The sequence below is a fragment of the Neopsephotus bourkii genome, unplaced genomic scaffold, assembly GCF_033783945.1.
Source record: "Neopsephotus bourkii isolate Nb327-2 ecotype Australia unplaced genomic scaffold, CSIRO-AGI_Nbou_v1 NB_1423, whole genome shotgun sequence".
Lineage (NCBI taxonomy): Eukaryota > Metazoa > Chordata > Aves > Psittaciformes > Psittacidae > Neopsephotus > Neopsephotus bourkii.
The window spans coordinates 1,038,109-1,326,466 of NW_026901900.1; the positions used below are offsets into that span (position 1 = coordinate 1,038,109).

Consider the following 288,358-nt stretch of genomic DNA (forward strand, 5'->3'; position numbering starts at 1 on the left):
CCCCAAGCACTTGATTATGAAAGACAAGCATCCAGGCTATGCCACTGAAAACAGTAGAAAACATGACATTTGAGTACCAACAAAAACGATCATACACATTTGAGGTTTATGTTTCTCTCTGTTGCACTACAGTCTTCAGGTGTCTGTACCATGCACTTCTGACATGGTGTATCATTAAATAGCTATTTTTTTTATATTAACTCTTCAATTCCTCAATGTGATCTACAGAAACTTCTAGATCCAACTGAACTTTAAATATCAAATTAACATAAACTTTGCCACTTCACATGTACAAGCTGTCAAAGCAGTGTTTGGAAAATACTATTAATTAAAAAACATTTTTAATTCAGTCATTAGACTCATGTTAAAAAAAAAAAACAAAACAAAACTTACCTACTATACATAAACAGATCTCATTTCCCAACATTTTTCTTAATTCTTTAACCCAATTTTTTACCTGCAAAAAGAATAAAAGTTCATTCTCACTTGATATACTTACTACTAGCTTAGATATTGTGGAACTGACCGATTTCCTTCATTAATCACTTACTCTAAACTGGAAACAAATGTGTTTAGAGCAACACAGATGGACAAAATATTCTTTATATAGCTACGCATGGCTCTTGTTCAGCAGTTGAAATTAAAAGCAAATGACTTAAATAAAACAGTTCAATTACTCCAGAAATGTAACTCACCACACCTGTGTTAGACCCACTCCAAAGAATACCTTCACTGCATTGGCCACCTTAGGTCAGGCATGAGATCTTTTATTAACAGGCACTTACTGACAGATCACAAATGGTACTTTAAAGGCAGATGTACCTGAACTGAGTAGCTCAGGCTGCATTATAACAGATGTTTGTTTCCCAAGAGAACAGATGGGACAAGAGTGTCAACTTAGGTGATGCTAAGTTATCTGTCATTAATTCTGTTGTCATGCTTTGAGGTTGTATGATCAGTGCACTGACTTAGGGACTGTTATTTTAAGGGAATTTAATCATGACAAGAGGTGATCAAGAACCTAAAAATAGTTAGGACTACACAATACAGAGGTATGCATAACTTCTGCTAATTAACCTTCCCTCTTTTTTTTCCCCAAGAACCATAGAATTTTATTAAGTAGGGCTCCGCATGAGAAGGTACATGTTGAAGTAGTACTCAAGTCATTGCAATTCCGCAGATGGAAGGCAACAGTTTAACTTTTAGCACAAACACTTTACTTGCCCTGCAACACACTATTTGAGTTACTTAAGCTGTTGCAGAACTATAGCCTTACACTACTTCTATCACTGCTAACCCAAGCTTTGCCCATACAACCAGTTTCTTACTCCTCTATACGGAAGCCCTACTAGTTTTGCCATAAGTTAAATCGGAGACAAACTCACTTAGGAAACAGTGTCACCAGTTTTCAGCTGGAACATCTTATAGTGACAGCACAGATTTGACACGAGGTTGGTAAAAACCTCACCTGCTCAGAATGATCAACTAATACTGCTATCAAATTTAAGGGTTTGATGAGGATTTGAAGTCCAAATACCTATTATCACTGAAAAAGTAATGTTCCCACAATCATGTATTACAGTTTCAGAGTTCAAATCTGAAAAAGGTCATGTCACTTAATATCTTTCAGTAATTTTGTTTATACGGTAGAGATCAGTACTGTGTTTTACCACAACAGTTCTGGTGCATGTTTGTAGCCTGTCACATCAGATGGGAAGCAACTTACACCTAATTCTCTGGTGGCCTTTGAATAACCTTGCTAGAACTTCAGTAGACTGATAAAGTCAGCCTTCAAAAGAAGGCTGGTAGGACATACACTTCTACTAAACTCACAAATATGGTATGTATTGCTCTTGCTGAAAACACAAGATTCCCATTTACACACATACCACAGATTATCTTGACATTTACAACTCCCACGGAGGTAACAACTGTCCAGTACCTTTTGAAAAGAGTCTTCATCTGTTATATCATATACTAGAATGGCACCATTAGAATCCCTGTAGTAGATCGGCCCCAATGCATGAAATCTTTCTTGACCAGCTGTATCCTGCATTCAATACACACTTGTTAGGATTTAAGACAAAGCAAACAATGCTTCAAGAAACAACAAAGACTTCAAAATTTTACTTTTATTAAGAAGTGCCTAACATTTGAGTTCTAATATGCCCAAGTAATTTTTCAGCAAAACAGAATATTTAGCTAGGGGAGGGGAAAATAGGAAAGTAAACATACCCATATTGCAAGGTTTACTCTTTTTCCACCAATATTTAGCTTCTTTGTAAGAAAAGATGCCTGGAAAGCAAAACAAATGAGTTAAGTTTTACACACAAATGCCTCATTTGACTTCAGATTAATTTACTAATAAAAACATCTGAATCAATAAGAGACAGATTTCTAGATCAAAATACTCTTTAAGCCAGAAGACTGAGTCAATATTAAGCCAGTTAGTCATTTTACTACAGTTTGCCAGGAGTCTGTTCTAAATAAATTTGGCTTAAGCCAATCATTTACTACATCTTTTTGCTGTTGTTTTGAATGATTTGGGGAGGATAAGAGTTGTGTGTAAAGACTCTGAATTCACAACACTGGTAAGTCCAAGCTGACCTCAAAGCATTTCACAAGAGTGCACAAACTTTGGGTAGGAACCAGCCTAACTGGATTTTTTATTTGGAGGAATGAGACCAAGTAATTCACTATCACTGAGCTACTAAACCAAAGTAAAACAGTTTTTCACTAAAAGTCTCAGAATACTGGTATTCTGCACATTTCCTTGCCTGTATCTGTTCCTTTTGCTGAAGTGAGCCCACAGCTCTCCCCATCTGTTTTCGGAGGCTTTTGGGGGAGCAATGGTATGGTATGGATCATGTTTACCCCCCCCACCCCAATTGTTCACCAAGGCTCAGCAATGCTTTTCAGCTGACACAAAAGCAAGCTACAGGATAAGAAAAGCCCCAGAATAAGCATTCAAACTTTTCTGAAAGTTCTACTACACTACCTTCTGAAAATGTTTTACAGGACCAGAGCATATCACAAGGTTTGTCCAATTTCCGCAGCCCAAGAGTATATCTGCTCTCCAAGCCTGCACAATCTACATTTTTAAACACCACCTCTGTTACAAAACGTATAATTCAGTGGGTAAAAAGGGACATAATTTAATACAAGTTTAATAGGCTAGAACAGGGTCTGAAGGAGTCAATGCATTTGGAACCTGCTCACACTGCTCTGCAAACTAGCAGTGTCAGGTTATCATCATACAAATCAGTTCCCAAGGGTTTCTGACTTTTGCCTTAAATTATACTCAGTTTTCCTTTCAGCTTCACCTCAACTTGCATTTGGCTACAAACAAAAACTCAGGGTATTTTAACAGTACATTCATCCCAGATGATTTTAGGCTGGACTGCAACAGCTTAACATGAGCTCTGTATCAGCACTGACCAGACACTGATCTAATTCATGTGCAGGTAGCAAACGCCATAGACCACATCAGCTGCTCGATCCAGCTTACTGTTTATCTACACATGAAACCAGTACACTCATGTACTGGTAGTTCATTTTACATGGCAGTTCAATTTACACCAGCCTAAACTGCCATCAAGGTGCCTCTCTGGAGTGCAGCCTGTATTACAGTTAAAGTCATCCAACAGTCAGCTGCTAGAGTGGGTCCTGGTCTTCAGCTACTTCCCCAGCATCAAGTCTGGTATCTGTATGACCTAAGGTGAGATGATTCACAAAACTTCTCTTTTCAAAGTAAATCGTATGTTCCTCTAAAGCTTTCCATGAAGTCTGGTAAAAAGAACAGGTAAAGAGGAGGAAGACTAGAGGAACAAAAAACACTTAAAACTTTCCAAAAGCAGACAGCAAAGAACTAATCATTATAGCCACTGTATTAGACACAACTAAAGCATTAATGCTACCCCTGCAGTGTACAGTGAGGAGGCATTAAGTCAGCTTCAGAAAAAGCTCTAGACAGCATGTTAAAAGTATTTAACACTCCAGCCAACTCGTAACAAATATCTTAACAGCAAAGTTAACAAACAGATCTTACACATCAGGAAAACTTTAGTTCTTTAATCAGTAACTCTGAGAAGTTTATGCCTTTCAGCTAGCTGCCCCTTAAAAATTTTCTTATCAGTGCCTAGTCTTCATATCTTGATTTGTTCTACTACACCACAGTTTAAAAGCCAAAAGCTTTGAGGTGACTTCAGAAGTTCTGATCCATCAACTCTTGGGCCATATTAAGAGAAGATATGGTTAGACACAATGAATCCAGCTTGCCTAACACTGCTGTATTGCACTACTTCATATTCTACTGTGAATCTCAAACAAAAAGCTCTTGAGCACTGTTTGCTTTTGTCACAATACTGATAATCAAACCTGTTCAGTTGATACGAATTTCACCTAAGTGACCAAGAATCGCATTTCTGGACCAAAAGGCAGAAAAGTCCTTCACAGAAACAGAGTTTATATTAACAAAAGAAAACCCCAAACCAAAACCAAATCACACAGAACTCTGTATCCATAAAGTTTATGGTTTCATGGCTATAGACATTAGCCCAATTAATATCACAAATATCTATGGGGATAAGCCTACTTGAATATTTGCTCTGTCAGATAAAGGTAAGTATCACCAGTCCTTCAGGTCATCACAGCTTTTGATAGCAATACTGTCTTTTTTGCACAAAGTATTTCCTTTGCTATATACCCAAGTATTAGAAGACCCATACATTCAAGTAAGGCTTTTTTAGTATCTTCTGAACAAAACAAAAAAAACAAAAAAACAAAACCAAAGACTAGGGCAAGAGTATTTAGTACTGGGCTACTGTACTTGCTCTCTGTGTTAAAACTTGATGAATTTGTACCGATCAAGTATTAGCCTAAAGTCTTAGGCCCTTAACCAAAATAAGGAGTGACAATCCTGTATCAGTTAACCAGATTACAAGCAAATTTGCCTAAAAACTTTGTCAGACAACAGGACTGGAACCCAGTTTGAAGTAGTCATGGTTAGTAATGAACAGAAGGCTTTGTGAACATGTTGCAAGAAACAGTCATTACTACATTACAGATTAAATGTTTCATTCTTCTTTACTGTGTTCATATACTTGAACACTGTCAGCAGATTCTGTTACTGAATTAATAGGTATGGGCAAGTTTGCTGTATTTACTATCAGTAAAGTTGGGTTTACAGCCCCAGTGACAAACCACCTAATATTTACCTAATAACACCACCCCACCCCCCCAACTTCCTTTTGTCTCATAGAAGAGCAAGGCTACTACTACTTGACCTTAGAAAGGAAAAAATAATCAGGTGGATTTACAACTCTGGATGAATAGTCAGTTCACCTGACTATTCAATCCAAATAATTGAATCAGGCAAACTGACTGAAACCACTGGGTGGGGGGGAACCCAAAATGGAAGGAAAAGCCTAACTCCTGCTTAGGGATAACTCAGGAGCTGGTTTGCAGGGAAAAAAAAAAAAAAGCTCCCAAGAGGTCAAAGCCTTTGAAATCCAGACAGTCTAGACAGCATTAGGTAATTACATATAGAAGAGGATTCAACATTTTTTCTAATCTCCCAAGAATTTACTAAATTGAGAGCCTACAGACTGAAGTCCAAGTTGTGTCTTGACTTAACAATCAGTAAGTCATAAATAAAACTTCATATTACTTTTATTACAATGATAATTCATTTTTGCTAGACCTTTCAAAACCCCATAAATATGTAAGACCACAGTTAATTCAAAGGTAAGTAAACTCAAAGAGCTCTTTGAAGCAAGGTACTAATTTTGGTATTTGGCTCTAGTGTCTTACGACTGGTTTGAAGACTACTTTCGCACTTAAAAGGATAACGCAATTAGAAGAGCTAAAATTCCATTGTCTTCATGTGCCTGTAGAAAGATTTTTTTAATTTTATTTTTTTAATTCTAAGAGCTCAGTTTCAAATGTCTATCAGGCCCTATTAGGAGTTGATAAAGGGGCATGAGTAGAACATAAGACAGACCCAGCTGGTAAAAATTCTCTTGAAAATCACTTTAGTGTATGTCACCTGCCGCTTGACTGCTTCATCTTCAGCAGAGGCAACCAAGGCATACAAACACTGCATCCAGCACTGAACCCCCTTTAATTGTCATCCCCTTGCTCCCAGCCCCAGCCATCTTAAGACAGCCAAAACAGCTTTTCCAGGTTATGCAAGTCCATCGCAGCAATCAGGATCCATATACCATCAGTGGATCTCTTGGGTTGGATATTTAACAGCGCACCACACATTTGAAAGATCAGCACACAGAAGCTCTATTGATCTTGAATAATTAACAAAGTGTCTACCCAAATTAAAAAAATTGCCAGGAGGTTTATTGGAGCAATTCCACCATAGTTCACTTGATACTAATTTATAGCTCAGAATTATTTTATGAAGACAAGACCACTGATCTCAATATTTCTGTCAATGGGAACCAAATTTAACTGTCCCATCAGATCTGAAAACACATTATGGATTGCATTAATTGCCTGCATGAACCCCTACCTTTTCTGCATCAGTTTGTTCACATTATTCTAGATAAATGTCAGCTTCTGTGAGTCAGTAGCTACCTTAATTTTAATTCCAATATGCAGGTTATCAATATCTTGATATGACATGATGCTAACACACACATGACTTAACACTAACATACCTACAGCAACACATCCCAACAGCCTCCTAATCTCAAAGGAACTTCCAGCTTACCATTTCCCTCTAGCTAGCATTTAGGGAAGAGGGGCACAGAGAAAAAGAGAAACAGCTCCCTTTCACTAAAAGCCATCTGTAACCAGCACGGAAAGAAACTCTCCTATTTAGTGAGTTTCACAGGGACACAGGTTAACTTCACAATGGAATAATACTTAAGTGTTAGAATTCAGATATGAAAGTACAGATATACATTAAAGATTCACACTGACCAATTTAAAGACTTCTTGAGCTCACCCCCATCACTGGGCTCATGTTGCAAGAAGCACCAGCCAACATCACTAAATAAGTTTCCAGAAGGCTACACTCTCACCACCCTTTTCCTTGTTGTCATATTGGAACTAAGCACTAAGCAACAGTTTCTCTTATTCTAAAAGAGAGAACACTGTATATGGAGAGCCTCTTGTCTCAATATTTAGTGATCTTTTCATGTGATTCATCACCATGTCTCCTTTGCTAAATCAGGAGCTAAGTATTTATCTAATTTTGGCTGTATTGGAACAAAATAATTTGGTACAGAACTCTGAACTGATGCCGTGAAACAAAGCCACCTTATCAGAGTAAGACTTTTATCTTAAGAAAAAGGATGTTTAGCAAAAATATCACTTCATTGGTTAAAAAATAAGATAAGGAGAAACTAGGATATCTGAAAAAAAGACTCTTTTAATTTGCTAGTGAAAAAACTTAGTCCAACGTTTTTCTGGAACTGTAAAATGCAGAAAAACAAGAATAATTAAGATATTTCACAACTCTATGTTATGTAAGGCAAGATTCTACAGCAACTCACACAGTATTTTACAATCAATAAGAAGTATATGTGGCTAAGGAGGCCAAGAACAAAAAAAAGCAAATGAGCCGAGAAACACAGTGGAGCCAGTTAAAAGATACAGGTAGCAACGAGAAACCTAATCACAGTGGAGAACCAAAATTCCTATATCAGGTGTGGGCATGTGCTTCCACTCTATAGGCACAAGCACACACACCCCTCTCCAGAGAGTCAAAACCCAAAGCTTTACAGCCACAGTATCTAGCAATGTTTTCCTGCCAGCACTTTGAACATACTTAAAGGTCTGTTTTCCAACATTTGTGATCCAAGTCTGTATTCCAATTTTAGATTTTCCACTACAGATTTAAAGAACATGGTTAACAAAAACAAACAACTCACCCCCTTAAAAAGGCACACAAAACCACCTACAAACTACAGACTTGCATTAACATGACAAACTACTCAGTTCTTCTCTTTTTATACAGAATACGAGAAACCAGGTATACCCAATCATTTTTATGGCCTTTAAGCAACTGTTTGCTCCATGCTACACTTCAGCTGTAGTTGTAATTTTTATGGGCTACCAGTCCTTTCTATAGCACAACAAATATCAGTTACCTCTATGACAATCAGAGCTACAATCAGCTTTCCATAATGCCACACCATGCCTAATAAACCTATGAACAGATTCATCCAACAGCAAAGTATGAACATAGGTAACAAAGCTTCAGAACATGTTAATTTTTTAACTCGCTATAGCAAAGATGTGTTTATGTGTTTATGAAATATTCGCTGTATTGTTTCCAGCACACCTCTAATGTTCCTTTGCTTTTTAAGGGAAAGTTTCATTATTAAATACCCACGAGTTTCCCCGAGAAATAGCACACAACTACCCTAAGTCTCTCTTTTGGCATTACCTACTATTTGTTTTCTACTTTACAGATCCCCAAAAGTGTTCAAAAGCTACTAGTGGCCCACACGGTGGCAAGGCTTGTTTCTTTATTTACAAAACAAATAAAATACCAAGAGCAATAAACATTATAGTGCTAAAACCACACTTTCATATACATACAACTGCTAAGAAAGATGCTGTGCAACTAGTGTAACTACAAATAAAGGAGTATAATAGCAGAGACATCCTGAAAGACTTAAACTTCACACTGTGGGTTGTATGGTAAAACATGTTTTCCGAGACCATGTACAATATAAGCATTTTATTCTCTACCATGGCATACACACCACTCAGCTAGCAGGTAACGAAAAAACATTACTTTCAAGCAGACACCCTGCCACATTTTTAGTTCTTTATAAATTAGCAGAGCAAGAATCAGGCCAAATTCGTGCAGCTAATGCGACAAGCAAGCCTTAAGAATCTTTCCTGTTATTAGATCATAAGCTCTAATCTCATAACCCATTTGGTAAAAGCTGTTCTCTTTAAACAGTAGCATTTAGGTAGCCCAAGTATTCAGATCCGAGAACATGAAAAAGACTGCAATTAACAGAAATGCAGCACATATGAAGCACTTAGTCATCAGTCCTATACCAATGACTACAATAACACTACTTTCAAATCATACTTCCGAAAATTCAAATGAAAACATTCACGTACATAATTGGAAAAAAAACCCCGAGCAATTAGTACTCAGAACAGAAACAGTATCGAAAGCTTAAGTCTGAGGAGTAAACAGCACCAAGGAAATTAGCTTCCAGCAAACTCAGCAGGGGACAGCCACCATTTAAAGCGCAGCAGTGATCACTCCGTCCACCGTTAAGCGGTAAACACCAAAACCCTAGTGCGGGTTTACGGACCAACCCTTCCCAGGCACTAAGGCAGAAAGGGCAGGCCGGTGAGCGCCGAACATAGCGACGTCGGGTCGGCTGGCACCGCCGAGCAGCCCTAGAAGGTGCGCAGAGCAAGAGCAGAAAAGCAATGAGCTCCTCCCCCCCACCTTGCCTCAGCCCGGTGGCTGTGGGCCGGGGCCCCCAGCCCGCCCCCAGCTCGGCCCGCACCTGCAGGGTGGTGATGTGCTTGTCGTTGAACTTGTTCTCGCAGTAGCGCAGCACCAGAGAGGTTTTCCCCACGCAGCCCTCCCCGAGCAGCACCACCTTGAAAGAGAAGCTGCGGCCCCCGGCCGCCGCGCCAGCCCCCGCCGCCATCCGCGCCCCGCCGCCGAGTCCAGCCGGGCCGCCGCCGCCTCACATCAACGGTCTGCACCGCCGCCCACCGGGACGGGGAACCCGCGACGGAACAGGAGAAAGGCCCGAGGGACTGGAACGAGACAGGGGGCGATGGAAAGAAACCGCCGAACCCCAGGGAAAGCGGTGAGGAGGGAGGGGAAAGAACACCCAGAACCACAACGATGCCCCCAACCGACAGCCCCGCTCCCCCTAATGGCGTCTTCTTCCTCCTACGTCACGCGCCGCCCGGTCACGCGCACCACCCCGCCCGCCAATGGAAGGGGTGGACGCGACGGCGGAGAAAGGCCCCGCCCAAGGGCAGCTGACGGGAGGGGAGAGGAGCGGGGAGGGGCGGGGCCTCCATCAGAGCGAGGCGGAGCCGGGCGGCAGCTCCTCCTCCTCCTCCTCCTCCTCCTCGGGCGGCCCCGGTGGCCGGGGTGCGCTCGGTTCGTTTGTACACTGCTGCGTGGGTGCTTGCACGGCGGCGGGAGCAGTGGTGCGAGTAAGTGTACGTGCCTGACAGCAGCTCTGCGGGAGGCGGCCTCCTCGCTGGAGGGGCAGGCCGTCCGGCGCGGACGCGGCGGGTGAATCATCTTCCGACAGCGGCTGGATTTTTCCATTGCGCGTAAAGGGCAGCCGGAGCGGCGGCTGGGGCGAAAGCAGCTGCTAGCGGAGGCCGGGCTGGGTGGGAGGAGCTGCTCTTCAGGCCTGTCCCAGGAAACACCCTCAGGGGAGCGATGAGCGGAGCGCCAAGAGGGCAACGCCGCAAGCCTGAGCGTGACACACAGCTGTGCCATGCCATAGACTAACAGGACAGTTTGGGTTAGAAAGGACCTTAAAGCTCATCCAGTTCCAGCCTCCTGCCATGGCAGGGACACCTTCCACTAGACGAGGTTGCTCCAAGACCCTTCCAACCTGGCCTTGAACACTGCCAGGGATGGGGCAGCCACAGCTTCTCTGTGCAATCTGTGCCAGTGCCTCACCACCCTTACAGGGAAGAACTTCTTCCTAACGTCCAATATAAATCCTGCTGGTAGAGATAAAAACCCATGCAATATTTACAAGTGCATATGAATTTGCTTTTACATGTCATATTGAGGCTTTCTAATGCAGCAAATACATCTACCAAGCAACTCATAGAATAGAATCGTAGAAAGTTAGGGTTGGAAAGGACCTTAAGATCATCTATTTCCAACGCCCCTGCCATGGGCAGGGACACCTCACACTAACCCATGCTACCCAAGGCCTCGTCCAGCCTGGTCTTGAACACTGCCAGGGATGGAGCATTCACAACCTCCTTGGGCAACCCATTCCAGTGCCTCACCACCCTAACAGGAAAGAATTTCCTCCTTATATCCAGTCTAAACTTCCCCTGTTTAAGTTTTAACCCATTACCCTTTGTCCTGTCACTACAGGCCCTAACAAAGAGTCCTTGCCCAGCATCCCTATAGGCCCCCTTCAGATACTGGAAGGCTGCTATGAGGTCTCCACGCAGCCTTCTCTTCTCCAGGCTGAACAGTCCCAACTTTCTCAGCCTATCTTCATATGGGAGGTGCTCCAGTCCCCTGATCATCCTCATGGTCCTTTTCTGGACATGTTCCAACAGCTCCATGTCCTTTTTATGTTGAGGACACCAGAACTGCACACAATACCCCAAATGAGGGCTCAGGAGAGCAGAGCAGAGGGGCAGGATCACCTCCTTCGACCTGCTGGTCACACTCCTTTTGATGCAGCCCAGGATACGGCTGGCTTTCAGGGCTGCAAGTGCACACTGCTGGCTCATGTTCATTTTCTCATTGACCAGCACCCCCAAGTCCTTCTCTGCAGGGCTGCTCTGAATCTCCCTGTGAGCAGAGGCCAAATCCTCTAAAAACAGATTATAAACATAGCAAGCACGGGTTTTGTTCCAACTTCAGCGTCCCTGTTCATGTGAACTAAGTTATATGAGTCTCTAAATGTCTGCAAAAAACCTAGCCCATGATTAAGTGCTGTATGAGATGTAGGAGCAGGTGATGAATAAAGCACAAGAAAAATGCTCTGTTGAGTTCCATGACTATAAGGATCTGGTAGTGTTTCATTCATTCAAGAGCTAGGTAATTGCCTTGTAAAACTGGATATCATTCCTTAGTTAAAAGCAATCCTCACAAACCAATCTGAAGTGCTGCAGCTTAACTTCTCTCTACGGATCATTTAGTGGTAAGAAAAATAATGCTTATGGAAAGGCACCATAGTGCAATTTCCTTTTTATCTTGTCAAAGAGTATTAATGCTCTGTTGTGTGAGAAAGAGTAGAGGAAAGTACATAGAACAAAGATCAAATTTCCTGAAGCAAGAAGCTTCATTACTGGATAGTGTTATGTTCACATACAAAGTGGATTGGTTTTATTTTCTCAAGACATAAATACATATTTCTGTTTTATCCAGGTGTAAATAAAGGGAATAGGACAAGGGGAAAAAAAAAACCCAACACAATGCTAACACAGTTGTCAGGAGTATCTTCCTTTAAATAAATTCCCAGTTTTATTAGCACATAGGGGGTTTCAGTAAGTTACTATAAAACTGTCTTGCTGGAAAGCCATGCTTGTTTCTCCCAGTCATGCCTTCTGTGTACAGGCAGTAAAACTGACTGGCATGTTAGTTATTCTTCTCTCAGGCTGAATGGAAGGAGAAGGTAAGATCAGGCTCGGATTGATTAAGGTTGCTTGCCAGAAACAGTGGAAATCATTGCTCATGAGGAGGAGGTGCTTGCAGATCCCAGCAGGCTGAGGCTTTCCTGGATAGCTGGTGACAAGTGCATCTGCTGAAACACAGGACTGTATGGAAGGAAGTCTTGAAAACTGCTAGAGAAACAACTTCCTGTTCTTGTAGCTTTTTACTGTTTTCAACAAAAGCAGGTTCCGTACATATCTTCCAGAGAGAAAAAAGCTGAAGCTTAGAAAAGGGAAGAGGAGAGACATCCTCTGTGAAGTCTGTATGCTAAATGCACCTGTAAACACTGTTTTCCTAACAGAGAGCACAGCAAAGTGTAAGGCAGCAACTGAAGCTCAGTCCTGCAGACTGTTTCTCCAGGGACCCTCTGCTGTGGTGCAGTCAGAGGATGCATCTTCCCACTGACAGTTGGCTGCTGTGAATAACTGCTGTATTCTATCATTTCTGTTTTCCTCTCTCTCACCAGGAGCCTGTAATTACTGTTTTGTTGCATGAGAAGTCCTGTGTCTTCCAAAATAAGGCTGCCAATAGTAAATGAAATTAAAAGGCCCATCTGTCTGAGAACAGAAAATTCTGTCAGAGCTACCAGAAGCATCGCATTTCTCTATAATCTGATACCTATTACTTATTAAAATCTGCACGTTTAACCATCTGTGGAAGATATCAAGTTACTTTATTTTAATAGTGTTTACTTAATTTGTGAAGTGTGCATTTTATTTCAGCGTATTTGAGAAGATGATGCCTCTTTCATTTGTGTGCTTCCTCTTTTTACATAGCTTCCTAAAAATACTTCTACAGACCTCCTGTTTTAAATATGTTGCTGATGATATCTGCATGAAAAATGCCTTTTGAGGCATATTTTCTATTTCACAAATAAACTACAATACCCTATATGTTATTATACCAAACCAAATTGTGCCATAGTATCCATTGCCATTACTTTTTATTATTATAGTTACAAAAGTCTACTCCAGCTTTTTACTTCACAGGCAGCATCATCTCTGAAAGTGAAAATCAGATGCTTCTTTCAGCTTGCATTACTAAGTGTCCTTATAAAAGTATGAGATGTTTTAATTCCACTGTAAACTTAAATGCTTGTAGTAGCTGTATGGAGGAGATACCCTAGTTGGTCAAACCTACAACTTGAACACCTCCTGTGCCATTGGCAACACACAACTGATTTCTGGGATAATTGCAAGTTTCCTGTAAATTATAAAGGTGGCAGTTGTTTTGCAGATAATGTCAGTCTTATATTTGCATTTTTTCCCTTGGAATGTAGTTCTGAGCATAATACTGTTTCAGTAGAATGCTCTGATTTTGTCAGATTTACTTGGAAAATAAAAATAGAATGAAATTTCAACCAAATAAATATAGTTGTATAAGATCAAATGATTCCTTGAAACTGTATATATGTCCATAAAAGCAAGAAATCAGGAAAATAAAAAAACAAACAAAACCCAATCAAGTAAATAAAAAACAAACAAACAAAAAACCAACAACAACAAAAAAGGGCACAAAAAATAACAACAAGAACAAAACCCCAAAACACTTAAAGTTAGCAATACTGACTCAGTTCTTTCAGGAAAGAGAGATGCTCAGAATGAAATGTGTGCATTTGCCCTTCTGATGTGACTGATAAAAACACCTGTCTAGACAGAGAGACAATGAACACTGTTTTGCCAAATGGTAATCACAAGTAACATCAACCCATCAATCAAAAATAACGGTATCTAGGTTGAGATCAGTACTTTGGGTTGTGTAAATCTATGATAATTCAGTAAGCACATGTGAAGAAAATTCAATTAAGTGCAAAGATGCAGTTTCATCCAAAAATAAAAATGACTTTTCATGTTCTGAAAATGAAGAATAAAGATGAAGAGCAAAGCATGTGAACCTGGAAAGAACAATTAATTCAAGAAGAATCTTGACCCAGAGGGACTTTTCTGAGCATGCTTTACCCACTCACCACTGAGAGCCTCCATGTACCTGTGGGGATGTTCTTGACAGGTTCAGTAATGTCCTTAGAGGCTTTAATGTGGCATAAAATTTGTTTCTAATTTGTAGAAACAAGTAAAACATAGAATCTGATTTCTAGCTAAGAATCGGTGCCAGCAAAGGACAACCAATGTATTTTCTTGTCTAGAAAAAGGTGGTTATTTTTAAAAAGTTCAGTTCTCTGTGTTGAAAAGGAATTGTAAATGTCATCGCCCTTGGCATAAGTAGTTTTAAACCCTTTGCCACTTCAGATTATCTTTTTCGTGTATTCACAGCAGCACAGACAGCAATGCCAAATAGCATCCCCATGCGATCCTGATAGATCCACTCACTGACAAGCAGCATCCTGGACACGTGCTGGGAACAGCAAGCAGCATGCTGCTTCACCATTCATTTCTCCCCTGCTCTTGGCATTTTCCTTTGCAGGAACAAAGGCTCTGCTCCAGCTCTAAATATTCTGTTCATTGTTTCTTCTCCTGCTCTCCCTGAAAAGAACATCCCTTGAACTCTTTAGCAAAGGAAGAGTGGGGTGAAAGCAAGAGCAAATCTTGATGGCAAGGTGGAGCAATCAGCATGCTTAGAGTAAGCTCAGAAAAAGATGCTGGAGATCTGAAGGGGAGGAGGGGGGACGAGGAGTGAGAGGAGAGGGGAAGTAAAAAGGAGGGACTCAAGTAGTCAGGTAAATGGTTTATTAATTTATTGCAATTCTGCTATTCCCTAGGAAAAGAAGGAAAGGAGAGGGAATAATGATCTGGGCTAAGAATGAGGAGGAAGTAAAACCCTCTCGTTTTCTCCCCCCTCTCTCTTTTACATTCTTGCTCTCCTAGTCATACCTACAGTTTTTCTCCGGGTGCCTCAGTTTTGGCAAATTTGGCCGTTATCTTGGATATGCTTCACTGATTATGTTTTTGAAGCCACCCGTCTAAGTCCTGGAGTTCTTGCTGTATTAATAATTAAGCTGTAATGATAATAATCTATGTGTTCTCTGACAACATTACTCAAAATTACGTGTGGATGTGTTTTATTTATTATAGGAAATACATATTGTGAAATATATATGATCTTCCTGGGGAGATCATTCCAGTGGCTGCTTGTTCTCTTTGTAAAAACTTTTCCTCTGGTGTCCGGCCAGAATCTCCCCAGGAGTAACTTGGGCCCATTGCCCCTTGTTTTTTCTGTGTGACTCTTTGTGAAACGGGAGTCTCTGTCTTCTTTGAAGCCACCCTTTAAATACTGGTATCGCATGGAAACTGCACAGAATCTCAAAGCAATGAAGAGGAGACTAATGGTGGTAGAACTCCTTCCAGCATTAATTCACGATCCCACTCTTCAGCCCTGTGTGGGGGCCCTGAGAGCAGCCCTGCTCTGGGAGGTTTGGCTGCTGGGGCACAGAGCCAGTGTAGTAGCCACTGTGGTGGCAGCACTTTTATTCTGGGGAGAGGCCCCAGAAGAAGACATGCAATACGAATTGTTAGGTCCTTGGCTGCTATGAATGCGAGGTTGGGGCTTTGTGGAGCATTTGTTGTCACTCCAACACTTTGGCTGGTCTGAAGGTTTCATATATAAAGATTAGTCCTTCTGGTTGGCAACCAAGGTGAAATCAGAAGAGGATTCTGATAGAATAAATACATTACAACGACACCTACATTGTTTTGTATTAACAGCAAGAAATGCACAAGAAGAATAAAAACTACTTGTGAGAAGAAATGTGCTATGAATGGTGCTTCTGAAGCTTGCATGATCAGTTTGAATGGGTGGAATATAAAAATAACAGCAACCTATGATCTATTCAACAAGCATAAAATAGTGAAAAATCACACACAGGACCCTGTCGCTTGTTTTGGACACATTGTAACTTGTATCAAAATTAGTAACAACTCCAACACAGAGAACCTTGAATGCAGCATTTCAGCTAGTAAAACTCAATTAATGGACGTTGCTGGGGATAACAGAATCATAGAATAGTTAGGGTTGGAAAGGACCTTAAGATCACAGAATCACAGAATCCCAAGGGTTGGAAGAGACCTCAAAACATCATCTAGTCCAACCCCCCTGCAAGAGAAGGGTAACCTAGAGTACATCACACAGGAACTTCTCCAGGCGGGCCTTGAATACCTCCAACGTAGGGGACTCCACAACCCCCCTGGGCAACCTGTTCCAGTGCTCTGTCACTCTCACAGTAAAGAAGTTTTTCCTCATGTTCACATGGAACCTCCTATGCTGCAGTTTACACCCATCGCCCCTTGTTCTATCACTGGATATCACTGAAAAAAAACCTAGCTCCATCTCCCCTGCCATGGGCAGGGACACCTCACACTAAGCCATGTCACCCAAGGCTCTGCCCAACCTGGCCTTGAACACCGCCTGGGCAACCTATTCCAGTGCCTCACCACCACTACAATAAAAACGTCTTCCTTATATCCAATCTAAACTTCCCCTGTTTAAGTTTTAACCCATTACCCTTTCTCCTGTCACTACAGTCCCTAATGAAGAGTCCCTCCCCAGCATCCCTATAGCCCTCCTTCAGATACTGGAAGGCTGCTATGAGGTCTCCATGCAGCCTTCTCTTCTCCAGGCTGAACAGCCCCAACTTTCTCAGCCTATCTTCATATGGGAGGTGCTCCAGTCCCCTGATCATCCTCGTGGTCCTTTTCTGGACATGTTCCAACAGCTCCATGTCCTTTTTATGTTGAGGACACCAGAACTGCACACAATGCTCCAAGTGAGGTCTCACGAGAGCAGAGTAGAGGGGCAGGATCACCTCCTTCGACCTGATCAATCAAAGACTACCAAACAAAACACAAAACTAGTTTTAATTTCTTCATAGAAACTTGTCTATGTCTTGTATTCTACCCGTACAGTCGAGACTGAGAGGAAATGGTGTGGCAGTCCACTTAGAAAATCTGTATGGAAGGACCTGGAGACCAGCTATGAACTCTCAGCTGAATTTCACGAATATCTCATCTTTCATTTCTTAAAACAAACAGTAGAGCACACAGCATGAGGCAATCCTGAAGTGCTGGACTTCAGGCTTAAAAATAATCATGGCACTGGAGATGGTTTTCTAGGCATCAGGGACATTAACTGGAGCAGGAAAAGAACACTAACAGAATCATAGTTTGGGTTTAGAATCATAGAATCATAGAATGTTTTGGGTTGGAAAGGACCTCAGGATCATCCAGTTCCAACCCGCCTGCCATAAATTGAGTTGGAAGTGACATTTAAAAGTCCTCTAGTCCAGCCCTCTTGCAATGAGCAGGGACACCTTCAGCTAGATCAGGTTGTTCAGAATAGAGAGGGAAAAAAGAGAGGGAAGACAGGGGAAGTAGAAATAAATTAGTAGTAGTTTAAGATAATGAGCAGGGCGGCCAAAGAGTAGGCAGTAAACGCAAGTGCCTACGTAGTTAATAGGATTTAAGGTGTCATAGTTACAAAAGCCAATACCTCCCTTCCCCCAAAGTCTGTTTGATAGATACAGATATATGCTATCACGGCGTTAAGAATGCAAGTGTGTAAAGAAAGCAGAAGTGCTCATTTTTAACACAAACTGGCAGACCAAGGAAATTCCAGAGGAAGTCAGAACTGGTAAGATTATGTCAAAATTAAACAAGTAAAAGTGGGACGAATACAATCACAAACTACCTAGGCTACATCAGCCCCTGGTAAGCCTTGTTTAAACAATCATGCCAGTACTTCCTGGGGTGCATGAAGGAGGAAACTTTCTACCCAATTAACTTGGTGCTGCGTGGTGCAACAGAAGATGGGGAAGTCAGGGACACTTTCTGTCCCTCTGACAGAAAGTGATGTGCAAGCTGATCCCAAGTGATATCTTGCAGCGTGCTGACTGTGGGTCAGTCATGGTTGCAATAATAGAAGAAAGGCTTTGTATTTACTGGTTTGTCAGCCAGCAAATCTTCCAAGAGGTTGTATAATGGAAATAAGAACATGGCAAGGAAGTGTGGGTGCTAACACAGTTCCTCAAGGATATCCTAAAATGCACCTAGTTTGGTGCTGTTGAGATACAGTTAAGCGGTGATAACTGCATGAGTAAAGAAAGAAAAGAGCTTCTCTGAGCAAAACCAATCTGCTTTGGATGATGGAAAACTTACTTAATCCATTATGTATCTTCCTCCAAATCACCATCTATGTTAACTGCAACCAGCCTGTTTGCAGTCCAGCTCTTTGGTAATGATAATTGCCTGTTGCACATAGGTCTGTACAGCATACTGTACACACAGGCTTTGATACACCCAACCTCATCATGCCATTCATACCTTCAGCTGTGGGGAGGAGCAGATGATGACATGAAGAAAAGTAATTACACAAAAGAATGGCTAGCAATTAAATGAAACATTTGGATATTATGTGTGCCAGTCAACGAAGTCTAATGGAAAAATAGGTCTCACAGAGAAACCTGAGATGAGAGTGCAGGCTTTATTGTTATAAGGTAATGTCATAGCTGTACTAATTTGTTAAGGTGGTTGAGTTAGCACTGCAGGTTAATGATCAGGAAAAAAGTGCTTTATAATGAAGTAAAGCACAGAGTCAGTGCATCGGGAACTGGATGAGTGCCTCAAAGTAGCTGTTGGTGACAATCCTCTTTGAAAACTGATGTTTCCTTTGGAGCTGCTTGAGTTTCCTGAATGGCCTGGAAAGTAAATATAAAATCAGTGCTAATCAAACTTTACGTGATGTGTCACTGTCTGTGGTAAATGATGGTAAGATTAAGACAGCTAGCAACAACTGTATGAAAAGTTATCTCCTGAAAAGTAGGAACATTGTAAAGTATATATGAGAGAACTCTTAGGCAATACAAAGAATATGAGAGTCAAAACCTAACAGGTATCTCAGTACATGGGTGCAGCAGAAGGGTGGAGGTAATTCCTGGATATGAAATAATGGAGGACCAAAGAGATGATTTTATCTCAGTGTATAGCACTGATAAAACTGATATTGAAATTTGGCACAGAGTTTTAAAACAAGGCAGAGAGTAGGGAAGAGCTCCCTTTGGTCAGTTCATCAATACAGTAGCAGGGACAGACACAAGGGAAGAACTAATAGCAGGAATCCAAATCCAAACTCATTGATGGGGAGCCTGATGGCATGACTTTGGCCAGATACAGATTGTATTTCAGGCAGTCAGCAGGCCCAGTTTGCAGGATATTGACCATCTCTGCCAGCTCTAACACTAAATAATAATTTTAAAGTAATTTGTTTTATTTTTAGTATTGTATGAATCATATTTATTGCTGAAAAAGGCCAGTTAGAATTATGAATGGTCCAGATGGGACTCACATCTCACTAAAATGTAGTGCATTCATCTCAGACTTTTAAAATCTGGAGAAAAACTTGCCTTCTAAACATATACTTCATGGGAATGAGTGAAGCAATCCTAGGCCCACATTGTATCTTTTAAATTGAAAAAAATTATCTTAAAGTAACCTTCAGAACAAGGGGGGGGATTAGAAGCCATTTTTAATAATAACATTTCGTTCCTACCATTGATGTAAAACTGATTGCTTAAAATACACTAACATTATAGATGTTTTCATTTGCAAAGTGTTCCTTAAAGTGCTTTGCAGTATGGTCACTGGCAATGAGCAAGTAAACAAATAAGTGTCAACTCAGTTATCACTCCTCTTCAGTCCTGCATTTTGAACTGTTGTTGAGACTATGTAATATCTATATAATACATATTTTATTCATATATTGTTGAGAAATTCCAAATATATATAATATGTATTTTTATATATGTTGTTGAGAATATATACATATATATAATAAACAGCAAGTGACTGGAAACCAGGATTATCATATAAACTTCTAAAGCAAGTGCTTTTGTTTTTCCTGACCGAACAAATAAAATAGCATCAGCTATTCTTTTCCCTCAACATTTCTTCCCTTAGAAATTTCTAATTTGTAGCCATTTCTCCTGTTAATTACACTAAGTAATGCAGTTTCAAGATTCACACGGCCACAATGGGAAAAAGAGTATAGTTTATCAAGGGCAATTGCATATTGCTGTCAGAAGAATACATCCCATCAGAACGATCGTCATCTTCCTGCTTTGACAAGTGATTTTCTTTTAATATGCAAACTCTCCTGTTGTTAGAAGTGGAGAGCTGTGCTGACAGAAATATTGGTCTTCATTTCTGTCTAGAAAAATGCTTAAGTATGCCTCCTGCCTGCCCCCAAACCTGAAGCAGCCAATGCTCCAGAGCAGTATGAAGGGTTGGGGGGTTACCTCTGCCATTTCAGTTCTGCAGGGAACAACAAACATCCTGTCCTATGTGAGGAGATGCTTAAAATGAGTGGTCCTGTGTTCCAGGCTGCCAGTTAGATTAGGAGTACATTTCTGAGCAGCACGTTGTAACAAGCAGCAGCAGTAATGTATTTTTGGCCAAAATCCTCCCCCTGCCCGTGAACGAGAGCACTACACCAAGTTGCTTTCGCACTGTACCCAAGAGGAGGCCGTCTGCCAGCGTGGGGTTAGACAGCCTCTGGAGAGTAAGCACAGCAGAGTATATGCATTGTGTGCATAGTTGTGTGGGGATATACATATGTATAGTAATTTCCTGTTGTAAGTATGTATGTTGCGTATATAAAAAGTGAGATTAAGGGTAAGATGAAGATCATTATAATAAATTAAATAACAACAAACATCTCTTCAAGTGGGATCACCTTAGGAAAGTCATTATTTCTATCAGACAGTTTCTTAGTTAATAGTAGAAAACATCCCCCATGGCAGGTTTGCACCTCCAGCCACTGTACAGCAAGATGTCCTTCAGGTGCTGCTTCCTGCACCTTCCCTGCTGCAGCACCCTGGGGGTTGGTGCCTTCAGCCTGGCAGGACATGGGAGAGACACGTCCCTGGAGAGGGGCACCGGGGCTGCAGTGGGCACCTGCCTGCTGTGCTGTGGCTGTCACCCCTGCGGGGTGGTCCTCTGCTGGGTGCGTGCCTGAGGCTGCAGTCCTTAGTGCTGGAGATACTAAATATGTAATTACCTGCAGTGAAGATGGAGTCACAGATGAATGGTATGGGACTGTCATGGTTTGGGTTTTATATTTTGTTTTAACCCTATAGTAATAGCCTTCACACCATTAGGACAAAACATCTCTCAATGCAGGTCTTGGGACTCAACTCAGTTTGTTTAACACAGCTTTCTGAGGACAAATCATGTCTTTCTTTTTCTGGTAAACTGCTCAGTTTGAAACATATTCTGAAGCAAAACCTTTAAGACTTTGTAGCTCATGGGAATTCACAGGAGAAGTCTTAGGTGATGAACCTCCAAACACCCTGTGAATGAGCACTTCTGGAAGACCTGTGCTCCATAGTCTGTAGACAGTCCTGCTGGCGTTGTACTATTAGGACATGTAGTTTGGTGGTGAGTTTATACAGAAGCTTGAGGTGGTAGTCAGCTGTCATTAAACATTTAACCATTAGCGTCATTACCAGTGGAAAGCTTCCCTGTATATCGCTTCATCATGTACTTTCCTTTCCCCACACAGTTTATTTTTCTGACCCATATACTTCTGTGTAAGCATAATTCTTCAAGTTTGTGATGGACACAAGTTTAAAAAGACAGACATAAAGCAAACTCACAATAGCATTTGCCGGACTTAGGGAGGATACATGCAAATATCCCATGAGGAGTTGTGGCACTACAAATCTTGGGTTGAAAAGGGAGGAACCATCTTAATTTGAGGCTATCAGGTGACCTATGAGGTGCAGGAAACATGATGACTCAAGGACTGTGGTAGGGCTGTGGACAGGACTGGCACAGAGAGTAGGAGAGGTGCTCCAGCCCTCTGATGTCATCTTCATGGCTGTCCATGTGGACTTGCTCCAACAAGTCCATGTCCTTCTTGTGTTGGGGGCCCCAGAGCTGAACGCAGTGCTGCAGATGGGGTCTTACAAGGGTGGAATAGAGGGACAGGATCACCTCCTTTGACCTGCTGGTCACTCTTCTTTTGATGCAGCCCAGAATACGGTTGGCTTTCTGGGCTGAAAGTGTATATTGCTGGGTTGTGTTGAGCTTCTGATCAACCAACACCCCCAAGTCCTTCTCTACAAGACTCTCAATCCAGTCTCCACCCAGCCTGTATTTGCATTTGGGATTGCCCTGACCCAAGTGCAGGAGCTGAGCCTTGTTGAACTTCATGAGGTTTGCACAGCCCCACCTCTCGAGCCTGTCCAGGTCCCTCCGGATGGCACCCCTTCCCTTCAGCTTGTCTACTGCACCACTGCAGCACCACTACAGCTTGGTGTCATTGGTAAACTTGCTGAGGGCGCTCTCAATCCCACTGTCCATGTCACCGACAAAGATGTTGAACAAGACCGGTCCCAACACCGATCCCTGAGGGACACCACTCGTTACTGGCCTCCAGCTGAACATTGAGCCATTGACCACGACTGCAACTATCCAGCCAATTCCTTACCCACCAAGTGGTCTATCCATCAGTCCGTGTGAGTCCAGTTTAGAGACAAGGATGTCAGGTGGGACAGCGTCAAATGTTTTGCACAAGTCCAGGTAGATGATGTCAGTTGCTCTTCCCTTATTCATCACACTGTGACCACATCATAGAAGGGGTTATTTATGTTGAACTATATGCTGCTTCTTCAGAACAAAGGTTCCTATCAGGATTGCATTCAGTGACTGAATTTTCTCACAGAGTAGCCTTTGCTGACTAAACACAAAGAGCTGCTTAATACCTTCACCTGGCAAGGCACACAAACCATGGCTCCATGATTAATACTAATAAAACTTTGTTTTATTCTTGGTGTTTTGTCATGAAGCTGGTCTCAACTTGTTCACTCATTTAAAAAACACACGCCAGTTCAAATAAAAGCTGAAGAGAGCCTTTAACAACTAATGATGCCTGAGCTTGGTTTGTGTGAGCTGTTCTGCACCTTCTTGTCTCATGAACAGCAAAGGTTAGTTTAAACGGTGCCACTTTCTCATCTGCCTTGTCCTTACCCCATGGGGACAACTGCAAAGGGGGTGCTGTGAATCTCCAAGGGTGACAGGCCTAAGGCTGTGTTCCCTTTCAGGTGGTAAAACACTGTATAGCAGGCACCTCTGAACTCCGAGCTCTGTCAAGTTTCACTTCCTGACTTCTGAGCTCCCCAGATGTGCGGCAGTGTTGATGCAAATTCCAGTGACTCAGGAAATTCAGGCTCTAACTAGGGTGAGTTACAAAACATCCACTACACGCATGTCAGCTCCTAATTATTCAAGACAGTTCTCTTACTTCAGGTGGATTCTTCCTTCAAGGTACCTACCACTGGCCAGATTCCAGGAGGGATGCTGAAATTTCTCCTCCAATTTGATTGTACAGGTAATGGTTTCTGGAAAAGCTGGTGTCTTTACATGCATTTGGCAAGGGAACAATACAAGATCCAAGAACACAGAAAAGGGAAACAGTACTTTCACATGGCTGGGTATGGGAATTACCCGTAACAAGCCTTGAAGCCTCAGGATTTGTTATGGTGGCTCCCCACTTTACTTTCATTCAGGACAGCTGTTCCTGTTATCGAAGGAAGGAGTTCTCCAACTCCCTGTCTCAGTGGAGGCATTCTAGAAAGAGGTCTGAAGTTGCAGGTGATAACAAGTTTTTCACTTCACTTCCCATTGAGCTGTAACTGTAACTTCTCCGAGGACTTTCAGTTTTCCCCGCAGTCTGTTAACATCATAAAGGAAGATGTAGAGGAAATAATCTATCAATACAAACAACTTGTTTGAAAGGTGAAGGCTGAAATTACCTGTGTATCTCAATTGACTCATTCCAATAGGGAAACATAAACTAATTGCTTATGTACTTCAACACAGTGACATGGTCTCTCTGATGCTAAAGTATGCTATAATATCACTCACTCCCCACATTTTCCATGCACTGTTCCGTGCGCAACAGTATTTTCTGACCACAGGTGGAATAGAACTTCTTGTCTTCAAAGCAGCCAAATCTATACCTACAGTGTGAGAGCTTTGGGGAGCAGCACTGCAGAGGAGGTGCTGCTGGTGGAAGTCATGGTCTGAGCAGACCAGGAACAAGAGCTGTAGAATAGGGTTCACAAAACTGGGAAGTTTGTGATTTGGGCATAGCAAAAAAGGACAAAAATAATTTCATGTAGTTTTTCAGGAAATGGCATTTATCATGTAAAAATTAAGTTAACAAGTCTGTAGAGGGTAATACTGAAAAGATTACCCTTTAGGATTACCAAATGATTCTCCGGTAATGTGTTTCATTAAACATTCCCTGGCTGTTTGTCATCTTTGACATGCAATTCTGTACAAAATACAGGAACTTCATCAGCTAAAACGAGCAGACATCACCGCAGCATGGTGAAAGGAGGCTACAGTACAACCTCCAGGGCAGAAAACTGAGGAGAAAGAAACTGTAAACTTTTAACTCACCAGAACACCTCTGAATGAGACAGACTGTAGCAACCCAGCATGCAAGTCACCTACAAGACAGTGCTGACCTCTCCTTTCCTCACTAAACTCTGAAGGATCTTTCACCATTAACAACCCATATATGTCATCAGTATCAGGCACGTCCCTATAAGTAACAGAATAAATTCAGCATTGAGGAATGAGACTGTCAAGGAACCTTCCAGAATCTCTGGATTTTGGGATAGAGATAAAATGAAACTGAAATGAAGAAAGCTAGTATAATAGCAGAATAGCAGATAATAGCAGAAATCTCTTGACTTTGATTCATGTTTACCTGCGTCCTCAAATCAGTACAACAAGATTGTCCCAGGTTACACCAGTCTGCCAGGGTAAACCTTCTGCCTAATCCCTCTATAAAATACACAAGGGGGTTCTTGGTTATGGGAGGATATTCTATGTAAGAGATTTCAGTGCTTGGCTGTGAAAATATGGGTGTATTCAGGTAGTCAGCTTTGGGCTTCTGCTTTCAAGTGCTGCAGGACCTGGGACACAAACTATTTGCAACAACTCCAACAGTTCAGATAACTCACAGAAGCAAACTGAAATTCTTGAGGATCAGGAAGGTAGGAGCACTCAGCTCCTTCTCTTCCCATTGAGTACTTAGCACACATTGAGTACATTAGGACTAGAAGACTAAGATGGACAGAGCAAGCTCTCCCCCTGGTGCTGCCAGTTCAGCCTGGTAGGAGAAGTCAACCCAGACCTGCTGTCCCAATCCTTCCTTGGGAGTCACTGTAATACATTCAAACAGAGCTCTCAGCAAGCAGAATTGAATGTCAGGTCCCTCAGGACACAGAGCACAGACCTGTGGCAATAATGGAAATACGGATTAAATTCTCTCAGTGGTGTTACTGCAACATTAATACCATGGTATTATTTTTTATAATAACATAGTATTTGCTGAGGCAAGCCACTTTGGAAATCCTACTGTATTTAGTAATGCTGTGTTTTCATCAGGAAATCCCTTCTGCTCACCACCAAAGGCCTGCAAGTTGTTTTGTGTCAAAACACTTCAGGCTGCTTAGGTATTTTTGCATCCAAATAAATTTTTACATGTATTCATGTTATCAGATGAAAAAACCATGTGTATCTAACGGCAAAGTCAAGGCAAACAAATGCTTCCTTGTATTCTGTCAACAGGTGCCAGCTGACAACTCTGTAAAAGACGAAGAGTTTGCTTTTTTTCCTTGAATACAGAGGACCGATGAGCTAAGGCAGCAGGACAGAGCACATGTACACCTACATAAATGTACATAAATTAAGCGTGTTTCACCTACTAATGATTACAATTGCAAAGAAGTAGGGACAGCAGCCCCAAAATGGCACGTGTTTTGTGGTGTTATTTTTGGGCTTGCAAATTCCATGAAGACAAGGGCATGGATTGGTACATATACATTACCATCACAATCCTTTTCCTCTTACCTTCTAGCTTGAATACCAAAGGAGAGCTGCTGTATACAAGTGCATACAGACATCATTTAAGGGAATTTAAGTGGTATCACAGATTTAACAGTAATTTTCAATACCTTTAACTCCATTTAAGTTTTTTAAAGTTCTTTGTGCTTGCATTTGCAATGTTTGCTCTTGGACAAAAAGTGTGAGTAACCTTTGAACAAAATGCCATCCTGGCAATGGTGAGAAGGAGATTACTAATCTAAAATGTATTATTTCTTTTGTACTATCCCTTTCATATAAAACAGACTACTAAAATAAAAGCCTTTAAAGAAGTTGGATTTTAACTTCAGCAATTGCTAATCCTAAAGGGAACATTCTTGGCAGTTTCACTCTTTGAAAATTAGAGGTGTGAAGAAGCAGTCCTTACAGCAGTGCCTATTAAATCCAGTCAGATTTTGCTGTTAGAGTATGTACAAATGTCAGCAACAGTTGTCAGCATGTTTCATTCTTCAGGACAATCCTTAAATGCTGAATGTCGACATGAATACATACCTGTTGGAATTCAGCTGCCATTAAATGCTATGTTCATTTGCATTCCTTAATATGAAATAAGCTGTTGCACTAATTCATTTCTTCTTTTCAGTTTGGCCACTTATAAACCCTTCAATACTCGCTTTTCTTCTATGGCAGATAATGGAGTGGTAGCACCAGTAACTTAGTTTTTAGCATATATATAAAGTGAGCACATGGAGGGTTTACTTTTTACGGTAAAAGGAGTATTCTGAAAAATCTCAAAGCAAATAGAAGGTAACAATACTGCCAGGTCACAGTGAAAATGACCAAGAATTCAGGGATAAAGTGAGATGCGTCATCTCAACATCCCCTTCATTATAAATATGCCAAATATCAGGAGGGAAAATACTGGCTATGAAAATACTAACATTCACTAATATGGAAGAAATCTGTGTCAAAAGTCACTACATGGGGTTGGAGAACATTTTGGGTCAGAGAATACTTAAATGAAGCCCTTGTGTATTTTGCGATTTTGGGCTTTATTCTCCTTGTAAAATGGATTCCAAGTTTGCTCAAGCCATGCACTTGCAAGGCCAGTGTTCCCGTGATTGCACAGAGGGCTGGAGGCAGGAGAGCAGTGTGCCTGAGTATAAGAGTACGTGTCAATAAAGTGGAGCACACTGGAACCAAACTGGGGCTTGCACTCTACTGCAAAAACATCTGCAAGGAAGAATTGGGCAAAGCATTTTCAAAACTACACACAGGTTTGTCCTTGCCTCTGTCCTCGTCTTCTTTATACCTTAAGAACGAAGAGAGTTTCTCACACAGAACAGTAAGTGAAGACAGATGACTCAGAGTTTTACATTGTGGAACCCTCCCTCCCCTGAAAAAAATGTAGGCTAGTAAAAAACTGGCTTCATTAGAGATAATAAAGAAAAAGGAAAGTCATCTATGTTTAATATCCAGATTACATTCTTATTCAAGCGAGTTCTGAACCGAAGTATATGTTAGTCCACGCCACACCAAACCTGTCTGAATCTTAAGTGGTGCATCACTCATAAATCTATAGGCAACCCAGTGTGAGAATAATTTTGTTCATTTAACTTTGAATTCTGAAGTACAATAAATTAAATTATGCTTGTTTTGTCTTGTGACAATGGCTTCAGGCGCTTCAGGGTTTGGTTGGTGGATTCTTTGTTTGCTTGTTTCCAGCGTAGCTTTGCACAGTTAAATCAACTATAGAGCCTCTCAGGCAGCCACTGAGTGCAGACACCGCTTTCTTACGGCATCTACCAAAAGACATAGGATTTCCAGAATTCCAGAGGTGAATTAGAGTCATACTTCTTATCCCAATGCATCATGAATCAGTTCCTTTCACTTTTTGTTATAGTAGGAGACACTTAATGCAACTAGATGATCTGTATATATTGGGAGCACCACAACCAGAGGCATTTGGCAGTTAAAGGTAGACTGAAGCTACAGTTGCTTTGGAGGAGCTTTTGATTGCAGCAGCTTTCAACAGTGGTATGGTTTCAGGACTTGGGATGTCAACAAAAAAAGATGCCAGGAAATAGAGATGCCAAGAAGTTATACAGGGCTTTGCATGTGGCTCTCATGTGGAACTGGCAGGTCCCCCCAGTTGGCAGCTGTTTCCATAGTGGTGGTATTCACCTTAAAACGTCTTCCCTCAGTGGAGGTCAGACTGGTTCTTCTACATTTCTGCTAACCCCAGTCTTCTCCAGGCAACCACTCAGATTAGGAAGCAGCACTTGCCCCTCCTCTAAAATGGAAAACCCCAGAGCAGCATACAGCCAACAGTCCTGCTAGAGGATCTGTTAAGGGAAGACATGTTCATTCTAAAGCCATTTTCAAGGTGATAATGTGTATGACATTACTGCTTCATATTATCCGTCACATGGAAGGTTTTCGGGTCAGAACTCACAGAATGGTGGTGTTCTGCTTCCCTGCGCATCTGCCTTACTCAAGGAATGCTTTCTCAATGACATTGAGGGATGTGGCAGGGTCCCCATCACTGGAGGTTTTCAAGCTGTGATTGGACAGGGTGCTAGATGACCTGATCTAGGCTCCCTTTCCCACAAGATGTTGGGAGCAGATGATCTGTTATGGTTCCTTCCAACCTGGGCTGTTCTATGATTTAGTGGTTGTAGTGGCAATGTATTAAAACTGACTCATTTTCCCCTGGGGGGGCAAAAGCCGTAGAAAAGCTCCAGAACAAATGCCTTCCTGGTGGAATTTCTTGGATGAAAGTTTTACAGACTTGGGAGTATCCAAGTACAAGCTGCCTTTCCCTGGCAGCTTCTTTCCACATTCCCGTATTTCATCTTCATTTGGGACCTGCATTAACATTTACTGAAGGCAGCTGCAGACTTGGGTGCACTGCAGGGATGCGTGTAGTCTGAGTGAATCCATGTACTTGCTCCGATTTATGTAGTACAATAGGCCCCCCAACAGAAGCAGTGTTTAAATTGGAAGTTATTATCCAGTTACAGCAAAAGCCAGAAGCAGAGACTGTAAAGTGCCTACAGCACCTGAGGTGAATAAACCATCTGTCAAACAGGCTGACTCCTGCTTGAGGAACAGTGACTTACTGCCATTTGAAATGCTGGTTAATAAAACTTAAAAAGGGTCTGAGTGGGGCCCAAAGCATTGCTGGGGGGAACACGGGTACAACAAATCCTGCTTACAAACCTGAGGTGCCCAATCCTAACAGCTTTTAGTAGATCAATCTATTGCCACATTTATCCAGTGCCCAAACCAGGATCTGTAAAACACCAACAATAATTCAAGATGTTTCAGCCCCTTACTGTTAGAAACTAAGTCTTCAGAACTGTTTACGCATCAGTGACAGTTATTTGCTAAGGGTACTGACTGCTGGGAAGCAAAAGGAATATTTTAAGTGTTTAAAGAATGGAATTATATTTACTTATTGCAGTGACCTGTTTACCTTCAAATCTGTCAATGTCCTTGGTTTTCTCCTACCTCCTTTTCATCACCTTCCCTTTTACTTCCTGCATTTTCTGCCTTGCCAAATAGCACATGGACAGGTAGTATCCCTCTCTGTCCCTTTCTGAGGTCAGGAACTGCTCTTAGTGACACGCACCAAATTACAGTTAGTCACATCCTAGAACCTATTTCCTGTATCCTGCCCCCCCCCCCCAACAGTTTTACAGCTGCTAAAGAGTTAAATGTACCAATATTCACATATGCTATACTCCAGTCAGTATAATGTACCTGGAGCTTAGACTGTCCTTTTCACAATTCAAGAACACTCAGATCTTTCTAAATACCGGAGCCTGATGAATGGGAGTTCCAAAAGCAACTCAAGCATCATTCTCAAGTCATGACAAGTAAAAAACAATGGCTTTGAAGGTCGTACCTGCAGGAATTCATTCGTTCAGATCATATTCGCTCATATGTTAACAGATCAAAGCATTTCATGCTGCTGTGAGTTTAAAATCCTAGATGTCTTCTCACTACAGCGAACTGTTTTTCAGATGAGACTCAAATAGTGAAAAGTTTCAGTGTTAGAAAGCAGACTTTATTCCAGGAAATGAAAGAATATAAAACCAACATATTTAATGGAAAGAAAAAGTATCTTACAAAAATGTCTTAATTCTAGAAACTACAACAGTAGTAATAAAACCTTAAAAGACAACTAAGTGTTTATTCAGAAGCAGCATAAATCCAGACAACACATGAAAATCTCAAGTGTTTATTGTTACCCTTGAAGTGCATATATTCCTTTACAATTTTGTGCCTTTCCAAAGGAACAGACATACAGCAGCCATAAAATTTTTTCTTTTCAGAAAGCTTTTACTAGCTTGAAATCTCATCTTTATAATGGGATGATACAGTGAACTAGTTCCAGTGATAAGTTCCAGATTTATATAGACCAGATTTGTGAAAGAGTAAACTCAACATGGCAGTTTTTAATACTGCCACAAAAGGTGACAAAACACACAATTCAAGTGAGTTCAGACAGGCAACAGACACAAGACATTCATAAAAATCAATTGTTTAATACAAAATACTCAGCTAAAGATAATTAAAGATAAAAAGAAAACGCTTTTCATAAGTAAACAGCATGGGCCCTATCTTCCGATGTCAACAATGACATGTTATTATGTGGGTACCTCTAAGGTTTAAATACAATGAGTGCAGGCTAAATTACTTCCACCTCTTTTATAAAGTAAAGATGGAAGATGGAATCACCCAACACAGAAGTCTGAGTACCAGAAGTTAAATTCCCATTTTTAAATGGCTTTCAAGTGAGACTTTCCCCATTCACTACAAGGATACCTCTGTAGCTTCTTTGGCTGAGGCCACCGACTCTGAATAGCAATCCCAAACAAAATGGGAAACACTTCCACTGCTGGGAAAGAACCAAAGAGGATAGTTTGGTCAGAATGCTAAACATTATGGAACAATTCTAAGCTTATGAACAAAATGTTCTATTTCTAAAGAGATGAATGTGAATTCACAATTGTAGTCTTTAATTTAGTAAGTATCACAGTATTGACAATGTTCATAAATATCATTAGTTTTGAAATAAAGACTTCAAAAAAAAAGCACAAATATATTATTCTGGAACAATTAATGAGTTTTTATTTCAGATTCTAAATTAAAATTTTATTTTAAATTTAGTCATTTGCTGCAAACATTATGTAGTGGCATCACTTTTACCAACCCTATTCCCAGGGAGGTGGAGATAGTACCAGAATGCAGAATAGGCAACAAGGCTTATTCTCTCCCTCAGTATTTCCATAAAACCTTACATACTGTAGTTTATGGCAAATGCCAGATTCCAGCCATTTCACCTGTGTTACCATTGCATACATAAAGTTGCAGTGTACCTGGTGGATAATAGCCACAACGCCCCATCACACTGACTGATGTTGACTAGACTTCTATTTGCACCTCAAATAGCATTCAATTTTGGGCCCCTCATTACAAGAAAGACATTGAGGTGCTGAAGTAAGCACCAAAGGGCAACAAAGCTGGAGAACAGTATGAAGAGCAGCTGAGGAAACTAGAGGTATTTAGTATGGAGAAGAGAGGCTGAGGGGGGGACCTTATCACTCTCTACAGCTACCTGAAAGGAGGTTGTAGTGAGCTGGCGGTCAGTCTCTTCTCCCCAGCAACAAGTGACAGGATAAGACGTAACACCCTCAAGCTGCGCCAGGGGAGGCTTACATTGGACACTGGGAAAAATTTATTTACCAAAGGCAGGATCAGGTGTTGGAACAGGCTGCCCAGGGCAGCGGTGGAATCACCATCTCTGGAAGTGTTCACAAACCATGTAGATGAGGCCCTCAGTGACATGGCTTAGTGATGGACTTGGCAGTCCTGGGGTAATGGTTGGATTTGATGATCTTAAAGGTCTTTTCCAACCTAGTTGATTCTAGGACTCCAGCTTCTTGTCCTTCCAGATGGTGTGGACTGGAGAGAACAGACTCCGACATTTCAGTTCCATGGGGACAATGAAATGCTTCACCTCACTTGGCAATGATCTGCATCCATCTCAAGAGCATCAAGAGCGTATTGGCAAAAGCCTTTCCTTCCCCTGAGAAACACCAATTGCAATATGAAGCTTACAGCCTTAGTAAGTTGAAATGGAAAGTCCTTTGGATCTCTGAAAGTTTCAGATCCCTCTCTTCAAGAAGGATTCAAAGAGGGCTTGGGAGTCTTTGTGTAAAACTGAACATAAACAAATCACATGCAGAAAACCTTAAACCATTTCAACGCCTGGGCCAGAAACACCACGCCGTACCTGGGAGAACCAAAGCAATGATTATAGAAGAAAAAAGATTTACTGCGTTATTGTCCAATATGGGTTTTCCAGATATGTGCTTGGAGTCTTTTGTTTGGTGGTTGACAACCATGCCAATATTCTGGTCAAAACCTGGGGAAAGATAAAAGACTTCATTTTACAAAGCCAACCAAGCTGAAAAGAAACCTAGTAACCAAACGTATGCAACTTCATAAATTTAGTTTACCATTATGTGTTAAACCTCTGTAAGAAAAGACAGCAACAGACTAAATTAAATCACAGTTAGTTTAATCTGGTAGCTTCAAAGAATGGAATACGAATACAGTATTTTGTGTTAGAAGTTATTTCTTTTGCAAAGTTACACTTTTGCTAGGTCTACTTCTCTCTTTATGTATTTTTATAACTAAGAAAGGAATGGAGCAACCTGAATCAGGAGAGGAGTAAGTTGTTCTAAGGCACTGGATGCTCATTTCAACCAAACAGAAACAACTGATTAGCCACATGTATTTCCTGTCATGAAGATGTATTTGTTTTCAAAGGAAAATTATGGAAATAATATTACTATTATTTGATCTGTCCGAAAACGAGCTTCTTATGAAACTTGACTTTATCATTTCTACTTACATAGCAGTTTTATACTACCAGCAGCTGTTTGTTTTTTTTTCCTGGTACTTAAGCCATTTCTTGCTCTACCTCTGTATTATCAGTACTCTAGTACCGTATTTCAATAGCTGTTACTGTACACAGTTAGCCTAACTTCTGTCCAGCTGCATTACTTTCTAAGCTGATCAAAGTCTAAAATTCTAGCACGATTGATTTTAATGCCAACTCAAGCTGTAGTGAAGCATGTAACTGGGTATGTATGTCCATGTGCACACCTTTAAGGATGACAACAAAGAAACATTCCAAAATAAATCAGTATATTTTATATTAACACTATTTTCTCTTATCTATAAATCCTACAACATGGAAATTTAATTTTGAACTGCTGCTTTATGACAAAAAGATTTTCAGCACCTCAGACAAAACTTAAAAAACCCCACAGCACGAACCTGCCTGGCAGGAATATAGCTGCTATTACTTTTACCTTTGAATCATGTTTTTAAACCTAGCTTTGGATAATGCAAAAAAGCTACAGAAAAATCCAGCTTCAAAGCCTGATAGTTTCTCTTAACACTTGCTCTGTTTCAGGAAGTTGTAAGTTTTCTTGAGAGAAAAACTGGGAATAAATTTTTATAGATATATACTTCAAATGCACATAAAGTGTAGACTGAGAGAATTAACAAGTAGTAGGAAAGGTAACAGTAATTCCTTCTATTCCTTTTGTTATTTACAGAGTATGTCTGGCCTCAGACTGATAACACAGGAAAATTTTAATGTAATTCTGTGCAGCTATTCAAAGTTTTATTTAATAAATGTGTGGACAGGGAAAAACTTTCACCTAGAAGCTGGCTATCACAGTATATTACACAAACCAAACCTAGGAGGATTACCAACAAGAAAAACATTGACAAAAGGGATTAGCAGTGGCAGCATAGTATGTTCAAAAGAATACACAATTCTTTATTACCACTGCCATATTTATTGTTTTTCAAGATGCTGCAGAGAGACTGGAGTATATCTTATGAGACCACACTGAACGGGAATTGGAAAAGCAGGTTGAAGTAGGGAGGAACACAAAACCTAACAGCGTGCACCACATGAGCAGCACTATTTCATTTATATTACAGCATATATATATATATACACACACACCATAGTGTATATCCATATGTAATACAGATACTGCAGCAGTACTTATGAATTTGTAAAAGAAACTCTGACACCTGCATACTGTTCCTGCTGTGGCTAGCAAAATAAGTTGCTGAGCATGGAAAAATATCAGAAGTGAAGGATAAATAAATGCTGATAAATGCTGGCATGCATTAGCTAGGTTTACCACATACTCTTAATGCATCTGCATCATTAGAAGCATGAAACATTGTCCAAGTGCTTAAGTGCTTCTTCTTTAGTACAGAAGTTGCTAGAAATTCCTCAAATGGTTAAACACTCAATTCCATTTTAGGCTTTCTTGGAAACAGAAGGCCTAACAAGACTACAAGAAATAGAGCATAAAAACTGCTGGAAAGCCAAATCCACAGCATCAACAACAGTCTGCAGTTCTCATTGTGATGACAGACTTAAATGACTTTGATCTTTCAGGCAGGTCATCTGTACCTTCAAACCTCGGCTTCCAACAAGTAAGTAGATAAGAATTCTCTCTGTAACCAGCTATTAAACAGAATAGCATCATGTGTAGTCTTTAAACAAATTTTCAGCAGTTTACAGTTTAGCCTAAAGATTGTCTGTAGTGTTTATTCACAAAGATCCTTACAGGCAATGAGTAAAATACTGAAATCATTTAGAATAAGCCAGCCAAGGGGGTTTTTAAAAATGAACATGATTTTTTTAGTTAAAGTGACAGTTGGTTTGTCATAAACTTAATTTACAGGAAACAATACTCCAGAAGCAGTGAAAACTTAAATTGTGGGCACATGTTCCTGGAGCTTTTCTTATGTAATTCTTAAAGCTGACAATATTGCTGTCTTCAGAGTTAGAACTCAAGCTTCGGCAGTGACAACTGATTTGGGTAAATGGATAAAATTAAGCTGACGTTTTCTCATATGTTACCATAATTAGATCTATAGAGAACTAGAGGGCAGCAATTGCTTTCTGCAAGTTAACATGCTGCAGATCTCTGTTCTCTTTCAGTAATCAACAAGACAGTAACATAATACACACAAAATAAAAATATGGAAAAAAACCAGCTGCCCTTGCTCTTGTTTTCATTATCATGTCCATCACTTTAGTTCCCTTTGTCCTTTGTGTTGCTAATGCTGTATTGTCTCAGTTTAAAAATCATGTCCTCAGCCCTTCTGGAAATTCCAAGTCCATTTTGAGGTTACACTGAAGGAGGGTTGAAAAAAAGGAGAATCTTACCGCTGTATTGCATTGTAGCTCCCAAATAGGAATCCACAATAGATCCAAGTAAGCCAGCTGCTGCACCAAACACAATAATGGGCCATTGTGGAGCAGATACTTCCAGATCAGTCACGAAAATGAGTTGTGTCATGAAGTAGGCTATACCTACTACCATGCCCCCAAGCAAACTTGACAGCAGGCCCACAAAAGTAACTGCTCCGTTAGTACCTGAATCAAAGAAAACCAAGCTGATTCACAAACTTTTCCTTGAAGCCTTGCATTTGTTCAAATGTTTTATATGAAATCAAAACTGTGTTCATAGTGATCTTCCCCTCCTTATATCCACAAGCAAAAAAACCCAAGTAAAATTACCATGCATTCAAATCTTATCCTTACAAGGCATACAACTCAGATCAACATGCCAACAAAACCCAAAGACACACTGCTTTAAGGCAATGTCATCCACTGTTTAGACAAGGCCTGACAGACAGAAGGGTCACTTTAACTATCCTTGGCAAGATACCAAAGGAAATGGGTGATGTAGTTAAGTGAATTTTCTGTAGCATCTGTATTGAATATATATATTCTACTGATTAAAATTTTCATGTCTAAAAAACTGAGTTGTAAACTTGTATTCTTTATATTTTTGTCAATATAAAGACTTTCATTAGTGCCAGAGATGAGAACTGACAGCACTCACCAAGAATGATTTTAGCTCCCATCAGTGAGAAGCAGCAGAAACACAACTGAGTATATTCCATTTCAGCAAATGCATTCCTGCTAACATTTTCTAATCCCAGATTTCTGATGTTTGGGGTTTTTTGAGGTTTGGTGTTTTTTTTAATTTTCAAGTCAGGTGCATAGTTCTAAACAGATTAGCATAAGAACATGAAGAACAGGTAACACCTTACCCACTGGAACCTTTTCCCAGGTTGTTATCAACCTTGGCTTGCTTTTACTCATAACACTACCAATCTCTGAAGCCCATGTATCACCAGCAGAGCATGCCAAAGCTCCCAAAAGGGATAAGCACATCCATGATGCTGTGTATTGCTTTGAAAAGTCTATAGGAATTTCACCCGGTCCATTTTCTATCATATATAAGATAGCCAGCTCAGTAGGAACACCACCATTACACAATACTTGCAACCAATTCCTCTGTCCACCTAAAGTGACAAAAATGAAGGTTAGTATTTTCAGGCAAAATACCCTGGACAGGCAACAGCACAAGACAAAAGCAAAACACACATATAAAGTTAAAATTAAAAGGATACATTTTAGAACCAGAAACTAGATAGCAATTTATTAAACAGAACAGAAGCAAAAGCAAAGTTCACTTGCTAGCGTTCATACTGATGGGGTTGGAGAGGAGGCACAACAACAGTGTGCCTTATTTTGGACATTACATCTCATCTGCCCCTTTGAAAGAAAGAGGAATATATAGTGTTTATTCTTCACAAGGAATCTGGAAGAATTTAAAAGTTATGGCTTACCTTCTTTGTATTCTGAATCTATTTGCTTCTTTATATCTTTTTTCCATTTAGTAAGTTTTGAAGAAGTAACAAAAAATACAAACAAAGAGGTGAAGAAACTGTAATTTGCAACTGTAAGGATAAATCCAACCACCAATCCTATGGGAAAAAAAAAGTATATAAAGTTCTTTCATGTAACACTTCTCAAAGCACTTAAGTGTTTTGAATTTCTTAAATACAAAAAGTATGATAAACCTCAATCATGCAAGAAGAGAATTACTGAAACATCTAATACCTGTGTAATAATTTCAAAGACATCTTGATCAGAAAATAAAAAACCAGGTTATTTTTGCAATTTTCCCTTAAGTTTTATTCCCAAATTGCTAGTTCTATTGCTAAAGTATGTGATCTTTAAGACCTTCTCTTGACACAAATTAGCAATACTGCACAAAATAAAAAAACAAAAACAAAACAAAAAAAAAAAAAACAAACAAACAAAAAAAAAACCAATAAATAAATAAATAAATAAAAGGCCTAAGTTTATATAATTTAAACTGAAGTACTCTGCCTGTAGAATAGAATTATTGTGTAAAAACCATATATAGCGCTGTGGCTGTGTCTCTATCAGCAAATTTATCTTCTGGTCTCTAAGATAACCTGAACAACCCTCTTCCGTATCTTAACGGATGCTATTTGTCCTTTCTGGTCCTCATTTTCTTTTTCCATTTTTGATTTTAAGCCATCCTTTTCCTTCTGTAAGTATTTAAGCTCCTGGGTGTACTTCTGTTTTATCTCCTCTTTCACAGGGGAGGCCTAATTCCTACTGCCTACCATGAGATTAAAATTCTTCACAAATCAAAGAAAACTGGCTGCACATAAAGCAAATGCCAGCATAAACTGCCTAGCAGAGCTGTTAACATTAACAGGCAGAAACAGCAGAAGAGAAAAGATGGCTTTTCTTAATTTAGAAAATGCTCCCCTCAACTCACAGACAGATCAAGACTTGCAAAACAGTCACATGGGAGGAAAGGGTTTTGAGTTCTTGTTTCCTTCCATTGACCATCAATCCAGACAACATCAGAAGACAAGGGTGAATCACATCACCCAGAAATATTGCACCAGATTTCAACAAACAGTACTGTACACCATATTGGGTTTTTTTAATAACATAATTAACAAAAATTTTTGCTTGAAGTACAGATTTCATTTTCTTAGAAGGCCAAAAAATGTCTAGAACTGCTCATATTACGGAAAGGAGAACCACGGTATCTTTACTGGTTTCCTACCAGGCACGTAGGCTACTGACATAGCTCAGTTTCATGGTATTTCTTTACCATTAACTCTTGCCATTTCTTTATTTCTACATGAATCTATCTGTATCTTAAACCAAAACATGCAATTTAACTGCATGCTGCACTGAAGTTTACAAGAATCTTCTAGGTTCATGCAAATCTAAAGAGAATACTAATCAAATGAATTACAAACAGCAGCAAAAACTATTTAAACAGGCATGAGGAAAAAAATCAGTGTGAATTTAAAGTACGTATGCTTACATTTACACTTTTATTATAATAGAACTAGGTAGTAAAGTCTTAAAAGAATATTATGTACAATACAAAGGGCCTTAGTTTAGTTTACTAAATGTTTAGCTTAGCAGTCTCACAGAAAACATACCTCCCAATGCACCACTGTGATCAAGACTCTTCTTCTTAAAACCCTGTGTAGCAATTGTTAGTGGAACCAAGATTGAAAAAAGCCAGCGCCATGGAGAAATAGGTCGTAAAGTACCTGATTAATCAAATAAAATGGTTACATATGATTCTTATAAGCCTTTTTAAAGCCTTTATATATGAAAAGTCACTATCTTCTAGTATATGTTTAAAAACTGATCTTAGAGATTAAAACCCATGGTAACCAAGCTCTTGGGTCCCTCTCCCCGCCACAGGAGTGCATCTCCTCAACAGGCAGAATTTACATCCCTCAGGACATGAGAACACATTTGTTATCTTTTACAACAGTTGTTCCTATGACTTTATTAACTCTTAAATTTTCACCAAAAGGGCTAGTCCTAGAAACATTTAAAGGCAACTAGGAATACTGAAAAAAATAAAGCTTATTTCAGCAAGCCATCATTCTCCAAACCATAATTTTTAATAAAGAACAATAACATACTATGTATTTTGTATTTAAGGAAAGGTAGCCACATGACATACAAATCAACTGTTATATAGTCTGGTTTCCACCTCACTATTTACGCTCAAGTGAGCCTGAAGAAATTTAATGCAGTTCTCCTCGTCCTGTCTGTTTCTGCAGAAAATTTGGCTTAGCTGAGAATTCACAGATGATTTAGACTTCTTAGTTTTTGCTTTGTGTAGGCCCTCTCTACCATACATGCATGCAACCCTTTCCCAACCTGGCAGCCCATCCTCATAGAATCATAAAATAGTTAGGGTTGGAAAGGATCTTCAGATCACCCAGTTCCAACCCCCCTGCCATGGACAGGGACACCTCACACTAAACCATGTCACCCAAGGCTCTGTCCAACCTGGCCTTGAACACCGCCAGGGATGGAGCATTCACAGCTTCCCTGGGCAACCCATTCCAGTGCTTCACCACTCTCACAGTAAAGAACTTCCTTATGTCCAATCTAGACTTCCCCTGTTAAGTTTTAACCTGTTACCCCTTGTCCTATCACTACAGTCCCTAATGATGAGTCCCTCCCCAGCATCCTTACAGGCCCCCTTCAGATACTGGATACTGTATCCTTTCCACTGATTTTTCTTCTCTGACAGTGGCTGCAACCTGTGCCAGGACCTCACCACCCTCACAGTAAAAAATTTCTTCTTGGTATCTAATCTAAACCTACCCTCTTTCAGCTCAAAACCATTCTCCCTTGTCCTGTCACTACATGCCTTTGTAGAAAAGTCCCTCTCCAGACTTCTTGTAGGCCCTCTTTAGGTAGAGGAAGACTGCTCTAAAGTCTCCCTGGAACCTTTTCTTCTCCAGGCTTACCAACTCAGCCTGTCTCTCAGCACACACAGGAGAGGTGTGCCTGCCCTCTAGTCCTCTCTGTGGCTCTCCTCTAGACTCGCTCCAACAGCTTCACATCCTTCTCATGTTGGAGACCTCAAAATTGACCTTCTTCCTCTATAACCACTTTTAAAAAAGGGAAGATTTGTCCACAGTCTCCTTCTCAGTATCAGGAAATACCTGATACATCTGATTCACCTGCCAGAGTGAGTCCCGAGGAGGGCCACAAAGATTTACCAGGCCTCTCCACTTTCTGCTGTCAATTCTCAATCATATTACATAGCCAGGACTGGAATATCCTAGTTAGCAGAAGAACACAGAGAGCTATAGAGCTGATACACACAATGTTGCATGTTTCAGTCCAACTTGGTTAGCTCTAAATGAGACAAACTGCTTGCTTCTGCATGACTTCTATGTGTCTGGCATCTCTCTACAAGCCAATGTAGAGGTGTCCAGACAACACAGATTTAAAGCTATACCAGGACTAATACACCATTCTAAAACCTGAAACACTGAAAACCACTGAACAGAGACATCCAGCTGCGACTGCAAAAGTCAGCTTATACTAGTGGGATATTTATTCTAGCTGGATTTATTCTGGATCCAGGGTGACACTAGGTAGTTGAGGGTCTTCACACTGCATCCCTAGGTACTCTCAGCAATACTGCATTGACATTGGAGCTGAGTATTTCCAGCATGAAACTGGCAGAAGTCTTAAGAACAGGTCTTTCCTTGTCTTAGGAAAGCAGTTAAAATCTGCTAGGTTTGCATTGATGTGAAGGCAGTACTGCTGCTTTCCTATACTGCTGTAAAAATGGTCCTAGAACTGACAGTACAGAAAGTACTAATGTCCCTGCAACTACACACAACTAAGCCACAGCCTGAGCTATCAATGAATCACAGAATCATTTGGGTTAGAAGGGACCTTAGAGCTCATCTAGTTCCAGCCCCACTGCCATGGCCAGTGACACCTTCCACTAGACCACACTTCCAAGGCCCTTTGCAACCTGGCTTTGAACACGGCCAGGAATGGAGCACCCACAGCTTCCCTGGGCAACTTCTGCTAGTGCCTCACCACCCTCACAGAGAAGAACTTCGAATATTTGCTTTCTTTCAGGAAAAGAAATTATAAAGGATACCAACATTTTACATTCAACGGGATCCCTAGGCAGTGTACCTAGAAGGGCACACTGGCCATTAACAACTTATAAACCATCAGCAGCGACTGTCAGGGCTAAGGTTTTCAGCTCTGCTGAGGCCGAAAGGAGCTGTGCAACCCCTCTTCCAACGCGGTACCCCCAGTCTGCAGGGGCTCCGCTCGCCCCTCGCCGTGTCAGCCCCCACCCGGCCTTTGCACTCACCGTAGTACGTACTTGCGGTCATGGACACGATCCAGAACACCAGAGAAATAAAAATGAGCGCGTTCAGGATGATAATATTCGCCATCATCTTGAGGTACTCTTTGAAGAAATCCTCCTCGCAATAGGACATAGGAATCCAAAAAGAGAACACCTGGAGGGGAAGCACGGGGCGCACCGCATCAGCCACACCGCTGCTGCCACCTCCTACTCCTCTTCCTGCTCCTGCCCGGCCCCTGCCGCCGCCCGAAGAGGCCCGCACCACCCCCGAGGCCGCTTCTGTTCCCCCACACCTCGGGGAGCCACCTGGAGGCACCGACCCGTTCATGGGGAGGCGGACGCTAGGCGTCGAGCTGCCAGGCGCTGTACGACTGGTAGGCCCCGATCCTTCCTCCTTCCCTCCCACCGCCTAGCTCCGCCACAGACCTGCTCCCGCGGCCCTCCGGCGCCGCCACCATTCCGCCCCGCCACCCCTCTGCGCATGCTCCGCCGAACTGCACGGCGGCGAGAAAAGAGAGGGAGAAGACGCCCTCGGTGCTGCAAGCACTCAACAGGCCTCGGGAGGGAGCTGTGGTATTGGTCATCCATTCACAGCCTTTCCCAGCCCTAGTGGGCTCCCGGGTATCGATCCTCTGCGAGACCGGTGTCTGCCTCTCGCAACCCCCCGTCCTTATTAAGCGTGCCTTCTCTGTGGTAAACGGGGCATTCGTGAGCCAGCCGCTCTCTCCGAGCTCATGGGCCCACGGCTTGCCTCTGCACCAGGGCGTCTAGTGCCTTGAACGGTGGGCTCGAATAACGACCAATGGAAAGAAGCACTAGTTAGATATAAATCAAATTTGTCAAATAGCGTTTGTGTAATAAACCTAGGCATGAAAAGCATGAAGTGAGTTGGTAATCAGTGATACCCGTGAGTATCTGGATGAGGTTTGAAACTTGCTGGAGCATTGCAGAGTTCATTAACAGGACAAGAAGGAGACTTGAAACATCTCTTGAAGCTCACATGGGATGTGAACAAGCCAAACCTGCCTGGTAGGCTTTCATTGCGCATGCTAGAATTACTCTCAAAATGCTCAACTGTAAATAATATATCCTGAGTTACTAGAAGGACTCCACAACTTCCACTTCCCGTATGAGAGGCTTTGTTGCCAAAGCAAAGAGATGAGAAACTCCACTTCTCAAAACCTCTCCCTTCATTTTGAGGCAGCTGACTATAAAGTAAACTTCTTCAGGCATCACAGAAGGTAATTCTGAAGTAGCATTTATATATTAAACATTTGCTATGTGGAAGGTAGACCCAAACCCTTCAAGTTTACAAACATGGGTTCAGATGAGCCACCTCATGAACATCCGTAACCATGGGTGCCATTTGTTACAGCCTTGTAGCGGCAGCAGAATAAAATATTTAAGTATTCAATGACAGGCAGAGTAATAGGAACATGAATTAAAAGTTCTTTTGCATACAGGAGTAGCTTTTAAGCTTAACAATTCAAATGAATAATCTTAGTGTGAGAGTTGGCAATTTCCCTGCTGATTTGAAACCGATTTCTTGCGTGTTGGCACCTGTTCATCTTTCAAGCATGTTCCATTATTTTTCATTTGGGATCTGGAGTAAGTTTCTAACAGGGTGTGAACACAGCCCAGGTTGTGGATTCTTTTGCAACAGAAACTTAGATATATCTATTTTTGTGTTGCTGTGAAAGAAACAGTCAGCTCACAGTGGCTTCTTCAGATGTTGCCTAAACTAGGGACCATGTTCTACAGAGATTTACAGATACTTGGTTTTACTTGAAGACAGCAGGCTTATTTCAGAGGTTAAAGTTAACACTTGGGTGTTTACAATGTGTTGGCTCCAGTCAGTTAGAGCCAAAATTTGAACCAGGTGCCTTAGGCAAGGGTGTAGAGGCTTTATTTTATTTTCTGCTATATTTATTGATAATAAAGACTGGGAACACCCAAATTTTCTCTGAACTGTAAATCCCCAAAACATGAATACTAATGTAGCAGGACTTACTTTCGTATACCTGGTGTTCCTTCCTAGCTCCCAACTTTTCAGTCTATCTGAGATCTGGATTTGAAATCTTAAAAGTCAGGGGCTCAGCAACTGGGCTGCTTTGTAAGAACAGGACACCTTTTAAATGTTAACACTGATATGACACTGCTTAGATGCTCCTGCCAAAATATCTAAGTAAACAGATTTTTCAACCAGAACAAGATACTTCTACTTAGACTGGTGGCTGAACAAGTAGCTGCTTGTTTAGGTGTAACCAACTTCCATAAATCTATTAATTCAAATACACTCTTAACTGAAATTAATTATTTAATTTATTGCTAATTTTTTGTTTTCTAAATTGTAATAGACTGATACTGGTTTTTCTGGTGGAGAAACAAAGATTCCTGCAGGAATCATAAACCCCTGGCTGATACCTGTGGGACTGTACATGTGGGACCATGATTAATTGTAACACACGAGCTGGTACGACAAGGGGACAGGTTTGTGGCACTCTAAAGGATCCTTCACCTTCCTTCATGGATAGGTAGCACTTGCACTGATATAGAGACATGCCAGACTATTGCACTGGCTTATCCACAAACCTTACATCTTGGCTCAAAGCCACAGACACTGCTCCTGGAGCTTACATGAGAAAGAAAAGCAAAGAGTAAACTGCTCTTGGTGCCTGGGGTGAGAAAGGTGTAGCAACCACTGTGAATAATGTTGGCTTTGATTCCTCTTTTAGCTCTGAGTCTTTTGCTGTATGCACTTTAGCTCTTCTGCTTTTTCTGTATGTGGCTTCATACATCCCTCTTTCAGTTTTTTCTATTATATGGAGCCAAAAAGTTTTCCTGCAGTCACTTGGTACACATGGAATGTTACAAGAAGATCTGGAAATGAAAAAGAAAGAAACCCAAAGTTGGATTTCTTTCCACTTTTAGAAACTGAAAGAAGTTGCCACATTTTTGAAAGTAACATCTACAGCAGTTACTGTCATTGGCCCAAATACTGTGTTTAAAGTCCTTTTTTCTAGATGTTGCCCTTTGTTTTTACTAAGTCCTGCAATAATGATTAACAATAAAATCACAGTGCTTTCAATGGGCAAATGTGTTGTTTGGGAGGGTTTTTTTTAATTTAAATTAAGCACCCATCTAGATGTGTACAGTATCATGAATTCAGAATTCATGTACTTAAAATGCACTCTTGATCAGTAAGAACAGTATTGTATAATACATGCAATGCATACATTGAATAAATAGTTTTTGCTTATTAAAAAACACATTCCCAATTCATACCTAATAATATTGATAAGCTTGATAATTTAAAAAAGGCAAGTAACAGTTGCTTGAGACAATTCCCCATGCTTTCCCATACAAATACATTCTTGAAACAAGAAAAATCTGAGAAGTTTAAATAAAAGAAATAGTTAGAATTACAGGCTGCCCAGTATTGAGAAGAAGAGCTCCTTCTTACCATTTTCCCAGATCTAAAGGATGCAAAGCACTACCAGCGCAGAGTCTAGAAGTAAAAATAAATACGATTTAATAGGAGACAGTAATGCAAGATGATTAAAGGCAGTATGACCAACTGAAGATAATGGCATGTTACTGTACATAGCATGCTAACCACTCTTTTGCATGCATTCTTTTCCCAGGAATACATAAGAATTTAGTAGGTTTGCCATAATATAGAATAAAAATTCCAAATTTTCATGAAGTAGAAGTAGGCTTTCTGTTCTGTTCCACCTTTTTATATCTCTGATAGTACTCTACATTTCTTTAGTCTGCTTAAAACATTCATATTTGTGAGAGTTCTGTTTTTGTTATGCTATTCTTTTTCCTTAGTGGTATAAAATCAACAGGAAATGCTGATCTGACCATGGAATAATCTGTTTCACCTCCCTCCATAGTCTTTTACAGGATAAAAAATACTGTTCATAGTAGAGATAAAAGAAAGACAAAAGGAGCTGGCCATTGTCTTTTAAAAACAGAGGAAGCTATTAAAATTGTCTTTGGAGATGAGTATTGTTTGGTTTACAGTTAATAGGATAATGAAGGAAAAAGAACTGCTTCAATGATCTTGATTTTTACTACTTTCTTTAACTTGGCTGTTACAGGATAAAACACCATACTTGGACATGAGCTTTTATGCTGTATTTTCCTTGTAACACTCCACAAGAATTTATATCTGTACATATATTTACTTAATGGAATATTTCTGCTTCTTATCAATTGCCTCTGTAGTTTTTGTGCTTGATAGAATGCATTATGAGTAATATAGCTTGAAACTTAAATACTAATTTAAACTTTTTTTATTCTTCATTGTTAAACTTGTCTTTCTAATAACAAAAAAAAATATTGAAGACAAAATACTGTTAAATACATGAAATTAAAAATCTCTAAACGTTGTTAACATTGCACTAAGTATAGTTACTGGCAAGAGCCTTGAATAAATATTCACACTTCTAGAGAAGACAAAATAGTAAGACTGTAAAATCTTATGGCGATAGTGTCATTAGATAGTTTACATAAAACAGAAGGAAAAGCCTCATACTGCAGGTAAATATCCATTTTAAGTAGAGCACCCAAAATTAGCAGTCACCTGTGAAAATACCTATCAAATTGCAAACACTTCTGGAAACAACTGTTGGCATTTGCTAGGTATTTGTGATGGTGTGGTCCACATGTCCGATCAGACTCCTCAAACCTTTGAGTCTGTCTGGAGGAAAACTGGGAGGTTAGGCTCCTCCAGGAGGAATCTAGCTCATGTACACCAGAACTCCTTTGAGAAATGAATGCCAACATGTGGTGGATGAGAACAACCATGGGACAGACATCAAAGCTGCATCATTGTTCTGTATCACCGCACCAGGTAAACCATAGTCTGTGTTGACAGAATAATAGCTATGCAGGGGAACAGGACTGACTGGCTTTTAGATTTAGATAACTTCTAAATGATTCAGAAGCATTAAGTTACATACATTTTTAGCCTGTAAAAACACACATCCTTCCACGTCTGCCTCAACACAACTGGGTGTAACTTGCCATACACAGTGATTTAAATTAGCAGTTTGACCTGTTTAGGCAGACTGAGCAGAAGTGATGGAACTATGCACATTTTTTTTTCCTACATATATCATAGTTAGATTTATGATTTTCAGCAAAAGAACTAGGTCACATTTACCTTTAGGGTATTTAGCGATATTGGACAATTCTGGTAAATACTGCTAAAGATTTAGGATGCCTTTTTACTGTGCTTAAAATAATTTGTAAGAAATACTGGGGGACAAGGGGATGAAACAAAGCTGAATCTAGACATGGAATAAAGTCTTAATGAAAAGTATTGTCCTCCAGGTTATGAATGACTAGGCCTGGATTCTGACGGGTTTGCTAAGCTCCCATTGAGATGGAAGGTGCCCAAGTATCTGTGAAAACATGAGCTGTAGTTTTTTTAAAAGGAAAATACTTGGAAATGCAGTCCAGAGGAAGGGCTGATGGGAGCTATGAAATTGCTGAGCTGGGGCTTCATAAAAAGGATCAGTGGCTTCAGGAAGAACAAAAAGTCTACGGCAAAAATGGGGATTGCTAAGAAAAGAAGGCCAGAGGGAACGCCTGTGAAATGCCTGTGGAGATAGGCTGGAACATGGAAAGAGAACCCTCAGAAGGTAGAAAAAGCTCTGCTGAATGACAGCAAGAAGCAGCATGTAGGTAGGAAGGCAGAAGGGTTAATACCATGAATGGATATACGAGTGTGAAGTGGATGGTCCAACACACCTCAATGCCAGTTTTCAGATTTAAATGCAGAGGAAATTCCCTTTTTTTCTGTCTTCTTGTCAGCATGTTCAAATGAACTGAGCTCAAAAAGAGATTTTTGGTTGCAGATGTGACAGTTTCATAAAAAAAAATTGAGTGCACTCACCTTCAAATGAATTAATGGGCTGGAAATTACTGGGCATGTAGAAGACCAATGTCCTTACTTGTCTTCACAAAACTAAGCAGCACAAGTATTGAAACTGGGTTTACTATTCTCTGTGGCCAACAAACTGGATTTCAGGACATCTGCTTTTTAATAAAGAGCAATTTTTGTATCAAGTACTTTACTCATGCAAATACATTACTTTTGATTTTGGTAGTACAGAATTTTAGTTCTGTTTCACCCAGGAGAAACACCTGAATATCAAGCTTCAAACACTGCTAAAAAGCCAAAGACTTTTTTTGCTTTAGAAACTGGGTAATTAAGTATGAAATGTGAAGACATTCTGGAAAACTAAAACTACAGAGTATGGAAGGAAAGTTTTACCTAAAACAGATGGGTATAACAGTGTGCACTCAAAAGTTAGGCAAAAATATCCCTTACCTTTCAAGACTTCAGTGCAGATTCAAATGAACTGGTGCAGATAAAGTATTTCAAAAACAAGATCAGTTTAAGTCCTGTGACAAACTGCAGATTCCCAAGGTCTTCAGCAACAGAAGTTTCTCATCAAAAAGAATATTTTAACTGGCTGTTCTGCTTCTTTGCCGTTGTAATTTATTCCTATTCTTTCAGTCACAAACAGTAAAGTGATGCCACAGTAAATAATCCTGTTGTGAAGCAGATGAAAAATGGAGAAATCAAGATGTTAACAAACAGGGTGGAGCCCAATCCACTCCTCCTGCTAAAGAGAGTGTCAGTTAAAGACTTCTTTTCATGTTCTTGTGATTTACGAGATCCACCCAGTGTCATAAATTGGTATTGAAGTTGCAGAGCACCCTATCGCTGTGCAAAATACACTAAGGTACTACTGGTTTAATCTCAGAAAAGACTGTAATTCTGACTTGCTGGGTGGAGGAATAACGTCTCAATTTCAGCTAGGAGAGAGTTAATCTCTTCCTAGAGGCTAGTACAGCACAGTGTTTCGGATTTAGTGTGAGTACAATGCTGATAACACACTGATGTTTGAATTGTTGCTAAGTAGTGTTTATACTAAATCAAGGACTTTTCAGCTTCTTGTGCTCTGCCAGCGAGCAGGCTGGGTGTGCACAAGACGTTGGGAGGGGATAAAGCCAGGAGAGTTGACCGCAACTGACCAAAGGGAAATTCCACACCCTATGATGTTATGTCACAGTATATAAACTAGGGAGAGTTGACCAGGAGTCACTGATGGCTGCTTGGGTTGAGCTGGGCATCTATCAGTGGGTGGTAAGCAAATGTATGGTGCAATTGTATTTTTGCCAAAGATTCAAACCTAAAAGTAGTTTTGTCAAAGTCTTTAGATTTATGTCTTGAAAGCGAAGAACTCAAGACCTCTTTCAGAATCAGTACTGCAACACAGACAGCTGCTGACTTTTTTTCCCCTGAAAACTGGTCTTACAGTTTCACTAGAAAACACATCCAAAATATAACTGGTAATGAAAAGTTCCCTGCACAGTAATCAGGCCACTAGTAGCTGCTGCCTGATGTAAGCTACTGAAACATTTACAGAAATGCCTCATGGCATGATGTTGAAGTATTCATTGTCTTAGGACACTGTGGTGTATACATAAAAGTTAAGTTCAGCCCGTGGAAGCCACTGTTCTCCTATTAATTAACACAAGGAGATTTCTGCAATGTGTCCATCCTGTGAAGTCACAGTCATTATGTGAACTGAAATGACCAGTATAAAGGCATATTTCTTTCTCCATAAACTAAAAGAGAAGCTTTGATGATAAATTTATACTGCTAAATAAAGAATACCTCAGTGCAGCACAAGCACTGACCTCACAGTGATACTGTGTAATTGTAAATGTACTCTGCAGCTGTATTTGGACTTCTCCAATGAGCTGTTTCCAGGAGGTCCTTAGAGAGTGGGCTAGTCCTAAAATCCAGCTGGCTCTGGAGTCAGGGGTTGGACTCAACCCCACTTATTTAGCAGCACAGGCAAAGTGAAATATTAACTTTCTGTGCTTTAAATTGGGGTCTTTGTGAATGTCATCCCCTTCCACTTCTGTTTTGACAAGTTAAGATTCCTGAGTTTTTTTCTGAAGATAGTGTAAAAAGATGTCTGGAGCTGAACAAAACGCTTAAAATTCTTTGATTTTCCTGCATTCATAGTTCAGATTAGGCTGATGAATAACAGTAAAGTGCTACAAGAAAAGCTGAAAAAAATGTTCTGGCAGAGAAGGTCATGTCATACCCCTTTACAGATCAATTTAATTCTCTGAGTCTGCAATCCCAAAGTTGTCACACCTACCAACTGAGAAGTAACATGCATACTCCTTTTTTTTTATTTAATATAACTTTCATGAGGTGTTAATTTTTGGAAGTCTGGTTCCCTTGTTGATATTTTCGATAGTATAAATAGGCAACCTTGGTGGTCCAGGTTTCCTGGGATGGCTTTTTCAGCTGGTATGAAAAGACTTCCAATGGAAAAATAAAGATAATAAAACCCAAACAAAAGAAATCACAAAAAGTAACTACTGGTGGGTTTTTTTTCCTGATTGAAAGAAACCCTGGATACTCTGGTCCTGGATCATCCCCACCCTCATTTTAAAAGGGAAACCCTGGCATATTTCCAACTTGCAAAAACATTTTCCAACAAAAATCATTCCTGTCAGCAGCCAACATTTATCTTGCTGTTCTGTCCTTAACCCTGCAGCATTACGTCCTGCCTCTTCCTATGCAGACTGCCACAGCCATCTTTGTGTTATAGAGCAACCCCCAGCACCACTCCATGACATCAGAGATGTTCCCCTATAATAGCGAGACATAACCCTTTTTTTGTAGATGGGTCCTGTTCTAGCAGCTCCACAGGACATCCAGCTTCAGGGTGTGCTGTCTTCTTGTGGTTTAATCCCAGCAGCTGTTTGCTCACTCCCCCCACCCTGGGTGGGATGGGGAGGAGAACTGGTTGAGATAAGAACAGTTTAATAATTGAAATGAAATAAAATGTAATAATAATAGAAATAATAGCTACAATAACAATAATAGGAAACACAAAAAAAAAAGGAAAAATGAAAATTCAGAAAACAAAAGGGATGCACAATACAATTGCTCAGCACCCACTGACTGATACCCAGCCTGACCCAAGCAGCAATCTGGGCCTTCCTGGTAATTCCCTCCAGTTTATATCCTCAGTATGATGAACCCCTTTGGCTAGTGTGGGTCAGCTGTCATGGCTGTGCTCCCTCCTGGCTTCTTGTGCACCTCCTTTCTGGAGCATGAGAAGTCCTTGACTTAGAGTTAACCATTGCTTAGCAACAACTAAAATGTTATCAACATTATTTTTAGACTAAAGCCTAAACCACTGTGCCAGCTACTAGGAAGAAAATTAACTCTATCATAGCCAAATCAGGACATGTCTCTACTTCCACCAAAGTTCTACAATCCTATTCATTGGCAACTGCCTCTTCATGGTCTCATGCACTGCCAGTGAGCAGTGGCACAAGAAGGTGGAACGGAGCACAGCTAGGACAGCTGACCCGAACTGGCCGAAGGGGTATTCCATACCCCAGCATGTCATGACCAGTATATAAACTGGGGGGAGTTGGATGAGAGCTGCCAGTCGCTGCTCAGGGAGAGGCTAGGCTTCAGTCAGTGGGTGGTGAAAATTGTATTGTACACTAATGTCATGTTTTTTTGTTTTCTCTCTGTCATTATTATTATATTATAGCTTATTTTAATTATTAAATTGTTATTATCTTCACCAGCAGGTTTTACCTTTTCTCCAGTTTCCATCCCACCTGGGGCAGGGGGACAAGCAAGGGGCTGTGTACTTAGTTGCCACCTGGGGTTAAATCACAGCAATCACCAAGAAACGTTTGAGTGAATGCCTCATTTTGGAATACTCCTTGTATTACACAGCAACCAGGGGACTCATTTCACAGGACACGTTGTCCAGGGGGTCTGTAAAGCCCTAGGAATCCAGCATCATTTGCTCTGTTGAGCTGTTGAAAGGAAGAATTCTGTTTAAGAAACATACTGGCCAAAATTTGTGAAGAAACTGGCCTAAAATGACCAAATGCTTTACCTTTGTCCCCAGTATACATCAAGGACACTGTGAATAAAAACACATGCACTATCCCCATAAGAAGTTCTTGTAAGTAAACCCATAAGGTTACTGCGTACCCTCACCTAAGCCACCACATGGATCCAAGCTACAAATGACTGATGACATCAGGTTGAATTACTGCAAGGCTCTAATGAAATGTGTGAGGGTTATTCACTCACAGGTTGCTTGATTTCAGGTGAGGTAACTTTCTTCCCAATAGCCGGTGCAGTGCTGTTTTTGCTTTAGCCTGAGAACAATGCTGATGACACACCGATGTTTTAGTTCCTGCTAGGCAACACTTCCTGATCAAGGACTTTTCAGTCTGTCGTGCTCTTGCCAGTGAGGAGAGGCACGAGAAGCCAGGACAGAGCAGAGACAGGACACCTGACCCAAACTAGCCAAAGGGGTATTCCATAGCAAAGGATGTCATGCCCAGTAGGTTAAGTGGGAGGAGCTTGGTAGATGGGGCTGGGTATTGGTCAGTGGGTGGTGAGCAATTGTACTGTGCATCACTTGTCTTTCTTGTGGTTTATTCCTCTCTCTATTTTGTTTATTATCATGTAGTATTATATTTTACTTCATTTCAGTTATTAACCTGTTCCTATCTCAACTCATGAGTTCTACTTTTTTCTCATTCTCCTCCCCATCCCACTGGGAAAGGGGAGTGAGTAACCAGCTGCATGGAACTTAGTTGCCACTTGGGGACACACAGATGACTCAAGATCAAGAGAAGGGAACCCATAAAGACACTGTCCTCCAGGAGTTTAAAGTCTTTATATCTTAACATAAACTATTAAAATACTTTTCTTCAGTTGGCCTGCCATTATCTAAAGACTTTTATGTTTCAAAATGCTGGGTGTGTTCCCATATCCCTCATCACTCTAGTGAAGGTGTCACTGTACCTCCTATAGCATGTAATTTGTCACCAGAGGGCAGAAATTCCTTGTCGAAGGGCACCCCCATTGGCAACAAATGGGAACTGACCCAACTTGGTCCAATAGAGATGTGCATGAAGCTCCAACTCCTACCCACTACCTGGGATTAATTACCCTGGTAATACTTGTCACTTGAAAGCACATGCAACATGCTATATAGGACAGAGTAATTGTACCAAAGCTGTTAATTGTCATTGATTGTCTAATGATACTAGATGTTTGATAGCTCACAAAACTGTGAGCTGACATCATGTTCTATACAGTCTTGGGAGCCTATTTAAATCATGGACATTACCCCATGTCCTGTGACAACATGCCTTTGTAAAAAGTCCCTCCCCAGATTTCTTGGAGGCCCCCTTTAGGTACTGTGAGGCTGCTCTAAGGTCTCCCTGGAGCCTTCTTTTCTCCAGGCTGAACAACCCCAACTCTCTCAGCCTGTCTTCATAGGAGAGGTGCTCTAGCCTCTGATCATCCTCACTTCTGACCAGTACAAATAAACAGGCATCCTCATGTAACCCTTCATTCCCTCCATCCAAAAAGATGTTTATTATCCTTTTATTACCCTGTCAAATAGAAAAGGTAAATTTGCTTATTTTACATCATGCTAATTTGAGCCCTTAGTTTCAGGGTTTTTGTTTTAAGTAGTATTTGAATTATTTTAAAAGCATTTAGGAAAAACACCAATTGAAAGTGTTGAACTTAATTATCCATCTATGTACTTGCGTATGTATCAAAGTGTAAAAAATGACCAGACATTTGATCTGTTAAGTATCTCTAATATAAAATTGGCTGTAGCATCCACATATTATAACTTATCTTTTATCCGAAGATGATTTAAACTCACAAGATATTTCTGATTAGTAAAAGTACATGCATATGGTAAAATGGGAAATGAAAGGAAAACACTGCAAGATTGTTCTAGTTCTTTGTTTTGATCAACCATGTACACAATTTGAAGAATTAAAGAACACAAATCATCCCATCAAAGGCCAAAAAAAATTAAATCACTGCATGCTTACCACAGTCTTTGGGTTTAACCTTGGGCTAGATGTACAAGTACAATATCAGGACAAGCCTCAACTACGATACAAACTCTACAGGAATAGCCTACAGTGTTTTTGCTTTAAAGAGGGCACTAGTTCTGTGGTTCACTTTCTGACCTTGCTTGCTTACTTCTCCTCAGCATGCCATTCATTTCTTTGAGTCCTTACAGACAGGCTTGTCCAGAGTCTCAAGTACCAATGCAGGATCCTCAGCTGCAGATCTCTGGGGACAAAGGAAAGAGCGCTGAGGTTCCCTAGAGAAAAGTGCCATTCTTTTTAGCAACATCTAACAGGAGGAAGTGAACTGCTACTTGAGTGCATTCCATCTGAAGTTACCTGCAGTGATTATTTTAGGTTTCTAAATAGAAAGCCTCTTCCAAAAGCAAAAAGTTTCTTGTATGCACTTTGGGAAAGACAGAACTCTCAGAACCAGCTTTTCTATCAGACATTATTATTACCTGAGGTGAAAATCTAAAATCACATTTTAACTCCTGCCAGATCTTAAAGATGTCTTCAATAGCTATTGAATAATAAAACAATCATAAAAGGGAGATTTTTTTCTCATCGTGAGTGAATGTCTGAGAACATATCAATGTGATTTATTCATATTTTAGCACTAACTCACCATAAATACCTAAGTAAAGATTACAGACTGCTTTTTCATTTGAAAAGCTTTATAAATAATCTTCTGTGAAAGATCTCATTTTAATCTCCTATCTCTTATAAAAAAACTCATCTTTCTATGTTGTATTTTTAACTCATCCCAGGGAAGATTCCTTAAGGCATTTAACATAATTTGCTCAGTCGTATCTCCTGGTGAAGTATTACTTAATTTTGAGCTTCTCATGAGGCAAATATCTCATAGAATCATAGAATAGAATAATTAGGGTTGGAAAGGACCTTAAAATCATCAAGTTCCAACCCCCCTGGCATGGGCAGGGACACCTCACTCTAAACCATATCACCCAAGGCCTCGTCCAACCTGGCCTTGAACACTGCCAGGGATGGAGCATTCACAACCTCCTTGGGCAACCTATTCCATTGCTCCACCACCCTAACAGGAAAGAATTTCCTCATTATATCCAATCTAAACCTCCCCTTTTTAAGTTTTAACCCATTACCCCTTGTCCTATCACTACAGTTCCTAATGAAGAGTGCCTCCTCAACATCCCTATAGGCCCCCTTCAGATATCTCAACCAGTTCTTATCTCAACCTGTGGGATTACATTCTTTTCGATTCTCCTCTCTGTCCCTCCGGGAGTAGGGGGAGGGAAAAAGGGGGGGGGGGGGGGAATGAGAAAGCGACTGCGTGATTTATGGCTGACTTTGTTTAAACTGCGACAGAGGGGAGGTAAAGAACATAGAACCAACATTTCCATCTATCATTGTGCAGCTCTGCCTGCTGCTTGAATGTGATTCTTCCTTCTTTTTCTCAATGTTACTGTCTCTAATTTTTACTTCTTTTTACTTTTACATGTCTTTTGAAGGCCTTAACTGCATTCAGTAAGAACATGTTTACATTTCATGTTTCTTTTGAAGCTGGATGTTTCTTCCTGGATATAAATCTCTTTCTTCTTAGGAAGATTTCACGTATTTCTGTTATATAAGCAAATAAACAAAAAAACCCAGGAAATTAGTTAGGAAACACCAGCATTATGTGAAATTGTGCAACTTGCATAGTGTCAAGTTATGTATTAACTGAACACTGTGTGAGCCAGTACAGGCAAGATGCAGGAACAACCACAAAACCACAGATGAAATGCAAAGAGTAAATTCATTTCCATTACCTTGCTACCCGGGGGATCCCTGAAGCAGCCTCTGGGCAGAAGAGGGGACATGGGCACCACTGGTTTTGTTTGTTTATCAAGGATTCGCAGGCAGAGTTTACCACCATGCTTTGATTTTTCCTGCAACAGGGCAAGAATCTCAAGCATGTCTGATAGGGTTCCTCTGTTTATCACAGGCTTATGTTATCTAAACACAAATGTTCTACTTGTACAACACACAAAGCTAAATAGTAATCAGCATATTTGTTTTAGATACCTCAGCTGCAAGTCACTTGGGCGTATTTACAGTCCTCCTCGCCAGTCTTCCATTATTTTCCCACAACATAATTCTTAGAAATGAAAACACAGTCTATAGTGTTCAACATTTTATGTAGAATGCTTTTGTCATAAGTGAGAAAACTCATGGATTGAGATAAAAAACAGCTTAAGAGGGTGTCCTGAATTCAGCAGTAGCAGTCATTTTTTCTCCTTCTTAGTAGCTGGTGCAGCACTGTGTTTTTGACTTTTGGCCTGGGAACAGCGCTGATAACACCGAAGTTTTTAGCTACTGCTCAAATGTTTAGTCTGACCAAGGACTTTGTGAGCTTCATGCTCTGCCAGGGAGGAGGGAAGGCCAGGAGGAAGCAGAGACAGGACACCTGACCCAAACTAGCCAAAGAGGTATTCCATACCACAGGACGTCATGCCCAGGAGGTAACTGAGAGTTACCTGGAAGGGCTAGGACTGCGGGGTTGGATGAGGTGTTGGTCAGTGCTCGGTTGGGTGGGGTAGGGCGAGTTATCGGTGGTCGGCGGGTGGTGAGGTGTTGTATTCTCTTCCCTTATTTCCTTTATCATTATTATTATTGGTGGTAGCAGTAGTGATTTGTGTTATACCTTAGTTACTGGACTGTTCTTATCTCAACCTGTGGAAGCTGCATTCTTTTTGATTCTCCTCTCTGTCCCTCCGGGACTAGGGGAAGGGAAAAAGGGGGGGGGGGGGGGGGGAATGAGAAAGCGACTGCGTGATTTATGGCTGATTTTGTTTAAACCGCGACAGAGGGGAGGTAAAGAACATAGAACCAAGCATAGCAAAGAGAATCACTTGCCACCTCCCACAAGCAGAGTGATGCTGAGCCACATCATCTCAGTCATAAGTCTTTGGGCAACATCAGCTTAGAAGACAACTCCCCCACCATCAATCTTCTTCCTCTGCTGTTTTTTATTACTGATCACAGGGTTACATGGTGTGGAATGTCCCCTTGGCCGGTTTGGGTCTGCTGTCCTGGCTGTGTCCCCTCCCCACCTCCTGCCCACCACCAGCCCACACATGGGGGCATGGGCAGATTGGAAAAAAGAGGGTGCCTTGAGGCTGGGCAGGCAGGACTCAGCCACATCCAAAACACTGGTATGTCACCTACACTGTTTTAGCCACAGACCCAAAACACAGCACCATATGGGCTGTGATTTAGAAACTCCATCCCAGCCAGACCAAATGCACCAGTACAAGTTGCAATTTAATATGAAGTGAATTAAGCTTAAACCCGGCTAGATTAAGTCGTGTTGGTGTCAGACAATCATAATTGACGCTTACAAAGCAGGAACAGAACAAAAATAACCATATAGTTAGCCTCAGACAAACACTGCAGTACCAAAAGATACTGAATGTCATTTACATCCTGAAATGTGGCCCAGTCCTTAAAGCTGAGATTGTACTTCTGAAAAACAAGATTCCATCTTACTTGTAACCACTTCAATGGTAAACACATCACTAATTTTCTGCCTTAAACTTTTTTTTAATATTTTGTGGACCAGAAATAAGGTCACTTAAAGCAAAAACATAACGGAGACTACCAACTCAGTATTGGTTTTCAACTCTAGATGAAGAGCTTGAGACACATATAGTGAGAAAATTAAAATATGGTGATTTTTTTATGTCAGGGATATTTAAAACTTAACAGATATAATAATGCTGGGATTTGTAATTGATTGTCTGGACTATCCATTTGGTCAGTTGGGGTCAGCTGTCCCAGCTGTGTTCCCTCCCAGCTTCTTGTGCACCCGCAGTCTTCTTGCTGGTGGGGTGAGAAGCAGAAAACTCTGTGTGATCACTGCTTAGAAGCAGCTAAAACATCCCTGTGTTACCAACACTGTTTTCAGCACAAATCCAAACTATAGCCCCATTCCAGCTTCTATGAAGAAAATTAATTCTACCCCAGCCAAAACCAGCACATTTTGTCTAGAGGTGCAGGTAATATTCAGGGAGTGTGATAAAGAATAAATCAAATTCTGTGCTCCTGTATTAAGATGTATGCTTTCCTGTATTTTAAATTATTCCATCTGTACTTTACTGAAAACATTTTCAGTATTTAATACAAAAATTTGTTTTCGAGCAGCAACATCATCCCTTTCAAAGGCACGAAGTCGAATGCAGCTAAGATAAAATGTCTTAACGTTTTCTCTTTGAATTGCAGTTCACTTGGTTTCCAAATAGCCTTTTGTTCCAATGCGTACATACTAAAACTATCAGATCAATGCATTCTTTTTACACATGCCATGTTATTACCTTTACAAACAAGAATTTAACATTACTGATTTCCTTGTTTATTAACAGTAATGAATACAGTTGATGAATCTGCTTCTTCCTTAACATTTAGACATAAAATTACTTAGCTGATTGCACCAGACAAGAGCAAAAAGCAGATGGTCTCAGATGACTGAAATAAAAGAAGGGACATATGATACCATAGGATATGCAAAACAACTGGAAGAGTCTCAGAATCTTTTTTTTTTTGTTGTTGTTTTTCAGGTGGTTGAGTATCTCTGCTAGAAATTTATAATACAGATCATATAGCATTGTGGAATAAATTCAGCACACTTGTTGTAGGTAAACATGCACTAACAGCCAGTAGAGTGGGAATACCCACATCAGGTTCATTTCCCATAGGAAATGCTGCTATTTTGCCAATTTCAGCTCTACAAACGTTTTCCTTCCCACTCTAAAAGATGCTGATACTAATTCCCTGCTGGTGTGTAAACCACATAGAAATAAAAGTAACTGTACAAATGGAACTAGAACCAGATACCTGCAAAGCTCTGGAATGCCCAAGTAAACAAACATCTGCTGGGAAGGTAATTTCTGCAGCTTAGATGCAGTGATATTGAAACTTCTTTGTAACTACAGTGGATCAGATTTCAGACACAGACATAGGAACCTAGCACAGCTTAAGAAACCTGCGTGACTTCCGCCCAGCTGCTACTTCAGAAAGGTCCTGTGTCATACCTGCAGGTGGTTTTAGTACTGTGTGATATGTAAAATAGTATAACCCACTAACGAACCACCATTTCTAAAGATAACATCTGTTTGAAATGAAGAATTGATACAAATAAGACACCAACTACTGCAATATGACAGATACAGAACCACAGAATGATTTGGGTTGGAAGGAACCTTGAAGATCATCTAGTTCCAACCTCCATGTATCGTTAGGAAACCTTCCATCTCCACTTCCATTTCATCCCACCTTTAAATACCAAACCCAAACTTTTAACTTGCTTCATTCTTCCTTGCAAGTATCTTAATAGAATCCACACTGTTCTAAATAGAAGAAATTGGAGAAATTTACGACATTCCATTACCCTGAATTTTGTACAAAGCCAGGTCATTGGAGTGACATCTATGCTAAGTCATGTAGTTTGTCCAGTTTGGTCAAAACAAGATGATGCAAAGTGTTTTGTTCAAAGAAAGGTAAATTTATTTGGCACAACATTTTGAACTTTACAAAGCATATGCATTATCCAGTTTCTCTATTCTTGTTGGATCTAAAGAAATTTAGAGAGAAAGGCAAAGAAAAATAAATAGTAACATGATACTGAGTTTTATTTTTGGTAATTGTACATTCACAGCACATTATTCACTGAAAAAAAAACCTAAACCAAAAACTACCAACCCTTCATAATTTACCCTCAAGAAAAGAATAATAAGGCAGCAGTCCTTCTCCAAGTTTGAGAACCATGGCAAGTCCTCAAAGATGTTTAGCATATATGATCACTGAATCATAAACTGGTTTGGGTTGGATGGGACCTTCAAGATCATCCATTTCCAACCCCCTATGCAGGAACATCTTTCACTAGAGCAGGTTGCTCAAAGCCCTGTCCAACCTGGCCTTTGCAAAGAAACTCTCAGGGTCTGTGCTGTTAAGTTTTAAAAGTCAAGTTTTCTAAGTTTTCCAGGAGACACCGATGTGACTCAGAAAGACTGACAGGCTTTATTTAAAATGTTTCTCCTTCTGCCCAGAAAAGTAATCACTGCTCACGAGACAACACCCTGACAGGGTGTCAATGCCCTGAAACAACCAATGAGGCAGCACCAGAACACTCAGCGAAAGTGATATTAAGACAGATGATTTAAGGAGTTTATGTAACTGCTTTACCTTCTCTGATGCTCACTTTACAGTCACAGAAGCCATAAGGCCAATCCGAACTGCAAAGTAATTACAGGTTGAAGAATGCGGCTGATTGAAGAATAGGGTGGATTGAAGAATGGGGTTGATTGAAGAATAGGGTGGATTGAAGAATGGGGTTGACTGAAGAATAGGGTTGTAGCTAAGTAACTCCAAGGACATTAGGCTTTGTTAGCAACTACAGAGAAAAGGAAATTGCTAAGATAAGCTTTGCCAGAACCACCTGCTGGTTACTGATATGACAAGGATCCTAAAATGGAAGGATGAAGAAATAACCCACAGGGGTTCCAAGGCCCACTACCACATTTTAGTGCGCATGTGGGAGGAATTCTCTAGAAGTATGATGTAATGTACGTAATCTAATGAATATGTCTGCTTAAGGACAATATAATCACAGCGTGGTTGATGCTCAGAGACACGCTAGGAGGAGCTGTCTCCCGTGTTTCCCGGCGCCGCAATAAAGAATACCTGCCTGTCAACTTCGTTGGCGAGTTCCTGGAGATTTCTTCGAATCTAGGTCATGAAAGCTTCGCAGAAACATCCTTTAAATATTTAACAGCAGTTGAGCTACTGGGAGGCAGCTGGCAGGTTAATGATGTACACCAGGGTGCTGGGCACTGCCAGAACACCTGCTCCTTTCTCTTCGGTGCGCTATTTTGGGGGGGCTGCAGGACACGGCCCGCAACAACGGAGGAAGGGCTGTGGCTCAGGGGAACAAGCACCCACATGAGCACCTAGGAAGACCCGCGCCCCAGGCGTGCTACAGTTGGCGGTACCTCGGACGGTGCTAAAAGAAGTTGACATTAACACTCTTATGGTAGAGAACAGCGCAACCCACAGCTGCTATATAACCAGTCAACACAGCTTCACCACCCTTCTTACTAAGGCAGACTATTCCCTTCAACAAGATGGCAGCCCCCTTTACCAACATGGCGAGTCAATCCCCCATTGGCTCCCGCCACTGCCCCGCTATAGGCTGAGCCGCAGGCTTTCCCCGCCCCTACCGTCCACGGCCGTGCCCCGCAGTGGGAACTACATTACCCAGGACACCCAGAGCCCCCGAGCCCCCCCCCCGTTTATTGCCTTACGTAGCATGTCTCACTCTCCCGAGGATGGGGAACAAGGTGTGGTCTCGCGATAGTCTGTAGGGCCCGGGCGGACGCCACGCCTCGCTGTGTTCTGTTCAACTCCGCGCAGGAAACGAAACCGACCGAGTGGCTTGGGCGGACTGCGCGGCGCTCTGCTCCGTCGAGACCGCTGGCCTGGGCGCCATGGCGGCCGCGGAGGCGGCAGCCGCGCCTACGAAGGCGGCGCTGGATCGTAGCAGGCTCTCCCCGAAGGAAGAAGGGGAACTGGAAGACGGCGAAATCAGCGACGATGACAACTGCTTTAGGCCCTACGGCTACGAGCCCGGCGGCGGCGGCCTCGTCAGCAGCAGGCCCTACTCGAGGCGCAGGCCGCCTCCCGGCCTCCGCGGGGGCATGTCCCTTTCTTCTTCCTCCGGGCGCCCCTTCCCCCGCTCGCGGCACCAGCCCCCGCCGGAGATGGGGCACCCGCACGGCCACGGCGGGTATCGGCCGAAGGACTCATTCCGCTCCCATCCGCCGCCCATGCCGGCGTCGCGGATGCCCTCGGGATCGCACTCCGACACGGGCCCCCGGCTCTCCTTCTGGGAGCGCAGCCACAATGCCCTGGACCGATTCCGTTTCCGAGGCCGGCCCTACAGGGGCGGAGGTCGCTGGGGTAGGAGCCGAGGCAGCGGCGATCGGGGCGGCAACCCTCCGGGGAGGCCGCCCGTAGGGGGAGGCGGTGCCGGGTTCGGTAGCGGCCAGGGCTGGAGGGAGCCCTCACCGCGAAAATGTATCCTTGAGACGTGAGGGGGAGCGGAGGCTGGAGGCGCTGTGCTGCTGGGGTGGGTCTGGGAGTGCCGGTACAGCGCTACGTGGCCGAAAGCCGTGGGAGGGGACGCTCTGCCCTCCGGCTTTGGCACTAGGATTCCTGTAGAGGAGTCCTAACGGAGAAGGAGACTCCCCTTCCAGCCCCAGGGCTTGGCTGGGGCAGTAAGCAGGCCCTGCTTCTCAAGGAGAGCTTGTTGGGAAGCCGGATTACTGCCGTGACCTGGCTTGCAATCTGGCTGATCAGTCCCGTGTAGGGAAAAAGTATAGCCTGGAACAAAGCCTTACCTGATTGGATTCTAGGTGGCTGCTTTTTTTAGCCCGAAGTGTGAATATTGTGAAGCGGGGTCAGTGCGGCAGTTTTAATGCGTATAATTAAAGTGGCTTGGTTGTAAAGCTAAAACCCTAAGCTTGTTAATTTCCCTCATTGGGCAATAAAGGATCCACTGTTATTTCATTTGTGCTTCCAGCCCTTCAGAGGCTGGTACATATAGCTAAAGTTAACTTTTAAGTTGATCTAGGACTGTATACAGAGGATGTGATTTACATGGGAGTTTGGGTGATGTAGGAAGTGCCTGTTTCTCTATAAAGCCACCCCCAGCATTCATCGTAGGATATTCTCTGCAAATTGCGCCTAGACTTGCTGAGGTAGCTTTATAAAAATACGTCATTGCTTTCTAGGTTTGCTATAGAAGAGACAGGAAGACACTGATGCCGAGTCTTAACTTAGGGGCAGCCTGATACTGAAGCTTGATGTAACTGCATTGTTGCCTAACTGAAACCATAGACAAGTGTAAAAAACACTGAGAGAAAACTAGTGGTTAAAACCTGCTCTGCAGAATCCTACAGTGTTTTGTTGTCCTCTGTACTAATAGTCAAAGGATGTACATTGTTTCACTCTGGTGGTTGATCCCGTAAACAGGAATTTTTCCTACTTGCGCCAGTGCTTAAGGCTTTGAAAGCCACTCATGGGATCCTTATGTTAATTTAGATACAAGATTTATTTATCCGTGGTAGGATTTTTTTTAAATGTTGGTGGAATATGTAAACTAGAGATAAGAGATGCTTTTAGTCAGTCTTATTTGATAAAATTACAGCATAACTAAAGTCTTAATAAAGGCTGCTCATTGGAAGGCCTGACATTGAGAGGCAAGTGAAGATGTGATTTGCCCAAGGCTGCACAGTAAGACAGTTCTAGTGCTGAAAATGGATTGTAAAGTATCTTAATTTGAAGTGTTGTGATGGATACCAGAAAATGTTTAGTTTCTGTGTAACAAGTAATTTGCAGGGCAATCATATTGCTCATCCTAAGCAGACGTTGCAAAGCTTGTTAATATGATATGGAGTCTCCTCCATTTTAATTAAAATGTCATTCAGAAACCAGTAATTCCATTTTCAAACCAAAGGAAGGAAATTAAGAAATCTTCCCTGCTTCCCAATACTTAAAAGGCGCTCTTCTGTTTAAAAGTGGTAAAGTTTTAATGTTGGTGCTCTTTAATGGATCATATAGTTAAGGAATGGCCATGACTTTCATTCAGTGTAATTTGTTTCCTGTGTTTTTCATATTCTTGCCACCTGAAGGATTGAATATTAGAGTATCCTTAAATAGTCAGGTACCCCTTGTTGATACTGTTGATGGAGTAGGTGTAGTTCGTGGGCATGTGACTTCAGAAGAAATCTTCACATCAACAGGTACATGGAGGCATGTGGCCTGGAGTAGTATTTGGTATTCCTTCAGGAAAGTGAAATGTTTGTGTGTCTGCTAAGAGAGAGATGGTTTTTTATCTTTATCCTTGAAACTAGTACTTTGCACAGTGCCTTGCAGGAGTATATGTATAAATGGACTAAATGACCCAGTGGAACTCAGGTTACTTTTCTTTGGGTGTTAGCTTTTAACAGGCTTTTCTCTCTTAATTCCTACCAGCTTTAACACAAAGATGTTGGATAGTCATTCTGCAGAAATCCTTCCATAGACAAAAATGTGACTTTCTGTTCCTGTTGAATTCTAATTCTTCACAGTGTACATTTTTCTTCTAACCCACCAGTTTTTTTCAGTTGCTCTCTTTTTTGGCTGTAGGATGAAGAATAGGTTGTTGATTGAAAAATAGCCATTATTTTAATGTATATTTGTATATATAATGTATATATGCCTGTCTGCCTTTCATAGCACTCATTGTAGTCTTGCGTTCTGTATGTAGAACCAGGTACAAAAAAATTTCTGCACAAGTGAAACACGGTTTCTCATTAATACTGTTGTGGAAGCTCTAGCAATTGTATTAAACCAAGTACGAAAAAAAGTCTCAAAGCTTTGTCTTGTTACCCAACTCCAGATGACTCTAGAATTTATTGAAGTATTGAAGTATTTATTGAAGTATTTTCATATTAAATAGTAGACTTATTATAGATTATTAAATCACTTAATTAATGTCAGACTTTCCTGTCACTCAAAATTGCTAATGTAGCTGGTTTTTTTTTTTTTAATAGGAATGTGTTGGAAGTGAATTTGGCAAATAGGTTTATTACACAGTTTGGTGTTATACTGTATTCTGTGCTTTACCTCCTTTGTTGAACTACAGTTACTGCATACACCTCTTGATATTTTCAGCATATTTATAGATTATTTGTTTGCTTTCTGGATTTCATGTGATTTGTCTTTACTAGTTTCTGCTTTTTGTGCTGGTGCTTAAGAGAGCATTGTATAGGAAAACATTTCCTGATACTACAGAAATTGCTTTTTTGTAGGATACATGCCTAAATTCTTCATACCTGTGTTAGAAGTTAACATAAAGAAGCATCCGAGTTATTGGTGTAGGTTGTGAGCAGAAGACAGATAGAAAGTTATATTCTTGTAGATTTATTAGGTCTGCCTTTGGAGGACACCTGTTGTAGCTGTTAGCTTTACTCCCTGTATTAAAGAGATGATGTTGATTAAAAAGCATTTTGCATAACTGGATGTGAGTCACCTGTTATCACAGTGGGGTTGATACTGAAAGTCAAACGAGTTAAACCTGATAAGTTATCCTAAAAGATTTGCCCTCAAGCATGGTTATTTTACAGGATAATTTAGCTTTTCAAGTGTCAGGTGAAGTTATGAGGAAGTGAATCTCTAATAGTGAGAACTTTTATTCTGGATAGTTGCCTAAGAATATTTCAGTTTCCTGCACTGGACAATATGTTGTCAAGAGCAGCTATCCCTTGGGCATTCATAGGCCTTTTCTGAGTAGTTAGCAATTACCATTCCTCTTTTAGTGTTTTTTGAGTGTTTTGGTTGCAAACCTTTACCTACTTTTTTATTCGCTGCAGTTATTGATTATTCTGTGCCTTACTTGATTTGCTGAGCTACAGTTACTGCAGTATGTAATTGTGCTGTGGTTACACTCAGCATTTTATGAAAGGGTAAAATGAGTGAGAATTAATTTGACCTTTTCCAGAATGTCAGAATGGGAGTTAATACTTGAGTTATGAACTCTGGAAGTCTGACTTTGATAGGGAATTGTCTCAGCATTACAGCTGTTGTTTCTGGGAGGATGGTGTGAGCAAGGGACATGACTTCTCAGCAGTTAATGAAGTTTTTGTCATAAGTAAGATATTTTAAATTGTTAGAGAAAATGGTTATTTAAGCTGTCAGTATAGAATAATGGGTACATTTTGTGCATGCTGTTCATTTGTATAAAGCATATTTTCCAGGCTAACCTTAAGGTAAAATTAAGTATATGGGAATAATCTTAAATTGTATTTGTTTCATTTTAGTCTTCAGTGGTAATATTGCCACATGTTCTTGTCTTAGTTTTCTTGACCAGTAATTCAGCCAAAATTTTTGGAAGGTCCCCATCTAGAAAGAATTATTCTTCTAAAAGTGAAAACTCTGCAGAAGAAAGTTTTGAGGATCTGCTGTTGAAGTATAAGCAGATACAATTAGAACTTGAATACATTAATAAGGATGAAAAACTGGCTTTGAGCAACAAGGAAGGAAATGAACAAGATGCTGATAAAACAGTCAACACTGAGGACCAAGTACCTGCAGATAATAACAGTATTACAACAGATGCTATAAAAGAAATACCTCCTGAGGAGAAACCTCCAGTTATAGCCTTTCAGGCATTTGAACTGAAACCTCTCAGACAAAAACTACCTACTCCAGCGGAGAGAAGCAGATTAAAAAAAGGCAAAGAAGGAACCAAGCAGTCATCACAAAAACCTGAAGTCACAGAATCCGGCCAAGGTAGAGTTCTTTTGCTTGCCATGACATACATTTATTAGGTGTTGGGGAAAAGTTGCAGTGTTAAACATTTTAAGTTAAAAATTTGATTTACTTCTGCTTTATGTAATTCTGGGAAGCATGTTTTTGCTTTGTTTTTGTTTGTTTTAAATTTTTTTAACTAATGTATGTTTTGTAGTCTGATAATTGGCACAGAGCAGGAGGACAAGACTTGAAGGTTTTAGTTGCTGTTCCCAGCAGAAATCATTTGCTTTCAATGAGAGTTTTCTGTCTGCTTTGCCTTTGTTATTTTTGCGGAAGCAAAATGTGTTTTGTTTGGGTTTAAGATGAGAAGGTAACATTTAGAGTCATTTTTCTGCATTTTGTGTCTTAACGTATTTTCCTTAGTATAAGAAGCCTTTGTGAGATATTTCCACCAGAATGATTTTTGTCATTACTGATATTTGCAACTAGTGAAGAAATCATGGGCGAGAAATAGAAAGGATTTGTAGAAGACATGCACCCAAAGGGTAGAATTAGCTTCTTGTCCAGGTAATTCTGGACTGCAGGCCCAAAATCATAATGGCTCAGATACATGAGGCCAAAATCATAATTGCTCACATGCACAAACCACTGAGCAAGAAATAAGTTATGTCCAGCTGAGTTGTGGTTAAAGTCCTTGAGCTTACTTTTTAAGTCTGTGCAAAGAGTTAGCTTAAACTTCTTTTAAGACTTCTAATAAGTGTTTGCTGTGGTTGACGGTGTGCTTGTGGATATCTCTTACCATCTTGTATTAGCTAATTTGTCAGTGTATGTAAACTGTCAATTTGAGTGGGAAGAGACAAAGGAGTAAATGGATGGATTAAAATTACAGATGAGTAATTACTAGGAATATGAAGAAAGGAAGGACTAGAGCACTGAAAATTAGAATGATTTACATGTAACTTCAGAATGAGAATTGGAAGACAAAGCCTCTGAAGAAACAAGGAGAAAACTGGTAAATAGTAGTCAAACCACCTCATGTAATGTAGCTTTTTTAATGGCAGACATGAAGGAAACCACAGGTCTTGTCCATAGAATTATAACCAGTAGCCTGCAGGAAGAGAAGATAGCAAGACAGGAGGAGTAAAAGAGCTTTTAAAAACCTAAAGAATCTTAAAAAAATAAAATTAAAAAATAAAGTTTTTGCATCGAAACTTGGAAGCACTGAAGTTGAAAATGCAGTTCGTATGATAGTGAAAAACAGATGCTATAGTATGCGCTGTAAAAGCATCTTAATTTTTGCATACCACTCAAATGTATGACAAGAATGATCTGAGAGCACACCAATTTTATAAGTTACTGCTTTTGACAATGTAATGCAAACTTCTAAAGTAGGAAATCCAGTCTGATTTGAGTTATTGCTGGTCCACATGTATCAGGTGAAAGTATTCTACTTGATTATGCATATATTAATGCATTAGCAAAATTTGTTTTTCCATTATATTTGTTTTTAAATGATGTACTGGATGTTTCTCCAGACCTGTTTAAGTTGAAGAACTTGTCCTTAAAGTCAGGGAGGTTTGTGTCTCTTGCTAGAATTAATTCTCTGTGGTTCAACTGCTCTGACACACTTCACCATATCCCCTGCTTTCCTTCTTGCCCATTAGTTTGTTCTGCCTGCATTGTCCACTTCTGTCAGACAAACATTTCAGTTTGTGTAGTGTGTGTCCCTGGATGTGTCTGTCTGCATCACAGAAATTACTGTATCATCTCTGTTTCCCTAGTTCCATCCTGTGGACTGCATGGTTAAGATCTTTGGTAACTGTAATGAACTTTTGGAATTTTCTTTTAGGATACACACATGTATTAAATACTAGTTTTCTTCCTTTTATATGTGTGCTTCTAAAAAAACGCATGCATGTGCAAACAGGAAGACCTCCAGCATTAGCTATATGCTGTTTTTGTTTAGGTATAAGGTCCTCTAGAATAATAAATATATATATGGTTTAAACAATAGTTTTCTGAAAATGACCTTTCATAAAATATTAGGAAAAGTAAAAGCAGTAAAGAGTGCAAACCTTTTTTACCAATTTGATTTGTGGGAAGGAAACTCTCTTTGAGGAAAGGCTAATACAGGAAAAGTTTGCTAAACTTCTCAATACTTATTTCCTTCCCCTGATGCAAGTAAACATATGTGGTTATATACATGAGTTATGTATCTAATTTTGCTATCAATTATACCAATTGCTTCAAACTATAATAATTACGTAATAGTATACAGCATTATGTGTATTATATGTAAAATGTAATACTTCAATGTGTATATACATATATGCTATATAATAATCAGATGGATATATGGCTTTTGGGCAGACTAACAAATTAATGTGTCAACATACTAATGTTTAGCAAGAAAGCATAACCATTTCCTATGTATTTCCATAGGATAACTCTCTTCTGTTTTTGTTGGCGTGGAACAGAGCAAGTGTGTTCTTAAAAGCAGCTTTGGGTCGTTATATTTGATGCTGCAAAAGACTGACCAGTAACTCAAAATAGCTGCTGGTGGAATCTGAGATGCTCAGGACAGCAGCTGATACGAGATGGTGGCATAAAACAGATGGCAAGAAGTCTTTCTCCCCTTGCCTCCAAATCTGTTTTTTACTGGTTCTTGAGGAAATATTAAGAACGATTAGGAAATGACAAATCTTGCCTTAGGCTCATGGCATCATGATGATGTGAATTTCATCAAACATGCCAAGTTTATATTAATGTTTGTTAGTGTGTTCTTATACAAAAAACCTACTGCTATACTTTACACTTTGTACTAGTGCTCAAAAATGTGCTGTTTTTCTTTTAGAAGGTACAGAAGACAAAACATCTGAAACATCAGTGCGAAAGCTTAGGAGCTCAGATGTTACATCTGAAAAGGTAAGAGTATTCCTCCGTAGATGAGAAATAATTGCATTATGATGCTCTGATGGCTTTTTCCAAACTGCAGTCCAGAAATGTTTCAGTAGTCGAAACAGTCTATTCTTAATGAATGGCATTTAGCAGTACAGTAGGATTTTTAAGCTTCGTCTTGGTAAAAGATTTTGGGACAGAATTTGAAAGATTTAAAAAAAGAAGTTATATAATGCATCCTGACTTTTTGTCTTATTCTTTCTTTTCTCAAGAAGCTGCATGATGATGAGGATGAGATGTCTGAATTGCAACTTAGGCTTCTTGCACTTCAGTCTGCTAGTAAAAAATGGCAGCAAAAAGAGCAACAGGTGTTGAAGGAAAGCAAAGAAAAATTAACAAAGCCGAAAAGTGTAACACAGAAAGTCAAAGCCAGTACAAAAGCACATTCAACAAAAAAAACTAGTGTTACAGGTAAGTATAATGTTGCTGAAATGGCTATAAATAGCATGGCCTCTGAAATAATAAAAAAAATTAACATAATACATTATGTGAAACATTGGGCAGTGAGCCTTTAATCCTTCTAAAACCCTATCTGCACAAAGCTCTTGAAGAATCTAGGATTAGGGGGAACCATATAAGTGAAGTAATCACATATCATTTTATTTAAAGCCAAGCCAACTTTGAGGAGACAACAGACAAAGACGTCAAAGAAGCTGCAGCAGCAAAAGGAACAAGACAGGCGTCAGAAAGAGGAAGACCAGAGAAAACAAGAAGAGGAAGAGGAGAGAAGAAAGAGAGAAGAAGAAATCAGGAAAATTAGGGACCTCTCAAATCATGAAGAGCAGTACAATCGATTTATGAAACTAATTGGAGGAAAGAGGAGATCAAGAAGCAGGGTAACAAATTTGTTATATGATGTTCAGGGATTATATTTGGGATTATTGAATGATTTGTGTCTTGCCCATCCTGGTTCTGTCTCATGTGTGTCCATCATTCTCCATTCCTTCTACCCCCCCAACCCCCCCAAAAAAAAAAGCTCAAAGTGTTTCAGTGTTTACAGTGTTTTAATCCAATGCTAGACAGGCATTCCCTTTGGATTTTGTAAGATCAGCTTTGTGTGACTTGTATATTTGGAAGTCAGTGGTATTTTCCTTCTAAAATATTTTGAATGTTGCAAGCAAAGAGCAGCCTGTAATTTAACACAAACCAATCAACCAGACTTCCTTTGCTTTCTTCTCTTAGACAGCAGTTTTGTCTCTATATCTTCAAACTTAGGCCTACACAACGTCAGTGGCCTGCTTCTTTCAAAATGTTGCCTGGCATTTGGTTTCTTTGTAGTGCTTTTTTAATTTGTCAAGGTACAAAATATGTTCAGGCACAAAACATAATTAATTCAGCCTCATTACAGGATGGCACAACTGTGTCACATTTTTAAAGGAGAGGACTTACTGCATTGGTCATGCTGTGCTTGTAGGCTGTCTTCATTCTCTTGAGATTAGCAAAAAGGCACTTGAATTGCTAATGTTCTATTTCTAAAACATTGGTACCTTGCAAAGAAAATGACTTCTCTGTCAGCATTAATTCTTCCATCATGGGAGCAGTACAGCTGCTGCAGCTAGATGCTTCAAGTGCTTGGAGCTACTGATGCTGTAAGGAAAAATGAAACTACAGCTAAGGGAATTGGCACTCTCTGATTTGAGGTCATGTTATAGGGGAATCCCATTTATAATAATGAGTGGAAAACTGAGACTGAAAGTGTTCAAACAGTAGGAATTCTAAAAGCTACCAAAACGTCTACTAAATGCCTTCGAAAGATACAAATTGAGGAGTCCTGAGAAGTCATGCTTACTTGTTCTGCCTGTGTTCAGTGTTCACTGAATATTGTTTGGCATGTGTATAATGTTGGGCATTCTTTAAACAATCCGATACATTAGTTGTCATTCTCTGGACGCATTTCAGTGTGGTATGTGACTCTTCTGGGACAGTTAGAGGATTCTCCACCTGAGATACCAGTCACAGAACAATCAGAACATGTTTCACCTAAACACGTAACTGCTGTCATAGTGAAGATGATACTTGTGCAATTTTGTATTGTTTCTAACAAGGGTAGTTGTAAGTGTTCTTGGTGACCTCTATGACACCTAAACAACAATAATAAAGCATTTAATTCTCTTTCAGTGTTTCAGAAATATGTATTTAGCCATTGCAACTTAAAGATAGGTATTGACCTGATAGGTATTTAAAAATTGCTTCTGTCTGTTGTGACCACCCCTCTCTCAAGAGATCCAGGTTTAAAACTATTAATTTGGCAAGTTACTACCAGCAGTGGATTTGATTAGAAGATAATCTTCAGTTTGCTTTTTGTAAAAACTAAGTAAATTAGATTTATAAAACAATTTGACAAAATTACAAGGACCTTTTCCTGAAATTTATTTTTAATTGATTTCTGCCAAAAGAATAACATAAGACCAGCTATAAAATAAACTTTTTTTTGTGTTTAGTCATCAGATACAGACTTGAGGCGGTCAGTGGATAAGCAGTCTACAGATAGTGCAGGAGGCATATATCAGTATGATAATTATGATGAAGTTGCTATGGATACAGATAGTGAAACCAACTCTCCAGGTAAGACTTGCGTAATTTTTTTTTTTTTAATATGTTGATTGGTAACAATAGCTAAAAAGTAGGAAATGAGTCATCATTTTTAGAAGGAAAGTCTTTTGTAATGTAGCAGTTACAGAACTAACATTTTAAAGTGAGTGAATTCTGTCTTGTTTTAATGCTGGCTCTCTTTGTTCTCCATGTCTGATGTAGTGGTATTGTGAAGATCTTTGAGGTTATACCATTCTGATTGCAGTGCTGTGTAGTTTATACTTCTACATTTCCAAGCAGCTATGTAGAAAGTAAGGGCTCTGGTGTTGACTGGATAGACAGCAGGATTACAAAAACCGGTGTTCCAATGAACATTAAGTGAAATGTGAGTCAGCAGTGTGGCTTTGGGTGATAGAAGTGATCTGTGGTGCAGGTTGTAGTACTGTGATTGCAATGGGTTGCTAAGCACTGACAGGACTGTATCAGTTTTCTGGTTTCATAGCAGAAGAAGGATAGCGACATACTAGGAATCTAGCAAAGGGCTTTTTTTGGCTAAGGCCTGTTTAGATAAAGTTCACTGTGGACTCTAGCATTTGATTTATGGACAGGAATTGGGAGAATGGGGTTTGTTGAGAAGGCTAAAGAAGGCTTTTACTACTGTTTTCACCTATGTAGAGGGGCAATTAGAAAGCAGAACCAAATTCTAACCTCTGTGGAGTGAGCTACAGAAGGACAAGGGGCAATGCTTAAATTGTAACAAAATAAATACAGATACAAGGGAAAACTTTCACAGAAGATGGTCAAACACTGGAGCAGGTTAACTAGAAATGTGGCATCCATCCTCAAATATACTTGGACAGGGCAACCTGACTTTGGGGGTTGAGCATGTGAAGTGTTGAGTAAAGCATCATTATGCATTCTGCTTGGTTGGCCATCTTTATTCTCTTGCTTCTCATCTTCCATATTTTTTCTTCCTTTTTTCCCCTCATTTTTAGTCCTTTCTTGCCAGCCTTCCTTGTGCATCATTAGTTTGCTAAAATACTGCACCTGGTCTTTCAGGCACACACACTACATTAGTCTTTTCTTCTTGAAGTATCTCAAACTCTAGTTTTATGTTTCAGAATTCAATATCAGCTGTGTGTTTGGTCTGCTTCTGTCCCAGTTGGCATTGTAATTTTTGTGGCCAGTAATCAGGAGACTCATGTGTTGAGATACCTCATTTAAGAAGGTAGATTCTTGCAGATTAAATCAAAGAGGGCTAAATCATTCTGAAACATTACTGTAGTAGTACTGTTCGGCTGTACCTGCACTTCATATGTAAAATAGAAAAAGGATAGGTAACTACTATTTTTATATACATGTATGTAAGAAATAAATGCACTGTGCTGTGTCTGGTATTACCTTTCAGATTGATGCATAATAAAAGCATTTGTCTCCTGCTGCTGCATTAAACCAGTTGAATTATAAGCATGAGCTGGTGTTTAGTAATTACCTGCCAAATTCCTTATGCTCAATAATTTGTTTTTAATTACAGCTTCTTCTCCAGTGCAGCCTCCTTTCTTTGAGTGTCCAGTAGGATATTTCCCACCTCCAGTACCACCAATTTCGTTGCCACTACCACCTCCAATTCCAGTAAGTAACCTTGAAAGGAGCATGCTTTTTTAAAATCCTGGTAATTCTCATTACATCTCATTTGTAATGCTAAAGTTAGGATTAAATTTAGGTTCTGTTTTTGATAAAGTTCTCTGTTTGGTGATTCCCTTGAACTGATAGACTTGGTTTTTAAACTTATTTCAGCAAAGTTTTGGCAGATCCAGTTCCTGTTAAATGCAAATTCTCCCTTTTGAGCAAGTTTTTTCTTTTAACTGTTAGAGCTATGCTGTTTCATAACAGAAAGCAAAGATTGCCTGAGGCACATGAGGAAAAATAATGAATTGGAATTGTTAGTGCAAGGCAATTTTGCTTCCTGTCTCTAGGCCACGTATGTAGGTAGGGTTATTCTCTGAATTGTTACCTTGATACGTGGGGGAAAACCAGCCAAAAATGTAGCTGATCCATCCTTTCAGACTTCCTTTATTTTGACTATATGTCTTCTCATGTAAGAGTCCCTTGGGAATCTAATTAGTCTTGGGAATTTTTTTCCCCACTACTTCACTGAATGACTGTTAGCTGCCTTAGTAAAGCGGTAGAAAGTTGTCATTTCCTGCCATGACAGCTTCTGAATTTTTAACTGAGGGAAATGCTAATTTTGTTAGCTAAGACAAATTCATAGAACTGCTTAAGGACTGCTTTTTCAAGGTGTGTGAGCCTGTCTGGTCAGCCATGGTTTTGTGGCTTTTCTCTGATTCCAATTCTCATTTATGTGTAGTTTGTATGCTTGCACTACTTTATTATCCAAATGTAACCTTGTTGCATTATCTTTGAGTAACTAAATGTTCAGCAGTGGCCTTTGACAGTGAAGTAAATCCACTGCAGTTTGAATTAGTTTTAAACCATAAAATAATTTAGGTCTCAACCTCTACTAAATAATCATAAAGTAATAGTAATTTTCATGTTTCAAACCCTTGTTTTCGTTTTTATAGCAGCCTGTACCATCTTTGAGCCAGCTTTACGCGGAGGGTATTTCTTGTGTTTCTCTTGAGCCACCTCCACCTCTTCCCCCACTTCCCCCTGAAGAGCCTGAACAGCCACCAAAACCTCCTTTTGCTGATGAGGAAGAGGAAGAGGAGATGCTCTTAAGAGAAGAATTGCTCAAGTCTTTAGCCAACAAACGAGCTTTCAGATCTGAGGTACTCCATTGTTTTTTTAATCTAAACCTCTAGATGGCAGTCTTGACCAAAATTAAATGTAACCTGCCAAGTGAAGATTAAAAAAAATAAATTAATATTAAATATTAAATTAATTAAAAAAAAGTAAGATTAAAAAGCCAGGGCTTTTTAATGCTGCCTTTCTGATTACTTAAGAAAAGGCTCTCAATTTCCATCACCCTTTGCCGCCCCAAAAGAAACTGAACCAAAAGCCACCCCAGAACACCCTTTGAATTGTAAATTACAGCTTGGTTTTTATTTATGAAGGAATTATGAAACTTCAAGGTACTAAAAATTGAGTATGTGTAGGGAAATGGGGATTGTGTTTTCTGCAGAAAAAAGCTTATTAATCAGCTGTCAGAAAACAAGATGCTGTTTTAACAGCCTAGCAAAAGGAGTTGCCAAAGGTTAACTGTTTTTTTTGGTGTTCTGCTTGTTTTTGGAGTGAGAATAACATTTTGTGTTTAAAAATATAGGTTGTTTTGACCTCAGTAAGTCACAGATCTTTTGCAATTGACCTGTGAATAACTGACATGTTCTTGTGTGCCTTGTTTGATACTGTTGCAGAATTGCAGAATTTTGTCTAATATGTTTGGATAGTCTGCCTGAATCGCAGTTCCAAGGAATATATCACATACCCTTTTATGCTTATGTTTGTCTTTTTAAATAGCTCTGCATAGTGCATATTTTTATGGCCATATTTTTGTTTTATTTTATTAGGAAACTTCAAGTAACAGTGGTCCATCATCCCCTCCTGTTCCAGATAACTTGCAGCCTGTGCCAAGAAGCAATCTGACCGCTGTCAGTATTAATACTGTGTCTCAGCCACGGGTACAAAATACAAAGCTTGTCAGAGTACCGAGGCTTCCAAGAGCAGTGATCACTGTAAGAAAATATTGGTTTTTCTTTATTAATAAGAAAACAAGTTGAAATTGCCCTCAGTTCAAGTGAGCAGCAGACTTGAGGTTTTCTAGCAATGCAGCACAGAATGGCGGAGCATTAAAAATTTGAATTATTCATAGCTTTAGTAGTCTGTATGCTCTTCTAGAATTTCACACCAAAGTAAAAATATACAGCTTGAGAGCATCAAGCACCAGCACTCATTTGAACTGAGAAAGACTGTAAATATAGTTCAGTTAAATTCTTTTCCACATTAACACAGACTGAAGGGTGCTGTTCAATGGTAGCTAAGCCAATCTAATCACTGTATTGCCAGAAAAGTGATGGTGTTGCTCTTTCTCCCACTCTTGGCCACATGATGTCTTCCTTTTCTCTTAAGCAATAGGACTGATGCTTCAGACCTCACTTTAACCTGGTTAATGTGCTAAACTGGTTAGAAAACTAATCTAGGATGGGGAAAAAGGTATTTTTCCTTCTAGGGGGAGTTGGAATTTGTCAGTGAGCAGTGTGTGAGCATCAGAGCAGGCACAGAAGTGCTCGTGAATGGCATGTCTGTGAGTACATTTGGAAGACTGAGGAGAGAGTATTCTCCTCAGGCAGCAGCCAACTTCATTACATTAGCTTAAGCCTTATTTTGTAACTTGACCTTCATTTGAATGGTCACAGGAGGTATGGGCAGCTAGCATTTGATTTGTGATGTCTGCAGTCTTCTTGGATTGTTGGAAATGTGTTGATAAAACTGTACTGGCCAGACTGAAGCCCATGTAATTGGCTATTTATGGTAGTGAACCATATATAGAGGCTAATTTGTGATTATTTTAGTGGTGTATGTTGTAAAGCTTGGTTTGTGGCACCTCTTTGCCTCTAATGTGTAGTCCATACCTTTGCTTTTCTGTCAGTGAATGTCATCTCTAAGACTAATTGTTTTGCTAAATTTGGATGAATATATGGCATCTTTCAGACTGCTACATCACTGTCAAATCTAGCTATAGCCGGCTAACAACTTTCTTGCTCAAACATACAGACTGTATGATCACTTATGGTTACCTGATGCTGTAATGGAGGGGGGAACCCAAAACCTTAAGATGGTAGAGACCTGAATGTTCTTGGTTGGTTTTTTTTTTTTTTTGGTCATTCTAAGGCCTGTTTTTCTTTCTGTAGGAAAATTACACTCTTAAGCTTAGAATGGGTGGATTTTTTTTGTCTGTACCCATCTTCATAATCTACTTTAAATTCTAGGTATAACTGTAGTAATTCTTCAATTTGGACATGCTGATATCCTTTCTGTCATTGTTTCACATTTACTTACACTTTTTTTGTGATCTTCTGTTTAAATACTAAAGCTATTCAAAAAAACCCTTCAATTGAGGGGAGTGAAGTCATGCATTAATGAGGGAACACGAGACTTGCATAAATGAGGGAGAACATATGTTACTGGGGAGCTGTTAGTTTGTCTTAGTAACATAATGAAAGTCTCTTATCAGCTGTGCTCTTATGTAAATGTTAAAAAACTTGCAGTGGAAATTCAGTGCCTGTTGCTCAGTTGGTGGACTAATACCTTGTATTTGAATCAGCTAGGTGTGGAGTTAAGGACCTCTGCTTGGTGAAATAGGTTACAGATGCTGGTTTGCTTTTTCAGTGGCATCTGGTAACCCTTTTTCAAACTAGTCATGGACACTTGGAGTCTGTTCACAAATTGAAAATGTGTCTTAAAACATTACAGGGAGATCCTGCATTACAGCTGAGGCTATAGTTCCCTTGCAGCAGAAGCTAATCTTGCAGAAGGAGTGTGATGGTAGTTGCCTGGTGTTACTTTACTAATTATACGTTTTGCTGAACCACAGCAAAAAATAACACCAGGGAATAAACACCTGGAGAAAAGTGGATTTTTACCTTCCCTACTATCAGCTTTTCGTGTGGAAGAAAAACCAGGGAAGGCAGTTAGAGATGGTTTGCTTTACACAACTGTGCTAAAAGCAGCTTGGCAGCTTTGTTTTTTTAGTACTAAAAGCTAGTGATACTGAAGGGGTATATTTGGCATCTGAAGACGAGAAGGCCTTGTGGCATTAACTTAGGTTTCCATAGAGCTACAGACAGAATATTTGCAAAGAGAGGACTGGTGCCTTGTTCTGTCTTACACGTTGACATTTCACCTACCTGTGCTATGGCGGTGCGAAAATGGTACAGCTGTAGTACATTCAGAAGTAGCAGATGCTATCCTTATTTTAAGAACTGTCTAGAAAGAGAGTATCAACAAGAAGCAATTGTGGAAATTGGGTATTTTTCATTTCAGGGTGGTTTTTTGGGGGGTTTGTTTTTTTTTTTGTGTGGAGTGTGTGCTTTGAAGAGGTGTCGTCTTGAGCTAAAGGTTGAACATGTAACTGTCCAGACCTACACTGGGAGATGGGAAGTACAGTTTTGGAAATGGGAACTAGTTGCTTCTCTTCAAGCTCTAATTCCAGAGATTTCAGGTTAATGTAAATTAAATTGTCTGCTTGTTTCTTTGTGCTGGAATTGGCAGTCATCTGAACTTTAGTGAGCTGTTTCAGTTAGTGATGTTGTCAAAAAGTGATTAATTTTGTTTCCTTTGTTCTTTATGCACTGCTGGTGTTCTGCCAATTTTAACTGCCTGAGCAGCATACTAAGGTCAGCTAAGTATAACTGGGGGACAAAAGGCATCACAGCTGTGTGGCAGAAATCTGAGGGAGTTCTGGTAGATCTGCCACCGTATTTCTAATTCATATTTGGTTGATTGTTACCTTTCAGTTACTTAACAACTTTGCTTGCAAATGTGAGATTTTCACTACAACTGAAATAATTCAGGAAGTATAGGAGTCAAAGGTTTGAAATTTGTATCCTGTGACTAAAGAGGTCTAAATATGCTGCAGATGTTTGAAAACAGGTTGAAAATGTTGAAGTGCGTTTCATGTGTCATTTCCAAGAAATGGGTTTGTTATCTCCATCTTACAGTGGAGGTGCACAAATGCTGAGGCTTTTTCTTACAGTGCAGTAGTGTTGTGCTACAATAACAAAAGGAGATAATCTCTTTTTTTCTCTGCTAATAAATATGTGCTTAGTTAAATCTGTCTTTTAATTTCTTGCTATAAAACTTCTTTCATTCTTCCCTACAGCTTCCAAAACACAAGTCTGTTGTGGTTACATTAAATGACTCAGATGATAGTGAGTCTGATGGAGAGCCATCTAATTCAACTAGCAGTGTGTTTGGAGGATTAGAATCTATGATAAAAGAAGCAAGAAGAAATGTTGAGGTAAACTGTCAGCATTTAGGAGGTTTATTTTTAATTATTTTGCTTTGTATATGGAGTTTAACCTTAGAGTTTGGTAAGGAAATACTGGATTTCATTAGAAACGGGCAAGAGTTGACTACATTACTCCTGTCTGCACCACTACAATGTAATTTGGATTGCATAAGCTAATTAAAATAATTTTATTGGTTAAGATGGCATCCTGGAGATAGAATTTGTAATATATTTTAGTTTCATTTCTTCAGTTAAAAATTCAGTGCATCTTTAAGGAAAAAATATTGGCTTTAAAATATATTGCTAGCCTTGAACAGCCTTAAGTTTGTGCTGAAGTGCCTCTTAAAAATAGTATTTAATAGCTGTATTTAAAAATAATGTGACTAGTACTGACTTGAACCTCACTGTAACAGGCATCAAAAATCAAAGCCCCTCCAAAATCAGAAAAAGAAAATGATCCAATGAGAACTCCAGAGGCTCTACCAGAAGATAAGAAGATAGAATACAGGCTCTTGAAAGAAGAGATTGCCAGGTACAGCTAATTGTTAATGTAAATTGTATATTCTTTATATTCCTTTACTAGTGTGTTTCTGTCATTGGAAGGAAAACTCGAGTTTGAAAACCTTGCCATTACCTTCAGTTTTTAGTAAAACAACATAGGAGTCTAAAAAAGTCCTTGGATTTGAACAGACTTAGTTGTTTGCTTGCCATTGCAGTTGTGGAAAGTAATTTTCCTTTTAACTTGAAATCTTGTCCTCCTACTTCTTTGAAGATTTTTAAGACTATTTGTAGTACTCACTGAAATGTGTCTTGAAGCTACTGACCATCTTTGCTTTTAACATCTGTTTCAGTCGTGAAAAGCAGCGCTTAATTAAGTCTGATCCACTGAAAAACAGTTTGCCCCCTCCAAATTCTGATAGTGAAGTTGATGCGATTGGGAGAATAGCAGTAGTGACGAAACAGGTAACAGAAGCAGAAGCAAAGCTTAAGAAAAACAGGTGAGTATTTTGCTGTCACAAGTTTGCTTAGCAGGAGAAAAATAGTAAATAATCTTTTTGAATGTAGCATTTAAAGTATAGCAAATAATTGGTTTTCTGTTGTCTTGAATAACTATTTGTTGAGTGTTGTTTTCACTACTCTGTACCTTTTGAGGATAGCATGTTTCTATCAGATATGCCTGATACATATATACACTGTTTGAAGCTTTTCCTGTATACCTTTCCTCTTTTAGCATGCCTCTTCCATGTTTCTCACCCTTCTTCCAAATTGCTGTGGGAAATATAAATGCTTTACATCCTTCTCTGCTTCTGTTGCCACAATTATTTCTGTGTGGTCTTGTTAGCAAACTGGCATATGGTCATATATCAGCTGAAGGACACTTCCCCCCTCCCTTTATTAACACCCATCTGTCTTAAGTCTTTATCTTGTTTCTTTTAATGCATAACTTGTTGTATTTGATTACTCTGCTATTGTGCTGTGATACTATGACCTGTAGTCTACTAATGTGTGTATGTGCCCTGAGGAAGAATTGCTTTCTTACTCAACAGAAAGCAAAACCACGTGTGGTTTGGATATCTTAATGTTAACAACAGTATTAAAGATACACCACTTGCTTACCTTCCCTTGTCCTCATAACTAGAATGTTGGGGGGGGGGGGTTGTGTGTGGGGTGTTTATCTGCTTGTTGTGGCTTAAGTCCAGCTGGTAACTCAGAACCACACAGCTGCTTGCTCACTCTCTCCCTTCTTCCCTTGCCCCCACTCCCTGAGGGATGGGGAAGAGAATCAAAAGAACGTAACTCCCATGGGTTGAGATAAAAAACGGTCCAGTAACTAACATATAACACAAAGCCAGTACCACCATTAATAAGGGAAATAAGGGGAGAGAATATAAAAGGGGAAAAGGAGAATAAAACAGTAAACAGCAGTGATGCATAATACAATTACCACCCACCAACCGATACCCAGCCGGATCTGAGCAGTGATCTGGGCCTTCTGAGTAACTTCCATGGGTTACTGGGTAACTGGGCATGATGTGCTGTGGTATGGAATACCCCTTTGGCTAGTTTGGGTCGGGTGTTCTGTCTCTGCTTCCTTGCTGTTTCCTGTGCCCATCCTCACTGTCAGAGCATGAGACTGAAAATTCCTTGATCAGAGTAAGTGTTACTTAGCAACAACTGAAAACACTGGTGTTATCACCGTTGTTCTCAGGCTAAAGTTGAAAACACAGCACTGCACCAGCCACTAAGAAGGACTAAAAATGACTGCTACTGCTGAACCCAGAGCACTGCTTTATACTGACATGCTGAACATGGAATACTGATATCTGCTGGATGTGCTACCAGTATTTATTTTCTCGTGGATATTAACTGTCTGGAGAAACTTAGAATGTTGTTTAAGTGAAAAAGAGCTGGGTTCTTAAATAACTAAGGTTTCGGAGGGGCAGCAGCAACTCTCAAAAGCCTTTGGAAAAAAACCCATTACATCGTTTTTCTACTTTTAGACTTCTGTTGATGAAGGATGAATCAGTCTTGAAACATTTATTGCAACAAGAGGCCAAGAAGAGGGAGAACGTTCGAATTGCTGAAAATAAAATTAACAAACTGGCTGAACAGCTACAAGCAACAGAGAAGATCTTGAATGTGAATAAGATGTTTCTCAAGAAGCTTCAGGAACAAGTAACGTGAATTAATTTGTTTTGCTTCTTAGAGACAGAAATCTTGAAATGGGAAGGCTGAAGTTTTTGAGGCACTAGGCTTTCTTTGAATTAATCATTAATTCTCACATCTTTGCTGATAGCGATTGTGTTTTATTATGTGGTCGTATCTGAAAGTATGCATTTTCATTTTCTTTTTTCAGATTCATAAAGTTCAACAACGAGTTACAGTAAAGAAAGCTCTGGCATTAAAATACGGGGAAGAACTTGCTCGAGCAAAAGCATTAGCAAGTAAGGAAATTGGGAAGCGAAAACTGGAGCAAGATCACCTTGCAGTAAGTCTGCATACTTTAAAACCATGCTGTACTTGAAAAGCAGTAGCAGGTTTGAGTAGGGAGCCTAGTTCAAGTGGGATTTCAGGAAAGTAGGGAAACATTTCAAAAGCACTGTAGGAATTCTCAGAATTCAACAGAATAAGAATTAATCACTTCAGAAGAAAACTTAAAAGCCTACATTCCTGTGCCAGGGTGGTGTCAGTAGTAGATAATATCAAGCAACTGTATTCTTGTGAAGGAAGGAAGTACTTTACTGTCTGTAGAGCATCAGTGATCTGGTTAAAACTATATAGCAAAGATGCTGAAGAGGGCATATGATCTTTTGAAAAAAACCAAAATACAGAGTGGGGGGAAAAAAAGCTAAGATCTTTACGTAAATTTTATTTTTTTGTTTTCTCCCCCCCATCCAACACCACTGTGTATACTTGTTTTATAGCTCACCTTTTAAACGTGGCCAGAACTTCTGCTGAAGCTGCGTACATGATGTAGGGTACTTTTTATCAAAAACCTGCAAGCCTGCCAATTAAATTGTGTCAAACTCTTGTGGTTTTCCTTCTCTTTGTTGAAGTTTTCTGGCAAGGTTTGAAAAATGTGCTTTCATAACTCTGAATTAAATATCTTGCCCATGTTTCATTCACCTCCTGTCAAGAGATCAGTAAATGTGAAAATAAAATAAAGCGGAATTTTTTTCCTTTTCAGCCAAACAAAACGTTGAAATTGGAGAACTCCCCTGCATCAAGTCCAAAAAAGCATTCAGCAGAATTGATTGCACTAGAGAAAAAAAGACTACAGCAACTAGAGCAGGAGTATGCTCTAAAGATTCAGAAATTGAAGGAGGCCCGTGCGCTTCAAACCAAGGAACAGTCAAATACTGCGCCTCATGCAGAAGAGGAATCTGAATTTGCATTACCTCAGCCATCACTTCATGATCTCACACAGGATAAATTGTCTTTGGACACTGAAGAAAACTACTTCGATGATGAAGTTCTGTCTAATTCCACCAGAGAACGAAGGAGATCCTTCAAAGAATCCAATTCTTTCACTAAACCAAATCTTAAACACATGGACACTCCAAAGCAAGAAACTATAAACAAGCTTTCTAAAAAGGCATCGGAGGAGCCTGAGCTATTCCTTGGGTTGAATATTGATGAACTGAAAAAACTGTATGCTAAAGCTGACAGCTTGAAAGAGCTTCTAGAGAAAAGTACTGCCTCTATAGTAGCTAAGGAAGATCTGTTGTGTGGTCAGGTAAATATTTTAAAACCTTTTAAAACATGTCTTTATTAGGTGGCGTTGCAATTGCTTTATGTATCTGTCTGTTTCCTAGGAAATTTCAGTGGACATGGATGTTGATACATCAGAAAGTAAAGAAACTGAATCAAAACCATATCCATTTGAACCATATCATAGTCCTCTTCTAGTATTTAAATCCTACAGGTATGAAAACTGTAGCAGCCTTTTTGAATACATGTGTTTGTCTGTTTTTGTTCATATATTTTTGTTCACTGCTTGTCCTGGGTAATTGAATCTTAAAAAAATAGGAGGCATTTGAAAACAAGGTTTTTATATCCAATATGAAGCAATCTAAAATCCAGGAAAGAATTAATGGAAGTGTATTTATTATGCAGTCTTTAAACTTAGCTAGTGTATATGTTGTCTGAGTCAAGACTGAGCCAATTGCCTATTACTGGATTCCTGCTCAGTGGAAGGGGGCATGACTGTAGTGATTCATCTTGACGTAAAGTAAGCACCTGCAGGTGTAATCAGTTTGTCACATCTGTCTTCTGACTAGAGAGTTTTGTTTCTGCACACTAAATTCTAGAAAAGTTTCTGGTATTTAAATTGGAGAGTTGAATCCTACCATGAACCCATTTGGGTTTTTTTATTTTTATAATCTTGGTTAACAAAAGATGGAGGTTGCTATCTATACAGGAGTATTTATATTCTTGTAGGTCGTGGCTTCAATTCCTTAAGTATCTAGAAATCATAAAAGACATAGATATAGTCTACCTAAATATTTAAGCCAAACATTTGTATGCTCACTTCAGACTCTTCTGTTTGCTTATACATTGTAAAATCTGACTTACATTTTTTTACTGATTTTTTTTTTTTTTTTAGGTTAATCTTTTAACAGTTCCCTGTGTACTTCTACTTGACATTGATCTTAGGCTGACTAGAGGCTAAGAGCGCAGCTTTTTTAGAGCTAAACTGAAATTCAGTTTCAGTAGTTTAGTTTCCCTACTGGGTTGCTATTACACTTTCTGGTTTTATGTGAATAAAGTTCTGCACCGAAGGGAGAAGAGGATGCTAGAACAGAATCTGTTCAGATTAAAAAATACTGTTGTTTTTCCCCCCCTTCCCTCTCACACTGTTTTCACCTTCTTAACTCATAGGTCAGTGATAATTTTGGTTAGGAGTAGGGTTTTGGAAATAATGAGATTTAATACAGAAAAAGGGATTATATTAAATGTTTTGCCTAGTTAAACTGATATCATGTCCTGTATGCTTTGTCATAATGCTACTTTTTTTTTTTTTTTTTTTTTTTTTAGGTTTAGTCCGTATTTTCGAACTAAGGAAAAACTGTTCCTCAGTTCATTAACGTATAGCAATATGATTGAGCCAAAACAGTGTTTCTGCCGGTTTGATTTAACAGGCACATGTAATGATGATCACTGCCGGTGGTGAGTTGTTCTTAATTCTGCTCCCTTGAACTAAACCTCTCTTTTAGATGTCTGACTCAAAGATGAAAATAGGCATGCTTTACAGTTCTTTAAAAGGTGTGGATTTATGATCCTATGAACAAATTCTAGAGAAGAGTGTTATTTTTAATATCTTATTGCAGATACCTGTTTGGTTGGAGAAAACTTCTTTCATCTAAGCCATGAAGAAAAGAGGCTTCTTAGCAGTAAATTTAGAAAAGCAGCATGCACTGTTAGAGAATATTTTACCTTTTGGTTGTTCTGTAATTCAGACAGGACTCCTCTTGCTTTATAGCGTAATTTCAGACCATCATGGACCTCAGGTAGTGGTTGGTACTGATAAGCACACAAGAAATGTATTGTGCTGCTACCCAAATTAAGGCATGTACTAAATATTATGTGATTATATTAAATACTGTTGTAGTAATGGAATTCTAGTTTTTTGTGTAAATACTGGGTAAGTTTGTGAAGCCTAATGTAAAATTATATTAAAAATAGTTTTCTAAACAGTGTTGCACAGTGTATTTAAAGAGCAAACTCCTATGAATTGTTCAGGAATACACTCAATTTGGAAACATCTAACTACTGGAAAAATACAGTTGGAGTGGACTTCGGCTTCCCCCCCCCCCTTTTGGTGGCAGAGAGCTTTTTGGATCAGCTTTTAGCTGTTACTGTCAAACCATCATTTGAGTGGTTTTAAGTACAAAATAATACCCAGTTTTTATAATTACCTTCTTTGACCTGCAAAGTTCTAAATACTGTGTTTTTGTGTGTGAAACAAGTTTGTAGAGGCGTATTTTTCAGCGTAAAGCTATAGTGAAATAATGAAGACTACGATTAAGTTCCTTATGCAGGCTTAAGTTTAGAGAAGACCTAGACATATTTAACGGAAACTTCAAAGCAGACTGAAGTGTTTCCTGTGGGCATTGTTTTCTTTATGCCTCACCTGAGCATATACTAACACTAACTTCCTAGTTAAAAGTCTTATTAAATTTTTGTTGTGATAAATCTATTAATTGCTTATTTGTTTGTTTTAGGCAGCACATGAAAGACTGCACTCTAAACCGTAAGCAGCTGTTTCAGGATATTCTGTCTTACAATTTAGAGCTGATTGGCTGTTCAGAAAAAAGCACTGATGAGGAAATCGGCGCTGCCACAGGTTTTTAAGAGTCGTTTTTCACTTCTGTATACAAAGATTCAGTTCTGAAGGGAATGGCTTTCATTAAAAGCTGTGGGTGCAAGGACTTTGATGTAAAGCAACGTATAAGATACAGCTGTATGAAAAAATAGGTTTCTGCAGTTGTCCAGTCCTTTGCAGTAGGTAGTTACCTTGATGCCTTTACAGGAAGGAAAGAACATTGATCTGTAGAACATTTAACTCAAAAAAGTATTGCTGGGATTCAGAGTACCGGGGAGCAGTGGGTGTGTAGTCTTTACCTCTCCCCTTCACTACTTTTTGTAACTGCTGGACTGGCCTATTCCAGCAGAGCTGGACTTTTGTAACAGTGCTGTTGCTGTGTAGGACAGAGTTGCTAAACAGGATTCTTTCAGTTTTTCGTTTCACTGTTCTCGTATGTTAGAATGCCTTACCTCTTGAAGCAGTTAAAAGTTCATGAGCTAGCACAGTTTGTGCTAAACTGCTGTTAAGTTACAGTGTATCCATTTTCATTTATGTGTTTACCCAAGATACAAATATTCTTGTTTCAGAAAAATATGTTGAAAAACTTTTTGGTGTAAACAGAGACCGTATGTCAGTGGACCAGATGGCTGTTCTTCTGGCCAGCAACATTAATGAGAGTAAAAATCATGGTAAGTACTTTGGTAGATTAAATACAATCTAGACTTTTGAATCATGTAAGTACCTTAATGATTTTATGAACCAAGAATATTTTTTGTTGCTGCTTAGTTTATATATCTCAGTATTATAAATTCGGCTGTGATGGTAAATTAAAGGCAGCAGAGCTTGCTTTAAGGCAGTGTGGTTTTGGAGTCCAGTTTGGAAAAATGACATACGTACTTGAGCACAATTGATTTTAAATAAGTAGTGTTGACTTATGCACTTGTGTTGCACCCACAGTATGTTTTTATTTAAAATCTTTATCAGCAAAGAATTTTAAGCTTGAATACAGAAAAGTAAACCAGCTTCTTCTACTTTGCTTGTTTATAGTACCTCCATTTACAACATGGAAGGAAAAAAGGAAATGGAGACCCAGGTACTGGAGAAAACCTTCGGTAGACAGTAGCAGCGGTGATGAGGAACATTTCACTGGACCTACCAAATACGGTAATCTGGATGTGTGGCACCTGTTAAAAAAAGAGCACTGGAAGAAAATATCTACCAGCCTCTCCTCAACACCTGATTTTTCAAGTGGTTCTTAAGACCAGTGCTTTGTATAGCTCTCCATTTCCTATTTCCTGCATGCAAACTTTAGTTTGCATAAATCTTTGGGAAAAGTTTGATCTGAATTGGTTGTATTTAAGGAAAAAATACCTAGCGTATAATGTGTGACTGGATATTAAGTCAGAATTTCACTTACCTGTTCTTAAACAGAACATATGGAACTGTTAGAAGGTTTCAGCTTTGCCTATATACCATTAGGATTATTTTTATTATTTTTATTTTTTCTCCCAGAACTACAAGTAGTAAAAGTTCATGTGTCCGATATCTCAAGTTTGTACAGAATTAGTATTTGGTGTTTAGGTCAGGATTTTAAAAAAGCTACCGTTAAGCGGCTTTTGAGACTTAGAAGTTTGCTGGAGCATCAGTAACCAGCCAGTTTTTCACATGTGAGTCATGCAAGCAGGAGCTTTAGGATTTGTTAGCAAATCCTGTAAAAAGGTTTTTTTTAGAGACTCGGAACTGAGGCAACCTTTTCTTTGTCAGTTACGTCTATTTCCTAGTGCTCCCTAATGAACTATGTTAATTGATGTCCACTGAAGCAGCCTTTTTACCACTAAGGATTCTTGTGTTTGTGTTTGAAATAAAAACAGTTTTCTACAGACTGTGCAGTTCTAAGTTTTAAAGGATGTTGAAATAACCGTATTTTTCTCTGGTTAGTGGTTGTACTTGAAATACATAAATGCCACCCCTTGTGTAAATTGTAATCTTACAGGTCACTTCTATTTTGAAAAGAAACATTTAGAAAAATACTTTTTATTATCTGCAGCCCAGCCCACAGAAAATAAAAAACAAATTCCAGATCTTGATACTGTGGTGACTCCAGATGATGTCCGGTATTTTACAAGTGAGACTGATGAGATTTCCAACCTGGAGGCAAGTGTCCAAGAAAACCCCAGTGATGTACAGCTTTGGATTAAGCTTGCATACAAATACTTGAATCAAAATGAGGGGTAAGTCTGCTACGTTTTGGATTTGATTTTGTGCTTTCTTGCTGCTGTGATTGTTTCCTTTCAGTTCTTAAAGAGCTTTCTTCAACAATACCACAAATAATTTATTACTTAAAAGCAGATTAAAAAATAGATTAAGCTTCCTACTGTATGCAGTGTAGTATGCAAGTAATAAGTTACACTGATGCTTTATCTTTAGGTAGGTTCTGATTCAGAACGGAAGTTGAGGGAAAGTAGTGTGGGAGAAATATAAGTTCGCATTTGAATACTGCACAATCTAATGTATTCCCAAGATTACAGTGGAATGTTGTACTTCCAGTGATAAAGTAGTGAGCTAATAAACTCAAATCAGTTTCTCCTTGACGGGGTGAATTGTTGGAATAATGCTTGAAATGAATTTAATCAGAAAGCTTTCTTATATGAACAGTTCTGCTATATGGTTTTATCCATCTAGAAATGTCCCAGTTGAGCACTCAGTTTCATGTTTTATAGTTTTTTAACTTTTAGATTTCCAAGTTTCTTAAGTCTCTGTTCCTTTAAGTTATTCCCTAGGATACCACATTTTTATTGGCAAGCAGATCATTTCAGTAGGAATTCTGTCATGATGGTTTCATTCTAGAGATGAACATTGATTCTAATAGTGCTTAAGCAGCTGCAGCAGGGGGTAAGGGAATGGAGAGGATCAACTCTCTTTTTAAAAGCCCTGTGAAAGATGTAACAAAATACCTTATTAGCTGTATCAACAGCTGCCTGAACACTAGAAGGGATAGAACTGGAAAGGCCAGTACTTAGAATACCACTAGCAAGTGGCAGGGCGAGAAGAGCACACTTTCTAAGTGTACTTGGAAAAAGACCAAGAAAAGAACAGAGAAAACCTGATGGAGACCAATGCACCCTTTTCTTAAAACAGCTACCTCCTCTATTCCCCCCTCTCCTCCCCAGTACTCTGAAGAAATGGGGTTGTTCAGTAGGTGGCAGTGGTGATAGAGGGGGTTGGGAAGTCAGTTATTTTGAGTTAGTATTTTATACTTAGTTGGTATCATCTCATGATAGAACTCTCAAAGTAAAATCTCCTTTTATAATGGTTTAGAGGCACCAAAAACCTGCATGACATGCATAGAAACAGGGAATAAAGTCTTATATTTAACTGTAGAAAGTAAATTAAATACCTAACAAATACTCCAACTCACTATACCAAGTCTTTGAATTTTCTGTTAAAGTTTTAAGTCTGTATGATGTAAATGCCTTTATATGATTGTAGCTTGGGACTTCTGCTTACAGACGAATCTTGCTCATTTTCAATTAAATTAGACTTTTGTTTGAATTGGCACTCTTTTCCTAGGAAAGTTGTTATTTTTCCATGCATTATAGCTACACCTAATAATAATAATCTTCGAAGAATGAAAACTTAATGAAGCTTGGAAACTTTCGTAGTAAAGGACAGCACATGCTAAAAAACCCAAACTGACACTTCCATTCTAATAATAGACATCCATTTTCATATTTGATACTGTGTAAGTTGTCATGCTAACATAGTTGATACGGAGGTTTTAATTTTTACAGCTCATCGTCTGAGTGTTTAGATTCTGCTTTAAATGTTTTGGCTCGAGCCCTTGAGAGCAACAAAGAAAATGCTGAAATTTGGTGTCATTACCTCAAACTCTTCTCAAAAAGAGGAACCAAAGAGGAGGTACAGGAAATGTGTGAAACAGCAGTGGGATATGCTCCCTCTTATCAACTCTGGTGGACAGTAAGTGAAGGAAAAAAAAAGCATGTGAAATGTTCATTAAGTGTGCCCTTTTTTTTTTTTTTTTTTTTTACTGCTGAAAACTAGTAATATGCCAGGGAAATTGTGAAAGGAAGAACACTACAGCTTTTTGAAAACTCAAAAGTTGCTCCAAAAAAATGAAGGAATTCAAAGTTCTGTTTGCAGAATACTTGTAGAAATTACCGGTTTTCCTCAGGTAATAAATTATTTTAAATCAAGACGTGGCAGTTCTTATTTTTTGTTATTTGAGCTTGCAAATTTTTTAACTATTTGATCATTAATATTTAAACAATAGTTTTTGAGGTTTAATGTGAAAATTTGCTGTGAGGGAGCAAAATATGGTTCATAAGGTAGTGAAAGACATCATCCAAAGTTTGTGATTCACGTGATTTCAAACTTTACCAAAGAAGCTTTACTAGTATTCTGATTATTAGTATGAATTAATTCTTTCTAGTTTTTGAGCTTGGAAAATTCCTTTGATGGAAAAGACTACGTATGTGGGAGGATGCTGCGGTTCCTAACAGAAGTGACAGGGGGAGAAGAAAATAGAAATCTTGTGTCCTTTCAGCTACTGGAGACTCTCTTGTACAGGGTTCACTTAAGCCTATTTACGGGAAGACATCAGAATGCTCTTGCTCTGCTGCAGGTAACTTCCAGGTTCCCACCCCAGTATTTGTCTTCATACTTTCAACTTGATAATGCTGGTGACTGAGATTGTGTCAACCTCGGAAGGAACTATTTCTTCCTTTATTTGCTGAAGGAATTCTCCTAGAGACTTCTTTTGTGAGAGATGATACCATTCTAAAATTTGGATATATCTTTGGGGTTTTTGTTACTTATTTTGCTTTGCTTCGTAGCTAATAGTCTAGACCATTATGTTTTGAAATAATTCCCAGGGAATTGCTTTACTGTTTGATTTCTGGTAAACTGTAGAAGTGCCTGTGGCTGTGTTGCCTCAAGTACTCAAATATTTATTGCTACAGAGATTACCAAACCAGTCTTGGGAAAGAGCATAGTATGCTGCTACCTAAAAGGATTGCCCAGTTCAGTCGTGGAGTTATCTTGGGCTTTTATGGTGATTTTAGACAGAATTTAGGTCACTGTTTCTGTGCTGTAGACAAAGTGGTGGATAAAGGTGAGAAACGGAGTGCTGATGTAAGCCCCTGCTAAAAGTGGGAACTGCTGTAGTGTCAGTTTCAAGTGCATTCATTCTTACCAGCAGATGGCACGTGTGGCTTGTTACACCCTGAAAGGTTCCCAGTTCTGTGGTTTAAGGTTGTAATGCTTTTGTTTTTTTCATAGCTGTAGATTAAATAAGGAAGTGTAATTCTCCAAAAGCTATTCTGAATGCAGCAGTACTTATAAATGTATCTCTGAATGTTTGACTGAATAAACAAAAAAACAAAGAGAAAAAACTCAATTTGTGTCAAATTGACATGGAAATCCAGCATAAATGGGAGAATAACATGTTGGTTTTTCTTTTTCCCAAAGCATTATAAAAAAAGTAAATATTTTTTCTATTAATTTGAAATGTGTAGTTGAATGTCTTGGGGAAAGATTATTTAACCATAGTTAAGATAATTTGAATAAATGCTACTTCAGAGTAAATAGCAGTGTGTCTCTGAAAACTTGAAAGAAAATTCCTGAAGTAACTACTTGGCAGGCTGAATGAGTGAAATATTTTAAAACTTCAAGTTTTGCCCATTGCAGGGCAAGTGTTCTGCTGAATTTTGCCCGTATTTGCGTGTACTTTCATTCCTGTGAAAGTATATTCTTTGATCATACTACATTTATCCAGAAAAATGTTAACACGTTACTACCATGAGGTTCTGTTCTGTTTTAGGAACAATTGTGTTTAGACTTTTGTCTGATTGCATACTGTAATGATTTTTATGTGGGATCTGCCAGCTTAACTAGGCTATTCTAGTTTTGCCTGTGGCTGGTAGGAAAATTTGAAGCAGTATCCCTGTCAGTAGTGTTTCCAACAACAGTATGTCTAAAGTGTGCTTTCAGGAGATTTGAATACCTGTAGCTTAGTGGCTGAATAACTAGAACTTAAAAAAAACCAACACCCAACAACAACAAAAAAACCCAAAACCAAAACCCAAGAAAAAAAACCAGAACCCAACAAACAAAAAACACTCCACAAAATTGCAGTAGGATATAGCAAGCTCAATCCAACTTGTAGATGTATTCTCTAGAGCTAATTACTTCTATGTAAGTGGAAGCGATTGTCTAAGAATTAAGTAGAAAAATGGAGCATGTGTTGGGAGGTGCATGTTTTCAAAGTCTGCCTCTGTTCATTTTTCCAAATAACAATCTTCTACAGTTTTTCTGAACCCCTTAGTAGAAATGTGATTTGAACACAGTCACGTTCACATAAACCAAATGTTGTGATTGATGTAAAGCGTTCCTGTCTTTTCTGTGCAAAAGATTTGAGAATGTCGGAACTTATTCTTCCTGTTTCCTTTTCTTATTCTTGGATCTTAGGTTTTTTTTATGGCTGAAATATAATGTATTTCTTTTAATCTTTACAGAATGCTTTAAAATCAGCAAATGAAAAGATAGTATCAGAACATCTTACTGTAAGTGACCGTTGCTTGGCTTGGCTGGCTTACATACATGTAACTGAATTTGGCATTCTTCCAGTCAAGTTCTATGATCCAGCTAATGTCAGTCCTTCAAGAATCATGCAAAAAGAGCCATTCTTAATACCATGGAAAACAGTTCAAGATGTGAAAACTGATCCTGATACACTGTTAGCTATGTTTGAAGGTAAGATTAAAGAGGTAAACTACTTAATACATTACTTGTAAATCAAGAAATATTATCTAACTTCTGCAGTTTCAAGGCTATGCGATATTGCTCATGACTGTTAAACCATTGGGATATTAATCCATTTGATTTGTTCAAAGTAGTGAGGGAAGTCCATTTTTTTGAGTGGAAAGTGAGTTAGACTCGCATGCAAAGCACACAGACTTTTTCTCTGAGTTTTTTGCCTGCGGGTCAAAGCAGTAGCTTTTTCTCTTAACTATGATACTCTGGCAAGGTAAAGACTAGTGGCTTATGACTGTCTGACTTGGAGCATTTTCTTGGGCTTATGCAAGCATTAAGCTGAGCTTCTGTTGTTCTCATACCTTCCCTCCCCTCAGTGGGATATGTTTATTGGAAAGTTGCTTTCCTGGAAAATTAGGGTGTTCCCTTAAAAGAGACAGAGCAATGCATGTGTGTGTCTTCACTCAGTTTAAATAGTTTTTTTTTTTGAGACATAAAATAAAAATACTAGAAGAAATTGAATTCTTGACTTGTGCTGCCAAAAGCAGACTTTATAATAGCATTTATAAATGTCAGTACTGAATGTGTTAGCCAGCAGCAGTATTGAATTGCCTCAGAGAATGTATCTGTGCTATAGGTGGTAATGCAGTGTGGAAATACTCGGGGATGAATTGAGTGGCTCAGCTGTGGAAGAGAAGGAAGTCTAGCTATGAGCAGAGTTACATTTGCTTGAGGTCTAACACTTGATTTTACACTTTTTTTGAAGATGCGGTCAAAGCATGTACTGATGAAAGCATCGAGGCTGATGAAAGAATACCTGTCTGCTTTCCTCTCTACAGAAATATGCTAGCTTTGCTGAAACTTCTGGAAAGGTAAGTTGTTTCAAGACTTTTTTTAGCTGGAGAACGCAATTCTGCTTTTTTGAAAACTTACATTTACTTTTTTTTAAAGGTGGGAGTCTGCTGCACAACTTTGTAGATCTTTATTGGAGATCTGCCCTAACAACTGTCAGCTCTTGGGGAGTTTGGCCACCTTGTATTTGCAGATGGAGCAGAGTGACAATGCTTACAACGTGTGGGTTGGAGCTTTTGAGAGGAATCCTCAGAATGCAGAAATCTTTTATCAGTTGTGTAAATTCCTTGTTTCACAGGTAATGCTCAACTCCAAAACTCATTTTGTTGGTCTGTCGGCTTTATAAAGTTTGGGCTTTTGATTACTCCTCACAATACTTTTGTAATGTCTAGTATTCCTTTATAAAGATGGGAAAAATTGAGTTGATAAGATTAGTGACATGATTAAAGATAGTCAAAGGAATGACATGAAATAACAAAGTTATAGCTCAGATTGTTATAATTCATATTTAATATGCTTATTAAGAATAACTTATACTCACCGTAAACCCTGTAATATGTTTTGAGCTTTTATCTGCTACCTGCTGACTTGGCCAGTTAAGACTTGATTCTTGAGAGAATGAAGACAATGGAGCATTGCAGAGATAGACACAGCACTTGTTTGTTTATTGTGCTTAAATTGTTCTTGTAATTTTCAGGTTGATGTCTGATCTTAGGTTTTTTTTTCTTTTTAAAAAATAAAACCCCAAAACAGGAAAGGTCAAGCAGTGTTCTTCCACTGTTGCAAGATTTTCTGGAAGCTTTTGTTGAGAATACATGCCAACAGCATGGTCCCATGGATCTCTTAAGGTGCACTTACAATGTTTTTTGTATTTAAGTTTCAATAATATTGGCGTTGTCTTGAAAAACAAGATGGTCTTGAAGTTCTAAGTATCGCTATTTTTAGCTTGGCATGTTCTGCTAAAACTTCAGTTAATTATGATTTGGTAGTTTATAAGGTTTATACTTGTTGTTTGTGTATGTACACCAAACTGTAAAACCACAAGCATTTAAAGATGAAACAGCCAGCAAGTCGAAAGTCTGGATTTGGGCAATGAAAATCATTCATGTATGTCAAAATTTTTTGTTTTGTTTTGGGAGGTTTGTTCCCCTTCCCCAAGCTAGGAGCCTAAAATAGCATAACTAAAATACTAGATTTAGAGACATGCAAAAGATCTCAGTCCAGAGGTCCAGCATGTTATTAATCAGATTATTATTGCTGCAAAGATACAGGTTCATAGCTGGCCTGCTGATTTTCCACTTGTATTTTAGCACGTAGCTGCGAGACTTCCTGAAGTTTTGAGATACGCAAGTTCCCTATAGTCAAAATGAGTGCCTCTGAAGGCCTTCAAAGGGAGGCCTTCTGTGCTAAAACTTACGCAGATTAGGCTTTGAAGTGTTTTTATCTCCAAGTCAGGTGTTAGATTTTATTCCTGCTTACATATGTTTGCATTAAACTTGGTAGTGGGAATGCGGTTTAGTTGACTGTATGTAGATGATTGTACCTTAATTGATGTATTTTACGTGGAGAGAGGGAAGTGTGAGATACAAACTGACATTTAATTTTGTACATAATGAGGGACTACGTACTTTCTGTATTTCTGTGTAACGCTTTCTGTATAAGTTGTGTCTGGATATAGCTAAGTAAAATATAGGAAAAGTGCATTTTTTTTTATGTCCCATGAACCGGATTTAGGAACTGAATGTTGCATCCACATAGGACTCTTCATGTAGAGAAATATTCTCATTTAATACTACTCTTTTCTTTTGTAGATATCTCTTGAATTTTCCAATGCCAATTGAATTTACATCACCTGTCTATAAAGAAGATCTTACAGATGATGTTGTGAACCAGCAAATCCCGTATTTATGGCAGATCTACTGGTGAGACTTTCTGAAGTATTTCTGAGAAACAGCTATTGGGTCTGAGTAAATTTCATTTTCAGAAGCGGAACATTCATTATTTGCATAAGGGTATATCAATTTGGGTTCTTTCAATAAGTGATCTGCCAGTCCTTAGAGAACCTACCTGCCTGCTGCACAATAGAGACAATTTTGTGGAGCTGTAAATTGCACATTAACTTAAATTCTCCACTTGAGAACTCTTCCAGGAACACTTCCCTATGGGAACAGTAATAGGGTGTTCATCTCACATGATCATCTTGCGTCTTAATATATAGGAATGTGCATTGTTCATGACATACAATGCTTTTTAACTTTTAATATAAACAGTTTGTGCCAGTCTCTTCACGCGAGTTTTGGTGAAGCACTGGATGCCTATGAAGCAGCTCTGGGGGCAGTGATGCAGCAGGAAACTGTCCAGAACATCTGGCTGGAGTAAGTTCTTAATGAAGGAAAGTAAATCAGTTTCAAAGCTATTAAGTGAAGGCTACCAGAACCATTTTTTATTCTTACTTTTCTTTTTCTTCCAGTTACCTTGTTTTTGTCAATAGCAAAGTTGTTGGATCCAACAACCAAGTTCAAGAATTCAAGCTTTTTACTGACCTAGTGAACAGATGTCTGGTTACAGTCCCCACACGATACCCAATTCCTTTTAGTGCTGCTGATTATTGGACCAATTATGAGTTTCATAACAAGGTAAAAATGTGTCTCTGGACAGCTTTAATTAAACAGACTGATGACCTTTTATCAGGTACCTCTAATTTACTTGTTCAAATACAGCACTAGTAGTATATGAACATTGAGAGCTAGGAATTGGTAGAAAAATGAGTATCCGAGGAGAGTAGTGTTCTGAGAAGAAGGGTATCTAGCAGTGACCTTTTGAATAAAGGGTGTGTAAGTCAAAAAAACTTCATTATGGCATGTTTTAATATTGTGAATACAGCTGTTAATGGCAAGCTATTCTTTCCTAGAGAATGGGGAGAATGTGTAAGGGAGGGAAGAGATGGTTGAGCAAGAGGTGTCTGCACAGCTGTAATACTGGCAGATGGAAGCAGTATTTAAGCCGTCAGTTTTAATCATAGAAATTACAGTGGTTGAGAAACAGAAGAAAGTCAAAGTAGGTTGAGCAGTTAAACAGAATAAAGCTTGCAAAAATTTTGGGTCCCGTTTTGTTAACATCCGATGCATTTCTCTTTCTTCACAAAATGCAGGCTGGAAGGGCTGAAATAAGTGGTGTTAGCACTAGTTAGTTTTTATTACACAGAATGATTTCTGTACCCTTGAGGTTTGTAGATCATAAGGTTTGTAGATAAGGTTAGTAGGTGGTAATTCACTGTAGTTGTAATGTTCATAGGTTTTTGGTCATAGTTTTTCATTCTGCTTTTCTAAGCAAGATCAGACAGCTCTAAAGTGGATTAATGTTCATAATTCAAATTCTACAGGTAATTATTTTTTATTTGAGCTGCATTCCAAAATCTGAACATTCCAGAACCTTGGAACGGTTTTGTTCTACCATGCCTGCTAATCCTGGACTTGCACTGAGGTATGTAAAACTGTTTGTAATCAAGACATGAAGCTGGTTAACGTAACTACTGGTTTCTGTGCAAGACATGCATGACTTGCTTTCTACTACAAAAGCTAAACAATTCCTCTCTTATTACATGTTGCTTGAGGCATAGTGTATGACATCATCTTTGTTGAATTTGACAGGGTTCCGTTGTATTTACAGAAAGATTATAATTATGCAGGAATTAGCTCTGCATTGCGCGTGAGTGCAAGTGGTCAAAAATCCAAGTGTGTAGAGAAATGTCAGCTATCTATTAAAATCTTGTTGGTGTTTAATGAGAAGTATAGTTCCAGCATAGAACAAATAAAGCTGGATACACCAGTGAATAACAGTGTTGTTACCTTACTGCTTAACTTGACATTTATTTAGCAAAGGTAAACCATTCTTAACTTTCAAAAAAATCTTAAGGGAAACAAAACCGATTCATGTATTGAGTATCACACCAGTTCTGACTTGAGCAGGATTTCAAAATGTAGTCTTCCAGGATTAGCGAGTCCCTGAATTACTGTATTCTGCATGGAGCTCATGAATGCTTGATGAATGATTTTGAAAAGTCCCCAGACACTTACTGTTCATCATCAGCAGTGACCTGAAAGAATTCAAAGCAAGACTTGAAACAAGTGTGTGTGGTTGGGGGCATGGGGAGAGTATGACATGCCTGCTTTTGGCACACAGAGTTGAATGGCTGCATTTTAAACCAGGTTACGATTCTGTCTAGATGGAACTTGCAGCTTCCTTAGAAAGTGTTGCTACTACCTGAAATGGGTGAGCAGAACTGACTGAAGAGTATCTGCTAGCCACATGACTCTCAAAACCTGTTTAATCTCCTTTCAAATATACACTTACCTTGTGCATGCTAAAAATTGATCTTGCAATGTGTCAACATCACATTTTCTCTCTGATTTCACACTTCTTGGTTATTCTCTGATAGTGTATCAACTTTTTTGGTTTTTTGTTGTTCTGAGAGAGTGTTCAATCAATGCTGTATATGGTGGCTTGGGTTTATTTTCCTGTTTGCAACTCTTAGCTCGGATTAGGTGTAATGTATTTTGTGTAATGTGTTTGTGTCTTTGGATTGCTTTTGTGTTCCCAGTGATTAGAGCAGTGTTCCTTTCTCATGAATGCCTTTTACAGAATGCTTCTGCAATACTGGGAGGAGAGCAATGTTCAAATTCTGAAACTGCAAGCCAAGATGTTTACATATAATATCCCAACATGCCTGGCCATCTGGAAAATGTAATGCAACAGTCATACATCTGTTTTCATAGATATTACTTTTGTTTATAAGGTTTACATCACAAAGGTAAATCTGAAATGTTCTTCCAATTGGGCTTGTATTGGAAGTCTCTTTCATTAGCTTATTACTTAAACAGTAACTGTCACAACGGACAGAGGTACTGTCACTTCTTTAAAATGAGGAATGGAATCTCCCTCTTGGGGAAGCTTATATGAGTGGATATTATACAGATAAATATGAATGATGTATTTACAAGTTGCATTTTTAATTCAGTTATTGACTTCTGTCTCCCCCTCTCTACCCCCCTCTTTATATATCACAATAGCAGTAATCTCCATTGTCCAGTGATGCTGAACTGATCTTTTTCTTCAATGTTTGTTCATAATGTGGGAACCACTGAAATTTCTTGCTCATGTAAGGTTGTTTTTTAAAAAATGGCTATTTTTATCTTTTCACTGTAGATTAACATCATTGGAAGTTAGTTTCTTCTCAAGGAATTTTTAGTTACATTCCACAGTCAGTGTTCTGCCACTGTGGTGTTTAAAATGATTCAAGAATAAATATTTCCATATATTTCTTTTCCTCAGAGCCATTGCTGCGGAATGCTTTCTAATGGGACAAAGAGAAGTAAGTCAACACAGCTTACTAAAATGAGTAATTACAAAATTCTGTAAATCATACCTTGGCTTTATCTAAAGCAGTGGTCAGCTCTTAAACCCAAGATTTCTGGATAGTTTAAGTACTCTTATGTACAGTGAAGCATTTGCCTCAAGTGTGAGAAATATGTTTGGCAGTCAAAGTAGAATTGTAGAATTATATCAGGAGTACTTGTGCAACCTTGTTGTGCTGGACTTTTTGTGCTGGAAGATACTAATGGCTACTTTTACAAGTAGTTCGAAGCGTGGGTATGTAAAGAGTTTGAGTAGTTCCTAGTCCCACCAAAGACACCAGTTCTTTCTCTCCAAAAATAACAAGTATACTCATTTGTACTTTGGAAAGGGAAATATTTTCATCACTCTTTATACAAATACGAGAGTTTTTTTGCACAGCAAGTGAATCACTTTTCAAACAGAGTGGATCTTCCAGGTATTGTTGCTGTCACCGTCAAAATACTCTTCTGCTTGTGTTTGGTGGGGAGTCCTGGGTTTGCGACTCACCACTTGGTGGTGGTGCTTGAACTTCTCTGCTGTATCTGGCTTTGTCATCCATATAGCAGTTGATTCTCAGCATCCTTTGGTTTTGAAATAGTATTGAAGCTTTAGCTGATCCATAATGGGTAGTATGGCTATTGTTAGATTCACATATGAAGTATTTTCTTTCCTTTTTTACTGTTCTCTAAAAGGACAGTTTTAAAAAGAACATTCTCCAAACAAACAGTTACTTGGTTTGTAAGATCAAATGGTTCACAGTCAGGAAATACCAAAGGCATGGTTGCTTACCCATCCTTAATTCTGTCTGTGTTGATGGTTTGGTGTAATCTGTAATTAGTCACAGATCCCTGCTTCAGTCATTGTATTAGATGGACTTCATTTTAAGGCCCTGCCTTTTAGTCACCAGTGGGGCTGATGACTTAAAGATCTCTGCTTTGTGTGGTTAGAAAGTTAGAAAAATGTATTTCATATGAATCAGAGGGTTCTTAAAACAAATGAACTAAGTGGATGAAGGCATATGTAGAACATTGTAGCTGGATTACACCTAGAAGAAATCCTGAGCTTTTCTTCTGCAGCTACCTGACTCTATGGTGTGAAGTTAAATCATTTAAGTAGGTGCACATAGAAAAGTTGGGGTTTTGGGGGAAGGGGGGCCAAGCCTTAGTTTGGGGTGTTAGTGAGCACTGACAATCATTTATGCAAATCAGTGACTGTTTCAGTTAGCAGTTTCTAGTAAACAGGTAGGATATTGAGTTGTGATTCAGATTCTGGATTTCCTGTTCCTGGAGAACCCTTAATTTATTCTCTTCAGGGGCCATGTAAAGGTTTGCTAAAATGATTATAAAAATGGGAATTAGTATTTAAAATGTCAGCAGATACCTCCCCTAATGACTCTGATTCAGGTTGGTACTTCAGATACTGTAGTTGAAGGAGACTTGAGTAAGTTCTTGCATTAAACATTTCGGTCCTCTATTTCCACCAATAACACAGTAAAACCATTTTTTCTTTTTAGAGAGTTGCAAAGAAGCACACTGACTGTGAAAGCATAGATAGGTAGAAGGGTCAGAATTAAGGTCGGACATAAACTTGCCTTTGTTTCTAGTAACAATTTAACACTTGTAAACTTTAAAAAAAAAAAGGATTTTAAACGTTGTTTGCAGGAGATTTTTGTGCTTCAAATCACTCAGTTTGAGTCCATGAAACTGCTGACTTTCCATAATTGTTTTTATTTTACAGGTCCATCATTTATATCAGAGAGCCCTTCAGAAGTTACCTCTATGTGCAACACTGTGGAAAGATGTAATGTTTTCTCCTTATGATTCAGTTTGAGGTTTCATATAAATTTTCTGCATATCCCATATCCATAGATGTGGTGATGCTCAAGCTCTGGCTAAATCTTATATCTGCTTCCCCATCTCTTACAGCAACTCTTGTTTGAAGCGTCAGAAGGAGGTAAAACTGATAACCTGAGAAAACTAGTTTCCAAGTGCCAAGAGGTTGGAGTCAGCCTAGATGAGCTTTTAAATTTAAACACTTGCAGAACAGAAAGCAAGAATCACTGAACACTGTGTACGGTCAGCCATAAGTCCTATTAAATGCCAAAATCAGTTGAATGATTCTCCAGGCTGATCCAGGCCTAAGATCTGTGTTAAGGCAGATGAGTATTGCTGAGCATATCAAGTCTCCAGTCTGCTTTCCTTGAACCTGGAAACAATTAACGTGACCCTCCTCTGGAACAATGAACTCCCTGTCTGGCCTTGCTTCTGGGCCCTGCCAGATTCTCATAACGTCATCTACGTAAGTATAGTTACTCAAAATGACAGACATTATTTTTTATGTTTTTATTTTCTCTCTTTTTTTTTTTTGTTTGTTTTGTTTTGTTTTGTTTTGCTGTTCCTCATTCACTTGACACTCTCACTGATGCCTGAGAGATCTGTGTTTGGGATTAATTTACTTGGCTGTGTTTACAGTAAAAAGCAAGTAGTCCATCGTGGGGTTTTTGCTTTTTTTAAAACCTTTTTTGAGACTTTCATTACAGGATTTAAAACAAAAGCAGCCGCTCTTAAGGAAAGTGTAACTGCCGTGGCCACAAGTATGCTTCTTGCACTTGAAGGCTCTAAGACGGTTGCTTACTGCCCATTTCTGCATTGGACTCACGGCAGAGACTATTAGACTTGAAGATTAAAGAAACTATTGCAAATGCCAGTGCATCAGAACCTAAGAGTGGTCAATTATGTGCAATTTTTTGTAAAGAAATTTTAATTTATAATAAAGTTTAACAGTTTAAAGAAAACTAATATTGATCTGTCTTGTATTGGTACTACCGTGTAGAATTACAGAGAGGTTTTACAGAGGTTTTCAATACAGGCTGACGACGTTATAATACGTCTGTTTCTTTTGTTATTTCGAGGTTGAACTACCTGTTGTGGATGTAGAATAACTACATCTCAGTAGGTGTCTTTCTCTTGCCTCAGACACACACCTCTATGTCCCACAACAACTGTTCCTGTCAGTAATACCACTTCAGTAACGGAAAGTAGTTTACATTTTGTCCTTTTCACCTTTAATGAAATGAGATGTGGTTTACGAAGTCACTACATACATGCACACTGCAGGGATCTACTGCCACTGAACCAGCAATGGGGCTGTTTACCTCAAACATGAAGACCATGTCTGGCATCTTCATAAATCACCCCTGCAAATGGTACAATCCTGTTCTGAGATGATTTGGCACAGATGGGAAAAACAGGTAGAAAGCCAACTGGATGCAAAGTGGTTTGTGCATAGGACTTCCAGTACCTTTCAAAAACCCTTACTTTCTCTGAAGTTACACATGAAACAGCTCTCAAAGGAGAGAAAAGTGGGAAATACTGGTTTCATCTGGAAGAATGGAGGGTGATTCTGCACTTAAGGCTTTTAGACAACTCTTACTGTGTAACTCATGCTTAAGTAAAAAACTTCCATGGTCAGGATTCCATGTTGACTCTGCAGCCACTGTCAGAAACCCATTAATTCTTGATTGTAGTAGAGTGGTAGCCTAATTTCATCCAACTTGCTATATGGTACAGCTCAGAATGAAAACATGAAGACCATAAAAAGTGCAGCATTTTTTTTTTCCCTTAGAAACACCTCGAGTCTGGTCAGTGTCTTTAAACTTTACCAGTAACTAGTTCATTTAGTGACTGCTGTTAAAGACTGTAAAGCTTAACCACTGTCAAGGGTTACAGCACTTTTCAGGCTGTTTTGCATGTTCCCTAGCTTAGGCTTTTCTTACACTTGGCACTGTTACTCTGCTACCTTTTTATAACATGGTGTGGTGTCTCTTTCTAAGGAGAACTACAGCTTTATGTTTTCCTCAAGGATTAATCACAGGTAGTCTGCCTTAATGGCTTCTCACATACTTTGAGACAAGGGGAGGGGGGACCAAAGCCTCACAATGCTCTGTCTGCTCATACTGTTTTAATTAAAATGCTCTTGCTTTATATGTGGGCTTTTGACCCAATTTGTTTGGGTTGATGGTATGTGAAAGTGGCTCATCATAATGGGAATTCTTCATCTGGGAGCTGGAATGAAGAACTATGAGGAACCTGTCAAGTCTTTGAGCAGCACAAGCACTTCACTAAGCAGGAAACAAAATGTACTGGTGGGTAATGGAGAACAGCCAGGAATGATCTAGTGCTTCCCCAGGTCTGCAGTTACTGCTTACTCCTCTCCGTGCTTCAGTATGCCAGTAGTTGGAGCATTCCCTTTAAGAAACAAAGAAGGTGGTTTCTTTCTGTCATTTCCAGAACTTCATGGAACATCGCCAGGAAGAGGGAAATTTAACCAAGGCTATTAAATTAATCTTTGTATTAGTCTTTTAAACCTGCTTGAGAAGGGAAACGTACTGTAGGATTTTTAACACAAAACTATGCTGCTACATATTCTGTGCTTGGTATGGTCACTGGGTGAATAGTGATTTATTTAGCCTTAAGTCTTTCTGGAAATGAAGTCTAGGTCTTTAATAGCGAAGCACCAAACTACTACCACTATGCTATTATTCATTTCCTGGCTCTTGCAAAGACACAAAACAAAACACTCAGCTGCATTTGTTAGAAGAAAAATAAATTGAAATCATTTTTTGTCTAGTACCTTCAACGAAGATCTCCATTAAGATAATGGAGTTGGGGCTGTTCAGCCAGGAGAAGGCTGTGTGGAGACCTTGTAGCAGCCTTCCAATATCTGAAGGGGGCCTATAGGGATGGTGGGGAGGGACTCTTCATTAGGGACTGTAGTGACAGGACAAGGGGTAATGGGTTGAAACTTAAAACAGGGGAAGTTTAGATTGGATATAAGGAGGAAATTCTTTCCTGTTAGGTGTTGAGGCACTGGAATAGGTTGCCCAAGGAGGTTGTGAATGCTCCATCCCTGGCAGTGTTCAAGGCCAGGTTGGATGAGGCCTTGGGTGATATGGTTTAGTGCAAGGTGTCCCTGCCCATGGCAGGGGGGTTGGAACTTGATGATCTTAAGGTCCTTTCCAACCCTGACTATTCTATGATTCTAGTGCTCATCAAGGCAATGATCGTGTTATGGGCTGGTGCACTTTTCACAAAACTTAAGTTTTAACCTACCTTTGTTAGAAGCAAACATGCTCTCTCTCCACAACTCCAAGGTGAAGGCATGTAGGAAAGTGAGTGCAGAGGGAAGCAATAAGGGGGTAAGCAGAAAGGTTTTAGAGAACTGTTAAGACATTTAGATAGAAATGCTTATGGAGGTCTTAACCCTTCTGCAGTAACTGGGACTTGCATTTTCCTATCTTTTTTTTTTTTAAAGTTTTGGGATAAGCAGTGATTTTCCACAAGACATCTCAGTTGGCTCAAAGGATGAGCCTATTCATTCTTCTAGGCCCCGTGGTTAATTGCAGTTTATGTAGCAATATTTAATGGCAATTAGCAGCTCTTAAAAGCAGATGTAGACCCCTTTTCATGTTCTGCAGGCCCCGTTTCAGGTGAAAGATTCAAAAACTCATAGTGGTGTCTTGTGTTTGTGTATAAAACTTGTAAAAGATCCAGGAAATTTTGACGTCACAGGAATGTGACCTAAAATGAGCAAGCGTGCAGGTTTGCCTGATCTCAATAGCAGCAGAGCTACAAACCTTTCAAGAGAGGTATGAAGAGTTTGGTAGAACTAAAGAGATGTGGTGCAAGTACACAGGAAGCTGGGAACATGACACAAAATAGCGGCTTTAATGGAACAAGAGCAGCCAGCAAACTTCAGCCCTACTGTATCAACAGTCCATAATTAGCATGCTGTAGGCACTGCCTGGGCACCTCTTGTTCTGCTGCTGAGCTCTTGGAAGCCCTCCAAAAGAGCCTCTAGGTTTGCAAGAAGCTTGGTGCACTGTCCAGCTTGCGGTTATCTTTAGTTCTTGCCAGCTGCCCTGCCACCTCCCGTAAGCGTTGCTCTCCTGGCACATTGCTGTTACGTTCTTATAATTAGAGGTCACTACCTAGGGGACTCCTTGGCCATCTGCAAATGAGACAAACCAAAGCTCTCACACTGTGACTCGCAAACTGTCCTTCTGCGTGCTGCTAGAAATAACTGATTTCCACTGAATTGTATTAATCTCATTTCCGTCACGCTGCTTGTGTTTGGGGCCCTGGTGCCTCCCATTGCCCAAAGCATAAAAATGAGAAAAGCACCAAGCTGCTCTTATTGCCTGGGATTGTGAGGCAGAACCCTGTGATGTCCCTTTCCCTTCAGTGATTCATCCACACTGACTATGAATAGCCTGCTACCTGTTTTTTTCTTGAGTACTGATTTGGACAGTACAAGAGACATTAGAGCTGTCCATCAGAACCTGACCAATCTTAGGTGTGTAAGTGGATGCTGGTATTACAGATTTCATAGCCAATTTTATATCTAATAGCCCACTTAATGGCCACTGTGATGTTGTTGCTCATACCAAGTTCTGAATGTGAATCAACAATGTTCCCCTGCAGCAAAGGTGGCCAAGAGCCTCCTGTACTCCACTGGGATGAACACTGGCAGTAGGTTGAGGGAGCTGATCCTACTCAGCACTGATGAGGCCACACCTGTGTCCAGGTCTGGTTCCCCAGCATAAGAGAGGTGTGGAGCTACTGGAGAGAGACCAGAGCTGCCACAGAGAGAATGAGCCTGGAGCACCTCACATCTAAGGAAAGGCTGCAAGAGCTGGGACTCTTCAGCCTGAAAAAGGCTTGGGGGAAGATCTTATCAATGTATACAAAATGAGGGTGTATAGAGGATGGAGCCAAGCTCTTCTTAGTGGTGCCCAGTGGCAGGGCTAGAAGCAGCGGGCACAAACTGAAACAGAACATTTCGGCCAAACATCAGGAAGCACTTTTTTAGTGTGAAAGTGGTCAAGCACTGACACAGCTTGGCCAGGGAGGTTGTGGAGTCTTCATCCGTGGAAGCATTTGAAAGAATGACATTCTGTCATCCTTGGAGACATTCAAAGCCATCTGAGCACAGTCCTGGGCAACCAGCTCTGGGTGGCCCTGCTGGAGCAGGGGAGCGCGACAAGGTGACCTCCAAGATCCCTTCCAGCCTCAACCATTCTGTGGCTGTCATGTGCCTGGTGTACATTAAATCTGTGTGATTTCACCACCTTTGTCTAATCCACTGCACTTGGCCCTTAATTGCCTTAATGCTCCTTTAGTCAAGGGCAAAAATCATGGCACCAGGCCAGCAATCCAGGTTCTTTCCTGCCATCCCTGGCTGCAGGAGCTGTGAGCATGTGGTCTCCTGCACTCAACTAACTTTGTTTCTAAGTACTTCTTATGCATACAGGAGATTAAGGGCTAGCTATGAACTTGCAGTTCCTTAGTGCTTGTATTGAGATGTTCTCCCACTGTCATGGCCTGCAATGAAAGATGTGCTTTTAGTTTTTGTTTAGGTGACTGGCAGAAACAAAATTGAGTGGTTTAAATTGAGAAGAATAAGGACACTTGTTGATCTTGTGCAGCAGGTAGCCGAGACCCTCGAATCTGTGAGGGTCAGGTGTAGGTTCTCTGTAATTGGCACCTATGGCCCAGGATCAAAATCCTTTGAAGGATTAATCATTGTTTCCCAGTTCTAAAGGGCTGAACAACAACTATGTGGTGAGCAATAAATCCAATGAGGAACAGCAGAGATCATCCTTGCTGCTGTTTTTTCCTCCTTCTGCTGTTCTTATCTGCTGCTGATAACCTTTTACTCTAACATTTGATAAATACAATGGCCAAATCTCTGCAAGCAGATGTCAAAATAGTCTGTGACTTCTCCCTCTTCTTCAGCCCTTACTGCTGGAGAGGTTATCCATGCCAGGCACAATTAGCTGGGAGTCCCATGCCACATGTTGCTGATGGCATAATCTTTATTTATCAGAGAAAACTGATGAACTACTCAGCATCCTTACTAACTGTGATTAATTGAACACACTCCCTTCACCCCAAACTCAAGTGTCAAAGAAAGCCTTCCTGAGACAAGCAGAGGTGGTGGGACTCAGAGCACTCTTGAGCTGGACTGTTTGAAAACTGCAAACCATGATGACTGTTAGAGAGATGTGATTATCCCAGTAGAGTTAATGATCATGAGTGTTTCTCCCAGGGATGTTTGGATAGCAATGTACAGATGAGCTGAGATTTCCTTGATCAAGGAAAACCGACTTTAACATGTTTGAGGAAGCAATTGGTTGTCCTGATGTGGCCTTAAGATATATAAATCATCAGCTGCTGTCATGGTTGTACTCTTCAAAATCTGGAAGCTGCAGATTTCTGGAGAAACTGTCCCCTCTGAGATACTCATGGGATGATTAAAATGGGGGAGTCCTTCATGCAGAGAGAACTGAGACTCTGGCCTTCAGTGAGGAGGAGCAATAGGAAACACGCACCATAAACAAGCACAAATAACAGAAAGCTGTCCCTTGGAAGCAGGTTAATCATGAGTGAAAGAAGAAAACTATCACAAAACAAAAACATCTTCCTTGCAGAAGCTTGTTTCTCTGTGTTCTGAGAACCACTTGGCCTAGCCCTCTGTTAGCTCTGCTCTCTTACAGCAGTTTGGGATGTTGCTTGGTTTTGTTTTTCCTTTGGACCATAAAGACCACCTCAAGATTTTTGAAACCATAAAACCAGATTATATTTATTGATTTAATCATTTAATGGGATCAACTTGAATCAACTTTCTGATAGAAGAAAAAGAATAATTCTTGCCTTGCCCAGCACTAGATCTGTGTATGGGTTCTCCTCCCTCCTCACAGGTCATTCGAGTTTGTGTCCCATAAACTTTTATTCAGAATCACAGGGAACAACGTTTCCAGCTTATGTGAATAAATGAGAAGTCTGATCACCCAAATCTATGTCGGGGACCAATTCAGCTGAGAAATGAGTGCATCAGTTATCAGCTTTTTAGGTTATGAGCAGATGTCTTCCATGTGGACATGGCAGCGCAATCTGATTAATGGAGTCATTTCTCCCTACTAGTGATATTTCTTCAGATTTTGAATACAGGGTTCCCAAGAGATGGGCAGATAGTCACAGGAATTGCAAACCCATTTCTCTTTGCAGTTTTATGTTGCCTGACTCTGGTCACATCTCTGCTAGATATCTTCCTGTGCTTTGGTTTTGTCTTCCTTTTTATTCTGTGATAGCCATTAGGTTCTTGAACTATTGTGGAACAAATTAAGCTCCATCCTCGTGGTCTGAAGGACATCATTTGTATATCCACAGAAAATCACAGGCTGTTTTACCAACACTGATTCTGACGGAGCAGAAAGAGTGCATGGTTTAGGAATGCAGAATTTTTACCAAACTGCATGTAATCAAGCCCATTTTATGTTTCTGGAGCTTATTTGCCAGTTTTCAGCATCTGGCTACTAAAGTAATTAATTTCCTCAGTGCTGGGAATCAGAGAATCACTGGTTAGGGTTGGAAAGGACCTTAAGATCATTCAGTTCCAACCCCCCTGCCATGGGCAGGGACACCTTCCACTCGACCATGTTTCCAAGGCTCTGTCCAACCTGGCCTTGAACACTGCCAGGGATGGAGCATTCACAGCTTCCTTGGGCAACCCATTCCAGTGCCTCACTGCCCTCACAGTAAAGAACTTCCTCCTTGTATCTAACCTGAACTTCCCAATCTCAGATGGAAATAACCTGAATAATTTTGCTACATGCCATGTCATATCTTTGCAGCTGAAAGATTGCAAAGATAGTTTCTAAGTGAGTTAAATGTAAGCATCTATATCTCAGTGGTATCCAGTGGAAAGACTGTTAGCTGATTACCTATTTATCTAACATATAAGATCTACTAGCTACATCTCTGTCCTATAATGGGAGTGTAATTGTAGATGTGGTGAGCTTGGAGGGAGTACAGAGAGGCAGCAGCATTGACTTCTACATTTTTCAGCATCTTTCAGAACCTGTAGAAATTTGAAGGCGGTTACTGAGGTAGTTCGAGTGCACAGAAATGCACTGTATCTTACCTGTCCTCAGGGGAGGATGTCCTTACGTGTCCTGCCGTTTTGCCTGAGCCCGGGGGTCATCCTACCATTGGTTTTAGGGAGCGGCCAGCAATGAGATGAAAGTAGAAAAGTCTGTTTTGCACAGTCGGCCAGTATTTCATGCAGAGGATATCTTGAGAGCAGGGGTGTTAGCTTATCCTTATCTGCAAGGTGACTTAATGTTTGCAAACAACTGAAGATCAAAATTTGCCTTAAGAGAGGATACAGACGTTAACTGCTGCTTTTCTTTCTTATTGCAAACCCTATTTGTTGTTGTCCTACCTGAGTAACAGATAATAAATCAGAGCATGGCCTGTAACCGAAACTTAACCCTGTGAAATTATCTATGCATTGGCAATGCATTATCTGTGTGTCTGTTTGCTCTCTGTTAGCGGGAGCATAAAATCCAGTCATAAAGCTTGTGGTGCTGCACCTGGGGTACTGGCAGGAGTGACCATATCATGGCTTAGTGAAACGTTGACACAGTAAATGGGGAGAAGCCTTTTGCTGCAGGCAGGAGGGCCTTACTGAGCAGAAGGTAGCATAGAAAATAGTGATGCTGTTGTATCAGTGACTTGCTTCAAAGCGCCTGAGCTGGGGAAAACTCTGCGTATTTGGAAAAGGGAATAATTTTAAACTGACTTCTCACTGCTCCCACAGCATGGGATGGCCACAGGTGATCTGTGGGGAACGTTTGCTCTTTGAGATGACAATCCTCATTGATTACTGTATTTGCTGTCTATTTTTGTGACAACTGTTGATCTGGTTCTCATCTGTGACCCTTGTAGTTAGGTCAGTCCCTTTTCTCATCTGTTTGAGAAAACTGTGTGGCTGGGGAAAAGTGGCTGTGGAATATCTAACTGCAAGTCTTAAGGGCAATGATATTTTCTCTTGTATTGATGAGTTAATACAACATGAGTAGGAAGGCATAAGAACGGGTCCTACAAGCCTGCGTGAGGAAGTTTTAGTTATGATGGTGTGATGCGGGAATAGCCAATATTTTTCATCCCCTACCCCTCATAATCACATCCGCCTTTCTCATTTGCCTTCCCCTTTCCCCTGAGGCTTCCTTCTCCCTCTGAAACCTTCTGTGAACTTCCTTTCTCTTCTAGAAGAGATGTTAAGGCACCTTTTTCTGCCGGGAGGGGTTGAATAGATTTTGATAGGAAGGTCACGAAAAGCCCAACTTTGTCTAACATCTCTTGTTGGGACAGCAGGAAGGACTGGCAGTGCATTCCTTACATGCCCATAGACAGACCAACAGGTCTGAAGTGTGCTTTCAAAAGAGCCATGGATCTGAACTATGTGATTGCAGGTATGAGACCCTCATTCCTGTGAAGTTATTGAGGGAGGATCCCCTGAAAATTGCCTACACATATGACAAGGTCAGTGGTTTAAAAAATGGTATTTACAAAAGCCTTCAGATAGCTGAGGTTTTGCTTAAAGACACCAGTGCAGGGCATGCTGAAGGTTTGATGATGGATGCAGGAGATGGCATATAGCAAGACCAGATTCTGTGGCAGAGGCATACCCCAGCACCATGTGGACAGCACAGAGACCTCTTCAACTCCTAAGCCAAAGTGTCCCATAGAAGGTAGTGGATAGAGAACTCTGATGTACCTGGGTACTCTGAGGCACTCATTAAAGAATTCCCTATGTCTGTTACTACAGAAGGAGCTTGGGGAGGTTAGCATCCGTGCCTTTGCTGTCATCAGTCAATAGCACAGTCTGTGCTGTCTTTGGCAGAAGCACCCAGTATGGACTCAGAAACCCACAATAAACTTCCTAGTACACAGACTAGGGCTTTGACATACATGGGTTGGTGTCAGTTAATCTGCCCAAGAAGGAGTTTAGGCTTTTGGGTTTTTTTTCCCCCATTCTTTTTCTTACCTTCCCTGGATACAGAAAAGGAGTCAGGACTCTCTTGCCTGTAAAATGATTTTCGGCCAGCAACCAGAGCATGTTTTCTGCTAAATTGTCAGAAGCCAAATGTGGAGGCTTGGATAAAGCCAAAGACTGAACTACAGGCAGCAATCTTGTTTAGATGGCAAAGAATTCCTGCTCCTTGTTTTTACAGTATGTCTGTTTGCTCCAGCAGAGCAATGGGACTGGCATGTGGTGCTTCTGCACCAGCTCTGAATCAAGTCATTTAACTTGATAATTAGGATAATTAGTAATTAGGAAATCCTGCTTCCATGTGTATTCTGGTTGCAAAGCTCCAGTATAATCCAATGGATTGTCTGGAGAACAATGTGGAGAGAGAACATAATCGCACCAAAAATAATGTAAGTGGATTTATAATTCTACAGTGGGAGATGGGAAATGACCAGCAGAATTCATCTGGGAGGTGAAAAGTCAAAGTTTGTGTCTGAAGTCAGCAGGTTGAGTGGGTCAGTGTCTGTGAAGTGCCAATGAACACAAACACTCGGCTTTTATCAGTTGTTCAGCATAATCCTTTCAGAGTGCTGTGTTGAGTTGTTTTTGAAGGCCCCGTGCCAGGGCCTTATCAGATCAACCTAGATCAAAGGTTAGGCTTGATATTATATTTGTGTATATTTCTGCCTTTTTTTCTGCCCCGTTCTACTTGGCAGTCCAGAGGCTTTAAGTTACGCCAAGTGTTTGTCGAAATGGAGCAATGAAAGCTGTTTCATCCTGGCCTTCTCTCACCCAACATGCAGATGGGTGGAGAACACAGAGATACACCACCGGGCCCTGAGCTCACTCCCTGTATGGTCCACACTGATTTCTGATGTGGTGAAGGTCCTAAATCATAACTGGGACAAACATTTATGGAGAGAATTGTCCATAGAAACTTGGGGTCAAGAAGCCTTGATCCAGCCACAAAGCACTCACTGATGCTGGCTATGGGGGGCTATGTGGGCTTATCCAAAACTGGTTTTTGTGTTTGCTAGATCACAGGCAATTGGACAATGGAGCAGATTGGGAAGTCTTTAAGCAAAGTTGGAAGTCCACCAAGTTGCCTGGGATATAATGCTTCCAGGTCTGCTGGACACACTGACAGGATGCTAAGCCTAAACTCTGGACTCTGTCCCTCTGAACCATCTGATTTGTACTCCAGAAACATTGCTTGTATTAATGGGATTGAGCAAGATACGGACTCAAGCAGAGGCTAACAGATCAACCTGCTGTTAGCAAGCTCTCTGGCATGGTTTTGGCCCATACAGGTCTTGTTTGGTGAATTAATGTAGGCCAGACACTACTCTTTGTTTTATGGACAAGACCACTCTGACTTGAGGGAAAAAGGGACTGAAGGGAGTGTAAGAGTGTAGGCCTGGATTATGCTTTGTGGTCAAAGCATTTAGGTTGCTCACATGGGTTGTCAAAGCTGTCTGCAGTACTGAGCATTTCCTTGGCTCCTCCAGCACAATTACTAATGTTCCACCTGCCTGAAGAGTTTGGAATCAGGAACTGTAACACTTCCACAGGTTCACGACATCCTTGTCCCATTCCCAGCCTTCCAAATACTCTGGGTTTAAAGCTTACTTTTTCAGATAGCTGAAGCAAACAGGAACATGTGCTTTATATAGAATAACATATGATACGAACATATTATAGATAGATATGAACAAAAGTATATATATGAGTATAGGTATGAACAAAAGAAAGTCCCAGTACACTTAGTTTCCTTGATTTCCTTACCATTCTTCTGTATGGACATGAGAATCCTCTGTACATGCTTTTTCCCAGATCTGCTTGGTTGGGGTCTGTTTTCTGTGCCTTTGGCTTTCATGCTGTAATTTTCTTCAGTGTGGCTGACGAGATCCTTTTCTCTTACAAAGCTGGAGCCCTTTGATCACTTTTATCAGTTGATCTCTTCATTGATGATTTCCTTTCTGCAGTTATGTGTTTTGCCTTGCCTGGCAACCATCTCGCTGATCAAGGATGCTGTGTTTTGTATGGAAAACCATTGAAGCTTAAGGGCTCCCACTGCCTGCCTTGTGCCTGTCTTCACCACCACTAGTGAGGGGAGGCCTGGGAGCATTCCTTCCACCAGAATTCCCCAAATGTGCACAGGGAGTTTCCTCAAATTGCCTTTCTGAGCCTTGCGGAAGAGAGATGACTCACGGAATCACTCTTTCACAGCGGTGGTGAGGCGCACTTGGGCACATGGTGGCACTAGGTGCATGGCAAAACGAGCCACCTCAGCTGTACATCTCTGATGGAAGGGGCAAAAGCCAGAACACCGCATGGCAGAGTAAGGAACATGGGTCTGCAGTAGGATGTCTGGGAATACTCCCTTAGCAAGTGCCTTCCTCTGTCTGTCATCTGTCGTCCGAATTCTGCTTCTGGTCATATTACACCCGCGTATCCCTTGGGACAAGCTCTTCCTGCAATGCTTTCTCATGGCTCCTTTGCACACAAACCCAGGGCACATTCCTGCTGGCTTATTAAGCGATCTGTGGCACAGTTACTGAAAATCTTGCTCACATTAAAGAAAAATACTGGTTGTTTAAAAGGTGATGGCTTAATTCTGAGCCTGGGTCCCTCCTTCAGAATCCTTTAATGGCTGCTCAGCATCACCTTGGCAGCCGAAACTTCGGAGCCATAAAATGTGAAACTTTTAAATTTTTTCCTTATGACAGAGGTATTTGGGGTAGAAAATCGGAATGACACAAAGGGAGAGATTTGCCAGGGAGCTCTAAGGGGGAAACAGAACTGGACAATCTTTTTCTAATTATCGTAATAGAGTGCCATTATCAGAAATGCTCTGTGCTCTGTTGGGAAAGAAAGTTATGTTAATAGGAAACAAAGATATTTGATCCTTCATAGATCAAAGCACTTTTATGATGCTGCTGTCATTTTGAAAGGCTCTTGGTGTAACAATGGTGCTCAGTGGACAACGGCTCTATTGTGTGTCACTTATTTACCTTCTAACAAAACCCATCAGACCTAGTGTATCATTTATGAGGTCCGATTTGATGAGAAATGCTTCACTCTGCCATAAAACACTAGTTTTTAGAACTATGCTGCAGTTTCACTGCCTACAAATGTGACAAGTTCCACTATGCAAAAACAAATATTTGCTATGGAAATAAAAACTTGCTGAAATCCACTGAAGTGCAAAAGGCTCCTTGCAAAGACTCTGAATTCCTTTCTGGAAAGGCCTTTGGGCTTTCTTACCCATTTTTTTTTCCTGTTTCTTTATAGGGATTCAGAATTAACTCTGAGAGCTTTCAAGCAGCATTTTTCCTTTTGTATTTATACTGCACTTAGAGCAGTGGGAATGCTGGTCCATGACCAAAGCTCTAAAGTGCTCTCCCAACACAGGATAATAATAAAAGTAGAGAGAGATCGATACTGAGAACAGCTCACCTATGGCTCTCAAAATGGATTTCTTACTGCTGTAAAACCCTCCAGGGAAGGGAAAAGTGTTTTAAGACCTGGAAAGGCCTGCGTACACCAGCAATGTTGTGTAAAGAATAATGCCAAGAGGATGGGAAAAGGAGAGAGGATTCATTTCAAGGGAAAGCCTATCAATTCTTGTAGATAGAAAGAACTGATAACAGGATTCAGGGACAGAACTAAATAATTCATACTGGTAGTTTTCTTTGACCTTTTAGTTCTGTACATGGGAGGATCATTGATTCCTATTTAAGTGGAGTGAATAGAATGAAAAAAGTGTTTGACTTATGAATAGCTTGTCAGCTCACCAAACCTAACACTTGCTGAAGCCAATAAAACACAATCATTTATTGTTTGTTTGCTACTGACCCTTGTATAAAGGTGCTTTTAAAATTATTTTCTTTTCATGGATGCTTTGTTTCTGCAGTTATTGTATATTAGTGCAAGGCATGACTGGCAATTCCTCTCACTGCCTCTGCCTGAGCCTCTTCTAACTTGATAGCACCAATTCCATGAGTGCAGGACACCAAGACTTGGTCATACAGACCTAGCTATGTAGTATATAGCCTATAACATCAACAGCTTTAATAACTCATATTGTTTATTCTGTAATTTGAGAAGAAAGTTACTTGAAACTAGGAGATGACCTCTTAATCAGACAAATGCAAGTGAGAGCACATGTCCCCAAAACTGCAAAGCTTTCTGGAATCCCGGAGGCACATCTTGGGTATAAGCCAGAAGCAGGATGAGAGTGGGACAGAGAGGCATGGAAGTACGGCATTGAGGAAGTATTGGCATCATCCAGAGAAGCAGGTTCTGTATGAATAGGAAGGTAACAGCTTTTGGGTGAATCTGTGGCTGAACAGCTGCCTAAACCTACATACATATCCCCCCACCCCCCAACAAAGCCAACCAACTAACCCACTGGAAAATCCAACAGTATGAAGAATTGTCAGTATACTGGGACAAGGGTATATCAAATAAAGCAAATCTCCTCATACTTTGCATTCACTGTAGGGCATTCAGTCAGGGACCTGTTTTCCTAGTTCATAAATTAAGATGTCAATATCTGGCTTTTCCACTAGGTTAGTTTGCCATGGTTTAGACATATTCTCATGAATCATCTCTTCTGTGTACTTCCCTGGAACAATGAACTTGGATCCTCTTTCATTTGCTCACTGATGATGATGTTCAGGCAGAGGAGTGCTGTTAACTTGTTAACACCGCAGATTTAAGACTGATTTAGTATCCTAGAATTCACTCTCTGGCCACACAAAACTTTCTGGATTCATTTTCATAGTTAACCAGAAAAGAGGCCTAGGAGAGTTTCACAGGCAGCTGTGGGACTTCCTACAGGAGACAAAACCTGTTCCTAGTAGAACAATCTCCCCAGTTACTTTTTTCTTAGAAGGCTGGGAGAGCTCTTCGGGAAACATCATAAACTGGAAGTGCTGCTAATCACTGCAGTGACATCTGTAGATAGTCCTGAGAAGCTGTTGTTATGCATGGAACCAAATTAGTAACTGCAGACACCTGTCAAAACAGTGATTACATATCAAGAATGACACCAGACGAAAAAGGAGATGTTTGAAATTTCCTTTGAGTATTAGAGTCCTGAGACTTTCAGGGCCAGTTGGAGAAGACTCTTGGTACATCAGTGCATAATACTTAGTGCAAGTCTTTGGATTCACAGATGGACAGTTTTTTCCCTTGTTAATGAAGCGTATTTTTTACTTGGCGAGTGAAAAATGTTGCCACGTGTGAAAAGATTAAATAGGGATTTTGAGTGGACTCTTTGTCTGTGACTGAGACTGTTAGAAATCCTGGCTGTGGGCCAGCTCTCAAGAGGAATATTCTTAATGTTTGTTTTTTTCCTATGACTGAGATTGGATCCTTAGATAATTCTGACAATGCCACAACAAATTGTTTTATGAAGAGAACATATTCATATTTCCTATGTCTCCAGGGTCACTGGAGCACGAGCCTGTGATAGTCATTATGTGAACAAGATGTTTGTAATGTTGATACTGCCTTTTCATTCTGATACGCTCGCAAGTGTTGGGTGCAACACATGGGGTTGCTTCTACTTTATTAGCATGGGTAAATCTCTATTTTTCTTTAAAATTTCTGATCTCATGTAGCTGGGACTCTTCAACCAAAGACAAATAAAGACCTGATGGAATCAATTTCCTAAGCTTAGTTTAGATAACATACAATAGTCCCTACGTATTTTAAAATAACACTATTGCAGAATGACAGATTTGTCCCTTGGTTGTCACATGTTATTGAAAGAGAACATGAGGTGCTTAATATGGTTGATAGAGATGCTGGTCCTTTTGCTGGTGGAAGCAGTGCAGCTCTGCTGGAGTTTGGGCTGTGTTCTCGGGAGCACCCAAGCTTCTGCACAATCACTGTGCCTTATGGATCTGGAAAGGATTTTCTAACACTGTTGTTGCTGCTGTGATCCTAGTTCAGGTTTTTATTGTTAGCTTTCCTGTACTCATGTTCTTACTCTTCTGTCTCCACTTCCTTGTTGACCTACAGGAAGAACATTAATTTTGCTACAAACATTTTTAAATATTTAAGCCTCTCTCAAGTGCTTGTGTAATGAGGATTTCAACGAGACCTTAACTTTCAGATAGCATCCTAAACTGATGACAGAGAAATGGCTGATAATGAGATGATTGTTCCAGTGTTTCATGCAACAGTCAGAGGAAGTAAGTGAAGCCCACTCCTGTAAAGCTGAAAAAGTGATGGTGTAAAGCTGAAAAAGTGATGGCCTCTTTGTATGTATCAGATGAATTTCCATCTGTTTTGTAATCCCCTGGCCTGTTTCATCTGCCACATAAGGGACTGGAATGAAAATCAGGACACATATGGGAGAATTTACTGTCTCAGCAGAAGCAGCAGCCTAGTGCAGCAGAACCTCCCCCTCACGTGGTCCAGTATGGTCTGAAGCCTGCTCATAACATTCATCACTTGACCTGATGCATGCCCTTGCCACAGAGTCGGAGAAGCCAATCTTGCATGTAGCAATTGTGAGAGGTCATCACTGAGATGTGGACAGTGTGCACAGGGAGCAGGATCTGTTCGTAAGGGTCTGTGAGGGAAGTTTTGGTCAAAGACTTTGTGTTGAAATGAAACGTTTTTCTCTTTTTTTCCCCCTCCCTGGGCACCTAATGAGAGCACACAACCAGTCATTGATAGTTTGCCAAGAATTTCGGACATTCAGGAGGTTAGCTTAAGACTTGGGAAGGATTAATTGAGAATGAATGCAATTTTGTGAGGTGTTAGGTCCTGATTAAATGCTCTTTACTGTGTAGTCACATTTTATTACAACTTACATATGTTTGGAACACTGATAGAAAAGAAACCATGTCACCTATTTACAATCACTACACATTTACATTATATTATTTACAGATAATGAATTTAGTAATATATATGAGCAGAAAATACAGCAAATATCACTATGAAACTGTACAGGGCTTAATCTCACGTCCTTTACTGTGGTTGCATTTCACTGTAATAATAAATACAGTTCTATATTTACACATTTTACTTTAAAAATCTATTAAATGAATTTTAACAATTTCAAGTTTAAAATATCTGATAAAAATATTTCAAACATGCTTATAAAAATAAGACACAAAGCCTTTAGGACTTTCTGCAAGCTAAAAAAGTTCTGATAAAAGAAGCTTTCTTTAACTAGCCTTTAGAATTATAATCTTATTTTGTTTCTCAAATCACTTTACAAACTTCTTAAATATAGCGAGCTGAAAGGAATTTCATTGACATTAAGCAGAGCAGCACAGATGGACCCCAGTTAAATTAAAGCTAAGTAAACATGGTAATAGGTATTGTGCAATGGTTGACTGATCCTCTGTTTAATCCAAAGTGGTTTCAGGCATCCTTCTGCAGCTGTATGCTGCACTGCTTCAAAACCCACAAGAGATAAAGGATTAAGATAAGTTCTCAGCTGACTTTGTCATACATAATTTTAGCATTGGTTCATGTTTTTTCCTGAAGGATGAACATGTCAGCCAAAGTCAACTGATGCCATCTGTAGCTGCAAAACTGAAAATATGCCAGTGTGAATGGACAAGAAAATCAAGGCATATCCATTGTTGGCAACAAATTCTTCATTGTGAAAAATCTGTCCTTTGAGTCCCAGCAAGTTTTATATACAGTAACAGATGAACAACAGAGATCATCTGTAACTGATTACCATAATTATTGGGCTAGCCTAACCTTGGTAATGTTAAAAATTAGCCTAATTCACCTGAAGGTTGAGTGGCCATTAACTGAGCAGTGAGCACTGGGCTATTAAATGTTACTCCTCAGGGAGCTATTTTTAACAACAACAAAAAAAAAAGATTAGATTTGTGCACTTGTATGTCTTAAATGATCAGCTTACTCAAGCAAAAGGTGCCAGCTCTGAGAAAAGCATACTGGAATATCCCCTGATGGCTTGGCCAAGGTCAAAGGCTGATATTCTAGGGAAGTGAAGGTGGCGCTGTGGTCTGACATACTTTCACAGTAGACTTGGCAAGGAAGGCCTGAAGTCTTTCATCTCTAACTAGGATGCTTCTAATGTGTAAACATATATGCGTTGCTTCAGCAAAGTGTTAACAGATTTAGAGCCACAGAGGAACTCTCTATTAATCTAACCTAATCTTTTCCTCAACTAAAGCCATCAGAAGTCCCCGAATTCCAGTAGCTGGTCCAATACCTTTTTTGGCAATATATCCAATTTGAATTTAGAGATTTTCGGTGACAGATGGTACTATTATCTAATGACCATCATTGTCAACAATTCGCACCTTTATTTCTATGCTGCATATCCCTAGTGTCAACTTCCAGTTGATCCTACCAGATTCTTCGCTCTTGAATGAGCAGTCCTCTGCTCTCAAACTTCCGTTTCACAGAAGTAGCTACTTACAAAATGGGATCAAATCACTTCTTTCTTAAGCTGCTTTAAATTTATGATATTAATATCCTTTATTAGCTTAATAGGACTGCTCTTCCATTTAGATACCTTGCTGAATAAGGGCCATACACAGATGCTTATAAAAACTATGATGGCACTTAAAAACTATTATTAAACCCAAATTACAATAGTGGGGAAGGGGGGAAGAGGAGACAACCCAAGCTCATAAAACTGCACCAGGTGATACTTTGAGAAAACAGCTTACCAATTTAATGTGCTAATTTTGCTCTTGAACAACTGATGCCTTTCTGAGTAGTGCTACTTCAAAAGAGAGCAGCTGATACAACTGCGCACACTGCAGCAACTTTCAGTTTCTCTCTTCATCCCAGCATTTCGGAAGCAGGCTGAGAAGGCTCAAGTATTTGATTTTCAGCCTGCTGCAAGTTTTGTCACTGTCTGTTTCCTGATGTGTGTAACAGTAAATCAGAGGCACTCTCCAGCGTGCATACACACATCCATACCTACTTTTGGGATTAAAAATTCTGTAAACATAGATATTTTCTGCAATGCCACTGAAACTAGCGACATGGAACAAATGCGACTGATGAAAGATTGCAGCTTTCTGTCATTTGATAAGATGATGGCATTAGTGAATTGCTGCTAGGCACATCATATGATATGCTGGCACTTGTGAAGGTTACCAATGCTTGTGTTGAGTCACAAGATTGTTTTTCTATGTCTTCTGAATTCACAGAGATCAGACTAGCATGTTTTGATCTCCTCCATAACAAAGTTTGCTTCCGAAGGCTTCCCAAGTCCTCCTTAAAGTGTGGATTGAAAAGTATATAAAGGAGTGGGTTTAGACATGCAGGCAGTGGGACAATCACCAGCAGTATTGACTTAATCACTTCTGGGCTGATAAAAGTAAGGTTTAGTAAGGAGGAAAAAGATAAGAAGGCCACAGGGCAATAAAGAATGCAATTAGTAAAAAGTAACAAGGCTATATGTTTGACCATAGAGCAATCCCAGATGTTGTCTAGTTCTCCCTTTTCTAAACTACAGTAGAGCTTTGTATAAGCAATAGTCATTACCAGAAAACAAAGGGAGTTCAACAATACCAGTGCTACCATGTAGCCCATAGCAGTGGGTTCTCCAAATGGTAGTGGTAAACATAGTGGAGAAACCCCATACTCACTCCCAGTGAGGAGAGGTATCATTGCAATGATTAGTGCCAACATAAAGCAAAAGAAAATGGCAATTTTTATGCTAGCAATAGAAGATTTTGTTTCAAACTTTGTAGCGTGTTTTACAGAGAACGCACGTTCAAGTGCAGCTATGGTAAGGAGGAAAATGGAAGCCTCTGAAGCAAAAATGGAGAGAAGCCCAGTTATTTGGCAACCAATTCCACTTTCCCACTGTGCTCCGTACTGAGCAAAGCTACCAAAAGTTGATGCATCCACACTAGCCAGAACTCCACTGGCCAGACCCATCAAGGTATTTACAATAGCTATTAAACTGATCAACAGTTTTATGGAGGACATATACAATGGAGATCTGAAAACTGTAGCAGACACCAGTGCATTGCAAATAAAGGTCAAACCCACTATGATCCACACTCCAATTCTGATCAGCCAGCTACCAAACAGATGGTCACACGGTTTGAAGGGACCTGAAATGACAAAATGAAAAAGATCATGGAAAACCCATATGAACCAAACATCAATTTTGCACTCTCTAAAGGGCAAAGATTTCACTGCTTCGTGCAGATTCTCAGCACAGCCAAGCAATGAGTTTCAGTCCAAAAGGGGACCTGTGAATTTGCTCTTCCTTTGCAGTAATTTGAGACCTTGATAACATACTGCTAAATGCATGTTGCATGTTGTGTTACATGAGCCTGTGTCCCTTAAGTCAAATAGTGTATGGGTTTCTTTTTGTGCCTAGCAGTACAAGTGCAATGTCAATGTCCAGTCAGTAGTTTCAAGAAATGCTGTGTTTGTCAGTGTGTGAAAAAAGCTGAAAAAGATGCCTCTCACTAAACTAGGGCAGGTTGCTATTGAATCCTGGTGAAGTGTGGTGTAGTGGTTATCAACAGATGCACTTTGGTTGTCTTATAACATGTCGTTACATGGATGATGAAAACTGAGGTTGTCTTTTCATTTCAAAGTTCTGCCTTTTCGGAGGAGCCTCTAATGAACTGTGGTTGAAGTCAGGTCATTATGATCGAAGCCTGGTGTATATTCTCATAAACTGAGGTTCACATGCTGTGCAGTTGAAGCTGAATGCTCTGCTCCCTGAGAAACACTATTTATCTTAGTACAAGCCAGCTATACTCTCTCAAAGGAAGTCCTTTACAATGGTCTGTGCTTCTCCATGAAGACACAAACCCAGCAGCTCAGATGCGCTCCATATGACTACAGCTGTTGCCATCAAGTAGACATAAGCATCCATTGTGTCAAGTTTTTCTAAGATACCATTTGAAAGATCAGCATGGAAGCCAAGTTTTCTCTTGAGTCTGCTGATACCTTACCTTGAAGACAGTGACATTTTTGTGAAAGCAGTAATTACATTTAGGCCATAGGAGAGTATGTGATGGTCAAATGGTTCTAAATTCTTTGGCTTCCTGCCTTTACTACTACATAACTGTAAAAACCCTATTATTATTTGCTGTTCCAAAAAGGAATCTTGGCTTGGAATATATGCTAAAGTCCTAGGTTGTGACTTGGGTATTTTTGTTTATGTTTCACAATGAAAGAATGGTTAGGGAAAACGCTGAATCAAGCAAGCAAACCTTATAACCACAGATCTTAAAGCTAGAAGCAGTCTTCCAAGGAGACATGTTTCTTTCCCTGCCTTAAGGGAAACTTTCAGTGGAACTAGTGGCCTGTACCCTTGTAATTCAACCAGCGTATTTATTTTTCCTTTCTGCCACACTGAGAAGCCAGAGATGCATTATTCTATAAAAGAAATAACAGTGCTGAGAGTCCCTTGCAATGGACTGTGTGCAGCAACATAGTACTGTTTAGTATTTCCTAGACATTCAACTAAACTGTGTGTTGTTCAAGAAGCTCGTGTAGAGTAACTCAGAAAAGTTCAGAAGAATTACTTTAGCTTTACAAAAGACTGAGTGAGCAAAGATTCTGCTGCCTTTTATCATCCGTGTCTTGGTAGAACAGAGTCTTTGCTCTCTCATTCCCCAAAAAGGACTTGAAGTGAGGATCTGATTCAGGACTGGATAAAACTTTTATTACACTAATAGATGAATTTAATACCTGAATAGTTTTCTTCATTTCAGTGCAAAATTTTGTATTATTGTGCAATGTATTTGTATTAATCTCACCACTTTATTGGAAAATACCATCTTACTCTACTCGTGTCAGATACAAGAGTTTGTTCTGCATCTAGAGTATCTGGTAATACTGTGCTTGGATTCCTGTCTGCCTGGCAGTTTCATACCTGGAGAAGGTGAGCATTGCACTGAATGATGAGCTTTCAAATCTTCTTCAAAGTCAAGAAAAAAGTCTTCAAAGTCACGCTCATCTGTGGGGGAGAAAATATCCAGATTTTTAGGAAAACTTTAGTACAAATTGCAATCACGTTTGTGGTATTTAAGGCCTGCTCTTGTCCTTCTCGTGCCAAACTGAGCAGAAGCAGGCACATGCCTACTTGGTTTTGGATTACTATACTCAGGATTATTTAAAAAGTTGGCACAATCACAGTTCTGAAAATGATCACATTCTCTGTTACTCAACTGCCAGTGTGACGACTGCCTGGGGAGGAGTTCAAAATACGAATCCTGCTGATGTGCCAGGCTACTAAGAATGAACTTGAGTTTTTCTGTTTCTTAAGTCATCACTGTGTATTCTTGGGTGTATTCTTACTGGGGATAGCCCTGAACTTGGAGACTTACTGGTTTGCAGAGTGGAGACAGCACAGAAAGCAGCAGGATGGTGTAACATGTATATGTGCACCTACATAGCAGGTAACAGGTCAAGTAACAGACCTTGTGCTGAAGGGGAAGAAAAATACAGTAATCTGCTGTCCTGGAGAGCAGATGCACTCTCTGGTACTCAGGAAGTGCTGGAAAATATATCAGCAGGTATGCCAAAGTAGCCACATAAGCTCTGTGAGTCATCCTGAAGCATGTGCACAGCAGGAGAGCCAAGGATGTGTTGCTACTTCCAAGGCTGGCAAGAAACCTGATCTTTGCTGGGCTACTCTTGTATGAAGTTACATACCAGCATCACTTCCCTGTCTCACACATAAAGGGAAGATTTCACTTCCCACGTTATTATTATTTGGACAGAAAAATGAGTGAGTGAGATTTCTGACAGAGCTGAAAAAAACGAGTTTGCTAAGCATAGGATGCTTGAATAGCATAACGCTGGGCAAGAGACAGTGAGAGGCTGCATCTGTGACTGTAAAAGTGTATTGGATTTGTTTTACATCAGAGATTGCTCATAGCTTTCAGGCAGATTTAAAAGCCAAATATGGCGATTACCTTGAATCTGTAACAACCCCACATCCTTCCTGTGGAAATCGTCAATGCTGCTATTCTCATCTTTGCTCCACTGGCTGGAGATTTTGTAGTGGCTCTCACAAGCTCCGAAGGCACAGCACTGGTAAGCATAAGGCATTTCCATAACCCTGTAGAAGAATAAGGAAGTACGCCAAGATAGTGGTTTAGCAGGGAGGGTTACTGGATTGTACTGCTCCTCTGCTATTAGCACAAAGGAACATGTTTAAATAGCCATGACTGAAAGAAAAATATCTGTGGGTAAAAATCAGTCATGATAATACAAAATGAGGACTCACAAATAAAATTCTACAACAGAAATGCAAATGATTTCTAGGCTAATTTTAGTAAAGGCACCATGAAGCATTTAAGGCATGTATGCATTTTCATGGGAGATACAAAACTGGGAGATACCTGCCTTGCCACTGAGTGAATGTTTCTCTTAGAGCTGTATTACTGTTTTATGATTTTGAATGACTTTACAGTGTAACCCAACAGTTTCTCCACGTTACTCTCTTAATGGTTTCTTTAAAAAAAACGGATCCACAGCTGCATCTACCTGCCTAACAGACAAAGCTAAAGCATCACTTCTCAAATGGAATTTCTCTAGTCTGGGGACAACAAGATCTTTTGGAATTTAAATTTTATTCATCTCTTCCCATACCCAACTCTTTTCCCAGTAAAATGGAAAAAAGGAGATTGTGTTTTGCGTACGAATTGTGAAAGCACTGCTGTAAACCAAAAGGTGAATGAGTTAGAAAGGCCCTGTGTGTGGAAACAAATGTCACTGAGGAACAGGTTTTACTTTATTAATTGTCTTAGAAATGAGCATGGTCACTGCAGGACACTGGATGTTTATTCCTAACTCTTTGAAGTTCATCCTAATCTTTGAAGGTCATCCCTAACACATCACTGAGGATAGGTCTGAGTTTCAAATGATTCTGAGGGCTTCTTTTGTCAGAAAAATGCTCATTTCTGGTATGTTTTGATTCTAATTCCTTGGGGGATATGCAAAATCTGGAGTAACATGGAAGAACTGAATACACTCAGGTTCTATAAGCTACTTCTATTCCCCAGATAATTCTATGCTTTAGAAGCAGAGATATTTAATTTGCACAGTTTGCCAATAGTACAAAGTAAAACTTAACAAGTCACCTGAATTCCAAAAGCCCAATAAATGAAAAAAAGACACAGATAAAGTCGCAAAGTTATTCTGGCTTAACTTAAAAGGAATAAAACAGAATTAGATCCTCCTATCAGATTACTTTCAACAGGTTAATCATGTAAATTATCATTATGAGCATTCCAAGCAACCTCTAACCCCCTGGGAAATCTGCAAAGAAATCAGTCGGAATCAGGCGCAGTGCCAACAGGACTTCAACTTGTGTGCTAGCCAAAAGCCTGGTACAAAGAAGGGAAATCAGAACCCTAAATTCTAAAGTAATTTCAAATTAGTGCATTTTGGGGCATTTGGATTCTATACACTTATATTTTTGTTGGGAATTAGCAACAAAAATGTGTACCCTTGTACCCCAGTGCAAAAAGCTTCATATAGTGTTTTTAAGGTACACCAAGGAAAGTTTAAGATAACAAAGATCCAACTATTAAGCAACCTCATGCCAGCATATTTAAATACTTAATTTCTAATTCATTTCTGTGCATGCCATCTTTTAAAATAAGATGATCTCAACTGAACTTTTTTTAACACATTTCCCAGAAACCCTTCTTAAATAAACTATAATTAAACCCATAGATGACTAGACTAACCCATAGCTCCATAGCTAGTCGCCTGGGCTAAATCCATCCTCGATCCCCAACTAGAAATTCTCCTTTTCTGGATGTTAAAAAATAAATACTCCCCACAAACAAACAAGCAAACAAAAACTTCTCAAAAGAAACACCGACAGTTGTGCAAGGTGATCACTGTAACTTGTGGCTTCGGACCTTTTGGAAGTCATTGATCCAGCTGCGGAAATGATCAGCCGTAGTAGATATTTTGGGCTCAAGGGACTAATAAATGTATTCTCTTACCATTCAAACAGATCTGTGTGCTTAATAATGGCAGATTTCCAGAAGCTGTTGCACTTCTACCAGCCTGCTAGCCTGTCATACATTGAAAATGTGGACGTCTCACATTGCACCAATCCACTACTTTGATGAAGTAGGCAAAAAACCCCAACTGCTTTGAAATTATCTTTAAAGAGCAAGACTTCCATTTCCTATCCTCTCTTGTTGTAGGTCTTTGTCCCTCCTGGGTTACTAGGATATACAGATAGGCCTAAAATTGGTGAGTGTTACTAATGTGTGTGCAAAGTGTAATTGCACGGAAGGACTGGCACCCAGAACACAGAGGATATAACATACTTTGCAGTGCAGAGAAATTAGTATCAGCTTTTCTTGGTGAGAGTGGAATTTCCTTCTCACGAAAAATATATTCAACAGAAAAAGAAATAAAAATCCCTAACCAAAAAAACAAACGACAAAAAAGAAGCAACTCTCAGCCATAAAGTGCTGGAAGCAATCCTTTTAATGGCTGGTGCTTATTTGATGTGGGTGATTAGATTGGACTTTGTCAAACCAAACTCTTTTAGAAACACTGGCTGAATTTATTTCTCTCTATTGCTTATCTTTCTGATGATATCTGTATCCTTGATAAGCCTTCTGCAGCAAGGAATGCCTTTTTTTTTTCTGATTTTTGCTTAAGCAGCAGAGAACACAAGGTTATTTGCTATATTGCAAAGGTGTGGGGTTGCTGGTGAATGAGAAGTTACAGTTATGATGAATGAAGCAAACACTGAGTTCTTTACAGTGCTGAATCAAAGCATCGGATCAAGAAGGAGGGAGTGCATGGCAGCCTGACTTTACTTCCTCAAAGCTTGCCTAACAGGCTGGGCTCAGCTCTTAGAGCATTCTCGTGACACTGCAGAGTTTTAATCTGCTCTGCACTCCTACTCATGACTCCCTTACTGATAATTCCAAACACTCCAGTCCTTTTCATTAGTGGTAACATCTTGAGTTGTCTGCCTGCTAAGACTCATGAGATTTTGCCAGTGCAAAAGGAAAACCTAGTGAAGACATAAGAATGGAGTCTCCCTCCTTGGAGACATTCAGAAGTTGTTTGGACATGGTCCTGGGCAACTGGCTCCAGGTGACCCTGCTTGAATAGTGTGGGTTGCACAAGACGACATCCAGAGCTCCCTTCCAATATCAACCATTCTGTGATTCTGTAACTATGTGCACACTCATTGTTTCAGATTTTATGGTAGCAAGCAATTTACAGTAAAACATAGAAAAAAATACATGTTGCATTTGGCAATCTCTAATTAAAATGTAAAAATCAAGAGAGAGTTAGGGGACATTCCCTAATGCCCTGAAGTCATCATGATTTCTCTGCAGTCATCCAGTGACAAGCAGAGCTGCAGATGATCTCTAGAGAACATTTCCTTCCTGTATCACAGAGCATCCAGCAGAAAATTATGAGCATCAAAATGTTTTAGTAATAATGGCAAAGTATTATCTGAATCTTAATCAAAAGATAACATAAAAAAACCATGGTCAAACAAGTGAGGTCAAAAATTTTGGAACTGCAGAAGTATATTCTTCCCTTGATATTTGCTGTGTTCTGACTAAATATAATGGAAGCCCTGTAAGCACAATCCAGTAGACAGACATATCACTAAGCTGCTAGCAATATTGTTTTAACAGCTTTCGAAACATATCACCAGGAAGCAGATGTGGCTCATATTAAGCAAGTACTGGGGTTAATATTTCAAAACTCTTCATAGTTTCTTCAGTTAAAAGTGAGCATAATAAAAGAAGTCTATCATTTTTATCATATTTGCTTTAGTTTTAATAGCACAGATCAAAGACTGACAATACAAGGTAACATGCATTACACACTGACACACCTTCCATTGCACACGAACACAAATGTGGCTTATTAGTTTTAATGATATACTCACTTCAATTCTGGAAAATTTTCAGATGATATCAAACTTTGTAGGGCCTGATTTCCTGTTAATTTTAAATGAGTTAAACCATGTAGCCCCGTCACAGGAAAAGAGGACAAAAGGTTGGATGACACATCCCTGCATAACAGCAAATAAAAATCAGCTTATGGGTTTTCATCTTTTTCTTTAACTCTAGAAGCGTCATGTTGGAAAAACAGATTAGACTTTTCTAACTCAATCAAAAACGACTACATTAAACAGAGGCCTCAGTCAGCAGAGCAAAGCTGCAGCACCACTCAGGAGTATGGACCTATGCTTCCAGCAGAAAGCTAACAGTAGCATCTAGCATTTAGTTAAGTCTCTGTTGCCAAATTTTGACTCCAAACATTCATAGTGACAGTTTTGAGACGAGCAAATGAATTTAAAATCTGTTCATTATATTGTTTGAATTAAAGAAAGCCGGTATCAGAACAGCTTCCCAGTTTAAAAGATTCAGTGGGATGCTACAGGGCATGGCTGCCCTGAAAGCTCCAGAGGGAGCAAGTTAGGTGTATGGGAAGACGTGTTTCAGGGTAGGATGGGTCTGGGCTGGAGCAGATGAAGGTGACAGTTCTTAGCTGAGGTTTGTCTGAGGAGCTGAGGGAAGACAGAGCTGATGAACATGGATATATAACTTGGGAAAAGTAAAACAGGAGAAAAAAAAAGTTATATAGTATTCAAAGAGGGGGGAGCCCAGAGGTATTCTTTTCTCTCTTTTTCCCTTTCTGTTTCATTTATTCTATGAGCCTTTTCAGTCCTCTTCACAATTACCTACACTGCAATACTTCAGATGGTCAACAGTCAAGAACAAGGAAGAAGGGGCGTCTGATGCTGCTGAAATCCTTTTATGCCCAAGGCTGAACAGCAAAGTTCCTGTCTCTTGGACTGTCTACTGAAGTCTATGGGCTAGACATAAAAGGATATGTTGATGAACTGGTGTTCTATCTATCTGATTTAGTGTGTCCTCTTGCTCACAAGACAGTTAAATACCAAAGGTGAAATTCTGGTCCTACTGCAATGCTAAAAATGACCCCTGACTTCAGTCAGACCAGGGTTAGAGAATAGCACTTTAGGGAACACTAGTGCACTGTTACAGTGTGTGTGTTAAAGGGCTTTTTTCTTTAACCTTCTCTGACTGTTCTATGCTACTGACCAAAGACATAACTTACTACTCCCCTCACAAAGTAGGAAAGTTTAAGGAGGGCTCCAAAAGGGATGTCATAGACAATATTGTCTTTATGGACTATTCAGGTGGCTTTGCACATTGACAGAAATTAGTACCCCTTTAAAGTTTTAGGTTTCGCAGCAGCAACTGGATTACCTATGAACAAATGCCCAGCAGTGTATTTTTGTGACAATCTTGCAGCAGGATGACTCCGGGGGATTTTTTTTCCCTGGGACTCACTTTTTAAAGAGGCATTACAATGACAATGGGGAATAGGAAAAAGTTAGTAAGGACTGAGAAGTGCTGTGATCAAGGCCTGCAAAACTGATGGCTGATGTTTTGAATTTACTACAGAAGAAAAACTATTCCATCAAATGAGGAATGATGAAATAAAGATGTGTACTGAAAAATGCTTCTTATTTAAATTTTAATCCAATTCCTTAGTCCTGGCACACAACTAAAATGAAATAGTCCCCACTGCTACAAGAGACTAAAATGCTAACAAATTAAACGAAGAAAGGCAGATGCATCGATAGCTTCATGAACCCCAAATCATTCTGATTACACAGTGTTATATGCAGCTTTGCCATAATACCTATGGGGGATGGTGAAGTACAGTGAAACAGGCATTTAGATATGGATTCAGCAGACCAGAAGATTAGAAAAAAGAAAGCTTTGATTTCTGTTCGGGCACTAAGTTATGAAATTCTTGTATGCTCTCGCAAGACAAACGTGAACATTTGAATGTAAAAGATATACAAATACTTACAGTTTGATCAGAGATGGTAAAGAGGAGAAGGCATTGGGGTGAATAATTTTAATTTTGTTCCAAGCTAAATCCCTACAAGAAAAGTGAGTGGAAAATTACATACCCACTGAGTGAATGTGGAAGTTTTCATACACTTGATTAGGGCGCCTAAATATAGAAAAGGTATTATTTACATGCGAATATTTTCAATAAACTTCTGCATATCTTTATAGTGCAAAATCTTTTTTCCATTTTTAAATTATGTTAGCCCATTAATGGTGTTAGTTATTAAACTGACAACTTCTAAAAAAGTGTCATAATGCCTTATACAGTCTAAGGCAGGTATTTTCAGTCTCCTTCATAGCTTCCCAAGGCAGCAGAAAGAAGGGTGGGGTATATGGACTACTTCTAAGAAGTCCTCATGTGACTAAGAACAGAAAATCCATTGCCAATAGGCTTAATTTCCTAATCTCGATCTTCACTGCCACTGAAAAGTCAAAAAGACTGAAAACAACCCTTAAAAGAATGTATAGGTTTGATTTTGCAAGTTCCAAAACTTACAACCATGAATAATTTCTTGACAGAATTACTCTGTTAGCACATGTGCTTATGTGAAAATTAGAAACCCACACATAACTAGACTCTATTTCTTAAGACACTGTTCTCCATAAAAGGATTTCATGCTTCCTAGAGCTGAGTATTAGGTGAACCTGCCAACAGACACCAGCTATGGCTCAGTATCTCTCTACCTCTATCAGAAACATTTGAAAGTAACAGCTTTTATAGCTATAAATATATGACTTCGAATTCATTGCTGCAGATGCTAAAATTCATAATGTTTGTTCTCCTTTCACAGTTACGACCTAATGGGTGGAAGATCGAAGTGAGATAAAATGGAAACAAGGATGTTTTGGGGCATACAGTGAGCAGACAGCATAGACCCCATGCTTTTGAGAACGTGGGTGAATGGCTGTTAGGGCTGTACTCACAGAGACCGAAGAGCAGCCAGCTGTCGAAATGTGTCTGCTTTGATTTCACCGATTTCATTATGATGCAAGTCACTGAAACAGCAATAAGAATTTCCTCAGTTTCAAAGGCACTTGCAGGACATTTCAGGGTGTTTTGGATTGTGTTTATGACACACTTCAGTATAGCGTAAGGGTATGTGTTTGGGATATGTCAAATCGCCCAGCAATAATCCAAGTTAATGATGTTCAAACACATTTGTATAGAGTTGCTTCTTTTTAGGCTTTTTAGGGTAGTTTGTCACTTACATTTTTTGAAGTTTTTTACAGGCAGTAAAACAAGGTAACTCTTGCAGCAGGTTATAAGACAGATCCCTGTAATACAGAAGCAAATAAAAGATTAGCATCAAAGTAACATTAAAAGACAAAGATCTTTCATTGTCTACCTTCACGCTCAATTTAAAATAACTTGTTTTCATTCCACTCACAGAAGAATAGAAATGTGCAAACTCAGTTATCATTTCTCATCTGTCAGATTTTCATTTCTAACCCAGGAGGAGAGAGAAGGGGAAAAGCATGATGTATTAACTCCATATCCTATGTTTGCAAATTCCTTTCATTGTCTGAAGATTTCCTGCCTGAAGTACAGACTTCTGCTGAGAGTTCTGTAGTAATGATATTGGCTATCTGCTTATAGGAAATATTCGATTTACATCACAGACTTCATATCCATCATGATTAAATTCTGATGAATATTTGAACCCTTTAAAATAATCTGCTAAATAGCTATATATTCATACTTTTTCAGAGAAGATCCTATATCTTCCTGGTAATAATCACAAGGGACTGCAATCAGCTGTCCATTCTACACTTTTAATTAAGCACAATGCCTCTGATCTTTAGATCTTGTAACTGAGGGAAATGGTAAAAAAAAAGTATTGGAACTAACACTGAAATCAATCACTACATGGGGGAAAAACCTCTTTAACAGACTTGAGCCAAAACTCAACAAATTACAGAATAACTGAAACATCTGGACTGATTTATACCATAATGTAGCTAATCAAAACCAAGCCCAGGCAATTTGCAGAAATTGGAGGAAAAAAAAATTAAAGGACCAAACACTCACCCCCACCATGCAACAGTCTCATCCTACATATATATATATATACATGTTGCTCAGGGAAAAATGAATGGGCAATATGCTAGTGAAAAAATACACGAAAAAGCTTATGCCTACAATTAGAAAAAATATAATTTTCCACGGTTATCCAATATTATCATGTAAAAGAGTGATCTCTTTTCAAACATGCTTTAAATTCTTCAAATCTGGTTCATATGTACCCATTTCCTTCCTTGGTAAAATTTTATTTTCACTGTTCCTATCCCAAAAGGGGCTTTTAAACTATTCTGTATAAAATAAAAAAAGTGAATTTCCAATGAACAGTCTAACTCTACTATGAAATGTATAAGTTATTAATTACTATAGTATTTATTTGCCTTCTGTTTTGAGGTTATTTGTTGTTTTTGAATAATCTGAAGGGGGCCTACAAGGGTGCTGGAGAGGGACTCTTCATCTGGGACTGTATAGGGTAAGGGGCAATGTGTTCAAATTTAAATGGGGGAGATTCAGGTTAGATACAAGGAAGAAGTTATTCACTGTGAGGGTGTTGAGGCACTGGAACAGGTTGCCTAAGGAAGTTGTGGTTGCCCTAGCCCTGGCAGTGTTCAAGGCCAGGTTGGACAGACCCTTGGGTAACACGGTCTAGTGTGAGGCATCCCTGCTGATTGCAGGAAGGTTGGAACTGGATGATCTTGAGGTCCTTTCCAACCCAACCCATTCTATGATTCTATGAATGTAGGACATATTTAAACTGCATGCAGACTTCCCTGTGGCAACAGAGTCTGTTCTGTCTTTTATCACTCTGGAAATGATTATATTGATTCCATCAACTAAAACTTCATTTTTTCTGGAAATGTTCATGATATCCACACTGGTATTCAAATAATGTGTTATAATTAGTGCTATTTCAATGTTGGCCAAAGGACTAATACCAAATACATTCCTAGTGATGTAATACATAGAGGAAAGCGCTGCTGGCTGATTCTCAAAGAAGCAGACACAATGATTACTCTCATTAGCGATTAAGCAAACTCCAAGGAAATTTCCAGGTTAAAATAACATTGGATATGTAGTATAAAAACTATGCCCCAACTATGCCAAGCAATAGTCTGTTAAAATTTCAGCCAGCTACTTATGTCTGGTCAGAAAAGAAACTAAAAGAGAAGCATAATGAGGACTCAATACTACACTCCTTAGTTATATTTTCCATTCACTTCACTGAATTATCTGCCTCACTGAGTTAAAAACCCCCAGACTACTGTAGCAGAGACAGAATGAATGAAAGTATGGTAGTTCTGTTGTGTTTAAAACAAATTAAAAACCATTTTATCCTTTCCTAAAAATATGCAAAGTAATTATCTTTTTCACCAATGTATGGGAAACGCTGATCGATAAGGGGGTTGTGAACTTTTTGAGGAACATGGGGGCCTGCTCCCTGAGCTGAATTCCTAAGAATTAACAGGATACACAGTAATGGCAGCAACTGGGTAATTTTGAAATCAGAATGCTTCATTTGTCCATTAATCTCTTGCATTAATGTAACATTAGTAATCTTACTGAAACGTACAGCACTTGGAGATTAGGTAACTGGTCACAAGCTGATCTGGGGAGAGAGGTGATCTGTGCTCCTGTGAGTGTCCTGTTGAAAGTATTGATTTAAAAAAAGAAAAACAAAAAGATTACTTATTAAAGATTGCAAAACAAATACAATTTAAAGACATTCTCTAGAGTAAGTATCCAAAAAATAAAACAAAGCACAAATATTTTTCTCACTTACAAACTCTCCAGACTTGTAGTCCCTGTCAGATCAGGAAACTCTGTTATCTGCGAAGCACCATTTAAAGTTCTAGAAGATAAAAACATCATTTCAATACAATTGTGGTGAGGGACAATCATTGTAATACAACTGTGGTAAGTGCGGGACAACTCTAATACTGCAATATATAAAGACAATTATATAAAGAGAATTAAGATAAAAAGTAAGCACATACAGAGTTCTGAGTTCTGGTAAGTGTTGAAAAGCAGATTTTCCAACAAGCTGGATAGGGTTGTCATAAAAATGTCTGAAAACAGAGGATAAAGGACATTTTATGAAAAGTATTTTAAAAGATTCTAAATATATTACATGATTATGATACAAGTAAATGAGTAAACTCCCTATGATGAACCCCAGACTGTGCACCTCTGGTTGTAGCACCCACTAATTTATATCCATCAACCCCACTTCACACTTTGAACACTGAAGTAGTCATTGTTTTCTTGGTTTTAAAGCCAGAAGCCAGTCCCAAAATATTCCCTCTTCCTCCCAAGTTTGCAAAGATAGAAATCCACACATGAAGAACACCGTTATGACCCAGGACAAATTTAATGTTAGCGGGTGAAGAAGTCAGAACTTCACCTACTCAGAAGAGCAGTTTTAAAGTCATGCTGCTCTTGTTCATAGAATAATACTGCTCAAGACGAGTGACTATTTTTTTTTTAACATTTGTTTTTCAAGATCTAATTCTGAGGTTTGCCCATTAAATGAATTGTCATGTAAGACAACGGGAACTCAGACTGGAATCCATCAAGAGTAACTCTGCTAGCTTCTACATTGCCAGTAATGCCAAGAGGCTTAGAAGAAACAGTTCAAATCAAAGGTCAAAGGCCAAATACCACTATGCACTTCCCTTAAACAGGGCATGTAAACTGCCATTCTTTCCACAAAACTGGAAAGGTATGAGCTTATTTGCTTATATAATGATGCGCCACAGAGTACATTCACAAGAAGGGCTATTTGACAATTAGCCACAAATATGATACTTAGTTCCATGTTCTCTAATAAGAAGAGTCATGGAAAGCACTCTTATCACTTACATTGTAATAAGTGATGGATTACCCACAAATGCACGCTCAGGTATTGACTTGATGTTATTGCTATGAAATCCCCTACAAAAGGAAAAATGATTAACACAGTAAGAAAAAAAGTGAAGGCACAATCCATATTCACAATGCACACCTGGGTTTTTTTTTGCTTATAACAAGAAAAGTATCCGTATGTAAAGGTATGCCCTTGTTTTCTGGAATAAGAACTGAAAAAGGCAAAAGAAAAGAAAACCAATGAAATAGGTAGAATTCTGCTCTTTCCTAAATGAACAAAGTGAACATAATTATATATATATATATGTATATATATATATATTCCCTCCTGTACTTGTTAAATTGCAACTACTTCTTTTGCTGGGATAATAACGGATCGCACAAGCTTATCAAGTAAATGGTTTTTACATTATACTGTAATCCATTGAGCCTCCCACAACCATCTTTCTGTTGAAATATTTTAAATGTGGACGTGAACAAACTCTCCAATGTACTCAGAAGGCCCAATTTTTGTCTCATCATTAATTACTGGATTTTATTCATATGAGTAATTCTCCATTGTGAAAAACAAAAGACACAACTAAGATTTCAAAAGAACAATGATGATTTGTGTGGGAAACTCCCATTAGTTCAGTCGGGTATGAAAAAGGCTTTCCAGCTTAAATTTATGCATTTAGAAAGCTTCAAATTGTTCACTGATGCAAGCACACTTGGCCATTACTTGAACAGGTCCTACATTATTGGTTTCACTTGTTTAGGCATTGTGCTACTGCTGATGAGCTACACAGCAAGGCTCTAAATCCCTAGCTCTTTTGCACGCAGTAAGAACTGCCTCTATGCAGATGCAGACTCTAAGCAATATGAGGACGCCATTTCATCTAGAACAGTTTTGTGGCTGTAGTGAATGGGATTTAATACATGACAGAAAAGCTAAGGAAATGGCATGACAATTTCCCAGCGCAGTTCTGGCCCTCGTCACTATTCTGACTTGAGTCAGAGAGCAGCCCCATCAGAAGCCAAGAGCAGACTCCAATGCATTTATGCACAGAAAAGCCTGAATCACTTCTGAGCTGGTGAGAAGAGAGTGTGCTCACAGCTGTAGCATGTGTCACAGCTGTAGCCTGTGTCCTGGACACTGTACCCAAGTGACACAACCTGTCTGAATATAAGGCACCTTATAGCCTGTTGATTCACACAGTGAACAAAAGAACAGTAAAATCTATGTGGACCCCCGGGTAAAAAGTCTATATTAAGCCACCCTGGGAAAAATGGTTCTACAGTTACCTTCAAAATCCAGTCTGTAAAACATTATGTATACATTAACTTTGGGTAACAGCTATATCCACTTCTTTGGAGAGGTAACTGCTCCTACAGCTGAGACCTTGAAGTGCAGAGCATCTGGGACAACGGTGTCTCTGTAGCATCGAACAGATATGGCCCTGACTCGCTGGCCCCTTGCCAGCAGAAATCCAGCTCTGACTGGCTGCCTTGGATGCCTCCAAGCTGAAGACAAGTGTCATAGTCTGTGTTTTCAGCCCAGGCACAACTTCTGAGAGAAAAATGATATCCCACTAAGAAATGCCCTTACTAAGGTGGCCCTGCAATGAGCTGAACCTCTGTGGACCTAGGCTTCTACTTTGGTGGGGGCAGCAGGGCATGCACAACCTTGTGGGAACACCTTGTGCATGTAAGATAAGCCTTCCAGAGCCCAAACAAAGCACTGAAGCACATGGTCTCATGGTCTGTGCAGGATTTGGGATGTCAGGTTGCAATTTTACACTACAGAGACTTCTTGAACCTATGAGCTTATCTAAAACGTGTGATACTTAGAGGTGAAGTCCTACAGGGGCCAGCAAGTAATCTCAGTCACATAAGGCACTTTTGTTGGGCTATCCATGTTTGGCTACTGGCTCCAGAGGTCAGCAGAAAGACAATCCTTCGCAGCCGCTGGATTTCATACCAATTATTTTAGCCAACAAGATGATATAACAGCAGCTGAGAACAACTGGGCTGCAAAAGTCGTAGTCCCAGTCCTTCCTCCAGGGCTGCACTGTGCCAGCAATGAGCTGGAGTCAGCACTGCCTGAGGGTCCCTGCTTTGGAAAAAGTCCAGGTAGCTATTTAAGGGGGTCTTAAGATCAGTTTGTGATGCAGCAGGGGTACAATCATGTCCAACTTGTATATGATTACCTGTTGTTTTCAAAACCCTATTCTGATGGTACCAGTAACATGTTAAATAATTCAAAGGGAAAAAATTCTCAACATATGCATTGATGGGTACAATTGTGTGTATGATGTGTGAATCGAATTTCATTAGTTTTTAATAATTCAGCTCTTTCTTACAATAAACTTGACTCATTTCTTTTAATTTTTTATTATTTTTTAACTCAAACTATGTCTGTGTATCCAGAATTGTTTTATTTACAGCATTACAAGGGACTATTTATGTTGAAAAGAAAATGCTTTATTTTAATGTGGGGTAGGGAGGGAAGAAGGTTAAACATTCAAACCTGATGGACTAACATCTTCTTACACTAGAAGACCATGACATATTGGACTGTTTGCAAAACCCAGCTGTTGTGTTTGGGATTCAAAGTGAATTAATTGTGTTTATTTACTGCATTCCAGGGAGGAAGTTCCTCAAAAAAACCCCACTGCACAATGCAGTATACAAGTAAAAGTTGTCAGAACTTCAATGCTCTAAACTCAGTGTTGAAAATGATCTTTTATGCAAGTTGGCATGTTTATTAGTTTTTCCTAGGATATCAGTTTTTAAGGATTACTGATAAAATCACCAGCATTAAAAAAATAAATAAATCACATACTAGACAAAACATCCTCCTTCCTAATAGGAGCTCTGTACTTACAGTTCTTTTAGGTTTGTTAGTGTCCTGATAGCAGTGGGGAACTCGTCCAGACTGTTGTAATTTAAATCTCTGTGTGAAAATGGATTTTATTATTTAGGTTATGCACTGCATATGAAGTAATGAAGTATCACCTTCCATGCATTGAATAAATACATACAGACAAAAGCCAGGATATCCTTGAAAGTATATGGATGTTTTCCAACAAACTCTATTTAGGGCACATTATAATTTATATTTTTTATCAGCATCCTATTTTTAGTTATATCTTAGCTATTCTGCAATGAAGAAAACATAAGTGGGTTCAGACACAGATCTGCTGTTTTTTAAATTGCCCATCCGATTCACTACTTGAAAGTATTAATGGGGAAAAAGTCTTTCAAACAGAATATTCATCAACTTTATACAGTGAGCTGTGTTTCCCGTGGCTAATACATCTCGCTATGATGTATTTCTGTGATTGACTGTCTAGTCGTATTAATCTCCCTGTTTATTTTTTCTGATGAAAAATCTCTTAAGAGATTTTTCACAACGTTTAAGTGGTAAAAATAAGAGACACTGGAGTTTGGAGGGTAAAAATGATTGGTGGAAATCTTCCTCTAGCTAAAATAAGTGGGAAAACATACAGTAAGTTCAATGTTACCATTATCTGTATTGTTAATTTCAAGATTTGTCAATGTTCATACAGAGAACGTTTCTAACCACACAGATTGTAAAACCAGTAGTTCAGCTAGGGTAGGGACTTCTGCTTTAAGAAATGCTCATGCTGCAGTGGTAATTAGACTTTATTTGGGTAGGTTGAACGGACTATAAGCGTTCTTTTGCCCTCAGATTGAGATGTGCATCCTCTAGCATTCAGGAGACACATGAAACTAAAATTGAGACATGCTAGGTTACTGTGATGCTCTCTGGCACTGCTCTGTGAAACATACAGTCTGACAAACTTGAGCAAAAGCCTTTTTGAACAAGCAAAACATAAATCACAGTTTACAATAGATTGAAATTGAAATAGTATCGGGCTGAAGTAATGCAGGCAGGAAACTGCTGTCTGAACTCAACAAGGCTTTCCTTCCTGCTTGTAAATCTCTCTCTCTTGCTTATTGACAAAAAGAGATTACAGACATGTACAGTTTGGTTTTGCCCTCCAGTGACATGTGATTCCCAGACCTATGCGTTGATGCAAACAAATGATCTTAAAGCTGGTGTCCATCATTTACAGTGAGATCTCTTTAGATTATCTTGAAACTATCTGGAAACTGGTCTATACAGGACAGTTACTGTGCTTCAGGCAAGTGCTACATTATGTTATCACAGTCAAGTGGCTGCACCTACACTTATTCCCAGGTTCCTGACTCTCCTCTGTGTTTTCATCTCTCTCATGCCAGGTGGCTAGGACTGGCTTTACAATTACTTATTCCATTGTTCTGTTTTTCCCAATTTTTGACCAAGTGCCATGTGAATCTCATGTAAAAAAAACAAAACAAACAATTGCATTTTCCTTCTCCCTCTCCTGTCCCCCTTTCCGGTGCTTCCTCTCAACTCACAGCCAGCTAAAAGTCAAAATTGTAAAACTGCAATTCAGTGGCAAGGGATCAATGTAATCAAAACTGGTGATAAAAAAAAAAGAAGGCCCCAAGCTTCTTGCTTTCTGGTCTTAATGAAACATGAAAGTGGGCAGTACATTGTTCTGTGGATGAGAAAGCAGAGTCATCTTTAGACTAGCATTATTCATGTTTGAAGCTCTCTATTTGTTCCCTGTATAACAGGCCTTTTAGCCTCTGTTGTGGTTGGGTGAAATACGGTAAATCTCTGAAAATGATGCAGCTGACTGTGGCAGGTGCCAGGGGAAGGATGTGGAAGTATCTGCTCTCCTGGTAGCATTTTGGGGGGTTGTGGACTACTCCAGCGGACACCACTTTTGAGTAACTCTGGAATGAAATACCTTGAGCTCACCATCAGCACTGCATTCCTGTTTGGAATTCTTCTGTAGAATTGCTTTTTGCCAGAAAACACAAGAAAATTTGAATAGGTCTGAACAAACTACAGTGGAAACCTGAGGAAACGTCAATCTGCACCAGTACTATCCTTTATCAGAGTTCTTTAATACAAAAACTTGGATACAACTGAAACAGTCTTCTTCTCCCTTTGTAAAATACATGCATAATTTGGCTACCTGTCACTTTTGCCTTTTCCAGGGATATAAAACCCCATCTAATTTTATAACACTCCTCTACAGTGAGACAGTTTTCTAATGTTAAGACTTTTCATAGTGACGATTACCCAATCTAGCTATTATTTGCTTTATTGATTAAACAAGACAAATAAATAGTACTAAAGTAGGCAAACATATCTGCTCATGAATAGCCACTTCTTTTTCAATGCTCAATAGTTTTCAACTGTTCTTCAAACAATTTGTTGATTGACAATGCTTATTTAAAAGGCAAGCTAATTTTATAGTCAAAAATAGGATTTGCTACGTAGAGTCATTGTAAGCCACCTCTTAGATCCTGTAGTGATTAGGCAGACCAAAACCCACATTTGGCTTTTAGGCTATTTTTATTCTTTCAGAATATTAATGAAAACACTCTAAAAAAAGGGAAACAAATAAGAGGTCAACTCACAAAGTCTCTAGGCTGTGGAGCCCATCAAAGCATTTCTTTCCCAGGGAGTAGATTCTATTGTTATGGAGATGTCTGGAGGGGAATATTAAGCACACAGTCAGGAAAGTACACTGCACACAGTGGACTTAAGCAAAACATTTTGACGGTTAAATCAAAAGAAACTTATTTCCAGGCATGCACTAATTATATGCAAGTCATGCTTTTGCAAGAGCATGTATAGAAGGCACCTCGACTGCCTTTCTCCACACCTCACACCCCCCCCTATCTCCCCACCCATGAAGGCTTCCATTTAGAAGGGATTTGTTTTAAATCACCTAGATTGTTTAAAAAGGGCATACCCCAGAGTTCCAGGTTGGGGGTTGCACGCCAAATATAGAGAAATTGTAGAGATATTTACAGTGGTGGTTAATAACATGTTGTCTTAAAAACTGTGTGTGGGGCATGAGGTGTATAAGGAAGATGTATATTCAAAGGGTGTCAGAGGATATGGCACAGAACAGGAGCAGGTGAGGAGATGGATAACACAGCAGACAGGAAAGGAGCATTAGGCTTGCAGAATGAAAGACGACACAGGGCCATAGGACAAGAAGTCGTACCTCCACTGATATGAGTAAACTAACTCATCTCAAAAGTGCTGTAACTTGCCTTTCTTTGAAACTATAAGAATCAACAGCTGCTTTCTCAGATGTTTAGCAGTTGAAAGTAATTTTGTTATGTATTTCAACCAACTTCCCCCCACAAAGGCTCAGAGTGCTATTGCTGAGATTTTTAAACTGACATGATAAAGCCCCACTCCCAGTGAAGCTCATTAATGTGAGCAGACACAACTTGAAGCCACTTCATGTTGTTTTTTAAAAAAGATGCCTTTTTCCCCAGCAGTTTTTTCCTTTTATTTTATTCTTGACACTCTACACCTAAAGTGGGGAGAAACTATGGGAGTAGCCCTTTAAAAGACAAGAAGGGCTGTAAATAAGGGGCTGCCAGGCACTTTCCCTTCAATGCTTTATTCTGCTCTAAAAATACTGTTGAAGATCAGAGGCTCTCTGAATGTTCTGCAGAACCTGCAGAAATTGAGTCTACCTGTCCACAAAAGGCAGGGATTATGATGGCAAAATGCGAATCTTCCATGAGTTTTTACTTTCCCAGGAAGAAACCTAATCAGCTATTTTTCTTAATGACTACACTGACCTTTAATACCTTATTTAGCATGGAAAGCACATCTCCAACTTGCAATTATATTTGGATATTTAATGATAGAGCTTCAAACCTGCTCCAATTGACCATGCATTTTTGCACTGAGTTGAAACTTTGCCAGAGTAGCAAACAAAAGAAAGCAGAACCACACACGAAGATTCTGATGAGCCAAAAATACTAGATGTTGTAGATCATGAAGAATGATTCCATTATTAATCAATATGAAGACCAGAAGATTAGAAATAAGCAAGGCAGATCTAAACCAAGGAAACCTAACTGAGCAGAAGTAATCAAGCCATGAAAACAGATAATTTTCTCATGAATTTCTGAACCCGTCTCTTATAACTATGTTTTTGGTTGGGATCTAGAGCACAATGTTCAAGGAAGTCTCTTGCCTTTAGCATTACTAAGCCTAGAAGCTCAGTCAAATAACAAATTCATCCAGTCTTTAACTTGATTTGGTTTGATACTTAATGTAAACAAACAAAAAGACAAAAGTTTTGCAGCACAAGGCTGCTGTTATCCCTCATTTTTGGTGCCCTATATGGTTATATACGCACTAGGCAGAGATGGTGATTATAAATGTCAACAAAAGAACCCTAGCATGTGCCAGGTTCAATGCTTACATTGGGGTTAGAATGATGCTAAAACATGCTAAGTGTCTTAGCTTAGTGTCTTAGCTCAGTGACTATGGTTTTGGACAGCTTGTAAAGCTTGAATGTATTATTCTCTCTTTAATAATGATAACATTTTCCAAAGTACCGGGAAATAACTTTTCCACCCCAGTCTCTCCAGCCAGTCCAGATTTTTTTCCATTTGGTACATTCCCAGAAGAAAAAAAGATGAAACTGTGCTTCACAGTATACCTTCTGGATTTTGCTGCGAGCTATGCATATTTTACTAGTTGAACTCTTATGCAAATATAAGCAACTGCAAAACTACATATACTTTCTACGAAGGGAAGTGCATACTTTTTCTGCAGGACAGCATTCTTTCCAAGTCATCCAGAAAGCTTTCAGTTCATTTCCTGTTTCTAATCTTCCCTAATTTAGCCCTAGAGTCTTAGAGGACACACAATTCACCTCTTCCTGTTTGCTTTGCTGACCAGATAGGGTGATTGTTTAATTCCCTCATGTAGTTCTTTATTAGTGATGGAAACTTGTAAGCTAGATCAAAACAAGTGACGCAGCAAATGCCAGTTTAACTGCAGGAAGATGTAAAAATCTGCTTCTCCAAGCTAATTTTTAAATAGTTTGGTTTGTTGCAGTTCAGAAAAAGTAATTTATATTTCAAAAAGAACATTCTCTGCAGCAAACAAAACTGATCTCTTGGTAAAGAAATATCACTAAGCCTAGTGCAAATGTAGGAGGGAAACTGCAGATTCATAGCCTTAAGATAACAATTTAATATTAAGATTGTAAGACAAAACGGATGTTTAATTAACCCAGGTATATACCTATTTATCTATCATTTGCCATTTGTCTCAAGCAACATCAAAGTTAAACGCAGTATCTTCAAGTTCTTTATCACAAAGAGAATAAAGCCTTGCAAAGAAGCTGAGATTGTGTCTAAAAAAGCAATCAATAAAACTTACAGAACTACCAAACTAGAGAGGTTTCCAAAAGCATAGTCTGGTATGTAATGAATTTTATTCAGTGCCAGTGTCATTGCCTGAAGTGCTGGTAAACTTCTAAAAGCTTGGACAGGAATTTCTGTCAAAGAATTATCATCTAGCCACAGGTGTCTAAGGGAGACCAAGCCATTGAAGCAGTTGGGGGGCACATAGTTGATGTGGTTGGCATCCAGACGTCTAGGAGAGAAAAGAGAAAATTGACTCTGAGAAAAGAACAGTGGATTTCCACAATGACTATCAGAAGTTATCACCAACAACACAAACCGAAAGGATGCACATGTGTTGCCACATCCATTTTTCATTTTCTGGAGATCCTACATTTCCATTTTGCTCGCAGCCTCAGTCCTGAGACCTCACATTATGTTTACAATTCTCCTTGTCAGCTGGCTCTCTACAGACAGCTCTCCTTTGGAACCATCAGCTCACCAAGAGCACACACTGACCATTTCTGTTACAGACCAGGTATGAATTTGTTTCCCTTCCCAATCATTTGAAAGTATGGAATAAAAAAAAGTGCAAGAAATCAAGCAAGAGATTCTCCTCCACAATCTATAAATCACTGAGCTGCAAGATGGGTTTCCGTATGCTCTTTCATTCTAAGAGCCAAAAATAAAACTCACTCCTGAGTCTCTGTTCCCATGTTACCTTTCATGTAAAATGTTTATTCCAATGATTATAATGAGCACTGAAGTTCACATTTTTTATAGTGGAACAAAATGTTTTAAAAAATAGTTTAGTGCTGCTAATGCAATATATTTATTTTAAGAAAGACGTTATTAAATACACTTCAGTTGCTGCAGAGCCAACAGAGGGAGCCCAACTGCGCACCGTACCTCTTCAGAGTCTGCAGGTGGTATCTTGCTCTCACACTTGTGTAAATAAGGATTAAATCTACTGAACCTTTTTGCAGATGTGGTGCTAGAAATATTATGTCATGTATTCAGTGGCTTCTGCTTTTGTTCTGTTTTGCTTTCCCATTGTGATGCTTTCAGGGAAATATTTAAAAGTGTGCTTCACTTTTCTGAAGCTTTGCAAAGCGTTCAGCTGGTGATCTGTACTCTGAAACACTTTTTCTGCTTTTAATGTGTTGTAGTGACTTGTACCTTGCTCAGAACGTGAAAGCCATGTTCTTAAACTCTCCTTGAAGATGTCTGTACAGGGCAGTAATTATAATTAAGTCAATGGTGAAACAGAAATAAATGTAAATAGATGTTTGAAAACGCAACAGAACAAACAACCACACCCAGGGTACAAAGAAGTAATTCTGTACAACCTAAATTCAGTCTGTTTGAGAGAAGTGCAATACCTTTTGTGGTGAGCATACTAATCTCTTTATTTAAAGCTGCTTCCTCATTTACAGTCATGTAAAAAGTCAGGTCCATTCTATCTCCTGCTCCATGCTGCTCCTACCTTCTGCATGAGAACAAGTAATGACTGCTAAGGCTCTGTGCCAGGCTGACAAATAACTGAGACAAGGTCAGTTGGAACAAATTTATAAAGTTCAGTGTCAAAGCCCTTGTACAATTAAATTTTCGATATAACAACTGACATGGCTGGCAGCGGAGACGGAGCTTCCAAAACAGCTCAGGGGTCTGTCAACAAATGGGTGAGGCTGGAAATGGTTAGAAATACTCATGGCTGTACCTCCCCTCTTCCCCAGGCAACAACCATGCTATGCCTGTGTTTTCAAAGAAGGTAGAACTCAAATGAGTAGATGAGGTTTCTCTGTGTTTAGTCGTAATAAGTAAATTTCTTCCCTGCGTGATGCTGGTATGTAAACTAAGAAGTTACAGTTGCCTTAGTTTGACAGTTACACTGATTAAAGAATGGAGGCTTTATTCACTTTATACTCTTACTGTATTACAGTTAACATCTCATTCAATACGAAGCCTGTCTGTGCAGCTCTGATGCCCCTGTTGACTCCACAGGAGTTACTCACAGGATGCCTGGCTGCATGGTGAAGCTGAAAGTCGGTTGTTTCTGTGTGATCCTGCGGCTGAAATGGCAATGTTTCTGCTGTCATCAGGGGCACCAAGATTTTTGTCTTCCCAGTATTTGTTAGCAAATCAAGGGACTGACTTTTTTAATAGCTGAGGCTTCCAAATACAAACCCAGCACTGGCTATGTAAACAAAATACACAAAAAATAAAACAGGAATGCTGTAACATACATGAAATTCTAGGTCCTTGAAAACAGGGAAAATATGGGCCCTCTCTGGGAAAAAAACAGAGACCATGTTACCCAGGATATGGACAAGGCTGAGGTACTCAAAAACTGGTTTTGCCTCAATCTCCACCGGCAAGTGCTCCAGCCACACCACCCAAGTCACAGAAGGCAAAGGCAGGGACTGGGAGAATGAAGAATTCCCCACTGTAGGAGAAGATCAAGTTCAAGACCATCTAAGGAACCTGAAGGTGCACAAGTCCATGCATCTGTGGGTCCTGAGACAACTGTCATGTGAAGTGACTAAGCCAGCATCCATCATATTTGAGAAGTCCTGGCAGTCCAGTGAAGTTCCCACTGAAAAAGGGGAACATAACTCTCATTTTTTAAAAGGGAAAAAAGGAGAACCTAGGGCACTACAAGTCAGTTGGTGTCCGCCAAGATCCTGGAGCAGATCTTCCTGGAAACTATGCTAAGGCACATGAATGATAAAAAGGGGTGACTGGTGACAGCCAACATAGCTTCACTAGTGGCAAACTGTGCCTGATTCAGTGGCCTTCTACAACAGGGTTACAGTGTTGGTGGATAAGGGAAGAGCGACTGATGTCATCTACCTGGACTTGTGCAAAGCATATAACACTGTATAACATGACATCCTTGTCTCTAAATTGGAGAGACATCAATTTGATGGATGAACTACCCAGCAGATAAGCAATCAGATGGTTGCACTCAAAGCATTGCAGTCAACAGTTTGATGTCTAAGTGGAGACCAGTGATGAGAGGCATTCTTCAGGGGTCAGTATTGGGATCAGTGCTGTTTAACATCTTTGTCACCAGCATGGACAGTGGGATTGAGTGTGCCCTCAGCAAGTTTGCTGATGACACCAAGCTGTGTGGTTCGGTTGATACGCTGGAGGGAAGAAATGCCATCCGGAGGGACCTCGACACCCTTGTGAGGTGGGCTGATGCCAACCTCCTGAAGTTCAACAAAGCAAAGTGCAAGATCCTACACCTGAGTCAGGGCAATCGAAGGCACAGCTACAGATTGGGCGGAGAAGAGATTAAGAGCAGCCCTGCAGAGAAGGACTTGGAGGTGTTGGGTGATAAGAAGCTCAACACGAGCCAGCTTCAGTGTGCACTAGCAACTCAGAAAGCCAACCATATCCTGGGCTGCATCAAAAGGAGTGTGACCAGCAGGTCAAAGGAGGTGATCCTGCCCCTCTAGTCTGCTCTCAAGATTCCACCCTGAAGTACTGTATGCAGTTCTGGGGCCCCCAACATAAGAAGGATATAGAGCTATTGGAATAAATACAGAGGAGGGATTACAGGGATGGAGCACTTCTGAAGATGTATGAAGACAGGTTGAGAGAGTTGGGGCTGTTCAGCCAGGAGAAGAGAAGGCTCCAGGGAGATCTTCAAGCAGCCTTTCAGTGCCTAAAGGCAGTCTATGAGAAAGCCAGAGAGGGACTTTTTACAAGGGAATGTAGGGATAGGTCAAGGGGTAATGGCCTTAAGCTGAAAGAGGGGAGATTTAGACTAGGTATTAGGAAGAAATTCTTTACTGTGAGGGCAGTGAGGCACTGGTATAGGTTGCCCAGAGAACCTGTGGTTGCCCCATCCCTGGCAGTGTTCAAGGCCAGGTTGAATGGGACTTGGAGCAACCTGGTCTAGTGGAAGGTGTCCCTCCCTGTGGCACAGGGGCTGGAACTGGATGACCTCTAAGGTCCTTTCCAACACAAAACATTCTATGGTTCTACGATTCTATGAATTATTGTTTCAATAAAGCTTGGAAGAAATCAGGAAGCTGCAATTATTCCTGCGGCAGGTCCTGTAACTGGATTACATATCCTGCAAGAGCTTGTAAGAAGTACTGCCTCAAGTGCTCTTTTGTTATCTAATCTTTTTAAAATTTCCAAGTGCCATTTTCCCTCTTGCAGATATTAAAAGGTTTCAGCAGTGGTTAAGTTTCCTGTTATACTGTAGGCAATGCACACTGATATATAAAGCATTAATCAAAATCGCTGTTTTCAGCCAATTGTTTTACATGTGTTGATCAAAGTTTTGGCACTTCAAGACCTAAACCCATTAACTCACAAACATGACCCTACTTATAATTGAAAATATATAGATAACATGTGGTGAGTTTGAAAGCTGCTATTATATTCCAGAGAGGGCCAATTTAGGGAAACAAATACTTGATCTCTTCTGATAGGCAGCATGTAAAAAAAGCAGCCAGTATGAAATTCACCGCGAGCTCACTTAAAATGTTTAAACCTTTCAAAGCAAATGCTTGAGCTAAGTGGACGGTATCCCACTGATGCTTCCTGTGAACGCTACAACCATGTGCATAAATTATGAAAATATATTAGTCATTGTAAACAGGACTCATTTATTAGTACTCTAAAACAGGTGAAAAAGACTTGATTTGCAATTTTGGGATCAATTCTGTATGACCAGATACTTAGTTTTATGCCACTGGTAGGTTTCTAAGGTAATATTTACTTTTTTTTCCATTTCTGAATCTTCTTTCAAGAGCAAGCCCAGCTACAGCCAGGATGTACCCGTGATCAAGAAATTCCTTAATGTCTTGTTGGAGTGCCTTGCTTATTCATTCCGAGGTAAATGAAATGCTAGATATGGGATCAGGAAGGAGATTTCTCCCTCTGAAATGAACAGCTATTACAAGGATTGCTTCTTCTTGCAATGAATGAACGCTTGGATACAATGAAGGGAAAAGAGAAGAGGAGAGCCAAAGACAGATAAAGAAGTCAAGTTCAAAATTATTCTTCTGACATTTAAGTTTTAAACAGGAAAGGTAAAACCACATGAACAGGGGCTGTATGTAACAGGTAGGGAAGGCAGAGAACTGAGAGCACACATTGGGTTTGGCAGATTACAGAAGTGGTGTGCTCCTCCCTCTCTTAGCACCTTCCTCTTTTCCTGACCTGGCTCTGTTATACAGGGAGACACAGCCAAGCCTCGCCACAAGGTATTGGGATGGGACCTGTCTGTGGAGGGTATAACAGGCGGGAGGGGATCACCTGCAGCCCCAATATCTGTGCTAGTGTGTGGTAACAGGTCCTTTCAAGGGTTTGTTCACGTAAGTTTGACGAAAGCCTCATTTAAGTAATGGCAAGCAACACTGAAACTGGCTCTGAAAAGTGAATGTAATGAAAATATAGCTGGCTATTGTGAGTCATGTTTTTCAAACATGGCCTTTTACGCAGGATATCCCCTTCAGTCCACAGGGGAAAATGCTGGGACTGTTGTAAAAGATTAAGTACAACACACCAGCACAGCAGTTCCCACAGCTCACTTTCAGCTCTGCCCTCATATGGGTTTCTACAGGACTGATATAAAGAACCCTGTGTGGCAACAGCAAGAAAAGTCACTAGTCACAGTTGAGGAGCATCTGTTTCTGTCCCACTGCTCAGTTTTCTAGGAGGAGGTATCTGCAGCTCTGGGATTTTCAATCTTTAGTGTTTATCTTCATACCCAAACATGCTTCCTCCAAGATCAAGTGGGCCAGGATGTCAGATGACTGCATAAAGCAAAACAGACAAGTGCAATGCTATATCTATGCAAAGATTGGCCCTGATACTGGGTACCCTAAATCCCCATAGCTGGGAAAAAGTGGGGGCCAGCAGCAGTTGTTGGGTTATCCTAGGAATCTGCCTGCACTCAGGTTACCAGCCCCCAGCTAGACCAGCACGTTTGGTGCGGCTGGGAATGCTCCCAGGTCCTGCAGCCAGCTGGCTCCGAGTGACCTCTCCTAGCCTCCCAGGCGAGGTGGCTTTATGCAGAGCTCCTAACAGGCACAGCCCCAGGGGTGTGCGAACTCCCAGATGGCCGCAGGAAACACCTCAGGCATGTGTTAGTTGGCACAGGTCAAAAGGGTGCCAAGGACCCTGTTAAGTGCAGCAGGACAGATGGTCACGGCCACTGCCTGGAGCACTAAAGCACTTTGCTTTGCTTGGCTGGTAGTACCCACACTCTGCCACTGTGGTGCCCAAAGGGATCTTAGAAGTCTAGTGTGAGCCCCTGTACTGAAAAGTCACTCCAACAGTGGCTTCTTGCCCTCCTCTCACACGTTGGTGTACATACTGGTGGGCTTTAGCCATGCATGATGATTTTTGGCTAGCAGTTCTGCGGTTGAGAAATTTGTCTGTCCTTTACAAAATGTGGTTAAACCCCCCTCTTTCGAAATTACTCAGAAGACAGAAAAGAGTCAGATGCCCAGTAGCTTCTACTGGATGAAAAACCCCATCACCCAGTGGCCTTGAACTGCTCATCTAGTTCACTCTATTTGCACCAAACTTTGAAAGCAACTGCCCTGTGGCTGGTTGATTTAGGGACTTCATCTCAAAAAAACAGTAGCACATGCATTTTAGAAAACCGTGAGCTTCTATCTTCCTCCCAGCTGTTTATCAAGCTAGAAAAGTGTGACTGAGAGGGGTGGCCTGATACTGTACTGCTACTTGCTTCATGTTCAGTCACTTTTCTGTTATCTAGCCCACCCCAGGGCTCCAGTAGCTCAGATGACTAAGATGTGCAATAAAATGAGAAGACTGCAGTGGTGAGTTTCGAGACATCTTTGTGTATGTGTACAGACTGCTGCATGGGTACACAACAAACTTGATTTAAACTGTGGGAAATTCCTCAGGGAGTTTGTGGATACCTTTTGAGGTACTAGGTTTCCTAAGAGTATAGTACCTTCTGTAAGCTTCATTATCATGGGGTGTGACATGGAAAACCACAACTAAAGCTCCTGTCTTTTCATGAAAACAGTTCTCTCAGGAGAATGTGATTTCATCAAAGTTGTTTTGCCCCTTAACAAAAAATCAGGATTAGTAACACAAGCACCAAACTGGAAAAGAAAAAAATGTTTGAAGTCAACATTTATGAAGAAAAGGCTTTTAATTTCAGACTTAAACTGGAAACATTTCAGAACACTGAGCCCTCAAAGTCTTCAACTCTTCCTTTGGGTTAAGAATGGAAACTTCTCTTGAAATGTCAAATATTTAGAGGAGTAGGGAGAAGATTAAAACTCCATTTGCAGACCTGTTCCAACCAGCTAATTATTAAGAATATCTAAGATGATTTCTAGATAATCTTTCATGTAAAACTTGGTGTAACCATCACATGCTTCACAAATACTGAAGTTTCTTAAAGTTTACACAATTTGCAAATTCTGTTAGGAAAATTTAAACAAATGTAATTGATGTTATCTCATTGTTACTTGTAAAGCCAAATTAATTTGCTCCACTAAATTTCAGTTTTGCAGGTTATCAAGGGAGAAAAGATGGTTTATTTTTTTCTCTACCAACTGTTTCCAGTGCTTTGGAAGATGGGTTATGCTGTCTTCTGCCCTATTTTCTGCTACTAAATTAGAAGTCCTCTTAAATTTTACAGGAAGGAAAGCAGGTGATACAGTAAAAAAGGCTTGCTTTTCAATGTCCTTTATGACTGGTTTGGCATGGGCAGTGAGACAGTGCCTGGTCTGTTCTTGATTTTGAAAGTTTCTGCCTCTAAAAGTGGTACTTACTAGAACAAACCAATACACATATGTAAAAGGTTTTTAGACCATACTGTTATATTCAAAATCACTAAAAGACCGCTGGATTTAAAAGCATTCTGGAGATACTGATGCTGCAAAAAAACAAAACTCAGAGACCGTCTGCTTGTAGTTGGTTCTAAACAAATACATTTGCACAAGGTGCAAAACAGAGAAGATAGCACACAAGTGACGCTAAACCCTGCTGCCAAGATCCAAATTGGAACATGTCACTGACTCCTTTCAGTCATGTCCCTCCTTTTCAGTCATAGTACCAGTGAATATATTTTCTTCTTGTTGGCTTAACAGAAATAAACGCCATCTGACTTGTTAGGACTAGTAATCCAGATAATTTGTATTTGCACTGGATTTCAGATCAAAATGATAGCCCATATAATAAGTTGAAGACACCTTTCTGCTGAACTTGGAGACCAAAACTATATCTCAAAATCAACATGTTCTGGTTACTTCCTTAAATACTACTGCCACAAAGGGAACTGAAGTCCTACCAATCACTATCCAAGCTTTAGTAGCTAAACTGATTTATTAATCAAAGTAGCACTGTTGTTAACTATTGAGCTACAAAGACTTTAATAAAATTGGAGAAGATTTTAGTATTGTTTAATCTTATTTTTTGCTTTAGTGACAGAAAAAAAACATACTGTTTGTTTTGAGGCAACAGTACAAAGGTTTTCTCACAGGTTTTTGCTGTTGGAAGGTGGAACGCGCAAATCTCAGGGGTTTTTTTTGTTATTTTTTGGTGTCCACTTCTCATGTCATAGTATTTACTGATTAATATCTGCTGTGTGAAGGAGACTGATCTGTTCTAGAAACAGGTCAACCCTTAAGAAATTTAGGAATATTTATCACTTGAACTTGTTATGCCATTCTGCATGCCAGACTTCGACAAGTTAGTGGAACAAATTGTTGCTTGTTCCTACAATAAATCAGTTCTTTTTTGTGGGCCACAGGCCATTTAACATCAGTTAATATATCTATCAATACGGATGCTTGCACTATCATTTTTTAGCTTGGAACTAGATAATAAGAAAAGCATATAATCTAGAAATACCCTTTTGTGCAAAATATTTGTGATGAATTTGTATTACAAGTGAACACAGAGAACTTGCGTCTGCATATATATACACACATACATTGTTCATGTGTATGCATACAACTGTATACGTATACTGATGAAAAAATAATTGTAACATAATCCTCCTCACACTGACTAAGGCAGCAAGGCAGTTAGTATGGCTTGCCACTCCACATGACTGCCTTTCTTGTGTAAAACCACAAAAGGCAGAGATTTGAGTCCTGTCATCAGTTTTCTGCATCCATACTAAGCTAAAGCAAAGGGTTAATGAGGCTTTCAGAAATCACACCAAGTGCATAGTTAAAGGTAGTTAAGTACAAGAAGTTGCTATCTTACAGGAATTGCCTTTGTGAAGGCTTTTAACCTCTTAATTACACTCTTGAAAAGACTCCTGTTAGTTCAAAGGTTTCAAGAAACAATTCCTATTGCAAATCAGAAACCAATGCAAGAACCACCTTGAGGACAGAAAATTCCTAGACTATATGAAAAAAGAAATTGAATCTGTGCACACCTTTATCTGACAGGCACAACCTTGTTTAAGCAAACAAAAGAATAATAGTTTTCTTTTCCTCAAAGAGGTCTCTTTTGCTGATGATCATCTTTCAGGTGATAGTAGCTCTTCTGTACAAACCCATATCATTCCATCTTGGCCTGCTACACAGCTGTCTAAAGGTTTCTACTGACCAATCCTATTCTCCTTCTTTTTTAATTCTGTCACAAAATATCCATCCTTTACATAGACTGCACAAATGATGTTTGGTTTACTTCAAATTCTTCACCCAAGGAAAAAATATTTGCAATGAAGCCTGAGGGAGACTGTCATTTTGTTTAGAAACTGTGATGAAAATTCAACAGTCTCCTTCAGAGCAACAAAAGAACTCTTGTTTGCTTGGCTTATCGTGTTTTGGTCCAGAATGTGTATAGAGTGATCTGATCTCAGCAAGATTGTTTTTGTTTGTTTAGCAGAAAGAAAATCTAGTACAGTCACTAGACCAGCATTTTCTCATGACTTTTTCAAAGATCAAAGGAAAGAACTGTAACCTCAAAAGTATATGGCTGAGATATTGCAGTCTGTGTCTGGTCAATAAAGAAAAAAGGTACTGACCAAATAACAATTATAAGATAATTAATTCCTAGGGCTGTTTCACCTTTAGAAACCTTAACGAATGCTTTGTATATTAAGGCGGTAAATGTTGTTCAAGATGGACGTAAGAACCTGGGAGCTAATGAAATATAAAGTGTGTCTGTGTAGCAGCAAGTTATACACCGATGACATAATTTTGCTGAAAATCAATTCCTTTAATTAATTCTGTTCTTCAGATTTTGGCTGAATTGCATGTACACAAAAGAGGTTAACCTTTTGGTGGAACTTCTTTATGTACAAAAAAAGAACATGTTCAACACAGTTATTTCTCAACCAATACAACTTAACCCTAACCAGACTGGATAGCTTGGTACAGACATTCACTCTACCTTTGTTAGACTTTTGCCAGTGATGCTGGTGATCAGTACACACTGCAGCAACATTGTTTGTGATTTAATATTTGAACTTCCAGATTTACTTCCACATTGGATATTGCAACTTTTTAGGAAAAACAGCTTTACTTCAGAGTAATTCTGTGAAAATATAAAGTGGTCAACTAAAGACAGAAGGTTCCTCTGCCCAGAAAACCTGCATGCCTATCTTAAAGAATCTACATATTTGATGCTGATCATCAAAATTAGTAGATCCTTTAGAAAATAATCTTTTTTATTTTTTTTTTCAATTGGGTGACAATGGAATTCTGTGGATAATTTGGAAACATACTGTATTATGTCTGGCATTCAGACAGCAAGAGTGGCCTTGTGGTTGCAAACTATTAACTGCAAGTACAGCAGAAAGAACTCATGATACTCAACTGACTCACAAGAATATGGCAGATGAGTTTCAGTATCGATAGGCATCAACTGAGGCACTTAGGGAAATGGCAACACAAACTTTACATGACAACTCATGAGTAGCTACTAATATGCTAGACAGAGATCCAGCAGTCATAATTAGTATGAAAATAAAACCTCCATTTTCAGTAAAGGTCAAAATAATTAATCAAAATAAAATTCAAGGGAATTAGTAGGAAAACAAACAAAAAAGCATTTGTAATTCCACTCTATAAATCCATGGTGTGCAAAAACTTTAAACATGCTGTGAAGGTCTGATTGCTCCTTGACTTTTCCCAGATCAAATATATGAGAACTGAAAAAAAGTTCAGTAAGAGTGACAAGGATGACCAGAGGAAGGGAATAGCTCCCAGATGAAAAACAATCCTAACAGCCTACGCCTGAAAAACGTGACTCATGGAGATAAAACAGAGGTCTATGAATCTGGCATATATCACTAAGGATCTGCTGTTTTCACTTTCTCCCGATGCTGCACTTAAGGGACACCAAATGTGTGTTCCAAGTAAATAACAGGAGGTACTTCCCCATGCCATGCAGGGCTAGCCGATAAGCAGATATGCTGCCACAAAAAAAATCACGAGTGTTACAGTGGCTCAGAAAGCAATTGTACAAAAACATAGAAGAAAATTCTTTAAGAGCTATTAAATTCAAAGAAGCCACAATAGGCTCAGTGAGTCCCTGAGTGAAAGTTTCCAGCAGCTGGGACAGTTTACCAAAGGAGTGTTTTATATTCCTTGCCAGACCTTCTAGTTTTCCTGCTGTTGAAGACCGGATACTGGGCCAGGTCAGCTTTTAGCACAATGTGGTACAGCCATCCTTACGTTATGGAGCAGAAGCACATAAAAATAATTTAATTCATACCATGAAGCAGCCAATCCTCACTCCTGGTCTAGCAGTTCTGGCAGTTCTGTTAAAACTGAAGCTCATGGACTGAGTCAGCATAGGACAGTCAAGAAGTGTAAATAAGAAGACCTGCCTGAAGCACAGATTATAATTAAGCAAAATACACTTTGTTTCAAGAGTTAATATTGTTTTCCATACTGCTTAAAAAGAAATAAAAAAATTACACCAAATGGAAAAAAAACAAGGGAGTAATTTGGAATTCTTTCTTTTCCCTGGTAAAGAACTTCAGCAAAAAACCATGGGAAAGACCAGTGCTCAAGGGACCGTATTCTTCTGGACAGACAGAAAGCACTGCAGGGCAAGGTGTGTCTTCTCAGACAGTGAACCAGTTTATAATGTTGCAAAGAAGCTGCCGGTGTCATGAAATTACTGGAATGAAATCAGTCACTTTTGATGTTTGAACGTACAATTCTGCTGAAAAACAGCTCAAAGAGAGTTAAAAGAAAAAGTTTATTCAGCACGTTATTACGTGATATTAACAGGTAGTTAGTTAATAGGTAATCATATATTCTTGTTCATGCAAGGTTACAAGTTGATTTATCAAGTGTACTCACAGAGACTGCAGGCTGCGCAAGTTCTGGAGTGCTTCCGTAGGGACCTGACGCAGTTGGTTATTCTGCAGCATCCTACATTTTGAGTAGTACAAAAAAAAAGAATCAACACAGTAAAGATGATCTCTTTCTATCAAAAACTTTTTTCCAAGCTTACCTTCTTTGTACTGGTTCTACTGCAAGATTACAAGCAAAGCTACACAAATACTCTGTTCCCTTGCCCCTGTCAAATGCCAGCTCTTTTCAAAGCAAACAAATACGTGAAGCATATTAGCTTTGTTAACAGCTACACATCAGCTTTGAGAAGGATTTTCAAAGCAGCTGAGAAATTCAAAAGAATAAATACAATTTGCTTTCAATAGGGCTTGAGCTCCTAATTGCCTCCAGTGATTCTGAAATTGTCATCCTCATGTACTGATTTTGTTTTCCTTCTGAAGTGCTTCAGTTTCTTATTCTGATAAAGCTGAGAAGACTGACTCTTGAAATCCTTCCTCAGGAAAATGCTACTATGGCAATTGGGACTTATTATGACGAGTTCATGATTTGGTTTGAATAAAACTATCTCTGTAAAAACTGCTGTTTTTTTTCCCAATGAAATCAATTTTCTCAAACAGGAGGTTGCTAGCAATGACCTGACATATCTCTTTTCTGAAGTATCACGCCATTTAACTTACAAAGACTGAAAAATGACTTTTCATTCCAAAATAATATTTTCCTCCCTTTGAATTCAGTGTCACTTACACTGCCTAATATCCCTGTTTGAACCAACTCCCACATATATTAAAGGATCCTATGTGGGTAAAACTGAACTAGTACAATGTACCTGCAAAATGAGGCATACTTGGTGGGAGATTGAAAATGAAATCATTTTTGGCAGGCCTTAATCTCCTTAGGCCAACAAGAGCTACAGCTGGCCAACTTAAGAATAAATGGAGTGGGAAGCTCTTTATACTTTTTTCCCACTTAGGTATTTTTTCAGTAGAGCTTTGTATACTCTTACAGTAGCATCTGGATTGACTTGATGCTGCCTGGGAGACTGGTGCTAACAATACAGTTTCTGTGATAGGCAAAGATCCCCTCTAGTATAAATACTGTGGGATGTGGCCTGCTAATAATTACAGTAACTGTATGTGCTGTCCTATTACTCCAAATAATACAGGGTTTTGTCGTATTTTTTTAATTTACTTCTCAGTAACTACATAGCAAAGAAAAAGATATGAAATACAAACTGGATTTTATTTTCATTGTGTGCTACAATAACGTTCCTTTCCCCTGGCTCTCAAGAAAAGAAGGCAATTTACCCCCAGTTCTGTGTGATGACGAAAAGTTCACTAAGATTACTACACTTGAAATCAGAAATTTTGAGACACTTAAAGAAACTATTAACCGAACCTATTTTTATCTTTGCTATTATACAGAGACATCTACTTGGTGAGCAAGTTGTTTTTAGAGTGTCGTTAATGCTTTCTAACCTTTTTGTTTAGGATATTTTCTAAATGAAAAAAAACAGATTTAATGACGTTCATATGTATCTTCAATTGAATTGTTCAAAATGAGCTGATCAAAATATGTAATTTACTTGATCAAAACTTCACTGGTTAATTAGTTCCCTGGAGCATTTAGGAAATCAGAAATATATCAAACAACACACAGTTTACTTACAGCACTTTAAGACTGAAAAGGCCAGCAAATGCTCCCTTAGGAATGTATGTCAACCCATTTCCTGCAAGACGTCTGCAAAGTTTGAAAAAGGAGAAGAAAAAGAGTGAATACTTTTTCTCTTCATGTGGAATTAATTTGGTTGTTAAGAAGTGCAACACAGCTATATTTGAGCGACTGATGCCAGGGGCAGTAGTTTAAGAGCCTTGTTTTGTCATTAATACACTTTTAAAAGCAGAAAAAAAGAAGTTCTTAACTGTACAGTTGATTTACTGACAGCTGGACTGCAGAGAAAAAATGCAGTTTCACTGCAAATTGAGTTTACAGGTTAGAATGCACACTGAATTCTTCATATTGTTCTTTTTAAAGATTACAGCAATCTCAGGAACTAAAATACGTATGTACTGACAACAATTAGCATCATTGGGGTAACAGGAATCCACTTTTGGAATTGTGCATGTATGATGTTTGTTAACATTTAACTAATTTGCACTGAAATACATCCACATAGTCATGCCCACAGCCTATTTTAAAATGACTGCACAGAAAACTGCTGCACTGGTGGAACCATAGGTTTTCCTGTGAACAGGTAAGGTTCATAAGGTTGGCATAAGATGTATTTGCTAAAATTTGTAGGGCTTTTTTTCCCTACCTCTATTGCATCTTCCTTCAGAGAATACCTGAACGTACCTCACAGACCTAGGTGAGTACAATGAATACCTCTGTGTCTTACTCTGACAAAGAGCACATTCTGTAACGTTTGTGCCTAGGAAAGAGATTTTGTATTTGATTTGAAATAAAAGCACATTATTGGAACATAATGGCATAGTGGAACTCCAGAGAATCTTGCATTTAGCCTACTGACATCCCAGTTTAGGGTGAATGTGCTAGGAAACCTGTACCCTACTTGGGAAACTGACTGCTGGGGTCAGAGTACCAGTGAAGCTACTTTGTGTCACTAGAGATACAGTGACTGCTGGTAGCTGGCAGGAAATGTGGGTGGGTATGATGTAACCCTCCTGGCCAGTAAATTAAGCTAGGCAGAACTGATACTTTCCATTAGGTAAAACATTGCACACCAAAGCTGCAGTTAACCAGACCAGCTGACGTTGAAAGACCTGACATCTGATTTGGCCTCTGGTCACTTAGGAAAGACCACAGGACTAGACACAGAGAATGCCTTAGGTACCAAGCTGCCAGAGAAGAACCTACACCACTGAAGAAGGCACCAGGGTTGCCAATACTGTTTGTGAAAGAGGCCACCTGCTAATGACTGCAGTCCCAAAGATCCAGCAGTGACTGGCCCTTAAACATCCTTCTTTGGAGTTTAGTTGCCCCAGGCTATGTACAGACTCCTGAGCATACCTTCTCTTTAGACACCTCTTTCATACAGAAAATAAAAGCAAAAAAAATAGAGCCATAAAGAAAGAAAACACGATTCTAGATCCCAACTCCAAAGACTTTTCAGGCCATTTTCAGTGTGTGGAAAAGGCTCTCCTTGTATACACACCTGCTGGGTGTTGTGACGTATAACTCTGAGCAAGTGGCTCTTCCTCTCTCTGTTCAATTGTTTTAATTGTGCTCTGCAGAGGTACTTGACTTCAGACAGAGCTGCCCCTTATTTTGGAGTACACTGCAGTCTGATGTTGAGACATCTGAGAACTGGGCATATGTACCTGAATTCCTGCAGGCAAATGAATGAACGAAACCTGGCTTGCTCTTGCTCCAAGGTGAGGAACTCACAGGCTGAGCTTATATTTGTTTGAGGGGCTTCTCCAGCTTCAGCTTTCATTCTGAACGAAAATCACAGTAACTTTTGGGTTGTTGCTGGATCAAGCAGGTGTGTGTTGATTATGCACATCACACTGGGTCCCTGAAAGTAAATGCCATTTGTGGGTCACTGACTAGCAGAGGGTCAGGACCTATCTAAGCTGATCTGAGTTTACAACGAGTTTTTTTGAAAGACCCATGACTGTTTCATCCCCACAGCACCCTTTTGCTCTCTTATTTTAATTACATGACTGGACATGAGTCTGGACATGAGCCTGGCATGAACCAGAAAGTGAGGAGTCTGCACAACTTTACTGGAAAAAGGCGGGTACAGGCACTGAGGTAGAGAAAGCTTGATAAAGAGCAGAGAACTAAGCTCACACATTTAAAGATGTAAGCTGGTGCTCTTTCAGGCCGCTAGACCTTCTTAAGAGTGGCTGTGTTGTGGCAATTCTCATAATTGTCACCATGCAAACTGCCTAACACACCACATGTTCATACCGCCCGTTTCAAATGGAATGCTCTTCATAAAATGGGCTAGCTGAGAAAATCAGACCTGTTTAAGAGCTCCTGGAGAAGGGCTTTGGCAATTACCAAGGATGCTCCTTGCTGTTGCAAAGACAGGACTGCAGTAATTTAATTGGGACACCATGCAGTTTTCAAGTTTTGTTTCAAGATGCAATACTCATTTTTCCCAGGTTCAGAGCATCATTGTGGCTTTCTGTGGTAAGCCTTAATGTTTGGCATTTTTTGAGAATGGAGTGTCATAATTTTAAGACATTTTTGTCGTACCTGTAATTTATATCTAATATATTTAGAAAGAAATACCTAAGCACAGAAACACACCTATACATATACATGCTACACATCTCACTGACACTGAAGATGGTTTCAGTGAGACTGTACTGCAATGGGCTGTATTTGAGCTAGTCTCTGATGGCTAAAACTTTTCCATGTAATTTTCTTCCACGTCCTTTTCTGGCCAGGTTTTCTGTCAAAGTGATTTCATGAGATTTGCCAGATTAAACTACTGTCATTCTGACTGTAAGGTCCACTTGGATCATCTGGCCACACAATATACCACCTTAAAGCCTGATCCCTCTGCGTGGCCCCAGCTTCAACACCTTTTAGAGGAATATCGAAAGCTGACAGATGGTTAGCTGTAAGCAAGGGATGTTGAGCCATGTTCCTGAGCTGTTCTAAGTGACAGTTACCAGTACTGTTAAACTGGGATGTATTTTTTCTTTTCTTTGTTTTGTTTCAGATTCCAACCCTTGTTTTATATTTTGCTTCTTTTCCTTTTAGATCCCAACTTCTCAATTATTAAATACACCTTGTACAAACACTTCAGAGAGAAGGAACCACAAGTTAATCTTCTTCTTGGTAGACACATCTCCTGCATTTACTTCTTACGAGCTTTTGAAACCTCAGGTCATTCTTGAAATTCTGCTTTGAGTATTTTTCTGTTTAGAAAGAGCTGTCGTTAATTTTGGAGCCAGTGATTAATACTATTTTATACCATATTTATCTTCTTATGTAGCAGAAGATCATGCTCATCAGATACAGCCCTACATATTTCAGCAGAGGGCTACATCAAATATATCATAAATGCCAAAATACGTGTACGTCCACGTAGTACTCATACCAAGTAAACTGGCAACATCAGAAAAGGTAGACTGCTGGCAACAATTATTTTTTATGTAATGATGTTGTCTTCCCTTCAGTTAAAATATTAAATTCTTTCTCATGATGCCCTTTTTGTGATTTCTTGTGGGACTGACTTCAGGGAAACCACCTATCTATTCCCAAGACACTCTGTGAGACCACTTCTGAACAACAGCAAAACAGTAGCATCTTCCCAGGCCTTTAGAATTCCCCAGCATTGTGGTATTTGGTAAAAGTCAGCAAAAATGATTCATTGGGATTGCTGTTTAATTATTTCAATATTCTTGGATGAAAGTTAACACATCAGTTATTTAAGGCATGCTGTAAAGCTCATTAAGTTTTGTTTATTTGTTCCTGACCGTTTTTAGTGCCTTCTTGTGGTTTTTTTGTGCTGTTACTGTGTTCTATTCAAGTCTTGGCATAGGGGCACATTAATCCCCTTGTTGACACTATAGTACCTGTCAAGTATCTATCAGGGTTTACTCTTCTCCAAAGATTTTGTTTTCCATTACCCTAAATTATTTAAGGGAAACTGCCCAGTATTTTACTGAACTTTGTATGGACTTTTGGTAGTGATTTTAGTCTGGATGGGTAAATATTGCTTTCCCCAAACAGATGAACGTAAATATACTATCTGTCTCTGTAGATCAGGATTTAATTAATGATTTCTGAGGGCAGGAATGAACTAGCTTGTTTATAGTGCTTACATAACCCAATGGCTGGCTTTTATTGTTTGATCAACTTCAATTTTTAAAGGTTATTTATTTCCAGCATTTTAGAAGTATCTCATTAAGTACATTTAGGCTCAAATGTATCATATCTCTTTAATGCAAAAGTAATCAAAAGTACACAGCACCACTGATTTTAGATCATATCTTTTGAGCTCTATTATTTTAGAATTAGATTTTACTTATGCGTCTTCATATAATCTTGCAAATTAATGGAGGCTGGAAAAGTTTATGGGGAAGTGTTATCACACGTTTCCCTCAGTACTCACTTACCTGCCACCAGTCAAGAGACTAGGACACTTCTGGCTTAAAAATAGGCTAAGTTTTTATACTAGTGCATGTTTCTTTCTAAAAGATGTAAAATAAATGAGCTGAGAGAAAAGCATGCTGCCTCCATCCTTTGAAATGGCAGCAATTTATAAAGATGGCCAGATCTAAGAAAAGGTGTGTCTTGGCTCTCTTTTGAGTGTTGCCCATCTGTTTATGGCTACATACTTTTTAGTAAAGGCAGTGCAGCAAGGCAAGGTGGTGGAGCTGCTCTTCATGTGAGACAGCAAGTGGAATATATCAAGCTCTGCCTAGGAATGGATGAAGAATGAGTTGAGAGTTTAGAGGTAAGAGTTCAGGGGCAGGCTAACGTGTGTGACACTGTTGTGTTTACTACACCCTGATCAGAAGGAGGAAGTCGATGAGACCTTACACGGACAGCTAGAAGTAGCCTCATGATCACAGGCCCTGGTTCTTGTGGGGGCTATGAAAATGATTAAGGAACGTGACCATCTGTCTTATGAGGAAGGGCTAAGAGAGCTGAGCAGGTTTAGCATGAAGAAGAGACAACTGAGAAGGGATCTTATCAATACATACAATTATCTTAAGAGTAGGCGTCAAGAGGACAAGACCAGGCTCTTTTTGTAGGTGCCCAGAAACAGGGTAAGGGGGAATGGCTACAAACTGGAACACAGGAAGCCCGAGCTGAATATAAGGAGGAACTTCCCTAGTTTGAGGATGACAGAGCACTGGAACAGGCCACCCATAGAGGTTGTGGAGTCTCTTTCTTTTGAGATATTAAAACCCCACCTGGATACAATCCTGTGCAACCTGCTTCAGGTGAACCTGCTTTAGCAGGGGTATTGGACTAGCTGATCTCCAGAGGTTCCTTCCAACCCAAAACATCCTGTGACTGTGTGATTCTGTGTTTACCCTTTGGGTGTATTCTGACCTCTCCTGGAGTGCAATAGTTCTGAGAAATTGTGGTCAACAAATCAGAAGAACATTCGCAAAGACAACATAACTAAGGAGACACCCACCGAAAGCTCTGAAAATGATTAGAGAGTTTTGCTTTACTTTGTTTTATGTTTGAAAAGAAAAACTTCATTCCTCAGAGGAAAGCAAATAAACATGAAGTTGTGACTGAGCACAGTCAACTATTTCCTTTACATTTTTAATACAACAATTTTTCTTCACCAACTCAAAACTGGTTTGTGCATGTATTTTTTTTTTTGCATCAGGACAAGCCTTGCCTTGTACCAAGCATCCCCTCATTACCTGCTGGAATGGAAGATGAACTTGAAACACTAAAAAGTCTTCTCTCTACAGCTAAAAAACTGGCATCTAATAAAGAAAGCATCTCTCTGCTATCTGTGGAAACAACCTATGGTAAATCTATACCAGCTACTCCTCATTATCTGCAGGGCAGTGACTGTACTATATGGGTACTGCCTGCTTTCCTTGTTTGCTTGAGTAAGATCCAGTAAATGCTGAATAAGCATCTGTAAAATATATTTCAAAATCTGGTAGCATCAAACCTATAGGAAGGACATGAAAGGAAGATAATAGTCTCCTTGGGAAAAACATGTTTATATTCATTAATATTCACGCCATGTTCTAACAGGATTAGCACAATGGAATTTTCTGGAACAAGTTACTGATTAAATCTTGCAAGGTGCTGTAATGTAGGAGAATAGATGACACTCTGGATCTTGGTATGGCTCAACATATGACAGGAATAAGAAGTGTGAAAGGAGTGAAGCTCCACTATTGAGAAGTGGAAATCCAGTGAAATCTGTTGTAATTCTATTTCAGAACAGATACAGTTAAGTAGAATTTCACTACAGTCAAAATTATGGTTAATATATTGGACCCTTATTATAATGCCAGTAAACTATAACAGCAATATGAGAGTGACTCAATGTTTCTAGGCTAGTGCCAGGGCATGCCCTTTAATACAGATTAGGTTATATATCATTGCATCGCTTATGTTGCATTATATTTAATCAGTCCACATGTATCCTATACAGAATGTAAGTGCAATATGAAATCATCCTTCAACAGCACAAAGATACTGAGGGATTTCTACAAAAATAATTCTGTGAACTACTATCTTGCCTTGTCCCTTTGCATTTTATTTCTGCTCACTCACTAGTTTGCTGATTTTATTTAAGGAATGAGAGCAAAGATGGCACATGTTAAGGGAATGCTATCATGAATTTGGATATGCATATATATATATATATATATATATGCAGGTTTAAAGATGAGTAGGTTAACATCAATAGAATCATAGAATCATAGAATGGTTAGGGTTGGAAAGGACCTTAAGATCATCAAGTTCCAATCCCCCTGCCATGGGCAGGGACACCTCGCACTAAACCAACTCACCCAAGGCAATGCCACAACTCAGTCAGTTTTATGTTTGCATATTTTCTTGGAAAACAGACGTTTTATTCTTCATTTTCTACATTATATCCTGCAACTAACAAACTCTCCAGACAGATAATTGAAAAGGAATTACACAGAAGAACCTAGAAACTGGTGAAAAATCTTTGCATTTGTGAATAGAAATTGAAAGTACAGAAAGCCTGAGATAGAGAAAAACCCCAACAGCAAGGACAATTCTGCTCCTACATAGTACTAACCTTCCTCAATTTGGTGCTAAACCACTAGTGTGCCATGTAGAAAATTCCATTAAAATTTATGTAATCATAGATTGTGTCTTTTATACCTCAGGTAGAGATTACTAATTCGCTTTCGTAATTTGAAACTTGTTTCTTAAAAGCCTCATCTACCCTCTCCAACTGCCATAATTGTTCTTAATAACTGATAAAGATCCATGGTGAAATCTTAGCCTTATTGATGTCTGTGGAAATATTTGTGCTGACACAAGTAGAAATAGGGCTTTCATTTGCATCCTACCTCAACTCTTCTCATCTTACCATCTTTTCTCGGAGGCATTGTACCAACAGCACTAGTACCAATCCTAAAACTATTATCTCAATTTCTAATAAAGGAAACGGCTGTTTGAGGAGGAACAACATGGAAGTATAGCAGGAAAACATAAATTTACAAATCTCTTTCTCAAACAACTTGTGGATATAAAAAATCACCTCTGTTCAAGGAAGAATAACCAGTCTTGAAACTTTAGTTCAATTTTCTTTCCTGTCAAGCTTAATCAAAGATGCACAAGCTACACATATATTTAGTCCAGCTATATGAATATATACCTGGTATATAATTTATATATTTCTACAACCATAATTTTCTTCAGCTTACATATACATCTATAAATAGGTTACACAAAATGTCCTTGCATATCAGAAAAGCTTTGACAATGCAGATACTCAGAAAGCACTTTCCCAAAGTCAACTAAAATTTTGAGATAAGAGTTTAATGTGATACTTATTAGCAATTATTCTTGAGCCAATGTAATATAAATGAATGAATGGATGGTTAATTACTGTTTAATTATTAGTTAACTAATGGATCATATCAACATACATATTTCAAAATGTTTTTTTAGGAATTACTTTGTTAGACTAGGAATTTAAGCGTTACTCTATATTTTAATTATCTTTTTATATTTCAATCTGTCATGTTAATTAAAACTGTAATCATTATAATAACATAAAAAGAAATATGGGTCAAATGATATACTAATAACTCTGATGCTCGGAGAAATCAAAGAAGAAAATGTAAAGATATTATCCTTTCTTTAAAAAGGGGAGGGGAGTGTGCAAGTCATAATTGTGCTAAGTATATTACATTTATTGCTACTTACAGTTTAGTTGGAAATTAAAATATAACACACTCTGATCTTGCTTTAGGGACTAATTGCCTTTTAAAATGCATGTGCCAAATTCTCATAGGGTGTAAACTGAAATAACTTCAACTGACCTCAAGCAGTTGGAATGAAATCAGTGTGCATTTGATCTTCAGCTGGCTTTAATAGAACAGATCACAGATTTTTGTCAGTTAAGAATATGGTCTGAAATGTACTATTTCTTTCTCCACTTATAAAAGGCAGGGACTCTTTCTGCACGTCATGAGTGTGATCCAGTAACTGCTAAAGCCAATTGATCTCTCCTTTGGTGAAGCTGTCCACATCCAGTGCTGAGAAGAAGCCGTTTTGTTCTCAGCACTGCAGAAGGCAGTACCCTTCTACAGGGCTCCAACAGGCCCTTCTGCTCCACAGGCATCCAGGTACCTGCCTTCTGACTGCAGCAAGGCTGGCTCTCAGGAGGCTCTCCAACACTGGCCAGGAGATCCCACTCTGATTCCCAGAAGTGCATCCCAAGGGTGAAACCAGTAAGAGACATAACTTTACTCCTGTGTTTAAAGAATGCTGTCACCAAATTACTACTCCCAGAAAAATCTGAAATTTGCTAAAATTCCTTTCTCAGTGTTTAAATGTTACAGCAAGATGGAACAACAAATGCTGGATTGTATGCATCACATTTCCTAGGCTGGGTCTTCCAAGCATCATTTATGCTTCTAATGCTGGATTTGGTTTTATCCCAGAGGTTCCAATAAAGGGTAAGAACCTTCCTGGTTCTTACCAGAAAGGGTAAGAACTAAAAATAACAATAACAGGCCAGCTGAAGTGAACTGCAGTACAACACATTTTGATCAAACTGTCAATAATGAAAAAATGTGGCAGCTGTTTTGTCATTCTTGTGTGATATGCAAAGGACATAAATTGCGCAGGTAACAAGTTTCAAGGTTACTGCTGTTTTTTGAGTGGTACAATGAAGCAGTATCAAAGAAGTAGGGGAGAAATTACATGTTTGGAAATCCATAAAACAACTTAAAAAGAAGGTGTTGGGTTTATTTGAGTATGAACCTACTAGATAGAAACGTGATATTGGTTGAATTCATTACGCGTAATCCTAAGCAAGTGGAAAATCGAACAGTGTAGGGATCAGAAGTGCTCACTGTCCTGTGATCATGCAGTCTACAAATAGGCTGAACTTCCACTGACAAAAAAGGAAATTATTTCTGTGTACTTGCTACTGCCATGCACATAGAGTGTGTAAGACTTCAATTAAAATCCTGCCTCAGGATCTACAGATATATAGCACATTTAATAAAGCATCGTTTCGCCTTAGTTTAATTAAGTTTAATGTCACTATCTGATTGATTGCAAAACAAAAAGAACTTCTTCCTTTGACATTCTAAACTAGTTCATAGTGAATATTGCCAGATTATATATTACAAGTTCCAAAAAGCACTTACAAGCTACAAGCCAAAAATAAACTTCAGTAAGAGCAACACAGCAGCACTGACAAGGCTTCTTTGATATCAACCTAGAGCATTTACTGTTTCCGCTTGCATGCATATCTTACCCCTTTCACTTCTACCTTTTTCCTTCCCCCATGTTCCCCCCCCTTCTGCCACTTTATACCACAGATGCACAGCTGTTCCAGTGTTAAGGCTGCTCCATGCAATCTGCATTAACATTTCCAGAATAATTATCTGTCAGCACAAGTTATTCAACAAACAATGCAAGCATGTCTGGTTTAGTAAGGCACCTGCTCTGTTGTTTCTCCTTTTTTTTTTGGTTCCTCATCTTGTCATTCTTCATAAGGCAGCAAAAAGGGCAGTTTGGAGGGTGTCAGGCTGACACATCCACATGGAAGAGTTCTTTGTTGTTACTTGCTTTGGTGGCAAAAAGGAGCAGCAACAAAGGCAGTGACAGTTCCAGAACATCATGGCCTTTGTTTTGTTAATGTAAAGGTTACAAGTTGTTATCTTGTATAGTAGAAATATTCTACATTTGGGTTTATTCCTTTCTAGTAAACCTAACTGTGTATGAAAAAACTAAGGGAGAAAAATACCTTCATTGCTTCCAACTGATTAGCTAAACAAACATCTTCTCACTATTTTTATGGACATATGGTTAACTTCAAGAAGACCTGTGCACTTCCCACTGTTTGGACTTCAAGTGCCTTCCTGGGTGTATTGAAGCAAAGTTGAGGAGTCACAGCCCTGTTTTACCAACGAAGTCTGTCTTACAGCAACAGAATTGACAACATACCATGGGCCCCTTGCCTGGCGGGTACCTCACACTGACAAACACCAAGTGTGGCATAGTCTGAACAGACCATCTCTACGGGTATGAGGTGAAGAAATCAAATTCACCATTTATGTGACGAAATCAAATTCACAACTTATTTGTTAGATTGTGCCCAGCTCTGAAATTCCCTATGGGCTTGTAAGCAGTGAAAGTTCTTGAAACTTTAGCTGACATGGCACAGGCAAATTTCCACTGAGAACAGCTCCACTAAAACCTGCTGTGCAAGCACTGTAAAAGGGTATTTAAGCGACATAGGAAGGAAGCATGTGCAGACAGTCTGAGAGCACTGGATGATACTCTACTTTTACTTTTGTTCTGCATGGTAGTTTTACTTTTTTTGCCTTGGAGGTTTTTAAACTTACGCAGTTTAAATCTTTGGGAAAGATTTTAGTTATCAAGCATCCTGTCTAAAGGTTGTCGAAGTAATTTATAGTATTTGCCAATTTTCTCCAAAAAGTTTTAGACTATGGCTGCAGTACTTTCATGTTTTCTACTAGCCTACATAATAGTAAAAAGTACAGAGTCAGTTTTCAGTGCTAGTCATAATGTGCCTGCACCAGCACAAAAATAAAGACTGTACAAGACCCCAGGAAATAATGCTCTTGGTTTCCAAAGATGTAAATGATCAGAGCTCAGTCCTACTGCACAAAGTCAGTGGGGAAAAGAACACCCAATTCCCATTAACAGCTTTGAAAACTTCTTTGTAAGAAGAAAGAGCAAGCAGAGAGAGAAGTAAAGGGAAAACAATAAATAAGAACAGATGGTAATGGATTATGCCTGGTAATTTAGGACTTCATTTTCATGTATACAGTGGCCTTTTGACCACTTCTGTGATGTAAAGGGATTTCCACACAAATCATGGTAAGATTTACGTGATATATCTTGTACATATTGTATCTGTAATTCTGCACTTCAGTATTGTAGTAAGATGCACTTTTAAAGACACTGTCTAGGTAACTGCTATAATAATACCATGATCAATCTGAAAAATGTTCTATATACATTTAATTGCCTTCAAGGTTCTTTTAGGAAATAACATGGATGTCAGTAAACTTTCTTGCACCTGTATGCAGGTAACAATTAATTGAAGGTGGCTTCATTGCCTGCTTTTGTGAAGTGAAATTTATTCGGAACTGGTTTACTCTGTAGGTAAAATAATTGTAAGAAAAAAGTCCTTTGTTGCTGTTTTATTAAAATGCCTATTTTAAGTTGCTGAAAAATAGCAAAGTACTAAAAATCACTAGGAGTTTTCCTTATCTGTAGAATTTTTCCGTGTTTAAAATGAAAACTAAAGCCTTATATATGTGCATATGTGGGGGTGCGTGCATATATTTATGCATGTGCATATGCATGTATGTGTAGAAATATATCTAGTTGGAGCTATCTGCAGTTTGGTCTGACTCAAATAGTTTGAAATTATTATTGGCTTTCTTCCTCGCTCCTCATAGAGACATTAATTTAGAAAATAGAACAGTTTCAGGCACTGCTTTGAAGTGTTACTAATCACAAAATGATATGTCTACACTCATATGTAGCTGCCTCTTAAAAGCTTGGAATTCCCACCCTCAGTAACTCCTCACACTTTTTAAAAAACCCTCTTTTTCATGGATTACGCTAATTTACTGATCTATTAATACAGTCATTCTACACGTATTGTAGAATGACATGCATTTACAAATCCTTCATAGGAGACGGAGTCTTGGGACTCAGGCATACTGATAAATATCTGCAGTTATTTTGAATTTATAATGAAGAATTTGACTTAATGGTGTTGTACAAGTTCATGCAGAGCAACTTGCTGATAATCAAGCAGCTGAAGCGTATTTCTTTCTTGGTGGGAGTTCCATCATATGCACTTTAAGAGAAAATGAAGCCTGAAATGCCCATAATTTTCACAAATAGATGATCTTGCTCCAAACTAAACATTTTAGGAGCTAGAACAGCTCAGTATTCAAAGTACCATGAGTTTTTCCAAAGTTTTTATAGGAACTTGCACCTCAAAAATACAGCGTAGTTTCAATATGCTGCACTTCAGTGATCAAAGTCTTTGGTTAAGGATAAATACAGAGCATGATCATCAGGACTGCAAGAATGCTGCTTGCAGAAGTGTCTAACCTTGCCTAGAAGAGTGGATCAGATTCAGCGTAGAAGATCAGAAGTGGTTGAACCTAGCTTATACATCCTTGCTTTAAAGTCAAAACAACTGGTTTAACTGTCATTTAACTGTCAAAGTAACAGTCCATTCCCCCAGTTATTTTGGGGCAATGACTTCTTATTGCCAAACCAAGCATCTAGGACGTAAGATCTAAGCTAAAACTCAGCGGATCAGTTGTTAACTTTCATCAGGTTTCTGAACCAGACCTCCAATAAAAGGATTAATAACTGTTTTTTCAGCACTAACACCCCGCCCCCCCCAGCCCCCCCTCCAAAAAAAAAAAAAAACATTTTAAGCTCTCAGTGTAGTTATATTTCAAAAAGCAGATAGACGTTTCTAAGATGCATTTTAATTTCATGGAAACATTGCTTTGGTATAAGGATCTCATAAAATCTTATTTTACAATGTCTGTGCAGTATGGGCCAAGTTATCTTTTACAATATGTGCCTTTAACGAAGCCACATAACTAGAACACAGAATTTTTGGAGAAAGTCCAGAGGAGGGCCAGAAAGATGATCAGAGGGATGGAGCACCTCTCCTATGAAGACAGGCTGAGTTGGGTTGTTCAGCCTGGAAAGACAAGGCTCGGGAGAGACCTTTTAGCAACCTTCCAGCAGCTAAAGGAGGCCTACGAGAAAGTCAGAGAGGGACTTTAGAAGGGCATGCAGTGAAAGGACAAGGGGGAATGGCTTTAAACTGAAAGAGGGGAGATTTAGACAAGGTATTAGGAAGAAATTCTTTACTGTGAGGGCGGTGAGGCACTGGCACAAGTTGCCCAGAGAAGCTGTGGCTGCCCCATCCCTGGCAGCGTTCAAGGTCAGGTTGGATGGGACTTTGAGCAACCTGATGTAATGGAGGGTGTCCCTGCCCATAGCGGGGGGTTGGAACTGGATGATCTTAACATCCCTTCCAATCCAAACCATTCTGTAGTCCTATGAACTCCCAGATAAACTGGGAATAAAAATCATGTGGCAAAATAATTTTCATGTGTACAATCGCTGCTCAGAAATTAACACAGGGGAGCATAGGAACTATAAATGGCTGTTACCCTCTCCTTAAAAATTCAATATCCAGTTCTGTTTCCATTGTCTATACCTTTTTCTATGTAATACTAGACTGAAATGTATTGCATGCCTCTGAGCACCAAAGAATCTCTCAGCACAATGGGTTTGAATCAGCATCAAGGTAATCAGTTGCCTCACCTCTTCAAAGGCTTAATTTTCCTATGCTTATTTGAAAATTGAATATAAACTGGAAGGGCTTCACAAAACAGCATCACAATTAATGAGAAATGGAAATTATTGGCTTGTGTGAAATGAATGGAGGAGTTGACTGCATATATGTAAAACAGAACGTAGTGAATAGGTAAATATTTTTTTGGTACTACCAGTAATGAAGGAATGGAATACTTAAATTGGAGGAGGGTTATAAGGATAGCAGTTTAATATTTCTGGTGGAAAATGTAGGCCCAAATCAAGAATAAGGTAAGAACACTACCAAAGGTATTGATCAGCAAGATGAAGTTGACTGATGAACAGTTTCTCAAACAGCGGCATGAGTCTTACTTATTTGGGTCATCTAACTTTAGGCTGTAAAATGAAAGAGTGAAGGGAACTTGGCTTAATGTATTAGAATTTCCTTGAAGGAAAAGCTCAAAGTTTTGTTTTTGGTTTTGTTGTTTTTTTTCCTCTTTAATGGCTGGAGAGAAATCTTTCTTTGGAAGTTTTTAGTAGGGTTATTACAGTTGAAAAGAGATTAGACAAGCAAACACGAACATGATGCAAAAATCCATAAGCAAGGTCTTCATGGCATAATTCATTTCATAAGCACTTGATACTGTTAGTACTTGTGTGTGATGTTATGTTATGTCCATATCTGTATGATACTTGAAAGTTGCACCAACAGCAATACAATGCCAACCAAAGAAAAGCAGAAATTAAAGGAAGAGAGAGCTCTCAAAGCAATAATGCTTTCTAAGTACAAGTGATGCCAGTAAAAAAAGTAAGACCGGAAAGGAAAATCAGCCTGCAAACAGAGTACTGTTCAAAGACAGCATTACACAATAGGTTGGATTTTTTTCTGATTTTTTTTCTTTTTTCATAAACCAGGTAGCAAAATTCAAATGAGTGTTGACAAGGACACCAAAAGTTGTCAGTGCAATACCCACCTAAATTACAGAGGACTGTACACACTTCATTGCTTAAAATAGACCATGTTTTTGCAAGAAGGGCAGCACCATGACTTTGCATATCTTACATGGGTTTTATGGCATGTTAGGAGCCAAACATGCTATAAAAAAAGGAGGCTTTCACTTTTAAAAGCTTATAAACCACATTTCATATGAGGCTCAATGCCTAGACAATTCTTTTAATCAACTTTTAAAGATATTCATGCAAATTGTGAGTGACAGCTTTTTCCCACACAACCTATGGTGCATCAGTTACAGAGTCTCCATCACTCCTCAGGAACCTGAATTTTCTTTTAAGCCTTGGCCATTATAACTAGGGTCACTGCCAAATCCAGGTCTCATGAATGCACAATACTTTTCACTTTTGATTAGTCACCATCACTTCAAACGAGCATTCCCCTTTTGATGTTGCGCTTGATTAGCTAGTTTTTGCAGTGTACTTTTTCCCCTCAGTGAGTGTACTAGATAGATAGCTTAACTAAGCTTTTTGCAGGATTCTGCATTTTACAGTCAGCCTTCAGGGATGCTAAATTTAAGGGTAAGGAAACAGTAATTAAAAGTGATTAGGACAAGAAGCCTTGATACTATGAAATGTGGACTCAATTGTCCTTGACACAAGCAGAACGAGGCAGCAGGTTTTGGTTTTGATTATAGCTTTACTTGCAATTTTAATAAACATGAGCCAGTATTCAAACTTTTAATATCCTGCTGCTTAACTATTTCCAAAAAGCAATCCAGCTCTTTTAAACAGCCCTTGTTTAAAAATTTTAATTTGTTTGGCTCTGTCTCTGCTTAGAGAAGTTGTAGCCTCACGGTAACTCTTTTATAAGTTCATTTCCAGAATCACAAGCAATTGGTTTTTTTTCAACTAAGTGTTTCCGCATGTGCCAGAAGTATCAGGCTGACAGCTTTCCTGCACTGTTTTATCTGGTTCCCACAGTAAGTATTAGAGACAAACACAGGAATGTGTCTAGTGCTAACTGCCCATCAAGGATACAATGATACTTACAGCTCTTCCAGGAAGCGGAGATTGTGCACGGGGTTTGAGGGCAGCTTAGTAATGTTGTTCATACTGAGATCACTATAGGGGAAAACAGATAGAGACTTAATACGGCATGCCACAACTGTGGTATCCAGCTGTTCATTCCACACATTTTTAAGTACTACATTAACAAAAATTAGTTTCTCTGCCAGAACTGATGAATCATTATCTAGTTAGCACATTAAAAATTCTTCCTTCATATGAACACAGCTTTGTCAAACCAAATATAGGCTGTAGCATGTTCCGTGTTTCCAAGGATTTTGGAATGTTTTATCACGCCCTATAAATCAGCTGGAACCCTAAACAACCCTTTTATTCTACATAACTCTAATAAACCGCTGTACTGTATTAAAATTTACTTGGAGTAGTAAAGAAAAACTACTATGATTTTTGTTGTTGTAGTACTGTAACACAGTTGGTTGACTAAAGTACAGAGGCAAAAGTGTACAAACTACCTGCATCATTCTTTACATTTCATGAATATAGAAACATGGTTCCTTTGCTGTACAACCTGCTGCATGGTTGTACGGATTTGCCTTGCCTTACATTAGGCACATCAGGTGTCCCCAAAACCCAAGTCGCTTCAGTCAAAGAAATCACATATTTTCAAATAATAAACATCCCCTTTTTAGAGTGCTCTCTTTTTTGCAGGTACTCAAATTGCATTAAATAAGTGAAATGAACCATAAAACAAGGCTGTAATGTGATCCTACTCTGTAGCACACTTCCTGGTGGGGTTCCTTGGTAGTTCCTGGCACAGGAAACAGGCAGCCATATCAGCTCTGTCAGGGTTCATTCAAGCTATGTTTGAGACTGAATTTCATATAATACCTTTTTATTTTTACATGCTTTTTCATTGTTTTCCATTATCTTCCCAATGCCCCACAGTATCACTATAATTGGTTTGCATTAAGTGTAAAAATTGTAAAGAGACTGCATAATAAAATTCTGTGTGGAAGATATGATTTATGCAACTACATCAAAATTCCTGTAGACCGTTACAATAAAAATATTAGACCTGCATATATTATGCAGACATTATGTGATAATTTAAAACTCCCCACTATTTAAACAGATATATATATATATATATATATATATATATATATAAAATTGTAGCGCTGCTTATAGCTTCCAGCTACTTTGGGTATTATTTAGATAACTTTATTTCTTCCAGCTGTTGAGAGCTTACAAGGTAAATAAGTTATCTGTATGGTGGTGGGTAGACATCTTATTCCTATTCCATCTAGTTCTTATTACTCACAGTCTGTTTCACATTACAGAATATATGCTTTTAGTCAGCATAGTTAATTTTGATGTTTGATCTTTTGCTGAATTTTAAAATGTATAATTTAAAAACATGCTTCACGTAGAGATTCTGAAATAAAGGAAATGTGTTAATACTTTACAACAATTATCAAATCACTGTTGGGTAAGGTCTCCACATTCACTTCAAAATCAAGGTATAATTTGAGAACCATGTACTTATTAAATTCATTCTTTATTTTATCACCTAATTATTTCATACTGTTTAGCAGGTTATTACTATTTCACTTTGATAAAGGCTCAAAGGATTTATTCTGGCAAACGAACAAACCCATGGATTTATTTGGCAAAAAAACCCCTCATCCACGTAGTGAATCATATACTACTGAGTATTAAGATAAGCCCAATATTTTAACAGTGTCATTTTAATTGTGAGATTTTCAACATGTCTTAAAGGTATTTTTGTAAACATACCACATCACATTTTAAACTTAAAAAAACAGCCTTGGTGGAAGACGGGAGTGATTTATCTTCAGGCAGACAGACATTTAGGTCTACATAGCCAGCATTAACCACTGCTCAAGGCACCACCAACCACTGCTCTGCCTGACCAGGGAAAACTTAAGCCTGTTTTTCTTGCGTATAAATTTCTAGTAGGTAGTACTTGTCTGCTTCTATCACCCACAGGACCCTAGATGACACCAAGCCACAAACAATATACAGACCAGACCCCAATTGCCTAAGAGGATCGGAAGAAGAGAAGGTGGCTTTCATTATGCACTTTGATGCACAATGAGAAAATCACACTTTTCTCAAAAACATCTTTAGACCCCACAGGTGGATTTGCCAACAGTGAACACCAAATCCTAGTGTCCTTTTTGGACTCCACTTGTGGTAAAGTATGTGTTCCACAACATATGATGGAGAACCTCTTTTTTTCACCCCAGCTAGCAACTGCAGCTCTTTCTAAACCTACCAGTTAAATAATCTCATTCTCTTAGATAGGTTCGGGTTTTTTCCAGATTATTCTTTTACTGGGATATAAAGTACAAAGCTGTTTTTATGCAACAGAACTACTAAACATTACCTATGCATATTTCGTAGAATCACAGAATCATTTAGCTTGGAAAACACCCACACGATCATCAAGTCCAACCATTAACCTAACACTATCAAGTCCACCACTACATCATTACATGTCTTTTAAATATGCTCAGGGATTATGTCCAAATTTGTTCAATAACGTCTATCCAAATTAGTTTTTAACACACTGGTAACTAATACACAGGCCATTCCAGTCTATGTCAGTGATGTGTTACTACTGTAGCTAGAAGGGTTTAAGAATATAAGGGAAAATACTGGAGAGAGAGGCAATATCTCTGATGAGGCTAGCTGATACAGCTGGAAAAAACAAGTAACTTTCAGGCACAAAAAATCAAAACTCTCAAATTCTTCCAGTTGTACCAGTTGGCTAAAGAGGTGACGTTATTTCTCCCTAAAATCTTCACATTGCTTTCACTGGCAAAGCAGTTCATCTGTGCTTATAGGTTATAGATTCAGAATACTCTTTTGGGTCACAATCATCATGGATGCATTTAATCCAATTTTTGTTCACTGGAGTAACTAAGGGACTTATGAGAGAAGTCTCATGAAGCACAGATATTCTGAGGGGATGTTCAGAGAAGTGAAACAAACAAAAAGAGTTAATGGAATGAAATCAGTCGCTGGGTCTCATGTGAGCAATACTGCGAAGTTCAGGCTGCTGCGCAGACATTCCTTGCAGTTCTCCAGAGACAAATAAAGGTGATTCTCAGCAAACGTGCCAGCCTTTGGACCATATTGACAAGGAGACATAGCGAGGATGAGATTTATGGCTCTTACCTAGATCAAGCACAGTTAACAGCCAGGAAGAGCTAGCTGGTAAATTCTAGGCTTACATATTACTACTATGAAGAACACTAACAATTGTAATGGGTATGTCTGTTGTCTTGTACCTGCAATTGTTTCTTTCCAAAAAGTGCATCAAATGGGTTTTCTGATTTCTCCTTTCAGTGTTAGCCTGTCAAAATCAGCAATTTGCTGATTGCAATTGCTTGCACATCAGAATTTGTAGTGTAATGCTGAAAAATGTTAAAACCAAAGTACTAGATCTTTAACTATCTTCAGTGGAATGGTTCTGATTTTATATCAGATCCATTCCCCAATTTCCTTTGTGTGCCTGTGCACGTATACTTGGAAGAAACCAGCTGAAACCGCAAACATTTCCAGTCAAATTTGGTAGACTCTTACAAGCTACAGTGATGAAAAATGAACGGTTATTAGCATAATCTTTAAATAAACTAGTGTAACAGAACTACTTCTATATCACAATACCAAAGCACATGCAAACACCACTGATATCAGTAAGAGCATCACTGTAAGAATATACTCTGAGTTTTAAAATGCTCCTAATGGAAACAGCAATAGTACCAGATCTATTTTTATGAAAGCTACCTGCACCACAAGCTGACATACTGTGCTGGAAAGGTGATACACTATTTTGAACAGCCACATGAACATACTACCTGTTCTCCCACCGGCACTCTTGCAGCCTCTTTCCAACTGCTGACTATAAAAGTAACATAACTGCAAATGAATCTTATATCTTTTCAAAAGAGATAAAGTTTTGCTTCAATGATTGCAATGCCAACATAGCTCACTATAATAATATCTCAGTTATACTCTGTGCCGATCAATCACCACTCCATCCCTCTGGTGACTTGCAAAAGGAATCCTACGTGTGATGAAATCTTTGAAGAACGGAAAATATTGCAAAGTGCACCATGCGTCTGTTTTTTCCTCGTGACTATATGGGCAATTTCTAAGCACTTGCAAAACAGAGTCCAAGAAGGCAAATACAACAGGTCTCTCTCCTCTCCAATTTTGTTGTCCATGCATATACATGCTGGGAAAATGTTCAGTTACCATCTGAAGAGTGAGTAGCTCACAATGAATTCTCAAAAGCCAGAAAAAAAAAATTAAGTGAACTAGTTCTTAACATAAAATAGATGAGTCTGGAGGCCAAGTTACTAACCTGTTATTAGCTGTTATTGCAAGAGATGTTTCAGTGACTATTCATCTTGGAGGATCAGTTTTCCATATTACATTTATGTCTTTTAAAGGGGAATATAAATCTATCTTGGGATATACGCAAGGCTTCTATTGGCTTTCACCAACCTGTTAATCTACTACTATGCTCAACTTCTATTATACTGAATTGTACAAACAGTCTACCCATTGCAGGACTAATAATACAGTTTTAAAGACAATGAGTTTTGTAGAATAATTTACCAGCTCTGCTCGGTGATGGATGACTATGCTAGCTATTGAATGCATGCCATCTAGTAACACAAATGATTCACTATGGATATTAAAAACAACTTCATCTGCTACAGCTACTTCAAGTAGATGTATCTATTTGCCAACACTGTAGTAGCAATTCCTATTTCTTACAAATAAATTCCTATAGCATGTTTTCATTCAAGGGTCTCAGTAAATAAATAGAATAATAATTACCATCACTTTACAGAAGGGAAACTAAGACACCCAACATGCTCACAGACAAATAGCAGGTTACACACCATGGAGAAACCAAATGCTGATGACTTCTGCAGTACCCCTTTCATTAGCTCACACTGTTCGCCCCGTGGCATTTACACTGGTTTTCCAAATGGTGATGTAAGAGCTGCCAATAGCCTCTGAAAACAATGACCATATTTTCATTTTAATGGTCCTAGATTATATTATCTTCCAAAATGAGTATGAAAATTGGTAGTCATGAATTTGTATGCTTAGTACATCCATGCAGAGCAGCACAAGGCAGAGTATAAGCATGCATAAATAAGCATTTAAGTGCCTCCTGACAATTAAGTCATAGTATTTCTTCTCACAACTAGCTTCAAACTTCATTTGTGGTTCTTTGAAGGTCTCTAGTAAACTATGAATAATATGTGAATTTCCACTAAATGATTCACGTTTAAAGCACTGCATCTTTGTGTTTGGAAAATTTCCAGGAAAAAAAGTGGTAGATTTGCAGGAAGAAGCAGTAAAGAGAGTTATAATAGACATTATACGGAGCAGGCATTCTTTCTATCAAGGTATTCACAGTAAATAACAAGTGGCAATAGCATGGATATTTCTGCCCTTCTTCACGTTCATAAAGACAAATGCTAAATTAAATATTTAAAAATGAATTATCCCATGTAATATTATTTGTACATCAAATTATCAGCAATGTATCCTGTTCTATACTTTTAAAAATTAATACAGAAGTGATGCAAGGCTAAACCAGGATTGCTTCTTACACATTTTTTACAGAAGATTTCTGTTACTTGACATTGAAGTTTATTGTTTCTAGAGATCCTACACCTTTGTACTAAAACATACCCTGCAAAAAGCAAATGATGTTGGCTGGTCACATTAGAATAGACCCTGCAGTTAAAAGTATGTGCACCTGTGCACCTCACAAAATGCTTTATGCAGGTAAATCATAGAATCATAGAATAGTTAGGGTTGGAAAGGACCTTAAGATCATCAAGTTCCAACCCCCCTGCCATGGGCAGGGACACCTTGCTCTAAACCATATCACCTAAGGCCTCGTCCAGCCTGGCCTTGAACACTGCCAGGGATGGAGCATTCACAACCTCACTGGGCAACCTATTCCAGTGACCCACCACCATAACAGGAAAGAACTTCTTCCTTACGTAAGCTTCAAAAGGTCAGCGGGTCTCTGTCTCTGTCTGCTGGTGTGTACTGGCCCATAACCCACTGGGAGGATACTAAACATCAGATCCTAGCAAACCAGGCTGATAACCAAGTCTGGATTCAACACGAGCTAACAAAATGCTTTGACCAAAATTCTGCACTCCCAACACCTGCCAGTGGGTTCTTCTAATGTCACAGATGGAAAAATTTGGCTTATTATTGCAGAAGCTCTATAACAAAGTCATTTTAAGCAGCATGCATTATTCCTGAACATAATAGGCAATTCTGTCATATAAACAGCCATCAAAGACTTACTTTAATCCAGGCTGCAGAACGTTTGTAAAGCAAACAAGTACGTGCATGATTAATCTTTTCAGGAAACAATTTTGCCATTCAGTTTATCCAAGACTCCAGCAGAGGGAGCAGGGCAGAGCAAACAATTAAGGTCGAAAAGAAAGTAAAGATCAAAGATCAGATCAAACACACACACAGCTGAATTAATCTGACAAGTACCTGACATTTCATTTTAGGTACAAAGATTCTGGCTCTCTGCTTTTTTTGTATGTCAAATTCACGATGATCCCTACATGAAATTATCCATTTACTTTCAAAGTTGATTCATGGCTGTTCATTTGGCATGAAGAGTCAGTTTGCTAAGTAATAATTACCAGGGTAAGTAACAAAAACATTCCAACATGTCAATCATTTACTGTACTCAACTCACATATTTTAAAGCTTAAATAACTAAAAAAATATTTTATAATACAGAAGCCAGCAGGAGCAATTAAAAGAGGACTGAATGGAATCCCTCTTTCTCCCATGCCCACAGACTGCATTAGTATTATTTTAATTTGTGAGTTATTACTTCTTTCTGCTGCACTAATTCAAATGGACTATGCAAGTACTGCAGACACAATTAATCTTGTTCAAATACTGAATAAACAACAGAAAAATATATCCATTTTTATTGTAAATTATGAGGACAACTACTAGAATGTTTGTTCTTTTTCTCATCTAATTCAAAATATCTCTCACTGTAGGCAGACTCCAAATACAATCCTAAAATCACAAAGTACAACCTTCCCAAATCAAGTACTGTGGGTTCAACTGGAAGTTATGCACAGCATAGATTACATGTTACACAAGCCATTTTTAAACTCATTGTCACCAAAATATCCAATATTACTTCAGTGAGACTGCTTAGAGTGGAAATGAATCAGGATTAGCCTGATTCATAACAAGATACACAGTAAGTTGATTATTTCGCTCATCTTAATTTGCCTCAACTAAGTTCCACAGCATGGACTGGAAGAATGAAAATGTAAACAGCTTTGAGAGCATCTGTTACTAACACATTCTAACAGTGATGGTGTAAGTCTGAGTATCTGGAAATCTGTGCACAGCACACCTGCATTTAGAGCAGGAAATATATATCCTACATTATACAGTGCAAAGGTCCCTGAAGTACTGACGAGTGAGCTGGCTCCAGTGCTGGAAGTTACATTACCATATCAGGTGCTCTTGGAAAGGCTAATTATCCCAGGTACAGCAGGATGATGCTACGACTAATTTCACAATTTCACAATGCAGGGTCTCTGCACAATGCTCCTTTGTGTGATGTAATTTAGCAGTTGTCATTTATGTCAGCTCTGTATTCCCAAAGTGTGTCCCTGCAAAATACACGTACTCTGGACTTGGTGAAATTCTGGCCTGGAGAAGGAAATGGCAAAAATGTCATTCAGCAAAGACAAGAGTCCACCTCTTTGATCCCAAATGCTCCTTTTACCTCAGAGGAGTTTTTAGTAAAATTCTGGTTAGCTTTTTCACTACTCTTATTTTATAGATTCCTATTTTCCTATGCACTGGTGTTGAATCACAGAATCATTTGGGCTGGAAAAAAACTTGAAGATCTTTTGAGTCATTGAGTTCAACCATTAACCTAACACTGCCAAGTCCACCACTAGACCATGTCCCTCAGTGCCACATCTACATGCCTTTTAAACACTTCCAGAGATAGTGATTCCACCGCTTCCCTGGGCAGCCTGTTCCAGTGCTTGACAGCCCTTTTGTGGAAGAATTCTTTTTCTAATATCCAATTTAAACCTTCCTTGGTGGAGCTTGAGGCCAGTTCCTCTTGTCCTATCGTTTGTTACTTGGGAGAACAGACCCAACACCTGCCTTGCTACAACTTCCATTCAGGTCTTCCCTGAGCCTCCTTTTTTCCAGACTAAACAACTCCAGTTCCCTCAGCCACTCTTCATCAGACTTGCTCTCCAGACCCTTCACCAGCTTCTTTGCCCTTCTCTGGATATATTCCAGCACCTCACTATCTCTCTTGTAGTGAGAGGCCCCAAACTGAACACATTATTTGAGGTGCAGCCTCACCAGTGCCCCATACAGGTGACAATCATTTCCCTAGTCCTGCTGGCCACACTACTTGTGATACAAACCAGGATGCTATTGGTCTTCTTGTCCACCTGGGCCTAAACCGGCTAATGTTCAGCCACCTTTCAACTAAAACCCCCAGGAATTTTTCACCAGGCACCCTTCCAGCCACTCTTCCCCTCACCTGTTTTGTTGCATGGGATTTTTGCGATGCAAGTGCTGGAGACAGCGCTGAGCCATGTTGAACCCCATGCAATTGATCTCAGCCCATTGATCCAGCCTGTCCAGATCCCTGTGTAGAGCCTTCCTATCCTCAAGCAGTTCAACTCTCCTGAATGATGGGGCTGGTCTTAACACTGGATTGTCACTTCTCCTTTTGTTATAATTTAGATGTGACAGCAAAATCCTCAGGTTGTAGGTTTTGTAAGAGAGTCCTTCTCTTAGATGGAAGACCTTACAACACTAGACAAGCTCCATCTGCCCAGGTTTGAAGTTAGGAGTTTTCCTTCTCCTGTGAGGAAAATTCCTAACTTCGAACCTGGGCAGCTAGCTAGGCCATGGCAGATAAACCTCAGGTGTAAAGGGTGGGGACAGTTTTGAGCCTCATCTAAAAAATCCACTGAGCAGGCTGGAAGGGTTTCCTCTCACTTGTCTGTAATGGACAGGCAAGGGTCGAAACGGAAAGTGACAAGGTGCATTGGAAGCTGCAGATCCAACCTTGCATGTGGACTTATCAGGACTTTGGTCGCTTGAGATTGCCTCAGGGGATGACAGTCCTGGTCGGACACTTCCTGATTGCCTAAACACCCTTTTTTCCAACCAGATTTGCCTATCCCACATGCCCTTGGTCATCGTGCTTGTAGTAAGTGTGGGTAAGGCCCTTCCCAAATCTCTGCTCGCGAAGCCAAGTCATTAATCAATCATAATTCTAGATGTACCTTGTTTTGTTGAAGAGTAATTGAAGAGTTTCACTGAGAAAATGATGCTTCTCCGTATCAGAACTACTAGAGTTCCATTCTGAATTACTTATTTGATCATTTTTGTGTTGTTGCTTAGCTGAAATAATTCTTAACAGAATCTTCCCTTTACTGTGTGGACAACCCAACTGAGGTCATATTACCAACATACTCATTTTCATCTAATGTTGCTACCAAAAGAATTTCACCTTGTCTCTCCATCACCACAGCACTGCCCATTCCTTTTGAGGGTGCTGTTGAACCACAGTGTTGCAGCTTGTGCTACCACAAGCTAAAGTATAGAGGAAAAACAAATATGGAAGGTGAAGCAGAACTGGGTTTTTTTTTCACTTGGCATTGTTGAATTAGAGTCATGCCGGGTGATCCTATACCTAGGATGTAAGGATTGTAAATCTTCAGGTGTACAAAGTTGTGGATTTTATTTATACACGCATCTTCTCTTTATGTCTGACAGAACTTGTTCACTGAAATACAATGGGCCTCCAGATCTGACAGCTCCTGGCTGGCTGACAGCCTCTTCCAACACCTCCTACAGAGCTCAGAGGAATGACAGAGCTGTCAGATTTTTCACTGACAGGTTGAACACCCAAACTGCAATAGGAAGTGCCAGGAAATATGTATAGTTTGATTCTTACAAAGATAATGCACTTAAAACCACCGTATTTCTCCATCAGGTCTATTTTTCTTTTGTTTAAATGTTCAAAACTCACTTTCATCATGAGACACCTTTCCATAGGCTGGCATAAAGTAACCTGAATATACATAAAGACCAGGTCCTTAATCTTATACTGAAGTCACATATACCTGGTCTCCACACATTTTTTTTGCTTGTAACTGAACAGTTGCTTTGAGATAAGCAGAGTACTGAAATACCCAATCTAGCTTTAAACAATCCAGGCAAAGGAGCAGGGTTGAGATGCACTAATTTACCCTACCAAGGAGAAATCTCTGGCAGAGACCTCACTTGTTTGATCAAGCTTGTATGTATTTATGTGGTTATACCAGCACAATCTTCAGGGAAAAGGGCTGTGCTCCTTCTAGTATAAAAGTGTCTTCTTTTTGGATAAATTATTTGCCTTTCCAGTAATTTAAATTACTGGTATCAGAGCTATACAATTAATACATGGAAGTAAAATACTGAAGGACTATTTCTACTGAGATCGGCTGGGCTGTTCAGAGATCAGCTAATATTTAGTATGAGTAGAGGCAGCAGACGCTGATCCAGACAGAATAAATGATTCGTTTCCTTCCTTTTATTCATGGTGTTTACAGAGTCACTTTTTGGCAACTTCATTCTGAGGCCAGTGACCCACCACTTCTTGTGATTGTTACGATGATCAACAGAAAATCTCTTCAGGGCAAGCAATTAACTGGTGCTGATCAGTCAAATCCACTGCTGTGTATTAATTTCAGGTTTCAAACATCAGGTTTGGGTCTCCCTGGAGACAATATTGAACAATATTACAAACCGTCTGTAGTCAAAACAAACCTTTAACAAATGTAAACTCGTGCTGCCAACTCTATTGCACCTGTGTGCGTATGGGGAGTGTGTCCCCTATACTGCACCTGTTTTGCTTTTCTTGCACATGAAATGAACTTTCCAAGATCTCTTTTCTTTAGTTATTCCAAATGCTATAAAAATGCTGGAAAGAATCAGTCACCCTATTATTTACATGTCTTAAAACTTATAACACAGCAAGTCAATGTCAGCACTAGAACATTGCCTGGGGGTAAACACCTGGCTTCACTGATGCTGGCAGCAAAAATTCCACTGACTCCCATGGAAGAGGGATGTCATCCCAGGCCTACGAGTGCCAGATACCAGGTTCTACCCAATAGGCAGTATTTCATAGTTGTGGAAATGATGCAACAGCACTTCACTTTGCCTGAAGTAGTGAATATAGTACCACTGGGCTCACTGGGAAAACTTCTATGTACTTTTCCAGCCCTTTTTTGTTCCTAAAATCTGCTGAGTCAAAGGTGGGATGCTGCTGGTTTGGGTCACCAAAGAGGAAAATGTAAAATTTTCTGCTAACAAAATAATCCTTATACCTGTTTTTCAAGAGAGGAGGTTTAAAAAAATCGAAGGAAATGTTTTTTCGGTTTCTTTCACTTCTCCATTGTTCATTGTTACAGCCTTTCTTTCTTTTCTGTTTGCTTGTCATACCTGCTCCAATTATTTGACTACTTTACTTTCCATTCCTGATGTTCTACTTCCAAAGTGATGTGTGAATTCTCCTCGTTTTCTGTTTCTCATCCTTTCTTCTCCATAGCCTTTGCTCAATTTTTCTTTCAGTGAAGTTCAGCCTTCCAGTCAGATCCACCAGGAAAACAGGAGCATTACCTGGAATAACCTTTCTGGTTCTTTCTGGGTGAAGATGAATCAACATTTTGGAACTAATAGGCTTAAAACACTCTGGGAGATCTCTTACAGGCTTAATTTGCTTTGTGATGAACAAACAGCACAAATGAATACAGCAACACCCACCTCCTACATGACAGCAACTGCTGATGACCACTGGTCTCACCTTGCAGAAGAGTTCACAAGACAGTACCTGCCACATACTGCTGTTGCTGCACTCCTCCCCAAAATGGTGATGAAATGGATACCAGCTTGAAAATGGTGCAGGTAGAAATGAAATACAGAACAGAAATAAAGTCAAGGCACTCACTAAGAAGAAGCAGCAGGTCTTCTAAGAGGTGTTACCCTATTTTACACACTCCTCAGAATCCAGTCAGCCTTCTCTTCCTTTTATGAGGTGTTTGGAGTTGGTGGGATACAGACCACACTCAGAGACTGCCTCAGCCCACATGCTGGCTTCATTCAACCATCCCACATGGGGAGCTGTGTGAAGATTTAGAGAGGTGAAGTATGCCTCTCTCGCTCACGCTCTTGGCATTTGGGTCTCAACTTTCACGTACTTGTGGCGGACTGAAGAAGACAGCACCGCATGGCTCTACATGCATTAATACTGTTGCTATTAAAAGGACCACAAAGGGGGTTTTGCGGGTGCTACTTCTGACTGAAAAACACAAACCTGTCAGGAACTTCCTGAATAAAGTCCCAATATATCCTTGCATGATCCACTAGAGATTCCAGAGGGATTCTTTCTTAGAACTGTCCAGAAGGTTCTGCTACTTTTTTATTTGTGCAGTTTTATTAAGCTCTTCAGAATTTCCATCTGCAGATTCAGCACAGCACAAGAAAAAACAAGGACTTCAAGCCACTGTGATCTTAAATTAAAACCCCTTTAACAAAAACATGAGCATCTAAGGTGTCTTTTTTTCTGACCTAATCCCACAATGAACAGTTTTTAATAAAGGCATGTGGTTTGAAAATGAGCTTGCAAATAACCATAGAAAAGAAAGAACATAGAAACAGGCTTTTAAATGTCTGTGGAAAAAAGACAGGGTGTTATTTTAAATAATTAAATTTAAAGCTCAGGTGATTTGTCATATATATAATGTATGAGGTTACATTTTTTAGAAGTCAGTGTTAAAGAAGGAAATGGTAGGATCGCTAACAAATGCTATAGGGCAGAAAGTCTTTTCTTGACAACTTTTCAATTACATAAAATTTCAAACTTGCATTTTGCCATTTCCAGCTCCCATATTAAAAATCTATTAGCAGAAAGCCTATTGAAAAGCTGACCATGAGCACAAGAGACTTTTTCTGGAAACACTTCTATTCAGTTCTCATGCTTGAACAAAAGCAGATTAGCACATTCAGTTATATACAAATGCCTTTGAAAGGGACTTCCCCCCCCCTTTCCCATAGCCACGCGTTTCAGGGCTCTATATGCTGAAGGAAGCCAGTGAAAGGTTTGAAGGGGTGGGGAGACCAAGGGCTTCCACCGAGCTCCTTCAAAGTCCTCATCTTCTATAGTGGGAGGATTTCCCTCTAAATCCCTTTCAATAGCATATTGATGGCTTTGAAAGCTTAAATGGCATTTGTCAACCACCAGTAAATCTTGAAAACTGTTTCTGCAAATAGCCCAACTCTGAGTCTCAGCTTTTCCCATTAATCTGTACGTAAGGCCACTGAAGACTTTTTCAGAGCCTAGATAATGCCTGGATTAAAAGGTCCATTCAGAAGGGAAAACTTTAGCATTCACCTTGTGTACATAGCCATTTCACCAGTGGTATTCATGGGTTGTTATTTCAACTCTGCATTTGTCCTGCAAACAAGACATTTTGCCACAAAGGCTTGGTAGAGACATTCTTCATTGAATTACTGAAACCTAGCCCCATTATTTGTCATGGCTTGTTATTTTTATCAAGTGTAATCAGTTCAAATAGGAACCCCAGACTGACAACTTTACAATTATGTTACTATTTTAAGACTGGAAGCTATGTTTCTTCTAATTCAACAATGAAACTGATTAAAGCACAACCTGATTGCTTTATCTAATGAAGCAATCTAAAATTTCCCTTAATCAGCTGTCAGAAGACTTTGTTTTTATTGAAAGTAAAGACAAGAGCTTTATAAAAATCATTATTCAACATTTTAACTTTATGATGTTTTAGAAATGTTTTATACATTTACAATGCTTAATAATTTATAATATATTACATACTGCTCTGTGTTTGCATTTTGCAATAATACTACATTAATATGCCTTTCTCCAAATAAAACAAATGGACAGACTTTAAACCCTCAGGACCTCTGTCCCTTACACATACAAGCTCTTTTTTTTTTTTTTTTTTTTTTTTTTTCAGGCCGTTCTTACATGTTAAAAATGTTTGTGAACTCTCCTTTCTATTTTTCTTTTTCATTTTGCATCCAATAAGTTATACCAAAGCCAAGGTATGAGATCTTTAGAAGGGCACAAAGGATTTCACCTTTATTATTATTTATTGTTCTCAAAATAATCAGGTCAAGATGTTTATGCATCACAGAGAAGAACAGAACAAGATCACACACTGGAGTCTCCAGGCAAATACTGAGTTGCCAGCGACACAATGCAATCGCATTTTTTATTAAAAAAAATATAAATAAATCAGACCATGTCAGATTTTGCCCAGATAGATCTTATTGTTTCAACAAATTGATCTTTCCGTCATACTGGACAATTTACTGTGAATGTCAAGAACACCCAGCCTGGGATCAGTGAAGTTCACTGGAAATCCCTTACAAGGATACACAGAAATTATCCTTCCTTTTAGTACTGTTGAAAGGGAGAGGCTTAGTCAAGGATTTATATCACATATTAAATCACATATATTAAACAATGGAGGCTCCATTTAGTTTGCTAAACACAGCCATCTAGAGTAATGCAAAACTATCCTCAGTTACCTGAGACATCCACATGGGCCTGCAAATACAACATTATGACACAACCTACTGCCTTTTGAACAGACAGCTGAAGGCCAGCTCAGATACTGTAAGACAAATCAAGTCACTCGATATCTACCTGTGCTTAGGCAATTCCATCAACCTCTGAGACTGAGATTCAGCTCCTAACACCCCTAAGTTAGCTTTCTGCATGTGTAACAAGCTTCTGGGCTCCTGGTGTAGTCAGTGAAATCTAGAAGGATTTGTCATCTTCTGATAAGTGACTTATTTTAGACACTGCTCTCTCACTCCTAGTGACTAGGACTGCACTGACTGTTAGGGAAGTGAGACACTGCATGCCCTAGACAGGTGCGTTTTAGACAAGCTTGTGAATCTGGAGCTGAACAGCAGTTCAGTTGACTCCAAAAGCAACTAAATTACATAACAAAATGTATGCACAATATTTACACTAGTGGTGGTGCAAGGAAATTAGATGAAGAAATCTGCTGCTTTCATTACTTCTCTGCACCCATACAACTTAAGTTTTCTGACATCTGAAGCATACTCTAATGCCTGGTTGCTTATTCAAGCTTTTCTTTTAATGAAAGAAATTAGTTTTCTTTTGTGGGAAAGTGAGAGTCTTTATGAGTCTTTACTTTCATCAGTATTCATTAGGACCTGTAACTTGATTGCTAGGCTTTCTTTTTATAATAATATCAATAGGTAGGTCATCCTAGAAATACAGAATACTCACTAAGGATGACTTAATACAAATTAGTAAAACACTAACAAATGTGAATGCATAGTAGGATGTAACAACACCTAAAGACTTTTGAAATTCTTCTCCTCTGTAATGCAGCATGCGTTTCATGACAATAGAGCGTAGGGTGCTCAGCTTCACATGAGTCTCTGCCTTGCAGTTAGACTCCTCTAGGTACCATGAGATGGAGCGGCTTTCTCTTCTATGCAGATTCTTAGGTGTCTCTAGATACAAGCCATCCATTTTGGTATGGTTAGTGCTCATGTAAGGTCAGAACTTTGCTGATGGTTTCCAGATGGCTCAAAACATGGGCAGAGTTCACACACATTTTCAAAACAATTCTATGTAGATGTGACTTCATATGTGTGTTGAATCCTTTGGGACTAGACACAAGTGATATCACAAAAGTGTGAAGTATTCCTTGTAAGGCTATTTTTCTGCACCATTTTGAGAGTTGTGCATTTCCATATCGTCATGAGAATGTTATTTTTAAAAACCTTGGCCAGCTTTCATTATTAGGGTCAGTGTTTTCCCCCTGTAAGAGACACAGATCCTCTGATCTCCTCATGGTTCTGAAAAGCTCTAAGAATTTAGGAAACAGATTTCCATGAAACTCAAAAAGATGGACAAAAGCAATTCCCCATCCTTCCTCAGGTTTGTGAATAGCAGCTGTAGGAATCTGCGCTCTAGCTCACACCCTACAGAAAATGGGATGTAATTTAAAGGTTTCTTGGGAGTGCCAGGGGAGCAACTTCTGCCCACCCATACCCATGAAGGATGTGTACTGGCAGGGAGGTGGGGAAAGAATTTTCTGGGCTGGAGTAATTATGCATTTGCTGGCTCCTTCCTCCTGCTCTTTTTGTACAGCAATATTCAATTACGCAATACTTTACAAAGAACAACATAAGGAATTAACTACTATTAGAAGTTGAGGAGACCGCAGGGTGGGAGACAAACCAATTTTGCTGTGGCACTAAGCAATGCAATAAAGAAATGTAAGAAAATATAGGTCTGAATCTCATATCCATACTTTATCTATAAGGTGGTGCTGCCTCCTTAAGCAAAACGAAAATATTCCCAGGCTAACCACAATTCTCAGTGGTATTTCAATGAATGCTTCTACTTTTCTTTATGACTATTCCATCAATTTTTATTTTTGTGACCATGTTCTCACATTCAAACTAACATACCCTTTGCATCTGACATCACAGGTTTTGGAATATGAAGACTGCAGATGTTCACAATGCCAACAGATTTTAGGACACAGAAAGACAGAAAAATCTATTATCTACTTTAGTTTAAGACTGCTATCATATGGGAACATAGGGTTCCCCCCCTCCCCCCAAAATACTATTCAATGCATCTTGCTGGCAGGGGAAATTAATTTTCCAAACTTGGTCTTTAAAGGATATTATTTTTTTAATAGAAGCGCCTTTGAGATAGAACATATGCCCCTGTTTCTCTATCCACACCATAAAATGTTTTTCCCATTCATCACAAATAGCTGTTTTTTTTTTACTGTGAAAGCTTTTATAGAGCCTGCCTTCCCGAAACAGTGGATCCACAATCTCATATGGCTGTGGACTGCAATACAGCCATAACACAAACGATAAATAGGGTCCTTATGCTTATCTGATTCTTCAACTATAACTTCCAAAATACAAAGAGGTAGGTAGACGAAACTATTAGGCAGGTTGGCTGTAACTGCCTGCTGAACTACTGAATTAATAAAAAAGATGGGGAAACCTGGGGGAAGATGAAATCCTTAACCTTCATTTAGTACAGTCTAAGGTTACATGATTCTCCTCTGCGTTATTGCATAGCACACAAGTATGTAGAAATGTGAAGCCTTAATGCCTATGGAAGGCCTGTCTGCCCTCCAGAAGAATGGGTGTTTTAGGTCCCTAGTGCCTCCTGAAATAGCTTCTATACCCTTGTAAATCAAGTTTGTGAAAGTGAGATAACTAATAGCTGAACAATGCAGTCTAGAATTTTTTTCATGGACTATTTAGAGATTTGTTTGCTTATGATAATATGCACATTACTGACAGGGCACCAGACTCCCGACTGGCAGCAGTCAAACATGAAAAATTACAGGAACACATATTCTTTGGAAGCTTCTTACTTTAATATTGGTTAACATGGCTAATACATATTTCCAAAACAATCCTCATATTAAAGACAGGAATAAAAAATGGGGGATTCTGCAGCCCATGGACTTCAGTGCGATTATCTGAATGAGTACTGTTTGTCTGGGTAAAGAGATCAGTTCTGTATTCTAGCATTTCATTATGTCTGCATATTAAGGGGTTTACAGTGAATCTTAGTGTCTTTCTGGGCATCTTGATTTATACTTCAAAAGAAAAGCCAAGGAGTAACAGCTCCCAGAAAACCTGGCTGAGGTATATTACATGAGAGCACATGTGTCAAGCCAACAGTCACCTTTTGGGCCCACAGAATCACACAGCTGTTACCCAACAGAATCAGGAGACAGGGATATGCAGTGATTTGGTTTGGGGTACGACAGTTTTGATTTCCCTATGTGGCCTTAGAAACCCTCACCCTAAAGCTTTATGGTAGCAGTAGATCCAGACTTAATCAATCACTGAATTATGCTAACACAATTGTGGAGAAAGATACCAAATGCCCTGGGAAATCAAACAGCATCCTCAGAGAACAGCAGGCATACTGTTTACATGGGATATGCTTTTTCCATAAAAGAGAACAGAACCTAAATATACTGAAACTCATGGGAAATTAATCTTCAGAAACGTTTAGCTGCGTAGCATTATAGATCATGGTGTACAATGACATCTCAGCCCATAAAACCACCTTAATCAGGGCCTCTCTCTTATGGCACCATCCTATTTTCAACTCACAATGCTTTCAGATGAGCCGAAAAAGGGGTACTTTGCTCCCACCAATACAATTTCTGCTCTTTTCTTTACCCTTTTCAAAAACATGAAAGCATTGGATTGCTAATTACTTTTATCCAGCCTATAGGAAAATTAGTTTATCTTCCTGATCAAAGCAAATTAGGCAGATCATAGCTGATTAGAATGCAACAGTAAAATCTCCATACTTTCTATTCCACCCCCTTTTCTCTCAGAAATGGGGCCTGTGTCAAATATATAGGTATTTCCCACGGCCAGTCTGGACTCTGTTTCCAACAGGCTCTGGGGCTGGGACAATGGTTCTTACACAGACACTGAAGTTCTTTAGTTCAGTCATTGTGCAAGGAAAGAACTGGTAACCCCTTAGCTAGCATTTGATGAAACATCTAGATTTACACATTTCCCTAATTGCATTTTTTGAATGTGAGTGAGATTTATCTGACCAGAGTTAAATGACCCCTTTATTCTACTACCCAAATTACAAACCTATGCTCTCCAGGCAGAGTTGCATTTGGTTATGATCACAGCATTAAAATTTTGGTTTTCACTATAGTGGGACAAAGCAATGCCTACCTTTACTTCTGAAAACACAGTCTAAAGAAGACTCGGCTAGTTGCTTCCAAGGTGGCTGCTGCATTGCATTGCAAAACTGCGTACAATTACTCCTTCTAAGTAGCTGCTTCAAGCAGCATTTTCTATCACTCAAGTATTTTACTGTTCGCTTTTTACCCTTAATAACTCATTTCCCTTCAATTTGCATTCTATGGCTTTAATAGATGAAAGCCAAGCTATGCTGCTACTTTATTTATAACCAATTACTATAAATTAACAGTAAATCTCACATTTAGCTCCATTTAAACATCACTATGCAGCTGCCCATTTGAAAATAAAATGGTTGCCTTCTTTCACTTGAGTGGGCACAATACAAAACATCCATTGAGCTTTTCCTTTATTGCAGCTGCCAATGCCCAGCCGACTTTTAACAAACCAACCAAGCGGAATAACAATGCAGCTGCAACATTTTATGGTATTTCTGTTAGTTCTCTTTTGAGACTGAAGGTGTTAATTAGGAATCAAAGAATACAACCCTGCCAGCTTTCTTTCACAAACTATACACTGGCCACTGCAGTTTTCAGAAGAAAAATAAATCTAATAAAGGGACAAAAATGTTGTTTGTCACACCAGTAACGTGTATTTAAGACCCTTTGATCACGAGCTTTTTATGTAGCCTTGTCAGACAGGCTGAAAATATTTTTTCCTCTCTTTTCTCCTTTCTTTTGGCTTTTCTGAATACTGATTCTAGGGTTGTCTGGAAAGGTGAAAAACCCAATAGTAACTGGAATGCTTTACAGGTTAAAAAGGTTTTGCTGAGCAAGCCAGCTTTAAATCAAATCAAATCAAGTCAAGTCAAGTCAAATCAAATCAAATCATAATTGTTCACTTTTCTAATTCAAGTGTAAGTTGTTTTGAAATACAAATTACCTGTTCCTACTATAGAGTGCAAGAATCCTGTGCAGCATTTATTATTTTAAGAATTTAAAGATATGCAAGTGTTTTAATATTAATACATTGTTTTGTGGAATCTCATTTTAAACCACAAAAATGACAGTTTACAGACGTTGTAAAAAAATCCATTACATACATATTTTCACATGTATACCATCCAATATATACTCAACATTTTATTTACAAATTAACCGTAATTGTATTAGAGTATCATATATTCAAATGTAGCAGCGTGAAGTCATTACCTTTAATCTTTAGTCAAAGTTAAAACCTGAAAATAGGTTTATGAAGTTAGCACAACTGAGAATTAGTCAAGCTTGCTGGCTTACCCAGCAAGAGCTTTCACTGTTAAATGCACAAATCATGCCAAAATCCATTAATCCTGCCAGGGAATGGCAGAAAGAAGCTCTGGTTGTTGATTTAATGATAATGAATTGAACAGGCTCTTAAGGCTACCTGCAGAGTTTTCTAAACTGCAAAACAAATAAAGTCAATTTTAAAAAATGCTTTTTACAGAAGTATATATAACAAGTTTTCTTTGCTTTAAACACTAGGTAGGAGAAGCAAGGTTTTAAACTACCATTCCACTTACCTTGTTATAAGTTTAATATAATTCCTTAGAATGTTATTTGCTGTTCAGTAACCATGAAATGCAGAACTGGTTTGAAAATGTTGTAATATAAACCTTAGTAACAACAAAGTTCTGATCAATGCTGTCATGCTCTGTATCTCATGTAAAGTGCAATGGCAGCTGGGAGGCAGAAGAGAATATTCCCATTCTGCATACGGAATAAAGGAAAACAAGCAAATATATTTGGAATTGGCTGCTGTAATCATTTCTTATGACGCTTTTTTTCTGTTATTGCACCATAATAGTGACACGGTGTCTAAAGGAATTCAATTACTCTTGTAGAAAGATGTCAAGTATATAAACACAAGACACACTGCTCTCCATAGGGTTAATAACAATTATTAGAGGCTTGTTGCTAATAGTTTCTTGAAGTTCTGCTCTGACCGATATCTTTCATATCTATTTCAGAATAAGCCGGAACTTTCAATTGTAAGCTCACCCTCTTAAACATGGTCTTGTGTGGTGTATAGGCTGAGGATATATGTATCTTGGGTGAAGTCTGCCATTAAGCAAACAAAACATTTTAGCCATGGGTACTTCAATATGGAGTAGAAAGGATTTTATTTTTCTTCCTCTAGTTTTGGAAAAGTTTTTTAATGAGTCATTATTTTGAAATTATTTGGTGTATAAACTTCGCATTTATTTGACTCACAAATTCAAGAACTGCTCTATGTGGCTGCTTTTATTGAGCAATGTCTGGGTGAAATATTTTCTCTGGGTTGACTAATAATGCAAATGAACTCAAGTTCCCTGAGAATGTTTTCCTGTTCAGTTTTGCTGAATTCTAGACTCATCTGGAATAGTCTGAATAATCTAAACTCTTCCTATTTTAAGCATCTCAAATGGAACTTTTACAAAATGCTATGTTTATCAAAAATACACAATCAAAGAAGGCAAAAGACTTTTGCTAATGAACACATGACTACAACTAAATCAAAGACAAGAAAATCCCATCCCTATGTTTTTTTGTATGCTCATTTTTGCATTGGAAGCTGTAGTGGTACAAGGGTACTAGAAAAGTTTTCCAGTCCCCTTCCGTTTGCTCACTGACCTCCCAGTCAGCTGTCCCTGTCCCTTCAGCTGTGCTGGTTTGGCTGTTTCTCTGGCTACATTTTAAAACAGATCAGTGAAATGAGATACATATTTTTCAAAGACTAAAAATGTGTTTCTTTTTAAACTGGATTATTTCACAGATCTGCTTAGGAGCACAGCCCAACAAATAGCTGAATCAGCACAGCGAGAAGATGAAGCATAGAGCAGCAGAGTGGGAACAACTAACTTTGACGGGGAGAAGCTAACCTGTGCAGCATCTAAAACTGTCTCTGCTGCAGACTCATTTTTTCTGAGTTTTCCAGTCCAACTCAAATCTTCCAGAAAATTCTGAGCACTATCTTCCTCCAATTCTGTGAATTCAGGACCTTAACTAGCAAAGACAAGCAGCTCCTACTCAAAGAATTCAGCTGCAGAAAGCAGGTTCTTTTTGCAGTGCCCTGCCCAGCTAAGTGAAACCAGCAACTTAGCTTCAGCAGGGAGTGTCAGGAGTCAGTGTACACACATGCTGGCACCTTGGAAGTTCACTTTTGGTAGTCTAAACTGTTTTTCCTCACAGATCCAGCAATTCCTAAACCTGTTAACCTTTCACAGCTTGGAGAAAAAGTCCATTTTGGTTTCTTATGCTTTTGTATGAGAAGATTCTGTGCTGATGGGACCAGAAGTATATAGACAAAACATACCAGCAAATAAAGCATGTAAATCAAGCTTTTCCTGACATCTTTCTCATCTTTTTTCACTAGATCACTAATGTTACAAGATTTCATTACTTATCCTCAAGTATAATCTTTGGACCGAATCTAACATGTCCACGATACTCTCATTCTGTTGCCTCCCAGGCACAGTAATGATAGTGAAAAACAAAACTGCTCTCAAAGTTGGCTTCTGCAATGGAACTGATTTTTGATTACTCTGGATTTTTCTATTTTGGTAAGAAAATAAATGCAAAAAAAATTTCTATTCACTGAAAACTCACCATTTATTTTAAGAACTCTAAAGGAATTTTTAAAAACTTAACATAAGAGCATACAAAAAAACCCCAAGTCTTTTGTTTAGAGGGAATACGAATACAATCTCCTCTTCAAAACGAGAAACAAACCTCTTCATAATAGACTCCTGTAATAATAAAGCTATCAATATTTAATACTTTTAAAACCCCTCTATCTGTATCTAAAAACCCTGTTGTCTTGAGGTAGCTGAAATTAGTATTTTGACAACATTTAGAAAGGGTCAGTTTGCTCTCAGGAATAAGAATATTCCCAAGTATATAAAAACACAACGGGGCAGGGATTTCTTTTCACTTACAAGGTAACAGTTAAAATATCTTAAAAAGGAATTAGGCGTGGTTGCTGTTCGAATGAGATATAGATTTAATCACCTTGGTCTCATCCATTTTGCAATCTTTTATTTTGCCCTTTAGAATACATATTGCCTAGTAATTCAATTCTGATTACCCCTGGTTTAATTGCTTTATAATTTGTAGACTCTTTCATAGTTTGATTTTATAAGAGCTTACACAGTTCACTGTGGTAACAAGACCACTCGATTTTCAGATTTACTTGTCAATAGCTACTTTCACAAAGAAAATGGACCTAAGAACATGCCAGAAACATAGTCAGTGATCTGAGGATCAAATTTAGGCAGCTGTCTTATTCTCCGCTGCCTGTACGTTTGCAGTCATACCTTTGCTTGTTATCAATGTAGTTGTATATGTTTGCAGATTTCCACAGTGATAGAGCATATAAAAATTAATGTAAAAATAAATATTCAAATGTTTACCAGAACCTCTTTCCCAGCCTGTACACACAACATCTGTATGTATTCTACCAACTGCAACTTAGAAGCAAATAATCATCTTATTAGTTAATGTCTTAAAAAGTGAGAGATGCAATTCAGACTCAACAGTTAGAAAAACCTTAAGAAAAGCCTCTTTCTAGTTCTGGAATAATAAGCTGAGAAGCTTGAAAAAGGTTTGTTGTCTGGTTTAAGGCATCTCTTTTCTACTTTAATAGCTTAAAGATGGTAAGGACAAAGATCTTAAAAGCTGTATAGGCACTTAAGAGATGCAAAGAGCAAACACAGACTTACTAAGAAGGGACCAGGCACTGATTAGATAATATAGAGGTAATAGTCCCCCCAGCTGATTGCCTGATGTCACACCAGTTACATCATGATCTGTCTTCCCTTCCACACACAATAACAGCTAGATCTGCAACTGTATCCAAAAGCGTGTAACTGCCAGGTTTCCATGAATAAAGGATAACTTGGTAACCAAGGAAAAATTGAATGCATAACAGAACTTCAAAAGTATTTCCACTTTGACAGAATGAAAGATTCAGATACTGGGAAAAAAAAAAATATTAATTTCTTTTTATTTTTTTTTCTTATATTTTACATTTGAAGCTTAAGACTTAATGAGGGTATGGAGGATCTGCACTGTACAGAAGCACTGCAGCTGAAATCATTAGCCTGAAGATGCAGACATTTGCTAGTTTGCATTTATTTATGTCTCCAGGAAACACAATGCATATAAAAAATCCAGCCATTTTACCAGAAAACTTTACCTAGAACTAGCAAAGCTTGTAGTTATCCTGAGGTCTTCCACATGTGGCAGTTTAGGAACTGTCATAGATACAAGTTTTTAAGATCCAAGAAGAGCCAACAATTCTGCTACTGAACTAAACTGATAGTTAAGACAGTTGTTCATCATTTTTAACAGAACTGGGGAACAGAGCTTCACTGACACAGCTGCGCATCAATTCGAACGGCCCTCACTTGTCTCTAAGTAGCCCCCTCAGGATGAGATACTGGTGTATAGCAAACCTCCTCAGAAGACAGACAATTTACATTCACTCCTTGACAGCTCTGACTAGTGGAATGGTTCCCAGAATGTCTGTGAGCTGACTGCTTTTCTAAGCAGCAGCCTTAGGCCTTTTCTACTTTCTTTGTGAGCTGTACTGCTGTCCTAAGTAACCTCTGAAGGAAAATATTTTAAAATGGCAAAATATACCTCTATCCACCCCTGCCAGGCCTGGATTTTAGAAGCCACATAAATTCTACTCCAATATCCCTTACTGAATTCTTCCTAATTAGTATCTTTTCAAGTCAAATGCATCATGTGCTTTGTAAAATACTGAAAAAGTAGCATGAGGTACAGAACTGGTGTTAAAAAACAACCTTTTATTCATTTTAATATCACTCAACCTTACATATTACTTAAATGGTGACACTTCAAACGTGTTTCTCTAGAGCACTAAGTGTTATTTATTTATTTAGAGCAAACTGCAGCTCTATTTCATGTCATGATTGAAGACTTTATTCCATGGTCTAACATGTATTTTCATTTGCCTACTTTGAATTTTTATCCATCAATGTTGTGTCTTATGTTAACATGTTAATACTCAATATATTATTTCAATGTGATCTGTTCTGCAAGTGTTTTACAATTTTAAAATTAGTTTATGATCTCACACCAGCAATAAACCTAACCATCATCTTGCCTACCAGAATATTTAATTATGCAGTTTTACGAAATTTGGCAGTCAGAGACACCCCTTTCAACAAGATTATTACCAATATGACAGAAATTAAAGAAATAATACTTAAAGGAAATAAAAGTCTTGATTTTACTTGAGCTGCATTATCTATCCTGGTGGATGATGATGTAAAAGGAAAGATGGTTATCTGAATGTTGTTGGAGTTTCTTTCTCCACATTCAAAACCCTATTCATTGAGATCAAACTCTGTGAGCAGTTATTTCTTTACACTTGCCCTGACACATGGCAAAATATTTAAAAACTGTCTTGTTTAACTAGAAGTGAAAAACATACACATATGACATCATTAAAATAGTCAAGAATTACATGCTCTGAAGCAGCATGTAATCATAGAATCAGAATTACTATGCGACTTCAAAGCCTCTTTCTCATACTGTAACTACTGAGAAATTCCACATCATATTTCATCTTTGTCAATAATGGTGCCATAGTGCATAAAGAAGAAGTTTGAGCTCCCTTTGTTCTGTGTCATTCTTCCCACCTGGTGCAGCCCAGAGCTGTTTCTTTCAGGTCTTGAACCATGCTTTCCCAAAGTGCACCCAAGGTCACTGCAGTAGCAACAGGCCCTCTCTAATTGCACCCAAGTGGACTGACTCAGGCATTTACCTGTCACACTGTTTGAAGACCTCAGTTTGCCTAATAAGCCAGGAGCTGCTCCACAAGTGAAGCAGTGTACAAATATACCAGTTGCTTTGTCAGCTCTTTAGACCCATCTTCTAAAGAGTCACACTGGCTACTAGTGATCCAAGGAATTTCATTGTGAATGGACTTGGATAGCACAAATCAGATTTAATGTCTAAACCTAATAATGAATGTTAGATTACCACATGTTTTAGTTGCTGGAATTGTTTCTGATAAACACCATTTTAAAGACAGAGACCAAACAGAAGGCTTATTTAATGTCTGACTTTGTTTCACCCTGTTATAGCTATACATATATTTAATTTACCTTTAATGCTAGTAGTGGTATCATTGACTGAAAGAATATAGATATAATGCCTTGCTGCTAAGGTCTATTTTGTTTTCCTTTATGTCTTTCTGTTATTATTCTCCTGTGGCTAGGACATCAATCTGTTTACCAAATTCATATTGCTACATGATGATACACAAAGTGATTATTTTCATTTGGTCTAATCTTGATCAGTACACATTTATTGAACAACCACCTTAATGCTGTCTTATAAAAGTTGTGAACATTTTAATGGAAACTTTCCAACCTGAGATAATCAAAACCACTAATGAATGTCATTCAAAATTAATTATTATCATTGTGTACTTAAGTAATTATTCATTCACCAAACGTAAAAAACAAATCTGTTCGTGTGCTCATTCAACATATGATGATATTTGGATAAACAGTAATTTGCTTTAGATTAGACTCACCATGACCCAACAGACACTTCTGCAAAAAAATCATGACATAGCAGGAGCTCAATCCATATCGTTAAAAGGAGTTTCAGTTCCAGTTTCATTGGGAAACAAATTGGTTCATAATTAGTCTTCACAAGCTTTTATCAGTAGAGATTAAACTAGCAGCATGTTGACAGCATGCAGCATTTCCCTATATACTTCACACACAGGCATATAACACTAAATAATACCATCCAGTGAATCTGGATATTACAATTTCCTTGTGAAATCTGATGCTCTTGCAGCACTGCTCTATGGTCAGACAGGCAGGAACACAAAGCTACATGACTACAAGATGCTGTATCCTTGATTGATGATAAATGTAGAAAACAGACCACATCTGGCTTCAGGTTTACAGGATTCTTCCCAGATTGACCAGAGACAGACAGTGAAGTTAGAACAGCTGAGGCACCAATATGTACAGAAATGACATTTTGATAACTCTATTTGGTGTGACAGTTCTTTCTGTCTATGATAAATGGAATGAACATATTCATAGCACTATGCAAGCATTCTGAAAAAAATCTGTTGCTCTTTTCATTGAGTGCTACCAACAACAACAAGAAGACTGAAAAAGGAAAGAAAATCCCTCCTTCCTCAAACTGCTGGGAAGTCTGTACAGTTGACAATATCTCCCTGACACAACACAATACAACACAACTCTCCTTCAGAATCTACATCCAGACTCAAGACAATAATGATCACTTGGCTGTATGCCTATAAAAAATAATTTGACTTCTATTCATTTCAGAAAGGCAGACACAATGCGCAGAAGTAACAGAAACTTTTCAGTCAAGAACTGGCACATTAAAACTGAAGTGAATGCTTCATTTTAATTATATCAATTAATGCTTTTCCAAAAGCTTCAAATTTTTCTAACTGGATTTATTTCAGCAGCACCAATTCAATACAATTAAGTTAGTTGCATTGGCATAAACTGAGCAAAAACTACCTGAACTCTTTCTTGGTGTAAGGCTATTAAATGGAATGAAACACATGGAATGGCATGCAGAGATGAATCTGTCACTGGGTCTTTTTTTTCTTCATTCCCTACAATGATTTATTTTAAATATTCCATCCAAATATTCCTTGAAATACTTCTGCTACAATAGTCTTCCACATATATCTGTTTCTACACAATGTTTTTTTTATTTCAGATGAAAGATTTTTGCCTCATCAGTATTCAGTAAGCATTTGTTTTATTCTAAAAACATGTATTTCTAAATTTCAAGAATGTGTTCAACTATGTTCTGTACTGTCTCTGGCCTTTGGGCAGATAGGATGTTCCAAGATGCTTGTCCTGCCCTTTCTTTTCACATCTTCTATCTTGGCCAGAAAGAAGTAAAGTTCTGGCACTCAGCAGTTCACACTACTCTACATATGTACAGGCAACAGGTAAGAGGCAACATGAAGCCTCCATATGCTGAGGAACTTTTAGCCTTCCCAGATGCTATTCTCAGACCATGAGCCTTCACATTGTCCCTTTTCAGTGCTAGGCCTAAATAACACCACATGAGCCCTTTATTCTGCTACCAATTACTCTTCCACAGTGCACCACACTCAATTTTTAAGAAGACCCAACAGCAGTACTGCAAACCCTTACTCTTCACCCCACCACAACTGTATACTGAGGTGTTATCTCTGCTAGAGCCAGTTAGTCACAAATGTTTCTGATAATAACTATGCCATGGTAACTGTACCCTACAAAGGCTCATTGCAGACACATGGCACAAATGTAAACTGCAATTTGCATTACTGCCATTTCTCCCGAGAGGTTACAATTGCTTGAGCTGCCTGATGAGAGCCCCATTTCACTACTCTATAGCACTGATTCATATGGATTCCCAAGGTACCTGCCATCTCTCTTTCAATGCGTTTTTTGCTCATTTGTTAATCCTCCGGTAATTGTATGCGCCTGTTGCAGGTTAGAGTCAATATAGTGAGGCTTTATGCAAGGACAGCAGGACTGGAATTTACTCCCTGAGACCCTTGTCAGGTCACAAGGTTGAACCTGCACTTCTTCTGGCTCTCTTCCAAATCCTTGCCTTTACACAACTTCAGCATGATCGCAGACAATACTTCCATACTGCATGAAGCATATGGATCCTCTATTTCCTCGTCAGTAGGTCAAATATTGCTTTCAGATGTCTGCATAGACTTCACTTCTTCCTGTAAGAATCTTACGTATCACAGAGTTCAGCCCTCGTAGACAGCCATGAGCAAAACTGAAAGGCAGACATACAGCATTATGAAGAGAAAATCCTCCAGGATTTCACCTTATTTTACCATGCCATAATCATAATTAGACCTCATTAAGTGTTTTTAATCTACGGATCTTCTGCATTTATCAGCCACTACCAAATTAGTCAAACTCAGATGTAGGTAGTTGCCCCAGCCATCACATATATAGAGTAAAACTGCAAAAACGTTGCATGATTTGCTTTAATTTGTAAGCTACTTCATTACTATATCCAGGAGCAGAACTCACTACCTAAATGCCAGGTATAGCTATCTGATCATACTACTTACTCCCAGCAGCAGTTCCTGCCCTTTCCTCATGCTTCTAAAATAGCAATTTCTGTGACCCAGGGTGTTTAAGAAACTTTGGTTTCTATGCCTTCAAAAGGATGAATCTCATTTCTGGACACTGGACAATTTGATCTGGCCCCAACACAAACATACTGCAACCTCATCATTTGCAAGACCACAGGAGAAAGATTTAATTTCTGAGGCAGCCTCCATGCCAAACTGATCAAGGATCGAGCCCAAAGGCAAGTTACTCATCAAGGTGGTTCAGAACAGGTAACTTTCAGTGATGGGTGAGAAAGAGCTTTGTCTTGTCTTACTTGCTTCCTTTGCCAGCTATGACCTACTTCTCCCCTCAGGGTACACAGAGACTCATTTACAAAACTCACTGAATGCCAAATCAGTGCAGTTACACTTCCCTTAATGCTGACATCATCTCACATCTGTTCTCTCATTCACTTAGATTAGCATTTATATCATCACAGGATCCAGAAGACATGGTATAACTGGCATCGTAAGCTGCCTACCGCTGCAGAAACTGGGAAAGTTTTGTTTCTGTCTAATACCAGAGCTGTAACTATTCCATGCTCAGAGAAGACTGAAATGTTTGATAAAGGAACTAATGGGGAAAATAATAATAAAAAAAAAAAAAAATAAAAGGAAGAAGAGAAGTTGTAGTCCTGAACCCCAGCTTTACTTTTCTACCTCCTAACCCCCCTTCATAAATACCGGCATTAAATTATTGTACACTTTTCATGGGAAAAGTTGCATGAAACAAGCAAAAAAAAAAACATAACACTTAGAAGGTTAAGTTTAGACACAATCGTTATATAAATTAAGTCATAATCCAGCAAACACTCCAGTATTACTTAGGTACTTAATGCTTAAGTTGGGTAACATCAATAAGCATGGGTACTTTCAATAAGAAAGAAAGCATTTATTCAAATGTCTGCAAAAGGATGGACAGATTTTCTTGTGGTGGGAGCAGTAGTTAGTTGTACTGCATTAGCCTGATGCTTGTTTTTCATTTGCTCAAACCCTATCTACACACACACACGTATCACACACAAAATACTGTATCCCCTATACAAAAAGACAATACTTCTATGCTATAATGCACAAATATGCAGCCATTTTTTATCAAAAATATGTCCTTAAAATCACTTCCTTGCAATTACATAACACTGTTGAAAGACAGCATGCTCCTGATTAAAGTAAATATTCATTTTATGTATGATTTTGGAAAATTTTGAAAGAAAGGCTTTTAAGCAATTTGATATGCATAACGCTTTAGGCTGCGTAATTAGACAGTGCAGCAGAGCATCTTAGTGGAACTATTCCACACAATGAGTTGATATTTGGGGAAGGGGGTAATTGTTTTAGAACTGTTCAAGGCTTTGATCCGACAAACATTTGTGCATGTGATTACAGTGGAACCATACCTAACACTGAAGTTAAGTATCTGGATAAGTATTTGCAGGACTGGAGCCAAATCATACAATTGGGCCCAAACTAAGAGCCCATTTGTTACCAATAAAATCTTCGTTCGGAGTGGTTGATTATTGTAATTGTCATTGTTGGATAATGTTGCACTTCAGAATAGTTATTTTTTGCAGCAGTGTCTAGCCATGAAAATACAGTTTGTCCTTTCTTGGACGGACCTAAGTGCTACGTCCACCACACCAAAAGCCCAAAGCTCATAGCTAAAAGCCAAATATGAAAACTGGAAGGTGATACAGAATGTATCTGTACTCAGACTATGTGTCTAAGCAAAGACCTTATTAAGCTGGGGACACTCTCTACCAGTTCCTGGGGATCTACGCTGCTATTCCATTTCATTTCCGCTTGGAGTTCCAGGCTGGTGCCTAACATAATACTAAGTGGCTTGTGTTCTCCCAGTTTGAGTGATCGCATCTCTCCAAGCAGCAGCTTACGGAGTCTTTTTCATCTAAATGGCAAAGACAGTCTTTCTATTTGGGTGCTGCTGCTTTAATATTCATTCCAAGGTCTCCAACTGAAAAATTCCAAGGTGTTGTCTATAGGTTTTTAGAAAAAAACACATGCTTCTTGGGACTAGAACCAGGGGTACCTCAAGTTACTGTCATGTACAGTTGAAGCTTTTCACTGTCTTAGCTTTATGCATTTTTTATTTAAACCTCAATTCCAAGAGAGACAAGAAGGTAGCACTACTTCAACAAGTAACAACAACATTGTTTCAGGCCCTACACCTCCCCAACAACACTTATTTCTTTTATAATTCTCCGGGCATTAAATTTCTCACATCTGAACAGTAAAACTGTACAGAGGCTTCCCAGGTCTTCTCAGCAAACAGTACAGAGCATGTAGCATAAGGATTTGCCACATGACTTGCTAAATCTCTGAGGAGTAAGCATGCTTTGATCACATCTCATTCTTTTTAAAGGGTATTTTCTTCTAACTGAAGTCTGACTCTGGTTTGGTATGTTGAAAACACCACATCATGTTCTGCCCTTAGTCAGTTTACTTGGAGCCAAAGGAGCCACACCTTATTTGCCATGATTTTTACTGGGAAAAGAATCAGATCTGCTGGACAGTTCAAGGATGCCAGATAAAATGCCATAAACTGTATTAATTGAGACCATTTAAATAACCAGCAGAGAATTAAGAAAGCAGTGCATGCAGATAAAATATTACTTTTGCCAACACACAGAATAAGAGAAAGCAATCTGGGCTGCTGCAGAACTGGTAGCAACTTTAAGCATTCGAAAGACAAATGACATTGGAGAAAAGACCGGGCTAACAAGGGAGCACTTGAGGGAAGTCTAATCTCTGCTGGCATGCTGACGGGGAAGGTCAGCCCAGTGCACACTTTCTCAGCTGGAGTCAGGCTCCCTCTGCCCAGCCAATTGTCCTGTGCACTTAGGATACCAAACCAAATTGAAGGTGCCTTCACCCTGCCAGCTCCTTATACTCTACCAGCTTCGCAATTCTCCATGTCAATTTATGTTGCATTTCTACAGAGCAACTGTTACAATGGAAAGACCTAGCGTGCGAGTGCCATTTTCCCCCCATTCTGAGCAGCACAAGGCTCTTTAGGAAGCAGTGTAAAGAGTTATTTTTAGCACCGTATTCTCAAGTAGGAAGAGTGATATTCTCTCTTAACTACTTTTGAAATCCAAGTTTTTCATAAAGTCACTCTGAATTGACACATTATGTTTTGAAATTTAAAGCAAATCCCTTGAAAACTGGCAAACATGAACTTTATATAGCTTGTTACTTCTTCAGTTTTTATGTAGCTCTAATTTATCTGTGCGCACATTCTACCCTCATATACCCACTATCGCCATGAGTAGAGAGGGAATGCTCTGTTTTATTTTCAAATGGGATATTTAACACTGAATTCTAAATCCAGAACCTGGATTCACCTTCATCCTCAACTGGGACAAGACTCAGATTTTAACCGAAACCACATGGCAATTATTTACTTCACCCAGAAAGGCACAAAAATGTTTTATAAAGTTTTTAGCTATGTAAAGAAGTACTTCCTAAGAAAGGCAGACATTTTACTAACTATCAAACACCTAAATCTTGTCAAGGGATATGGGAGTTGCAAGACTTTATGAAGCTTACTTATCTGTAGGAAGTCACCTTGCTGCTTGATCTCATTGAAAAACTGTAGTCAATCCCAAAGTATCTTAGATGAAGATTCAGACAAGATTTGCAACAAGATCAGAATGACTAAAATACTGCAAATTTACCCCAAAGCATTGGTCTTAATGCCTTTGGGTATTCCTAACATAGAAACAACTATCTTATTTCAGGAGTGTAGTTAATTTCTGGGAATGTATTTCTTCACCGCCAAAAAGTAAATAATTTTTTTTCTTCCAAATTGGATATTGCTTTTTCTGTTTAGTAGTCTTAAACACTTTCAGACACCCAATAGAGCTTTGACTGCGCTATACAGGAATATTATCATCAGACACAATATTATGGCAACAAAGGAAGCACAAGACCAAAATTTATTTGAAGACTAATATGCTAGGAACATGATAATATGACTGATTGCTTCTTCATAGGTTTTGCTGTAATACTATCATAATTCTGAAATACAATTTTCCTTAACAAATTATTTCTAATAATAATTACAATTATATGAATCAGATTTTCCCTAAATGTTTCATCCATATTTACATTGTACTCAAAATTAAACTTTCAAAATGCAAATAGTGCATATCCCAAAATAACTCATTAAGTAAACTATAATGTAAAAAACAACATACCATATGCTGCAATATTTACACATGCCTATGTCAGTCTCAGACAGTAACATTGTGAAAACATTCTGCTTAATATTCGCCTTAGAATACTCCACTGAGTTTATCACTGAGAGTTTCTGAACACAAAGAATAGAGCATCTTTCCTGCAATTTATAATAAATTTACTTTTCTGTGCTATCCAGGCATATAACATCTCAGAATCTTTAAGAGCTACCTTATATAGTGCCATCACATGAGATACAAAACCAGATTTTTTTTGTACTCATCATACTAGATATTCTTGAACAGGAGTTGCCAGATTTTACACTGCTCTTTAATGAGTAATTATTTAGGAGAAGTAGGGTGAGCCTGTGGTTAAAGAATGGTGTTTGGATAAGGCATTCTGTCTTTAATTACTGTCTTTGTCATAAACTTTACCTCTAACTCTGAGCAAGCCCTTCTGCCTCAGTTTTCCACATCACAGTAAATGGTAATAGTATTTCAGTCACTCACAGGCTTGCTTTGAGAATTAATGAGGGTCCCATGTGCAAAAGACCTGTAGATCTTGACTTCTTCTCACTGTGCACTGATAGGAAAGTGACATGTTCTTAATTTGAAACAGAGACTCAGTGCTGCCCTTCATCAGCACATGGAATTCTCATTTATGTCAACATGAATTGCATTAAACACATTGAGTACATTATTTAGCCTAAAAATAAAGGAAAATAAAGGAATGGAAAGAAACTCCTGGATTCTCCTTGTCTGCTCTTAAAAAGTCTAACAGTTCATGGCAGCAGACATACAACCATAAATAAAAAGATTTTTGATGAGAGGCATGACTTGCTCCCTGGGAATATAAATGAGAATGGAGAAATGTGTAGCAGGTCCATCTGTAGACTGCATTTAGCTATGTTGCAAGAGCACCATCATAAAAACCATGCAAAATTCATTCACCGTAATATATAATGCTCTGCACACGTGTCCCAACATAAACCTTGATGGCCTTGGCATTTCAATTTTTCACACAATCTCCAGTGCATGCCAAAAAAACATTTACTTTTTTTTTTAATGTGAGTACCCAGATTAGATAAAAATGACAGAAATTTAAAATAAAAATCTTTAAATGCCCAAATGTAACACAAGGTAATACTACAGACCACTTTTGCACATGTATCTACTGTGTAAGAGTGGAATCAACTAAAGAAGATAGATATTTTTCACTAGAAAGAGAGTTAATGTGAGTACACAATTTTAATCTCCTCCTTTGATCTGAAGTAAAAACTGTCCCAGTGCAAAAAGACATTTCTGTTTTTCTGAAAAAACAAACCAAACCAAACCAAACCAAACCAAAACCAAAAGAAAAAAAACAAAACCAAGGTGTTTCTGGTGGGCCATTACCAGTCTTGGGGAGGCAAACATCTCTGTGAGAAGCAGGCATGTTTTAAGATTTGCCATTACTTGGCCATGTAAAGACAATGAGACTTGACAGTTCTTTAGGAAGGCAGGCAGGAGCTAGAGCTTTGCATAATTACTCAATAACTAATCAATCCAAGGATAACAGCCTAGTAAATTTGGAAAAGGTAAGTGTAACTGCCTATGTGTATGAACTAGTCTTTTATACAGTTAACATTTCCTGAATGCAGCCTTGGTCATTTAAAAGTCTGCCTGTCCCAGTGGTGTTTTTTTACTTCAGGGCATATGCTACTGAACAGCACAGAATTCTTGACCATAGAAAGACATCCCTCTCCTGAAGGACATGAGGATTTAAAAAACAAAAGTGAGGACCAGATCACAATCCTCCTGAGAAGTAGCTTCCTGGAGGTATGTATCTTTTCAACAGCTGAAGATCACAGCAGTGGTATTTTGACATTATCATGCATATTTATGTCCTCTTTTTCTTCATAAAACATTTAAACAGTGGGTTCTCTAATGTTTTTCTTTCCAGTTTTAGCATTTCTCCAAGCAACCAAGAATTTAGGGCATCTAATTCTTGACACAGGATATGTACAACTTAAGTGCACCTTTATATCTTCATTACCTTTCTGCGTATGACTTTCTAAGGCACCAGAACACACTGTGTCTTGTGTACACCCCAAATCCTGACCTGCTGCTTTTGAAAGCACTGGCGGACTTCATATGTGTCTTAGAAATTTTATCTTCATTACATTTTGCTCTACTGTAACTAGTCATTCATTAATGCTGACTCCTGCCTCTTAACATTACTAATAGCCTTAATTTTGAAATCTTTATAGTAAAATAAGCCAAAATTGTTCTACCAAGGTAAATTTCAGGACGGTATTTACATGCATAATAATTAGAAAAGCATCTTAGCTGCACATCCTCTTTCTAAACCAATGCTATTTTCACTAAACTAAGCTTTCTAACACTTATTTTTTCGGTTGCACTTAATTTCTACCTTCTCATTATGTTTGTACTTGTCTTAGAAGGGGTGTTTCTAGTTTAGTTTCATCTACTTTCTCAGATGCAGCATATGTTTTAGGTCCTTTGGAGTATGGCATTAACAGAGAAGTCAGTTCGAAATTATCAGTTCAGTACCCCTGACACACAATAACGTGAAAGCATCTTTACAGTAACCATAGTAGCAAGCATGGGAACAGCACGTCAAAATACAGGGGTGGACAAACACATTCAGAAACAGACATGGTGTATGGTGGACACAGAGGATTAGCATTAGATCAACAAGCTATAGGACATGCAACCCCAATGAAGTGCATGAAACTAGTAAGGAGGGCACTAGAGTAACACTTTTAGCGCACCAGCACTTTTGACACACAAACCCAACTGAGTCTAAAGGAGGACCCTTCTGCCAAAAAGAAGAAAACAAACAAAAAGTTTCCCCGGAGTGTGGGGCAGTGTTCTTATTAATCCAAAACTCCTCCATTCTCACTGTCCCTGTCCCTACACGCTGTAATTCGGCACTCCCGAGATGCAGAGGAGTTTCTCCCAAGCACCGCAGCCGCACCAGCGGGGATGCCCCCCCGCACAGTGCGGCGGGTACTTGGAAGCTGAGGGAGAGCTCTGGCGGGGTCGGGAGCTGCGGCCCGGCTACGGACACAGGCACCTGCCCGCACCGGCCCCCGAGCGCTGCCCGCCTCCCGGGAGCCCGCTTTATTTATCACCTTTCCTCAACCCAAGGGGAGATCTGTTAAAGATTAAATCAGCAGCAACCGCAGTTCAAAGCCCTGTCCCGCAAGCAAAGGTGAAGATAACGTCCCTGCAGATCGAATCGAGTTTCTGCTGTTGCAATCGCTTTTAATTACCCTCTAAACGGCACATCATACAGCGATCCTCCAGGCACCAGACCCGGCACGGAGATAGCGAGATACCTACAAACACTCCCGCTGATTAAAAACCGATCAGAAACTTATTTGAAGTCGGGTGTTTTCGGGCAGCGGCTCGGCAGTCCATCGACCCCTCGCGCCTCTTGTCACGGTGGGGCCGGTCCGGGCCCTCCCGCGAGGTCTCCCCGCCGCTGCCGGTGCCCCCGCCCCGGCCCGCCGGCGCTGGCTGCCCACACTTACAGGTAGGAGGTGAAGACGCTGAGGTTGGCGGGCACGGCCGTGAGCCCCAGATCGGAGCAGTCGGCGCGGACGAGCATGCCCTCCTGCTCGCAGCGGCACGGCGCCGGGCAGCCCCGAGGGCGCTGCCCGCTGCCCCGCGCTCCCCGCCGCAGCCCCGGCAGGCAGAAGAGGAGCAGCAGGAGGAAGAGGGCAGCGCGGAACGTCGCCATGGGGCCCGGGGGTACCTAGAGCTGCGGGTCGGTAGCTCTCATGCCCCGCGATGCGGCGGGGGCGAAACGCGGGCGCCCGCGTATGCTCGGGGAGTTGCTGCTGCGGCCGCTGCCGCGCCGCTGTCTGTAGTAGCATCTCAGCTTACACGCTGCTTTAAAGCCCTCGAGCCGGCACTGCGCGCCCGCTGACGCCGCCCCAGCCTTGCCCGCCGTAGCGCGGAGAGCCCTGCCCGCGCCGCCGTACGAGCGGGCGGGTGGGGGCGGCCGCGGGCCCGGCGGGAGGGAGGCGGGAGGGGGGTGTGTGTGAGGGGGAGAGCCCTCAGCCCGCCCTCGCTCGCTCGCTCCCTCGCTGTCTCACGCCGGCCCGCGGCGGCAGCGCCTCGGGTCTCGCCTCAGGAGGGGGATCGCCCCTCAGGGCAGGGGTGATCGCGGTGGACGTTTCTGGAAGGCGGCAGGACGGGCGGTTGGGCAGCGCGTGTCCCCTCACCCTATCGCATTTGAAATCAAAGAGGCAATGGGGCCGAGGCAGTGGGGTTAGTGAGCGGTCTCTGGGGTGGGACCGCAAAGGCTCGGGTGCTGTTCTGGGCTGGAAGGGAGGCCTAACCCAGGGCAGGAAACCCGCTCATTGGTGAGCAGTCCCAGCTGCGGACTGCGCGATGGTTCCATGCAGAGATGCGGACCCACTCGCTTTCCTCGCACCGCTCGGTTACCTCGCAGGCTTGCCAAGAGGCTGCAGTTTTCCAAAGAAGACTGGCTGCCAAGGGAAACTGACTTTGCTGCGAGGCTGACTTTGAGAGGTCTTGAGCTGTCCCTCACCCGGCATCTTGCCAGAGGTTTCCACTCTGCAGGGTGTGCGGAAAGTGGCCCTCATGCTACTCTTCTGTGATCGAGTATGAGAAAGCCATTGGTGAGGGAAAGGTGAGGATGGCAGTTTTTCAAACCTTTTTTCCCCTCCAAATCAGTTCTCAGTGCAAAGCTGACCGCAAGCTCCAGACTTGAGCCTGTTTAATAACCCAGTCCCAGCCCAATTCTTGTTTAGACTGGTGACAGCACTGTTGGTCAGGCGACTCGGTGTGCGTTGGAGAGCATTAGTTAAAGGTTTCTGCTACACCGTTCTTGAATCTACAATTAAGTCTGCAATGAGAGCTTAATGAAAAGGCCAGCAGAATACATGCTTTTGTATTCCACCCACTTCATAACCCCTGTTCCCACCCCTGGACCATCATTTGATCTAATCTGAGCTGCAGAAGGATCTTGTACGGAAGCCCAAGTGCTTTATTTAAAATAATAAATCTGCTGTCTGAATGTTTTGTAAATCTAGGCCTATGGGGCTTCTGGGAAGCTTTTCCCCAAGCATCACCTTATCCTAAGATGATAAAAACAGTGGGTGAAAGCATAGAGTGTCCGAAATAAACACCTAAGGAGAAAAATTATGCAGGAAGCAGTTTTCATTATGTACCATGGCGTCTGTCCAGGAGACGTGTTCCACTAAAACCTTTTGATTGTTTCTTACACAACTTACATCACTGTGAAGTAGCAATACTTCCATCACTGAATTTCATGGGTTCAAGAAGTTATGGCCTGTGTTGAATAGACACATACTAATGGTTCGATAAATTGTAAATACCCCTACTTTCTTCTGGGGTGAAACGGTTTGTTAGGCCTCTGTACTGCTTGTTATTAGAGTCCTTAACCTGTGCTGCCAAAAGACATCGGAAAAGCTGTAGTTAACAAATAAGTAAATAATAAAATTGTATTTATATAGCCGGAGTCTATTGCATGCACGTTTTGTTTGTTCTAGGAAGGAAAGTGTATACTGTTTGTTCATTTTATATTGAGGATTTATCAGCTTGCACAAGATATCTGAAGTTAGACATAGATTAATTAGTAGTGAGGTTTTAGCTGTAAAAATATTCCTTTGAATGTTGTGTCCTTTGCATGAATACATTTGTTCAGCTGGTGACTTTCTTTGAAATATTTAATGTACTTCTATCTAGTTTTACTTAAAGGTTTTTTGAAAGAATAGTAGCTTGAAGATTAGAAGGATTTGGTAGGAATGGATATGGATAATTCCTACCTTTGTACATTTAAATTAGGCTGTACAGTTATTTCCTTTTCATGTTTCTCATAGGTCTCTGGATCTCCATAAAGAGAAAAGGAAAAACATCTGTCAGTTTGGTAATGTCTCTTGGAGGTGCTGTTACTGTTCCAAAAGGCCATTGGGACTGTAAAGTTTCCTGTAGGTTCTGACATCTCAGCATTATGTCCTGATCGCTTGGACTGACACCTATGGTACAGCCACCAGTGATCTTTAGCTTTCACCAAGGTAGTAAACAAATCCTTTCAGGATCTCAGCAGAGTGCTCTCTTGAATATCTTCCTGTCTTCCTGATACTCAGGTGAAAATACCTGTCTTCTGAATATGATGTATAATGTGACAACCCTCCAATTTATCAGTATAAAAGATATCTTTATGGAATGTTAACCTACGAATAAACAAAATGATGTGTTGCATTATATATTGTTAGCACACAAAAAGCATACCAATTCATATGTCAGGAATATATATACACTGATATATATCTAACATGCATCTTTTATATTGTTACTTACAGCATGACAGATTTTAGACCTTATATGAAATCTGATTTTAAAATACAGGACTATAAAAAGAAAATTGGGTATCCAAAATACGTACTTTATTTCTGTTTTGTAAGCTTAAACTGAATGAACTGATTTTAAAAAGAGCATGGCTAAAGCATTTAACAATGGAAACTTGTGTTTCATCCTGAAATGATTGGTTGTCCCAGCCAAAATAGAGCTTAAAGCAGAAATATGAAGAGGTCCTGCACTAGCAAAGGTAGCAACTAGTACTTAAATATTCAGGCAAGTCCTATATAGTGCCAAAGTAAAAAACACAGCAGCAAAAGACAAGGTAGTTCACAGTTGAATATAGCTTGTTTTTCCCTTTCCTGTCTGTGAATGAAGAGTATATTCCTAGAAAGCAGTAGAACCATGTTGTTCGGCTGTGGGGAAAATAAGGCTCTCGTGCAGAGTGGGATTTCTTTTTCTTCCCATTGGGAGAAAAAATTCTTTATTGGATGTGTTGAAGTCATTATGTTGAAAGGGTTAATTAGGCAAGTGTTAAACTCCACTAGCCCTTAGGCTGTGCTGCTGTAGAGCAGTACTGCAAGTGCCCAGTGACCTGTGCAGAAGGACCCTTTCCTCTTTGCAGGACACCTGATTTGTCCCTTTGTTCTGACTAGTCCTGGAGAATGGTTTATGTCTTTTAAGATTTATCTTTATAGGGCTTTTATACATAAAGCAGAAGGTTATTTATATACTGTGTTTGTTTGTTTTCATATTTACCTACCAGTATAGGTTCACACTCATTTGCATCATGTATCTATCATGTTTTACTGAGAATCTTTAGCTAACACATGTATTTACATCACTTTATTAAGTCACACAGTGTTCTTCAAACCAAGGCAGATAGCACCATGTCAGTTTTATGTAGTGGTAAATGCTGATACCTGAAATGCGGGATGGTTAGGGCAGAGTCACGCCTAGAACCAGACACAGATACAGGAGTTTTAATTACCCTGGCTTAATTTACCACACTGCTACAACTTGTCAGTCACAACACTGACATCAACTTGGTTTTGTTGAGGCTTTCATGCTGTTTAAGGCATGCTATGTCATTCATCTTAAAAAATCATCTTTTATGTAGATTCTTTTGTTTGGCGCACTGCCACCTAGCTGCACTCTTCCCTCAGCAGTTCCGGAGTTGGTGGGTGGTGGTAGGACCAAGATAAAACATTTGATGTTTAAGGTTTACTTGGGCTCACTCTTCAGTAGTTTGAAGTCTGCTGATGGGAAGAACGAAAAAAAGCAGAAAGATAGTATTATTATTGCTGTTACAATGCATACAGTGAGTTGACTTATCTGTATAATTTTGAATCAAATACTGACATGAAGATTATTTTCAGGCTGAAAATATCTGATTGTAAAGCTTACAAAAACAGTGGAAAAGTCAGGATTACTCAGGCACATTGTAATAGTAAGGCATTTGGGAAAAGAAATCAGGAAAAAATGTAAATTCATAGGATGCAGATTTACTGAATGTTTGTTTGGAGGGAATGAAAGTTGATCATTACAGTAATTCTCTGTTTAGGAAATAAAATCCATGTGTTAGAGTGAAGATGTGGAAATAAGCTACATGAAGAGACCCTTCTATTATTTTGTGTTTACGTGGATGTGACATCATTTAGGGAATTACAGCCAGGCTGCAAAACATTTAGTGGGTATTTTACCAACTCAAGGACTATGTGATTTAAGCAATATTTTAAATTATGCTTTTTAAATCTTAAAATTTAGTGATGTGTTATCCTTGTATGTCTCATGTAAAGACAAGAGAAGAAAGAGGACATGTAAGCTATGTCTAACAGTACATGAAGGATGAGAAGTAATAGCTTTTATCAAAACAACTAATACTTGAAAACAGACAAGAGCTCTCTTTTTGGCTCATCTGTCTTTTTTTTTTTTTCTTTTCTTTCTCAAGCTATTTCTAACTGCCCATTCAAAGCTTGTCTCAAGAATCATATCAAGAGCTATGACAATTTCTTAAGAACCATGCCAGGTGGGATTGTGGCAGCAAGGCTGGTCAGGTTGACTGTAGACTTCCTCTAGTCAGGTCTTTTATACCGTGGTCTTAACTGTGCCTTTTGAGAGTTGGCAAACCATTGCAACAGGTCTCTAAACTGATATGTCCTGGTTTTACACACAACAGAAAAAAACATTGTAGGTTTGAACCCAAATGGCAAGTGGGATGAAAGGAGGATGTGACTTTTGGGAGGCTATGTTGTGATGAATGAATCCCTTTGACCATTTCTGAATTGCATAGTCTTGGGACTCTACTTTCTCACTGCACAAAAGTGAGGAAGTTAACTCCAGTTCATAGAGGGTTGCAGTTTGGCTTTTCTTTTACCTTAACACTCGCAAAATGTAAAACCTCTGAATATTTATGCATGTGGAGACGCATGATGTATTTCTGGGTCCTCTACGTGCTATGGTGATCTGCATTCTTCTCTGGGTAAAAGAGTTGATACATAGCATGTGCGTGCATGGAGTCGTTTCTTAATTTAGCAGCTCATATAGAAATTCTGTCCAATTCTTTCATCCTTCCTCTTCTCACTGTGTCTGTGTGGCAAACACCCCAGCGTTCCTGTGGTTTTTGAAGTGTATTTGCATGGCACTTTATAATGAGAGATTACATTGTTTTTAGTTGTTTAAAAGAGATCACAATAATGTTTTTTTTTCCTTCTTTCTCTTTTTTGTGGTGGTGGTAATAGTTTTAGTCATTTTTGGATCAGCTGCCATGCAAAAGGAAGAAATGTATCTAAGAGAGACGTATGTAATTGTGACAAATTGTCAGAAGGCTCTAGATGTGGTGTAGTACCTTGTTTTTCTACAAATTCCTCCCTCCAAAAGTGGGAGAGGTCTATATTTTGATTTCTGTCTCTGTGTGCATGTCTTCTGAGGTGTAAACACAGATTGCAGAGGAGGGAAGTAAAAGATTTTTCATTAGCAAGTCCAAAAGATTTCAAACATGTCTACAATCTTAATAGCAGTGCTTTTACTATTCTTGACTTAGGAAAAACAAACAGGAAATGCCTTATAAGACTTATTTTTCACGAAGTTTTTGAAAACTGTTTACATATTTCACAGTGCAATATTAATCAACAAAGCCTTTCAGTACATACTTAACTGGAGAAGTGTCCGTGTTTCTGTGGCTCACGTGCTTCATCCTCATTTTGTACAACAGTGATAAACTGGCAGGATACATTACCCACCTCTTCTGACTCTTTTAAGCTGATGCAGTCCCATCTGCAGTAATGTAAAATGACATAACGGAGGGAAGAAGCAAAATACAGATCTGTGACCTTAAATACATGCAAAAAGCCTTCACCAGAGCCTGACAGTGACACAGGACCTCTAGGGTGATTACACAGATGTACAAGAAATGCTTTTTTTTCTGCATGGCTAGCAATTATGCAGGGTCCCTACTATAGGTGGAGGAAGGGAACAGATCAAGAATTTGGACAGAGCAACCAGCAGGAAGAAGAAGTGGGATGTTTTGTGGTTGCCTACAGCTGCCAAGGAGCTGAAGAGGAGCTTTATACAGGGGAGCAAAGGGAGGAAGAATGATTGCAGCACAGACGTTTATAGAAAGATGAGAGAGGATGATTTGAAGGAACCCTTGTATTTGAAAAAAAGAATGGGGACACTTGGGACTAACAGGAGGTTTCGAGCAGGGGAACGACAGGGAGGTCTTCACAGATAAGAGGAGGCAAGGTGGCCCACAAAAAAAACTTACAAGAGAAAGAGGTAAGAACTCTTGATACCTCTAGTGAATTCAGCCAGTTGAAATACAGAACTCTGAAGTTTCTACGCCCTTTCTTCTACAAATACTGCTCCCAGTTTATAGACCTGGACCATGCAAGCCAGTATTTCTGTTAATAACTCAGGCCTCTAAGGATTTGGCTACTTTTCTTTAGTAATTAGTGAAGACAGTAGGAGATGAGGAGAGAGTGTTTGTACCACCCAGACTTAATCTCCCAGGCATCTCTCTGAAGCTGATTAAGAGTGATAGATTCTCCTCCAGAAGGTAGTTCAAAGTATCTGTATTAATTATTTTATGCATTTGTGAACAGTTAAATCAAGGTTGTTATGCAAAACTATCCTTGCATTGATTGTGGTTAGGGATGCTGCTATAGTAGAGCAGAGCCCTGAGATGTTATATGCAGGAAAGTGGAAACTTTGGCAAACAAGGACTAATATGAAAAGCCTAGATTTAGTATATTCTCTTTACACACATTTTTTGGTCAGCATTTGGCTCAATATATGAGCCCTTGAGGAAGGTGAAACAGAAGGTTAAAAGTAAATCAGTACTAATAATTTTGGTTTAATGCCACTTGGAATCTGTCAGGAGCAGCAGCAGTATAGAAAGCAGCATTTGTTCAAGGTTAATTTTTCTCTGAAACATTTCTGTGAACTATGGTAAAAACAGATGGAATTTAAAAATACAAAGAAAAAGGAAATGACAAAAGGAGAAAGCATTGTATTGTATTGAAAAATAATTATTTTTACGTTTGACCACTTGGAATGGATTTCAAAAGCACCAAGTCAAAAGCAATCTATTTGTACTTTTTTCAATTCCATATATAATTTCCATTCCATCTTCCTTTTCAGGGAAGACATTTTCATCTGTAGAACAATTACATACTTAATGCACTTAATATTAAGAATAATAATAATGCAGAATTTTAGAAAATGTTAGTATGGGAAGAAGTCACAAGTGTCAGGTCTGTTTGCTGATGATTTTAGGCAATCTTTCTTTGAACGTGGAAGCATAATACAATTGAAATTATTTGGGAGAGAAGGTGACTTCACAAGGGATGCTGTATTGCTCGTGGGTGGACATGCAGAATTCAGTCGTCCTCTTACTTTGCTTCAGACTTTAATCCTTCAATACTCTCCTTGCAACTTGAGCCATATGCAACAGAAAACAAAATCTGCTCCTTCCTTAGTGTCAGAGTTGTACTCTACTTTGATGTGTATACGTATGTGTGTATACATTGTCACTGTATTCAAATTTTTTAGGGCAGAAGCATATTCACAGGTGAATTTTGAGTCAAATCAGATACTCTTTATTAAGCTTGTTTGTCCCCAGGAGCCTTCAGAATGCAGTATTTCTGTTTATTTACATTTTCAAAATGTAACTAATAATTTTGAGACAGTAGCAGTTTTTTGCTGTCCTAACTTCACACAACTTAATTACAAATTGAGAACAACTTTAAAACAGTTAGAAAACTTAGACTAAATAAGCTATTTTGAAATCCTAAATTTAAATTTACTGTGGTGATCAAAGATTATTTCTTACATGTTTTACACTGGAGTTTTAATACTTCAGATTTTCTCCAGTTTTACAGTTGTCCAGCAGTACAACAGCAAAGTTTTTCCCACTGCATTTTTTTAAAAGAACCTTTTTCCGTGCAGTAAGAACTCATTTGGTATTTCTTGAGAATAACATATCTGAGAGACAGCATTAAATTCAACATTAAAGTAATTTTTATCATTAAATTATTTTGAGGTGTGGAAGTTTGGATAGTCTGGTGAGACTAAGTTACTTAATCTCTTATTATTGCTGTGGGTTGATAGATACAAAGGAAACGTAACATCAAGTATAGAGATGTTTCTTACAGCTTATTATTTAATGTGGTCTGTCTGAATAATAGAGGCTTTTGAAGTAGTTTCAGTGCATTTAACATGCAGGGCTATTCTTCCTATTTCATAGAATAATAGAACGGTTTGGGTTGGAAGGGACCTTAAAGATCATCCAGTTCCAACCCCCCTGCCATGAGCAGGGACACCTTCTGCCAGACCAGGTTTCTCAAAGCCCCGTCCAGCCTGGCCTTGAACACTGCCAGGGATGGGGCAGCCACAGCTTCTCTGGGCAACCTGTGCTGGTGTCTCAGCACCCTCACAGTAGAGAATTTCTCTCTCGGTACCTTGCCGGAGTAAAATCTAACAAGTTTAGAATTGTGCTCAGGTGAATTGCCACTGTTCAGAGAAATTTCTGTGAAAACAGACCCATAACACATGAAAAATATGGTACCTTTTATTACTGCTTTTACCCAAAGAGTAGTTAACATGAGATGTAACAGAGCTACTTGAAATAAAACCCAAACACCACAATTAGATTTCAGCAAGACATTGAAAGGACACACTACTTTTTTGAAAAGTCACAGGTATATATGTCTTTCTTGTACATTGCACAATTTTCTTAGGACTTTTTATATGGACAAAGCAAGGGCATATACTTTTTTTGCAAGGCTGGAGTCTAAAGCTGTGGTTGAACTGAAGAAAATGGAGCAGTAGGTCAAGACATTCTTCTGACTTTTGGAAAAGTAGCAACAGAAAAAAAAAGGCATATGAGGCCAAGGGTTAATTAAAAGATTCTTTCTGTATCTACAAGTTGATCTGTGAAGAAGTTGAATGAATTCCCATGCCATTGTGTATTCACACCAAATAATTTTTTTACTGCTTACTACTGGAAGTTGTGGGTTTTATATATTGTTTTGCCAAAAGCCTCACACCCAAAAGCACTCACACCCAAGAGATATGTACTTCTGCTTGGAATAAAGCCAGCTTGGCTACCATCTCTTAAACCCTCTTGCCTTTACTTGTACGGTAGCTTTGCGCCTGATGTTGCCTTGATGGGCTGCTCGCGGCTTTCGGTAGGACCAGGCAAAGCTAAAAGCGTGGGCGCCCTCTGCTGGCTGCTGGCTTTGCTCCGGGCCCTCCTCCAAGGCTCTGCTCCACACGATGCATTCGGGAAGACGCGAGTTGTAGCTTATTTTAAACGATTACACTTTCAGGAAAGAAAAAAAAGTGGATATTAAAATAGATTTAATATAGCTTTTAAAATACAACAGCAATGTAAGACTTGCGTTTGAAATGCCCAGATGCTCTGAAATAATAGTTTTATAGTGAAACAGCATTGGGTAAACCAAGAAAGAAAATAGTGGGCAGAAACTAGTTTTTACTTTCTGTGATTTCAAGTACTAAAAGAGCTGGGGAATAGGGAAGTAAGGGTGCAGTCTCCCCAATCCTAGCTTCTGTGTAAAACTCAACAGAGAACCAGTATTTCGTCTCTCATTCTTTCCAGCTGCCCCCAGACTCCAGGGCATGATTTTTGCAAGGTGCTTTGATTTTTTTTTCATATCTCAACTGGATTAGGCCTTGAGCAACCTGACCTGAAGTTGGTCCTTGAGCTGAAGCTTGTAGCTGGTAACCTCGCTAAGTCCTCCCATCATACATTGTTCTGTGTTTCTGTCCTAAATGTGAAAGTTTAAATATTTGGAAAAGATTTTGTATAATATAGCCTTTAATCCCTTGTTTATCTTGACAGGCCTTTTATATTCCAAGGTAGACAGTGACATTCTACCAGTGTAGAGAGGAGCCTGGGTCCATTTTCTACACTGTCACCCTTTGTATGCCAGCAGGCCTTTTCAAGAGGAGAGGTGTAATACAGGTGCACCATACAAGACTGCAGATTAGGGAGCTCCTCAGCATTAAAGAAAATGACTGCATGTCCCCTGTGCCAACTAATAGCTATTAAAAAAGCTGTGGAAAACCACATACAGTTCATTTCAAGAGGAATCCTGGACACCATCTCTCAGACTGAAGGCTCAGGTGATAGTCTGTGACATGCCTGTACCATGAGGGAAGAGCTGTATGAAAGTAAGGGAATGCTTTTAACACCCTGTCTGGGTTGTGATCAGCATTTACCCCAGAGCTGTTTGACACAACCATTCACTGCATGGGGGAGAGAATGGATGAATGTGAACTATCCATCCTTCTCCAAAGAACTGAATAGTAATACACAGATTAGATGAAAGAGAAGCTTACAGTGCCGGAAGAAAAAGGGAAACACAATATTCACAAGAGAGGCTTTTTAGAAGCTGGTTCAGAGTAGAAGCCATAATCTAGGTATTCTTGATTTCCTTCCCACAGTACAGCTTTTTTCGTTCTATCAACAATGAAAACAGATTAGCAAGTTTGGTCATGAAGACTAAACTTAGCCTTTGAGAATACTTCCTTTCCTTCCCTTCCCTCACTCCTGTACCCATATTTTCTCAGTTTTCTAGGCCATGGATGGATATGGAGGTTCTTTTTTTATATGATGAGTCTGAATTCTACGTGAAAAAATGGTGAGTTCAACTTGCCACAACAGATTCCCATCATCCTGCCATGAACATGCCAGATGAAGGTTTGTTTGGGCCTGTGTTGTGATTTCAGTTAAGGGTAACTGTCAAAAAAAAATAAATACTATGTTTTTTCTGCTAATCTTCAGGAAAACTGCCTTTACAAACATTATATCAGAATTATTATGAGGCATATTTTAAGATGGGCTTTTTGCCCCATATACAAAAGACAATTCTGAAGGAACAGCCTGATATTTTTAAGAAACAGGGTGACCGAATCAGTCACATGTTAGCAGTGATGAACCCAGGTACAGTGTAAGTAGGTATGAGGAGGAAGGTTACAAAACATCCTGGTAGTTTCGTCTCTGATGGTAGTCCTGGTGAGGACACTGTATCCCAAATTAGTACTCCCAGGTCACAATACCCTTGATTTACTAGGCAGTTTTCAAGAAATAGAAAAAAATCTTAATCAGAAGCTACAGAAATAACCTGGAGAAGTCTCGTGATTCTTTTTACAAGCTGTGACTCTATTTTACCCAGAGGAACAGGCATTGAAAATGTCATTGGCAAAACTGGCTTTGAAGTCGGTGTAGGTTTTGCAGGTTGTTTTGTTCAGTGGTACTTGCTGAAAAAGCTGAACCTACTAAGTATTCCAAGGGATTAATGCCAGTATGGCATCAGGAGCACAGTAATGCATGTGCTCCTGACTGTGCCTATCTTCTAGAAGAGTGAAGGAAGGTGTGTAGATAATAGTGCCATTCTTTCCAGATGCTGTTGTAATACCTGTCACAATAGTTCTTAGGTTTGCTTTGCAGCATGATGTATATTTACTTAAAATAGTTTTAGTTATTGTATATTATCTGTAACTTTTTTATCCTTTTGATACTTAAATGGGCATGGTAGTAGTAGTACCCAGAGAAAGGACAATATTCCTTCAGGTTTGTGAACCATCTGCAGCTTCAGCTGTCACCCAGACATTGCCAAGACAACAGAATGCAGATACAGTTATATTTTGTATGATACATATATAGATTTTTAGAAGTCACTGCTTTTATGTGGTAACTTTAGAAAAGCTCCATATAAATAGCATTTAACAGATAGCTGTGCACAATTCACTTACATTCAACCCACTGAGGCACTGCTAGTAGGCACAATTTACCACTTTAAACTCTATGCAAGCAAATGAATGGAGCAAAAAACCTGCTTTGGAAGCATCCTCACATTAGGAACTTCCCTTTCTCTTATACTTGGCTTTGAGACATGACAGACATTATTGGGATATGAGGGGTGAGGTTTCAAGACTTGCTTTTTAATGCCACAAAAAAAATATTATTAATTGAGCTCGGATACAGTTATGAGCAGTGCAGAGGTCAGCTCACTTTGAGCCAAATACAAGTTCCTGTACTCATTCCCTTCCACAGTTATCTCTATAGCTATAGGGGCAAATCTTTCAGTTCATACTGTTTTGCTACTTTTAATTTAAGTAAGTGGGAATTTTGTCTCAAAATGGCTATACCATGACACAGAACAGGGGTGTTTACGTGCCTCTGTATATCTATATTGATATACCTGAGCTGGCTTTGAGACAGCAGATACACCTCTCAGGACAATACAATGCTGGTTTAGCTAAAGTTGTGTGAATAGCCAAGTGGCTGCGTTAAATAGTACTGCACAGTACCTGCACTTGAATATTCAAAGCCATTGCTTGAAAGAAGTTGTTTTCTGAAACCAAAAAAAGGGCAATTAGATTTATTTGGCTTTTTATTTTATAGCACATTTTCAGTATACTAGAGAACAGATTATGCTGTTGATACGAATGCTTGGATTTTTAAGATTTGATGTAAAAATATGAGTATGATTACCCTACTCTCAGTTCTATCTGAGTTTTAGCTTATTTGATCCTATCACAAAATGCAAGAGAAAAAGGCTTCCATATGTTGCCTAATCCTGGGAGAATCATGCACTGTTCATTAAAATACAGTGTATATTTTATGAAATCTATTTTTTCCTAACTTCATTTTATATTAGGTGCATCTGCTTTACAAGCATACATTCTTTTAAAATAATTTGTTCTGCATGTTACATTTGCTGTAATAATAACATGGGAGAACGTTTGCTGAAATGTACTGAATTCCAGCCTGTAGCTTGTGCCTTTACAGTCATCAAGTAGGTGTTCCAATTTATGAATAATAGGCCTTATGCAAGCAGGCGGGTGAGCCGACACCACTGGCTTGCCTCAGTAACTTCAAAGGGAAACATATTTTTTTTCCAGAAGAGACAGAAAGATCACATTTGGAGGTTGAAAGGGTGCACTGCACCCTTTAGCCAAGATAAGGAGATCAGCCAGCGTCTGAGAGCTCTCTTCATCAAATTATTTAAATAGGAATACAAAGAAAATGTTCTGTAAGTTTTAAGTAGCATGGATAAGGTTACTTATAAGCTTATACTTAAAGTGGCCTTATTATTGTTTCCAGATGTAAATTTTGAAACGCAGAAAGGGCAGTTAGCATTTAGGCCCATTTAAAGCAGTATAATTCAGAACTCATTCAGCCTCATATACTCTCCCTTGGATGAGAAAGGGAAGACAGGAATGAGAACCTAATGCAGCTGAAGGCACTAAACATGGATGGAGCCTTAATGTGGAGCTTGGGTAGGATGTGTTACTTGAGAAGCAGCATCTGGTCACATACGTGCACTAGCACAAATAACTGGCAGTTTTTTTCTATGTCCAAAAAGAAATTGGAAAAAAAGAAAATTATCTCAATCTTACTTTTTTTTTTATTATTTTTTCCTTGCAGCATCAGAACTAGCATACGAATAGCCGTTTTCAAAGGAGGCAAATGCACATACAGCTTCCCATTTCCCACTGAAATTCAGAGCCTACTCCTCACCTTGTAGGCAACTCTGAGGACAATTACTGTGAAGAAATTGAAGGTGCCCACTAAAAATGATACATTTTTTCTCCTGTTGTTTGCTTCCACTGTGTGCTGAGTTTTGCCAGTTTACCGTGCTGACTCTAGGGATGAGCGTCTTCTCTAGATGGCAGTTCTCATGTAATCCAGCAGGCCACCAGGCTTATGGTCTATAGTTATGGACTCCTTTAAGGCTCATGAAGGTGCTCAGGCACAGGGTTAGGAATCCTGAAGCATAAAATCAAGAAAGGAAGCCAGCGCAGGCCCAAATACAGACTGATGCACAAGCAGGCGGGCCTTAGTAAGCAGCCTGTGGTCTGTCCTTTATGTGTGAGGAGCAGGCAGGCAGGCAGGAGATGGAGCACATGGTGCTTACAGGTCTTCCAAAGCTGGCATAGCTCTTGCCGATATATTTTAGCTGCTTTTCTCTTGCTAGAGAGCCAACAAATTTAATGAGAGTGATTTGGTTTGTTGTCAGTCTTGCACAATAATATTTCTAATAGAGCTCAAGCTGCAAATCGTTTTTTACTGGTGATGCTGATGAGTAGGAACTTGAGAAAACCTATCTTGACTTTTACATTTCAGGCCTAGTTTGGAGGGCTGGCATTTACAAAAGGAAGCACAAGCATATTTTAATTTATAAATGGAATAAAATTAATACAACATCTATGAGGTCACAGGGAAATAAAAACACTGAAAGACCACAGTTTTACAGAGGCATATTTTAAAACATAACTGCATAGTAAGATAGGTTTTATTCTGCGCATTCACTCAGCACACTGACTGTTTTTATCTTTCTCACTATAGAATCCATAGGACCCAATTCTATGACCCACAACTGCTGTAGTTTTCAAGGGGGTGCCACATGTGAAACTGAGTAACTGAAATTTTGGAACCTTTGTAAAAAGATTTATATTGAAGCATTCCAGCTTTTAAAGTTTGTCCCTTGTTTCTGCACGTAAATTTCTGTGAAGGCAGATTTAGTCTGTAAATGGATGCAGCCAAATGTGTAGGCGATGCATATACATTACTTTACCAAAATAAAATTTTCATGAGTAGAATTTATTTTGGCTTTTCTTAATCCTGACTGTGTTGCCATTTCAAAAATATGTAACCAAAAACACAAACTGCACTTTACATGAGACCCTCAGGAAGTGCAATAATACACCACAGGAGAAGAGAATAAAACCCATCGATTAATAATTCATAGCATTCCAGTAGCTATAGTAATATCTGCTACTAAATTAATAGAACAAGCAACTCTGCAAAAAGATTATACCAGCACTGGCTCTCTTGTAATCATTCTTTCTTGGATGACCTTCAGTGTGGGATTTTCATAGAGCAAGCCAGAGGTCGTGACATATCTGACTCCATCCTTTTGCTGCCTGTTTTATGCAACTATCTACAGAAATCTTTCATTTCTTAAAAATATGATTCTAATGTTAACATGTATCCCACTGAAATTGGTGGAAAGGTTCACACTGATTTGAGTAGGATCTCACTGGTCCTCAATCACCCGAACACCTGAAAGCTGTGGTTGAGGATGCAGTTGCAGCACTTGCTGGTGTAAAAGTTAGACTCATAAAATATATGGCTGTCAGGCTTCACGTTATGAAAATCTGGCCTACAATGTGAAGGGATAAGGAAACTTGAAGGCACTTAATACTCTTCTGATTTAAAGATGACCATGCATAACTCATTTGTGGCTTTATTTCAATCGATGCTCTGCTCTTTTGTGCATAAAGTCATCCAAGAGTCACAACTAAAAGGGGCATATTCTAAGAGGCCACAATTCCTTTGACACCTCTTTAAATGGTAAATGTAAGTTGCAACTGAGAGAATCTGGTAAACCTGATGCAAAAATATCTAGAGTGCTGCACTCTGCTAAGTACCTTCAGATGGCAATAGGCATTTCTGAAATTAAATCTTTCTCAACTAAGCTATTTTACATTACCACTACTTAGCTCCCCAAGCTGAAGATTGCTGAAATTGCATTAAGATGAGGTACCTAATTCTGGAAGAAGCAGCCAAAAAATCTATTTTCTACCATTGCCTGCATCTGGTGTTGCCTAAAGTGCCCTGAGGGTGAGTAAGAGAGTCCTCTTCTCCTACGTGCGTCTGCTGCTGGGTTGCAGGAATTTGGAATGCCTCTCCGATCCAGAGCCAACCTTGTATTTGCACTCAGCAGCCAAGCCCTGACTTCTAGAGCCCATTCACATCACAGTATTCTGTCAGGAAGAAAGAAGTAGAACCTCCAGGAGTCCTGAATCACTGGCTGTCATATCCCCAGATCACTGTGCTTCTGGGAATGCAAAAGACTGCTGTCAGAAGGAAACTGTAGTTTGACTTTGCAACTTACCAAGTCAGGGAGACCGGGGCTCCTGGATCACAAAAGCATACACCTATGCCTATCACCTAGCTACAGATACAGTCTTGGAGTAACTGCTTTCTTTGACGGAGGCAGAAAATTATCAAATTATACGAGAGTTGTATTTCCTTTGTTTGGGAAAGTGCAGGTATCTTAAAAGCAGAAATGTTTAGTAAGGGCAATAAGAATACTTCTGTCTTTATACTTTAAAATATTTAGTTAATTCAAATACTGTTTGGATTTAAGAGAACAGGTAGGCTGGTTGTATATAGACAAGGTTTCCTCCTAGAGAGTTATATTGTATTGCATGTGTATTAACTTCATTGTTTCATACAGTTTAAAATGGTTTTCCTTCCTGGGAGACTCAAGATTTTGATGATTCTGGCCATCCCTTGTCAGGGCAATATGTCGAAATTTGAGAATGGTTATGAACTTAAGTATTGCTTTGACATGTATTGTTCTTTTTGATTGTTTCTAAATATATAATTCAATTTTTAAGGTGAATTATTTAGGCTATTACTGCCTTATATTTTGAGAGTAAAGCTTTGAAAGGAAAACTGACCAAAGAGAAAATTAGTCAGAAAATTGTGTAAGTAACTCTTCTCAGTACTTTTGAAATCCTTCCCTTTTTATAAGAAATTCAATGTGGCTGGCTCCCCCCCCCCCGCCCTGACAGTTTCAGTTTAAATCATTTTGTATCATGGCAAAAGGAGATATCTTAAAATTTTCCATTCAACAACATTCTGAATCCTGGAGGAATAAGGACTCATTATTATTTCTTTCGATGTGATGATGGATAGGCAGTCTGCTTTTTCACATTTAGAGTGTTATCTGATGGTTAGACACATAAACATAGCACAATATCTTAAAAACCACAAATGCCTTAGTTATTTAACAGGAAGAATGAAGAAAAAAATCATTATGGTTTTTTTTTTTTTTCAAGCATTGAGACCATACAGTCACATTGTAATGATTACATAGGTTTTATACTGGTGACATCACACAAGTATTTTATCATATGTATCAGTATTAGTTTCCAAAGAGGTTGATTTTTGGGTTTCCTTTTAGATGTCAGAGGTCTGTTAATGTCAGTCTTCTAACAGGGAATGTAAAGGAATTCACTAGGTGAAAAAAAAGGCTTATAATGAGATGAAGCATGTTCAGTTTTAGGTTTGCAGAGAGTGCTTTGAGCATTTTATATTTTAAAAACATTGTTAATATCCCATCTGGTGTTTGTGAAGCATTTTACTATCTCCTGCTGGGCCAGGCAGACATTGGTTTCCATGTCTGTATGTTTCCAAAACAGGAAAAAAATTGAATGGACCTGGACCAAGTGTAGCAAAATGATAGAATACCGTATTTCCATTCTTCTGCATTCGGGAATGGAGGCAAATGTCCCTGATTCCAGAAAAGATTCTTCAGTTCCCATAATGTAGCTTCTTGTGAAAAATGCAAAGGAGTAAACTTCTCTAAGCAGTTTAACATTCAGCATCTTGTGCATGATAGATTATTATGAGCAATAAATATATAGTTTCTGTTTCAATTATATACTTCATGTTCAAGGGAATTAATTTAGAAAATATAAAATCCAGATGAAAATGTGTTCCATCTGAATATGCACATTTTTCCTTTATGCACTTTAGTTATTAATTGGCTGTGAAAAAAAAAAAATACCAAAAAAGAAATGTGAAGACCTTCTAACTTTGTATTCCTGGAGCCAGCACCGTGCATTCCGATGACCCAGTTTCTCTGAAGTCAATGGTATCAGACCCATTTCTGGTCTTACACTGCGTCTACAACTGGTATAGCTTTTAATTATTTTAATCTGGTTACTGAAGCAGTAAGAGAGGATGAAAGAGAATCAGTTCAGAAGGGAGAAGGGGTCAGTGGATCTGCATTAGCTACTTGTAGAAGGGAGATAATTATCTAAAATGACATGTCAGTGATAGCATAGCTACTGCATGTAACTGCATTTTAATGGTTTAGGAAATATAAGTATTTCCAAACACATTTGTTGCACTGAAGATCCTAGAAAGCATTTCCTATGTTCACTGATAATTCATAGAAAATATAGATACATTGCCAAAACAAATAAAGTCTTAGAAGAACAGAAGTATAAAAATAGACTGATTGCTTTTTAAGATGCAGTGGTCCTACCATTGGAATACCAGATGGAATTTTCCATAGATAGTTTTGGTCTTTTACCTGACAAATGGCTGTGATTATATCAGAAAACCTCTTCTGTGCATGCTTTCAATTGTGTATTTGCTGTTTTCTTAAAGGACAGACTTTTGATGGGAGTGTAATTCTTGCATTTGTTCATCCTTCATTCCTCCACATGTGATTTGCACACATAGAGCCCATCTTCCTGCCAGGGATGGCGGGGAGCAGGTAGAGATGCAGACACACATTTCATGTGTGAGCAACCCAAGGGATTGACTGTGTATACAGTTAGTCAGTAGGCTTTTCCCCACTTCCATACAGTCTTGGCTCTTGTGAAACACAATGTCCCTGTCATTCCAAGCCCTCAGTTTTCTCTCTTTGCTGTTATCATGCCCATTCTAAAAGAATGAAAATTAGAATGTAAGGTCGAGAGATCATTTGATACACACACATATATACATATAAAATGGAAATTAGATTGCTCTCTGCTTTTCACTTTCTCTGCCCAATGCAAAACCCCACTTCCTTTGCTATTTGAAAAGGTATTTCCAAATGTTAATCTAAGTAAACATTGTTGCAGCAATCTTAAGTGTCATGATAATCAGCATTTCGGATAAATGGCATTTATTTCTATTTGAGGCACTTTGCTGAGTCTGTAGGCACAGAATTTGATAACAGCTTTGTGCTTAGCAGCAAAGGTGGACTGTTAACTCTCTGGGAAACAGGGCAGAGGAGCGGAGAAGCTCAGCTGAGCTAATTGCTGTCTTCTCCAGAAGGCAGATGTGCAATACAGGTATCTGTTCCATGAAGGTCTAAGTATCTGATAAACCAAAACTTAGGGAAGGTAAGAAGCTGAGGGGGAGCAGGAATCGCTGGAGTCTGTAGCTAGGAGACAATTGCTTCTTCCAGCCCTTTTACCCTTTTTAGGGGATATGGGTGGTCAGTAGTGAGCTGGTGACCAGCTGTGGAGGCGGAAGGTGGGGGGAGGAGGAGTGATGGGAGAAAGGAGGCCAACTGCAGCTCTCCAGCAGGTGGGAATGATTATGGAAAGAATGACGACCTATAATGTACAAGTTATTGATGGTAGTTCCCAGAGGAGTTGAGTTAATAAAGCTGCAGCCAAAATAAACCACATCCCTTGCATCTTGTCTTTCTTCCTGCCTGTCCGGAACAACGCAATGAAAGTCTATTGCCTCCCCTTCCCCCCATGCCTTCCAAAACACACTGAAGTTTCCTTCTACTCTGTTCTACACAGCTGTGTCATAAAAGGATTTAACTTTTGTTTTCTGTTAAATGTACAAAAATATGAACATTGAGTAGATCCTCATTCTACTTTTCTAAAAGGAAGTTTCAGAATTTCTAAAAGGAAGTTTAAAATTCAGAATGAGAAAAAAATTGGAAAGCAAACAATTAGAAATATTACCTGCTTGATGGAACAATATATTGGTTTTGCCTTTAACATCTGTTTACCGATCTGTGCTAAGCTGCATTTCTCTAGGGGGGGCAGAAATTACTGTGTTTACACTGTACTATCCATGAGGGGAGCTAACGCCCAGCAATCAGGTGACAGTCTTTTGAAGTGATTGTTCTTTTTAATAGTCTGGACTTGTAGGAAAGGAGTTGTTCTGAACATGAATAATTGTAGAATAGAACTCATTGAAGAGTTGAATTCCTAGAGTCCAAGTTCTAGCCTTCCCAGTGGTTCCTGTTGATCTAGGGCTATTTTTTTCTTTCTGACAAAATATATATATTGTCCATTTTATACACAAAGTCACTTTCTAGGTATTTTCCACAACAAGCAACACATGGCAACCCTAGTCTTCATCATTTTTCCATTTGCCTTTACAGCTCCAGTCTCGATTTTCATTAATTTAATCAGTGATGCTAAGTGGCATTCTTCAGTACCAAAGAGTTCCAAACCCTGTCAGAATGGAAGAACATTTGAACTAGTAGGGACTGAATGACAGGCTTCAACACCATGTCTATTATATAACAAGTTTGGCTTGCTATTCCCCTGAAAATCAGTATGTCCACTTTCAAGTGTACCATAAGAGCTGCATGTGCCAGAATACTGCTTTATTTATACATCAAACCCTGATGCTGTTGCCCTGCATATGATTGTTTGCACGACTATTTGTGCACTCTAGGAAATGGCCCTTTACTGAAGTATCAAAATTCTTCCAGAGTATTTAGAAATAGAAATATCTGCCTCTCTTGTTTTTTGCCTTTTTCTTTGTTCAGGGCATAGGAAAAATATCTTCATTAGTTTATAGCATGCCTGAATGGATATTTGTGTACCTGAGTATATGATTAGGTGTGTTTGTATTTACACTGAGAACTCACAGAGAATGGTATATTGACTATATACTTCTTTCTAAAGATGGAGACATTTCTGCTTATTCTCCTATGAGTCCTACAGTCAAGGTTAGTGTTTCCCAGACGGGTAGCAGTCATGGAGGGGTCATCATCCAGAAGTGGGGCTATGGTCCTGAAATGAGGCGTGCCATTATAAAATTTTGGGAGCTTGTCTGGGTCAAGCTATTGCTAAATGACAATGTGAAATGACATACCTATAGGTATGTTTATTAGTTTATTAGGAAAGAATATTTTAAGAAAGAAGACTTGAAAATTTAGAATAATAGGCATGGGCTGCACAGCTGTTTGCTAGCAAGTCAGGCATTTTGTGTGCAGTGGTTTGTTGCTATTTGGGTATCTGTTGTTACTGTAAAATCATTACATCTTCCTGTAACAGCACTTCTCAGTCTTCTGAAAGCTGAGCTCACTTTCAAAATGAAATCAATCAAACCCATTGCTTTTCCATGAGCTTTTAAAGTCAAACACCTTAGCATATGTGTATTCTGGTTTATCCTTATTACATGTCATTTTTTACTGCTTATTCTCAGAAACACTGGGATAAGAATTCCTACTAACATACTTTTTCCTTTTCACATGCATCAGTAGTGAAATAGTGAAGCAGCATTTACATTGCTACCCCTTGTAACTGGTGGATTTAGTGCATGCAGGCAGACTTTTCTGAACCAATTGCTCCATTTTTGCAGGCACCTTTCACAAGAGCAAGAGTTAGAACTTTAATTTCAATAATGGCATCTAAGTCTCTGTTAGGAGAGTAACCCACCAAGGTTAGTCCATATCCTAAGGAATGTTCTACATATTGGGAAATGTTATTCCATAATAACCAACTTAACAACAGGCAAGTATAAAACTCTTTTCACACAGAAGGACCAGACCTTTTATAAAGATAAAACATTTTGCAGACTGCAGAAAATTTGCAGTCTTGGTGGTGATCTTGGATAAAGTTGAAATGAGGGTATTTGCTTCTGTTGACTAAATTCCAACATTAATTTAAACCTAATCATACTTAGCTCTAATCATCTTGATCTCTGTTTCCCAGTGGGGTGGAAAATTTCCTTAAAATCCCGTTTGTTACTCTGGGGTTTACTTGGTTTTCAAATATTCAAGTCTATCCCTGTAATTTTTTCAGGTGTTCTCTGATGTGAAAGCCTTTAGGGAGCAAATCACTCAAATGTGGGCATTTTATGTCCTGTGAGGTATGATTGCATAAAGCTTTAGATATCAAATGTTTTCAACTCATTGAAGTTCAATTTTTCCTAACAGCTACTGATGCTCAGCATGTAGGAGGTTTGGCTAGTGAATCTAATGTGTGGGGATAAGTGAGTAGGCCATATGTGGTTCCTTTTCACCCTGCCCCAACCTCCCAGTTTTCCTGAAAAAAAAAGAATTAAAAAACACAATGTGTACTAATGAAGGGTCTGTTGCTGTCTGCACACAGCAAGATCTGCCCCAGCATTAATAACCACAGTAAAGACCAACATTCATTTCATCAATTGTTTTTAAGCAACTGGGTCAATGATACTTTTGACAACGTGAATGGTGAGTGTTTAAATTGCTTTCACAAAAGCGGTTAACACATTGTACCACTAATTATATGATTACAGGGAAGCTATTTATCAATTTACTTTTACAGGAACTGTTTATTTTGGATTAAACCTTTGAATTTTGCTGTAGTTTGAAACAGAGCCTCTCACAGAAGGAAGCTGTTAGTAGTGGCTAGTTTACAGAGTTTGTGGCCCAACAAAAATACCTCAGAATCATCCAAGGCCAGACAAGAAGTTTTAGGGAAGTCTTCTACACATGAAGCATGAATTAAGTTTCAGTTTAAAAAAAAAAAAAAAGAGCATATTTTTTCTTTCTAAATAGTATTTTTTTTCTAAAAACTTGGGTTTCAGATCATGCAAGCATAGGTAACTGGTGACACATAAAAGAGGGCAGGCAACCATTGCTATATCTACCTTTCTTCACTTTCCTTCTTGTGTACTCTTTGATTTTTTTAGCAGTTATAAGAAATAAAGATAGTCAATTTTGTTCATGCTCTCTGGCATGTACTGGATTTGAGTGGAAATATTTTGCCAGGGACAGAGCAACAAACCAAGCTGTCTTTTTTTAGAACCATGTATAAGGGCTATAAAGTCTCTAGATCTACTGGTAGGTCTGCTAGTAATGGCATGAGGAATTTTGCATGATAGGTGAAATATGAACATTGTCCATAAGTGAACATGCACGATGCTCAAGTGGAGTAAGAATGTGGAGCAATGAGGGTATTAAAGGGAACAGTGTGTACTAAACCCATAACTAGAATGATATTGACCATTGCAGGCTGGCCTTATTGTAAGTTAATTCAGAATTATATGGAATAGACTGTTCTCAAACCTGGGAATTTGTGTCCTGTGTTCTGTTTGGAAGAGTCTGCACATGCAGAATAACTGCAGGGCAGCATGCCCTTTAAGCTTTGCCTGCAGAGGCAAGGTGCATTGGTTTAATTTAAATTTTTAAATAGAATTCAGTTAAACAGCCTGTGAGGCCATGGTTCCCTTAGTTTAAATATTAGATAGGGTCCTGACTAACTGCCCTGAAATAGCAAGGTTTGCAGTGCTTTTTATATGAGAAGCCTCAGAGAGTACTGTAGACAGTACCAAGCTGAGCCCAAAAAAAGAAGAGTATGGAATTTATTCACAGACTGTTATTTAAAGAGTGTCTTTGAACACACTTGTACTTTCAGAAGAGTTGAACAATTTGTCCAGAGCCTAAGGACTAGTTTTACTATAGGCTGTTTAAAAATTAAGCACCATGCCCCTAGACTGGATGCCACATCCTGTGCTAAGTGCTGGTGTTAGCTGGGCTAAGCACGGGGAGAGAGGATGAACCGAAAACATCTGTAAGAGGTCTGTACAGGTCTTCTACAGAGAGCCAGATGGACATGTTAGGAATCTTGATTCTTTGCTGAAGGAGTGAATCTGATTTACAGTTCCAAAGTTTGTGTCCTCACTTTGGATGCCTGGTTTAGACTCCTTTTCATGGAAGACCCTCAAAGTAAAGTGTACGTTTTTGATTACACATTTACTAATAGTGCAATAGCCATCTGCTTCTCTTAACAGATTGATACCTCGAGGACTAACAATCTGAAGGTTTGGAAGATCTGGGATCACTGCTGTTGGCTTGAGGGGCCAATCTGGATGCAGGCAAGTGGACTCTGAAGTAAACATTGCAGTCTTGGTTTCCTAATGATCACATCAGGGACTTGGCTGTAGCACATCGAGGCTTTTAGTTCAGGCTGTTGTGCTTCAATTTCATTCTCCCAGGGTGACGTGGTGGTGCAGACCTGCATGTTGTTCCACATTGAGGTATGATATGGCAAGGGAACTCATTTTAATTCAGAAGAACAGGGGCAGGAAATGCTTATTTTGTTCTTCCCAAAAGATACCTTTAAGTTATGCCCTGCCCATACTATTGAAGTTGTGACACCATCCACAAAAGCAGTTCAAATTAATTGATCCAGGAAGGCTAAGAAGAAACCTGTTTCTGTACTTTCTGTTTAGGACATATACCATACACAGTGATGATTCTTGATTTTTGTCCCTATTCCAGCCTCAGGAAGAAACACCAGAACCCAGAATACCCTATCTTTTTGACATGTGATTTGTATTGCTACCATTCAGAAACATACTCTCTGCTGTAAAGTGCTGTATTGCAATTTATCTTTTCTGCATGATAGCCTCCATATTAGCCAAGAGGTAGAATTTGTGTCTTCTCAAAATGTCTTTAAGCTGTTGAATTTGCATTTCTCACTTCCTGGGTAAATGTTGTAAGATCTGGTTCTCACCTCTGGGTATTAAAAAAAGCAAACTTGATGGCTTACAACTGCTGCCTCCAGTTCCATATGTATGTATTAAATGTCTCTCTGAATGTTGCATTCAGTTATCAGAGCTTTTAAGCTAGTGAAGCACATTTTTTCTGTATCCCAACCATATCTAGGATGACAATGGCAGATAAAGTTCTGAATAAAAAGAATATACATACTGGGTGAAATTAAGCATCTTCAAGATTAAGAAACAGCTGATGAGTCTTATTTGGATCCCAATTTTGGTTCCAACTTCAGTCCTGCTTTAAATGCTTATATCCTTCCTAGATACAGCACAAAGGCTTTAAGGAATACTAGTGCTTGTGTTCAAGTGTGCTTTTGCATGGAACCCCTGAGGAAAAGATGGTATTGTTTAGTCTTCTTCAGACTCCATACTATGGCATGTGTTGTCTCCCTTTCACTTTTGAGTAAACAGAACTTACAGGTTCATGATGGTCTATACAGATTTCAAATGTAACTTTTTCCTTCTTTCCCTAATCTTAGGGCTCAGATATTCCAAAACAGGGTTTGAGGGGGTTTGGGTACTTTGGTCTGATTTTGTTAAGTTCTCATTATTACTTCTGTGAAGTAAGGTATAAGTTGGTAGTTTGTAACATATGTGTTCCTGTGCATGTTAGTTATATTTCACAAAGCTGATTAATCTAATCTCAAGCACCACAAAATCCCCACTTCTTAACACATACTAATCTGAGATTTGTAGTGGGAATGAAATGGAAAGAAAGGGCAGTTGTTACAAAAATACACAGGCACTTTCTTCTGAAGAATGTTGACCTAGAAGCTGTGTACACATATTTCTTTTGTTAGAAGAAATGTTCTAAAAGGTGAATACAATAGTTATGTATTTTCTCAGGGGAAACTTCAAGTAACAATTGCATTGCTACTATTGAAAAATTGTATGTATGTCTATTAAAATGGAAAAAGTGTTACATTCAATAACTTGCAAATACTATTCTTGCTTTTAAATCTTCTTATAAATCTCTCCTTTCTTTCAAAACAGAACCTACAGTTAGTCTGTTAAAAGCATTAAACAGCTATTATTGACCTTTTTGGTTGCTCTCTGATGCTTAATGCTAGAAAACATGAAAGTAGCTGATTTGAACCATAAGAGCTTACAGCTCAGATTCATTTTATGAAACTATTGTCCACAGAAAATAAAGTAGATGTTGCCTGTTAGTAAATATTCCATGAATGATTTCAGCCTGTAAAATACAAGTGGTAAGGGAACAGATATATGGGGCACAGAAAGGACTGCAGATAGATAGGGGGCTTGGTTTTAGTCACTCATTTTAAAAGGAGTATGTCTGATATTTGCACTGTTTGCCATCCATTCACTCCTAACCCAAAACTGAACTTCCCTTAAACGTGGAGGTCAGTCTCTCAAGAGGATTTGTCAGATGGATCTCCGTAGAAGCAAGTGCCAGAGAAGTCATCTCTAACGCAGCTTTTCAGCAGTTCACAGAGGTGATCTAGGCAGACAGAAGTCCTGTGACTAGTAATCCTTTTGCTGGAAGGAATACCCAACTTGCAACGCTGGTGGCAGAGAAGCTGCTGTTGATAGTTGCAGCGCTCCTCACAGTCTCGCTAGTGGTGTTGACGGCACCTGGGGGAATTGGATTCCCAGGCCCACATCAGCACCGTGCATACTGGGTTTTTTTCTTCATTTTGAGGAAAGGAAAGAAAGAGTTAATTTTAGGCTAACATGCAAAACTTCTTTTTGTGCAGTGCATGAATCATGAACTCAGAGGGAGGTCCATGAAACAGAGCCTGACTGCGCCATTAGCATTCTGGTCATATTTTAGGACAACATAAGCAGACTTAAAGCTTTTAGAAATGTTGTTTTGCTCTCATCTAAATCTGTCCCACAGCTGAGTTCTGTGTAGAGAGGGGGTATTGCCCCATACCAAGGCTGGGGTATTGCAAGTTCCCATCTGTGTGTTTTCTATTTAATTATGCTTTCTTCCCCTCACACCCTGACAGTTTTTAGAAATAAATGAGAAAAATTAAAGGCAATTAATTTAGTTGAAGATTTACTCCTCCCAAGCCATTCTCTAGCCTATGTTCATCTTTACAATTTGCTTTTTTAAAAAATAGATGCTATCACTAGTAGCTTGAAAAATGGTTTAGAGTCTGCTCATGAACAAAATCATTGGAAGCTTCACTGACCTCCCCTGGCTTCATCTGCAGTGAGGGAAGAAGAGCTATGCCTGTTATTTCCATTACCACAAGTTGAAACAGGCCATGGTGTCTTTGCAGCAGCCCGGCCATCTGCCTGGGTGAGTTCTGTATCTGGCAGAGCCACCGTCCATAAGCAGGCAAGAGCATGCTTTAAAGAAGCTCTTGTCCTCAATAGAAATCACCCCTACTGCAGGTCCTTTTTAAATAATAAATTATTTTTCATTTCTGTAGTGGCAAAAGTGTTGTGTTTTTCACTTTCAAATTTCTGGATACATTGTATTGACTGCATTGGTTGACTGACACTGAAATGGTTTTCTGCTGTTGTGATTAGAAGACATGCAATAATGTGTTGTCATTGTTTATTTTGTTTAATTCTTTCTCCATCCAACTTGAATTAAATTTTCAAGTTTCTTAGTTTTCTTTCTTTCAGGCAAAACTATTGATGCAATTGGGTTTCCACTAAGCATAAAAGAAAATATTCAGAACTGTTTTGGGCTCATGGCTTCTAGAACCACAATTATGTCTCTAAACAAGAAATTGATTTTGAAACAAACCACAGGTTTTAATAATTCTCTGTGTTCCCTTCAGGTTCTTGTTCTGTGTAGGGAGTGTTGTAACTAATTTGCACTTCTCAGTTCAAGGCAGAAACAAGGATTTGGCTGCAAAGGCTGGCTCTGTACTTTCCCAAAGTTTAGGAGTGTTTAGATCTTGGAACTTGATTTTGGTCAGGCTTGTTCTTTGATATCCCTAGATGAAAGGCAGAATATAAAAGTGAGGAGCATATTCTTCTGCCTTGGTTACACCAGTGTTACCAGATTAATGCCAATGTGGTCGTATGCGTAACAGGATGGAAAATTTGCCCAGAGTTTTTATTGTAAGTAGCAATAAGGAAAAGAAACCTATTGAAGAGAAGAAACACAAAACTGTAAATGGCCAGGCAGCAGGCCTCTTGCTAACTTTGCTTGCCAAACTGATGACTTACTCCAACATTAACATTTTATACAACCAAGTCAACTTCACTGTATAAAACATTTTATTGCAACAACCCTGCCTCCCCTGCCCTTTGCCTTTTCCAAGAGATTGAAGGTCACATATAAACCACTAAAATAAATGAAATAGTTTAGTTATCTGTATTCAGTATCCCTCCAGGCTCATTTTCTACATAAAGAGCAAAGAAAAACTGCCAGACATTTTAAGAGACTGGAGAAGTTTTAATTGTGAAATATCCAGAGGCTTTGTTGTAGATGTAGGGGTCTGCACTACACATTTCTAATAGCAGACAATAGAAGTGAAAAATAAAAGGGTTTTATGCATTAGTTATGGGTTGGCAATGGACAGATGTGTGGTGCTTATTCTCTGGCTGGTGTGGCATGGCATCAGCATTGGGTTCCTACTAAAACAAAAAAGCGGAAAGTCAAACAACAGTCATGTCAAATTAAACCTCTTTTTGTTTAATTTATCAAAGTGATTCATTTAGCTGCTTGGCAAAGAATCAAACTGATAGCTAACAATAGCTCATTTATTTAGTGTTGCCTTCAGTACCCTGTAGTCACTTGGCTGCACCAGAACTTATCTTCCGTAATTCTCTTTGAGCTGTGAAGATAGGCCAGGAAACTAGAGGAGGTCAGGTGTATACGGAGGCACAGCTCACATGGTGGGGCAGTTTGTGCCTCACGTACTACAGATTTGTGAAGAGGTTTTCAAGAATAGTTAAAGCTTCCTTTTAATCTCAAAAGTGAATAAAGCAGGTATCATTATGTTTGATGTTTGCTGAGTCTCAGCAATCCAAAAATTAAGAGCTTGGTTTGTAGAAGAAGAAATACGTGTTGTATAACCTGCCAATGCTGCAGATACCCTGTGAGGGCAAATAATGAAAAAGGTCTTCCCGACTACATTTTCTTACCAGTTATAAAAGTTTGGGGATAGTAAGTTAGCCTCTTGGTGATTTCCATGTAATTCTGTTTTCTTCATTAGGGTTGAAAAAAATAATTCTGATTAGAATTATTAAACAGCTCTGCAGTTTTCCAGAAACAGAGTAAATCCAGTTATAAGCACTTTTTAGCAATGGTTCTATGGGGCTTACAGAAATAAAATTAGGCAAACATTATGTTAATAAAGGCAGTAGTTACAAACCTAATCATTGAGAGAGGAAGCAGATCAGTCGAGTATGAAGATAATATTTACAATAAGTGTAAGTGTTGATAGCAAAGTTTTTTCTGTTCTGTTTAATAGAATTTTGTGTGACTGTTGCATAGTGTTTGATCTAAGAGCTCTGGCATAGGTTGTTCACCCAATGAAAACAAGTGTCGTGTATGACAATTCTCTGGCATTTTAGAATTGTATATCATGCAGTATAACTGTATACAGAAACACTACAGTGAGTGGGAAAACATGAGCAGCCTACACATGGAAGACATCTGTTTAAATCCTATGTGTAATTTTTGTTTGTTTGTTTGTTGTAAAGGGCTGGATAATTTTGATCTTCAGTTTCAGGTTTTACATTTTTCGTTTAAACTTTTCCATATATTCATGCTCAGACAAGGTGATATGTGATAAAAGAAAATACATTGTATACATAAGAAGCATGGATTGTATGTTAAATAAATCTTTCTGTTATTCAGCTATAGTAAGGATTATATATACTTGCAAAGGACAAGTTTTCTCAAAAGCCAAATAACCCTCTCACCTCTGTTCCTGTAAGTATGCTCTGTCTTTGCCAAAAGCTCTTGTGTCTGTAATTCACTTCTAGATTTGTGTAGGTCTTATTTTAGAATAATTATCAAATGTTGATTTTCTTAAAGAAGTGTAGTTGTCTGTCATTTTACTTATATTTATGAAAATACCATCTTTCTGATAGATGGAGTAAAAACTTTTTGCTTTGTTCCATAAAATGTGTATAACTGTTACTAAGTAGAAGGATTCTATTAAAAAAAGACTGGAGAAAGAACATTGATTCATCATGCCTTATTCTCTGGGGCTATCTGTATGAGATCTTTGTGTTAAAACCTGTAAGCTTTCCTTTCTGAATTGCATTTAACATAACATTTTGATTATTCCTTGTACCACTGCACCTTTAAAGTGTTGGGGAAGGCTTGTGTTCTCCAACATCCTGGTGAGCCGAGCCAATGTGGATTTTTTTGTAAGTATGAGTCTTTAGCCAGTCAAATCAAGGGTGGATTCCAATCAAAAGGAATCCTTCAGCCTAATGAGGTAAAGAAACAATTTACCTTCAAGAAAAATTTACATTATAGAAACAATACAGTGTCCATAAGAAATATTCTGCTCATGGTATATATTTTCTGGTGGGTTTTAAAGTGATATGAAATATAATGGAGCAAAACAGATTCCCTATGTGTATTACCACACTATGGTAAATGTATCCTAAGTACTCTGTTGAGAGTGCCAAGAAGACTACCATTACTGGTAATATACCCATTATGATGAGGATCAGGAAACCACTCTGCTATAATACAGGCCCACATTGCTAAGGACTTTAAAATAAAAATTGTGTAAGAAATGTAAAATCAATATAGCATTGCTTAGGGTTAACATAAAGGCAATGTAAAAACCAAAACAAGCATAATGTCATTGTTATTTATTAACAGTGTTATTTATATTGCACCACCAGTGATGTAGATGTTATGTAGCTGGATATATAAATAACATTTTGCCCAAAAATTTAAATCTAAATGCCTATGTACAGAAAAAGCAAAACCACAGGAAGGGAGGTGCCAGGATTATTCATATCGATGCGAAAATGTCCTACTCTGTGTGATGCTGGTGATGCTGGCATGGGGTTTACAGGACATTTTATACTGTTGAAATTTATACTTTGAAAATATATCCCAGAGGGTAAAACCCAGTCACGAAATTGAGTTTTATCTTTGACATCAAAAGGGCCATAGTTTCACTCAGGTAGGTAGTTCTGTCAAAGTACAAGAAAACACATGCCTGAGGAGAGTATTAGTCAATAACTGAGAAGCAAGTAGTAAAATTTTATAGTTAATTTTCTTGAAAGCCCTTTTAGTTCTGGAAAAAACAGGAGTCAGTATCAAGGTTATGCTTAAAAGTTACAGCCTAAAATATGTGTTTTGCCTTCTACAGTCAAAAAGTGGCGAAGGTTTGGACAGCTTTTGGGCTGAAATCACTGCTTAAATAAAAGGCAGAAAGAGATCACATTAAGAGATCTCATTAAGGGGCAGGAATTTTAGTCCAAATGACTTTTGGATTCCACAGACTTCATACATAAGACTGTAGAGGTAACAGAATAATTGCTGAAAGGAGGCAGCTTCTAAGCTGGTGTATGGGTTGTGCACATGCCTCTTTGTTAAGTGCATTTCCTGGACCATAGTAGATGATGTACAGCAATATTAAAAAATGAACCATAAGGAACCATTAGGGTGGGGGTAGGTAGTTGGGACTGATCCCAACTCCTGTATAAGGAGAAAACATGGATAGTCTTAAAAGAGGTGGGGTTGGAACTTCCTCATAGTATGGTATTGGGAAACTTTGGTAATTGAGAGAAGGCTCAGGATGAAAAGAGCTGCATTGCCTTGAGGACTGGGGAACTAGACATGAGATTCAGCAGTAAGAACTCCAAAGCATTGCAGGAAGATACAGTAGAGAAAATATAAAATCTGTTATGAGCTGAGAAGTCATCATCTGGAAATGGAGATTATGAGAAGCCTGATTCTGTCTATCAATACACTCGATAGCTAGAAAACTTCATTTGCTGTTTTAAATATGACCTTTGGGTCTTATAATATCCTCTGCTGTGCTAAAAATCAGTTTGTTATCAAAACTCTCTTCTCCACATGACTGCTTGTGGAACAAGACCCAGTCACTTTCTTAGCTAAATGAATAGAGCTTCTGTCACCTCTTTTGCTACCAAAGAATTATTCCCAGACCTCTAGCTATTCTTGTAGCTCCTGAGCTGCTGCCATCAAGATCCCTTTAGAAGTGCCGACAGCAGTGTGTTTCAGCAATGATCTCATTACTAGCATATTACTAAGAAATTACCACTCCTGCCACTGTTACACATCCCTCTATTCAAAGATCATATTCTCTGTCTATACCATATTGGAAACAGACATCTGTTAATAATCATGATTTTAACAAGTTTTCCAGTGATGTTGTGGTATAGGATAGTGTCCTATTCCTGTTCTTCTGAATCTGACTTACTGTCTTCATTCCTAGGCATCACTATCCTTGTGTCTAGCCATATTAAACAACTCATTTATTTAGCAAGCAATAAAGATCAGCTTGTATAGGTGTTTTGACCCTACTTTTACATCTTATTCCCATGATAAGTGGAAGGTTATCTGCAAGTAGATGTGATAAAATGCTGCCTTAGATACAGAGGGATTTTTCTTGGAGTACTGGAGGATATATATGGCTGTCTTTTTTTATCTTATATATAAGTAATTGAAAGTCAGTATTGATGTGTATAAGTCTTCATACAATTACTCCCATTATAAAGCACCATGATTAAGAGAATAGATGTTATTAGTAAATTCCTATTACTATGAAAAATAAACCTCAATAATGAAATTATTGAGCAGGTCCTTAATAAATAAGTACAGTAAGTTAATTCTGTGTGAATTTAAAAAGATATATAGTAAGTTACTGCAAAGTGACATTTAGGCCAAAATAGCAAGAAACATATGCCATGCAGAAACAGAAATCTTGCCTTTAAAAATTAAATCCTATATACTTAACACCAGTCTAAAAGCTGTTTTACTGTGTGGCACTGCAACCTGAAGACATATCCAGCTGCTGCTGTCCAAACTCCACTTTGTGAAGTGTAGCTGTAGGCTAGCTCTGTATAGGAAGTCACACTTAAACCAGTGACCAAAAAATAATCACAAATGAAAGGCTCTGGAGACAGATGAAATGGAAAATGAGAGGAAGCCAAAATGTGATTAACAGCATAACAAGGCAAGCATTGGCTTGGAACACCTTTCGCCACAGTGCTCAGTGTACCCCAGAAATATAGACACCTTTGCGGTTTGCTGTCCCAAAGGGGAGTGGAAGCAAGCTGAGCCAAAGAGCAGTGGTAGAACCATGGAGAGTTTACAGGTCTCCTTGCTGGCAGAAGAAACGAGCCAATTTTCTCTGCCCAGATATTTCTGACTGCCCCAGTGCCTCCTGAGGAGTAAGACTGGGATGCAACTGATGCCATATGCAGCAAGCTGCATGATCTGTGCCTAACCCAATGACTTTTCCTAGGCAAGCAGCAGCATCTCAAACAGAAGACACCCTAGGTTACGTAAAGAAGGGGGAAATAACCATTAAAAGGGCATGGAGAAGAAAGATTGTCACATGGAAGTCAGAAGTGAAGGGTTTATGTTTCACACTGGACAAGGAGGCACAGCTAACCAAGCAGCTTATGGCCATCCAAATACCACTGTATTGTCTGTGTCCATGGTTCAGCATCTATACATTTCTGCTGAAATATATCCCTTCCTATCACCATGAATGACAGTGACAAGGTTGGACAAATGTAATGCATGATTGAGGAACTCATTATCTCTTATTCCAAGCAACGGATTCTGGGAAAACAACCCAACCTTACTGTGCAATTAAAATGGGAAACAAAGGTTTCATTTCAGAATAACAGTATTACTGGCATTAGGCACTGTGAGAATTACACACTAGTCAGACAATTCAAAAGCTGGCTATACTTTTGAGATCGTGTCCAAAAAGTACTTTCGAAATAATTTTCCATGTTAAATATAAAATTACTAAGCAGTTTATTACTGTCAAAATCATTCAGCACAGACATCCTTGACTCTAATGCAAATCTCCTGAGGGATGTATTTATAGCAAAATACACGTGAAATGTAGATTTCTGATCATCCTACTTCTGTAAGCCATCCACAGCAGGAACACTTTATGGAACTTTCCACTGCTTATTGCTTTCCTACCGTCTTGGTGATTTCTTTCATGTCGTTATGGCTCAGTGGCTGGTAGGTGAGGGAACTGGATACAATGCTGCTGCTCTAATTAGAGTATGGTGATCAGTCAGTGGAAATAGCCTTGCTTTTCTTGCACTGCTTCATTCACCTTCCTGTTTGAGCTTGTAAATCTTCCCTGTCAGCCTCTGTATTCCATCTTTCCATGCACTTTAATAGTTGAGGTTGGGATGGGGATTACTATCTCCAAAACTGCCTGTGAATACAAAGCTTTCTCTCTCTTTTTTTTTTTTTTTCTTTGAAAAATACCACATTTTGCTAAGAAAACATTGCGAGAGAGTCTTTGTATTTGGCTAAATCCTGCTGTTCTTACTGAGGATCGTATGCACTAATGGTAATAAAAGCTCACCCACTCTAAGATCCCTTCACCCCAAATCATTTCCTCTACCATAATCCTTAGGAGTGAATGAATATTTCAAGTTAGTTGCCATTATGTGATCAAGACTCTACCAGATTAAACTGCTTTACTGCTCAAAAGAGCTTGAATTCGGCCTTTGAATTAAACTTGTTGGTTTGCATATGCATTTCTTCTTGTGCTGGCTCTTGATATTCTTGATTTTTTTTCCTCTGTCTTTCTCACTGAAGCAAAATCCAATTGAACGTTTCAGAATAAGCCCTGGTATTTTCAAACTTCATCATTACATTCACATGAATCACACTCTACCAAATAGAGCAGCTGGATGTGCCACGGTAAACTGCAGATCTGACTGACTGTCAGAGCAGGAGACATGTTACTTTGAATTTCTGTCAACTAATTTTATGCAACAACATTTTTCCAGTGAGGAACATTTGCATATTCTTTGCCTTTAAATACATGAAGGTAAAGGAGGAGAGTGAAAGAACCATTAAGCTCTTCTATCTTTAACTGACTTTTGTGTGAGGTCTGGGGAAGATAAAGCCTTTTGGTGAAAGCCACTTCTACTGGCAGAACTTTGTAAGTATGAGCTATAAAACTCTAAAATGCTTTAAAACAAGGAGTGTAGAGCTGATGTGTCAGGTTTATAAATGACATGTATCAAAGGAAAACCTGTCCAGCTGTGTTTAATAACATAAACACAGTGAGAATTTAGGGGGGGATGTCTACATTTCTTAATTTATTTATTTTATTTTTTAAAATATATATTTTTTTAATTGGAGTTTGTAATTTAAAAAAAGTGCATGAAGAAAACTTTTGTTATTATACCTGGAACTAAGAAAGAGTGCTATTTCTTTTTTTCTGTAAATACTTAATTTAAAATCTTGAACAAGTAAATTTTATCTGTTTGCTTTCTGAAACTGAATTCAACCAGTATTAAAAGGCCTGTAGCAAACATTTTTTTCCACTCAATTATTTTGAATTGTGTACAGTTGAATTGTGCATAGAGTACAAGTTCTAGAGGCAACCTCTGCACATTTTCATACAAGAAACCTAAGTTTAAAAATACTGAAAACAAACGTAATGCTAGATTACTTACCTGATTACAAGTAAAGTAGAACTTCAGATATTTTACTTGAGACTACAGAATAAAGGAAGCTTAAATGAAAATGATCAAATGATGAAAATATTAGGAAAGTTACTGGAACACTCAGGAAAAAATAAAAAAATAGCTTGTGAGTGAACATTATAAATAATTTCTTCCTCTTGAATGATTTCCCTTATGATTTTAATGATTTTATTTAAGTCTTGTATAATGCTGACCGTCAACATTTTAATAGTTAATGAAGAAAAGAAGCCACAGTCTGTGGTGGCCATCCTACATAATTTCACTGCAGAGTGCTTTTTCAGTTGTTAATGTTTCTAGTCAAAGTTTGTCAATTGATGCTGTCTGTTACAGTTGGGAAGGACTCCCTGTAAAACTTGCAAACCCACTCAATTTGTCACCTTTCACGCTTCTCTTCAAAACTTGCCCTTGCTGATGCCTGCAAAAAACATTATCAGTGGGTAGATTGATGGAATGCAACTAAAACTACCTAGCAGACAGACATTTATTTTACTTCTGATCACCAGCTGAATTATTTTCTAGCCCTTTGTCATCTCTATCACCTCTGTCATTATTTTGGGGTAAAGTTTTTTGATGAGAGACTGTCTTTCTGCTCTGTGTCCTACAGTCACAGTCCATGCAGAGGGCTTCCACTTGCTAACCTAATGCAAGTGACTTATCAATAATCTTTCAGTCTTTCTGAACATTCTATTCCCTGAGTAGATACTGCCCTTCTCACGTATGCTAAACACCTTATTTTTCTTTGCCAGTGGTGCATCAGGTGGCATACTGAAATAGTATTTTATTTCCCCAAAGATAAGTAAACGAGATTCAACAAACCATGTAAGCAGACTGCACTTCAAGCATGTAAACTGTATCGCTGCTGGAAACCAGTCCAATATAAGGTTTCAGTGCATAGTTATATATTGTGCTAAGCAGTGATAACTGATGTTTGGTTAAAATTCAGTGTGAACTTCATGACTTTGCTGCCTTGGGGTATTTCTATGCTTAAAAGCCTTTAAAATCCAAGGTTGCGAAAGTGTACTGTCAATTCAATTCAGCTTTTTTGCTGAAGATCTTAAGCAGTAGGTATATTTTTTATTGGGCAAGATGGAGGAAGAGGACACTGATGTTTGGAGTTACAATAACAAAGGAAAATAAATTAAGACCAGCCACTGCATAACTCTCATGTCCATTTTCAGAGTCTACAGGACATGGGAAGGAAATACAAACTGCTTGCTTCCTATTTTCAAAACTGTATCTGAGTGCTGCATGGATGAAATCTCCAGACTTCAGGGATCATTAAAAGAACTTCTCAAGTACTTCTCAATGTAGGTCACCTGAGAGAGTAACCAGATAAGAGACTGTCACACTTCAAGTACTGTTGAAGATTTTTCTAAGCTACCATTGTGAAGCTTTGAGGGCTTATGCTCTTGCCTCATACATGTCACACAAGCAATTAAAAAGGCTGGAGCACTTCATAAAATATTTTAAAGATTTTCTTCTTCCGTTGCTTAGAACACAGTTCTGGTCCCTGAAGTGGAGTAAGGAAAAGCAAATATGAAATTATCCATCACATGGATATAAAACAGTGAGTTGTACTTCCAGTTTCTTTCAACACTTGGAGAAAAAAAAAGAAAAGTCATAAGATGAAATCCTGAAGTGTGCATCACAAGACTGATTAGTCTTCCTGATTGTAAACCTCAACAGTAAAATTATGTCCTCAGGGAGGCAGTGAATCTCCTCATGCAGGGCATAATCCCAAATATCATTCATATGTAGTCAGATCTGATTAGCCTATGTGAATGATAAACTCATTTTATATTTAAATTACAGAACTAATAAAAAATGTATGAAGGCAAGAGACTGAGAAGAGGATGCTGCAGGCAAGTGAAAGGGAAAAAAATTCCATACTTCTGTTTCTCAAAAAGTATTTGAAGTGTGCAAAACACACCTGAACCCTTGCATCTGTTATCTGTCTTCAGAATCAAGCGTATAAAAACTTGCCATTAACAAAAAGAATAGTCTAAAAGGTATACAAACAACTGAATAATGCCTTTTATTTAGAGAATGCTTTGATACTTCTGCAAGCCCAGTGAAACTCTTACTGATCCTCATCCGTGATGTGAAAGGAATAAATAATGAAAGAGCAGTGAGTCTGTAGAGATTCGAATATAAAGATTTTAGTTGACTGTGAAGGGGACTAACACAAAGTTCCCAAGGAGCTACAGCATAAAGAGGTGTGGAAGGGGGAACAGTCTGGGAGAATCAGAGATGAGGGCTTGGGTTTCTGTGTGAGGCTTCTTTTCTGTATTTTTTTCATCATCAGGGGAGATGCAGTGTTTTGAAAGATAATCCAATGTTCAAGGAGGAAAGGCTTGATACACTACTGAGGAATTTGGACTGGAAGATTAACTAGGAAGTTGGGATCTAGGCACTGCTAATGTGAGACTATATTACCTAATGTTTTTCTAATTATATTTCTTTGTGGATCCAGTACCAAATCACACAATGCAATTTGTCAGTAACTTCAAGGCATGACTGTTTTTTTCAGGATAAAAAAGTGGTTCATTTTTTACAATATCTCTGATATTGCTCAGACTCCAATGTTACCAGTAAAATTCTGCTGGTTTTACCTGGGAAAAAATAACTGCCTTTTTGTCATGGTCTGCTTTTGCCTGTTCTGCTTCTGCAGCATTAGAAGAGGGTGCAAAACGACAAATACAAAATTGCTGCATAGTCTTTTTGCAGCCTTTTCCTGTGTGTTTTTATTTCTCTTTCACCCTATTATTAATCAGTGGTGTGTATTATTGCATAAGAGTATCTGGAGCTCATCCAAATGTATAATTATACAAGGTAGGCTTTTGTAAGACAAAAATCTCAGTAGTCTTAGTTCTGAAGAGATGATGTGAATGCAGAATGTCTCTGAAATATAAAGGCATGGAAACTCACATGGGGGAAGATTTAAAGTTAGAGGACATCCTGGTCACCCATGAAACTCTCACAGACCAATGTACAGAAAAAGGGCAAGTGAAAAATGTGGTGTTTCTTCTGAGGGGAACGAAGGTGAGACAAATATCTGTTCCAAGGGCACAGGTGCACGGACCTGACTATGTACAATAGATGTTCAGTTGCTAAAAAGATCACTCCAAGACTCTGAATCCAGTTTGCTATAATTATCTCTATGTAGCTAGAGCTAAGCCTCTTACTGCAGATCTCATTGCCACTATGTTTTCCTGGGAACATAAATCTGAATTCTGAATACCATTCAGAAAGCACCCAAAGTTTAGTTCCTGCAGCACTTAAAGCATGTGTTGGACATAGGAAAGCCCATTCGGTTAATGGCAGTTTCTTGCTGTGGTAAGACTTGTGGGGAATAAAATGATGTAATGGTGTCTTGAATCAGGCCCATAATTAGCACATGTAGTTAGCCCATTAGCTGGTGTTTTCAAACAAATGTCACATTATTTTCATTAATACTTTTTTTGACTCTTACTTTTATGATGGCAATCCATGGAAGGCAGCTAAAGGTCATTTTTAGTTACATTTCACATTTAAAGTTATGCTTTTGCAGGAATTATGGCAAGAGAGATGTTGGCAAGTTCACAACAACTGTAAGATTGGGCAATAAGGGAATTAAAAAGATTTGTAAAAAACCAGTGACTAAGTGCCTATTTCACTGCCTGTTGTATCCTGTTATATCTAGAGAATGGAAAAAGGAAATTCCACATTGACTAGATTGAGCTGTGCTTGCCATCTCAGTAATGAATCCATCATGCAATTCCTTCAAATGAAACCTCAGTTAAACTGCACAACTGTTTCTTTTTACTGTCACACTGTAAAAATTCAGAATAGCGAGTGTCCAGGAAAATATATTTGTTGGAAAGAAGCTACCACAGTCTGTGCATTTGACTGTCATCTGCAGCTTGTTTCACATATCCCCCAAAAGCAAGATGTCAAAAATGGAAACTGCATGGGTGGTTTATTACTCAGCATTGGGCTCCAAACATGTCTTCCTGATGCAATTGTCTTTTTGATACAAAACAGATAATTTGTTTCCCAGTTCCATAATTATTTGAACTCATTAGATTTATGAAAATATGAAAACATTTCAGATTGTCCATACCCTCCTACATGCACCTGTATCTAAATTTTGGGTCTGGGTCCATTCTTCCTAGTAACCAATATAGTGATTTACAGCTTTGCAGGTGTAAGAGGGTGTAATAAGTAAACAAACAGATTCTGATTTGCAGACACTCCAGTATACTGAATCTCAAGTGTTTTTTACAGAATATGAGGCTTGCATACTTAAATTTCCAATGAAGTCCTTTCCCACAATCAATACTGTCTAAACGAGTTTTTCAGTAAATGCTCTGGTGATATAAATAGCAACAATTTCTCTTAAAAAGTGGTGATTTCTTCGTCTCATTCTCTTTTTAGCAAAAGCTGTCTGCTCAGTGAATTGTGTCACTACAGTTCCTGTGAAGACTTCTAACTGTCACACAAGGATGGACATGCTAATACTAATGCGTTATATTCACATATCATGCTATAATAATCAGTGCAAGTTCCTGAACATGGTTCCTCCAGAAGAAAAAATTCTTGATGCCTTGATAAGTAGCATTTGCTGCTCTCAGAATCTGGAATGGGGAAAAGAAAATGAAGGGGGGGGGGGAAAGAAAATATTCAGGATGTATGAAGAGAAAAAGTCGCAAAGGCAGGCAAGCAAAATAATAAAGGGTCTTTAAACTTGTTTTTCGTCACCTTTTACCAGAAATTTGATTTTAATTGTGTTTCCTTTTACTGGGATATTAACCTTAGACTGGAGCTGAGCATCTCACATTAGAAGTCAGGAGTCAACAACTAACTCCTTTATGCTGGGCATAAGGAAAGATGGAAAGGATTGTTTGTTCCACTTACATAGTTTTTACAGTTCTCTTGCTTCAGTGTAGTTGCTTATCCCTCAGTATTAGCAGTAAAGACTGTTCCAGCCTTCACAAAATATTGTTGAAATATCTGTTTCTGAGTAGGTCATTAATTTTCAGGGACTTGCCAGCTATCCTACACACTAGGTGGGAAAAAATGTTGCGCTGCTTGGGTGTGATGCCAATAATAACTAGCAATTCACAGCTATGATTTCTCACCAAATAATTATAACTCTTACTTTAACAGGGGAAAGAAAATAATACTGAGAATAAATATTTTAATAACATTTACTCATTACCAAATAATTCTCAAGTTTTCTTTGGGAAAAGGAGCTAGGAGCCTTTCTTACTAGCTAGAAATTTCCACCTAACTTTCTCAAGAATTACTGCCATGTTAAAAATACAGTATCTGTATACCTATGTGGCAAAGTTCATCCTCTTTTCCTAGTAGGATGCATTCTTGATACAATGCAGGAATCTCCCAGTTGTATCAGATAAAAGTATAACCAAAGAATTGAATACTATATATAATATATATCATATATTATATTTATTTATATCATTATATATATTATAAATGATACATTAAATGCAAAATATATAGTATATAAAAGTATAGCCAAAGAATTTAATGAAGTAAGAAATAGACAACTGAAGCAGGTAGAGATTGAAAATAAGATGAAGAACATCAAAAAGAAAGTGGAGCAATTTGAACAACTGATGCATTACATAAATGTAAATAGTATAGTAATAAAAGAGGCCTAATAGAGGAGCCAGATGAATGGAGAAATACCTATTGAAGGGTATGCAGTATTCAGAGAACAAAGTAAGGTAAATGCACCAGGCAGGCAGTGTGCATGTTTAGATGCAGAATGCTGTAAAGCAATGAGAAAAAGGAGCATGCATAGAAAGGAGTAGATATTCAATCTGGGGAAGAAATTAAGAAAATTATTGTGTGAACAGATCTTGAACATCAGTTTTACATGTTGAGAGTGTTGTCTTTAACATGAATGTAGAAATAATTTTACTAGGCATTGTGTTGGGGACATTAATTTCCCTGGTGCAAGTTGGAGAGCAAATGCTATTGGTAATTGTAAGACCACCAGCAGTGTGTAGTGCTGAGAAGAGAACAATGCAGCACATTTGGGGACAAATTTTATTTAGGATTTTGACCCTTGAAAGTGTTACAGAAGTTGGGAGGATGATCATGAGGTTTCGTGATGCCATAAAGTGAAGAAGCATTGCCAGTATCCAGCAGGATCAGACTACCATATGAGCATTGGATTACTTTGAGAATTACAATGCTAGATAGAAATGGGTGAATGTTACAAGGAAAATGTAGAAATGTTTATGAAATATGGCAGGGATTCATCAGATGAAGACAATAGACTCATTCAAGGATGTGTATATGCTAACCTAAGGCTGAGAAGAATCAGGAAAGACTAGCTGATCACAGGACCACCCCATAATGCAGAAGTTGAAGAAGGCACAAGTGATCATAGGATGTGTGAGGTGAGCTGTCTTTGAGAGAGGGAGAGGGATGCAGTCCTTGGTGACCACTGAGCAATTGCACTCACCTGTGTTCAGGGAGGCGAGCTGCCCTCAAGCAGAGGAGGGATGCTCGGTGATGGGACATCAGAGGCTCTGCTTTGTGAAAGAGTTTAAAATAAGTAAGTTCTCAAGAAGAAGACTGAAAGAGAATGTCATGGTAAATATACCATGTGTCCAAATCAGACTGGGAATGAGAAGAAATATTTTAGCCACCAGAAGTGCAAGATTGTGGAAGAGCCCTCATAGTGCAATAGTGCAGGCAAGAAGCTAGCAGTCTAATGAATGGGAGCTGCCTGGCATGAAGGGAACTCAGATGTTCCTGAGTCCCTACAGTCAGCCAGGACCCCCAGCTCCACCTGCAGGTCCAGGTGCTCAGGGCAGGCACAGGTTGAGACCCAGATCTGACCATGGCCAGGTTGCCAGCATCCCTGTGCCCAGCCCAGTCCCTACAGAGCCTGGTGGGGCTGTCTGGATGGACTCCAGCCCCACCACCATCCCTCACTCTCTCCTGTAATTGTCAGGGATTGGCAGTGCTGTCACCATCATGGCCCTGCTTTGGGGGCTGCCTGTGTGTAAGTTGCCTGCAGCTCCTGAAGTGGGTAGCCCACTCCCCTGGGGCTACTCCCCAGCAATTCTTGTCCATCCTGAGGGATACCTTCCTAGAACAAGTCAAATGTGACAACCATGTAATCCAAGGACTTGAAAGAGTATTGTGATAGTATTGAATTGTAATAGAGGTGTTAAACTAAATAAATGAGCATGTATATGAGAAGAGTGGGCAAAACTGTAACTTTTCCTCAGATGAAAGTTAAATCCTGTAAAGAGGAAATGAAGGTCTTTGTGCTGCAGTACGGTATATAGGGTAACTTTTCCAGCTTCATGGTATGCTTTACCTAAAACAGGCTTGGCTAAATCCTTCTGCCTACTTATGTGGTATAAAGTGAATTTAAAATAACCAGAGCAACCAGCAGAGGTTTTCCTGCTACAAGGGAGTCCTCTGCTTGCAGAAAGATCGTTGTGATATGGGAGTATCTCCTAAATATGTCCTGCTCTATGTGTGGACAGTGGAGCAGTCTGGCACTGAGGTATGTTTGCAGAGGCTCTTCATTTGGTGGAAAAGTAAAAAGACCTACTTCTAAATACAGATCTCCTGGGAGTAAGGAATTGCAATAATATTTTTTGTTTTGCAGCCCTTTTCTCCACCATCTCTCCAAATATAAACCAGCTAGAGTGGAAAATGTAACTCTTAGTGCAAACGTACTCAGTACACAAAATTGGTATGTGCTTATATGTTGGTAGGTTAACCACTTTGCAAGCCCTACTGGGACATTTAGACATACGTACTCAGACAGCTATTTATGCACTGGGATTTCTTCACATAATTTAGGGGTATGTAAGCTCATACTACTAGTTTAAAAATGCAAATCCATATATATATACACATGTGCAGCCAGGACGGAATTCTGTACATGTGACACCACTGAAATCATGAATGAACAGAGATGAGCAAAGTTAATTCTGATGTTGTATAAACTCAGCAGGATTCTAGACAAAAAACACCAGAGACTTTAAAATAAAAAAGGAAATGCTTGTGTTGCATGATCTTGAAAGTCTATAACAATACCAGCAATGTCAGTTTCTTAACTCTACAGTCACAATGGACATCCCATATTCCCTATGAATATTTCATTTTAAAACAAGCCAGCCCTCCCAGAACTATTCCTTTTGGCTATTAATAATTGTTCTTGTACAAACATACTTGCATTTTTACATAGACAGATGTCTATGATATGTTTTCCTTTGTGCTAATGATTTAAACCAAAAATATTTAAATGTAACTGTGCTTTTCTCTTTTGTTACAAAGGTTTTTACTTGAATATCTGCATGTTGCAGTTTTTAGGAAACTGCATGAAACTGAAGCAACCTGTGCCCACACTTGATGTTCGATGGACAGGTTGTGTTTTTATGGACAAAGAATTTTTGTGATGTCACGGATATGACATGACTTGGTTTGGTCAAATCTGAGTGGCCTTAGAGTCCTCGTTCTATTCATTAGAACCTCAAAAGAATCTAGGAGACATCTGGCACGAATGACACTACAGGAGTAAATTTACTCATTTGTCATTTACCCTGAAGTTCCATTTTGCTGGCATAGGTGGTGATTTTGATTATCGTTACCTTGCAGAATATAAATACTGAAGCTGTAATTTGCACAAAAAATATTTTTCTCTTAGGATTAACATAAGAATAATATTAAAGATGGAGGAAATAGGAGGTTATCTGGTGGGGTCCTACTCCCTTGCATCTGGAAATTTCTTAGTTTTCATATATTGAAAGCACTTGTGGCAAGTTTTTTTACAAATTGTAAGTGGTGGAAGAAGAGTTTGGACGAGGAAGTAAGGCAGGGCACAGAGGAGCTTAGGGAGAAAGCTAAGGTCCAGGAAGTCTAGCATAAAGCCCATTTGCTTGTTGAAATAGCTGCTATTTGCAGTTGAAATTGCTCATCAAGTTCCAAATATTTGACTGCAGTTCTCTTTCCATAAACATTGGAGTCACATCATACATGTCTACAGGGCTCAGCCACACCTCTGCTGTCTTTGCCTCAGAATCCCTGCCTCTAGTGGCGCAACCAACACAACAGTCCAGAACACTCTCCTTATCGTTCCTAATTCCTCCTTTTAAAGTCTGTTTTGCAGCTGCAACAGGCAAAGTCACCTCTCTCCAGTTCAGGGTTGTTAACCTCTTTGAACATTGGCAGAGCAGGTTTTTCACATGCTTCGTGAGAACCTAAGCTTAACCCATGTGTTGATAGAAATAGCTGGTGGTGATGTTTTAAAAGAGTTTGAAGCTTTAGGGGCTATCTCCACCCTGTTGACCTATTTAGCCTGAGCAGATTGCCAAAGCTTCAAGGATGCCAAAGGTTGTACTAGCTAGTTCCATTTGGGTCTCCCACCCAAACAAAAGGGTGGAGAATTCCAGATGCAGTGTGATTCAGGAAGGCCAAAAACCCTGGAAGATTCAATGAAAAATAATTCAGTTTTAAGCCAATCCAGAAGAAACAGCACATCCTTTTCTTTGCCTTCAACTCAGGCAAGAGAGAAATCTGAACCACCACTGAAGGTGGAAATTCTGTGTACCTGGTTTTATTGTTGTGTTTTTAAGCAGAACCACAATGGTTTTAGTGGAATGTTTTGGTTAAAACAGGGAACAGTCTACCACTTGGGATGTTTTGGTTGTTTTCATTTAAACATGCATGATAAAATGAAGTGACAGCTCTTTGGGTGTTGAAAGTATATGTGCAGGTAGTATTACTTGTAGTCACTGTGTGAAAAGCAAATTGTAGGAGGTACCTGCCCATACTGATAGCATGAGGATACATTGTAGGTGTAACATATGTATAAAACTCAGGTTGTCACTGCTGTCAACTGTGAGGCTTTGCCAGAATGAACTGCTCTTATGCTTTCCCTGGTACCGTTGTAGGAATTCTAGGAAGCATTTCGTTATGCCATAGATACCCTGACCAGGAGTGCAGCAAAAAGAGTGTAGTGGAAATGGTAGCTACAGATTAGCTGTTGGAGGTTTTCCTTATGCAGGTTTGCACTGAGTCTGTGTGGGATAGAGTTAAATTTATTCAAAGTAACTTGTAGGAGGCTGTGTTTTGGATTTGTGATGAAAACACTGTTGATAACACAGGGATGTTTTGGTTACTGCTGAGCACTGCTCACACAGAGTCAAGGCCTTTTCTGTTCCTCACCAGCGAGCAGGCTAGGGGTGCACAAGAAGCTGGGAGGGGATACAGCCGGGAGAGCTGACCCCAACTGACCAGAAGGATATCCCACACCATGAGGCATAGCGCTCAGCAATGCAAATATGGGGGGTGGAGGTTGGTGGTGGCTGCGGTTGCTTGGGAACCGGCTGGGCACTGGTCAGTTGGTGGTGAGCAATTGTTTTCTTTTGCATCACTTATTATTCTTGGTTGTCAATTTTTCTTCAAACACTTAAACTTTGTCACAACCCACGGGTTTTCTCACTTTCACCCTTCTGATTCTCCCATCCATCCCTCTGTGGGGGCACGAATGAGTGGCTGTGTGATGCCTAGCTGCCTACCAGGGTTAAGCCACAACAAGATTTGAACTGCTACATGAGCTCGTCATTTGCCTCTCTTCTGAATCCCTGGAAATCAAAGTTCAGAATGTGGTTTGAGTACTCATCATGAATGTGCAATTACAGTGCTCAATTTGCCTTGTTTCTTGTGCTCTGCTGTACTCCTAACCAGTTCTATTCCAATAGCAGTGGAGAAAAAGAATAGATAAAGTGGATGAAATCTGTCTGACTAAATATAAATATCTACAATAAAAATATTCACTTTTGGCTTCCCTTGTAGTCAATGGAAAGAACCAAACATTTGTAGAGTGTGAGTCATCGCATTCCAAGGTAGGTGTCTAAACTAGTTTAGATGAATCATGTCCTAAAAATGCCCAATTCTCTACATAACGAGAGCCACTGGTGACAACTTTGAGTGTAGGCTTCTTCACTTTAGAAACCTTTATCCAAAGGGAGATGATGTGAGTCTCTCCTAAGGAGATCCTAGGAACACATGAACTACCACATTAAGGCCAGACCATCTAGCTTAGTACCACCAATGACTGATGCCTAAGGCAATATACTTAAAGAATAATGCAAGACCAAGGCAAGTATTAGCTTTCCTCATTACACCCTCCCAGCTTCTGGTATTCAGTAGTTTACAGGCTCCATGCACAAGAGGTTCCCCGTTTGTTGGTTATTGCAGCCGTTAGTGATGTCTTCTATGAATTTGTCTATGCCAGTGAATTAATGTACCACTAACCATTCTCACCATAGTCTCCTCTGAGGCTTCAGGATTCTTGTCAAGAATTAGAATTGTCCTACTATTCCTAATCTGCCCACGTTTAGAAACTGTTTTAATCACTTTGATACTTTTCTCTATATTTTCTCTATTCCTATTATGTGCTCTGAGAACCAGAACTGCATACTGTATTCCATGCATGTGTACTGCATGGATCATGTTGATGTATTTTGCTGTCAATTACGTTCCTAATATTTCCTAACGTTCTAGCTGTCTTTTTGATCACTACTTAGGATTACACTATTTTTGTAGGCAATTATTATCCATCACTCCAGAACTGGTTTCTGTAACAGTGAGAATTAATAAATCAATGACTCGTGAAGTACTGTGTGTACTGCTGAACAGTTGTCAATAACAAACTTCAAATTCCATTTTCTGTCTTGGCCTTGGAATATTCTGAAATTTTTCTGCAATTATTTGCATTTATCTTGATTGTGGCTACTCTGGTTTATTTTATACAATCTGCAAGTATTGCTGCCATTTTATTCATCCAGTTCCTGCGTATATATGTTTAACAGAACAGATTCCAGAATAGATTAACACAAGACATCAGAAATATACACATATTAAAAATTGACCTCTCAGCCTCAGTGTTTTCTTTGTATATTTTAAGCAGTCTTATATCCAGTAACAGCTTAGTTTTTTTAAAGTTGCTGTGACAGAGAATCTCACCAAAATCTGTTAAATTTTGTGTTGAATCTTTGCCAGTTAAAGATGAAAAGTGGTTTTCACCACAGAGAAAGTGATTTGTGAAATATACGTTCTATTAGCAGAGAACTGCACTATTAGTAGTTCCACTACAGTAGGTAGTGAAAGAAAAGCATGGAAGATCATTTTATAATAAATAACAAATGAATTCTCTGGAAAAAATAAAGAATGGGGGGAAAAGAGAAGATAATTGCTTTCATCATATAATAAATTAGATTAAATAGTTGTGATTCTGGTACTTGGAAAGAGCGAGATTCAGAGGAGGAATCTTCTCTCTTTTTCAAGCCTGCTGCTTTAGAGTCTGTCTGCTTCTAATGTGAAGCTGTTGCATACCATGCAAAGTATAAATATGGATTCCTCCAGGGGTTTGATGACATTTTATTGGAATACATAAACATGTTTCTTGCAGATTTGTGATCTGCAAGAATTCTGTGTGTGCCAGTACAATGGGGACCATGCCGTAGATCACGGCTCAAAATTGCCAGTTCACTCTATTTATTTACCTGGGTTAATAGAAACAAAAGAATATTGAAGTGCAATTAAACCGAACTTGGAAAAGGATTTATGAAACCTTGTCAACTGTGTTATCCAACACAATACTGTTTGTGGGAGAACAAAGATTGTTCATTTAGAATATGTTGAAACCATAAGTGAAATCACCTTACAAATATTTTTCTCCTTGAACGGATAACATCTGACAGGCTGGAAAGTAATGCCTAACCCACTATTAAACATTACCAGGTTACCATTAGAGTTAATTAGCAAGGCACTACCCATAATCCTTTGAAGACAATAGTTTTCTGGCTGTCACCCAGGCCTGCTGCACTATAGGCTTACTGACTTCGGAAGGCTGACAAGAGTTCTTTTCCTGCAAGAAGCATGTTGTGAAAAACGTGTTTTTACTTCAACTTTAGGAGATCCATTTGATCACATTAGTTGGCAGCACTTCTAATGTTCATTTCAATGTCAGGGAAATTTCTGCATCAGTTTTCAAAACATTGCTTTTTCTCGTTGGAAGATACCTAACTTTAGGTAGGAATTTATTTGAAGCCTGTGCCCTTGTTGAGAACTCATCAATAGGTCATGAAAATCAGGTCACAGTTTGGAAAACTGCAAGGTTTTTCCGCTTTATCAAAAGAAGTGTTTAACAACCTCATTGAAGATCTGGATGATGGGACAGAGTGCATCCCCATTAAGTTTGCTGATGACATAAAACTGGGAGGAATGGCTGATACACCAGAAAGCCTTGTTGGACTTCTCTACAGGGATGGCCAAACAGTAATGCTGAACATGTTTATGTTGGAGACGTGTGTTTCCTCTTTGGACTGTGTCAGCATGGCTTACTTCCTAGCCTGGAAGATGCAGCATTACTGTCTCAGCAGCCCATTCAGCTCCTGAAATGAATGAAGTGCCATGCTTTAATCCATAATGACATATCTTGATAACTAAAAATGAAAGTCAGAGGCCTTCAGAGTGCTAGCTCCCAGGTAGCTGACTGGCATGTGGATGAACCATGCAGCAAGCATGTCACTGGACTTTATCATACACAATTGAGAACAACCCAGCAAATATCAACACCGACCACTTCAGATAGTAAAGGTATTTAAACAGGGATTGCTAAAGTTCTGTTCCTTACAGGATTTCTGACTCATGGTCATAAGCTATTTCTGATGCACATCCTGGTATTTAAGCCCCCACATTTTTAAGGTGAATTTGCAATGACCTTTTAAAAATAATTCTTGCTTTTCCATTCTTTTAATACTTTTGACCCATAGTTTTATGTTAATAGTATTCTAGCTGGTGATGGTAGAAGAAGAGAACATCAGAATGAAAAACATGTCATTACTCAGCAGTCTCATTGCTCAACCAGGCTGCATTTTCCGTAACATGCACTCACTGAAATACCAGTGCGCAGATTGCATAGCCCAGAATTTATGTTGCCTGATAGGATCTGTGCAAGGAGGATATTAGAAATGAAGGACTCATGTGACAGTCACTGCACAGGACGCAGTGGTTTAGCACTTCCCATTTGTGGAGCAAATTTTATTAAACACAGAGTGTGTATGTATACATATCTAGTATATGTACACATTCATACATGGGTTTATTCACCTGGTTTTCTTTCTATGCTATCTGCCAGTGTCTAAAGGCAACAGAAAGATTGAGGTTTCATGGCTTTACTGGTGACAAAGGACCCCTTCATTAATTTTGTTGTTGGTGTGCCAAAGTGAACCACTTGGGATTCCACATCAGTTCATGGGTCAGGAATGGTGAGAGACAGAAATGGAGCATGTGAGAAGACTGTTAGAAGACTAAGTAGCCTTGGGCAGATGTACATAAGCTCACCTTAGACACCTCCTCACCAAAGCACAGAGAGGCTTCATCTGTAGAGCAGGACCTACTCAAAATGTACTGACAGACATTCCCCACAGAATTTACCTGTGGGTGCCACCTTCATTATAAACCTAGAACATAAAGACACTCTCCCCATCCTCTTCTATATAATGACCTAATGGTGTGAGCCTTCAGACTGGAGGTGTAGGAAATCTGGATTCAGGCCCTCTTCATCTTAAGGACATGCAGATTCTGATCTTCCACTAGAGTGCTTTAATCCCTGGCTGTGGGGGAGCACAGGGAAGTGATCTTAGTCCATTTTGTCAAACTAAATGCAAAAAAAAGAGCTAGGATTCATTGGGACAGAGAAAAAGAGGGAGATCTGGGACATTTCCTGAAGGAGGGGAGTCCTGGACTCTTTATCTTTACTTTCAGAGAACTGTTAATCTTGAGTGTATTGTATCAACAAGTCACTGGGCAAAATTAACTGAACTGAAAAAAACATAAAACCATGCCCTTTTCAGGGGCCTAAGTGTTTTTGGATCTAACCATGGGTCCCTTCATTGCTAACTTTTATGGCACTATATCACTTTGATGACCCTCTTGTGAATTCCTTGTTTTACTGTAGCAAGCATGGTGGCCTGTTCTTATAACTTTCCTTCTGAGAACAATGACATGACTGTGAGCTCTGAGTGTACATCGAGATTGTGTGGCTCACATTTTAATCTCACGTCCCAGAGCAGAGGTATTATTCTTACTTTGGCTCTCTCAGTAAGTTCACTAATGGGCAGGAGAAGAATAATGGAATCCTGGAGATCTGGCACATGAGACAGCTGTGTGCTGTGAGTAAAGCCCCCTTTGGAGGCATCATTTGGGGCCAATTTCTTTATTTTGTAGTCAGGCAAAACTCCCATTGACGTCAGTGGGAATTTGCCTTCTGTGAAAAATGGGGACTCAGTTTTGGCCCTGATTTTTAGGTCAGCTTGGGCCACTTCAGATAGTACCAGTATTCTGAATATCTATTGGTGGACAGAAAGCTCCTGAAATGTGCTTAAGATATATCCAGGTTGGCATAAAAAGATAAAAATAAGGAAAAAACAAACGATCAGCCAGCCGTTTTTCTTTCAGTATTCCCAAATGTGTCTTGTATGAATAGTTGGACACCCTCAGATGCATAAGGATAGCAGGTATTTTTAATTTAACCTTTCAAAAATGTTTTAAAAATAAGACATCTGGTAATAGCTTGTAAATAGAAATGCTAATAAAAATGCATTATATTCAGGGGTATTCACAATGTGAAGTGCTTACTCCACCCCAAGCTTAGGAAAAGTAAATGTTATCCATTTTCACATAATTTTTTTAGCCAAAGTCTTTTAAGCATATAACTTTACAGCTTTCATAAAAAGGGCATAAAGATGAAAAATGTGTTTTGCAATGCATCTGCCACTGATATGAGTGTTCAATTAAATGGACCGTGCAAGAAAAGAGGAAAGATTTGCTACTGGGGTATTGCCAATGATATCCTTTGACACTTCTATAGTCTCATGTGTTCCTGATCAAGCAGCACAGAGCACTGGAAAATCCCAAATCAATAAGCTTGAAACCAGAGCAGCCTGCATACATTTGATATGCAGTCAAAAGAGGCTGATTTGAAACGACTGGCACTGAACTGTGGCCTTTCCATTAACTTACCTTAAACCATTTTTGCCCTTTTGTTGACATAGAACTTCACCAACTCTATTTATACCCTGGAAAATTGCATGTTTCTGCTTAGACAACAGATTCAAAGTATGTTTTTACTAGTGGCAGCCATTTGGAATTCTTTCCTACCACACTGTATCCCATTTCACTTTAAATCTTCTCTTCTGGACACATGCAAGATTCATACTTCTGTAAAATCTCATTACCAAATTTGGTAATTTGTCATTGATGTTACCCAGTGAAATATATCAATGGTTTTAGTCCAGTTCCTGAATTTGTATGTTTTGTTCCCATCACATAAATTTCAGTGTTCCTGATGTGATTTGATACAGTTCCCAGTTTAAGACCTGCATGCTGTACTGCAGGTGCAGAGACAGGAGTTTGACATCTGCTGTCTTCTCCTTTCTATGCAGCTCCACCCCTCTCTTCCTACCCCACAGCATGCCTGTCCTTCTGTGCACCTGGTTAGAGAATAGATGAGCATGAATAAGGACTGGTAATTGATCCGTCTTGGCCATTGTTGAAACACTTTGTAGCTGATGGATGCCAAGTTTGTCATGGGTCATAGAACTGCCTCCCACCTTTGTGGGGCAGGTTCCTAGGAGGATTAAGGAAGGGAAGTTCCAGGGAAGAAATGACAGGATGTCTTCTGGTGGCAGAAAGCCTGCCTGCAATCTGACCTGGGAACCAATGTTGTGTTCCCATGGTTTCTCTACCTGTGATCTTCTGATTTCGGCACAACCCCCTGAACACCAGATACCAAGACAGCCACTGGTTTTGGGAGACAACTCCTCTGCTTTTCCTTCACTGGAGCAGCATCTACTCCTTCTGACTGAAGAAAGGAAACCCCATGAAAAGGGTACCTAAGTGTTTCTGTCATCTACTCTGCAATACCCTTATACACATGGAAAGATGCATTTAGAGCACAGTAGGAAATCTTAACAAAGAAAGTGTAACTAACAGAATGTCACAGAGACTACTTTTCCTTTTAAAGTTAAAAAATTGAAGTGCATCATGAATATATTTGTATCCTTGCCACTTGCTACCTTACCTTTCATAAAGTCAAGGTCTTCCTTTTCCAGTGCTACAGATGTGGCACCACTCACAATGATTAAACTCTCTTAAAGAAAAATAAAGAAGAGAGAAAAAGAATTATTTTCTTGTGGCCAAGGAATGTGCAAACCACTGGAAGAAGAATTTTATAACTGCTTAACACAACATAACAGAGAAGTTATGCCAGACTCCAGGATAAAAAAAATCTCATGAGGAATTTAGCTACTTACTTGCCGTCTCATGTAAATGCACTCTCATCTGTGCAGATGCCATCTAGTTCTAAGTATAAAACTATTATCAGATTTATTTTTCATATGCAAGGAATCCTATTTCCATCTGTTCTAGATTCACCTGCTATGACTGAGTTTGTTTTCTTGAGCATGAGTAAAGATACGCAGCTCATTTGTCAAACAAACAATATGTAAAGGACCTGCCACTACTCTTCCAATCATGTCCAATTCAGATATATTGCAGTCTTTGTTGGTGAAGAACACAGTTGTTCAAGAAGTGGCTCTCTTCATGGCAACTTCAGTTCCATATTTGGCTGCACTGATCACTGGATCCCCACAAGGCACATTGGCTCCCTGCCCTGCATATTGATCTTTACAGTAGAGAAAATGGGATAGGTGTCAATCTCAGGGTCAAATATCTTGGCAGACCTTGTGATTGCTATCCATGTTTCCTCTTCGGAACAGAACAACCTTGTCCATGCTCCTCCTGGGAAAAGTCTTTGCTCTGTGCTAATCCCTGTATCATAACCGTAGCATTGTCTGGGAGAGTATTAAGGGCCTTATGTCAAAACTAGGAAGTCTTCTAACAATATTTAACTCCGGCCTTTGAAAATGTCAATTAAACCTGTCTATGTAACTTTAAAACACATGATGGACATCTCTCTACACTGCTGAAATAATATTATCTCTCTTTTTTTTTTTATTTCCATAACTTTATTCCCTTGTCTAACCAGGAATAATTCAGTACAGCTGAAATTCGGGAGCTGAAACGAAATGCAACTGGGACTAATCCCAGTAAAGTTACTTGCTTCATGCCAGCCAATGACTTCAGTACAATGAGTCATTTTAATTGCATCATGAGTGTCCAAAACACCTTCTGTTTCACTGACCCCTTGGAAAACTGAAGGCTTCTTCTTAGGCTGAGTTCTAAGACTTCTCTCTTTGTTATGGTGTGTGTATGTTTATGAGATGTATAGAGGACTATAAGGAACTGAATCACCAAACTCCAGACAAAATTAACAATAGTGTTTAAAGCAAAGCATGGTGACTGGCAAGCATGCAACTCTTTATAATTCCTTTTCAGTCCATGTGGGAAAACAAACAGAGATGGCATTGAAATCTAAAAGAAAAACTAGTTATGTATTGCATATTGCTACATGGACACCTTCAGAAATGAGAAGGTGTTCTCACAGTTGTTGAAGCAAAGGGAAAATACAAATATGTACTTGCAACTGTATTATTTTTTTCCTTAATTATTTCAGACCATTCATCTATTGTATCATGAACTTCTTTACAGTGTAAAACAAACAACCCAATAATATAATTTGTGGAATTTCATGGCTCTAATTTCCTTTCTTGTGGAGTGGTCAAAAAGAGTGTGTTTATTCTATTTTGGTTGCAGAGTATTTTGGCAAAAACTTAATTTTGGAATACTTTCCTTGACATTTGACTTACCAGTAGAAAGGAAAACAAAGAAGGACAAAGAAGAACGTCTACCTGGGTTCTTTCTATTTGGTGCTACCACTTATACAGTGGCAATCAGTAGTTATTCAAAACCTGGCTTGGATACAAGCAGTGAATGTTATTTGCATGCTAATGCTTATTTTATTTTATTTTATTTTATTTTATTTTATTTTAGTTTAGTTTGTTTTGTTTTGTTTGTTTGTTTATTTTTAGTGTGGTTTGTTTGCATGAAAATTTGAGGTGATAGTTCACAGTGATTTTAAGAAATGTTTGACAAATAATCCAAACCTCTTCCTAATGCCCATGAGACCTAGGCTTTAGGAAATGCAAAGAACTTCAGGAAGTCAACTGTTCTGAAGAAGATCTTTGCAGGATCAGGATCAGGGCAAAAGTGTTCCTGGAATTCATTCTCAGCAGAAGATAATGTTTCAGGGAGCCATCACTGGGGAAAAACCATGCACGGTACACTGCTCCGCAACATTCCTGCACAATACCTTTGCATCACATTAAATACCACATTAGGCCAGTGTAATGTGTGCAATGTGTAGGCTTCAGTAGGCCTCAGCACAGTTAAAATAGATATATACAGCAGTGTTTTCTTCACTTGTCAGGAGAGTTGTTGAAAAAGTACCCCATAATAGCAGGAAGTGGAAATAAAGTTGGAATGTGGTTGTATGTGAGGATAGAAACCCCCTGTAAACACTGTACTCTGAGACTGAAAGACTAAGGAGCTGTTATTAAGCCTATTAAAATTAACAGGAGCAGTTCTGACCACGAGAATGAGTGCAATTCACTTACGGACTTGGGCTCCATGAACAAGTTTGCATAAAACAAGAGCAAACCTGAAACCTTGCGAAAAAAACCTTGAACTGAACCAAGCCTTTTCCTGAGGGTTGGAAAAAAATCGATTGTTTAATTTTCACATTCCTCATTTTTTCCATTTTCATCATGGAGAAAAAGTGGACATGAGACTATTTTGTGGTATTATTACTGGCCTGACTGAAACTAAAAAGGTATTAGAGGTAATCTCATGAGAAAGTTTGACCTTGCAAGATTTCCGATTGATTTCCAAAGCCAGGAAATTCAGATACATTTGGATAGACTTTGAACGAACATCCAAACTTCTGCATGCTTGTCTAAACTGATGGTCCAAGAGTTTTGATATACCCCCCTTCCTCTCCTTCACGAACACATTTGTATATTGTGAGCGTATTTGCTTGTGTTATTTGTGGAACAGGCAAAAATACATGTACATTTAGGCTCTTGTCAGAGGGGTTTCTGGGCTGAAGTGCTAATTCATTACTGGAAATAAAAGTTGATATAAAACATAAGTGCTAAGTGCTCCAGAAAGTACATTACAAAAAATAGTTGAGCTATATGCAGTCTTCAGTCTCATTAGGAAGTGAGAAAGAGATGGCATGGAAAAAATTAACTTGTCAACATAGCCATATATAATTTTCAAAGAGCACAATGTGAACACAAGATGTTGCACTGACCATTCAAATAAATCAGAAAGCTGTGAATTGTTTCAGAGATTTATTGATTTAATTACCGATCATAACACAATGTGTTTGTTCTAAAGTAATCTTATAAAAAAGGAAAAACATGATGTGTTTATACAGCTCTTGGACAGAAAAGCAGACCCTTTGAAACTGGCAAGTTATGGTCTACATGTAAAAAATGCATTTACTATGCAAAGCTTTTAAAAAGTTCTGTTGAGAAGAGCAGCATCAGCAGAGCATGTTAGAGATTCCAATGGAGCTCTTTTTGACCTCAGAGTAGCTGAAGATTTCTCAACAATTTTAGTCACTGTTGAAACTTGAAACAGCAAATTTGCTGTTGAGCACATTGACCAGAAGGATAGCATAGCATGGGAAAATAAGTGGTGCTTCTCAACTCTGCACACAGGTAGCACCTAAAAATAACTACCCTGTAAAACTTGTGCTGAGATGGAGGGAGCCTGAAGAAAATCACTTGATGTTCCTATCTGAATATTTGCTAGCATTTCAATATTTAAACACCCTGATCAGAAAACTCATTAAAGTTAAGCACAATCTAAAGTCTCCTAAGGCAGTTCACATGCTGAAGGTTATGCATGTGCTTAAGTGCTGCCCTGAGGCAGGTCTGTGTAGATATGGAGGCCAGTATACAGGAGCAGTACTGGGAAAAAGGAGCAAACAGACATGTAATTATGGATCAGGAGCCAAAAGGACAAATAGCCACAACATAGAGAAAATCACAATGCTTAAATTCACTGTCTTTTGATGGATCCCTTTGTCTAAGGCAGATTTTCCTCCTCAGGATATGCTGCTGAAAATCCTTGGTTGGGTTTTACAAAGAACCCACAAGGCACATGAAAGGTCTTTTTGTCATAGCAGCACAATACAGTTTGCACATATATTTAAACAATACTCGTAATCCAGAAATTTCAAAGGTTTTGATTTTCAGGGACATGGTTCATCCAGAATAGGACAAGAGTAAGCTTGTGTGTGCTCACCGTGAGTAGTCAGGGTACAGGCCCAGTGAAACGGACAGTGAAGTAAGTGAATTAAATTCAATGGTCTAGACTAAAAAGTATCACCTCCTACAAGGAATTGGGAATGAATTTACCAAAGCCACAAGGATTCCTGTCTACCTGACTTTGGTCCATGTTTTACACACAGGGAGATGAAATTAAACATAAATGAATGTGATTTCTTTGGGACAAAATTTAATTTTCCAGGCTGTCCGCTGGAAAAATTAACCCCTAAACTAAATATCTGGTATTTAATTCGGGCCTGATTTATATTGGTCCTTCAGGAACAAAAGTTAGTAACATCTAAAATAGTGTAACCTACATCTCCCTCAGAGCTGGAATAAACAGAAACTTTAATGATCTATAAAGTTTTATGAGTGACTGAACTTTAGTCAGCAGTGTTCCAGTGGGATTTCTAGAAACATCAAAGGGACAAAAAATCCAAATGTAACACCATTCCACTTCAGTGGCTGAGAGTTAATAAAGTTAAAACCTCTTCCATACTCTGTCATGTAACTCCATATCATAACTCTTGTTACACTAAGGTTCATTGCCAAGAATTCATAGTAGTGGAAGCAACAAATGAAAAATGGCCAGAAAGACCACAGTTTTGTTAGGCAATGCAGTTCAGGTACAAGATTTTGGCCTCTGTGAAAGAAGGGGAAGCAGCCAAAACTACTTGAGTATAACAGCCTCCCCATATTCTGCAATTATATAACAATGAGTCTAGTCATTAATACCCGTTAGCCGTCCCAAAGTCCTGAGCAATCCAGTGCTATAACCCCTCCTGGAGTGCATCAAGTCAACAGCCTAAAGAGGTTCCAAGACCTAAGCAAGCAGAATAATAATGATAGATGGGAATAAACACCTTTGTTCAGTAAAATTAATCATTGCAATGGTAGAGTCTATGACCAGGTCATTACCTTGAAGGCAGATCCTGGTTGAGGCCACTGAGCAACCATAATGGAAAAGCTCATTTATGCAGAGGGCATTTCATAACATGTAACTAGGCCAAGGGAGCAAGACCTTATGAGTGACAAGCTGAGCTGGAACTCGCCACCACATTGCTAGTGTAAGCAGGAATGCTAATATGGCTGTAGGATACTGCCATTACCTAGGGGTGACATTCACTGACTGGCAGAAGAAGAAATGAGAAAGAGGATGACTGTGTAAGGCAGAGAAAGCAGATGAAGAAGCAGGACAATCTGAGGCTAACACAACACTTCCCCAGAAACTGAGCTTTCCTTACTGGGAAGAGATAGATACAGTTATATGGAAACCTTAGGCTGTGCAGGCAGTGCTAACCACCCAGAGCCTCTGCTGCAGCCATTAGTAGGCTTGAGGCCTCAAAGACATACCTGCAGAGCTGGAGGAAAGAGGCTGTCTAGTTTCCATAAGGTACCTGACTTGCTACTGATTTCCATGGGAGGTTAGGCATGTAAACATCAAGTCAGGCACCTAATACCTTTCATGGACCTGACCCCCATACAAAACTGAGATGATTTGGATGCCTTAGTAACAATTAGAGAGATTCTTCATGGTCACTACTACCACTTGTATTAGTAGCACAGGTTCCTGTGTTCTGTGAAGGTCAGAAACGGGCAGCAAAGAATACAATTCCTCACCATGTCAGTTGTGTTGGATGAACTCAATGGGAGTCAGATGAAAGGACAAGACAACTGCCAAGTGATGAGGGCATGCCTGAAATCACAGTTTTGCATTTGCTCAGCCAGTGCAGGAGGGGAGTTATGGAATTTATTTCTCTGCCCCCAGATGGAGAAGCCTTCAGGGAAGGATAAATTAAGAGTTTTCCTTATGCATAGGGGACAGGCAGATGAAAGCATAGAGGTGGCTGAGGAAGAAGCAGACATGGTAATCAAGGCTGTTGTCTTTTTCAGATCACAGGCAAGAGGTGACAGTTTGATAGGCCAATATATTTGACAGATAGGGTGAGGCTAAATATGAAGGATCTCAAAAACAAAGATAAGATGCTTGTGTTCAAAGATGTGAAGCCACTGAAAGGACACAAGGAGAGTGCTGATGCAGCCAAAGTGATGAGCCAGGAGCGTGGTTCTAATCTCAGTGTTTCAAATGGAAGTGAAGGGCACTGGTAGTGCTGGAACATGGTTGGAGACCAGATTAGTACAGGCGAAGTGCAAAATGACGGAATCCTGCTATGAGCCATAGCTGGCTGCTGAGAGAAGGGTGAATCTGTGAACTATTATGTAGGAGGAGGCAAATAGTCTTGGATCACACAGTGACTGAAAAAGGCAGAGGAATCTAAAATGGTGCCTGATCATGGGCTGGAGGCAGCATGAGGTTAAGAACAGTGGAAAAAAGTGGGGAATGTGGACAGAAAATTTATTTTCAGCTATTATTGATTGGCAGAGATGTGGAAGTGTAGTGTTAGCATGAGATCTACATGGAGAAAGTGGTAGTGAGAGATATGGAAATCGATTGCAGAGATGAATTTTTTTATGAGAAGGACACCTACAAATGGGACAGAGCTAACTGTTAAAGAAATCTTTCCACCTCTTCTCCTGATGGAAAAGACAAGGGCATTGTCAACAGCAATTTTTCCTTTCTTTGCTTACTAAAAGCATAATTTTCTTAATTTTATTATGTTTTTCTCATTTCTACACTAGGTTGTGCACTGGCTGCACAGCCAATAGACTCAGCTCCAGATATTCCACATACTTCAGATACTGATAGGTGTTACTGGCAATACTCAACACAATAGAGCTTGTGAGTTTTATGAAAAAGACAATACTTTCAGTGCACTAAGAAGACCCATCCCAAAAAGGGACAATTTACTGAATGCACAATGGGCCCAATCTTCTATAGATTTGGTATAACATAGTGTGGATATATGAAAAGGTCCTGGGTATTCTTAAAGCAGCTTCATGGGGCTTCTTTAATTTTCACAGTGAGATAATCCTGTGCATTTCAATCTGGTGAGAATGAGAGTCCTGATGGGTATTACCAGATTGACAGACCAGGAAATAGCTGATGGACATGTCACACTTATCAAAACCACCAGCTTTGCAGCCAGGTTGGATTAAGTCCCATCAGTGTGCCATAGTTCACCTTTTCTGTATTGCCTCCCCCACCCCCTTGTCCCCATCATTCTTGTTGATGGACATGACACCCTCCCTGCCATTCTCAAGAGGAGAGGGGCAGTAAGGGCTTCTGTGCATTTCTTTGCTCACTTCTTTAATCCCAGACTGGCAGACTTTAATCCCAGATGCAAGACATCAGAATGAGCTGACCTTCAAACTTGGTCCAGGACCCACCTCATGACAGGCTTTAACTCCATCAGAGAATATCAACAGCATTCTCACTGATTTTCAGTTTTCTGCTGAGAAACCGAGACCAAAAGCCAAGGATACTATTGAAGAGAAGGTGATTCCTTTTGCCTACTACATTTCTATCCAATGTCTGAAAACCAGGGTGACAGCTGAAGTGCTGAGTGCAATAAACAGAACATCTTACCCATTGTTTTAGCTTAAGAGAAAAAGAAAAGCAGCAAGTCTTTGTATACATGAAATAATTATAAACAGTTTTTATTAGGAAGAGACCAAACTTGTTCAGCTTCTTTTATAGTAAACACGTCTGATGGGGTGGAGGGAAAGGAGGAAAAATCACGCATACTTTATATACAGTTTGGTTGGATAGCTGGCAAGTGCACCTGTAGGGCATATGTGAATGTATAAACCCACACATGTTCACTTAAAAGGACACCGTCAGCTTGCTTCAGAGCTTTTGTTTGCTCTTTAATCTGCATTATTTTAATACCCTTTTAGAAGCTTAAAAAACAACATTTATTTCCCTATTGATTTCCTTCTTCTCTTTCCCCTTGTCAAGCCATTTCTCTGTGTGTTTGGTTTGCTGTGTTTTGAGTGGAGATAAAATTAACACAGCTGGTCTTATTTAACAGCCCAAACAATTTCAATTTGTACCACACTTTACCAGCCCAGTGAGAGCAAGGGTGAGAGCATCAGTGTCTGCTGAGACAGTAAGCTGAGCTGGCATGCCATGGGAGTGCCGCTTTGTGGTGCTGTGCTTAGACTGGTCTTTGATTGAACACCAAGGTAAAGCAGTCCTGTTGTGGTCACCTGGGCCTGGGAGAGAGGACAGACACATTAAAGAGGTTTCGTTCCTCTAAAAATGTGAGTAGCCACTTGCTGACCCTTCTTGAACAAAATGGATGAACTAGAAAAACCCAGTGGCCTTCATCTTAGTCTGTGCAACCAGGTTAACACCTCTCTGATGGTGCAAACAGACCTGCTGTTAGTGTAACTAAGTGTGAGAACATTTATTTTCAATTCTTAATGTTCTTGATTTCATTTCTTACAGCTGTTATGAGCATGAGTCTCTTTGCAGTGATGCAGAACGCTACAAAGAGACCTGGGGGCAGAGGCTGCACATCCTTGCTGTGGCCTTGGCATGCTGCAGACAGGAGAAACAGCCTGCTGGGAGACACGCAGTGAAAAAACCCTGCTCCTTGACTCCCCTTATGTGGGAGAAGCAGGGTGCAAAATGGAGCTTGGCAGACAAGCAGTGATGGTAGGGAGCCATTCTGAGTAATTGGCTTTCCAGGTAGATTGAAGTGGGGAGATAAGAAAAAGTGCAGAAGGGGAGACTTAATTCACTGTGCAACAGGTCTGCTGTGGGACCTCCAGGACATTTAGCTGCAGTCACTGTTCACTTGGCCACCGCCTTTAGGATCTGTTCCAGAACAGATTATTTTAGCTGCTGACTCTCATTTATAGATATTTGATCAAATGAGGAAGCTAGAGAGAAAGCAACAGATGTTCAAGGATCAAATAATTTTTCTGTCTTCAGCTTTGCATGCTTTGTCAGAATTTAATAACCCCTCTTTAAAGTTCCATGTGGATAAAAGGATTTTGTAATTTCACCAAAGATTCACTCCAAAGGAAGGAGCATCGCCTTTGACAGCTTGCTTAACACTGCATGAAAACAAGCAGGACTGGCACTGGCGCTGTGCTGTTGTTTTTCCTTCCTGACGGCATGGTGGAACCAGCTTGCAAATGAGCCCTTGCAAGCAGAAAGCACAGGAAGGTCTTATTAAGCAAAGCACAAGGCTAAAATACACAAAATAAGCTGCACAAGAGCTCCAAACCTGGTGTTTCACCCATTTTCAGAATTCACAGGGCTGCTGTCCTTTGGAATGTGAGTCTCTAAAGGTTGACACAAAAGAATATAATCCAATCTCTGCAATAGCCGTGGCTACAAAAGCAGTACAAAATAGACGGGTGGAAAGAGAAATTCACACCCAGCCCATTACTGAATTAGGCTTTTTATGTTCCCACACAATGTTCAACTATTCTCCAGTAATTCTGGTGTCACAAGAACATAATACACCAAGGCAAAGAAAACACTGCACAATGCCGAGATGAAAAGCCACCCTCACACGGAGCTCAGATGTGGCTCCTTCTTCGTCTGTGCTGAGCAGCTTCTGTCAGGCCTTTCCCACCTGGGCTGGTGGGATGCCATTGCAGGGCTTCCTTCTGCCATCTTCTGCCTCTTTGTAGTACTGCGAGCCAGGGAACAACCCTTCAGCACAGGTCTGTGGTCAGTGGCAGCAGGACCTGGGCTTTTGCCCAAGGGCAGGAGATCTGATTATAGTCACGCACCAGGAGATAATTGAAAATAACTTGCTTACAATAGTAATGATGCGTCATTGAAATGATGCTCTAAAGTGTTTATAGGCATCCCTGCCTGAGCATCTGGTATCTGAGTTTACACACGAAGACAGAGAATACCTGACAAAGGTAAGAGATCATTTTTTCCCTGAGGGTTTTTCACCTTGACCATGTACTGTGTGCTGCACCCCCTCCTGTTGAGGGAGAAGCTTTATCCATCCCAACATCACTGCAGGAAAGTCTACGTTTTGTGTCCTTTGAGACAACCAAGAGGGCAGAGAAAGAAGGAAGCAAGCAGCCATCCACTTTCACAGTGTTAGCAGATGCCAGAGCACTCCCATAGGTGCTCAGGTGTTTTGCTTCCTCCTAATAAAAATGTGCTCAGTGACAGTATAACTGTACCGTGTGTGTCTCAGGAGATTGCTGATTGCCTGACAGGCCTGGCTTACAGTCATCGCCTTAATTTGCTCTGACCAGCTAACAGTGATACTGAATACTGCCTGATGCCTGGGTTTTAGATAGGGATTTTCTTCTTAGGCTACTGTAGCAGAACTATACGCAATAATGATTATCATCCCCAATCGGTTGTGATGGAGCAAAGGAATCTCCTTCGCCCACCTTTCTTTAAAACTTCCAGACTGAAGGATAAAACTAATTCAGTAAGTTGGAGGCCCACTGTAGGGACTTCTCACAAAGAGGACAGAGGTGTGTGTGTGCGTGTTTGTGTGTGTGAGATCTATGTCCCTTCTGAAGGAGGTCCCACTCTGCTTTCTGTTGATGATGCATTTAGTCTTAGCCCAGTAGCTTTTAGGATGTGCCTGCCCCCACCTCAATATACATTCATCCCCGCCATTGCTGGGTTGAGTATGAATATTTGGAAATATTTATTATGTAAATGGGGCATAATCCCTTCCAGCTGTATCCATCTGCCATGCTGCCAGCTACCTCACAGGACCAGGATTTGCACCAGCATTCTGCTGCATTTGTTTTCATAGCAGTTAGTAAGTAGTATTTTCAGCTTTTGAGAACATCTCACCTATAAGCTACATTTATACATTTATACATATATTCCGTGGGGCACTTGCTGCTAGCATTTAAACAACAATAACAGTGACAGCTATCAATTTATGTTCCTACTATTTGGGTCTAAGCTACAGTACTACCTGAGAAGGTGGAAGGAGCTCCAGCTATTTTCTGCTTTTTTTTGTAAGAAGCTGATTTATAGTTTCTCATATGTTTTTCCTCATCTCATGTTGGCCTTGGATGCGTCTCTCTCTTGTCCCAGAAGTATAAGGATAAAAAAGCATTCACCTCGTTCACCTCTGACTTGGAGTTCTGGGCATAGAAGTCTCTTTCCTGCCAATTTCTATGAACAACTGCATCTAAAAGCTCATATGATGGCTTTCCTGGCAAAATGCTGTTTCTCATTTCCCTTCTTTTGTTACGTCTTTGTCCCTGTACAAAATAATTAATACTTTCTGCTCTGCTTTCTCTTACCTTTCACTCATCATTTCTGACTTTGTAAATTTGTTTTGGAACCGAAAGGTCCTTATGTAGCTCTTTCCAATGCACTACATTTAATGAATGATTGGGACTTTTACAGAGCAGCACAGCCTATTTGTGTGTGTGATTTTTCAGTAATATGGTTTGCAATAAAATTCCTCTCACCACAGAAGTTAAGTCAGAAAAAGACTTTTTTCCAGTTCTGCTCAGGGTTACTTTTATGTGTTTCTAAGTATGTCTAATTAATATTGGCACAGTGATTTTGTCATAGAAGTGGAGACAATACAAGCTAAGTATTTGGGAACTTGCCTAAGTTCCCAAAATACTTGGGAATGATGGGTTTTCTGTGGTTGTATTGTGATTTGTTTTAACAGAAAACAGTTTAATCCACGAAATCTTTCTGGGCGCTCTTAACCTGTAAAGTTCATTTCCTCGCTTACAAATACAAATATTTACTACATCCATTATTTGCCGCTTTTGTGTGGCTTTTAGGGGGGTTCTTTTGCACTCTGGGGCAAGAAGTGGCATTTATTGTGCCTGGTTACCCAAGCAGCCCAGGGGGCAATGAACCTTCCCAAGCCAAGCTCTGGGTTCAGCAGGGCTCTGAAACAGCGCAGGTGTAGGACACTTTCAGGGCTAAAATCTGAAGTAACATAGAGACTGCTGCCAGCAGTAGAAAGACATTATTTACACATTGAGGAGTAAGAAATAATCAACAGACAAAAAGCCTTCAAGAAATGAATGTAAAGGTAAGGGAGGTGTAAAGCATTATGATAAAGTTACATTTAGTTTGTAATTTCTGAGACAAAATTATCTTACCAAAACTTGCTAAAATATGCTCTATCAGTTGCACCCTAGTAAAGAAGCCAGGCACATGCTGAAAAAATAGAGAGCTCAGTGGAAGAACATTTTGTTTGCTGCAGTGTTCCCTTTCCTTCCTGTTTCTTCAGCAAATGTGTGTGTTACAGTACACACCGTACTGTAGCTTAATCGCTAATGTACCAGGCACCAGCAGTTACACATCAACACACACATATTCTTATCATCTCTCAAGGTGTGTTTGTAGATAACGTGCAATGTAAATCTGAGTGAAAGCTCCATCATTGCATGAGTTCCACACGCCAGTTACTGTTATCTACAGAAATAATTTATTAACAGAATAAGGGAGGAGAAAGGCTGGGTGCAGTTTCAGACTAGGGTTTCTGTTGCCCAACATCAGGTTATATGAATCACACACTGAAGGGTGCAAATGTGTATTAAAAGCTGTGCTTTATTACCTTAATTGTGAAGAAGCTCAGGAGCATTTTAATTTGTCTGTCACTGATCCCTGTTGTTAATAGTTTACTGTATAGCACAGTTCATGTACAGCTCCTGTCTTTCTTGATTTCCCTTGCCCTAAGTAGCCCACAGTAATTTTCCTTTTCCTGATTTCCCCTGTATTGTCTTTGTCATTGATTTTTTGCCCTGTTTCTGTTTTCCTGGTCTCTCCCTCTCTCCTCCCACTGGAGCAAAGCATTTGGTTTGAAGTGTTCTGGGTTGTAAAAGCCTGCTTTGAGTGCTGCAGTTTTCCAGGAGTCAAGGTCACTATTTCTTGGCCATGCCCCAGAAGACTTCCTATAACCAAAGCTGGTGCCAGAGTAGATACGCCAGTTTGGTGAACATAGAGGATTCCTCTGTGCACAAAGGACACTCAGTCTGCTATTTAACTACCTCTAAGTTTTTTAATGGAATCTTCAATGGTGTCCAAACAAGCCTAATGAGGTTAAGAATTCAGCCCAATGATCTCACATCCTCCACAACAGTTGAAGACTCATAAACACATTTTATGTCTGTATTGGTGTGTTGTCATAATTTGGGAGACACATTGCCTGGAAACACAATAGTTGGTTATGAAATTCTAGCTTGATGCTGAGAGATCTCAGCCAGATGTTATATTCCGGTAATCAAAAATAAGCTATTGCAGGAGCAAATAGAAAGTAGTAAAAGGCTAACTTGTATATTGTTTGTTTTTTTTTCCTTGTTCTTAAAAGCATAATTTATTTTTGCTTTTAAAAGCAGCAGCTACTCAGAGAAGACAATGATGACTGGGAAACTACTAGGAGAAGAAATCCAAAGAACTGTAGAATCGGTAGAGCTAGTCAGGGAAGACACTTCATATTGTGCATTAACTTAGAATGTATATCTGAATAGAGCTGTGCATGAATTAAGAATATCAGATCTCCAAGAAAAGATCAATACTCTATAGAGTCAACTGGTGCAGGTTATAGAAGATACGGTAAAGAAAAGACTTCTTGGAAAACTCAGAATTTGCAGACACCTGCTGTGCAGGACAATCTTAAAGCTATTCTACATAAATTGACCCAGGTCAGTATGTCTGTAAAATGAATAAAAAGAACAGAGAGTCAATTGAAAGACACAGGGATAATTAAAGGATGAATTTTCTGTGCTGTGAAATGAAGAACAGGAAGTGAGAGAAAATGGGAAAGAAGGGATTTGGAAAGAAGAGCCAGATTCACAAAAGACGGGAGGAAAAATGGAGATATCTTGCAGCTACAACCTGAGGAAGAAGAGGAAAAATACACACAAAAATTGTCCCTCTGAAAAATGGATCTGAGGGGGGGACTTGGGGTGGGAAGATAGAGGGCAAACAGTCCTGTTGAAAGTAAGGGAAGATTCATCCACTTCTCTGAGAAGCAAGATCCTTGCAGGAACAAACTGAAAGTCAGTATTCTGCACAGGGGTGATTGCCTAATGGTGAATCTGCTCTTTTTGTCACATATTCAGGAAGCAGTTTAAAGAAACATGCATAAACACCTGAATCTCACAACTGGTTCTTTTACCGTTCTGGTGAGTAAACTGATACAGAGCTAACCTTATTTTACTACTAGTCACCTGAACTTCACATTTTATTATCCACAGGGGCCTAACTTCAGAAGTAGATTATGTTTGCACATCCTACCTCCATAACCCTCTACAATGCTCAATTCCCTGATAGCAGGGATTCTTTTCCCACATTCAAGGCTGACATTTGCTTAGACCCTAAGTCTTCTGCTTCTTGGGACATTACTTCAGCTAATAATCAGAAACTCTTCTCCTGAAAGACATGAAATATGCTTCATAAGACAACCACTTCTGCAGACAATAGAAATGCAGAAATGCAGGCGCTCTTTCCTAACCCATCTTTGTAAAGCACATGATGGGGTGCCACATAAGGGGTTATTTATTAAACTAGTGAAGATGAAGGTCAATGGAAGTGCTCTATGGTGGGTAAGGAGTTGCTTAAAATAGAGATGTCATCAGGTAATGCTGAAAGGGAAGATGCAGGCATTAAACAAGTTAGTTGGTAGAGCAGCAGAGGAGTCAAGGAGCAGAGTCTGGACCTTTTTCTTTCACATTTTTACTGTAGCATGGAGCATGGGGGAGTGCTGATGAGAAATGTGAGAGACACAAAGGTTGGAGAGATGATCAAGACATGAATGATTGAGATTTACAGAAAAACTGAATTGCCTGAGGTCTGTGGGATTAAAGTGGGATGGATTTCTGCAAAACCTAATGTCAGCTATTTAGCTTGGAAACGAATAAGAAAAAATATTCTGTTATAAACCAGAAACTACTCAGGTGAAATAAACTGATGATAGAAACTTGGTCATATTAACTACCAGGATAAACATGCACTACAATACAACCAAGAAAGACAGCTATGGTCAGGAGAGCAATTACCTGTATAAAGACAGAAGGCTGTTTTTCAGACCTCATCTGGAACTCCATGTCCTAAGTGGGGCTCCCTTATTCAGGAAAGATGAACTCAAATGGAATAGGTGCAGAAAAACATGGTTAGGTTCAGCAGGAGAAAGGCAAGCATCTTGCAAGGAGAAACTAGAAGAATGTGGCATCTTTTTAGCAAAGCAATATTTCAGTTCATAAGTTGTTACAGAAAGAAAATAAATAAGCTAAAATATGAAGTTATGAGAAAAGACAGAAATAAACTGTATAAGTGTAAACTGGCCATGTGCAAACTTGGAATGGAAATTAGAAGAACTTTCCTAACCGGTATAGCAATGGGAGTAGAGGAAGTGAAGAAAAGAAACTGCTAAAATGGAAGTTGATAAAAAAGGATATAATATGATGTCTGCAATAACAAGAGACTGGTTTATGTGACTCAGGAGTACTCACTGAGCTCAAAGGCCAGCTTCTTAAATTAGATGTATTTTTATAGTTCATGAAATCAGCATACCTATGGCTGTGAAGTACTGTCTAGCTAAATGATGCTGTTTAGGTGAGGAGAGACTATTAAGATCATCTATTCTGAGCGTTAATGTAACACAGCCCATAGAAACCCACTCATTCATTTTTGCTTCAGGCTCAATGCATCTCTTTGATCTATAGCATATCTTTTCAGAAAGGTATTCCGATTTAATTTAAATGCTTCAAGTGAAGTAGAATCCACCACATTCAACAGCAACATCTATTGAAACTGCAATGCAGATGGGGTTTGAGAGAGCAACTTTTGACCTTCGTGATTTTTTTTTTCCTTTTGCCATCGCTGACAGGCTTTATGAGGAAATACATCAGACGGATCATTGTGGAAGATATTAAACTTCCTACATCTATTCTGATCTGATGAATTCCTTTTCACTAGTTTCAGGACGAGCTAATGGCTTGTGGTGTGTTCTCTCTGCAATTGAGCCCAATTTTGACATCAGTGAAGTTATTCCCATTTACACCAGGTAAAAATCTGATCCTTCATACATATGATTAACAGACTTCCTGGGACGAGTAAATATTTTCAAAGTTATCCAACAGGCTGGAAAATAGCTATATATCTTATCTCTGAGTAAAGCCAGCAGACTTTGTTTTATGGTGTGCTGTGTGCAGTGCACATTTAATTTCATACACAGATAGAAAGTTATAATAAAAGAAAAGAAAGAGTAATAGATGTTTCTTTTAATATTAGCTTCCTAAATCTGACACATAATCTAAAATAATCCTTTAAAATCTCTTTGTAGCTGGAAAAAAGAGATAAATACTTGCCAACAATAAGCTGTCTTGTTTTAGATACTTGGAAATGTTCTCCTTCAGGTTAGAAAACTAACTTAAATTACAGACTTACCTTTTAAGTGGCTGCAATTAGGTGAAAGGAATTTTATAAAGTCTGGAAAAGAAATAGCCTCATGACAGGGAATTCTGGGTAGCTGTCATAGAATAAATTTGGAGTAGTTCAGTAGTAAGACTAAATAAACCAGAATAGCAGTACTCAGATGTAGGGGTCTGATTTCCATGTGATGGGGAGAAAAGACAGGAGAGGAAGCCATTCAGATCTGGGATTAAATATGATTCCTCATAAAGAGCTATGAGACATAAAAAACAAGTATGGAGCTGAACCCAAGCATAGCTAAATGTTGATTAGATTAATAGTTGTTCTTCTCTCTCAACATTTCTGCTTGGTTGTAGTATTTCATTGGCACCACTTCCAGAGATCTTGAGCACCCTGGAACATGGTCTTGTGCAACAAGCAGTGTGCACCCTGGAGGATGCTCCCACTGTGTATGATATCTTGTGACAACATGCTTATTGTTTTCAGCACTGTGGTTATGCCTTCTTTTTAGCAGCCAGATACTCTTTCAAGAGCAAAGGGCAATGGTGCCAGACTTTGAACTAAATCTCAGACTAATCAAAATCCCTTCCCAAATGACCTTTTTTATATAGAGTCAGTACACTGCTAAGCATTTCTTTTCTAAGGGTAGTTTGAATATGTTTTATCTATACTACAGTGCTATGAAAATAAAGACGATGTGTCCAAACTCTGCTCTTAGCCACAGCAGTCAGCACAGCCATCTGGAGGTCAAGTATTTTTAGAGGTCTGACTTGGATTAGAGTATGACCCCTTGCACATGAATCATCACAAGGATTAATGAAGTGTACAAAGTGTGTGTGCTTGTTAATCTCGTCTATGGACATGACAAAGGAAGAAATTCTTCACTTTGAGATAGTAAATGGCTTAGCAAAGAGAAGACACAAAGCCTAACCATATGCTGATGAGGAACCTACAGCTTAATGGAAAACTGTCTTTTATTATCTTAACAGTTAAGAACTACAGTGATTGTGCTCAAAGGAGGCATGACATGAAAATGATCCTGTTTCACTTTTAGGCAAGAAGTTTTCACTCTTCTTCCTTTTGGCATTCTCACCTCTGTTTTAAATGTTGCCTATTATGTAGATTCTATATCAAATTAAAACTAGAGTTTCATCATTTGCATTGGTTTTAGATCATATTTCCTCTAAGTTCCTCTGTCTTATGCCACAGGTATGAACATGGTTGCTCAAGATTTAGCTTTGGCTTGGCCAGATACTTTTGCAGGGGCAAGTATTTCTCATAGCAACTCTGATAACATCAACTAGGAAGTTTGCTAACCTAATTTTGGCTTGAGTTGTTGCATTAGTTCTTTAACTGTAAGGTTAACAGGGGCCTCTGCCATTCCAGCTATCCACCCAGGGCAGATAGTCTGAAGCAGAGTAGTTCCATAAAGAGTACCTTCCCTGTCCCTGCAGAGCTGCTTTTTAAAGTTTCAAGGTCAGCTTTAGGACAACCTGTGTGCGGAGTTTCGAAATCCTTCATGGATAGTGGCAATTAGAGGCTCGTCTTCAGACGCAGATCTCTTCTGGTATTGTACTGCTTGACACAGAATGAGTCCAGGGGATCACAGAGCATGTGAGGAAGCACATCGTGGCCTTCAAAAGGCTGAGTTGGTCTCCAAGAACTTCTGTAGATACAGAAGCAACAAATTTGTTCCAGTATCCATCTTCTTTCTTTCTCAGTAAAGAAGGGGTTTGTACATCTCTTGTAGCATTGAAGAGAATCATCTTTATGCAACAGCCAAGAGTTTCCTAGTTCCATGTGCTTGTCTGTTCAGAGGGAGGTAATCCCAAAAAACTTGTGACAGCTGAAAAAAGGGGAACTATTTTTACAGTAGTGGTTAGCATTTGGAGCTTAGTGCTGGATGGTACTGAGATTCCTCTGAAAAGGAGTTCAGCACTCACACCTCTGATTGCTGTCTTGGGAGGCCAACAGTCCCTCAGCATGGGCTGCTTGTTTTTTCTGAAGACCAAGCTCTTTACAGCATCTTTCTTCAATGGTTTCAGTAAAAAATTAGTTTTTAGTACAAATGTGAATTGCACATGTGCAAGTTATAAATCTGGATCACTGCCAGTAGGTAAAGTCGCTAACTCTGCTATTTGGTAGTTATTATAAAGTTTCCAGTAATACACTTCAGTTCTCTGCCTCTCCTTTCAGCTACAGAAAAAACATTTGGAAAGAGAAGAGCCTTTTTATGTATAGAAGGGATAAATGAATAGCACTTGCGGGACAAAGATGAATGGGAATGAAAATATGATTTGTTTCAGCTAATGTTTATAGTCTGCAAATTATAGAATTTTCATATTCCAGCTTTGTAAAAAGTAGAACTCAGGGGCAGAAATGAAAGGTTTGTGTGCGAGGGGATTAAACTGAAAAAGCAATACAACTATCTGAATAGGGACAGACCCCATTGTCCACAGCGTGCTGCAGAGCAGCAAAGTTTAATGTCAGTGGGATTGTGAAGGTCAGTGAGCACATGACAGTTGATGGAAACTCCTCTCTGGGCTGTGAAAAGACTACACACATCTGGTAGAATAGTCTCAGCGGATACCCAAGTTTCAGGGGGTTGTGATGCCTGTAGCTCACTTGCTGTGTACTGTTATTTTGATAACATCACTTTGTCTACAGCAATCATAGAAAAATAAAGAAGCTCCCATTCAACTTTCAGAGCACGGATGTTTTATCCCAAATGGAACTTAAGAAAGTAATAATGTTGAAAGCTAAAGCTTGATTACTTATATTTGCTGTTTAATTTTTGTGTGTGTTTACTTAGTTTGCCAAATAGAGGTATGCCTCAGTGAAAGTGGGGATTGAGTGTCATATTATCCTGAAATACAAGAAATATGCTTGTCAAAATAAATATAAAATTGGCGTTTTTGGAGCAAAATTTCATGACAGATGTTATGTACTTCCAGTGTACTAATTCTAAACATAACTGGTGACCACATTGCCTGCCTGCCTGTATTATGTAGAGCTTGCATATAAGGCATTAAGAAAGCATCTTTATAGGGAATAACATAATTATAGTTACATAACTGATGTCTATAAAACAACAACAGAATTACTTACTTCTAGTTTTTTAACCTTTAAGTATCTGATTTTTTGGAGCACTAAACAACTGTATACCTGTCTGGGCCTCATATCATCAGGACACTTTCCACCCATGGCTGGAGGGCAGCAGGAAAAATTCAAGAAACAAGTGTCCTATTTTTCTGGCAGGTTTACTCTTTTTTCCTTGGAAAAATTAGGGCAGGGAGAAAGGCTGCACATATAATTTCTAATCTGTACTGACAGTGACTTGCCTTACAAACATCTTTAGATTTACATAGCCATAAACAAAATCAGAATCAAGTTCCCAGTGTTTAGACCTGAATATGAAATACACATATCCTTTCCCAGGAGAAACACTCCTGGATCAGTTGTCCTCACCATGAAAAAGAAGGTGATATTCTAAAGGTACATCTGAAGCCTTTTGATTGTTCACTGACAAAGGCTGTTCCCTATATTTTTAAGGCATCCTTCTTCACAGCAATCTGTACTTCATGGCACAGACAGTTTAACGATACATAAAAAAGCCAGAGGTCAAAACCACTACCTTTTATGTTAGTAACCGCTCCCATACATTAAGCCCTGTCTGCATGATTGCAAACCTACAAGAATCATATTCAGTGTTGGTTCTTTAGCAAGCATTTTTTTTAACCATTAGGCTTGATAATATAGTTACAGGCTAGACAGTAAAACCCTTACTGACACTGATTAACATGTTAATCAATGATAAATTCATTTTGAAACCAACAAAATATTTTAGACTCGGAGACATAGAGTTTAAATGAATCCTGACCAGGCACTGGGAAATACGAAATTCCTGACATAAGCCCTGACATAAAAGAAGAGCTTATTCCATGAGGTACACAAATGAGCAAAAAGGATGTAAGACAGCCAAGAAGGCTAGCAGTAAATGAAAAGGTCTGGGGAGGTAGGGAAGGTGAAAAGAAAGATACGTGGATTAGGTACATGGGTTTATTTGTACTTGAGGACTTATTTTATTTTAATACAAGTCAAATATCAACAAAAGCTTAAAGATCTGTATTTCAGACTTTTCAGATGAGCCACTGGTGTATGGGAAGAGGAGGCTGCACCCTTTGGGAGGGAGAGTACATCACAGGCAGACCTGCTGCAAGAGGTTTCTTTTCTGGTGGAAGAGTTGTTACTTTAGGGGAAGTGAGAGTGTTTGAGACACTAGACCTTGCTAAAGCAGGAACATATGACTGATGTTGGCATGAGGCCATGGAGTGCCTGGATAGGAGTTCAGAGCAGAGTTGACTGGGGATTTTCTGATGAAACTCTTTTGTCAGAATAGGATCCTTTTGTGCACACATATACCCATCTAAACTCCCTCCCTGCAGACAAGATTTCCAGTGCTAATGTGAAAAGTGTGGTCAGAGGGATGGCACAGCTCACCTTTGACCAAGACCCCTATGGCCAACACAGCCACCTGGGCCACAGGACCACCCCTCCCAGTGCCTGTTCTAGGACAAAGGGTATCTTACCTCTGTGCTGCCTTTCTCCAGGCCTTATAAAAAGGGAAGAGCAGTAGTGTTATACAGCTATACATTTCCCAGCCCAGAGCTGGGAAATAGGACAGGCTTTGCCTGCTCCTGAGTGTATAGACATGGCTGGAACATCAGGGTTTGTTCGGCGGTCAGGCCACTGCCTCTTCTGAGCTGGGTTGCTCAGCAACTCGTGTTAAGCTGTGTATTTTATAGAAAAAGTTTACATTTTTATTGTCTGGAGTGCAGAGGAACATTGTTATCAAGAAAGGGTTTACATTCTTAATGGCTACAAACACCTAGTATTTCAAAGTGAAAATAAATGCCCTAACAGGCAAGAAATCAGTTCCCAGTATGACACTAACTGGTGCCCAGTTTACTTATATAGCCCAAAGGAAACTGAGAGGCTCCAGATGCTGCTCTGAGACATAATTTTGTTCACCCCGTAACTGTTCACAATGTGGTAAGAGGGAGGAAAAGAAAGGAGATGGCACGCAGCACTTGTTTCACCTGGCATCAGGGGTGAGCGAGTTATTGTGAAAGTGTGAAAAATCTCTTCTCCTTTGTACTACTGTTTAGACAGGACTTTAATCAGGAAATGCAGAAACTTGTATTGATTAGAGACCTTAGAGAAACAGATGAGGTTTCAAGAGGTGAAGTATCCCATTGGATGAAGGTCAAATGCTGTGACAACCTGAGATCTGTCTCTGCACGGCTTATATAGGTTCTCCTTACTGTTTCAGCAGATCCAGAGATCTACTGAACTCTTCGAGGCTGCAAGCTCCATGCTTACTATAGTTCTTATCCGTCTTCTCTATTTTGTGTTTATCACCACACTGAGGAGAATTTCCAATGGCAAACAAACCTCTATTACTCACTATCCACATCCCACTGTTCAAAGAGCTCCCTGCTACCCAGGGCAAACCAGTTTTTCAAGCTTGTTTAGACCTGAATGTATGACTAGCTGTACAGTGAATCAGTCGATATGGGGCTTTGGTCACAGCCTGACCACGGAGAGGCACCTCACAAGGGGAAATGGACGTTGTAAAAAACAGAAGACACAAAGGGAGGAAAGGCTTGGAGAAAAAGGAAGATAAAAGCGTTATGAAACCAACTGTAGCTGCTTGGGAAGTGTTAAAGGGGAGATCCTTTACTCTGAGTTCGTTGCAAGGGTACTGGCATTATTTTTCTGTCAAGACATGCCTCTCCCTTTCCGGTTTCTTGTGTGACACAGCGGGCAAAGTCAGCATGTCATTGCAGCTCCCCTGTGGTGGTGGAGAACTATGTGTGCTGCGTCAGAGGCTCCCACCTAGTGCTGCACCCAGGCTGTGTACTGATAATCCTCCTCTTGTAATCTGTGAGGAGGAGCAGTAACTGAACAGGGTTTTAAACTCCTTTACTGAAAAAAGCTTTTTGGCAGTTTGTGGCATGGGTTTTGTTACTGGGAGGGCACAGCTGATCATCCAAATGGTTAGTGGAGGGGTAACGGGAGAAATTTCACATGCAGCCAAATAGCACCAAAAATTCTCATGTCATTGCTGTCATTGATAGGCTTCTGCAATTATCTGCATGACCTTCATACTTGTAGCTACAACAGCAAACGTAACCTGTGCCATAACTGTGGCTTTCCCCTTCTCCAAGACACATAAAAAAGCACTGTGTAGCCAAAAAATAAGAAATCAACTCATACAGAAGATTTAACTTGAAAATCTGTCATTTAATGGAAACTGTTTGTTTGCTTTTAATGTTAGGTGACATATTTTGACTTCAGATGCCATTAAGTATAGATATAAAACATGTAGGAATTGTAGTACATTCAGATCCTGAGTTTCTATTCAGCAGCCATATTTAGCATGTCGGAAACCCACTAGGAAATGTACTTAACATTATTTCCGATTTGCCATCTCAGAAAAGGAACATATAACCCTAAGAAAGACTATTTTTTCTTTTTCTAAAGGGAGCAGTAAACATACAAAATGCAGATTTTGAGGGTGTAGGAAGAACTGGGATCTTACCAGAACCGGCTTCTGTGTAATGTTCAATAGGTATATTTAAAAAAGAAACCCCAGAAGTTCTGGCAAATTTCTTCAACATCCACAGCCATAAGTATAAAATTGTAATGAAAACAGGTTTTCAGATCTAAATCATATCTATCTTCAGCTGTTTAAACATCCTAGGATGAATGAGAAACTCAGCTGTGCTGTGCTTACACCTCCTGAGAATAGAGGCTGGGGAAAGGTCCAGAGATGCTCTGGAGCTCTCTGCTCCAAGACAGGCCTGGGGTTCTCCAACAATCCATGACTGTATATCCTTCTGGGAGTCATTCCAGGGCACTGCTGGATCCTTACCTGCCAGATCCTTACCTGCCCAGAATCCAAGAGTGTTGTGAGGGAAAGTGGGGAGGCAAGGAGGCAGTGGACCTCTTGGATATGACAAGTGTTCGCACACTGGCCTTTTCTGATGGGCCTGTGTGTGTGTGTGTGAATGCTCATTCTGGCTTTCTATATTAATACTGCCCTAGGACAGCTTCCCTTGGACATTTGTGACTGAATGCCTGGGTTAAGCATCTCACAGACAACAGTGCTACAGCTCAAGCTTTCTTTAACGAGTATGTAAAGTGTGTGAAGATTTATAGCTGCGTGGTATTTGCTATAAAATGTTGTTTCCCAACTCCACTTTTAATGAACTTACTTTACTGATACAAATACTGATACTTACCTCTTCAAATCATGAATCATCTGTGGTTCCCTTCTTACCCTTCATGGCCCTTCTCATACAATTTTATACGGCCCTTTAAAGTTTTGTCATGATTCATCTGTGGCTATGGCATCCCTCCATAATGACGCCCACATTTCTCAACTTACTTATTTGTTGAGTGCTTTAGATCTAAACCATACCACACAGTTGTTTCTCCCAGTCCTTACAAAATCTGTATTTCATGAGTGCAATTATTTTTAGGAACATTCTCAGATTCAGGGTGGTATTGTGAAATAAGCTGCTCAGTCAGCCAATTGCCTACAGTTAGAAAAAAGGAGTATTACTCCAGAAAGGAGCCCAGAAAGTCAAAGGCAGGTACAAACCCACTCATAAAAATGGGATTGGTGTGTCTGTTTAAATATAATTAATGAAAGTGCATGGACAGATTACAACATCACACCTTCATTAAAAGCTGGTTTAAAGAGCAGCTAGAGGAAGCTGTTTTCAGCGTAGAGCAGACTGGTTTTTGTGGATCCTACAAAAGCCAAGCTCTAAGTTACATCTTTTTGTCACCATCTGCAGGTGCTCTATATGCTAACACTTTTTTCCAAATACAGACAGAAGAACTGAAGAATGGGAACTGACAGTGAAGGCTGAAAAATGGGCTTGGGCCTAGGGAGCTTCATAAATCAGTTCAGTACAGCATGTTCTTAATCTCTCACATTTAAATCCTTTGTGCTCACCTGCAAAATAAAGCTTCTTTTTTATGGCAAACTCAGGGGAGAACCTTTGTCTGACCCTCATCCTTCTAAGGGCTGCTATATGGGGCTTCTCCAGAAAGTGAGCTGATACTAAAAACCAGAGCAATGATACTTTTGTTTTCCCCTCAGGATTCCTAGCTTGAAGAGCACAAAAGAAAACAAATGAGACATAAACCAAAACCAGTGAAGCAGGTTTATTGCCTTGTCCTCTTGGATGAATCTAACTCCTGTTGCTGAGCAGTATCCTCCCTCTTGATCCCAGAACTGTGGTTGCTGTGCTGGGGTTCACAACATTTTTGGAAACCTGCACAACAGAACACTTTGTGCACCACAGTGTTCAGGTTCCTCAGGTCCTGATTTAGTGAGGAAGAGGAAAAGGATCTGAAGTAGACACCGAGAGTGAGAAAATGGCAACAGATTCCTTACCCTTCCTCTCATGGGGTAACTCAGACCCATCCCTTTATTCCAGTTGTGCATTTGGAGTGGGAGAGTGAATGGGACTAAATGAATGTTGGCAATGGTCGAGTAAACCCTGTAACTTAAAAGCATTAAGAAACACAGTCACTTCCACCTCTTAAAGCAGGTCTATAAAACTTTTTTATGCTCACTTCCCTTTCTCTTGAAACTATGACTTTTGCTGCATTATCTATTTACTTTTGGGGTGTAGGACAAGACTAACTGCACTGTAGGAAAGTACAAACCACAAGGACACAATAAGAGTCTAGAGACCCAGTGATAACACCTCACAGTGTTTCCCCTACCCTCTGGTTAATGTTTACTTGTGGAATACGAGCTATTTAAATAATTGTCAGTGCCCTGGTCACAGGGTTTGCTTTCAGTGGCAGAGCACAGAGTATTTGAAGTGGTTTGACAGTTTTTTTTTTAAGACACAGCAGCAACTTCTATATCAAGGTGAAGTTCTCAGGAAAGCTTCTTCTGCAGTGCTTGTTTCTGTCTCAGGTTGTTGAAAATGGCGGGTGTAAGCAGCTGCATGAAGTACTCGATGTTCATCTTCAACTTCTTATTTTGGGTAAGCTGGTGTTTAAATTGTTATTAGTGATGCATGAAATGTGTTCAGCATTATCTGAAAGCTGTAGTTGAAGGAATTGTAAAGAAAATAGAGCATAAGCGGAACCAGAGTACGTTTCTAAATTAAGGAGGGGAGAATATGTTTAACTTTTGCCCTTCCCTTTGTCTTTTTCCTTCAAAATACCTTTCCCTCCACAGTCAAAAGTAGACCAGCCTTAAGTTTGTCCCCTGCCCATATCATGACCCTTATGTCAAAAGGCATCACTAATTTCAGTCAGAAGATATCAGGCTCTCCACTTAGAATGTGGCATTTTGTTGTTTTTACGATCTGCTGCTTACATCCAAATGGCATAATCCAGAGAATGTAGTTTCAGCAGGAGATACAGAAAATTCACTTGTATTTTTAGCCTCCTAATTGATAAATGTTTTTCATATCCTTCCTCGGATATGAAGTTACATTCAGTGTCGTAATTAGTTTCTGATGGTGGACAGTAAAATGGTATGGGCTGGCAGTACTGCCAATAGCTGTATCAAGGAAGATTCAGCACTGGGCAGCAGGCAGGTCTCTGGGTGTCATTTGAATTTGAAACATCTCAGCTGGTTTGTAAGAATCTCAGGTCTTGGAAGATCTGGAAAGGTTTGAATTGAAGAACATTTCTTTTGTGGTTCATGTAGCCTCATTATCAGCTTTCCTGACAGAGATTTGTCAGGGTCACCAGAAGTCTGCTGAGATCAGAAGCGGAACTACTACTCACATTATGGGCTTTGCCTCAAGAGGTACTTTTTTTCAAGTGAAGAAGTGATACCATTTAAAAGGGACCACAAACAGTAGCTTTGGAAAACTTGTGGCTGGCCAAAATGAGAAGAATTAGCAGAATTATTTGATCGCTTGTGGACATCACAAGGAAATTCCTCACACGTCAGTGACGGTTTCAACTGCCTCCCCCTCCTCCCTTCGTCTCCACCAAGGCAAATTGAAGATATCTGACATCTCTGCTGAAGTTTTTCTGCAATGATTTTAAAAGAGTCCATAGTTTCTGACTTGGAATTCTTGCCCCTCAAGGAGTTTATCCTATTCACATTCATCTATATTTACTATAAACAAAAACAGGCAAATGTCTCAGAGTAGCATCAGAAAAACTCCAAACTGCTCCTGGAATGAACAGGTTAATAATGCCCCATGCCTAAGCCTCCAGTGACAGCATGAATTTCCTAGCTAAAAACAGAGGCTGTGGTCCTGGGGAAGTCTGGAAAGCTAAGGAAACAAGAAGGTGTGGAACAAACTTCCCAAACCTATCTTTGTGCCAAAGGTAGGAAAATCAGTACTGTATTCTGGGGAAGAATATACTGAGAGCATTTGCTGTGCATGTGACTGCATAGATGGGACAGAAGAGGACAGGAATATAGCTATACTTACTTATTTTAAATATACTCACTTATTTTAAAAGAGGTTTAGCACTACCAAGATAGGGAAGAACAGGTGTGGTGCAAACAGGAACATTTGCTGATAGAGTACAATGAAGCTGAATTCTTTGATTGACATTCCGTTCTCTAATTCCTGGTAATCATTAAATTGCTGTAGTAAAGTACAGGGAACAGGGATGTTTTTACCACCACTGTTCCCTCACATACTCTCCCTGGTGCACAAGTCAGTTGGCAAGTGGCAAAACTAAACTGATAGTGGGAAATGAAGGTGACTTTAACCTTAACTAGATAAGAGCTCCAGCTCTATATTTACTTGGTGTCCTTTCATTTTAAGCCCATTGCAATCTCTATGGGAGTGTACCTTCTTAGGGGATGTGGGAATGAGTTTTCCAGCCTTCTGATGCCTTTGTCTTGGCACCTCTTAGAGCACAGCACTAAGCATGTAACCCCTAAAACATTCTAAGCTAGCTCTGTAAAATGGTTCTGGCTTTACTATGTGAAGCATGCCCCCTGGGAATCTACAGCCCCATGAGTGTGTTCATGAGTTTTGCATCCTCCCAATTTGGT

The 288,358-nt window shown here is 39.3% G+C and overlaps 5 protein-coding genes and 1 long non-coding RNA gene across 14 annotated transcripts in view; 3 read left to right on the forward strand and 3 right to left on the reverse strand.

Annotated features, from left to right (window-relative positions):
• Positions 1-9,783, reverse strand: part of RAB21 (RAB21, member RAS oncogene family) — a 12,392-nt gene extending 2,609 nt beyond the window's left edge. The window contains exons 1-4 of the mRNA XM_061368006.1: positions 9,501-9,783; positions 2,236-2,295; positions 1,943-2,050; positions 394-457 (exon numbers count right to left, since the gene is read on the reverse strand). Coding sequence (XP_061223990.1) covers positions 394-457; positions 1,943-2,050; positions 2,236-2,295; positions 9,501-9,647 — 379 coding nt within the window. The 5' untranslated portion in view covers positions 9,648-9,783. The remainder of the gene's footprint in view (positions 1-393; positions 458-1,942; positions 2,051-2,235; positions 2,296-9,500) is intronic.
• Positions 9,784-30,452: 20,669 nt separating this feature from the next.
• Positions 30,453-44,826, reverse strand: TMEM19 (transmembrane protein 19). 5 transcript variants are annotated; one of them, XM_061367991.1, is made up of 7 exons: positions 44,809-44,826; positions 41,349-41,499; positions 38,632-38,745; positions 36,979-37,116; positions 36,397-36,651; positions 35,504-35,713; positions 30,453-32,656 (listed from the first exon to the last, which is right to left on the reverse strand). In XM_061367991.1, exons 1-7 carry the CDS (start codon positions 44,809-44,811, stop codon positions 32,493-32,495), a joined length of 1,035 nt encoding a protein of 344 aa, XP_061223975.1. In that variant the 5' UTR covers positions 44,812-44,826; the 3' UTR covers positions 30,453-32,492. The 5 variants fall into 5 exon arrangements, with proteins under 5 accessions (XP_061223975.1, XP_061223973.1, XP_061223972.1 ...); XM_061367989.1 differs by lacking the exon at positions 44,809-44,826 and adding an exon at positions 41,772-41,868 and having other exon boundaries at positions 41,361-41,499; XM_061367988.1 differs by lacking the exon at positions 44,809-44,826 and adding an exon at positions 41,772-41,868.
• A 15,915-nt stretch (positions 44,827-60,741) lies between these two features.
• Positions 60,742-100,700, forward strand: ZFC3H1 (zinc finger C3H1-type containing). 4 transcript variants are annotated; one of them, XM_061367994.1, is made up of 35 exons: positions 60,742-61,406; positions 65,250-65,663; positions 68,479-68,549; positions 68,795-68,993; positions 69,192-69,418; positions 71,024-71,147; positions 72,649-72,746; positions 73,697-73,903; positions 74,642-74,806; positions 77,953-78,090; positions 78,495-78,613; positions 78,933-79,079; positions 80,583-80,757; positions 80,939-81,070; positions 81,770-82,318; positions 82,398-82,507; positions 83,620-83,751; positions 84,807-84,928; positions 85,477-85,578; positions 85,937-86,053; positions 86,937-87,120; positions 88,681-88,867; positions 89,340-89,531; positions 91,423-91,660; positions 92,427-92,532; positions 92,612-92,810; positions 93,266-93,360; positions 94,324-94,434; positions 94,783-94,887; positions 94,983-95,148; positions 95,895-95,995; positions 97,154-97,255; positions 97,844-97,883; positions 99,644-99,706; positions 99,832-100,700. In XM_061367994.1, exons 1-35 carry the CDS (start codon positions 60,818-60,820, stop codon positions 99,967-99,969), a joined length of 5,964 nt encoding a protein of 1,987 aa, XP_061223978.1. In that variant the 5' UTR covers positions 60,742-60,817; the 3' UTR covers positions 99,970-100,700. The 4 variants fall into 4 exon arrangements, with proteins under 4 accessions (XP_061223978.1, XP_061223979.1, XP_061223980.1 ...); XM_061367995.1 differs by having other exon boundaries at positions 73,700-73,903; XM_061367996.1 differs by having other exon boundaries at positions 68,798-68,993.
• Positions 100,701-116,562: 15,862 nt separating this feature from the next.
• Positions 116,563-208,866, reverse strand: LGR5 (leucine rich repeat containing G protein-coupled receptor 5). 2 transcript variants are annotated; one of them, XM_061367999.1, is made up of 18 exons: positions 208,394-208,865; positions 171,604-171,675; positions 155,743-155,814; positions 154,084-154,155; positions 141,837-142,052; positions 139,049-139,120; positions 136,431-136,499; positions 133,562-133,633; positions 132,697-132,768; positions 132,483-132,551; positions 132,273-132,344; positions 129,892-129,957; positions 129,607-129,678; positions 128,639-128,710; positions 126,678-126,803; positions 122,701-122,846; positions 121,656-121,739; positions 116,563-119,871 (listed from the first exon to the last, which is right to left on the reverse strand). In XM_061367999.1, exons 1-18 carry the CDS (start codon positions 208,600-208,602, stop codon positions 118,781-118,783), a joined length of 2,724 nt encoding a protein of 907 aa, XP_061223983.1. In that variant the 5' UTR covers positions 208,603-208,865; the 3' UTR covers positions 116,563-118,780. The 2 variants fall into 2 exon arrangements, with proteins under 2 accessions (XP_061223983.1, XP_061223984.1); XM_061368000.1 differs by lacking the exon at positions 141,837-142,052 and having other exon boundaries at positions 208,394-208,866.
• A 98-nt stretch (positions 208,867-208,964) lies between these two features.
• Positions 208,965-218,462, forward strand: LOC133220120 (uncharacterized). The gene is made up of 2 exons (XR_009727640.1): positions 208,965-209,520; positions 218,332-218,462. It is a non-coding gene; the product is annotated as an uncharacterized LOC133220120 (long non-coding RNA).
• A 67,479-nt stretch (positions 218,463-285,941) lies between these two features.
• Positions 285,942-288,358, forward strand: part of TSPAN8 (tetraspanin 8) — a 15,568-nt gene continuing 13,151 nt past the window's right edge. The window contains exon 1 of the mRNA XM_061367993.1: positions 285,942-286,367. Within this exon, the coding sequence (XP_061223977.1) occupies positions 286,308-286,367 (60 nt within the window). The 5' untranslated portion in view covers positions 285,942-286,307. The remainder of the gene's footprint in view (positions 286,368-288,358) is intronic.

Excerpts from the sequence above, each read along its gene's own strand:
- ZFC3H1 (XM_061367994.1), top strand. The coding sequence starts at position 60,818 with ATGGCGGCCGCGGAGGCGGCAGCCGCGCCTACGAAGGCGGCGCTGGAT. Across the intron at positions 80,758-80,938 it reads TCAAGAAGCTTCAGGAACAA|ATTCATAAAGTTCAACAACG; the intron begins GTAACGTGAATT and ends TTCTTTTTTCAG. Across the intron at positions 81,071-81,769 it reads TGGAGCAAGATCACCTTGCA|CCAAACAAAACGTTGAAATT; the intron begins GTAAGTCTGCAT and ends TTTCCTTTTCAG.
- LGR5 (XM_061367999.1), bottom strand. The coding sequence starts at position 208,602 with ATGGCGACGTTCCGCGCTGCCCTCTTCCTCCTGCTGCTCCTCTTCTGC. Across the intron at positions 129,679-129,891 it reads TGTAAAAAACTTCAAAAAAT|TGACTTGCATCATAATGAAA; the intron begins GTAAGTGACAAA and ends TTGCTGTTTCAG. Across the intron at positions 128,711-129,606 it reads CTGGCTGCTCTTCGGTCTCT|GGATTTAGCTTGGAACAAAA; the intron begins GTGAGTACAGCC and ends CTTTTCTTGTAG.
- TMEM19 (XM_061367987.1), bottom strand. The coding sequence starts at position 41,673 with ATGAACGGGTCGGTGCCTCCAGGTGGCTCCCCGAGGTGTGGGGGAACA. Across the intron at positions 37,117-38,631 it reads TCACAGTGGTGCATTGGGAG|GATTGGTGGTTGGATTTATC; the intron begins GTATGTTTTCTG and ends TTTTTCCCATAG. Across the intron at positions 36,652-36,978 it reads AGATTCAGAATACAAAGAAG|GTGGACAGAGGAATTGGTTG; the intron begins GTAAGCCATAAC and ends TTGTCACTTTAG.